The 212524-nt window shown below is 37.8% G+C and overlaps 5 protein-coding genes across 12 annotated transcripts; 2 read left to right on the forward strand and 3 right to left on the reverse strand.

Moving 5' to 3' along the window:
* Positions 1-5516: 5516 nt before the first annotated feature.
* On the reverse strand, positions 5517-36402 carry CLHC1 (clathrin heavy chain linker domain containing 1). The gene is made up of 12 exons (XM_084900808.1): positions 36264-36402; positions 32177-32435; positions 29173-29360; positions 27275-27408; positions 25165-25366; positions 24945-25057; positions 23345-23429; positions 21094-21200; positions 16040-16214; positions 14423-14625; positions 7742-7921; positions 5517-5824 (listed from the first exon to the last, which is right to left on the reverse strand). Exons 2-12 carry the CDS (start codon positions 32351-32353, stop codon positions 5628-5630), a joined length of 1761 nt encoding a protein of 586 aa, XP_084756934.1. The 5' UTR covers positions 32354-32435; positions 36264-36402; the 3' UTR covers positions 5517-5627.
* Positions 36403-36491: 89 nt separating this feature from the next.
* On the forward strand, positions 36492-38981 carry RPS27A (ribosomal protein S27a). Its single transcript, XM_084900828.1, has 6 exons — positions 36492-36753; positions 36856-36920; positions 37377-37431; positions 37859-37944; positions 38280-38411; positions 38798-38981. The coding sequence occupies exons 2-6, from the start codon at positions 36873-36875 to the stop codon at positions 38945-38947; spliced, it is 471 nt and encodes a 156-aa protein (XP_084756954.1). The 5' UTR covers positions 36492-36753; positions 36856-36872; the 3' UTR covers positions 38948-38981.
* A 668-nt stretch (positions 38982-39649) lies between these two features.
* On the reverse strand, positions 39650-59468 carry MTIF2 (mitochondrial translational initiation factor 2). The gene is made up of 15 exons (XM_084900807.1): positions 59337-59468; positions 59071-59230; positions 57043-57268; positions 56552-56663; positions 53559-53730; positions 52979-53139; positions 51490-51666; positions 50755-50894; positions 48537-48661; positions 46042-46246; positions 45452-45704; positions 44444-44584; positions 42193-42357; positions 40329-40469; positions 39650-39991 (listed from the first exon to the last, which is right to left on the reverse strand). The coding sequence occupies exons 3-15, from the start codon at positions 57259-57261 to the stop codon at positions 39819-39821; spliced, it is 2184 nt and encodes a 727-aa protein (XP_084756933.1). The 5' UTR covers positions 57262-57268; positions 59071-59230; positions 59337-59468; the 3' UTR covers positions 39650-39818.
* Positions 59469-61034: 1566 nt separating this feature from the next.
* LOC311631041 (prolyl-tRNA synthetase associated domain-containing protein 1) lies at positions 61035-62831 on the forward strand. Its single transcript, XM_084900827.1, has 2 exons — positions 61035-61223; positions 62305-62831. The coding sequence occupies exons 1-2, from the start codon at positions 61089-61091 to the stop codon at positions 62734-62736; spliced, it is 567 nt and encodes a 188-aa protein (XP_084756953.1). The 5' UTR covers positions 61035-61088; the 3' UTR covers positions 62737-62831.
* Positions 62832-65559: 2728 nt separating this feature from the next.
* On the reverse strand, positions 65560-162743 carry CCDC88A (coiled-coil domain containing 88A). 8 transcript variants are annotated; one of them, XM_084900794.1, is made up of 33 exons: positions 161708-162741; positions 161499-161599; positions 139783-139891; positions 137103-137172; positions 134686-134744; positions 129652-129735; positions 127934-128074; positions 120631-120803; positions 117717-117798; positions 115115-115273; positions 113297-113443; positions 112602-112746; positions 107872-108056; positions 104924-105061; positions 102207-103277; positions 100428-100555; positions 99045-99183; positions 95030-95194; positions 90876-91037; positions 90258-90535; positions 89890-90033; positions 88504-88690; positions 85790-85935; positions 83687-83779; positions 83344-83558; positions 78793-78876; positions 77568-77771; positions 76889-76960; positions 75899-75979; positions 73771-74036; positions 72883-73345; positions 69069-69168; positions 65560-68556 (listed from the first exon to the last, which is right to left on the reverse strand). In XM_084900794.1, exons 1-32 carry the CDS (start codon positions 161780-161782, stop codon positions 69104-69106), a joined length of 5631 nt encoding a protein of 1876 aa, XP_084756920.1. In that variant the 5' UTR covers positions 161783-162741; the 3' UTR covers positions 65560-68556; positions 69069-69103. The 8 variants fall into 8 exon arrangements, with proteins under 8 accessions (XP_084756920.1, XP_084756921.1, XP_084756919.1 ...); XM_084900795.1 differs by having other exon boundaries at positions 73771-74033; positions 99045-99186; positions 161708-162740; XM_084900793.1 differs by having other exon boundaries at positions 99045-99186; positions 161708-162740.
* Between the last annotated feature and the right edge of the window lie 49781 nt (positions 162744-212524).

Genomic DNA, 212524 nt, shown 5'->3' on the forward strand with positions numbered 1-212524 from the left:
AATTTCTCATACACTGTATTAGTATCTTTTTCTTACCTTAGGCAGAGGTAAAAAAAAAAAAAAATTAATTAAATAAAATAAAAATTATAAGCTTCTCTCTCTGTTTAGGAACCCTTTATAATTCATCTTCAATCTGTTCTTCAAGGTGAATGATCTCATTTCACTCGTTTTTCTGCCAAAGGTCATGCTTTCAATCCTCTCGCCAACTCTTTCTGTAACGGCCACAAAAGAACCTCTTTCAAATCTTGGTTTGAGTGTTAGTCTAATGGCTGTGCCAATTTCTCACATTTTAGAGCCAACTTTGTCACCCTGTGTGGCAAACGGCACTCAGGTAGGTAACAAGTCACCGTCTCCAAGCCAGCGAGGGCACTTGCCTTGGCTTCCACTCTTCGAAGCCGAGATTCCCACAGCCTGCAGACCTTGACAGCCTCTAACTGAAGAGTGGGAGGGGTCAGGAGTTGAGAAGAAGAAAGGTCAAACCCGAGGCTCTTGGTTCCCAGAGACAGGGGGAGAGAGGGCCCTGTCCAACGGGGCCAGAGGCAGGCGGCCCGTGTGTGGGGTTGTATTCTCCTGCCTCTGAGAGAAACCTGAGCACATTAGTTCCTTCTTTCTTGCCAAGAATTCTTGAGGTGGTTAGATTTCTCAGTTATGAACTGAAAGTAAGATAAGTCCGATGTTATTCACTTGTTTCCCTGCACTTCCCCCAGAACACTTTCTGGATCTGCATGAAAATAAACAATTTATGTAGGAGAAAAAAAATCAAGGAGGTACATTCACTTACTTCGCTACCTTTGACCTTCTTTGCAGGAGAACCACCCAGAGATTGTCATTATGTTTAACTGTGGATTGGTACAATTTGTATGCTCATTAGGAAACCATTGGTACAATTTGTATGCTCATTAGGAAACCTTTGGCAAGGACCTGGCGACCTTTCCGCTGGTCATGACTGGTTGGGGCAAAACAGGGAGCGCTACCGGCCTCTAGTGGATAGAGGCCAGAATGCCGCTAGACATCCTACAGTGCACACAGAGCAGCCTCACACAACAAAGAAGCATCTGGTTCAAATTATTCCTAGAGCTGAGATGGAGAAACCCTGACTTACAAATAATTCCATGTCCTCCTAAATGTTTTCACCTCTTCAGGAGATTCAGGCAGTGCTGTTTCTCCTCCTCTCAACACTCCACCGACCTGGAGAAATTACAAGCCGCTTGGTGGACAAGCTCAGTGTACCAAAGGCAAGCAAACCCCCAACTGTGAGGCGAAAACAAGCTTGCCCGTGGCTCATGGGCTCCCTTCAAAAGGTACGGTGTATGTTATGCGGGGATTGGTGAGCTGGCAGGCTGAATCATAATATAACAAGGAATTCTCAAAATTGCTTCCTACATCTGGGTCTTGCTCGGAGTCACCCAGAGATGTCTAGCTCCCAGCTCCACAGTAATCTCATCTCCCCACTTTGTATTTTTTTTAATATATTTTATTGATTTTGTATGGAGAGGAAGGGAGAGAGATAGAGTTAGAAACATCGATGAGAGAGAGTCATCGATCAGCTGCCTCTTGTACGGAGAGGAAGGGAGAGAGATAGAGTTAGAAACATCGATGAGAGTCATCGATCAGCTGCCTCTTGCACACCCCCTACTGGGGATATGCCCACAACCAAGGTACATGCCCTTGACCGGAATCGAATGCGGGACCCTTCAGTCCCCAAGCTGATGCTCTATCCATTGAGCCAAACCGGTTTTGGCTCATCTCCCCACTTTGAATCAAAGGTTGAACTCTGTGTAAGCAGGATAACCAGGACCCTCTGCAGTTGGTTTTCAAACCATCTCAATGATTTTGAGAAAACAGACTCCCTACAATCTGGCAGTAAATTGATCAACCTGGGATATTTTGTGTATAGATATCTTACTTTTCTGAAGAATAGACTGGGCAAGTTAACATTTTTCAAAGCTAAAATTATGGTGTTAGCAACAGCTTTGCAGCCAGCTTGTGCTTCAACCCTGAATAGCAGAAGCAGAAAAGTCAGCCAAGCCATAAAGGCCTGGTTAAGCATATAACAGTGTAGGGTTGCTGCAGAACGGCTGGAAACTACTACAATATGGCCTTTGAAATGTCCTGAAAACAAAGCCCTCACCTCCAGGCACGCCCTCATTCCTGCTCCATTCAAGCTCAAAGAGAAGAGTGCTAGCATTTTAAAACATTTTAATGTAGAGTAACATTTTTTTCTTTAAAGGGCCATCCTCCTAAGAATACACTGTCCCCCAAGATTGGTCCTCAAGGGAGATCCTGGGAAGATGCAAGAGTAGAAGGCACCAGGAATTCGTCTTCCCTAGACAACAACTGCACTGGCAGAATCTGTCTGACATAACTATTTTAGACCTCTGGAGTCGCCCGAAGGCTTGGAACTTCCAGGCGTGGTATTCAAAATATTTAATGATCAGCCGAAACCAGTTTGGCTCAATGGATAAAGCGTCGGCTTGGGGACTGAAAGGTCCCGGGTTCGATTCCGGTCAAGAGCATGTACCTTGGTTGCGGGCATATCCCCAGTAGGGGGTGTGCAAGAGGCAGCTGATCGATGACTCGCTCATTGATGTTTCTAACTCTATCTCTCTCCCTTCCTTTCTGTACAAAATCAATAAAATATATTTTAAAAAAATATTTAATGATCAGCATGACACGGGCACTGATAAAACAGACAAATACCCAACTAATCAGAACAGCCTCAGCCCTGATGCCACCCCAGAGCAAACCAGCTGAATGTCCGGACGCTTTGATCATGGAACATGGTAAAAAATGAGCTGAACTCATGGCATAGAACTCTTGAGTTTTAAATTACTTATTCTGATACTTGATATCATCCAAAATCACTTCTTATGATGCATTTTCTGTGCCTACAGGTATCCCAGATCTACTTCTATGCAAAACTTGGCTGGTTCTTTCTCTAGGTAAGAACAAGCTACTAAGATTCCCAATTTTTATAGAAGCCTAATGTTTGCCATTTATATATACCAAAGTATGGGGCATTAAATCAATAGTACAAAAGCAATACTCTGTTTTCCAGTGAATACAACATGGAAATCACATCTTGCCTTTCTTGTTAAAAGTCAGGTTTGTAGCATTTGATATTTGGGAAGTCAGACAAACAGGATACAATCACACCTTCCTCATTTTTTGCTATCAAATTAGATTATCAGAATGGAGCACATCTGCACATTAGCTTATGCCCTTAGACAGAAAATGCCTAAACATTCCTATATAAAGTTATATTTGTGGATTTTATCAAGATTCAATATAAGAGACAGAAGATCTCCCAGCATAGACAAAGCTGATCCTCACAGCCAATTGGCCTGGAGGTCAATTCCTCCCAGTGATACCAACAACAATCAAGGCTGTACACAGCCCACAAAGGGGTGCACCAAGAGTGTCCACCTCAGTAACTGGGGAGGCTGGGTCACTGTTCCCTATAGGACACCTACCACACAAAGCTACTCCACCAACTCAGGGAAGCAGTGAAAATAGGGAGACAAAGAAACAGATCACAAGCAAAAGAAATGGAGGGGGGAAAAAATGACTGGATATAGAGTTCAAAACCACGATTATGCCAAAACCAGTTTGGCTTAGTGGATAGAGCGTCAGCCTGCGGACTGAAGGGTCCCAGGTTCAATTCCGGTCAAGGGCATGTACATTGGTTGCTGGCACATCCCCGATGGGGGGTGTGCAAGAGGCAGCTGGTCAATGTTTCTCTCTCATTGATGTTTCTAGCTTTCTATTCCTTTCCTTTCCTCTCTGTAAAAAAATCAATAAAATAAATAAAACAAAACCACGATTATAAGTTTTTTCAAGAATTTCCTAGAAAAGGCCGATAAATTTAACAAGACCCTCAAGGATATGAAAAAGGACCAACTAGAAATTAAGCATACACTGACTGAAATAAAAAATATTATACAGAGACCCAATAGCAGAATAGTAATGCAAGAATCAAGTCAAAGATTTGAAATACAAAGAAACAAAAAACACTCAACTGGGAAAGCAAAAAGAAAAAAGAATCCAAAAATTTGAAGGTAGTGTAAAAAGCCTCTGGGACAACTTTAAGCATACCAACATCAGAATTATGGGGATATCAGAAGAAGAGAGAGAGCAAAATACTGAAAACTTACTTGAAGAAATTAATGACTGAAAACTTCCCCCACCTGGTGGAAGAAATAGACTTACAAGTCCAGGAAATGCACAGAACCCCAAACAAAAGGAATGCAAAGAGGACCAGACCAAGACACATCATAATTAAAATGCCAAGAGCAAAAGACAGAGAGAGCCCTAACTGGTTTGGCTCAGTGGATAGAGCACTGACCTGCAGACGGAAGGGTATTAGGTTCAATTCCAGTCAAGGGCATGTACCTTGGTTGTGGGCACATTCCCAGTATGGGGTGTGCAAGAGGCAGCTAATCTATGTTTCTCTCTAATTGATGTTTCTAATTCTCTATCCCTCTCCCTTCCTCTCTGTAAAAAATAAATAAAATATATTAAAAAAAAAAAAAAAAGACAGAGAGAATACTAAAAGCAGCAAGAGAAAAACACTTAAGTTATCTACAAGGGAGCACCCATACAATTGTCAGCTGACTTCTCAACAGAAACTATGCAGGCCAGACAGGAATGGCAAGAAATATTCAAAGTGATGAATAAATAGCAAGAACCTATAATCAAGATTACTCTACCCAGCAAAGCTATCATTCAGAATTGAAGGTCAAATAAAGAGCTTCACAGATAAGAAAAAGCTAAAGGAATTCATCACCACCAAACCAGTATTATAAGAAATGCTGAAAGGTATTCTTTAAGAAGAGGAAGAAGAAGAAAAAGGTAAAGATAAAAATAATAAACAACAAATACATATCTATTAACAAGTGAATCTAAAAATAAAGTGAATAAAAAAATCTGACGAATAGAATAAACTGGTGAATATAATAGAATCAGGGGCATAGAAAGGGAGTGGACTGACAATTCACAGGGGGAAAGGGGTGTGGGGGGTGTGGAAAGAGACTGGACAAAAAGGGTACACCTATGGATGAGGACAGTGGGGAGAAGGTAAGGGCAAAGGGTGGGGTGGGAACCAGGTGAAGGGGAGCTATGGGGGGAGAGGGGGAAGAAGAACAATTGTAATAATCTGAACAATAAAGATTTATTAAATTGTTTAAAAAAAAAAAAAAAGATTAGCCCTAACTGGTGGCTCAGTGGATAGAGTATCAGCCTGCAGACTGAAGGGTCCCAGGTTCGATTCCAGGTCAAGGGCATGTACCTTAGTTTCAGGCACATCCCCAGTAGGGGGCATGCAGGAGGCAGCTGATCGATGTTTCTCTCTAATCAATGTTTCTAACTCTATCCCTCTCCCTTTCTCTCTGTAAAGAAATCAATAAATATATATTTTTTAAAAGATTCAATATAAGAAGTAACCATATGGACAAAAAAGAAGCAACAATGTGAATGTTTCAAAAATCAAATCATAACAAAAGAAACATGATTTATTTCTGAGATCTTCATATTCCAGATTTATTTACGTTAGTTATTTCAAAATCAGTTTGCCCAACCAACATACTCAAAATGTTAGAGAAGCTCCCTCAGCTGGTTAAACTACAGAACTACCAAAAAACATGTTCCATTAAATTGACTGTATCATCCTCTTCAGAAATTTCTGTAACTCCAGACTGAGATCGAAGAGTGGAAATGATTTCATCACATAATCTGTCAAAGCCATTCTGTGAGCATATACTTGCCATTTCTTGCCAATTTTCTAGAGAGCAAAATGGATCATTTATGATAAGATTTTCTATTGCATCTAGGGGGAAAAAATATAATAATAAGTACGGCACTTGTTCTCACTTGATAATCCACATTTTGCAACTGTTCAAAAATAGAAAGGGATATTATTTAACTCAGTTACTATGATTCCTGTGCCTGGGTCCTATAAGTTTAATGTGGAGTCTTTAGTCCTGCTCACTGTAATACCTTCTTCTCTTTTTCCATTAATCTTTTCAGGACTCAATTCAACCCTCTAGCATTTCTCACATTCCCCACTCCTCCACTCACCCCCTTCTTGGTAAAGTAGCAGGTACTGAAGGCTACAAGAAAGGGAGCTCAGAGAGTGAAGAATGTGGGCTCAGCATTGTGCAGAGTCTATAAGGTACCACAAGAAACTATCAATGCTGGGACCGGTTTGGCTCAATGGATAGAGCGTCGGACTGCGGACTGAAAGGTCCCGGGTTCGATTCTGGGCAAGGGCATGTACCTTGGTTGCGGGCACATCCCCAGTAGGGGGTGTGCAAGAGGCAGCTGATCGATGATTCTCTCTCATCGATGTTTCTAACTCTCTGTCCCTCTCTCTTCCTCTCTGTGAAAAATCAATAAAATATATATTAAAAAAAAAAGAAAAAAGAAACTATCAAATAACTGGGAGTTACGGGTCTACTTTACATGACCCTTCAAACACTTTTACAAATTCCCCTAGCAGTGCTCACCCAAGGCTGAAGAAACCCTTTGGAAAACTCTCCATCCTATTTCTAGATAGGGACTTCTTAGTGATGGGGCCTCTATAACAAACATTTTTCTACAGAAAATAATATTATTTCCTTTTAAAAATTCCCTATAGCCAAAACCGGTTTGGCTCAGTGGTAGAGCGTCGGTCTGCGGACTGGAAGGTCCCAGGTTCTATTCCGATCAAGGGCATGTACATTGGTTGTGGGCACATCCCCGGTAGGGGGTGTGCAGGAGGCAGCTGGTTGATGTTTCTCTCTCATCGACGTTTCTAGCTCTCTATCCCTCTCTCCTCCTCTCTGTAAAAAAATCAATAAAATATATATTTTAAAAAAATAAATAAAATAAAATAAAAATGCCCTATAAAATGAATCAGCCCTTCCAAAACCGGTTTGGCTTGGTGGATAGAGCACCAGCCTGTGGACTGAAGGGTCCCGGGTTCAATTCCGGTCAAGGGCATGTATCTTGGTTGCAGGCACATCCCCAGTAGGAGGTGTGCAGGAGGTAGCTGATCAATGTTTCTCTCTCATCAGTGTTTCTGACTGTATCCCTCTCCCTTCCTCTCTGTAAAAAATCAATAAAATATATATTTTTAAAAATTACTAAATATACACATATACTAATAAAAAGTTTTTATAGGGTTAGTGATTATAATTATTACTAGAGGCTCGGTGCACGGATTCGTGCACTAGTAGGGTCCCTTGGCCTGGCTTGTGCACTCTCAAAATCTGGGCCCCCTGGGGGGATACTGGAGAGTCAGTTTTGGCTTGATCCCCATAGGCCAGGCAGAGGGACCCCACTGGTGCACGAATCTGTGCACCGGGCCTTGAGTATACATATAAGATCTTTGGTTAATCTCCTCCCACCCTCCCCCGTCCCCCCTTCCCTTTGAGATTCATCAGTCTGTTCCATGTTTCGATCCTTGTGGTTTCCGCTCCCGCATTGTCTGCCCCCTGGTCGGCCGGTCAGCTAGGCTTTTACATATATAGATGGTGTTCTCCTGAAGCTTCATAAAGATTCCCTCTTCATTCTGATTTCTTCAAAATATATACACTGCTGCTAACAGACTCTCATTGACATGGTGATCTCCACATTTATAAACTGAAGTTAACTGTTGTCAAGAAGGAACTATTAGAAGATTAAATAACTCAAAAATAATAATCTTGAACCTTTCCCTAAATAAGCCACTACTATTTCTTCTATAACATTTTACTCTACTTACCTTTCCCACTTCTATTTAGTTCATGAAGTAGTTTAATGCCAACTTTTTTCATATCAACAGAGAACAGATAAAGTATAATGAGACCAAAAGATAAAAGTGGTGGTTTTCCTTTCCATTCTTTAGTGAGACACTGAATTAATCCATAGTGGGGACATAACTTTATTAGCTGCATCAGGTCATCTGAAAGCAAAAATGAAAGACAAAACATTTATTATTTATTTATTTATTTATAATTCTCATCCGAGGATTCCACTGATTTTTACAGAGAGTGGAAGAGAGAGGGAAAGACAGAGAGAAATATTAATGTGATAAGAGGCACACTGATTGGTTGCCTTCTGCATGCACCCTGACCAGGGCCAGCTAGGGAGGGGCCTGCAACCAAGGAACATGTCCTTGACGAGAATTGAATCCGGGGACCCTTGGGTCCACAGGCTGACGATACTCTATCCACTGAGCCAAAAACCAACTAGGGCTATTTGACTATATCTTGATGCTCATATTTGGAGTAACTTCTAGTGAATATAATGCCTTTCTTTCCGTGCCTGCACAGAAAAGGGGCTTCATTTTTCCCCCCTAAAAACATAAAGTATTCAGAAACTAAAAAATGAAGATTTCAAGACGCCATTAGCTAGTTTAAGTAGCTGGAGGTTAAGCCAGATGAAGTTGCATACACTTGACCATTTTTTACTCCAAAAAAAGCAATTTCATATGGTTTAATCTATTAGTTAACTGCTGAGGTAATCAAGGTAATCTAAAGCTACAATCATGGAATAGGAGAAACCAAGATGGCGGCATAGGGTAGATACCCGAATGCAGCCTACCACAACAAATTAGAATTTAGAACTGGAAAACAGGGGAGGCGTTGCCCTGAAGCACCAGATGGCTAGCTGAGAGGAGGCTCTGCTATCTGGGAAGAAGAGAAGGCGCGCTAAACATCAGGAACTGTGAAGGTACGGAGAACTGTGCGCGTGCGAAAAGGCGCTGGCTTACTGCCAGTGTGCAAAGAGGGCGTACAGCTATAGCGCGGCTGGCTTTCTTGTTCAAGAGGAAAACAGAAGCACCCTATTGCTCTGATAGATGGCCCCAGTCAGGGAGAGGCCAGACTGTCAGACAGTGGGCAGAGATCTCTCAGAGGTGTGTGAGGCCAGAGGCCATTACTGCAGGACTTGGGGAGGAGCCTACGGGAAAACAAAGCTTGTCTGCACCAACCCCAGACTCTGCCCCATCCAAGCTGAGCACAGAAGCTCTCCCAGAGGCTGGCTTTCTCTAAAGAGGGACTGGCCGGAATTCAAAGCTTGTCTGTGCCTTTACCAAAGAGGTGCGAGTGCCTGCAACCAATCTTACGAGAATCACCATGAACAGGGCTTTTCTAAGGTGAGACTGACAGGGAACCAAAGATTGTCTGCGCCACCCCGAGACCCACCCCATCCAAGCGGAGTACAGAAGCCCTCCTAGCTGAGATACTGCTGATCCTCACAGCCAATTGGCTTGGAGATCAACGCTTCCCAGTGATACCAACAATAAGCAAGGCTTAACAACAAGACTGCACACATAGCCCACAAAGGGCTACACCAAGACTGTCCACCGCAGGTAACTGGGAAGGTTGTGCTACTGGGCTCTACCAGAACACCTAGCACACAAAACTATTCCATCAAATCAGGGAAACAACTAAAATGCAGACAAGAGGCAGGACACAAAGGAAGGAGATGGAGGAAAAGAAAAGATTGGACATTGAGTTCAAAACTACAGTTAAAAGGTTATTTAAGAATATCCTAAAAAAGGCTGATAAAATAAATGAGACCTATGAGGATATGAAAAGGGAGCAACTAGAAATAATAAGGGATCAACTAGAAATAAAGAAAACATTGTCTAAAATAAAAAATATTACAGAGTCCTAAAAACAGACTGGAAGATCTCAAGAATCAAGATAAAGATTTAGAACACAAAGAGCCTGAAGACACTACTCCACAGAAGCAAGAAGATAAGAGAATCCAGAAAGTTGAAGATAGTGTAAGAAACCTCTGGGACAATTTCAAGCGAACCAACATCAGAATTATGGGGATCCCAGAGGAGAGAGAGCAAGATACCGAAAGAATACTGGAAGAAATAGTGACAGAAAACTTCCCCCACCTAGGGAAAGAAAGAGACTTACAAGTCCAGGAAGCGCACAGAACCCCAAAGAAAAGGAATCCAAGGAGGACCATACCAAGACACATCATAATTAAAATTCCAAGAGCAAAAGACAAAGAGAGAATATTAAAAGCAGCAAGAGAAAAGCAGGTAGTTACCTATAAAGGAGTACCCATACGATTATCAGCTGATTTCTCAACAGAAACCATGCAGGCCAGACGGGAATGGCAAGAAATATTCAAGGTGATGAATAGCAAGAACCCACAGCCAAAAATACTCTATCCAGCAAAGCTATCACTCAGAATCAAAGGCCAGATAAAGAGCTTCACAAATAAAAAAAAGCTAAAAGAGTTCATCACCACCAAACCAGAATTATATGAATTGCTAAAGGGGGTTATTTAGGAAGAGGAAGAAGATAAAGATAAAAATTATGAACAACAGATACGTAACTATCAACAAGTGAATCTAAAAAACCAAGGGAATTAAAAAATCTGATGAACAATATTAACTGGTGAATATAATAGAATCAGAGGTATGGAAGGGGAGTGGACTGACGATTCTCGGGGAAAGGGGGAGTGGGGGTGTGGGAAGAGACAACATAAACTGTGCACCTATGGATGAGGACAATGGGGGCTAGGGAAAGGGCAGAGGGTGGGGTGGGAATCTGGTGGAGGGGAGCAGTTAAGGGGGTGGGGAGAGGAACACATTTGGAATAATCTGAACAATAAAGATTTATTTAAAAAAAATTTTTTTCATACAAAAAATATTTTTAAAAAAACAAAGCTACAATCATGATTTATATTCTTAAAATATATACTTTATGTTAACTTCCTAAATTAAAAAAAAATTATTGATTCAGAGAGGGAGGGAGAAGAGAAGAGAGAAACATCAATGATGAGAGAGAATTATTGATCGGCTGCCTCCTGCATGCCCCCTACTGGGGATCCAGCCTGCAACGTGGGCACGTGCCCTTGACCCAGGACCTTTCAGTCCACATGCTGATGCTCTACCCACTGAGCCAAATCAGCTAGGGCAACTTCCTAAATTTTTTTAAGTAAAAATATTCTCCTTGGATCACAATACAGGTAACTTTCAGAATAATTTCTGATAGATTTTGAAGAACTATCATAAACACAATCTGCATTCCCAAAGACAATAAAAAAGTAGCCTAGTGTTGATTAAATACATACTTACTGTACTGGGAACTTATATGTATTAAATCGCTGCATTTAATTTGTAGTATAAGTGAGATATTGTTATTCTCACATTACAAGCGAGGAAGCAGGCTTAAAGAAGTTAATTTTCCTAGGTTATACATATGGTATAAAATAGAATAATTCATCTGATCCCCAGAGTCTATGACCTTCCAATCCAAAGTGCTGGTCCTGCCAGGACCGGTTTGGCTCAGTGGATAGAGCGTCGGCCTGCGGACTGAAACGCCCCGGGTTCGATTCCAGTCAAGGTCATGTACCGTGGTTGCGGGCACATCCCCAGTAGGGGGTGTGCAGGAGGCTGCTGATCAATGATTCTTTCTCATTGATGTTTCTGGCTCTCTATCCCTCTCTCTTCCTCTCTGTGAAAAACCAATAAAAAATATATTAAAAACAAAACAAAACAAAACAAAAAGTGCTGGTCCTCCAAAACAATAACTACATGTGTGTGTGCACTGCATGTGTGCAGATATACCCATACATGCACACAAACACAGAGAAGTTGTAAAAGAGGAAACAAAGAAAAACAGAATATAATTCTATGTCAGTGCAGTTAGATAATTTTTAGAAATTCCCTAGGGATAAAGGATAAACTTATGACTTAGGTCATTCAAACTATCCTCTAGTAAGGTGAAGCTATTTCTATAGCACCCCCTCTCTCCCCAGCCTCCAACATTTTCTAACTCACCCATCTTCTTTTCATTCAATCAGGTATTCGAATCCCCTTCTCCATGAATTAATTAATCAATATTTACTCAATTATGTGCAAGATATGGTCTCAGACTAATCAGAAAGGACACACATTCAAATCCTATGACCTTTCCCCACTGTTTCATGACACTTCAAAATCCATTTCCTTATCCCTTGGTTTGATGTAATCATAATTTATCTCATGTTCTGTTTTAATAAAATCCTAAGATATGGTATTTGTTTAACTCATAAATATCTAGAACAGTGGTTCTTAAAATATGGTCTCAGGTCTATAAAGTCAAAACTACTTCCATGAAAATGGGAACTTGTTACTTGCCTCTTTGCTTGTCATTCTCTCACAAGGACACAGGGGTGCTTTCCAGAGGCTATGACATGTGACATTACAACCAACTGAATATGGGAGCAAATATGGAAAGCCATATACCATCTATTAAACCAGCCATTACAGAAATTTGCAAAACTATAAAATGTCACTCTTTCCATGAAACTATTTGATGTTGGAAAGTCACTTTTCATAAAAAATATTTATGATAACATGTAAAGATTTATTTAAAATGAATAAATTAATATTTTAAATTTTTGATTAAATTTTAATTTATTTAAAAGAATAAATTAAAATTTAATAATTTCTCTTAGGATAAATATCAATAGATAGTATCAATATAACTAAAAGCTCTTTGCTATCATCAGTGCTTTTTAAAAGTGCAGAGGAGGCCTGAGCCCAGAAAGCTTGGGAGCCTCACCTCACATCTAGAACAAGCTAGTTTCCAGAAAAGTACATTTATTTAATGATAATGAATCATTTTAGGCTTTATTCTAGGAATTATTAGGAAAGAAAAAAATGATTCTTTACTTCTAAAACAGATAGTCTATTAGCTTTATGTTTTGGAGACAAAAGACTTTTCTGGTTTTATTTTTACTGTGTTTTTTTAATTTGTAAATGTAAAGCTGATAATCTAAATCTGAGCGAGAACATTTTTCTATGAAACCAGAAAGTATTAGCAAACTATAACTGTTCCCCAAGGCCTTGAAAAGATGATACCTTTGAAAGCTATAGTTGTTTCTCATTAAAAAGTAAAATGAACAAGTAATTTTCAAACAATGTTTCTATCTTTTAAGTTTAATTTTTCTCAGGTTATTATTTTCATCTTATGATGTTATACTAAATAAATTCTGCAGATAAATATCAAGGTTCTAATTATTTAGGAGTGTTATTACTTAATTATTATATTTAATTATTTTAGAGTGTAATATACTTTTAGAGGAACAGAATAATCATGTTCAAAGAGTAATTAAAACCTATATTCCATGCCTGAATCACGACTAAAATAATTCTTACCTATGGCAAAATAATAATACAAAACCTAAATCTGTATACTTAGATAATAATAAAATATATCATTGGAAAGTGTATATAAAATGAATATTGAGTAGTTCCTACTATGCCAGATTCTGTTCTATTATTGTGAGTATATAGGCAAATTACTTACCTTTCTATCCTTAGCCTCTCTAGACACATAGGTGTGTTTTTTTCCATCTATAAAATTGGGATCATACTAAAACCTACTTCATAGAGCTAACATAAGGATTAGATGAGATAATTCGTATAAAAAGCTGAACTATTATCTATTTTACAGTAATAGTATCAGGCATGCTGTTATGTAGTAAATGAAGAAATTAGTAACTTTATAAAAGAGATTCTAAGTAAAAGTCCATTTATTGTTTAAAAATTATCAGATTCAACAGCCATAAAATATCCTTTTCCTGGGAAAACGTGACCTAAAAGTGCTACATTTTATTTCATTTTGCAACGGGGGTACACAGCCTGCACACTGGGACTACCTCTGCCTGGGCTGAGGGGAGCTCTCAGGACTGCCGGTGCATTACATCACTGCTGAGCCAGATTCATTCTAACAGCTCAGATCAGGGTCACCCTAAAAGGTCCACGATTCTCTCAGATCACTGCCCAGATGCAACCTAGATGTTTCAAATTTTGAAATGAATTTTATTTCACCAATTCTTCATTTCTAATGCTTATATCATAATTGAGAACATTATATATAATAAATAAGTTGTTTTTTAATCCTTTAAGTAGTATGGTATAATATATCTGTAAAATGTATCTTTAAAACTGTATGTTTCAGGACCATCAAGTTTATTAAATGTTTAAGTATAGAGAAAGCATGTAATATCTTTGAAGGTCAAACATGAAAGTCAAACAGCTTAAGCTTAACTGCTTTACTGAAAATTACAAAGGAAATCTAGTACTTATCACTATATGCAAGATGGACTTTATTTTTTTATTTTTTAAATATATTTTATTGATTTCAGAGCGGAAAGGAAAGAAAAGAGAGCTAGAAACATCAATGATGAGAGGAAATCATTGATTGGCTGCCTTCTGCATGCCCCCCACTGGGGTTGGGAGCCTGCAACCCGGGCATGTGCCCTGAACGGAATCGAACCTGGGACCCTTGAGTCCGCAAGCCAATGCTCTATCCACTTAGCCAAACCGGCCAGGGCAAAATGGATTTTATAATGTAAAGCCAAAATATTGCTTACTAACACGGGTGATCTTACAATTAAAGTCCAGAATTCAAACATATATAAATAAGTAGGCTTTATTACTTACCATAAGTATAGTCCTTGAGTTGTTGTATGTATTCCATAGCCTCAGGAAGCTGATCCTGTTTACACAGGCAGAGAATAATTTTGTTGAACAGCTTACATTCACTGTAGATGATCATAGCTAAAGCCAGGCACTTGGCCTTGTTATAAGTATCCTGATCTCCATAATCACAAATCATATCCCCAGCCTCCTCAGAAAATGTGAGCCTAGAGCAAGGAGATCAATAAGGCACACATTACTAAGTTCTTAATGAGAGGATAAAAATGAAGTCTTGGGTCCTAGCTGTTTTGGCTCAGTGGATAGAGTGTCAGCCTGCGGACTGAAGGGTCCTAGGCTCAATTCTGGCCAAGGGCCCATGCTTGGGTTGCGAGCTCAATATCCAGTGAGGAGCATGCAGGAGGCGGCCGATAAATGATTCTCTCTCATCATTGATGTTTCTATCTCTCTATTCCTCTCCCTTCCTTTCTAAAATCAATAAAAATATATATATTTTAAAAAATGAAGTCTTGGAAAACTCATCACAGCAGAACTGGAATTTCTATGGTCTGTAAGAATTCCAAGATTGTAGGCAATTAAATGTTGGAGAAATTTTGTACTGTGAGGCAGGGCGGAGCTATCCTCCATTTTGTGTAACTGAACCCTAGCCCTCACCCAACCAATCAGGGTCAGCCAAAGCAGTGACATCATCACCCTTATAAAACCCCTTGACTTGCTGAAGTTTGGTTTCTCGTCCATCATGCTGCCTGCGTGAGTGGGACAGAGCCCATGCTAGTTTGGAATTCAGGCTTTCTGCAATTGCATCGGATTCAGCTCCCTGATGGTCCTTGGTGATCATGAAATCTGGGCACAACACCAGGAAGCAGAATTTCAATGTATTTGGATAATGCTCCAAAGGAAAAAAATATAAATAAATAAATAAATAAATAAATAAATAAATGTCGGAGAAATTAAATACATCTAAAATTTAACAGCAAGAAGAACAAAAACAATTAACATATATTCCTTTGGAGAAAGACATTTTGGCAAAACTGAACTCAAGTTATTTTTTTAAATATATTTTATGGATTTTTTACAGAGAGGAAGGGAGAGGGATAGAGAATTAGAAGCATCGATGAAAGAGAATCATCGATCAGCTGCCTCCTGCACACCCCCCACTGGGGATGTGCCCACAACCAAGGTACATGCCCTTGACCGGAATCGAATCTGGGACCCTTAAGTCCACAGGCCGACGCTCTAAAACACTGAGCCAAACCCATTTTGGCTGAATTCAAGTTATTAAAAAACAGATATACAATGTTAAAACTCTCCTAAAAAGACTGGATGGATTTCAGAATATAAAGTCAATAAAAATTCTGGCCACCCTCCTCTGCCTTTCCTCTGAAATCTCACACTCTGTCCCATGCTTCCATGTCTCTTGATCTTCTCTGTTCATCAGTTTATTTTGTTAATTAGATTCCATACAAGAGTGTGATCATGTGATACTTGTCTTTCTCTGACTGACTTATTTCATTTAGCATGATATTCTCCAGGTCCCTCGATGTTGTCTCAAAGAAAACTTAAATTTTCGAGAATGAACCTCTTTATTAACCAAATATCAAAATTAAGTTCAATTTTGCTTACTTTTCTTGAGTGACCCAGTGGATAACTAAATCTAAACGTTTTTCCGAAAGTCCACATTTGATTCCTTCCAGGGTTAGTTCTGCATCAACAGGACGTCTATTAGCATGACTTGTGGTAAAGATAGCCTCAAAAAATGAGAGTAATGGAAAAGGCTTTCCTTTAATTTTTCCAGCAGCTACAGAGAAAAATAGAGTTTTTAAGTCAAATACTTTAATAGTTTTCTTTGTCTTATTTATATTATTTTCATCTCTTTGCATTTTTTACCAAAAAACTTGAATCTAAAATTACATATTTGTAATTTTTGTTTGTTTTTGTTGTTAATCCTCATCCAAGGACATTTTTCCATTGATTTTCAGAGAGAGTGAAAGGGAGGGGGAGAGACACAGAGAGAAACATCAATGTGAGAGGGACACCATCGATTGCCTGCCTTCCCCATGCACCCTGACCAGGGCCAGGGATTGAACCTGCAACTGAGGTATGTGCCATTGACTGGGTTTAAACCCAGAACTCTACAGTCTGCAGGCCAACACTATCCACTGAGCCTAACTGGGTAGGGCCATATTTGTAATTTTTAATGCTTATGGATAAAACATCGTATTTTAGATAATGACTAAACATTACATGCTATATAAAAACCAAAGCAGAGATTGGAGTGATTATAAGCCAAGGAATACCAAACATTGTTGTCAGCCACCTAGAAACTAGGAGAGAAGCATGAAATGTAATCTCTCAGAGCCTCCAAAGGAACTTTAAAAAGCTAACGGGGTATACCACAAGCAGATCTGGTGGTATCTTTAGGAAATGATGAAGATAGTCTTTCAGGCAGAAAGAAAATGATACCAGGTAGGAATACAAATCTAAAAAAGGAATGAAGACCAAAAATGTTATATGCTCTGAATATAAGAATTTAGAAATATATTATTTTTATATAATATACCAAGGGGTATAATGTCACCTGACAGTAGCATGTGATAAATATCCTACCTAAAAAAAGAGTAGTATGCAAATTAACCATCACTCTGCTCCACAAGCCACACCCACCAGCCAATCAGAGCAAGTATGCAAATAAACCCAACCAAGATGGCTACCGTCACTGAGAGCAGGAGGAAGGCGTTTCCCCAGCAACGGAGGAAGCCAAGCTTTCTGCCTGCCCTTGCCGGCCTAAGCCTCCACTCAAGGCTACAAAGTTTCAATTATAGAAGGTAAACAAATCCAAACAGAAAGGGCTGCCGCCACTGAGCAAGCAGGAGACTTATCTCCTCTCCGGGCTACAAAGTTTCAATTGTAGAAAGTAAATATATCCCAGATACCAGGGCCTCCACTTGGGTCACTGGGGGGTGTGGCTGGCCTGCAAACCACCACAGGCCCCTCGCCCAGGCTGCCCCATGCCCCAAGGAAACCCCCACCCTGATCCAGGACACCCTTCAGGGCAAACCAGCCGGTCCCCACCTATGCACCAGGTCTCTATCCTATCTAATAAAAGAGTAATATGCAGGTTGACCATCACTCCAACACACAATATGGCTAACCCCATATGGTCAAAGATCCTGCTCCTATGTGGACACAAGATGGCCACCACAAGATGACCAGCAGGGGAGAAAAGTTAGGAGGGACCAGGCTTACAAGGGAGGGCAGTTGAAGGTGATCAATCTTGCAGGGGAGGGCAGTTAGGGATGACCAGATAGGCAGAGGAGGGAAATTGGAGGCAAATAGCCTGGCAGGGGAGCAGTTAGATATCAATCAGGCTGGCATGGGAGTGGTTAGGGGGGGCGATCAGGCTGGCAGGCAGAAGTGGTTAGGGGCAATCAGGAAGGCAGGCAGGCGAGCAGTTGGAAGCCAGCAGTCCTGGATTGTGAGAGGGATGTCCGACTGCAGTGGGATTGGGCCTAATGAGGCAGTCAGACATCCTTTGAGGGGTCCCAGATTGGAGAGGGTGCAGGCTGGGCTGAGGGACAACCCCTGCCCCTGCCCCCATGCACAAATTTTGTGCACCAGGCCTCTAGTTTAATCATAAACCCTAAAGCAACAACCAAAATAAATCAACAAAAAGATTTGTAGCTTGTAATCAACAAAGGAGAAAAATGAAATCATTAAAAAATTGAAGTAATCCAAAAGAAGGCAAAAAAGGGAGAGAAGGTAACAAAGAGTTGAGGAAAACAGCAAACAAAACTGAACCACGTCAATAATCATATTAAATATAAATTATCTAAACACTGCATTTGAAAGACAAAGATTGTCAGATTGTATAAAAAAGTAGGGTCCAAGTATATGTTATCTAGAAGGCATTGACTTTAAACAGAGACACAAATAAATTCAAAGTATGAAAAATATATACACACTAATATTTATCAAAAGAAAGATGGATTGCTACTTCTAATCTCAAAATTTACTAGAAAACCATAGTAATTAAGATAGTATGATACTATCTTAGGATGAGTATCTAGAGCAATGGTCAGTAAACTTTGGCTCTGTTGACTAATGAGTTTGCCCACCACTGATCTAGAGCATTAGGATAAATTAAGAATTCAGAAATAAACCCTGGCCAATTGATTTTTGAAAAAGGGGCCAAAAAAAGTCAATGGATAAAGGAAAGTCTTTTTCTTAACAAATGGTCCTGGGGCCGAAACCAGTTTGGCTCAGTGGTAGAGCATCGGTCTGCGGACTGAAGGGTCCCAGGTTCAAGTCCGGTCAAGGGCATGTACATTGGTTGTGGGCACATCCCCGGTAGGAGGTGTGAAGGAGGCAGCTGGTCAATGTTTCTCTCTCATGGATGTTTCTAGCTCTCTAGCTCTCTCCCTTCCTCTCTTTAAAAAATCAATAAAATATATTTAAAAAAAAAAAAAAAGTAAAAGTAAAAGAATAATCCACAGACTGGAAGAAAATATTTTTATGTCATCCTATATAATAAAAGGGTAATATGCAAATAGACCAAATGGCAGAACAATTGAACAACCAATCAAAGTGTAATATGCTAATGATATGCTAAGGATGCTCAACTGCTCGCTACAACATACACTGATGACCAGGGGGCAAACAGTCAACTGGTCAACCAGTCACTATGATGTGCACTGACCACCAGGGGTGTCCCTCAGTCTGGCCTGTGCCCTCTCACAAACCGGGACCCCTCGGGGGATGTCAGAGAGCCAGTTTCAGGCCAATCCTGCAGACCACTCCCCTTGGAAGGGCATCAGATGCAGGGCTCATGGCTGGCGAGTGCTGCTTTGGCAGCGCGAGCCTCTCCTGATCGGGATTGATTGGGTGGGAGCCTGCGGCAGGCACAGTGGGGCCCGGATGAGTGGGAGTGGCAGGTCGGAACTGCAGGTGGCATTGGACTGTGGGTTTCAGCCTAATCCCTCAGGCCACCCAGAGGGACCCCACCTGTGCACGAATTCGTGCACCGGGCCTCTAGTCTTATCTAATAATAGACAAACATGTAAATTGACAATACCTTCACTATCCCTATAGCCAATCAGAGTGACTATGCAAATTAACCCAAAAAACATAGTGGTTAATTTGTATACATAGACACCCAGGGCCTGTGTCCCAGAACATCCTGGCACCCAGGTCACTGTTAGGTAAGGCCCTGGGCAGGAGTGACCCCCTGCAATTGATCGCAGGGAGCTGCGGGTCACTTTGGCCTGGGCAGGAGCGGACCCCCTGTGATCGATTGCAGGGAGCTGCGGGTCACTTTGGCCTGGGCAGGAGCGGACCCCCTGTGATCGATTGCAGGGAGCTGGGGGTCTGCTTTTGGCCTGGGCAGGAGCGGACCCCCTGTGATCGATTGCAGGGGGTCTGCTCCTACCCAAGAGGCTTTCAGCCTGGGCAGGCCTGGGCAGGGGCTGAGCCGGTGATCATGAGGGAGCTGGAGGGGCCCTGTTCAGGCCTAAAGCTTGGACCAGAGGCTTTAGGCCTGGGCAGGCCTAGCCCTCGATTGGTGTGAACTATAGAGGAAACACCTTTTCTGATTGCACATTGGCTAAGCTTCCTGTATGCCACTGGTAATATTCCCAGTAACTTGGGTAATAAGAATCCAAAAAGGTGACCTAGGATTTTTCCACCTCACTCCTGGAGAAAAAATGAAGATCCGCTGCTGGAGGGCTAGGAAATGTCATATCCTGCCATAGCCGGTTTGACTCAGTGGAAAATGCCTCAGCCTGCAGACAGCAGGGTCTGGGTTCGATTCTGATCAAGGGCATGTACCTAGGTTGCAGGGTCCTCCCTGGCCAGGGCCCAGATAAGTGCTCATGCAGGAGGCAACCAATCAAAGTGTTCCTCTCACTTTGATAGTTCTCTCTGGCTTTCCCTTTCTCTTCCACACTCTCTAAAAGTCAGTGGAAACATATCTTCAGGTGAGGAAAGAAAGAGGAAAGGAAAAAGAAAAAAGAAAAAAGAAAAAGAGAAAAAAAGGAAAAGGGGAAGGGAAAGGAAAGGAAAGGAAAGAAATGCATATCCTATGAAAGACACATCTTGAAAATGCCTAAAGAAAGTTGTAATTTTTTTCTTGGTGAAGGGACTGGAGTCTGTGTTGACAAAAACACCTCGGTGGCTGCGGTGACTGGCAGTGGCTGCAGCAGTGGGGTGATGGGGCTGGTGCCTTCCCCTGATCAGCCAGGTTGCCTCCCACAAAGGGAGGCCAGACTGCAACTTAGGCCCGTTCCCTGGGGGGCGCAGGCCGTCAGTAGGACATCCTCTGAGGGGTCCTAGCATGTGAGAGGGGGCAGGTTAGGCTCAGGGACCTCCCCACCCCCAGTGCATGAATTTCGTGATAAGGAAATATATGATAAGGGAATATAGAAAGAAGTCTTGCAACTCATTAATAAAAACACAAATACTGCACACTCTCCCTCCCAGGAGTACACCTGAGCCTTTCTCCTCCCCCTCCCTCTCTTCTCCATCTTTCTCCCTTGTACTGTTACAGCTCAGGAAACTGAGTAAAAGGTAGAGATAAGATTTGGAGCCTAGATCTTTCGTCTCCCAGTTCAATACTCTTTCCATTCTATCATGGGGGAAAGTATAACTGCATATATATAGAAAGTTCAGAGAGAAATGCTTACCCTTAAATTTATTCACTGTCCCCATGTTTAGAAGAATTCCTCTAGGACTTTTTGCTGCAAAACAAGCGGCCTTCTCATATTCACCAAGTGAGATTAATTGATTGAACCTACAGACATTACATTTCATTATACATTATAAATAGTAAACAAAAAAGAAAACTGATCAGAAATCTCTAATATATACTAAACACAGTGGCATAGTAATATAGAAAAGCAATTCTAATAAATGATAATGAGATTTATTTACTCTGTAAGAGGTTATTTCACTTCTTTCCCTGATATTCTACCATTTTTGTAGCGTCAGAAAAAAACTCTCATCTGCCAGCTGACTGTGAACCTCATCCTGTACTTTATTCCTATAGTACTCTATAGCAAGCCTTAGCAAATGAACAGAACTTGAAGTTACAATGAGCTCAGATTTTTTTCTCTCATATCATCTTCAGATAAAAGGGGGTGTCAGGGAAAAGAAGGATAATCTCCTTAAGAGGTCCGTCTAGGGGAAATATTAGATGAACACAAAGGCTGCCAAGTTGAAGATCAAGAAGTACCCATGGTATTCAGAATTTATGTTGCTCAGCAGACTTCCAATTAAATATGAGGTTAACACAAGGAGTAAAGATAATAGTTCAAATAACTTAAGCCTCTACTCCTCTTCCTAAGGTAAAATATCTTAAAATCAGCCCTCACTTCACAATTAATAAAACTATGGCAAACACCAATTTATACAGTGTTGCAAATGAATGTGGAATCCCAGAGGAGAAAAATATCAAAATAATATTAAGTAAAATATATAAAATGTTTAACCTCAATAAGGGTTTTTCTCTCCAATCTAGAGTTGGCAGACTTAGAGAAGTACACAGTAAGGAAATAATGGGCTTTGGTGCCCCTCACTCCCCAAAAATAATCTTCACTCCTTATTTGTATCAACATGCAAATCAACAGGTGAAAATTGCTTCACATGTAAGATTAGGAACATTAAATATGTTCATTACATATGGACTTTATAGCCTATGAAATAACCTCTTAAAGAATAAATTCTTAAATTTATTTAAGCCTCTATTTTACCCTATAAATAATAACTTATGTATTGGGCAGAAATATGCCAGCCGGTGTGGCTCAGTGGTTGAGCATTTACCCAGGAACCAAGAGGTTAACAGATTGATTCCCTATCCAGGCACTACCCTCGCTCCCCTGTGGGGGCGCATATGAGAGAATGTTCCTCTCTCATAGAGGTTTTTATCTCTTTATCCCTTTCCGTTCCCCTTTCTCTAAAAATTAATAAAAACATATTTAGGAAAATATTTTTTAACATCAAGCTGACGATGAAGAAATGCAAGAAAAGTATAAATAAAATTTAAATCAACACTACAAACCACCTATCTTCTCTGAAATATTGCCTAGATTACTAATCTAGTATTTTTTAAATATATTTTTATTGATTTCAGAGAGAAAGGAATAGGGAGAAAGAGATAGAAACATCAATCATAAGAGTGAATCATAAATTGGCTGCTTCCTGCATGCCCCACACTAAGGATCAAGCCCACAACGTGGGCATATGCCCTGATCAGGAATTGAACTGTGACCTCCTGGTTCATAGGTCATCACTCCACCACTGAGCCACACTGACTGGGCCCAATCTAGTATTTTATCACAGAGAAGTCTCATTTAAAATTCTACTTTAGCCGGCACCGGTTTGGCTCAGTGGATAGAGCGTCGGTCTGTGGACTGAAAGTTCCCGGGTTCGATTCCGGTCAAGGGCATGTACCTTGGTTGAGGGCACATCTCCAGTAGGGGGTGTGCAAGAGGCAGCTGGTCGATGATTCTCTCTCATCGACGTTTCTAACTCTCTATCCCTCTCTCTTCCTCTCTGCGAAAAATCAATAAAATATATATATTTTAAAAAAAATTCTACCTTATTTTCTAATTTGTTTATTAGAAGTTAAAATTTTTTTTTGTAATGTCTACACCATGCATGCAGAAGAGATGAAACGGTTATTCCATTTCAATTTACAATGGCCTAATGTTATTTTATTCCATGCGTATAACTGCTCAGATCATTGAAAAGACTATGATAACAAATAAATGGGAAATACCAGGGTAAAATTTTAAAGATACAAAAGTTAGAGACTATAGCTCATCAAGATGGTAAATAAATGCTAAGCAGTTAATAAATATTAAAGATGTATTTAATAAGTATTTAAATACATATTAAATGATTGCAGTATTATTTTAAAGCTTTTAAAATATTTGCCTGTCGATGTAGGAAAGCAAAATTTCAGCTTCTTTTGCCTTGCCTGGATCATCTTCCATTAGCTCTTCGATAAAGCTTTGGCTATCTATAAATATCAAAAGATCCACCAGATGATATTTAAGGTTATACATTAACCTATATTTATAAAGAGGTAAAATGCAAATTAGCCAGGATGCCATAACAGTCACGACCATTCATGAGGAGGCTGCATGTGCAGGCGGGCGGGAGGGGACTGCTGCGCGGTGCAGCAAGCCATGGATGGCGCAGGCCCACAGAGCAGGGCAGAGCAGGGTCTGCCAACCGCCACGGTGGCGAGCAGGCAGGCCCACAGAGAGCAGAGAACAGGGCCTGCCAGCCGCTGCAGTGGCAAGGAGGCCTGCAGACAACAGGGCCTGCCAGCCGGGGCGCGCCTGCAGTCCCGCCTCTGCGTGTGAGCTGCAGAGGAAACACCTTTTCTAACTGCTCATTGGCTAAGCTCCAGGTACGCCACTCGCAGTGTTCTTGGTAACTTGGGTAATAAGAATCCAAGAAGGTGATCTAGGGTTTTTCCACCTCACTCCTGGAGGAAAAAACGAAGGTCTGCTGCTGGAGGGGCTAAGAAATGTCAATATCCTGCCCTAGCCAGTTTGGCTCAGTGGATCGAGCCTCGGCCTGCCAACTGCAGGGTCTGGGTTCAATTCTGTCAAGGGCATATATCTAAGGTTGCAGGCTCCTCCCAGGCTGGGGCCCAAGTCAGGGCTCGTGCAGGAGGCAACCAATTGAAGTGTCCCTCTCACAGTGATGTTTCTGCTGTCTGTCCCTCTCTCTTCCACACACTCTAAAAATCAATGGAAAAATATCCTCAGGTGAGAGGAAAGAAAGAAAGGAAGAAAGAAAGGAAGAAAGGAAGGAAGGAAGGAAGGAAGGAAGGAAGGAAGGAAGGAAGGAAGGAAGGAAGGAAGGAAGAAAGAAAGAAAGAAAGAAAGAAAGAAAGAAAGAAATGTCATATCCTATGAAAGCGACATCTTGAAAATGCCTAAAGAAAGTTGTCATTTTTTCGTGGTGAAGGGACTGGAGTCTGTGTTGATGGAAACACCTTGGCAGCTGCAGCTGCTCACTGGCAGCAGTAGGGGGTGATGGGGGTGGTGCCTTCCCTGATCAGCCCAGCCACCTCCTGCAGAGGGAGGCCAGACTACAGTTTAGGCCTGCTCCCCTACGCCATCAGTAGGACATCCCTTGAGAGCTCCCAGATTGGAGAGGATGCAGGTCAGGCTGAGAGACACCCCCCACCCTCCACTTCCCCTACCCCCGCACTGGGCCTCTAGTAGAAAATAATAAGCATGCAGATGTTTAATACCAACCACTTAATGCTATGGTTCCTAATAGAATGCCTCTCTTTAATTTTTTCTTATTTTAAGGTATTATATCTTTGGATTACCAGTTATCTGTCAGCTATTGGAGGAAGAAGCCCATAGGATAACAGAAACCTAACCGAAATAAATACATTTTTGCTTTCCTTAAACTCTATCTAGGAAAATTCCCACTCATTAGCTTTCTGTGCATTGGGGAAAGAAGTAATGTTTTCCATTATTTGTGTTACTTAAATATATCGATAAACTACCGTGTAAACCATGGATTTCCTCAATTTGCTTCACCAAGTCTTCAAATGAGCTGCTCTCATCAGATTTTGACCATGAAGTAAGTGCATATGAAATAATCTGCAGTCTTCTATGACTATAAAGATAAAAGCATCAACAACATACTGAATCTAAAATCAAAGTGTAATGTTAGAATAAACACATATAAAAGCTTCAAACTTTAGAAATGATCGACTTGCATACCTAAACTCTAATTCTTTGTTCAGACTGCTAGCTGCCTCGTGCCGTTTCACTATCACAACCATTTCCTCCTCTAAGTCTGCCTTCCTCTGAAGTGGGACATATTTCTTTGACATTAGTTGTTTAATTTCTGCATATTTATCTTCCAGATGTTTCAGGTATTTATTGAGAGCATCTAAATTGAAGGATTCTTCGAGAATCATGCCTATGGGAAAAGGGAACAAATCAAACCAGCCAAGCCAGGGGTGGGAGTATGCAAAAAGTCAGTGAGTTCTCTATGTCAGGAAATAACTGAGAAATGGTAGCATGAACTTGCCATTTACTGAACATAAATGGAATTAACACACATTTTTTTAAATGTCTAGCAGTTTTTAAACATACCCATGAATATTCTAGAGAATGAATTCTGGATTCTGCCCAGTAATTTCTCTCTAACCAAATCTTCCATTAAACTATTCCTGCTAACCCCAGGGTAATATTTATTCTCTCCAATGAAAAACTTATAAATGCCAGCCATAACTCAGTCCTCTCTCCCTCTCTAATTGCCCCTTCTACTCATTATTCATGCACACGCCAAATAATTTCCCTTGTCATTTAGGCTAATTGTTGCCTTTAAAGGCATATCTCAAAATTCTCCTCCAGAAACCCTTTTGGATTAATCCTACTCAATTTTGATAATCACCTTACCCTAAATCCTCTAGGCATTTAATCAATTTATCTGTTATTCTGTACTTATTCATATGTATCTTATTTACCGTATTTTTCGGACCATAAGACGCACTGGACCATAAGACGCACCAGTTTTTAGATAAGGGAAATGAAGAAAAAAAGATTCTGAAACAAATAGTGTCCTAAAATATTTTATGTGCATTAAAACCCAACATCACAGTCATAAACACATGTAATCAACCCTGTAAAGTAAACAGCAGCATTTAGAACCATTTTAGAGCCGGGCAAGCACACAGAGACCACACAGAGCCGGGCTAGTAAAAAAACTTTTTTTTTACAGTATATGTGTAGGCTATATTTGGACCATAAGACGTAGGGACTTTTTCCCCCCACTTTTGGGGGGGAAAAAGTGCGTCTTATGGTCCGAAAAATACGGTATGTTTTGTGAGTCATAATTTTACCTTTGAAAGGAAATCTAGCCCCTGCCTCCACCTAACACAGGCTGATGGATCATTCAACCTCAGCTAAAATCCTCTGGTGTGGAATAGCTTATTATTTCATGACACAGCTTCTTCCACTGAATCCAAATCCTACTTCCTAAAATTTCCACCTATTGATTCTGCTTCTGGGTAAACACTAGTTGAAATCCATAAAAGTTTTGAATACAGTTATCTATTCTCAAAGCCATCCTGGTCCCCAAAGTGAATATTTTTAATTCCTCTATATTCATCATATAAACCTCTCTGCTTCCTGAATAAATTCCAGGAGACAGATACTACTTGCACTTCCCCAGATTCACTTGTCCTCACTTTTGTCTCCTTTCATTGTTCATTCATCCAGCAAAAAAAGTTTTCTGAGCACGTTTGAGAAAACCTCCCGATTAAATATTAGAAAGAAAAAAAAAATTCAGGATACACTACGATTTCTCAAAATGTGGCTTAGCTGAAGATGAGGTGCCAGTGAATGCTGACATAAATATGAATCAACAATATTCACCAGAATTAACACACTACAGTTTTTTCATGTATTATAACATGGGCTCTCAAACCCTAGAGTACATAGGACTAACCTGAGAACTTGTTAGAACACTGGTTGGTACGCTCTCCCTCCACCTCACCCGTCCCATGCCCAGAATTCTGACAGTAAGTCTGCACTGGGGTCAAAGAATTTGCATTTCTAACAGGTTTCCAGTTAAACTGATGTTGACCAGGGATCACAATTTAGGAATATTCTGTATATAGTCCAGTCAGTCTGGAACTCTTTTAGGGTTTTCTCATCCTCTTGTTTCTATCTGGAGTCCTGGCTAACGTTGTTTGTAAAGTATGGATGAAGTCCTGTTGTACTCAGAAGATATATCCACAGCACAGACATATTAACTTGTGTAATAGGTAACAACTGGCAACAGTCAGAATTTCTTTCAAATATTTTACACAAAATATAGTACCTGGAATAGGTTTTGAAGGGTCTTTGGAGAAAGGAAAATGTTTTGGTTCTTTCACATCAAATGCTGCCCTGAGTTGTTTTATTTTGTCTATTTGCAATTGAATGCTTGAGGAATTATTTTCAATAACCTTCATTCTGGAAAACAGAAAGGCTTTCTTATGTTACTTTCAACTAACTTAATTATTTAATCATAAGATTTATAATAAAACGGGTTAAATCATTATTTTATTTTGCCTAATTGTCATTTTGAACCATTATGTATTTAGGTGGAAATTTATAAAGCAGTGTCTCATAAAAAGTTTACTAACCTCACAATGAGGAACAATTTTCTTTCAGAGCATCAATACTATGACTCATAACTTTATTGGAAGTGTATTAAGTGTTAAACATCTGGCCACAAAACACTGTATCTATTCCCTTTAGTTGAAAATTACCTCTGCATTGAAAACTTATTTTTTGAAGTAATTATCCATTTCTTAGGGCTGCCATAGCAAATGACCACAAACTTGGTGGCTTAAAAAAGCAGAAATTTATTTTCTCTCCGTTCTGGAGACCAGCAAAGCCAATATCACTGGGCCCAAACCAGAGTGCTGTCGGGCCCATGCTGCCTCTAGACCGGCTCGGGGAGACTCCGCTCTCGCCTTTCCCAGCTGCTGGGGCTGCTGCCTTGTCTCTGGCTTCATGTTCGCATTGCCTTCTCCCCTCTGTCTCTGTCAACACTGCCTCTGCCCCTCTCTCCTAAAAACACTTGTGACTGACATTAGGAAACTTGTGACACTTGTAACGCCCACCTGGATAATCTGAGATAAACTCCCTATTTCAAGATCTTTAATGTAATCACATCTGCAAAGACCCCTTTCCCAGGTCCTCAGGATTAGGGCCTGCTATCTTTAGGAGCTATTATTTAACCTACTGTAGTAATTCTGATCCTATAGCTGGGTGAATGAAAGCACTCCTGAGACAAAACTGAGTTCCTCCTGCAATAGGAATCTTAAAGACCGAGAAGATATAAACTTCCTTCAAGCATTAGTTTTATATATATATATATATATATATATATATATATATATATATATATATATTCATATATTCATATATATATATATATATTCAGCTGCATCTTGCACATGCCCCACTAGGTACATGCCCGTGACCAGAATCAAACCTGGGACCCTTGAGTCTGCAGGCCGACATTCCATCCACTGAGCCAAACTGGCTAGGGCCGAAGCTTACTTTCTAACTGATCACTGATATGTGGCCCAGGGAGAAAATAACAGACTAAAATAAATTAGATACATAAATGCCACAAGGGTTTTGGCAAATTAATAACAAGTTTGTCAGTAGATAAGGGCTGTCTGCATCTGATTATTACAGAGCTCTTGGTAACTACTGATTGCTCGGAACAATAGCTTACAGTATTTATGAAAGAGGGACTGTGGAAATAAAATTTCTTTTGGCTTTCATCCAAATATACTTATGCTTGTGAAAGAAAGCAATGTTAAAATTGAACAGGCTTTCTGCCCTGGCTGGTGTGGCTTAGCTGGTTGGAGCGTTATCCGTGTACCAGAAGGTGGTGGGTTTGATCCCTGGTCAGGGCACACACCCAGGTTGTGGGTTCAAACCCAAGTCAGAGCTGGGGTGCGTATGGGAGGCAACTGGTCCATGTTTCTTTCTCACGTGGATGCTTGTCTCTCCTTCCCTTCTTCCTCTGAGATTAAAAAAAGAAGTCAACAGTCTTAAAGTCAACTTTACTTCAAGTTGGTAGGAAGGGGAACATAAAAACATGACTTTAAATTAAATAATTAAAAAGACTGAGAACCACTGGTTATAGTTACACTAGCTAGTTAATATAACCAAGTAACAATGATCACCTTTTGGGCTATTTGCTAAGATACTTACTTTGCTTTAAGTTGGGTTATTCTTTTCCTGTGATACACCAATGTTGTGGGCTCTGCTGCCAAAACTTTAAGTCTTCCATGAAGAGAAAATGCAATTCTTTGGTCTCTTTTTATTGTGTCAATGATGGTATCATATTCTTTTTTGATTGAAGTAAGAATGGATTTGTATGCAGTGACATATTCTATTACCTGAAATATGATTTTTTCTGCCTATAGTTTTGAATTTTTTTTCTAGGACACTATGGATCAAAAGCCTTGCAAATAACATCATAGATTATTTTTTAAATAAAGCATGATGAGAAATTAGAAGTCTCAAATTTTACAAATATCACTGGGTATTAAAGACAATATTTCTTGAATATGTGCTCTTTGTAAATTATTACAGTCCTGTGAGCTTAAATATGAAAAAAAAAATCATATTTTTCTCTACTTGGTATGAACACATACATTATATGACATTAGTTAAAACCAATACCAGGTCTAATACTGCATTCCTATTCCAAGGTATCAAGTAAAACTGTAAGAAATCACTATCCACTCATGGTTTCTAACGGTGTGAAAGTACAGACTATCTTTGGAAGGATAATGGAAGAAAATAGAAACAGTGGATGCCTGAAGAAAAGGAAAGGGAAAGATAACAAGCTGACCTTTGGTTGTGTACTTTTCTTTATTCGTTCCTTTGTTTATTTATTTATTTGCTAATCTTGTGTATACAATACCCATGCAAAAACAAATAAATATTTAAAATAATTTAAAATGTATAGCTTTTCAAATTGTGCTCACGAGGATTTCAGAAGGGACCGATACGTAAAGAGAACAGAGGTGATCAATCCAAAATCTTCTCTGAAAGCCACAATAAGCTTTCTATTCCTGCCACATCTCTAGTCTCTGGCATCCCCTACTAGTTTTTTGTTAGCTAGGCAATAGCCAGAAAAAATTACCCAGAAAAAATTACCCAGGAAGACATCTGGTCTCTCAAGAAATGCTATGAGGAGCTTACTGATCAATGACAAGTACCAGGAGAGGATATCTGAATGGGAGATACTGGGTGTCGTTTTGGCATGACTGTATTAATTACCTATCAACCCAACTAGGAGGACTGCCACCCAAGAACCCATAATAAAACAGACCAGCATTCTGTCTTCAAAATTAAGCACCCTGCTGTTCCTGGCCATCGTCCACCCCACACAATGGGGGTGTGCTACAACAATCCAGGACAGCTTCGATACATTAGTGCCGTGGTCGGCAAACTGCAGCTCACAAGCCACGTGCAGCTCTTTGGCCCCTTGAGTGCGGCTCTTCCACAAAATACCACGGCCTGGGCGAGTCTATTTTGAAGAAGTGGCATTAGGAGAAGTTTAAGTTTAAAAAATTTGGCTCTCAAAGGAAATTTCAATCGTTGTACTGTTTATATTTGGCTCTGCTGACTAATGAGTTTGCCGACCACTGCATTAGTGGAGAGAAAACAGACTTAATAGTGATACATTGATCAGCTCCCATATCTGTCTGCTAGAAGAAACAGATCAGAACACATAGGAATTTCTGAGAATGTATACTAGTAGATACTGCATTAAAATAAAGACAGACTGGCAGGCCACAGTTTTGCTTGACCCACAAAATGTTTTAAAATTTACTAAATTTCACCTGAAAACCGTATTTCCAGCTTCTCTCAAAAACTATGAAAACTCTACATACATGGAACCACCATTCCTTAATGGCAACAAACAGGAAGAGCTTTAGACTGAATTCTTCATTTTACTAAACTCCATGATTCCTCATTCTCTTACAGCCTCATGCCCTAGCTGGTTTGGCTCAGTGGATAGAGCACTGGCCTGTGGAAATGAAGGGTCCCAGGTTTGATTCCGGTCAAGGGTACATGCCCGGGTTTCGGGTTCGATACTCAGTAGGGGGAATTCAGGCAGCAGCCCATCATTGATGTTTCTCTCTCTCCCTTTCTGATATCAATCAAAATATATTAAAAAAATAAAAATAAAAACAGGTATTGCTAAAAATCTTGCAAAACAAAATCAAATGTTATATAAGCCACAGCATTTTCTAGCCTCATCTCCATATTTCCAATGTTCAGCTAGTCAAACCCCGTTTACTATGCCTATCTACCTAGCCCTCTAATCTACAAGGGACCTCAATTCAATATGCTAGGTCAGCAATTTTCAACCGGTGTGCCACAAGAATTTTTAAAACATGCAATACCTGATTATTTAGCCAGGGGCACTGACCTCTTTCCCTCAAAAGACAGAACCCAAAACAATTGCCATCCAGTGTGATTAAGTCAAAATTATGCCTTTTTTTGTTGTTGTTAGATCTCCAAAAAATATATTATTTGGTGTGCTGCAGAATTTTAGTAATTAGTTTATGTGTGCCATAAGTTGAAAATCGCTGTGGTAGATTAAATCTAGACCAAGACTTTAATGATACCACACCTAAACCCAAAACAAGGTTCCTTGCTTACAGCCCAATCCCTCAGTTAATACTTTCAGATGGAGGTCAAAATGCTGTTAGAGGGCACTGCTAGGTGTTGCTCAAAAATGGATAAAAATGTTAAAACTGACATTAAGCTTGCACTTAAGCTGAGACATTCATCAACTGTCTGGTGATAAATGCAGCATTGCATTTTCTTCCTTCTCTCCTTTCTAACAAAATAGATGAACTTTTCTAAACTGACAGATGTAAACAAGCAGTGCGGTGTTACTAAGACAGGAGTATTAGTCATCAAGAAAGACCATTTCTGCCTGGCGAGCAGAGCTCAGTGGTTGAGTGTTGACCTATGAACCAGGAGGTCACGGTTTGATTCCCGATCAGGGCACATGCCGGGTTTCAGGCTTGACCCCATGTGAGGTGTGCAGGAGGCAGCTGATCAATGGTTCTCTCACATCACTGATGTTTCTGTCTCTTCCTTCCTCTCTAAAAGCAATACAAATATTAAAAAAAGAAAAGAAAGACCATTTCTTCCCCATGAAAATCCATTGTCTTAAAAGCATTGATACCTTATCAAAAACGTTTCGGTATATGATGTAATATTCATCAGCAGGTCCTTCCTCATTACAGCCCACTCTTTCGGTTTCTGTAATTATGTATCTTTGCATACTTTCCAAAAATTCCTTATCACATCTACTAATGATAGGAGGGATAATTGTATGTTTATTTATTCCTTGAACCGACATGGCATAATCTGCAACACTTATTCAACAGAGAAAAGTTAACTCTTGTCTTGCTTTTGCAACAAAGCCAAAACTTTTGATAGGCCTGAAAGAAAAAAAAAGACCATCAATTAATTTAAAGCTTAAAAAAGTCATATATTCATCTAAAACAAATGTAAAAAAAATGTGCCGTGGATCTGAGATATATGATTCAACCTATGAATCAGAAGGTCTAATCTATTCTGTCACGTGCTATCCCTCTGGAATAGATATACCAAACACCAGTCAATAAGGGGCTCTTTTCTTATTAACCAAGCATATACAGGGTATCCCCCAAAATGCACATACACTTTGAATGATTATAAAGTCAGCTTTAATTTTCAGAATTTAAAAGAATTTACAGAAATAAATAATTTTTTTGTCAACATGTTTTCAAACTGATGACCATTCTGGTTCAGAGAGAGCAGCAATCAAGAATCATTTCCTTTGGTATTTGTGGGCCCACAATTCATTGACTGTTGCTGGTTTTGTAGCATAAACCTTGTCTTTTAGGTATCCCCATTAAAAAAATCTAGTGGCAGAGCAGAGAAGCCAGTGAGACAGAGGTGGGCACAATGGATGCATCTCACTAGCCTGTGGGAGAGGACAAGAAAACGTCAAACATCAGGGACAACATCTAAAGGAATCACATCTAGGGCAATGCTTAAGTTATACCGTATTTGTTTATTCAACAAATTTAGGCCACATTTAAGTTATACCGTATTTGTTTATTCAACAAATTTAGGCCACATTTAGGCCCTGCCAGTGTGGCTCCGCGGTTGAGCGTCAACATATGAACCAGGAGGTCATGGTTTGATTCCAGGTCAGGGCACCTGCCCGGGTTGTGGGCTTGATCCCAAGTGTGGGGCATGCAGGAAGCAGCTGATCAGTGATTCTTTCTCTCATCATTGGTGTTTCTTATCTCTCTCTCTCCTTCTCTCTGAAATCAATAAAAATATATTTAAAAATATTTAGGGGCACTTTCTGTATGTCTGCCACTATCTTAGATGCTAGAGACATAGCATTGAACAAAACAAAGCTTTTAACCCCCCAGAAGTTATGTTCAAGGAGAGAGAGACAACACGAAGTGAAAACATAGTATGACAAATGGGGATAAGCCATATGGGGAAAATTGAAACTGGGAATGAGAGTAAGGAGAGTGAGAGGGTGCAATTTTATATAAAGCATTAAGTTAGGAAAGAGGAAAGTCCTCACTGATAAGTGGCATTTCAGAAATCTGACAAAAGCAGGTCATGTAGATTCTGGGGTGGAAAAGAAGAGTGGTTGAGGCAGAGAGAGCAGCAAGTCCAAAGGCCTGAAGGCAGTAAGCAAGTGTGAGGAACAGCAAGAAGGCCAGTGGGGCCAGAAGAGAGTGAGAAAGGGAGAGAATAAAGAGATGAGGTCAGAGGTGTAGCAGCCAGATGAGTACAGGGCCTTGGCGGCAGGACCCCTACCTGCACATGGGCACCTTTGGGCACCTTAGAAAGAGGTGCCCTTTCTTGTGACAGATCTGGCAAGAGGATTGGAGGCTCCAGTCACCCCAGTGCTGGAGCAACAGCCTCACTTATAGGAATTTAGGCTTAACTCTGAGGGAGATGGGAAGCCATTGGAGGACTGTGGGCAAGAGTGACAGATGGCTTACACATTTTCAAAGGACTGCTCTTGCTGCTTTATGAAGAAAAGGGCCAAAGCCTGAAGAACTGTCAGGAGGCTACTGCAATAATCTGGGCAGAGATAACAGTGGCCTGAATCAGAATGGTAACAGTGGCGGTGGCGAGACGCGTTCTGCATATACACTAGCATGTAAAAACAAAGCCAAGGGGACTTGCTGAGGGGATTAGATGGAGGTAGGAGAGAGCAGTCAAAGATGACCATAAAGTTACAGATTAGAAAGATGGGAACTGCCATTTATGCATATGGGAAGAGCAGTTTCATGAGATCAGGAGTCTAGGGCTTGCCTACTGGAGATGTTGAATTAAACAGCAGGCTATGTGAAGCTGGAGTTCAGGTGAGTAATCGAAATGAAAGGCAAGTTTATAAGCCATTTGCATAATAAATGGTATTTAAAAGTTATGAGACGGGCCGAAACCGGTTTGGCTCAGTGGATAGAGCGCCGGCCTGTGGACTGAAGGGTCCCAGGTTCGATTCCGGTCAAGGGCATGTACCTTGGTTGCAGGCACATCCCCAGTAAGGGGCGTGCAAGAGGCAGCTGATCGATGACTCTCTCTCATCGATGTTTCTAACTCTCTACTCTGTATCTCTCTCCCTTTCTCTCTGTAAAAAAATCAATAAAATATATATTTTTTAAAGTTATGAGACGGAATGAAAATGACCTGGGAAATGTACACAAAGCAGAGGTCTAAGGACTAGTGCTGGGGGAGATACTCCAAAGTTTAGAGGTCTGGTAGTTCTGGGGGAAACAGCAAAAGAGCCGATAAAAGTGTCCATTGGAAGTCAGAAGAAGAAAGTATTCCAAAGGAGAGAGTGATCAGCTGTGTCAAATGCTACTGACAGATCATATAAGATTAACTGACCATTGACTTTAACAACAAGTTAAAGGTGACTAGTGACCACAAAAGCTATTCCAGTAGAAGGGTGGGTACAAAAGCCTGGAACAGATACAAAGGGGAAGGTTTGGAGACAATGAGTGTAGACATCTCTTTCAAGGAGTTCTGCTGTAAAGGTGAAGACTAGTTGGAAGAACATGGGACAAAGAAAGTTCGAGGAAGAAGGAGTGGATTCTTCCTGAGTGCCAAAGCAATAGGGAGCACAGGTCAGGAACTTCCATGAGCTCAATGGTATAAAGCAAGCAATGGGTTTGGCAGATTAGGATGTAAGGAAGCCTGAGGCCAAATACTATAGTAAGGGATTTGGATTTCCTTATGAAGGTGAAATAGAATAATGACCTACTTTTTAGAAGACAAAAGTGAAGGTGGGTTAGAAAAGGAGACAGACTAGAGGCAGCTTGGAAGCTAGCACTGAAAACTTCCAGGAGAAAATCCGGGAGGGCTTGAGTCTGGGGGTGGGATAGAGAGGGGAAGGCAGAGAGACACGGATGGATGGCATCAGGAGGGGAGACTGGACAGGACGCCGGGGTTTGTGTAGCGGAGGAAGGCAAGGTGCGCACCGACTCCCTGCTAACTCCCCGCCCGGCCAGGAGCGTCCCACACACCCTCCCAAGTCTTCCTCCTGGGATCTTCGCCAACCTACACATCTGGAAATTCTACAACTAAATAGCCATCCTGCAGATTTCTTTCCCGTATGGCTTCAACATTTGAAAAATGGGCCTGAGCCGAAACCGGTTTGGTGCAGTGGACAGAGCGTCTGCTGGCGGACTGAAAGGTCCCAGGTTCGATTCCGGTCAAGGGCATGTACCTTGGTTGCAGGCACATCCCCAGTAAGGGGCGTGCAAGAGGCAGCTGATCCATGACTCTCTCTCATCGATGTTTCTAACTCTCTACTCTGTATCTCTCTCCCCTCCTCTCTGTAAAAAAATCAATAAAATATATTTAAAAAGAAAAATGGGCCTGAGATTTGCAACATACCAAAGAGTCTCACACGACAAACCAGGCTGAGAACTTTGTTTCCACCAGCGGAGACTTGGGGGCTGAAGGCGGAGGGGACGACAGGGCAAAAAGGAAAAAGCAGGGATGAACCCGAGCTTTTGGACATATCACCTATTTTTCAGTTTGCCTGGAGTGGGCCAAGAAACTCCTTCCCTTGCAGGCCCAGGGAGCAGCGGTGGGAGACGGCCCGGTCCTCAGCTCTTAACCGCCAGTGAGTAGGTGAGCGATACCTCCGTTCCCCTGTCTCTCGCCCTTTCCTCCTAGTCATTTCCCACCCGTTCCACCTTCCCTGAGAGCATTACTTCGTTACGCCCTTCCTCCCTCCTCACCTTAATCCCTTTCTCCAAAAACCCCAACTCCGCTGCTTGGGGTTAGTTACTACGGGAACCTTAGGCGTGTGGCACTGCATCTTGGGACAAGTAGTCTTCAGCCCCCAAAGAAAGAAGTGGAAACTACAACTCCCAGAAGGCACTTCCGTTTCCTCCTCTTCCTCAATAAGGCCCCTCCTCTACCCTACCCCCTTTTTAAGACCATCTTAGCCACGTTCCCCTCTATGAGAAAAGCCTTTTAAAGACATTTAAAGTTGTTTAAACCTACTATCTCTAGAGCATCCTGGAGGTTAAAGTGAGCAATAAGCCCGGCTTTAGAACGAGGGGAAATGAGGTTCACGAGCTAAGTCTGGCATTTGGTTAGACAGCCGCGGGGAATAGCAGTCAGGCATTTGGTGTGGCCGCCTAAGAGGTGGGGCCTGAGGCGGCGGCGGCCCCAGGAAGCGCGTGGGCCTGCGCCGCGTTCTTCCTTTCCGATCCGCCATCTGCGGTGAGTGTGTGCTCCTCGTCCGCTCCCCGGCCGGCGGCCTACCGGCCTTCCCCTCCCTGCGTCCCCGGGTGTAACCGGTCTCTTCCTTCTCCCCCGCCGCAGGTGGAGTCGCCGCCAAGATGCAGATCTTCGTGAAAACCCTCACGGGGAAGACCATCACTCTCGAGGTGCGGGCCCGGGGGCGGGAGGGAGCCGAGGCCTGGGGCAGGCCCGGCGGTGGCTGTCGGGCCGGCGCTGCTTTCTGCCGAGAGCGTGTTTCCGGGTCTGGGTTGTGCAACCTGACCCTGAATGGAGACCTGTTTGCCGAGCTCGGCCGGCGTCTGAGCTGCAGCTTCTGTACGTGTCAAGGCTCGGCCCTCACCCCGGTGGTGCCGGCCTGACGACCGAGGCGGGGTCCCCCTAATGGGCGGGAGGCGCTCCGGCCGGGCGGCCCAGCACGTGGAGGACCGGGGCTGAGAAAGTGCCCGCGTAGGCTGTCCGGGGAGGAGGCCTGTCCACGGGGTGAGGGGCCAGCTCCTTTGGGGAGGCGACAGACAGCCACCCCACCCCGCCCGGTGCACTCCAATTGAGCATTCCTTTTCTTACTGTCTTACCAATACCTCTTTGCATTTTAAAACTCTTAGGTTGAACCCTCGGATACGATAGAAAATGTAAAGGCCAAGATCCAGGATAAGGAAGGCAAGTGGTGTTTTCCTAGTTCAGAAATAGTAACCTCCGGAGGCCCTAGCCGACCTGCAGGCTCCCAGCAGACGTGCGCTGGGTGGGGTGGGTGAGCTGAGGTCAGGCTGATCAGTGAAATATTTTGAAATAACACACGGTAGACACAGGTTTTTGAGCGCGGAACCAAGCTGCAGTGCATTCTACTTACTATGAATTTGGGCGAGCTGTTTAATTTACACCGCTTTCCCCATCTGCAAAATGAAGATTGTGTTAGCATGTCCATATTAAGTACTGTTAACGATTACGTGAGGTAAAACCAGTAATGCATAGCCTGTAGTGAGAAATCGGAAGGCTGCTAGTGCCATTTGATCCAGGATTATCGCTTTGTAAATCTTGAGCAGAGGCTTGTTCTGCTGTGGCCTAATTTGTTGGTTTTCTTCATCAGGAATTCCTCCTGATCAGCAAAGACTGATCTTTGCTGGCAAGCAACTGGAAGACGGGCGAACTTTGTCTGACTACAACATTCAAAAGGTCTGTTGGAAAGAGCAGCCCTGTATAAATTTCAAAGTTTCTGACAAGTACCTAATGCTAAGGCTAGCTTCAGATGATTCAGATTTCCTAGATGATGCCTACGTTAACATTGGAGAAGTGCTGCATTCTGGGTTTGGCAGGTTGTATCCCATGGTGTGATTTAGTTCTTTAATCTCCCTGCGCACTAGCTAAGAACAGAGACACTCTGCTGTGGTGTTGAGTGCTTCCTATTGCATCTAATTAGAAGATGGGTGATGCTAGCTTTCTGTTGGTAGTGGAGCCTGAGCATTAATGTAATTGTTTTTAAAGCTTGTTGCACGCTGCCTCATTAACAGGAGTCCACGCTTCATCTTGTGCTGAGACTCCGTGGTGGTGCTAAGAAGAGGAAGAAGAAGTCTTACACCACTCCCAAGAAGAACAAGCATAAGAGAAAGAAGGTTAAGCTGGCTGTCCTGAAATACTACAAAGTGAGCCAACTTAAAACTTTTTTGCCTATAGGTTAAAAAATTGTGTTCATATCGCTGGTTTCAAACTTCTAGTATAAAATTTCTTTTCGTAAATACTTGAACTTTAGATAATGGGGATTATCTTTAGCTGCTTGTTCTCAACAATGGTTTTGATTTTGAAGTCAGGTCTGGGTTCAGGTCTAGCTTAGTCTACCACTTGCAGGGTTTGAGCTCTGAACTTGTTCTTGTTCGATGTAGTAAATACTGGTGAGGGTTTGAGATGCTTTGGGTTTGTAAATACTAAAAACTGCCATTGTGTAATTAAAAGGTTATGTATTTTGATTCACTTAAAATAGACTTCAAAATATGTTGTAAAGTTATCTTAACAGCAGGTTTGTACTTTTTAGGTGGATGAGAATGGCAAAATCAGTCGCCTTCGCCGAGAGTGCCCTTCTGATGAATGTGGTGCTGGAGTTTTCATGGCCAGCCACTTTGACAGACATTATTGTGGCAAATGCTGTCTGACCTATTGCTTCAACAAACCAGAAGACAAGTAATTGTATTTGGGTTAATAAAAGACATGAACTGACATTTGATTGTTGAATTTTTTTTAAGTGTCAAAGTTGATGGATCAAATTGATAAGCTATACTTGAGCAGAATTTTATTATATTTAATATCAGCTGTCTAGGTGATAAACCAGTTGTGTTTTTCTTTTTTACCTCAGTACTATGACCAGATAATTTGGGGGTGGGGAGAGTGGGGGGCTGCCTTGTGCATCTCTGGCTCCAATCCATTTGATGCCAGTAACATTCCACCCTCATTACCACAACTGAGTGTATGCAGGCATTGCCATGGAGCCCCTGGGTGAGTGAGAACCACCTCCTTTCCCCAATTGAGAAACACCAATTTGTTGGTGTTAAAACACTGCCTAAAAAGAGGCTTTGATAGGTTTCATACACGGGACATTTAAAGGCTGAGCTGCAAATTGACAATTCAGAAATTCATCCTGAGTTCCTAGGTGGTTTGGCTGGGGTGTTTGCTGTCTGCAGAGAACTAGGGAATACACTACTGTTCGTTGGGCATGAACTCGAAATCAAACTGCTCATCAGTCCAGTTCACACTGAGTGAAAGATAAGACAGGAGATTTCAAGCAGTATTTGATTGGTACTATATCTTGTCCTTGGAGCTCAATTCAGAGAGGATTGTTTTGGTCCCATTCTTAAGTAAAAACATTCATTTGAAATTAGCTACCTTCAGTGAAATTCCAGTAATTCCCTTTTACTGTATTAATACCAGAATTTCTAGTTTGAGGCATCTTAAGTTTTCCTATTTTGACAGAATTGCTCGGGCACTTAACAACAGTAGTGAATTCTGTTTAATAAAGCAAAACAAGTTCTATTAAAAATATTTATATTTTTAATACAATTTTAAAATCCTGGGTCCCAAGAGGTCTTTGCTGGAACTTCATTTTCTTCATAACAGACAATTGTATCTCCCACTTTAAATTCTATCATTTCTTCATCCAAACTGAGACCACAATCCATTCCAGTTTTGATGACTGAAACGTCATCTTTGTGGTGTTTCAGGGAAGTTAATGAACCTTTAAAAAAATGAAAACGGTTCATACATTCAACAAATAATCACTTCACTAGGTGCTATGTAATCTGGTGTTAGGACTTGAGTGAGATGAACCAGGATAAAAGATTGCAGGCACAAGCAAGAAAGAACGGGAGCAAGCCAATCTGATGCAGTGTGGAGGAGACATGCCTAGAAAATCAGTCTTTAAAAGTTTGAAAAATCAGACGGGACTAACAATCTTGGAATCAGACCCAATGAGAGGAAATCTAGCAATAAGGGAAAGGTTTCAGGCAGTTACAGAGAATTGTAAGGTTTTGGTGACTGGATATGATATCAAAACAGATTTTGATGTTGCTTACCCTTCCAAATAATACCTCCGTTACGGATTAACTTAAATTGTTTTTGCTTTTCTAGCTGTCCTTTTTGGACTCTGCAGCCAGCCACAGGAATTTTTTTCTTCCCTTCTGTTATGGAAAAGGTAGCTAGTATAGAAGCCTCACCTTTAGGAAGAAGAGAACATTATAGAAAGTAAAAGATTTAGACAAACATAATTTCTAACATTTTGTAAAGTAGGAAAGGTGATAAAAATACAAACTCATGTAAAGAAATCCTGGTTTTCTTTCACTCCACCAACTTTATTTTCCTGACCAATATTAGAAATAAAACCCAGAAAATTCTTTGGGAAGAAAATACAAAAATACAAGTGTTTACCAAGAGAGTGAATAAAAGAAAACTGTGAGGTGTGTGTGTGTGTGTTTTTTTTTTTTTTTTTTTTTTTTTTGGCTGAGTAAAATGCACTACAAAGTGATAACTGGTAAGATAATTTAGTACAATTCCTGTCTAGAGCTTCATGAAAACGTAGTTTTCAGCTGTCCCTCGGTAAATTTTCTAGTCTCTATCATCTAGATCACCTGATTTATTTTTAATATCATCACTGTTCATTTATGTACTAATTCTATGATCCAGCTTAACTTTTTCACGAACTGAAAACCAAATTCCAATAATGGCATGGTACCATACATTATAACATATGAATGAACTTCTTAGTGTTATTTGGTGCTTGCTTACTGCTGGGAACTCTCATAACTTAGCTTTATAAACTGCTCTTAGCACAAGAACATACAAACCTCTGTATGATCATGTTTAATTGGTGAACTGTAAAGGGTATATTGGAGAGAGCTCCCTAAACTTTTTTTTTTTTTTTTTTTTTCACAGAGAGGAAGGGAGAGGGATAGACAGAAACGTCGATGAGAGAGAAACATCAATCAGCTGCCTCCTGCACACTCCCTACTAGGGATGTGCTCGCAACCAAGGTACATGCCCTTGACCGGAATCGAACCCGGGACCCTTCAGTCTGCAGGCCGATGCTCTATCCACTGAGTCAAACCTGTTTGGGCAAGAGAGCTCCCTATACTTTTCCTGTAATTTTCTGGGTATTTAAAACTTCCATCAAAATAAAAAGTTTAAAATATCTGTATATGGGGAGGAAAAAACATAAAATGATTCAGTCATCATAAATTTAGCCTTTAATCTGGCCAAGGATTAAGCTAGAGAATCTTTTCATATTCAATATTTAAATGTGAAGTAAATTTTTTTCTCATGGTAGATGTCTGCCAGCTCCAGGACAAAATCAATGGCTCCTTCATGACACCTTAATAATCCTTATGCCTCCCACCCTAGTCTAATTTGTTTCATAATTACTTGTTCATGTCTAAACCTGAGGGCAAGTTTTTACTGTCTTATGTGCCTTGTATCTTCACGGCCCAAGTTTTTCAGAGGACAAGCGTTTATAATACATATGAAGTTACTCTGAATTCTCATGTGGTATTCATTTTTCTAGAACACAGGCTATATATTAGAACAGTGAACATTTCAACAGTAAAATACATTTCCCCTAAACTTTACTTTTCAAGTGTCATTTATAGCACTTTAGATATGAATGTTTAAAAGTAACAGTCAGGCCGAAACCGGCTTGGCTCAGCGGTAGAGCGTCGGTCTGCGGACTGAAAGGTCCCAGGTTCGATTCCGGTCAAGGGCATGTAACTTGGTTGTGGGCACATCCCCGGTAGGGGGTGTGCAAGAGGCAGCTGGTCGATGTTTCTCTCTCATCGACGTTTCTGGCTCTCTATCTCTCTCCCTTCCTCTCTGTAAAAAATCAATAAAATATATTTTAAAAAATAATAATAAAAAATAAATAAAAGTAACAAGTCAGTGAACACTCACCTACTGTGTGTTCTTCCACAATGCAGGGCAATCTGCTGCTCAATTCTTCCTGCAAATCTTCAACAAGACGGTAAATGACTTTGTGAAGTTTAATTTTTACTCCTTTCTTTGTAGCTGTCTCCTGGATAACTTTGCTTGTGTTCACATTAAAGCCATATATAACACCTGGCAATTAGAAATAATATACTCAGTAAAATAGCTCAACTATTGCACAGTTTGTCTTTTGAATAGAAAATCAAACCTACATTGTTATATTTCCTTCTATGTAAATTAAAAGCTAGTTGGGGAGAGAAGAAATTCTATAACTTTTTCCTCGTGAAAACTAGTAAATTTTCAAGTGAGTAAAGCACTTTATAAATTCTACTAGAGGCCTGGTGCACAAAATACATGCATCGGGAGGGGGGGAAGTTTCTCAGCCCCCGACTGTGCCCCCTCATAATCCAGGAGCCCTCATTAGGGGAAGTAGCTCCTTCCTAATGATTTCATTGATCACTCAACAGTGTTGGTGCTTTGCTAAGTGACCTACTTAGTTAGAGGCAGTCATGAGTTCCCTTTTTGTGTATCATAAGTTCTACTAATGAATATCGGGTCTAGTAATAATTAATGTCGTTTTAAAACATTCGTTTAAAATCTTGCTTGGCGTTGACTTGTATTGACATAACCTTCAAACACGTGGTATCTACACAACGTGTGAAGTGCAATTAACAAGTTTTGCTTGAAAAAGTTTGTGTTTGGTTTGGTTTTTGTTGCAAAACTAGGGCTAAGAAGATGGCGGATGAAGAGCATATTCGGCACTGCATGCTTTACGAGTTCCAATTAGGAAGAAAAAAAAGCAAGTGAGGCTGCAAAAAACATCTGTAGTGCTCTTGGTCAAGATGCAGTTAGCGCCAGAAAATGCCAGCGTTGGTTTGAGAAATTTCGCGAGGGAAATTTTTCGTTAGATGACAAGAGTGGTCGAGGCCGTGTGTCCAATTTTGATCAAGAAGCTCTTCAAGCTCTTTTGGTGCAAAATCCTCAAATTACCCAACAAGAGCTTGCGACAACTTTAAATTGTTCACAAAAAAACAATTTCCAATCAATTGCGTGCACTTGGCAAAGTCCAAAAGTTTGGAAAATGGGTTCCTCATGAGTTGACCGACAACAACAGTAATCAAAGAGTCACAATTTGCAGTTCGCTCCTCTCTCGTCAAAACCGTTTGCCGTTTTTAGAGCAAATTGTTACCGGAGATGAAGAATGGGTGCTGTATGTTAATTTGAAAAGGCGGCCTCAATGGTTGGACAAAAATGAGGCTCCGCAGCCCATGCCAAAACCTGACTTGCATGCGAAAAAAGTGATGTTGTGTGTTTGGTGGAATTTTAAAGGAATTCTTCATTATGAACTTTTACCATCTAACCAAACCATTACAAGTGCAGTGTATAGTGCCCAATTGGAAAGGTTAGCCCAAGCTTTAAGAGAAAAAGAACCCGCGCTGATTAATCGGAAGGGCGTAATTCTTCACCACGATAACGCACGACCACATTCAGCAAGAATCACTGTTGAAAAACTGCGCCAATTGGAATGGGAAGTTCTCCCTCAACCTGCATATTCTCCTGATATTGCCCCTTCTGATTACCATTTGTTTCGTTCTTTGCAAAACTTTCTTCTTAGAAAAAAATTTAATAATGAAGAATGCCTCAAAAATGCATTGACCGAATTTTTTGCATCAAAATCACAAGAATTTTACAACAGAGGGATTAAAATGCTTCCTGAGCATTGGGCACAAGTAGTAGAAAACAACGGCAACTATATTGTTGATTAAATTTTGTTGTTTAAATAAATTCGATTTAAAAAAAAGTATTAGAAAACGACATTAATTATTACTAGACCTAATAGTCCCCTTTCCTTCTAGGCATTTAAACTAAAAGGAGCTTTTTATCGAAGATTGTAAAATTATCAGTGACGATTACAGTTTTAGGAATACTCATTAGTCTAAATTGGGTGGGGAACCAGGGGTAGCAAGAGGGCACAGAAATGGTACTTCCCTCCACCCCTCACACCCTCCACCCCCAAAAAAAAATGACAAGTGGAGCTGCAGCTAAAACATTGCACAAACCATTCACCCCGACTGATAATGGATAGCGGGGACTCCATCACAACAGGAATAGCGCTGATGGGCAAATGTCGGGTGCGACAAGCCGAGCAACAAAAGGCAGAAGCAAATGGTTCAGTGAGTTCTAGGGAACACAGTTAGACAGGAAACGGAGTCCTTACCATGAAATGCTTCAGCAAGGTTAACATCGTTTTCACTAATATCACCCACACCAAAATGTACTAACTCAAGTTCACACTCATGCGAAGCATCATAGGTATCCACAATGTTCAAAATGGTCTCAACGGAACCATCAACATCACCTAAACGAGGCAACAGTACAAATCATTGGTGTAAAGAGTTAGGCATTTAAATGATGATAATCTATTTAAGACCATAATAGGAATACTATTTACCACTACATACACTTTTAGGTTTAGCATTATAAATATCTACTTAATAAAATATAACTAAATGTACATTTACACCAAAATCAGCTAGAAAAATGTTAACTAAGAAAATCTCCCCAAGAGGGAGGAGGTGAAAGGGTGAAAGAAGTCAGAAGGTACAAACTTCCAGTTATAAAAAAAAAGGTCATGGGATGTAATGTACTGTAATGATACTGTACTGCATCTTTGAAAGTTGCTAGGAGAGTAGGTTTTAAAAGTTCTCATCATGACCTGGCTGGTTTGGCTCAGTTGATTGAATGTTGTCCCATGCACCAAAAGGAGGTTGCCAGTTCAATTCCCAGTCAGGGGACATACCCCAGTTGTGGGTTCAATTCCTAGTCAGTGTGCATATGGGAGGCAACTGATCAATGTTTCTTTCACACATTGATGTTTCTCTCTCTCTCCCTCCGTCCCTTTCCCTTCCTTTCTGTATAAAATCAATAATAAAAAATATTTTTTAAAAGTTTTCATCACAAGAAAAAACATTGTAAATATATATGGTGATGAATGTTAACTAGACTTACTGCAATGAACATTTCGCAGTCTATACAAATATCGAATCATTATGTTGTACACTTGAAACTAATATAACCTGTCAATTACACCTTAATAAAAATAAAAGTCCACCCCCAACACACTGAGATACTTTTGGCTTAAATTTAATTGCTCCAAATTAATTGTGAGAATGAAAGAAATACAAATATTCCAAAAAGGAGTTAAGTAAAATCTTTAAAAAGTTACCTTTAATAATTATAGGAAGCATATTTGAATCTCTTTCTACTTTCTCTTTTGGCCTTAATAATTTTTGTTTTTTCCTTTCTTGGTATTTTATAAACGATCTCTCCTTCCAGTGCAAATTGCCGTACTTCTCACGGTCCTTCCGGTGTGCCTCCTGGTGTTCCTTTCGCTTTTCTTCTACTGTTTCTAGAGCCTCCTTAGTTTTCTTCTGCTCCTGCTCATACTTCCTCCAGTCAATAACTTCATGTGCCCTTGCCTTTACAGGGAAAAAAGACAGGCATTATTTAACTAAAAGCTTTGTTTTTCTTTCACTATGAAATTAATTTAACTCATACGGAAGTACTAATTTTGTTAGTTTCAAGAAACTTATAAAACTTTCATTTGAAGGCTTTGTACACACAAATGCAATTATTCAGTTTTAAAATCCTATCTAAAATTTTAAAAAATTCTACAGCCAAATTCTAAAAAGGCACCGCTGGCCTCCTCATAGTCTAGAATAATTAATAAAAAGTTAGCATTAATTCGGTATAACATTACAGATTATTTAAAATCATTATGTCATAGCTAATATATAGGAATTAAGCTTTATATACCTCAGATTCTACTTCAAGAATTTCGTCTCCTGCAGAAGGGAGGTCTCGCCAGCCTATAATCCCCACGGGCATGCTGGGGTAGGCCTCGTTAACTGGTTTTCCATTTTCATCAAACATTAAGCGTACTTTTGCCCAACTCTTCCCAGCAACCAGAACTGAGCCTTTTCTCAATGTTCCTCTTTGAATTATTGCTGTAGTAACAGGACTGAAATGAAAATAAAGTTATTAATTCTTAATGTCATAATCAGGATATAATACGTAGTACTTTCTTAGTAAAGCAAAGGTTATTTTTTCATTTAAAGAAAAATATGTTTTTGCCCTAGCTGGTTTTCTCAGTAGTTAGAGCACTGGCCTGATGGTCCTGGGTTCGATTTTGGTCAAGGGCATGTACCTTGGTTACAGGCTTAATCCCCGCCCTGATCAGGGTGCATGTGGGAAGCAACCAGTCCATGTGTCTCTCTCTCTCTCACAGATGTTTCTCTCCCTCTGTCTCCCCCTCTCCCTCTCATTCTCTCTACAAAATCAATGAAAAAAAATCCTCTGGTGAGGATTATATATATATATATATATATATATATATATATGTGTGTGTGTGTGTGTGTGTGTGTGTGTGTGTGTGTATTTATTGACTTTAGAAAGAGGAAAGGAGAGAGAGAAACAAATACTGATTGGCTGCCCCCCACATACCCCTACTGGGGATAGAGTCAGCTATCTGGGCATGTGCCCTGACCAGGAATCAAATCGGTGATCTTTTGGTGCATGGGATGATGCTCAACCAACAAAGTCTCATTGACCCCTTCATAGTCTAGAATAATTAGTGAGCAAGAATATCTTTTTCAGACTTAAAAATACATAATATTATGTATTTACCACTTCTCAAGCAGTTTTTCATACTACAAAAACATTTCTTCACAACTGTTAAAAAGGTTGAAGCAATCCAAATGTCCATCCATGGAAGGAAGAATAAAGAAAATGCAGCATACACTTACATAAAATGAAATATTATACAATATTTAAAAAAAAATCCTGTCACATGCTACAACATGGATGAATCTTAAGGTCATTTATACTAAGTGAAATAAGCCAGTCAAAAAGAACAAATACTATATAATTCTACTCATGAAGTATCTAAAGTAGTCCAAGTCATAGGAACAGAAAATGAAAAGGCCAGGGGGAGTGTAAGAGAAAATTAGTGTTTCATGGGCACAGAGTTGAAGTTTTGCAAGATGAAAAAATTCTACATTCTATTGCACAACAATGTGAATATACTCAATACTACTGAACTATACTTTTAAAAATGGTTAAGATGGTAAATTTGATAGTTATATATCTTTACCACAAAAAAACAACACATTTCTTATAAAAGTTACTAGAGGCCCAATGCAGGAAATTCATGTAAGGGGCTCGATTCTCACAGCCCTGATCATTCCGCTGTTCGGCAGTTCAGTCTAATTAGCATATTACGCTTTTATTATTATAGATGGTAGTGGAGGTAGCTGAGTGTTCTGACAGAATCCTACTCTCTTTCTTTAATTTGTTAAGCAGTGAGAAGACTTATTTTGCTGATAAGGAGAAAAATTAAAGACAGCAACATCATTCCAAAGACCTTCCGATCTACAGTAATAAAGGGTAATATGCAAGTTGATCACGATGCCCGCACAGTAACAACTGAACAGCAGGCCGCATGGGGTGACCAGGCCAGCAACGGGGTTAGTGAGGGATGACCAAACGACTGACCAGCAGGGTGTGTGGGGCAACCAGGCCAGCAGAGGGGGGCAGTGAGGGGCAACCAGGTCAGCAGGGGTGGGAGTACCTGGGGGCGATCAGGCCAGAGGGGGCGGTAGTTGGGGGTGTCCAGGCTGATGGCGGGGGGGGGGGGGGGGGGGGGGGGGGCAATTAAGGGCAACCAGGCAGGCAGGGGGACAGTTAGGGGAGATCAGATAGGCAGGCAGGTGAGCAGAGTTAGGAGCCAGTTGTCCCAGATTGTGAGAGGGATGTCCAACTGCCGATCCCAGGGATCGGGCCGAAACTGGCAGTCGGACATCCCCTGGGGGCCCCGGATTGTAGAGGGTCCAAGCTGGGCAGAGGAGACCCCCTTCTCCACAAGCACGAATTTCTTGCACCGGGCCTGTAGTATGTTATATTAATGGACAAGGCCATAAAGAATTTAGAAACCCTAAAATGCAACAACTGCTATTCATTCCAATTTATATTAGTCTAATCACTTTACCAGTTCAGTCATGTCAGTGTGGGGGGGAAAAAAATCAAACAAATCTAATACTTAAGTCATGTAAATGTGACAGATAGATATTATGGTCTACCAATAACTGTATTTTATGTTCTCTGTGCTAGTGCAATAAAATACTTTTCAAAAAAAGCTTTGAAAATATTGTTCGTTGACTAAACATAACATGCAAGAAAAATAACATTATATGATCAATTCTCAAAAACAATAGAACAAAATTATTAAAAAGCAAGCATTTTACTAGACCTACCCTCTTCCTTTGTCTGTGAAAGATTCTATAACTGTTCCTTCCACTGGACCTGTGGGGTCTGCTTTCAATTCTAATATTTCTGCAAGAGTAATCGTTGCCTCTGCCAAAGCCATCAGGTTATCCCCCTTGACAACAAAACAAGTTGTTAATGTACATTAATATCATCTGTAAATGTAAATACTAGGGTCAGAAAGTCAAATAATCATTGACAATTATATTTTTCTCTTTAAGCATTAAAAGCATAATTATTCAACTGTAAGGAAGGAAGGGAGGAAGAGATAAACAAGAAAACCTGATCCAGGGGGAGATATTGCAAAGAACAGTGGCTATTTTTTTTTTAAAGGCCATTAGTGGTACTTGTTAATACCCTTTCATAAACACATACTTCATTCGTTCTTTCTCTCCTCCATCTGTCTCTATAATTGTGATTTCTTCCTCTAACCCTCTTTTTTTTTTTTTTAAATATATTTTATTGATTTTTTACAGAGAGGAAGGAAGAGGGATAGAGAGTTAGAAACATCGATGAGAGAGAATCATCGACCAGCTGCCCCTTGCACACCCTCTACTGGGGATGTGCCCGCAACCATGGTACATGCTCTTGACCGGAATCGAACCTGGGACCTTTCAGTCCGCAGGCTGACGCTCTATCCATTGAGCCAAACCGGTTTCGGCTCTAACGCTCTTTACAATTATACTTCACACTGAAATTCTATCCAATGTGACAAGCTTTCACATTTATTTTTTTTTTCATTTGATCCATTGTAACTACCCAACTGTGCAAAAATAAAAATTCACTTCACTTCCCTGGATCTCCTTTCCTCAAATGAAGGACTAGATTACATGATTCTTTCACCTTTCATGATCTATCTTTACTATGCTTTCTAGAGCTCCAAGATCACGCAACTGGTGATGGAACTGGAACTGACGGCAAAGGATCTTTCATTCTCCATCAGCTAAGAGATTGCTCACAGTTGTTAGAGAGTATAAAACAACAGAGACAACTGTAAACAAAATACTTTGCTTACCCATCTACTTATTTCTAGTATTTACTCTAATTTATAAAATGCTGCTCTGAAAAGCAATGCTGGGGTTGTTTCTTTGCATAATGTAGACCTCTGAATCTGCCTTGAAAAAGGAGGCCCCATCTTACTTCCTGTCCCTATTTCCCACCTCCCTCCATTCCCCAAGAATCACCTCTGCCATGTCCCCAGATTTGCCTAAGCAGTTTTACATCTATCCATTCATCTGAAGGTATTTGGACAGAAAAGGTAGCCATGTCTTCAAATGCTTTAATCTTACCATATGGCTTTCAGAGTGCAATAGCAATCTAGGTGTAGTGGAAAGATAAGAGAGTAAGGTGGCATTTTATGAGTTTCAATGACATGGTTATACTATTAAAGAAGGTATAATTTCTAAGAGTCTTGGAGGAAACAGAATTAGGAAAAATAAAGATAAAATGAGACTTAATTGAAAAAATGTGGCCAAATACAGCACCATCCCTCAGTGAATGATTAGGGGGAAAAAGTCTGTATTATGAGTAAATGATGGAATATGATAAGAATGGACAAAAATGGAAATTGTTACTTAGCAGCAACCTGCACAGGATAAAATAATTAGAAAATGCTGTCACAAAGCAGGTACTGAGCTTTCTTGGTGTTTTTTTAAACAGAAAAGAATAACTGGTAATTTAAAAGAAAACAGAATTCATCATAAATAACATTATAAAACTTATAACAACTTAATTCCTAAAAAAAAAAACTGAGTCAATCACTTACAAACTGAACCCAAATGTTTTCTCTTGGTATTATTGAAATTTTTGTTTAAATCTTTCTTAAATGCCTGCCCTTAAACCCTGATAGTTTTTCACTATAAAAGCAAGCACTTTTTATTAACAACTGTATTTCATTTCTGCTTAAAACAGTCTTTAGTCAACTAATATCCTACCCACATCATTCACTATTTATTCTTCTCATTCTAAGTATCTCCTAATAAGGAAAGCATTAGGTTTAGACCCCATTGCCATCAGCTATGCAACCCTGGGTTGGTGACTGACCTTTCTGAGCCCAATTTCTAATCTGCCAAACCAGGAAGATACCAGATTTGCCTAGTACACAGAGAATTCTTCAACAACAACATCAGAAATTATATATGTCAGAATGCTCTTTAGGCATCGCACACTGTAAGCATTCCCATCTGAACACGTCCTCCGCGCGTTTACCGTAAGTGCAGAGACATGCACTGCCTGTACATCGCCCCCGTAGTCTTCGCACACCACATCGTAAGCTAGCAGTTCTTTCTTCACTTTCTCAGGATCCGCCTCAGCTTTGTCACATTTGTTTATGGCAAGGACAATAGGCACTGAAAAAGACAAAGTTAAGAAGAGTGCAAATGGCCCCTTTAGGCCCAGGTGTTCACAATGAAGACGCCGATCTGTTCTAGCTTTCTCTTGACTCAGTGGATGTACTTATCTGACAAAAGACCTAAAAGACCCACTCTTGAGACCCACTGTATTCTACTTTCTCTCTCATTATTGATTCTATCTCTTAACCTCTCTTCCTTCTTCGAAATCAATAAAAAAATATATTTTTAAAAATCATTGTATTATAACCAACTGCTCTGTTATGGCAAATTTATCACTCTCCTCTTTTTATTATATTCCCTAAAATCATTAAGACCAGAGTCCATTCCATAAAGGCAATTTTGAGAAATTTAAAAAAAAAGAGTAACACTGAAAGCTAGAAGATCAGATGCCAAATAAACAGTAGAGAAAGGAGTGTACTTATGATCATAAGTCCCAAATCGAATCCTGCTACACTTTTCTAAGTAGTAACGTGTGTGGGAAAATAATTCAACTGTCTTTGAGCCTTATCTGTAAAAACAGCTACAGTCATCCTGAGATTGCCATGAGGATTAAAGGAGCTACTAACCAGAACAGGGGCTCTTGCCACAGTACCTTGAGCATCTTTGGCATGCTGAATGGATTCCACCGTTTGCTTCATCACGCCATCATCTGCAGCTACAACCAGTATGATAATGTCGGTGACCTGAGCACCCCTGGCTCTCATCGCTGAGAACGCAGCATGTCCTGGAGTATCGAGAAAGGTTATCTTCTCCCCAGAAGGCAGAGAGACTGTGGAAACAGAAGTCCAAGAACACAAAGGACTCAACATGAAGAAATATATGTGACGTTATCAAACACAACTAATTCTTTAAAATAATTTTATTCCTTCCATTAATCTTAGTCAACAATACAGACCATCATTTCACAACAAAAAGTGATAACGTACCAGTGAATTCTTTAGGGTTTTCTTTGCATGTAATAATTTCAAACTAAAACTCTTCATATTTCTATAATAGAATATAACTAATTTCATAAATGCACCAAACAGTATCTATTCTGGAGAAAGAATACACTGAAGATTACATAGGTAGCCACCCCTGCTTAGCAAACATCAGCTGCACAACTGCCTTGAATAACATAGGCTATTTCCTATACAATCGGTAGCTCAGGATTTGAGTCCAAAAGCCTTGTGTTCTGCAGAAACCGGTTTGGCTCAGTGGATAGAGCATCGGCCTGCAGACTGAAAGGTCCCAGGTTCGATTCCGGTCAAGGGCATGTACCTTGGTTGTGGGCACATCCCCAGTAGGGGGTGTGCAAAAGGCAGCTGATCAGTGATTCTCTCTCATTGATGTTTCTAACTCTATCCCTCTCTCTTTTTCTCTGTAAAAAATCAATAAGATATATTTTTTTTAAAAAGCCTTGTGGCCGAAACCGGTTTGGCTCAATGGATAGAGCGTCAGCTTGGGGACTGAAAGGTCCCGGGTTCGATTCCGGTCAGGGGCATGTACCTTGGTTGCGGGCATATCCCCAGTAGGGGGTGTGCAAGAGGCAGCTGATCGATGACTCTCTCTCATCGATGTTTCTAACTCTCTATCTCTCTCCCTTCCTCTCTGTACAAAATCAATAAAAAATATATTAAAAAAAAAAAAAAAAAAAAAAGCCTTGTGTTTCAACTCTGGCTTTGCCACTTACTAGCTGTGTACCTTAACCAAGTAACCTAACTTCAACAAGTCCCAGCCTCCTTGCCTGTAAGTAGGAATATTAATACCTACCGAATGATATTTTTTGAAGATAAAAAAGATAAAGTATATAAGGTACTCAGCACATGCTAGGTGCTCAGTAAAGGGTGGCTATTATTTATTGGCACAGCCTAGCATTGAAGAATTTAAGCTCATTAACTAAGAATGGGTTGGTATGAAAAGATAATATAATTTTCTTCTTACAAATTTATAAAATAAACTTTATTAACCACCGGCTCTACATTTCATCAAGCCAATGGTTTTAACCTTTAGCCTTTCCTTTTACTTTGAATTTGTATATTTCATATAAGAAAGAATATATGGAGTTCCCAGACACAGTGTAAGATGATTTGTGTTCATACCAAGAAAGGCACCGATGTGCTGAGTGATGCCTCCGGCTTCCATCGCTGCCACTTGAGTTTTTCGCAGTTTGTCAAGTAACGTTGTTTTCCCATGATCAACATGGCCCATTATAGTGACCACTGGGGACCTTGGGGTTAATAAAGCTGGGTCTGCCTGGGGCCTACAATTAACAGCAAAGGAATTTCATTTCTTAAACATCATAACAGTTGATGGCCAGTGAATTGATTTGCAGTTATCTATGTGAACTGCCATTAACGATAAAACCTAACATTCAGCATTCATCAGATCAAAGTGTTTTCCTCTTCTATACATACGACTTATGACAAAATACATGACTACACACCTACAGTTGACATATTCATAACAACGAGCAAAAAATTTAAGATTCAGGATCAATATAAATTTAGAAAAATAATCCTTAAGAGTTTTATAATAACCTAAATATACTAATGCTTTAAGCACTTCAAAGAAAAGTTTAACATCATTTTAACTGCAAAAGAAATTTTAAGGCAACCCTTTCTATTAAAAAGTGTAAAACTATGTGGTCTTCTTCCCCCAACATATATTGTTAAGTTTTACCTTCTCACGGCATCTTTATTTTCCCTGACTTTGTCCTCTTTTAGTTTGCTCCACTTTAACTTCATTCCTGCCTTCTTTATCACTTCTTTGATCCAGACTTCATCTAAACGTGAGTCTGCTTCTAGTGAATCTATGTCCATAGTAGTGTTTAATAAAGCTTCATATATAAAATCTGGGTGGAATAGATAAAAGCTTTTAGGATCATGAAATGAAATGTTCAGAAAGTGACCTCTATTAATAAATGTCCATATAAGCAGTATACTCAGTCAGAGAAATAACTATATAAGCTACCTGTTTCTCTAATGTTAATAAATCACAAAGAAGCTAAAAAGAAAATGATCTTTAAAATATGATGCATATATATAAATTGGAATTTATTTATATAGAGTGCGTAGAAAGTCTTAAAATCCTATATAATAAAGAGCTACTATGCAAATGGCCATCACACTATAATGGCTCAGACACTCAACACTGGGGAGAGAGGAATGGGGACCAGCCAGGCACAAATGAGCTTGTAAGAGAGGAATGGGGACCAGCTAGGCTGCAGCCTGGGAGAGGGACAAGCCGCACGCCCCAAAGTCCTGGGTGCCAGTGCCTGGGGCTGTGGCCCAGAACAGGGACAAACTGCCTGCCCTGCAATCCTGGGCACCTGCGGCCCAGGCAAAGCTGCCCACCCATGGTCCCCTGTGGCTGTGGCTGGCCCGCGTGAAGCTGGCCTGGTTCCTGGGTGCTTGTGGCCGACCAGAGGGAGAGAATTCTGGATGCAGGGCGAGGCAGAGGCAGTTAGGGGTGATGATGCCAGTAAGGGAGCAATTGGGGTGGTCAGGCAGGCAAATAGAGGTGGTTAGGGGTGATCATGAAGGCAGACAGGTAAGCAGTTAGGAGCCAGAGGTCCCAGATTGCGAGAGGCAGTTGGACATCCCCCGAAGGGTCCCAGATTGGAGAGCATGCAGGGGGGGCTGAGAGACCACCCACCACCCTCCCCCCGCACGAATTTAGTGCACTGGGCCTCTAGTTTATAATACATATTTCCTTGTTTTTCTTGGTCTTCATTTTATTTAATGTGCTTTTTGTTTTCAGGGAAGCGCAAACATAGTTCCCCACTACCACAAATTATGCTGCCAAGTTCCCACATTTGGGGAATTCTCAGAGGCTAGCTCAATGAACAAGCCTCGCCCTGGGAGAACCACCTTTGGGGAATCATAGTATCTCTCCTGCCAGGTAAATATTAATGTGCTTTGTTTTAATTTTAGTCATATTTCCTGGTGGATGAAAAATAAATGTCCCTATTATGATAATGAAGTTAGTAGTTTTATGTTTTCAGACTTTCAGTCACCTTATAAATATACTAGAAGCCCACACCCTAACTGGTTTGGCTCAGTGGACAGTGCATCGGCTTGCAGACTGAAGGGTCCCAGGTTCAATTCTGGTCAAGGGCATGTACCTTGGCTGCAGGCACATCCCCAGTAGGGGGTGTGCAGGAAGCAGCTGATTGATTTTTCTCTCTCATCCATGTTTCTAACTATCTTTCTCCCTTTCTCTCTGTAAAAAAATCAATAATATATTTTTAAAAATTAAAAATAAAAATAAATATACTAGAAGCCCAGAACATGAAATCGCGGGGCCCCGTCCACCCGCGCCAGTTTTTGTCATTACGATGTTAGGGCCACAGGCCTTTTATAATATAGACTTTGGAAAATATGAAATAAAATCATCCTTACATAACCAAACCATTACACTAAAAGAACATCCTATTCAATAATGTGCTGGTAAAAGTTTACTCACAAGGTTCTCAACAAAAATTTCTCTGATTTATTGTATTTCCTTATTTCTATGGTGCAAATAACAATTCTTTTTGAAATATTTTTAAAAAAATATATTTTATTGATTTTTTACAGAGAGGAAGGGAGAGAGATAGAGAGCTAGAAACGTCAATGAGAGAGAAACATCGACCAGCCGCCTCCTGCACACCCCCTACCGGGGATGTGCCCGCAACCAATGTACATGCCCTTGACCGGAATCGAACCTGGGACCTTTCAGTCCGCAGACCGACACTCTATCCACTGAGCCAAACCTGTTTCGGCAGCAAATAACAATTCTTGAGAGATAATTTGGTTTGTGAAAGAGAAAAGCATAGGCTCTGGAGCCAAAATCCCTGGGTTCAAACCCTGGCTCTCTCATGAACTGGGTGTGAAACCCTGGGCAGTTATGTATCCTCTCTATGCCTCAGTTTCTCAACCTATAAATGGGAGTAATAATCATACCTCCCTGTAGGTGCACTGTGAAAATTACAGAGTTCCTAAATATAAAATACTGATACATAGCAGCAGTTCAATGAATACCAGTTATTATTTTTAACTCTTTCCTTTTTCCAAGACTCTGCTTTACTTGTCATTTTATTTTGCTACAATCATAGGCTATTTTTGTTTACTAAATTTTAATGTCAGGTTATAATAATAAAGACTCATTCTGTTCCAACAATCCTAAATTGGTAATAAATACATCAATGGTGTAATGAGGGATAAATATAACTATAATGCTATATATTTACAAATAGAAATAGTACTAGAAGTTGTAGCTAATACTATGAATATTTTTATGCGGACACCACATGTAATGTCAAAATTAGGGGAAAAGGGAAATCATAAAATTATAGAAAACCGAAGGGAAAGTAAATGAATACAAATATGGTCCCTCAATCCAAAAAAATTTATTTGGACCTAATCTAATATCTCACTAAATTTCTGAGAAAGAATGGTTAGTTCAGATAAAGTCATTTCCATTTTTATTAGAAGTGAAATGTTAGAGAACTATGTTTGGCAAAGAGCCAATAAACGAATTATAGTTTGTGACTTACGGTGAAGAATACTGTAAGGAAAACTTTTTAAATCACCAGTCTAGTTTTCATACTGGAATGCCTCTGTCTCATTGCAAATACGATTCCAAGTATTCCACGTTCCCATTGTTTTTCCTTATAAAGTTCTGTGGCTCACCTGTGTCCTTTTCCATTGCTCTGGCCAGCTCCTCAACAGTCATGCCAATCCATACCTCCACCTCCTTTTTGGATTTTGTGGAAGATAACTGAGACTTCCGCGGCCTTACTTCCTATTAAAAAAATCAGGACGCACAAAGAAGAAAAAACAGCTTTTAAGTGACAATTTATCTTTATTCTGGAATATCTACCATAACCACAGCTTCTATTTCTAAGAATTAACACTCCCTTAAAGCAGGTAAATCTCAGACTAAATTTTAAAATCCTGCATCCTTCATTCACCGTTACACACCAATTTCCAAGTAACCAGATTCATCAGCATTACAGAACAACCAGAACTTCCCTTCCTCACAAAGATGTATTGCCTGCAGTGTAGCATTATGGAATAAAGACTTTGTAAATGACAAAACACCGAAAATGGACTTCTACTCATGGCTCCAGGCACTTTCATGTCAGACCAAACAATACGGTAATGCTAGAATCTACAACTACCTTCTTGGTGACCAGAAGCCTATGTTGAGATAAAGCGGCTCCGAAGAGCGAGTCTGTGTGCCAGGACCCGGTGCACCGCTGAGCTGGCCGCCCTGGGGAAGCAGATGCAAACACCCGCCGCCATCGCGCTGAGGTTCTCCTTTGACCGAGGCTGTGCAGCTGTCTACATAAAGTGTGACATCGGAGCAAGTTCTCCAACTTCAGCAACTGCTGGTTCATGTTTCTCCTAGGAAAAAAGTTTTAAAGCAGTATTTTGGTTAGTATTTTTTTTTAAATATATTTTATTGATTTTTTACAGAGAGGAAGGGAGAGAGATAGAGAGCTAGAAACGTCCATGAGAGGGAAACATCGACCAGCTGCCTCTTGCACACCCCCTACTGGGGATATGCCCGCAACCAAGGTATTTGCCCCTGACCGGAATCGAACCCGGGACTGTCAGTCAGCAGACCGACGCTCTACCACTGAGCCAAACCGGTTTTGGCTTGGTTAGTATTTAAATCAAGTTAGCAGATATTAATTGGCTATCTCCTCTACACCAAGAAAGGTACGAGAGTTACAATGAATGAAAGTGGGTTCCCGCTCTGAAAGAGCTCCCAGTCTAGTCAGAGTTGGGATTCCATACTAACTACTCTCTAGATATTAAGTATTATTATTGTCAATGTTCCTACTATGATAGAACTGAAATAAGAGTAACAAAATTATAAAGGGCTTTTTTTCACTCTTGAAAACCATCAGCTAATCAAATTAAAAATAGAGTGATTTTTCCAAAATGCAAATATGAACTCATCAACTCTCTGCTAAACAACCACCGATGGCCCCACAGTTTAATGTACAATCTCAAACATGCTATATCTGCCCTCTGCTGGCCTCACTTCATTTCTTACACTCTTAATAGTCCCCTCACTCTTACCTCCCAGGCTTTAGTTATTCTTCCCTACTTGTAATCTCCAACGATTTGTCATCTATTTTTAAAACTTTTTTATTGATTATTTTTTTTTCTTTTAAAAATATATTTTATTGATTTTTTACAGAGAGGAAGAGAGAGGGATAAAGAGTTAGAAACATCGATGAGAGAGAATCATTGATCAGCTGTTTCCTGCACACCCTTTACTGGGGATGTGCCCGAATCCAAAGTACGGCCCGGGACTTTTCAGTCCACAAGCCAATGCTCTCTATCCACTGAGCCAAACCAGTTTCAGCTATTGATTGATTTTAGAGAGAGAAAAAAATAGATCAATTTATTATGGCACTTATTTTTTTTAAATATATTTTTATTATTTAAAAAAAATTTTTTGAGAGAGAGAGAGAGAAATTTGTTATGCCACTTATTTATGCATTTATTGGTTGCTTCTTGTTATGTGCCCTGACCAGAAGTCGAACCCACAACTTTGGTGTATTGGGACTACGCTATAACCAACTGAACTACCTGGCCAGGGCCTGTCAACTAATTTTGAACCTTTGCATAAACTCCCTCTACTTGGAATTGTCTTTCAACATTCACCAGCCTCCAGGCAGTGTGTTTGAGGAAGTTGATTCATAATTTAATAAGCCAGAGTCCCTTCCTTCAGAGTTCACAGTCTCCTAGTGTTCCCACATAATGATTCCCAGGCACATTACACACCTCAAGAGAGCCACATTTAAAATATCTTCTTCAGGCACAAGTCTCTGGACTAAGAACTAAAGTGTGCTCAGGAAGCACGGGGCTCCTTAGTAAATAAGTAATCTTAATGAGCCTAAAACCAGATTTCACAAGGACACACAGGAGGAAAGACCCTGCAGAGATTAACCAAAGCACAGATACGTTAAGGTCAGAATTAGAAAAACACATTGGGGGCAATAATCCACATATCAAAACTGGAAGAAACCTTACTTGTTACTTAATTCCAAGCCCCGCATTTTACAGAAAGGAAAAACGGAGCCCAGAGAGAAAAGGAAAAAAAAAAAAAAAAAAAAAAAAAAAAAGGAAAAGAGGGAGGGGGGGAAGAGGGAAGGAGGGAGGAGGAAAAAGAACCTTCTCGAATGTCATACCGCTAGTTAATGGCAGTCAGGACCAGAACCCAGGCTTTCTGACACCCAATTCGGCGTTCTCTCGCCGCTAGGAAATTCATGGAATCTGGAAAAGGATGTTGGAAATATCCAACATGCAGTTGAACTGGTGGAAACGTCTGAATGTAGCCTTGGAACTTATCTGAAAGGTAAAAGGAAGTCACTGCAGAGAAAGCCCAGATCTGCCAGCCTCGAACCCGAGCTCAGACCGCCTTGAGCACAGGGGAGGCTGGGACTGGGGTCCGCACCTGCCGCGGCGCTCCCGGCTGCAGACCGCTTCGGGAAGCCTGGAGGAGGGTCATGCAGGGCAGAAATGCATCCTGCAAAAGCGCAATGTTTGTGACTGGTGCCGCTGACACTTCAGGTCACACAACACGTTCCTGCATCAGGCGCAATTCACCTTCTGGACCTGAGGGAACTGACGGCCGGTCAGTCCGTCTCCGAATTGGTCCCCACTGGGCTTCCGGTGCCGCCGGAAGCGGTTCTTCCCCGAACTCAGAGATCCCAATCCGTAATAGTCGCCCTTGCCGCCAGGACCCGGGTGTCTGGTTACCCCGGGTGGGTGGGCGGCGCCCAGCGCGGGAGGCGCTAGTTCAATCTGTATCCTCTTCACGGGGTCAGTGCGTCGGTAATCGCTTCTGCAGGCCGCTTCCTTTTCTAGAAGTTTATTTCTGCTCTTCTGGGGCTGTTAGCGCCTACCCTCCGAGGAAAGTTAAGCCCGGAAATGTGGGAGAAAGGATAGGTTCCTATAAGACACATACAAGGAAAAAAAAAAAAAAAAATACCAGGGAACGTGGCCCTGACTAGTCAGGCATTGCATGGTTTGAAAATTTTTGCAGCACACCGGTTGAAAATCGCTGAGCTCTTGTGCTGGAGGTGGTGAAAAGGGAAAGGACTTGAGAGGCAATTGTGATGGATTAGCTATGGAGTGGCTGGGCGGTGGTGGTGGTGGTGAGTGGAGGTGGGTTTAGGGGAGGGATTCATGCCTTGCATAAGTGATGGATGGTAGTTCAATCCCAAAGAGATTTCTAGGTAGGCAATGTGCTGGATGCACTGCCAATTTTATCTATTTTCATTCTTTTGTAGCTGCCACGGAGATCCTACTCTTGGTTAATGTTTTCCTACTTTGGGACATAATTTACATTGCTTAGGTACAATCAGATTCCAAGGATTCCTTCCTTGCTTACTTTCTGGTCACCCTGATTGGATTTGGATATTTATTCTTCAAAGTCTTCAAATATTTAAGGACAATCACTCGGGATATGCCCTATGTGCCGAAGGGTGATCTTGCTATTGATTACTTTCTAATTTCATTCTTAGAGGAAAAGCTAATGAAAAAAAGATTTCACAGACGAATAAATAACAAAAGTTAACTTTCAGAAAGGGTAAAGTGAAAATCATAATTAAAAAACTGAGAAGTCTTAAAAGGATAGGGATTGGCCTCCAACTCTCTCCCTGATGGTTCACAAACTCAGGGAGTTTCCCTGGTGAAATCTGAAACCGGTCCCTCTACCCAGAGGGACAAGCAGAAACCGAAGAGGCAGGCCGCTCCATATCGGAAGGTGACAGGTGTACTAAGCCGGGGAACTTACTCAGGCGGCTTGTCTTGGGTGGCTGCAAGACAAGACCTCCATCCAGATAGTTTACACAGGGGCCATAGCATGGCTCCGTCGCCTACTGTCCGGATGGTCTCAATACATTACTCTTTCAAGGTTGCTTCCCTCAGGCGGCAGCCTTCAACATCAAACTGTCATGTTCTCTGATCTTCCCTCCGTGCAGGTGCAGAAAGTCTGCGTCCTGGGATGCTTTCAGGAACGCGCGGGGCGGGGCGCAGGTAGTCGGCGCCGCCCACCCCGGAAGGCGCCGCCCACCCGGAAGGCACCGCCCACTCCGGAAGGCACCGCCCACCCGGAAGGCATCGCCCACCCCCGGAAGTCGCCGGCACTGGGTTCCCAGAGGCCGCCCCGTTTCCCCGTAGGCGCCCTCCTCCACCTCCAGCGATGCCAGGCACTTCCTCCCCGCCTGTCGCTCCCGCCGGCCACGACAGCAGCATGGCCGGTGCTGAGTTGCGGGCAGCGCTCGAGCAGAGGCTCGACGCCCTCGCCATCCGCACGGAGGTCGTGGAGCACCCGGAGGTGAGAAGCCGCCGCCGGGGCAGCCGGGCGGGCGCCGCTGCAGCGTCTTCCGGGCCGGGCCGCAGAAGCCACGGGGGCCGGGGTAGTGAGTGTGTCCCAGAAACGTCCATTTTAGGCATTCCCCAGATTCTAGTACGGAGAGGACCCGACAGCATCAAAGGCCTCTGGATTGGGGTTATGATGTCATATCGAGGACTAGAGCCACATGTTGAGAACTTGTGCATTGTAAACTGTTGTGAGATGCTGCTCAATTTGTCCATTTTATGAGAAAAGTCACCACGCAGAAAACTGTCTCTGCAGTAGCTACGATGCATCATGCACACCAGCAGGGCACCAGGGTTAGAGAGTTTGGTATTTTTAACATGGTTTAATGTATATAAAGATTTGCAAATATTTCACAGAACCAGTTGTAACTTGAGAGCTGTGGGTACATAACGTTTTTTTTTACCCAAAGCTTCAGTAACAGCTAATGGTAATAGCTAAATACGGTAATCTCCAAAGGGTAGAGAAATCCATTAGAAGTCTTCTCAACTTTATAATAATTTAACATCAAAACTATCATTTTCTCGGATCCTCTTCCCTCCCATATAGTCCGCATACGCTCCTTCTTGACCTGTGCATACTGCCAGCTTCCTGATGTTCTCTATTAGTCCAGGGTCTAATAGAGACCCCGCCCCCAACCACCCCCTCCCTGTGGCTATGTACTTGTAGATTGGAGGTTGTCACCTGATGTGGATGTAATGGGAGGGTAAGGAATCTGTGCTGTTATAAGCTTTCAATTTAAAGAAAACAAAAAGTATTTTAAGAATATGAGGGCTCGGTCAGTCAGCACACTGGAATAGAGAACCGACCTAAGATAAATTATTTGAGGTTCTGATATGAGTAATCGAGCTGGTAAAGACTTGTATTTCATAATCCAGGGTGAAATCCAGAGCATTGAGTACTTCCTAAACTTACTGTGTGTTTCCCCCCCCCCCCCAACGTTGCTGTTTTCACCCAGCAAGCAAAACATAACTGTGTATATATGCAGTGTGTGTATACATGCATATTATTTTTCAATTTCTCATGTGTCACTTTACAGGTGTTTACTGTTGAAGAAATGATGCCCCACGTCCAACATTTGAAAGGAGCACATAGCAAGAACTTATTTCTTAAAGACAAAAAGAAAAAAGGCTATTGGCTGGTGACAGTTCTTCATGACAGACAAGTTAACTTAAATGACCTTGCCAAGCAGTTAGGTGTCGGGAGTGGAAACCTGCGGTTTGCCGATGAAGCGGCCATGCTAGAAAAGCTGAAGGTTGGCTCCGGCTGTGCCACACCCTTGGCACTCTTCTGTGATGACGGAGATGTGAAATTTGTCCTGGATTCTGCTTTTTTGGAAGGTGGGCATGAAAAGGTATACTTTCATCCAATGACCAACGCTGCAACCATGGGGTTGAGCCCTGAAGACTTTCTTACATTTGTGAAGAAGACAGGACATGATCCCGTAATACTGCATTTTGATAATAACTAATTGGACTACTGTTTAGAATACATGTACATATGAAAGCTGTTTTTCTTATTTCTAATTTGTAAGAAACATTAAAAATAAGAATATTTAGCACCTTGGTTTGGTGACTACTTAAGTCATTTTAGGAGGGATATTTCATCTTAAAGCTGGTTTTAAAAAGATATATTGAGGTAGTGTTAGCTCAGATCCCTCTCCTCTCCCCACTTTTCACTCCCTATGACTCATTACAGAAATGCCCTCAAAAATTAAGAATAAGCCGAAACCAGTTTGGCTCAGTGGATAGAGTATTGGCCTGCGGACTGAAGGGCCCCAGGTTTGATTCCGGTCAAGGGCATATACCTTGGTTGTGGGCACATCCCCAATGGGGGGGTGTGCAGGAGGCAGCTGATCTGTTTCTAACTCTGTTTCGCTCATCGATGTTTCTAACTCCCTGTCCCTCTCTCTTCCTCTCTGTAAAAAATAAAATGTTTTAAAAAAAATTCAGAATAAATTAACACCAAAGATTAACATATCTTTGCTATTTATTGTACTTGAAAAAACAGCATATATAAAATTATGCATATGATAGTGCACATATAGGGAAAAATTAAGAGGAATATAAGTATATTGTTGATAATGGTTCTCTTTGGGGAATGAGGAATAAGGCAAACTGCCCAGCAAGATAATTAAAACAAACAGGACAAGAGCTAAACATTTGTGTTACTGGGTATTTGTTTTTAAGTGTTTTTTCTTGCCCTTCCTGGTTTGGCTCAGTGGATAGAGCATAAGCCTGTGGACTAAACTGCACTTGATTGGATTCCAGCCAAGGGCACATGCCTGGATTGTGGGCTCTATCCCCAGTAGGGGGCGTGCAAGAGGTAGCAGATCAATGATTCTCAACAGTGATGTTTTTGTGCCTCTTCCTCTCCCTCTCTGAAATTAGTAACATATTTTAAAAAACAGAAGTGGTTTTTCTTCAGGGAAAAAATAAGATAATTATATTTTTTTAAAAGTATCTCTTTAGAAAAGTTTCATCTAGAAAAACTCAAAATAGGGATGGAAAATGTTCTCATTTATACCATTGAAATTCTAAAACGCAGTAGAATATACACAGGCCATTGGAAGGATTTATTTAGTCTTTGTTCAAAGGTTAGAAATGTGAATATGAACAAGTTTCTTGTCTTCTGGAATATATTGAATTTTACTCATCACCTTTTCAGTTATGGTATATGAAAAGTGTAAGATGCCAGGATTATGTATTGTCACTTGTTACATAGAAGGTATTTAAAAAATAGAGTGAGGAAAATTGACTTTTTTTCACCTCACTTAAAACCTTTCATCAGTTGAGGGTCTGACTAGACTACAGAAATAGTCTATAGGTCTTATCACAAGAATTCTCATTTTCCTCTAAGTTTGACCACTCAAAAAATAATTTCCCCTTGGTAGAGATACTGTATTTAATTTATACTAATTTGTGTTACTGAAAGGCAAAGTACAAGTAAAAACGTGTCATTTATTGTTATACCAGAGGCCCAGTGCACAGATTTGTGCACCGATAGGGTCCCTCAGCCTGGCCTGTAACCTCTCGCAATCTGGGACCCCTCAGGGGATGTCGGAGAGCTGGTTTTGGCCTGATCCCTGCAGGCCAGGCTGAGAAACCCCTCGGTGCACAGTGCACCAGGCTTCTAATATGCTTACAAGATCTTTAATTTCTTCCCACCCTGCCCGGCTCCCTCTGAGATTCATCAGTCTGTTCCATGTTTCCATGCCTGTGTGTTGAGTGTCTGCCCCCTGGTGGTCAGTGTGCATCATACTGATGGTTGAACAGTTGCTTAGACTTTTCTATATGTAGATGATTAGAAGCTATAAGTCTATGGCAGAATTTTTATAAAATATAGAACAGATTTAAGAGATGTGGAATAATAAACACTTCATAAATGATAACTTTATCCTGATTTGCCATGTTAGTTTTTACCTACTGTATCTCTAAGAGTAAGTTTTAGGTTGCTTTGCATATAAAATGAAGATTTAATGAATAGATCCAAAGACCTTAGATAAGTGGTCTAATTGCCCTTCCCCACCTCTGACAAACAGTTCCAGAAAGAATGACCTGCTCAAGGACACAAGGCTGGTTGCCATCTCTAACATACTGCTTCCAATGGCTATGAGTGAAGATGAGATACTGATTTGTACAATCTATGGTTTATTGATTTTTTATTTTAGAAATATTGATTTGTTGTTCTACTTATTTATGCATTTATTGGTTGGTTCTTGTATGTGCCCTGTCCAGGGATAGAAGAGAACCATAACCAACAAACTGAGCAACCCAGCTAGGGCTGAAAAATCTCTTAATGTATTTAAACCTGTTTTGGAATTGACAACTGATACTCTTTTTCTCCTTCTCCCAAAACCTCTAAACCCCATCCCAAAATGATTAGGACACAATCATCTAAATAAGGTTATGGGTTATGTGAAAATTGGTTTTTCAGGGCAAAGGCTAAATCATATTTTACAAATTTTAAATGATTACTAACCATTTGTTATAAAAATCACCTTTGCTTTATTTTTTATATCAGTTTGATAAGCAAATGTTAAGCCAAGCTATTTTTTTTTAAAAAGTTAAAAACTAAAATAAAAAAGTGATGTTTTTAAAAAAGATAAACAATGGTGTCATTATAAACTGGATTTCTGTGGCTGATATTAGGTACTGCCAAACATTTTGCTATTCAACTTCAGATCCCTCAGTAGCCTTACTCTGAAAGGAAATGTTACAGCTTTTATATTATTTGATTTGGTATTTAATAACATTTATAAGTACAATGGCAAACATCAAAAGAGAAACCTTAGTAGAAAAGAAAAAGACAATTTTTAACCAGGTTTTGTTAATGGGTGTTATAAGTGCAACTTTATCTATAAGCATTCCGTTTAAGGCATTTTCATTGTCCAAATATTTCAACATGTTTGATATTATAAAACGGGCTCCTTTTGTATTATTCATTCAAGACTTAAAAAAAAAATCTCAGGACTAAGTATAGCAAAAAATAAAAATAAAAAAATGATCACTTTTCTCCTAAGTAACTTAAAATACAAGTCATTTAGCATACATTATTCCGCATTGTAATCCAGATTTGGTACAATATCTTTTTCACTTCCTGACATAAACTGTTAAGACAGTGCAGGCTGTAATACTTCATTTGTGAGGTGGCTGCAATTCTGTAATGTGCACAGTGATTTTTAAGTAGGCTCTTACCATGCCTTGCATGAAAGGTGCTACATACAAACCTGTTTTGTGAACTCTTTGGTAACCACCAGTTCAAAAACTTGGACCAAAATTTCCACATGGCCAGATCTGAAGCACTTTATTGGAGTTCTAGGCCAAAACTCTTACCCTGTATATTAAATTCTTCGGTGTTTTTTGGGGGTGGGGTCAGGTGCGGGGGTTAGGTGTCGATTTAGAATAAAACCAGATAATTAAAAGCATGCCAGGCTCCAGTAAAAAAGGCCCCAGTTAGTTTCTAGTTAGCCACACTATTTTGTTTAAGGAAAAAGAGTGACTTCCTACTAAGTTTGCTTCCAATGATGCCTTTTGGAGAAAGTAAAATATTCGTGTGGTTATTATTTAGTCCTTTCTTGAATTGTTATGAAAAGGGGGATGAATATAATTGAGACTATTCCTACTTTTGCAGTTTCAAGTGTTCCCTTGGTTGTTGCTTTAACCGGGCTTTCTTACAGCCAGCCTACGCAGATTCAGTACTTTACGGGCTGCCTTAGCGTTTCCTACTTGAAGGGATAATGTGCTGCTTATGTGAGCAGCTCTCTGTTTTAGGACATCTGTAACCTGGACAGGCCAAGCTGTGATATCAGTCACCCCCATTGGGCCACCTCCTGCTCATTAATTTCGATTTTCAGTAAGTGTCCGGGGATGTGTCCTACTTGTGCAAATTAGAAGCTAGTTAATATAAACCTAAATTACTCACTGTATTTTAGCTAAAACATAACTTCTATATTTATTTTCCATTTATCCACCTAAAAACGAGTTTACATTTTTTACATGTAAGTGTCTCCAGACTGCCATGATGCCCAATGATCAATTTGATACTTGAATCTAGGGAGTCATGATGGAGAGAGATCTTTCAAAGTCTAGAGAATACGTTTTAAATATGTCTGTTGTGTAATAACTATATTTTAGTAAGAATCCTTTGTATTTACACTACACAGCACCTTTCAGCCAAGACTTTAAAAGCGATTTAACTTTACAGCCCTATTTGGTGGCAAGGCCTAAGTTAAATAGTGGCTAAGTTAAACCAAGTTTGCTAATTTCCATTTAGTTTCTGGTCAACTATACATTCTGTCTTTTCATTAATGGTCTTTCTGAAAGTAGACTCTGATCACAACATAGCTACTGGCCTACCCCCTCCAAAAAAGATAAATATACACGAGAGAAAAAAAGGTGGAGGAGGGAGAAAAGGAAGAGAGAGGGAGGGAGGGAGAGCAAAACAACACATTTCTCATGACATCTAGGTTAGTTATAAACACACAGTTCACATAAACTACACACAAGAATATGAATTATTCCAAAAAGATTTTTAGAGCTGGTAATGAGAGCATAAGAAGTACACTGTTAAAATCAAAAAGTCAATATCTTCCTCACTTAAGACCTTTAAGATTATTCTGATATTTATGTTAAATAATGAATTTGCATTAACAGGTATCAATGCATTTTTTTGATTTTGTAAGAAAATAAAACTGTGATATAAAATTGGAACTACAAAAAGAACTGATGTTTCCCTGGGTTAAATTAATTAAATCTACTTTTTTTGTGCTTCTTTCAAATGTTTAAAGTAACAAATGCATACAAATATTTCAAAAGTACCAATAATAGTTACCAACTTTTAATGTAATATTATAAAGGACAAAACCAGAAAAATTCTTATTAAGTGATAATCTTAAGAATAAGTGAGTTCCTGGCAAAATGCAGATCATAGTAAGTTATTTACATTATATTTGCCATAGAAAACTTAAGCAACAGTCAGCTCTCAAGTTAAAAAAACAAACATACATAACCCAATACTAAAGAGGGGAAATGAGTTAAAATACAACTTTATCTTGGGAATGCCATTTACTGGAAAACCACCTTACTTAAAAGTTTCAGGAAAACACTCTTTACTTAATTTGAATGCTTAGTGTTGCTTATTGGGGAATATGGGGAGATTAATATCACTGTAAATTTTTTATAACTCCTATCTCATTATGGATTTTTCAGATTTATCGTATAAACCGAATTTCTTATTCAATGCACTAAAATAATTGGCTTAAAAAAAAAAATACGAACACATGCAGTCTGCTAACCAAATAAGACTCTGGCATGCCAAAACCAAGGTTCTCTGTATCTTGATATATAGTACATTCCACAACATACTACAGCATTTGATTTAGATTACACAACTAAATATAAATCACTAGATTTTTGCTAATTCTTAGCAGAAGCATTAAGCAAACATGAATCAATTCATAAACAAATGATGAAAGAAGTAGGTTGTTCTTGGAGTACTTCTTGAAACCTCAAAACACTTGGTCCTTAGCGAGAGAACATCCTTTATTCAGTAGATCTTAATAGTACAATGTATAGTGAGTCCTAAAACCTTCTAAAAATTTTGGCAGTTGACTCCAGTAGTGCTCCTTGATTCAAGGAAGGAAGGAAGGTTTGTGTTTCTTGCCTGCTCTAGTCACGCAGAATTGTATAAAGTCTCCTTAAAGATTTAAAAAAGTGATTTCTATAGTTGGGTGTCTTGTTACTTCAGAAATAAAGGCTTCATACTGAGAAAATGAAGGACACTTTTCTCTCTGTATTTAGTTGAAAGGTAGAAAGAAGAAAGAAAATATAAGAAAAGCTTAAAGATAAGAGATATAAAATACAGAGCAGCCACTACAAGAACAGCATGCACCAGATATTTCTATAGGAATGAGAGTGACAGTAAGTCAGAGACATGTTTTCCTTAAATGGCATTTAGTTTACCCTCAATTACCAAGAACACTGTGGCAAAGTTGTACTCCTACCACAAAAAAGAAAAAAGAAAAAGACTTCACACTGAAACAGGAATTTCTAAGACATTACTCACTACTAAGATTAAATTGAGGGAAAAAATAATTCTTAAAGGTTTGCTTCCTGTGTGACAGGCAAAAAACAATGGCAATCAAATCATCTTGCTTTACGAGTAAACAGGACAGAAGTCATGAATCAATTAAGCAAGCAATATTTACATCTGTTAATGCAATGTGCACTTGTTTTTATACTTAATGCTGTTAGTTTGCATAAATGAGACTGATCTCATTTACATTTTGAGTAAGAAACTCACCACTTGGCCCACATGTCATGTAGTGGGTAATAGAATTAGGAGCTTTGTGGCTCCCTAGACCTGCTTTTTGAATTTCTGCTTTCTTGTACTTTGTCCACATCTGCAGGAAAAAAGCATTTCATGTTATTTAATCAAAAGTTAAACATAATACAATTCATGAAGATAAGAAACTAAAGAGTTCTCATTGAACAGGGCAAGGAGAAGGAATCTAACTCTGGGAAATCCTTTCATCTGATAGACATCTCATTACTTCAAGACTGGTTTTCATATTTAAAAGCTAGAAATAATATGCCTCCTAGTGTCAAAAAGTACTTATTATGTTTATGTACTAAATGGTCATATATAGTTGTAAAGTAAAAAGTAATCTTGCGTGCAGTGGCAGAAACATCTACAATGAAATATTTGTATTACTTACTAAGAAAACCTGGGCTTGAGGCATATTTTGTAGGCAAATGATATACCTTGTTACACTGTAATAGCTAAAATTGTTTTGGTTATAGGGGACCCAATACGTAACAGTGTTAATTTTCAATGTCACACAAATAATATTGGCATAATTTCTAGAAGCCTAGGAATAGAAACTATGCAGTTTCATCTAAAATTAGGGTATCTGAATCTCACATCGTTTTTCAAATAATCTTTTGTGAAGTCATAGGATTTTTATGGAGATGTCTTAGAAGAAAAACATGTAGCTGCTCAATTGAGTCAGTGTTTTAATTTTATCTTTAAAAATGTATTTAATTGGGGGCATCTTTCTAAGATTTCACTTATACTAATATAGTGTTCTGAGAGACTTTTATGACTCCACAGTTTATGATAGTTTCTGGAGGAAATCTAATCTGTATTCTTAGACAATCATCAAGATACATAGACATGGTATGTATCTGTCTCACATGCACAGTGTGTATCTTCTTTTTGAAAATGTGCTGTATATATAACTATAGCTATTTGGGTTGTAAATACTTCTTTACTGTAAAAGTAATTTTTAAAAATAATCACAGTTTTTAATATAATAGCACATGATTTCTCAATGTATGAAATTTAAAATTTAATATTTTAAATTAAAAATATATGGCCAGATTTATAATATTTAAAAAGTTGAAATAAAATTTGACTCAATGTGGTAAAGAAATAATAATTTTTATATTTGCATGATATATGTCTTCCATCTAATCTCACCTGCATTTGCCATTAATTTTTATTACTATGCTATGAAAAAATAAAAGAAGGCATACCAAAAACATTTGAAATGTCAGAATTGAGTATAAAACAAATGACAATAAAATAGATGGATGTATTCACACAGAAAATATATTAGGTGGTACTAAAAATATAAAAATTTCCTGATTGATTATCTGCTCTAGCACTACTTTTAGTATGAGCTGGCTATAAGAAAAGTAGTATGGTCAAAGGTGTAAGTATTGATAGAAGGGGCCTTGGTTCAATTAATAACAATAATTAACAACATGTTAATTTCCTTCCTCTTTAGAAAATTACATTTCAAAGCGTTCCTTTCAGCTGCCAGGCTGTTATTAACAGAAATAGTTAGGCTAAATCAAAATGGCAAAAACATTCCAGAGACAGAGCGAAGATTTACTCCTCCAGGGATGAGTGAGAGTTATGAGTTTTTATTTTTGTTTTACTCTGGGAGATTCAAGTATAGCTGATTCTGCTTTTAAAGGACCACAGCAAGAGACAATTTTAAAGTTTATGACACCAGAGTCAAAGTTAGCAAATATTTTCGCTATTTTATATGGTTATTTTTTAGCTACAAATCATATTTATTCTTAAATTTGTTCTACTAAAAGTACACCTATTAATTTAAGTGTGGTTACAAATCCTAATATTTTATTTTAGCACAATGTACTCATTTTAGAAAACTTTTTTAGGAAAGACATACCATTTAATAATAAATTATAAAATCTTAGAAGTACCAATCTTTACCACTTTGTAAACTTGCTACCCTTTTTAACAGAAGTAAAAATGCAAATTTTCAACACTTTGTGTATGATTGTTTTATTTCTCTTTGACTCTATTAAAAAAAAAAAACACTAGAAAAACTCTTAACTGGTTCTAGGTAAAAATTAATCTCGAAGGAAGATGAAGAAAAGTGCAGAAAAGAAATAAAATACATAGAAAATGCTCCTTGTTACTGTAAAAGTCACATTTAAATTTGATGGGTTTTTTTTAAGAATTACACTAAATTTATTAATATTAACAATGTTTTAAATCTGAACAATTTTATAAATATGGGCAGTAGTTAATACTTGCTACATAAAGCTATTAACTATTTGAACATAAAAAAGGACAGAAGGCATAATTAAATGGCAAAAGAAAAGGACTTTTTTTTTTTTTTTACATATTTTCCTATACATGTGCAATATGTGGTGCACATTCTGGAAATAAAAGAAAAGGTCCAGCCTTCATGGCTCAGTGGTTGAGCGTCGACCTATGAGCCAGGAGGGCATCGTTCGGTTCCAGATCAGGGCACATGCCCAGGTTGTGGGCTTGATACCCAGTAGGGGGGCATATTTCTATCTCTCTCTCCCTCTTCCTTCCTCTCTGAAATCAATTAAAAGAAATATATATTTTTAAAAGAAATATTTCTTAGAAAAAGAAAGGAATGAGAAGGGGAGAGGGAGGAAATGAGCATTCTTTTTTGGAAGCAACAAAGTATGAGTTGGGCCCTAGCTGGTTTTGCTCAGTGGATAGAGCATCAGCCTGCAATCTGATGGGACCTGTGTTCGATTCCAGTTGAGGGCACATGCCCGGGTTGCAGGCTCCATCCCCAGCAGGGGTCATGCAGGAGACAGCCAGCCAATGATTCTCTCTCATCGTTGTTGTCTCTATCTCTCCCTCTCCCCTTCCTCTCTGAAATCAATAAAATTTAAATTAAAAAAAAAAAAAAAAACACCAAAAAACAAAAACAAAGTATGACTTGGAAATGCTTTCTTGGTAAATACAGCATGCAACTGTCTTAACATGCTTCTAAAAGTAACAATCTCTTATCAGGCGGCAAGAAATGAGAGAGGAGCATGTATTGTTAAGGTTTTTAAAGTCATGCAGAAAATGTACAATGCAATTAATATTTCATGCAGGCTTTGGTGTAGTCACACATTCACATTTATATACAAGCCATCATGTACAGCCAAACACTATGCCACGATTTGGGAAAAAAGAAAAAAAAAAAATGAACCTTGCCAAATACTTTTCAACAGCAGCTCTTCAAGTCAGATTAGAGAAGCATAGTACATATCAAATGACATCAGGATTATACTGTGCAGTTTTGATCATACACAACCATATTCATACCAAACAGTCTGATTATCCTCAGAAACCAACAATGCAGCTTCTGTGTCATCAGGACAGAGGCATGCAGGAGTGGTAAGATTGCTGCTACCTACAGAAGACTGTGGGTTACAGTTACCACGGATCTGATTATCAGAAAACTGTTCATTATCTTTCTGTGAAGCTTTATCCAAAGAGGCAGAAGCCTGGTCAGTTACTCTGGTGACTGGCCTGGGAGGTAACCCACTGATGTTACTAACTAACTCTGTATTCAGGGATAAAAATGGCTGAGAAGGATGAGTAAATGACTCTATACTATCTTTAGCTGACACTGCAAGTGTGTCATTAGACATATTCATAGTGGCAAAAGTTTGGTTTATAAAATGTGGCCTTTCTGTTGAGTCTCTAGCCTGGGCATATAGAGACTCATGCTCATCTGTAACTAAATCAATGTGTGCACGAGAACCTACGTAATATATTGGGCTGTGGCATTTATGGGAAGACCACTGGTGTAAACGGTACTCACTAGATGCTGCAGTGATGTGGCTATCAGCAACAGCTGGTGATGAGTCAACTGACATAGGCAGTCTACTGTCCTTGGTCAGAAAATCATGGATGCTTGTCCTTCGAGTAGTCCCTTCCGCAGTAGAGATCACACTGCTGGCACGAGGTAAAGTGGCATAAGGATTACTATCTTTTGATTGTCGTGACAAAGAAGATTCTTTTACCAGTTTCATCTTTCCTTGAGTGCCTGGTGTAGGTTTTCCTGGAGAACTAACAGAGCAGGTATCTTCAGTCTTCTGAGGGCCAGGTCTCACAAACGGTTCCAGTTTAGTGGTCCGTCTATCATAGAAGTCTCCTGGGCTTTTTCCACTTACTGACCTGGCCAGGCCACAGCTAACGGGTTTGCTTTTTCCCAAAAAGTCAGAAGAGACAGACAAACTTTTCATTACTTCATCTAAAAGGTTATCTTGGCTTGAGGACTTTATCTGTTAAAAAAAACAAAGCAGATTAATGAATATCAGGTATGCTTTTACTTTCCTGATATATTAGACTGCATAATATAAAACTGCTAGTATTCTAAACACTCCTTATTTTTAAAAAATGCTCTAAAGTCCGCTCTGGCTGGTATGTCTCAGTGGTGGAGCAGCGGCCTGTGCACTGAAGGGTCTCGGGTTCAATTCCGATCAAGGGCTCACAGTGCCCTCCCCCACACTGTGAGGCACGTGTGGGAGGAAACCAATTGATGTGTCTTTCTCAAACAGATGTTTCTCTCCTTCCCTCCCCTTCCACTCTCTAGAAATCAATGGAAAAATACCATCGGGCATTAACAACAACAAAAAAGCTCTCAAGTTCAGTCACAGACATTTAACTTGTAATGCCCATCTAAATTAAGGTCACCTATAAAACTCACCTGTATTGAGGTAAGCTTGTTGCTTTCTTCCAAAAACTGTTGTAGAGTAACAACTTCACTTCCAGGGGAACCAGTTTTGATCTTGTGATGTGCTCGACTCTCCGTTTCAGGCACTTTGTGCTGGAGCGCTGGACTTGATCGGGTCTGTCTTTTCAAGTACTGGATTGGACTGCTACCACTGCTGGACCAAGCCTCATGATCATGAAGCAAGCTAAATTCCCCACTGCTATGGCTTTGTGGTCTGCTCTGGATATTAACTGCACCTGCTTTCGGAGTAAATGGTGTGTTAAGAGTTCAATAATAGAAATGAGATTTAAACTATATAAGTAATAAGATTTGTTGACTGGGTTCTTACAAAGAGCCAAACTGACTTTCAAGCTTTACTCAGAAATGCTTAGTAACTATGTTTATCTTTTAAGTTTAACAACTGCCAGATTATTTTGTCTACCATAAAGATAGGGCACATCTGAAACAATTGTTGAAATTTAAATACAGGTTCAGCCGGGACCGGTTTGGCTCAATGGATAGAGCGTCGGCTTGGGGACTGAAGGGTCCCGGGTTCGATTCCGGTCAAGGGCATGTACCTTGGTTGCGGGCATATCCCCAGTAGGGGGTGTGCAAGAGGCAGCTGATCGATGACTCTCTCTCATTGATGTTTCTGGCTCTCTATCTCTCTTCCTTCCTCTCTGAACAAAATCAATAAAATATATTTAAAAAAAAAAAAAAAAAAAAAAATTTAAATACAGGTTCAAATACAAGTTGACCCTGAATAACATGGGATTAGGGGTGCTGGCCCCTTCCACTTCCTTTTTCAAGGGTCAACTGTAACTGTAAACCACCTCACAATTTGGAACAAAACATGACTATAGAAATTTTAAATTATTTCTGAATGTTAAAACCAAAAACTATTCTAAATGCTAAAAATTCTAATGCTTTGCCTTTCTTAAAGTTTTATCTATTAATCCTTAATAAATGACTTTAAAGGAAAAAATTTTTAATTAAATAGGCATATAAGGAAAGTCATGCTTTCCACTGTTGGTATGGTGGCCACTCAGTTGAGTAACTGTATAGAATGCAAATTACTAGTTCTGGGAAAAATCTATCTAAAGCTTATGCTATTCCTTAACAATGATAATTGATTTTGATCAAAAGCAAACTGATACAATATTGAGATAGAAAATGCAACTTTCCATGGTTTTCTAATCACAAAAGAGTAAAGTAGGTCATGAAAGTATGTGGCTCAAGTTCTGTAATAATTTTACAGAAATAAGATTTTCTTAAATTTTCAAGTACTTCTTCTATTTTTTCCTACTGGCTATACAAAATGATTATAAAAATTCAAAAATCCCTCCTTTTTTCCAGATCCTAGCAAAAAAGTCATAGCATTAATGATAAAAAAAAAAAAAAAAAAAAACTAAAATGGAGACAAAGGATTTTATAATGCAAAGAGCAATGGAATAAATGCATTGACTCTAATTTGGCAATTCTGGAGTGTACAGAAGAGCATTTTAATAAACGTTTATAATCCACTAAACAATTCCAGAATCTGAGTAGGCAGTATACCTTTAAGGAAAAAGATATTAGTCAAGGCTTCCAGACAGACATTACATAAAAGCCGTACCTGAAATGTATATTTAAAAACTAAGGGAAAAAATTGAAATAATTCTTAGATGAGCTATATGCATCCACTTGGCTCTTGTTTCACATATATACACACACAATTGCCTTATCAAATTAAAAAATACATTTCCCCCTATTTCATGGGATAAATTAAGTGTATGTAAAACTCTTTCTGTAATGTGAGTTCAATGTACAAGCATCATGAGAAAATTAAGGACAACCATGTTAATGAGAAAGATAAAACATAAGTAAAATAAGACCTACAGATATTTTTGAAGTATAAATTATAAAATATTTTATCTGTGAAAGATAAAAAATGGAAACCAAAATAACTGCTCCTGTTTTTACATTTACATACATTGAAATATGTTAAAAGTATAAAATATTCCAAGAAACTATGTCCCAAACAGATGATTTGGATCTCACACTTTACTCTAGAAACTTCATCGATCTCCCTTTTAAATGTGGAAATGGATGGAACATATTAATAAATTTACCTACAGCATACCTTTAACTTCATGGAGTGAGGCGTTATTATTGCTATTGCTAGTGGATGTCCTGCCACTATCAAGGCTGGCTGGTCTCGAAGCTAAATGAAAAAATCAGGAGAAAAGAGTGATAAAACTTGCAGTGATGACACTGAACTTCACGTTCTGATCACAGAAAGCTTTGAGGAAGTGATCATGCATGCTTGCACACATCGAGCATGCCCACCCCTAGCTGCATTGTATACATTAGAGAGCAAAGACATTCCCACATGGTTTAGTAAGATAGGGCACGTCTGAAACAATTGCTAAAATTCAAATAAAAGAAGATAAATTGCATATTTAGATTTGAATATGATTTCTAGAAGGATAGTAGGACTATTTTAAATTAATAGAGTGACATGCCAAAAAAAAGGTGCTAGTGATTATGTCACTTACAACAGATCAAAGAACCCTGCACATTGCAAAGATGCTACAAACAGGAGGAATATGAGCATCTGTAGTTAATGTTTTGTATCCCTATCCATAGAAGAGAAACAACCGAATAGTTAACATGACCCTATCCTATTTCTTAAAATCCTGCTTTCATATGAAATTCCTTTTACATGTTATCCACTTATTGTTAATAATTTAGTTTGGTAAGATATGATTTTCCAGACAGAAATTTAAAAACCTGAAATGCTTGACATTGCAGAATATGGTTTCTTAAAAGTTTATATTTTCTTAAAGTAAATATGGTAAAAAGTATTCAGAACTTTAAACTTATAACAAAATGGCAACAAAATTACCTTTAAGCATTGTGCAGGAATACTTTATAAATGACCTGGACTAAAATAGAGACTATTTAGATGAAACAGTAACATAAAAGGGGTAAAGAGAAGTATTAGATTTGAAGAAATGGCAGAGGTATGAGGTGCAGGTTAGATAAAACATGCTTGCTGGCAATGCACATTCAGATTCAATGCAACATTCTATAGTTAATTTGTATTGTCTAAATAAAGTTCATATCTTACCATGAACTCTTGATCCTGTACTAGAATCATCACTAATACCGTGTGGACTTATATCTTCAAAGGATGTAGCATCTACATAAAATATCAAAATAGATATTAAAGTATTTCTTAACAAAATAACAATAACAGCAACAACAAAAAACACCAACTTTGCAAAATTTTATTTACTCAGAATATGGAAAAGTCTTTTTTAATTACATATAATACATCTCTGTCTAATATATTTTAGACGCAACCAAACACTGGAACTGGAGCAATAAAAATAGCTCTGATGAGAGTTTACTCGCCAATGGAACAGTCTCCGTGGCCCTGCAAAGCAAGAGCCTCGGTTGTTCTACATGTTTTTCTCTGTTTGAAGTCGTAGTGTTTTCTTTTTCTTTTTCTTTTTCTTTTTTTTTTTTAAGCTTCTATTAGTGGCTCCTTTTCTCAAACTTTACTTGCTTTGCTTTTTCTTTTCTTGTCAGTTCATTAGCTGTTTATTATCAAAAGCTTAGGAAAAAATTTAGTTATTTTATGTCTTAAATTTTTTAAAATGCTTTCAAAATTCCCTCAAATCAAAGCCAGATTGTTTTGATAATTATTTCCCTTTGCTACTGTCAAAAAGTACACACGGGAAAGTCAAATGAAAATTTCTGTTGCCAACAGTTCCACAACAGGGCAAATAGCAGACGGCCTATACCTTTATTATTAACCAACTGCTTGGATCTGAAGCCTGCAGAAGAGTTGACAGTTGAAAAGTTGATTGCTGTAGTGGAGAAGGCCATAGCTCCCAATTCTTTTCTCCTTTTACCCGTTGAAATATCATCCGGAACCTCCAGATTCTCAGTACTACCTGTCCACTGTCCTCCTGCTAGGACCATGGACTGCACCAGGTCATTCATGGCTGGGATGCAAATGAAAGCAAATGAATCAGCATGGTTAATGTTCTTGCTCTTGTTTCTCTTTTGTATTATAAATGACCTGGGGGTTTTTCCCTATGGATTAATGCAAGTGAAAATAAAAAACTAACCACAATATCATTCAAATTATGACATGCATTCAGCTGAATGAAATGAACAGGCCAAAGGCTGATAAATTTCCGTAAATATTTTTATCCCATCTCCACCCCATTTAAAGATGGGAAAAGGAATTTTACTCTGTACAACTGCCATGCTTTTGCGCAGCGATGTGCAATATAATTAGAAGCCTTCATAATGTGGTTTTGTGGTGACAAAAATGGAATGAATAAAGGTATGATGGAGAGCAGTTCTTATACAGCATCATTACTGAAAATGATAGAGAGTCCTTGGTCAGAGCAGGTTACTGAAGAAATTACTCATTTTATCAATCAAACAAGTATACCATTAATAAAAACCTGAAAGAGATGGTAGTCAAAGTGACAGACATTTAATGTAATTATATAATTACCCATTCCACTTAAAAAAAAAAAAAAAGGAAAACCAGAGTATTATTATATAAAGAATGACAAACATTTTTAAGGGTTACAGGCCATTTTATTTTATTTATTTATTTAATCTAGTTCATTAAGGAAATGAATGTCTAATGCTAAACATTCTGTTATATTTTCTTTAAGTAAATTTCTTTGGGAAAAAATCTCTATAATGGCATAAAATTAGGGTTTTATTTCTGCCAACTTCTAGAAAGCACTGGAAATTTACAAGTGTATTATTACATGTACAACTAAACATATGCATGTATATGTATGCATCAGTGAACATACATATAATGCAAATTCAGTGCCAGTTTTGAGAAAAAAAAAAAAATTCTTCCAGCTCCTTGTATTAGAGGAAGACTGCACTTTGTAAAATAAGAAAATTGGCACAGTCCAGAGAAAGGTTAGTGAAAATTAGTGATGGAAGCCAATGTAGTCAACTGAAAGAAGCTGAACTGTCATAAAGTCTTACACATGGAACGACGGTAGCAGGCCTTCATTTTGTCTTTATCCTTCGGTCTGTTCCTCAAAAAGGGCAGTCTTTTCAGTGCAACCACTTTAATGTCAGAGCATGAGGAAAAACAGAAACAGAAAAATGAAACAGGAAAAAGGGAGAAGAACAGATGGGAGTTAAATGTTGAAATTAAGGACAGAAATGAATGTCTGAGTTTCAGCTTATGTTTGCTATATTAAAGTTATTATTCTCGTGCTGCTGAGTGATAATGAAATATGAAATAAGCACTCTGATACTTTAAAATATTTAAAACGGCACTGAAGACAATGATGAGGAACATATACTTTGAAAGCTTGGATTAGCTAAAGTCCTATAAATACAGGAACTGGTTAAAATTACTTTTGGAACAAGTTTCCTAGTTAAGTTGTAAATGTATACCTTTAAAAAATTAGGGCTCCTGGTGGGACATAGAATATACGTGACAAAAATGTACAAGGCTTCTCAATCCTCTATTTTCTTTAATTTTTTAAATTATAAGGCTTTATGGAAAAAGTAATTTAAGCAAAAACACTTAAGAGTATTTTAGTAATATACATCACCAAAAACTAAAGTGCCCATGGGATGTTTTAAACAATCTAAAGCTTTTAAAACTTTCCTTAAAATTTTTCAATACTTTCTTAAACTTTAATAAAGAAATAGCAAATTGCTTCTTAGTAATATGTAGTAGCACCATGGAAATATATATTCTTTGAACAGGCTTTCAAAAGATGAAATGAGCAATTACATTAAACTTCATTTTACCAAAAAGTTGTCTGGGTAAAGAGAAAAAAAAGAGTATTCTGACAGTAGTAATAAGTGCTAGCACTAAGTCCTGATAAGGCTAAAATATATGAAGGCATCATAAAGCAAGCAAAAATGACCCAAAAAAAGTGTATATTACATTTTTAGGTATTTATTTTGAAGGGCTTTTTCGGTGAGATTATTCAAAAAATCAAAGATAGCACTGTGCAAAAAAATTTTGTGAATGAAAATGAGGGTTATAACTACAGGAGTCATTAGTACAAAAATAAAAATGTTCACTAGAGTCACTTTCTTAAACTACATTTTATATATATATATACTTTTTTAAACATATTTTATTGATTTCAGAGAGGGAGATAAAAACATTAATGATGAAACAGAATCATTGATCAACTGCCTCCTGCACACCCCCTACTTGGGATTAAGCCCACAACCAGGGTATGTGTCCTGACTGGGAATCGAATCATGACTTCCTGGTTCATGGGTTAATAATCAATGAATTACACCTGGCTAACTATATTTTAATAAGATTTAAATACAAAAAGCCCTGGCTGGGTGGCTCAGTTGGTAGAGCGTCATCCTATACACCAAGAGGTTGAGAGATAGGGGAACAACCCTAGGTTGGGGCACATATGGGAGGCAACCAATTAATGTCTCTCTCTCTCTCTCTCTCTCTCTCTCTCTCTCTCTCTCTCTCTCACTCTCAAAATCAATTAAAACAAAACACATCGCCCGCCAGCATAGCTCAGTGGTTGAGCATTGACCTATGAATCAGGGGTCCATGGTTTGATTCCCGGTCAGGCACATGTCCTGGTTGCAGGCTCGATCCCCCATAGGAGCATGCAAGAGGCAGCAGATCAATGATTCTCTCTCATCATTGATGTTTCTCTCTCTCTACCTCTCCCCTTCCTTGCTGAAATAAATAAAATATATTAAAAACAAAAAAACAGCCGGGACCGGTTTGGCTCAATGGATAGAGCGTCGGCTTGGGGACTAAAGGGCCCTAGGTTCGATTCCGGTCAAGGGCATGTACCTTGGTTGCAGGCATATCCCCAGTAGGGGGTGTGCAAGAGGCAGCTGATCAATGACTCTCATTGATGTTTCAAACTCTCTATCTCTCTCCCTTCCACTCTGTACAAAAATCAATAAAATATATTAAAAAAATAAATAAAAATAAACAAATAAATAAATAAAAACAAAAAAACATATCCTTGGGTGAGGATTAAACTTTTTAAAAATACGTAAGTAAATACAAAAAATGTATTTATTTTGGAACTACAATTCAGGCACTAGTGAAACAACTTGCATAAAGACTTAAAACTGCTCTTTCTCAGGGTTTACCATTGTCTTGTAAATGATCAAAGTTCTTCGACACACTTACAAGAATCATTATTAAGGAGAATGCAATGTACATTCAGCTTTTTAACTTATATATTTGATTGTTATTAGGAATACGTAGTCATGATTCATTTAAGCTTTTAATTTGACCTATTTCTTGTCTAGCTTTGTATAGCACAATTACTTTCAATGATTAAAATAAATGAACTGAAAGCAATGTAAAAATGGACAATGTGAACATGCTGTCTTTACTTTCTTTTTCTGTTTCAACTGTTTTCCAAAGACTGCTTTACTGACAGACCCTCTTAAAAAAGGGAGAGGACCACAGAATTTCAAATTTGCCAGTGGTAGAATGTGATCTTTGTTATGGCAATTAGTTTTTAGAAACACAACATTTCTCTCCCCCTCCCCCCCCCAAAAAAAGCCATACTAAAATGAAGGGAACATTAGCATTGTTGGATTTTATGTTTATTTAAAAAATTCTAAAAATGAACAATTGTAGGAAAAGAGAATATTACTTCCTTTTGATTCTTATTTTCAAGGTTTCAGCAGAGAGTATGAAGGAATGACGGGTAGGACAAAAATAAGTTTACAGTTGTTTGCATGGAAAATATACAATAAAAATAATAATACAGGAATAAACTCATACAACTGTAAACTTACTTTTGCCCTATCCTGTCCTTAAAACAAACAAGATGGTCTCAGAAAAGATTGTCATGCCTTTCTTGTGTGTAGGCTCTCATATCTGAATTGAAATATCTTCATTTAATTAAAAAATTAAGTATATCTACTACCATTTCTCATTTAATAAAATGCCAGATTTTTCTATCTAAAGATAGAGATAAAAGTAAATTACCTGGAAACATTTTAAAGAAAACTTGATGGTCTTTCCACAATACTCAGATGTTTCATGCAGATTTGGCGGACAAGACTAGGTAGTAAAAGACTCAGGCAATCATATCCTTACGTGGGGACACAGAATTAAACAAATTCCTTGAGCCTACCATACAAATACACCCACATGTGTGTATGCATGAATATGTACATAAGAATGTATATGATTTGCTGCTTTATTATGGATTCTGATTCTTAGGTGCTACAGTTGCATTCTAAAATATACCCTATAATAAATGTCTAGTCTCCTACATCTGAAAATACTGCCTTTTCAGAGATAATTCCCAAGGCCAAAACACTGTCTAAAGTTTTTTAAAAGTTACCCAAGTGGAGTATCTACCCCTAAGGGAAACTGCTATTTTTGCCTGCTATCCACTTAAAAGAATAGTAATAAAATGTATATATATATATATAAATCTATTTTTAAAACTTAATGACTCTGGTGATAGAGTGAGTGGACTCGAAGTATAGTGTTTATATATTTTATAAGAACACTGATAGTCAACTTCTTGGATATCTTCTAAGGGCCCAAGATTGGATTCTTTTCTCTTTCTCTTAAAACACACTTCTTTAGCCATTTACTTTGCCCTTGCTGTTTAGCTAAGCACACTAGTAATGAAACAAAAAGATTATGAATTATGTAGGGTTCGTTATGATGTGAACTTCTGTATTTGTAATTAAAAATATTAAACCAGCCCTAACTGGTTTGGCTCAGTGGATAGAGTGTCAGTCTGCAGATCGAAGGGTCTCGGGTTTGATTCTGGTCAAGGGCACGTACACGAGGCAACCAATCAATGTGTATCTCTCATATTAAAGTTTCTTTCTGTCTTTCTCTATCTCTTCCACTCTCTCTAAAAGATCAATGGAAAAATATCCTCGGGTGAGGATTAACAAAAAAACAAAAAATTTTAAATCACAAGTTATACACAAATTTATATCTTCTCCCCTATTTTAACCAATCCTTTTTCAAGCACTCAATACTTTTCATGACCATCAATTATTTCTAAATCTTTAAATAGCGTTCTCTTCAAATTTATACCTATTTCTTTGTTTTGCCCAATGTAACTTTGTTCCAATTTGATACAAAAGTCTGAGTAAAACTTCATTGTAAAATGCCTTATTCTATTTCGTTATAATTATGAAAATGAGCTCTTGTAAATATTTCTCACTTGCTATTCATAATCACCCTGGTAAAGTATGACACAAAGATGAAATGCTTGCCCATATTAACAGAACTAGCAAATGGCAGAGGTTTCTAGCTCTTATTTCAATGTTCTTTCTACACTGTTTTACCTCCCCTGCCAAATGATGGGATCCCTGTGTACGGAATATCTTTACACACACAATATAGAAAACCCTGTGGTTATGTATTATTGTAGTATATAATGAATTTTATAATTGTATGGAGTCAAAAAGAAATGCATTAATTAAACTATTATCTTAAAGGAGTGTTGAAGTTATTTTTTAAAAATCTTTTAGAAAGGATTCTAAATCAATACGAGACATAACAAATGTTTAAAGAGTTTAGGCACTCACTGCTGCTTTTCTTGGTCCCCACAGTTTGGCCATCTTCTAGAGAGTTTGAGCCTACTGAAGAACTGTCCTGACTATCTTGATGGGGGAGCTGAAGAAATCCTTCACCGGAGTCTGAGCGGGTAGGTGTTAATGTTAGAGATTTCTGACGTTCCCGATTAATATCCTTCTTAGACTTTATCAATTTTCTCATTTTTAGAGTAATCCAGTTGCCTCTCCTAATAGAAAAATTTAAAAAGTTCTTATCAGTCTAACATTCAACATATAAATCCTTCATAAAATCAGAAGTTTAAAATATTCTGTTCTTTTTTTGAAGTAAAAATGAGTCAATTTTGGTGAATAGTACCTTCTAGGAGGAGATGGCTCATAAAATTTATATTGATCCATAATTTTCTCTTCTAATTTCTCCTTTTGTCGTCTTAATTCATTTAACTTATCACTATAAAAATAAAAATTAAATTTCAGGACATACATATTTTGTACAGTTATAAATGATAGTTATTTTGTGACTATGATCTAACTTCTCCCCAAAACTTAAAACAAATACAGATACCATAGTTGAAAACTAAGAATTAGGTACCGGTAGTAACAATGAATTTTTTGAAGTTTCTCCTTTTCTTTAAATTTACATACTTAAATAAAACCATGTAGGATTTAAAGTTTCAATTCTTCAATAGGATCTAGTTGAAAATAATTTTCCATGTTACAATCTTATCATGACAAAGGAATTCTCTTAACATCTTTTTTATAGCTATTAAACAACATTATATCAACAACGACTTTTCCTCCATTTTTGGAATAAACAGTAATTACAATTTATATAGGTAAAAAATTGAAATGAACAGTTTGTTTGCTTACAATTACAAATATCCTATATAATAAAAGGTTAATATGTAAATTGGCTGAATGGTGGAATGACAAGTCACTATGACACGCACTGACCAATAGTGGGTAGACACTTAACACAGGAGCTGCCCCCTGGTGGTCAATACACTCCCACAGAGGGAGTGCCACTCAGCCAGAAGCCGGGCTCATGCCTGGGAGCATGGTGGCGGTGGCGGGAGCCTCTCCCCTTTGTGGCAGTGCTAAAGATGTCCGATGACAACTTTGGATATCCTCCGAGGGTTCCCAGACTTCGAGAGGGCACAGGCCAGGCTAAGGGACCTCCCTCTTCCGAGTGCACAATTTTCATGCACCGGGCCTCTAGTCCTATATAATGAAGATGTAATATGCAAATTAATCCTCACACCCTCACAAGATGGCTGCCTACAACCAGGCCGGCAGGGGGATTAGTGAAGGATGACCAAATGACTGAATGAGCAGGCTGCATGGGATGACCAGGGTGTGCAGTTGGGCAACCAGGCCAGCAAGGGGGGTAGTAAGAGGCAATCAGGTGGGGGAGGGGAGGCAGTTAGAGGTGACCAGGCCGGCAGGGGGAGGAGGGGTGCAGTTAGAGCGAGGGCGACCAGGCCGGCAGAGGGGGCAGTCGGGGATGACCTGGCTGGCAGCAGGGGGCAGTTAGGGGTGACCAGGCTGGCAGGCGGGCAGTGAGGGGCAATCAGTGACAAGGGGAAAAGAATTTAGAAAATACGGATTGTGGTGTAATATACACTGAGGCCAAAATCCTGATTTTACCAGCTTCCTCCACACTCAATGGAGACGTAACTTAGCAACAGGGAAGCCCTGTCAATTCTATTTCTCACGTATCTCTTGTATTTCATCTCAAATATCACTGCTTGTGAATTATTTTTTTACTAGATTATTGCAACAGCTTTCATAAAACTTATTTCTTATCTCTATTCTCAGAACCTTCAATCCATACTCTAAAATGCCCTTAGTGTTGTGTTTTTTAATGCAGACCTGATCTTATTACTCTCTTATTCAAATTTTTCAGCAATTTTTTTGTGTGGCATAGAAAAGCCTTTGTGAAGTGACTCTTGAGTGACAGTTTACCACTTCTCTGCTGTTCCTCCCTCCTCAATTTTGCTCCAGTAAGAAAAATCAATTTTCAGAGCCTGTAGCATACCATAACACACTTTCAGCACACTGCTGTGTTTTGCTTTTGCTGTTTTACTGATCTTGTATGTCTTCACAGGTGAACTCCTACTGAACCCCTAAGTCTCAGCTCAAGCAACCAACTTTGGCAAGTCCACTTCACTGCTCCCAGACTAAGGGTGCTGTATTTCTATGCCTCCTACACATACTTCCATTATGGCAGTTATTTGTATTTCTCACTTTATATTACTAGTTCCTTAAGAGCAGTACCCATGTTTTCATGATAGTATTCCTGGTTATCAGCATAGAGCCTGAGACATAAGCATTTGAAAAAATATATGTGGAAAAAATAATGTTGAAAATCGAAAAAATTAGATTGAGTTTTCTCTGCCACCAGAAATTACAATATAAAATCATACCTAATATTTCATGTGCAAAATTATTTGGTACCTACATGTACTGTCTTTGTTCAACATGAAAAAGATCCTTGCTTTCCATATTCTGCTCCAACAGTGTTCTGTTCTGCAGCATTAATGTCTGGATTTGATCTAGTAGATGCCGATTTTCTTCTTCTAAATTTCCTTTAAGTTGGCTTAGCAACTGTTGGAAAACAGGTATTTTTTAAAATATCAACATTTACATTCAACATAAATCACCCAAAACTTCTGAAAAATAGAGTACTTCACAGACTTCAATCTCCTGCTATTTGAACAATTAGATGGTCACACTTTGGTCAGAATGTGAGTGATTAGTTTAGTAATAATGACAGCTAAAAAACTGGGTTATATGCTATACATCTGGGTTTTCATAATTCTCAACAACATTGGGCTTATCACAAATTAGTTAGTTCCAAAAACACTGCTTTCTTAAAAATTGTTTAACTTATACTCTGAAAGCTAGGTTCAAATCTCTGGGCTTCTAAGTAGTTATGAAACACTGAACGAGTTAGTTAATTCACATCATGCTGAGTGAAATAAGCCAGTCAGTGAAAGAGAAACACCACATGATCTCACTCATTTATGAATAATAAAGAACATTATAAACTGATGAACAAAAAGATAGATACAGACACAGTAAAGCAACAGACTGTCAAATTACAGTGGGAAGGACAGGGAGATATGGAGGAGATAAGAGATCAACTGAAGGACTTGTATGCATGCATATAAGCATAACCAATGGATGAATAACTGTTGGGGGAGAGGGCATGTATGGGCGTGGGGGGGGGCAATGGAAAGATATGTACACATATAATACCTTAATAAAAAAATATGAAAACAGTGGCACAAAAAAAAAAATTAGTTAATTCTCTGAGCTTCAATGACCTCATCTGTAAAATGAGGATAATCCCACCCTGTAAGATTTTTGCAAAGATTAAATAATACATGTAAAATACCTGGTGTCATGCTTATGGCACCCAACAGATACTTACTAAGCCTCCTTCTTTTTTCAACCACTGTTTTCAAGGAACCTTGTAAATTGCTATATACTTTTTGCAGCTTGAACAAAGGAGGTAGGTGATCGTGTCAATGATTGATATTGCTAGCTCATGTTACTTGTAGTTGGGCTGCCAGCAGCATTGGGCTGCTTTTTCTTTAAATGGAATTTGGAAGGAAATATGATTTAGGTAGGCCAGCAGTTCCAGTAGAAGTCAGAAAGCTCACAGTAGTGATTCTCAAATTTAGCATCACTTATAAAGTATATTTTTAAAAATGTAGATTTCTGGGAGCTAGCATTTGAATTCAGCAGTTCTGGAGTAAAACCAATAGAGCTGTATTTTAAAAAAATATATGCCAATAATTATTTTTCCTCCAAAAGTAATAGATAAAGAAAACAAACATTTAAAAAATTCTCAAGGCCCTAGCTGAGTAGGTCATTGAATAGAGCATCATCTCAAGATGCCAAGGTTGCAGGTTCAATCCCTGGCACATACAAGAATCAACCAATGAATGCATAAATGAATGGGACAAAGTGATGTCTGTGTGTGTGTGTGTGTGTGTGTGTGTCTTCCCTTCCTCTCTCTCTTTCTCTCTCAAATCAATAAATAAAACCTACAGAAAAGCTATTTATGACTATCCATAAACAGCCATCTAGATCTAACAACTGCTAATATTGTGCTAAGTTTCTTTCATTTATCTATATATTATTAAATTGAAATATAACATGTGGCAGATTCACTGCAAAACTGAATCCAGTTAGCCTTCTCCCTATATGTATATCCTTTTACAATGTGACTTCTCACTCCTCCCATCAAAAAAAAGGAATCTATTTTCTCTCTTCCTGTATTTGGAATGCCTTTGGCCAAGAGAAGAAGATGGAAGTGATTGTGTGACAGTTCCAAGCCCCGTCCTCAAGAGGCCTTATGTGCCTACATGCAGTCTCTGGAAATCCTGCTAGAGGATGAGAAACCGAGTAAACAGGGAAGTTATGCTAGCTGGGTCCCCCTAGACCAGCCAGTCCTCGGGGTACATGCCAGATACCCGCAGATGCAGGAGCAAGTCCGACTATGATCAACTAATCTTGGCCTACACAGCAATTCATGGATCAGCACATCTGCTCAACTGACCCATAGATTCATGAGCAAAAATAAATATTTACTGTGCAATTGCTTGGAGCTCACAGTAAAATTTCTGACAAGTTTGCTGATCTGTTACTTTGTCCCAACCAATATTCCAACCTCAGGTTACGTTAGCCTTTGACAGCTCTCCTGGGCCTGGGGCTTTTCTGTGCTCTGCTCAAATCAAGCCAGTACCCTCCAGTAGCAAAGGTACTGCTTTTCATGGATTGCCCTGCACCCAGGCAGAACTGCCAGGCTCTGAAACTAAGACAGGGAGAGGGGATGAGACTGGGAGAAGTCACATTGCCTCAGACAACTATAGCTCCTACCCAAAGGTGAGCGGTTTTTAACAAATGCTTCTCAATTTGTTGTTCGCTTCTGCATGAGTTTCACAGCACTAACATGATAATTTTTGACAGTTTTGTCAATTTTTTTTGTTTCTTGGGAAGTTAATTTTTCATGCTCCTCTACCATTTTGTAAGTTCATTACCCCAATCATATCTTACTTAAGACTTTTATAGATCACAGGCAGAATGAATGTTCTATACATTGTAAGCTTTGAGTACTTAAATGTACAGATTTTTAAAAAACTGATTAAACTTGTTAAAGCTCACCTCACACTGGTTATTCAGCTTGGTGGATGTAATGTCCAACTGTTGGTATTGCTCCTTCAGCTTCGAAAATTCAGCTTCTAATCTTGTTTGTTCCAGTTTGGAATTATTTAGAAGACTTTTCAAGTTTTTATGGTCAGTTTGTAAAACTTCAGTTTCTTTTAAAAGCTGATTATATGTATGACTCAACCTATAATTAGAAATTGTAATAGAATAGAATCAAATTTTCTTCATAGCTTTCATTGTCATTAACATAATGTGAAAATGCTATAAATCACATTCAGACATACTTAGAGAATATAAAGAATTCTTCTGCTAATTACTACACTAATCAAGAGTCAGTTTCTATTTCGTAAAAACTAGATTTTTAAAAAATTTGAGTACTTTTCTTCCCTTGAAATGAAATCTCTCAGCACTTAAATATGTTGAAGAAGTGAAGACATGCGAAATTTTGTGTGCTGCCTTTCGGCACTTCAGTTATGGCAATGCAAGTGCAGTGCAAATGTTTAGGCCAAGCATATCAAACTCAAAGGCTAATACGGGCCAAATAAATGAGGCACGCCGCCTGCCGGCCGTGAGTTTGACATGCTTGGTTGGTTTAGGCTGTTTAAACTTTTCAAAGGTTTCTAAAAAAAACTTGAAAATATATCCTTATGGATTAATTTGACTACCAGTGGCAAATTTTGATTTTCCCAAGGCTTCAAGTTAAAAAAGAATTGCTCCATGGCAATAGGAGGCTATTTATATCTAAGATTGTTAAAAATAAAAGTATGAATAAATCAGATAGAAAATCATAAGGCTGCTCACTTGTAGCAACTTCAAAAGACAGGAATTGGGATATCAGACAAGCAAAAGAAGGAGAAAGACATCAAGAATCAGGTCCATTACATTGTCTTAATAAAATATGAAAATGCTCTCAAGGCACAAAAATTTCAGTATATAATGTGGCTTAAAAACTTCAATTATTTAGCCCAGCCTGAACGGCTCAGTTGGCGGAGTTCTGTCATTGAAAGGTTGCTGGTTAACTTCCCAATCGAGGCATATACCTGGGCTGTGGGTTTGATCCCATTGGGGAGCATAAAGAAGGCAACTGCTAGATGTTTTTTTCCCCTCTCTCTCATCCTCTCTAACTCCTTCCCTCTAAGCATATCTTCAGGTGAGGATTAAAAAAAAAAAAAAAAGCTTAATTAGTTCAATAGAGAGAGAAAAGAAGATCTAGATTTTTGTCTGAGCCATTCTATAACTAGCTGCAAGGTTTTGTTGGTAATTTACTTATTGCTGGGGTCTGCTTTTAAAATTCTAATTTATGGATGGTACTGCAAAAAGGTAGTATACACTTTGGATGTAATGAATAATAATACAAAACTAAAATATATAAATATTTATTACCTATCATTTTCACCACAAAGTTTCTTGTATTCTGCAGCTACAGTCTCGTGGTTTTTGTTTTCAAGCAGCATTTTTTCCTGTTCTACTTTCAGTGCTTTTTCCAAATCTTCCAATTGTCCTTTCTGTTTTAGTAACTGATTATAACTGGGGAAAAAGTTAGATATTTGGTTTATAATATGTCCTCAAAGGGAAAAATACTTTAAAATGAAAAAATAAGAGTAATTTATTACAGGCCAGTATCACAAAACATGTAAGTTTATATAGTAAATTTGCTACATAATCTCTTAGATATGTTTAACTCAACATTTACTTTATTACCCAAAGTAAATAGGTGTTAAATTAAAAACACAGAAAATATAATAAATTACCGATCTTCGAGGTCTTTATGCTCCACCTCAAGATTTTTGTGGGCAGACTTTAGAGTTCCATGTTTAGCAATGAGAGATTCATACTCTGAAGCCTGCCGTTCATGAAGAAGTTCCAGTTTCTCATGGTCTTTGATCAGAGAATCATAGAGAGATTTCAGATCTTCTCGCTCTTTGATTACAGACTCATTTTCATTTTCTAAGGAAGACTGCTGGATTAGGAGTTGTGCATTCTGGTTCATAAGAGAGGTACTTTGGGAATTAAGTGTGGAATTTTCAACCTATAAGAATGTATATTGTTATCAGAAATAATAAAAATAGCTTATATTGTTCTTTTGTTTTTGTTTTAAATAAGAAAGATTACATTAACGTTAGGAAGTTTTAAATAAATCAAAGCAGATATATACACATTATACTGAGAAAGTTTGAATTTTTGTGTCCCAAAGAACAAGGTTACCATTTAATTTTGATTTTTGGTAGGTGTTGTTATATATATATTAGTGTATATATATATATATGATATATATTAGGGGATCTATATCATATATATGTTTTAGCTTGAATTATTTAATAGCATAATTCAAGCCTTTGTTGCATATCCCCCAAATATTACATTACAACCTGAAGTTTGGCATTCTGTGTTTGAAGAGTAGTATTCTGCTCTTGTAATGACACTGTCTGCCTCTGAAGTGCAAGAATCTGAGCCTGCAAATTATTGTTCTGTGTCTCAAGTTGCTTCAGTTGAGTTTTCAGTGCTTGCTTCTCTGCTTGTAGTGTAGCATTCTTAAGGAAGAAAACACACATATTATAAATAAAAACAACATCAAACAATTTCTACTTAACAGATACCGGCATTTTGTACAAGTATTTTTTACCATTATAATAAAATACAACCCTAACAATCTTAAAAGAGAAAAGAAAATATTCCCTCTATCCCAAATGTAAACAGATATTTAATCTAAGAAAAAGAAAGCAATAATCATAAAATCTGAAGACTACTGCATTTGTGTCTGTCGGCTTTTATAATATCTAAAAAATAAAATACTCCATTCTGAATATATTGACTAACACAGATAACAAGAACGTGACTGTCAGCTGTATGGTTTTCATGCTGCTCAAAAGTGCCCAGTGTGTCCAGAATAAGTGGAACATTTCTAGTCCATGGAGTGCTGCTTTTCTAAATGCCCAAAGGCAATCGAGATAGACAGACAGACTGACAGACAAATATGTGGTGGTCACAAGGATAGCAGCAAAACTAAGTATTTTACAAACACAGATATTTGGAAGACAAGTAGAAGCCATCTAAACCATCTGTTTAAAAATGTTAGTGCCTACAACCCTCACAGATATTACGTATTTTCTTTAGTAATTATTTTTCATGGAATAAAACACTCACTAAAGCTCTATTTCATCTAGAGGACTTCTAGAGCAAATCCAAACAAAACATACCATTTTCAATTTTTCCAGTACATATGGCCATAATTCAGTTTTATAGTTAAACGGTTGAGTTACTGTACAAATCATAGTTTAATGTTCTAAATATTAAAATGTTTGTTATGAATATTACATTTTTAGGGTTACTTCTAAATAACATATCATAAATAACATAGCATCAAAAAGTATAAACAAAGAATCCTCTAGAAACCCAAATTTAAAATCTTTGATATACAAAAGACCAGAATTTACATATAATTGCAACACGCATAAAAAGTTACAACTGAGCTATAGCTGGTTTGGCTCAGTGGATAGAACATCAGGCAGTGGACTGAAGGGTCCTGGGTTTGATTCCTGCCAAGAATATATACCTTGGTTGCAGGCTCAATCCCCAGCCCTGACTGGGGCCATGTGGGAAGCAACCAATCGATAAGTCTCTCACATGGATGTTTCTCTCTGTCTCTCCCTTTCTAAAAAATTAATGGAAAAATATCCTTGGGTGACCTAGTCAGTTTGGCTCAGTGAACAGAGTGTCAGTCTGTGGACTGAAAGGTCCTGGGCTCGATTCTGATAAAGGGTTCATGCCCGGGTTGAGGACTTGATTCCCAGTAGGGGGCATGCAGGAGGCAGCCAATCAATGATTCTCTCTCATCACTGATATTTCTATCTTTCTCTCCCTCTCCCTTCCTCTCTGAAATCAATAAAAAATATTAAAAAATATATATACATATACATATACACACACACACACATATATGTGCGTGCGTGTGTGTGTATGTATATATATGTGTGTGTGTGTGTGTGTGTGTGTATGTATATATATATATATATATATATATATATATATATATATATCTATCTATCTATCCTTGGATGAGGATTAACAACAACAACAACAACAACAACAAAAAGTTACAACTGAATCCCAACAAATTACTTTTATCTTATCTGCATTTGGGGGACAATAATAATATTCACTCCATAGGGTTTTATGTTATATATATCACTGTATAAAAGACAAGTCAGGATTTAACCCACATATACCATAAAAAACAAAGCTGAAGAACCAAAATGTTTCAAAGATGTTTTTGATACTGAACTTCTTTTGTTCATTTGTTCAAATACAAAGGATAAAAAACATATACTGAAAAAATGTAGAATACTGACTTAGAATACCATCTTTAAAAATATATATATAATTTATTTCAGAGAGGAAGAGAGAAGGAGAAAGATAGAAACATCAGTGATGAAAGAGAATCATGGATTGGCTGCCTTATGCACCCCCCCCTACTGGGGATTGAGCCTACAACCCAGGCATGTGGCCCCAACCGGAATCAAACCTGGGACCCTTCAGTTCACAGGCCGATGCTCTCTAGCCACTGTGGAAAATCAACCAGGGCCTAGAATACCATCCTGACATACCAAATAAGTAAACGATTTTTCCCTTGGATATGTTAAGTACTGTTGTAGTTCAGCTCTTTAGAAATCAAAATATACAAGCTCTAATGATCCTAGAAATAACAAAAATTCCTATAGTATGTAATGAATAGAAGAGATAGCTATGACTAGAAAGGGTATCTCAGAGTAGGAAAAATTTACAATAGGAAAGTAGGTAGTTAGCAAAGATACTGGCAGAGACACAAAAATTATTCATCTAATATAGGGCTAGCCATTTTTATAAACCCATTATCTAAAATGGCTAAAGTATGAGAACCAAGTAACTTTTACCTCAGTGAAAATTGATAAAGGAAGTCAATGGGAAAGAGATTTATCTTACAGGACTTTATATGCCAGCCCAATTGTTCGAGGTATAATTATTAACCTAAACAATAGAGGTATATATGTATATATTACTGAATAATTAAAAATAGACATTCTATTATCCACAGATATAAAACTGTAAAAGAAGTATACTTCTATATATAGGTAAATCACAAACAGTTTCCTGGTAAAGATATTTATAGTAATTACTTTTGGATGAGAAAGTAGGAATCAAAGGTATAAGGTATTAATTTTTGGCTTTATGGCTTAGAGCAGTGGTCGGCAAAGGGCTCGTGAGCTACAAAATACCACGGCCTGGGCGAGTCTATTTTGAAGAAGTGGTGTTAGAAGAAGTTTAAGTTTAATAAATTTGGCTCTTAAAAGAAATTTCAATCATTGTGCTGTTGACATTTGGCTCTGTTGACTAATGAGTTTGCCGACCACTGGCTTAAAGCTTTTAATTCATGTTATATTAAAAATAACAATAACAACCACAACTATTTTACTTGTTAGCATGCAAGTTCCTAAAGCTTATTCACCTTTGTAGGATGTTTGTTGAATTCATTCAATTATTGTTTATTGTCAAATATGTAACTCATTCAGCACAGTGTCTGCCATCTAAGAAGCATTATTCTACATACTGAAGGCAGTGGTGAAAATAAAAGACAAGCTACCTGCTTTCAAGGAGCTTTTTTTCAGTAGATAGAGAACAAATAAATGAACAAAATAATGTCATTTCATAAGTGAAAAGTGCTATGAGAAGCTAAATAAGGCAGTGGTGTGATAGTGAAGAACGGTTTAGGCTGGGGACAGCTCCTTTACTGAGGAAAGGGATCAAGCAAGAAGTCTTGCAGGCGATATGTGACATGAGACACGAATTCTGAGGGAAGCCAGCCAGCAGGGGAGGCAGACAGAGAGGCCTGAGGAGGAACAAGGAGAAAAATGCCAGTATGACTAGAACTAATTTACTTACTATGTGCCTGGCATTGTTTTGCGTTTTTCAGATATTATCTGCAGATTAATAAGCAGAGTGGGTAGAAACGTGGTATAAGATCAGGCAGGACAATGTTAAGAAGGATCTTACAGGACACAGCGAAGAATCTGGATTTTATTTTAATTAAAATGGGAAGCTATTAAAGACTTTAAGTATGAAAGTGACATGGTTTGGAATATGTTTTAAGAAATAACTGACTCCTGTGTTGAGAATGGGTTAGACTGGGCCAGAAATGGAAAAGGTAGGGCAGTTAGGAGCATATTTTAATAGTCTAGAATCTAGACTCTAGATGACAGATGATGCTACCTTGAGCCTGCAACTGAGGTAGCAGCAAAGATGTAGAGAAAGAAAATGGGTTTGAGGTTATATTTTCAAGACAGAGTTGATAAAGGTTACTGATGGTCTTGTGTGAGGGTGATGGAGAGAAGTAAATTATGAGTTCTTCAGTCTTTATTCATATTACAAAATAAATCGGTCAAGAAAGTATAAAATGAACAAAGCTACCAAACCAGATTAGATACATTTTTCTGAGTTACACATTACTTCTAAAAATCCTTATTCCTACTAAAAATTTAAAAATACTTACGTTTCTTTCTACTTCAATCAATCTGTCTTTAACTTTCAGAAGCTCTCTGGTTGTTTCTTGACTTTCTCGCTCCCATTTGTTATCTTCACTGGAAGCGGAAGGAGGGCTCTGTACCATCCGTTCCTCATCTTGTCTCTGTTTAAGGGCTTCATAATTCTTTTTCACCTAAAATGTAATTTAAAATGTTTTAATGGGGAAAAGAAATCATCTCAGTCCTGCTTCTTACAATTAATTTGACTCTGCACCGAATCTGGTGAATATCTAAAAATATGGTAAATAGTCTGTATAATTATCATCATTAGCATAATCACAATTTATGCTCCATAAAATACAAATCCTTCTCTCTTAGAAATATTAAATATATTCTTCTTTTTGTTAATCCTCACCCGAGGATCTTTTCCCATTGCATTTTAGAGAGAGTGGGAGGGAGGGGAAGAAAGAGAAACATCGATGTGAGAGACAGACATCAGTTGGTTGCCTTCTGCATGTGCCTGACTGGCGCCGGGGATTGAGCCTGCAACTGGTGAACGTGCCCCGGCACCCACCACGCTTCAGTCCTTGGGCCAACTCTCTAACCTCTGAGCCAAACCAGCTACGGCAAACGTATTTTTCATGTGTAATGCTCCTACAATATATTCTCTAATTTCATATCCTATTGTTTATGATGAAAATGTTGCTGAAGATCAAGACGTGCTGCTAATAATACAACTGTTTCTAGAGTTCTATCTATAGCTGATTTAGAGATTTCTGAGATCCTCATGTAAACAATAAAGATCTGACACAGTATTAATTCCTCTTAAAAAAGAGATCTAAATTAAAATTGAGGAAGTATCTATATGTAGACACTTGCCCTTTTATGAAGGATATGTTGCCCAAAATGAGCTGTGTTAAATAAATTAATGATTTCTTTATTGAGACCTTCATCTATCACATATAATTACTGTAATTTATTTTATGGAGAGTGAGCAATCCAAGGTTTTCTGGTATGACTACAACCAGATCCTACTTTAAGAGAGCCAACTCAAAACTAGCAACTTGGTCATCTTACATTACCAAAATTGCTGATTAACTTAAATAGCTCTCTTCAACTGGAAATGATTATTGCTATATACTTATCCTGAATTACTAGTTTATCCTAGGAGACACTTAGCATAAATTTATAACTTAACCTAAACTTTATATTAAGGCAAGGATAAATATTTAAAATAATTCAACATCTAATACAAACCTTAAGAAAGCTTATAATTCAACAATAAAATCTGCTACTATTGAGTTAGAAAATAATGATGTGAGACTAAAGGAAAAAGATGCCAAGGTAGAATGTAATTTAAACCTTGGCAAGTGATCTAATAGATGTTTTGGAATCCAGCCCCCCTCTCCTCCTTACTTTTAACACCCTAATAACATAGATGGGTGACATCATTTCTAGTCTCCTATTTTACGTTAATTTCCCACAGGGTCTTTTCACCCCTAGGCTTAGAAAGGTTATAAACATATGCCGTTATTAAGAAGAACTGAGAAAAAAAATCCTCAAAGCTTCTAATTTTTAGAACATTATTTTTACAACTAAGCTTCAAAAACGGCTTCTTTACCTTATGTATCATTAATCAGAATCTCTGATTAATGTTCACACAAAAATAAAATATTTTCCATCAAGGTTTCCTTTCTTTTCTTTCTCCCTCCCCCTCTCCCTCCCCCTCCCCCTCCCCCTCCCCCTCCCTTTCTCTCTTTTTCTCTTTCTCTCTTTCTCTCTCTCTCTCTCTCTCTCTCTCTCTCTCTCTCTCTCTCTCTCTCTCTTTCTCTCTTTCTCTCTCTCTTTCTTTCTTTCTTTTTTAAAACCGAGATTTATTGTGCGACTAATCATTGAAATCCTTCAGATGAACTGGATGTGGCAGCAGCTGCTTTTGGGTTTAGGTGTTGCTCCTTCACGGAGTCCATGGCTGAATCTGCCGTTCACAATTCTCAGGTGCCTCCTGCGGCCAGTAACGGTAGTGTTTCGTCCTTTAGCCCTGGCCCTCCAGCTACACTTCCTCTTGTGCTTGGGGGGGTAGCCGCACTTGCCGCAGGTGGGCTTCGGCAGGTGGCAGGCCTCCGAGCCCCAGCGGCGGCACAGGGTGTGCGTCTTGTTGCAGCGCTTGCTGCATGATGACGTCCCCTTCGTCATCTTGATTCTGCCGCTGAGACCAAAGACTCCAGGTTTCTTAGAAGCAGCATATAGGTAGGACTTGCCTTTTTATCTAATCCATTAACCTCTGACTTTTACCTGAGGTATCAGACCTTTTATATTTAATAGGTCTGATTTTATTTAAACCCGCCATTTGCTATTTATTGTCTATCTGTCCAATTTGTACTTTGCTCCACCTATTTTCTTTTGGATTTTTTGTAATTCTATTATTTTCTCTCTCTTGTTGGCATATTAGCCATACCTCTCTGTCATGCTATTTTTGTAGTTATTTTAGACCTTATATTTATTTACTTATATTTAACTTTCATAGTCTATCTTCAAGTGATATACCTTTTCATGTCTAGTATTAAAAGAACAATATAATGACAGCTGAATACATGTTTATGGCAGGAAGCTAGTCCAATATTAGTTATGCCAAAATGGCTGGAAGTTAAAGATAACAATGGATTTTTTTAATCTCCATCTTTTAGACTAGAAATAGATATGTACCAACCCATATCCAAACCCACTTATTTTATAGCTGAGTAGCTTCATGAGTTAACTTTACTTGTAACCTAGTCATACTGCTTAATAGGGTAAAAAAAAAAATCATGAAATAAAGCACATTAATAAAATCTGGCACCAAATTTTATTTTTTATAATCCTTTATGTTAATTAAATAAAGTTCGAGAATTTCTTTTACATAAATACTTGTTTCATGGTAATGTCTGAGATGGGCAAATAGGAAGCAAAACCTTTTTCCTTTCTGCCTGAGAAATTCATCTCCAGTTAACTTTCTCCAGAAACCTCATAAAATTGGAATGTTCTATGTTAGCAGGCAGGTTTGCTGAAGGGAAATAAGATCCCTGATTGGTAAATTGTATTTGAGAGAAATATAAATACCTAACATGAAGCCATATCTTTGAACTTCTCTAAGTGCAGCAACTCTTAAAATTAGTAACGACTTATGGAGATCTTCAATCTATACCTCTGGAGTTGTTGCAAGAGATGATAATTGCTGTGGAGCATGAAGTCTTAAAGCCAGGGCAGCTCCAACGCACACCCAATACGAATCTCACTCGCACGTGGACTGTCATCTGGCAGGAAGGTGATTCTCAGACAACTCATGTGAAGAACACCAGACAGTGCCCTGCTAGCTACTTGTATTTCCTGTAGCGTTCTGAGTCAAATGGTTCTAAATGTGGCCTGTAGTAACCTTACAGGTTTTAATGTTTAATTACTATAAAACCATTCCAGGGAGCAATGCAGAGACGATAAGAAGAATAAGTCAGAATATGATACTCCCAATTTAGTATTATATTAACTCAATATAGGGTAAATCCTTTCATATTTAATTTATTCATGTAGAGAAAACAGTTTTGCTTAATTCACCGAATAATTCTAAATATCACAAGAAAATAGATCTAGAAAAATATCCTCAACTTTATGAGAGCATGCCATATGATTTTCCTCTACTTGGTGTTCTCACACGTACAAATTTCCTATCAAACTTTTTACCTGGATTCTCAATAGGAAAAGGGTGTCAGAATAAAGTGCCTGTATCTCATTAAGAGCTTTTACCCATAAAATAAGCCCACCTTTTCCCCATTTCAATATATCAATTCTGATATGTTCCTAACTGCGTGGGGGACATACACACATGAAATAGGATTGAGTCAATTACAGTGTACAGACAAAATACAGTTTGTCATAAATTACATGGCAAAAACCTGTTTAAGAACACTCTTGAATTTAAGAAAAAAAAACAATATTAATAAAATATTAAATTTTTATTTTATAATTTTCTCTCCAAATATTTAACTATTAAAAATTTCCAAGGAAATCACTTACTGTTTTAAGTTCTTGGCGCAATTGCTGGTTATAATTTGTGGATTCTTCTAATCGAGCTTCTAAAGCAGCAATTTTTTCCTCTTTTATTTCAAGGGACTTCTTTAGAGTGGATTCTAATTTTGATTCCAAAAGTTTGTACCTACTATCCAAGTACAAAAATAGTAAAAGTTTGTTACTGGAGGTCAGAAAATTATTTTTAAAGATAATTTATGACTACAGCCGAGACTGGTTTGGCTCAATGGATAGAGCGTCGGCTTGGGGACTGAAGGGACCCGGGTTTGATTCCGGACAAGGGCATGTGCCTTGGTTGCGGGCATATCCCCAGTAGGGGGTGTGCAAGAGGCAGCTGATCCATGACTCTCTCTCATCGATGTTTCTAGCTCTCTATCTCTCTCCCTTCCTCTCTGTACAAAATCAATAAAATATATATATATATATTTTTTAAAGATAATTCATGACTACAGATATTGGTGCCATAAATAGATCTTATAATTTAAGTGGCAAATTAAATTATCCTCCTCCTACTGCCACAGTCTCCCCCTCTTAAACTATTCCTGGGAATGAAGAAACCAAAATCACTAAGTAAACAGAGCTTTAGATTATAGCCTAGGTTGTCAAAAGAAAAAATTACCTAATACTCAACCAGGCATTATACTTCTATTGGTTTTATAAGTCTCAAAATATTTTTTCAAAATATTTGTTTTAGTTTTATAAGAATAGAATCTATAGAAAGTGAAGGATTATTATATTATCAAACACTTGTCTACACTATTAAGTGTAAAATATTTATATAAGAACATATTCATAGTTAAGACTTGAAACTCACTGAAGACTTGGTCTTCAGGGTATAAAGTAATGCAGACAATAGGGTGATGAAGGTATGGGGTGGGAGGTTGGGGGGAAGAATGTGAGCTAGAAGGGGTCAAAGAAAAAAAAAGGACATATGTAATACTACATATGTAATACTTACTACAATAAAGATATAAAAATAAATAATAAAAGAATTGATGCATTTAAGCATATAATCAAATAAAATATAACTTGCTTAAATTGCATTATTTCACCAGAGAGGGGTTTGTTTGTCATCTCATTCTACTTTCACAGGCAATTATAGCCTTAGATCTTCTGCCACCTCAGTGGCAAACTGTATTTATATAACATTTTAACATTTTTTTTCTTAGACAGTATTAGGCTTTCTTTACCTGATTTTTTTACCTTTTAAACATTTTTTAAAAATTGATTTTAGAAAGGGAGAGGGAGAAAGAAACATTAATGAGAGAGAACCATCGATCAGCTGCCTCCTGCATGCCCTCTAACAGGGAATGAGCCTGAGACCCTGGCATGTGCCCTGACTGGGAACTGAACCAGTGACTGAATACTCACCTGTCATCGGTACTTTGCTCATCATGTAAGAGTCGCTCTTTATTTAACCCTATCTTCTCAAGCTCATGGGTTAATTTTTCAAGATCGTTATTCATTTGTTGTGTCTTCAATTTTTCACTCACCAAATCCTTATTTTAAAAAGAATGCAAAACTCACATAAGTGTCAAAAACATAAACTTCTAAGAAATGTAGCCAATATTCTAACACAACCATCCAGGAATACATATGTGAGCCAGGAAAGACAGAAATGTGGTTGGAATTTCCCTCCCTCATTAAGAAGTAGTTATGAAACAATATAACAGTCCAAACAGAATATAGTTTTGTCTTTTTTTTTGGCTAATACTTCTTTTTATTTTTTTAATGTTTAAAACCAAATGGAGAAACTATTTACTCTTTCCTTGTGAATCCATACCTCACGTTTGAGAACTGTGGGGGAAAAAACGCATATCCATTAATTTTTCAATAATAAGCTAGGACCTTAATGTATGTTTCTTCCTATACAACACCCTTTTCCCACAAGCACCCTTCTCCCTGTGGAAGAGGATATAGGTCTGAAGAACTAGGGGCATTCTGAGAAGTGCAGGCACAAGGAACCTGTTGCTCATGTCTATGAGACCACAGAACAACAAAAAGAAAAAAACGAATGGCTCACAATGGTCCCTCTCCTCTCAGTATCTCTTTAGCAGAAACACAGACTTTCCAGTGTGATTTATTGAGAGAATGCTAAGATACTTTTAAATTGAACTTAAAGGGTTATCATTTAAGTATAGCATAGTAAAAGCAAAAACAAGCCAAGTATGTTATCTTCTGATCTACACCAACCACGTTTACAAGATCTGTTATCAGTATACTGCTATAAATTTCAAATTTCTTCTAAACACACAAATCTGAGCAACTACCAATTGTTCAATGTTGACCTTTAAGTTCAACCTGATTTGTATTCTCTAAGCTTAGAGGTCAAAATTCATGGGGCTTTGGAGTCTGAAAGATCTGGATTTGAATCCAGTAATCCAACTCTGCCATTTATTAACTGTCATCCTCAAAAAATTACATAATATCTCTGAATCTGTTTTCTTATCTAATTAAGATAATACCTACCGTATAAAGAACTGGTCATAAAATTGTGTGTGTATGTATGTGTGTGTGTGTGTGTGTGTGTATATATATATACATACATATACATACACACACACACACACACACCTTAGCCCAGTATTTGGCACACAGTTTGCATTCAATACATAATGGCTATCATGGACCCCATTATACTTAGCATTCAGTCACGAGTCTTGATCACATATTGTAATATTATTTTGAAATAATATTACATATGGAAACTTCATTAGTACAAGATTTTAAAAATATAATATACATATACTTCTTAGTTTATGTATAAAGGCAGGAAAGTTGGAAACTTTCTAGTTCTAATTCTAAACTTCTACTTTACAGCCATCCATACTAGTAGATGATACAAATTACTAATGGGTTCCAATAAAACTTAAAGCCTTGAGTTAAAAATATCCTATATAATAAAAGGCTAATATGCAAATTGTCTCGACTGGGAGTTCAATCAGGGGATGGGGTTGGCCAGCCAACCGCCCATAGCCCCTCCCCCCCACCAGCTCTGACCCCATCAGCCCTCCACCCCGATTGGGGGTGGGGCCAGCCCAGCAACCACCTACAACCCCCCCCACCCCACCCTTGCGTCAGGACCCACCCACGTGTGCTCCATACCTCTAGTAAAAAATATGTGCCTTAAATTTAGATAACTATACTTACCTCACGTAATGTAACCAAAGTTTTTATATCAATAGTTGCTCTTTTGACAAGTTCCTTATTTTCTTTCTCTAATTCTTTCAGACGAATACAAGATTCTTTATAAATACCAATCTCCTTGAATAGAGTTTTGTTTTCTTTCTCCAAATTTCCAATTTTCACATTATTTTCTTCTAATGTGGTATCTTTTATTTCTGCTTGTTGCCGGAGTCTCTTATTTTCCTTCTCCAGCTGTTTCTTATCTTTCTCCAGTTGAGAAGTCTCTTGCTCTAATGATTTATTTTCCTTTTCTAGCTGTTCTAGTCTTTTGCTGGATATTTTTAGCTCTTCTAAGTTTTTTTGCAATGTTTGATTTTCCATCTCTAAGTCTTGTAGTTCACTCTCTAACTGCTGAATTTTTTTATTGCTGTTCTCTAGAGCCTTCTGTAGCCTTTGATTTTCTGTATCTAAACCCTGGTAGCTAACTTCTAAGCGTTCTGATTTCTTGAATGATGCTTTCATAAGCTCTAAACCCTTCTTTAGCTGCTCTTTTTCACTTTCCAGTTCTTTATTTTCTAGTTGCAGCTGAGCCATTTTCATGCTTGCACACTTCAAAGACTCCACGTTTCTTCGCAATTCCAAGTTTTCCTCATCAAGTTGGGAATTCTCTTTCTCTAGGGATTCTAACTGAAAAGTAAGGTTTTTAAAGCTATCCAATCTTTTTTTAAATTTCCTATTTTCTCTTTCTAGCTCTGAATTTTCTTGTTCTAAGGCCTCAATTTTTTCACAAGAAATTTTTAAATTGGTTATTTTTTTCTGTAACAATTCATTTTCTTTTTCAAGATGATGCAACTCATTTTCAAGTTCTTCTGCTCGTTCTCCTTTTTCTTTATAATGTTCCAATTCTTTCCTAATTTGTCTTTTTTCAAATTCAATCTTGCTTAACTTGCTACTTGTTTCTTTGATAGATTCATGGAGAATTTTATTTTCTTTTTCAATGTCTTTCACCCTTGCTTCAGCACTTATCTGGGAGCGTTGCCTTAAGGAAGACACAGTTTGATTTAGATGTTCATTTTCCTGCTCCAATATTTTAATCTAATTTTTAAAAAGAAAGGAGAAAATTAAAAACCTAATTGGACAAGAACCAAGTATTTTAAACTATTTTAAAATATATTTTTATTAATTTCAGAGAGGAAGAAAGAGGGAGAGAGAGATAGAAACATCAATGATGAGATAGAATCATTGATTGGCTGCCTCCTGCACGCTCTCTACTGGGATCCAGCCCGCAACCTGGGACTCTTTAGTCTGCAGGTCGACACTCTAGCCAAACCAGCTAGGGCAAGAACTAATATTTTACTTTGGGACAAGGCTCAGAATCCGCCATTTTGTCTTCTCAAGAACTAATATTTTAAATTATAGTTATTTCTTTTTAAAAAACGAACAGGGAACTCGTAACATAAAAGGGTGCTAGCATTCTATCTTACTTTTAATTCTGACAAATACTTACTGAGAGACCACTGTATACATGTACTACCAGATCACTAAAGTCCTTGGCTTTAGGAAGTTTGTAATATAAAGGAATATTTAAGAGATATGTTTTTATTATCAATAAAAATGATCTTCAGATTACTTAATTGCATGTTTCAAATTCAAATATGAGTATCAGGGAAACATACATACATATCTCCTTGAGGATATAAGCTTTTACTTTACACAGTTTTTTAATTTTTAAATATATTTTTTATTGATTTCAGAGAAGGAGAGAGAAACATTAATGATGAGAATCACTGATCAGCTGCCTGCTGCATGCCTCCTACTGCGGATGGAGTCCGAAAATGAGCAAGTGCCCTGACCAGGAATCAAACTATGACCTCCGGCTTAATAGGCTGATACTCAACCAACCATTGAGCCACACCAGCCAGGCACAAATAAATTTTTCAATGCCTATACACAGAGGGTCCTCAGTAAATATTTGCTGTATCATATATGGGAGTGTATGGGTATGTATTCAACCCCAAAAAGAATACTAATTTGGAAACATCAAAATAATAAAATCCCCAAGTACATTTGAAAACTAATCCATTCATTTCATGACATGGCTTAATATAATAGTTCTTAAAAATTTAGTGTTTTGAACAAGCTCCCGAGAACCTGGTAAAAGGTACAGATTCATACTTAGCTCTACAATTTTTGTTCTGTAGCTCTACAGAAATCTCTAATTTTATAGGTGGCCTAAGGTTATACCTAGATAACATAAAACAAATCATTTTACAATAAATAAATAAATAAATACAAATATTGAAATAGCAAGTCAATCTATTCAGTTCTGTTTCCGCAAGCATGAGAATGGTCAATAAATACTTGAAAATATATTTGACAGTGTCCAAGACGGCTGCTGCCACCACTTCTCCCTTTATTAAGTGGGGCCAGAGCACAGCGACATTTCTCCAAACTCCACTCCCATTTCTCCCAACTCTACTTCACAGCCATTTCCCACAGATTCTTAAAAGCACATGTACTGCAAAATGTTATACAATTATTAATCATACTGGCAATTAAAAAAATTCTAATCTTTAACTTTACTAAAATACATGGCATAGAAAGTGAGATAAACAAGTTACTTTAAAATAAAAAAAAATTCTAAAATATTTCCCTTTAATATTATATGGACATTTTATTTGCACAAACTAACTTTTGTTAAAAATTTTTAAAATACAATGCTTAATAAGAAATTTATGAACCTGTTTCTCTGAATTTTCTCTAAGCGTTTCAATTGTTTTTTCAAGCTGAGCCTTCTCCTTCATTAGATCCTTGCTTAAATTCTGACAATTCTGAAGACTTTGCTTTTCTTGAACAATCTCATTTTCAAGAATTTCAACCTGGAGAAAATAAGTCACAAGACAATATATCATTAAGTATTTTAAAACAGTGGAACGTATCAAAACAAAAGATAATTATTGAATTAAAAGATAAAATACAGTTTTAATACCCAAATGGTAAAATTTAAGAATTTAGTAGAGAAATTCAAGTAATATACCATGCTAATTTTAGCAGCTATATAAAATATGCAGACAAGACTATGTTTTTTATCCTCTGCATCTTTTAAGGTAAATATCTACTTGTAAACACAGACAATCCAAGTTAATATATGATAATTATCTGCTATGTGAAGACTGTACAAGCCTTACTGAAAGGCTTTCTTGGCTCAAGTGAAAGTGTAAAGTAAAATTTTATAGTCAAGGAATTTTGGTGTACAAGAAGTAAGAGGAGAATATAAAAAGTATGAAGGAAAAGATGAGAAATAGTGGCAAGAGTTTGATGAAGAAACAAGAAGGGACTTGGTTTAAAATAAAATAAAAAAAATAAGGAAAAAGGAGAATACTGGAGAAAAACAGGCTGAACAAAACTCCAACAAATATTTATATTTTGGCCGAAACTGGTTTGGCTCAGTGGATAGAGCATTGGCCTTCGGACTGAAGGGTCCCAGGTTGATTCCGATCAAGCATGTGCCTTGGCTGCAGGCACATCCCTGGTGGGGGACGTGCAAGAGGCAGCTGATTGATGACTCTCTCATCGATGTTTCTGACTATCCCTCTCCCTTCCTCTCTGTAAAAAAATCAATAAAATATATATTAAAAAAAATTATATTTTGGATTTAAGTTTATTTTCATTTGTACATTTTGAAGATACAATAAAGTATGTGGTTAATAAGTATAATAAGTATTAAAATTTTTTAAGTTCAAAATATACTATTAACTGATTTTCCCATTATTATAGAACATATTCATTAAACCAGGTAATTTAAAAAAATAAAGAAGATTTAGCTATATACAATATTTTATATAAAATATTTAGCTATTTAAAAATATTTAATATTACATCTTATTGTCAATAGTGAAGAAATCTAAGAATTTTAACAGTCTACATAAAGCAAGTTTTTAATATTTTTTTTTTTAACATCAAAGGAAGATAACCACACATGGAAAATAATCTCCAAATAATGCTTCAAAAGAATCGAGTCACAAATCTTAGCCAATAACTCAGTTCAACATTCATTTACATGTTTTGGAAGTTTTTAGTTATTAATAACTAACGAATCTGGTTCTCCCTTTATGATTAAAATATATGGATAAGTTTTTTAATTAAGTTCTTATGCTGGTTTTACATTAGTGGAATTCAAGTGAAACATTTAGTTTACAAAAAAAATCTTTTATCCAATGAATTTATCAAAAATTGCTAGAATCACTAAGAACTTACTAGACCTTCAAAGCTAATTTCAAAATCAAATTATAATTCACAGATCCAATTATAATGACAACCAAAATAGAAGTGATCCAAATTCTAAATGGCCACTCTTACTATAACACTATATTGACTATCAAATTCTTACTAAGATTATTTGGTTAATAGACTAATGACGATACAAAAATGTTTTAAAAGAATAAAAGTCTAGTCCTAGTCAATTTGACTTAATGGATAGAACTTCAGCCTGTGGACTGAAGGGTCCTGAGTTTGATTCTGGTCAAGGACCCATACTCAGGTTTCAAGTCCAGTAGGGGGCGTGCAGGAGGCAGCCAATAAATGACTCCCTCTCCTCATTAATGTTTCTCTCTACCTCTCCCTTTCTCTCTGAAATCAATAATAAATAAATAAATACAAAGAGTAAAAGTCTTGCAAGAAAATCAAGGATTCTTTCTCATATCTAAGGCAGCAGTCCCTCAAAGCATGGTTCCCAAACAGCAGGATGAGCATCACCAAGGAACTTCTTAGAAATGAGAATTATCAGCCCCCCACTCCAAACCTACCAAGAATTCAAACTCTAGGCAAGAGTTTTAACAAGTCCTACAGGTGATTCTGATGTATACTATAGTTCAAAAATCACTGGTCTAAAGGTTAGGGCAATTTTCAAAACATAGCCTACAAACCCAGAATATATCAAAGGAAAAACTAGATATGGCTAGGTGCCAAAACATTTTGTCCCGGCAGAAAGCAAGGCAGCTCCCCAGGAGTGCTAAGGTTGTGTCATAAGGATTCAGGAAGCAGCTTCATTGGGACAGGAAGAAAAACAAAGGCAGTGAATTGAAACACTTTAAATATTCTTAAATCCGCAAGTTAATAATGACACTAAAACAACAAATTCACTCAATTATCTCAGGAGGATATGAGAAAACCAACTCATTATTAGGAAACTGGAAAATAAAGGATAGGGTCAAACATTCATCCTGCTTTTCCCATAGGCTATTTCCCAGAATAACCAATAGTGTTTTCTTTAAAGAGTAGCTTTAAAAAATTTTTCCTTTATAGGAATACCCTATCTACCACATTAGGAAGGGATGATATAATTAGAAAATCAGGATTTTGCAATCTCTGAATAAGGGATCCAAGCAAATGATTTTCCATGACAATATTACAAAAAGACAACTAAACATGTACCTCCTAACTGACACATGTACATACACTCCTTACGAATACTTACCAAAAACTCAATTTGAACCTGATTAGGCCTATAGTAAAACACATTAAAAAAACCAATATAGTTCACTTACTTTACATTTATAAATGTTAAAAATTTCATAAGTTAAAATAATAATTGAGGGAACATTAAAAACTGGAGAATGTTTTACTACAGTGCTATTTATTTATATTTTTACATACATTTTTTTAAGATCAAAGATTCATTTTTATTTACCTTTTTACTTAATATTTGATTTTCTTTTTCCATTTTCAGGATTTTGGAAGTGCTTCCTTCTGCGGAATCCATAGTACTTCGAAGCTCTTCCACAGTTTTTGTCAAACTCTGGTTTTCCATCTCCAACTTCAGTAACCTACTTGATGTTAATTCACTCACCTCATGGCCCAAAGATTTCTGTGGTGCTATAATATTGAAAAATAAAGTCATTGGTAAACCTATATTTACTCATTATTATTTAAAATGTTGAGTGTATATGCAGTACATCACTTAGTCCTTAACTATGTAAAAAATTTATAAAGTTATACAAGATCGACACAATGATAAAAACAGATAGATAAAAGACAGATAAATCCTAAATTTTAATGCATCCTTAAGCATTCCACTGGGGAGGAGGGTGTGTTACAAAATTTAGACCAAAGAGACTAGAATTCCAGTTCTAGTGCCATGAGAAATTGAAAAATCAAGCCACTTTAACTTCAATGAGTCTTAGGTTATGTGTATAAATAGTTATGGCCCTGTGTATCTATAGTCATGTGTGGTTCAAACAAGAAGTATAAAGCATATCTCATGCCACACTTTCAAAAAAAAATTAAAGACAGACAGTTTAAGAGGAGAAAATCCTTATCTGATTCTGAAAAAGGCAAGACAGTATACACTGGTCACCTTGAAAAAGTCTTTCTCTAAAGAATCCCTATTACACTAAGTGTAAAGAGCAATAACTACTCCATTTTGTCAAGGACAATCATGTTTCTAAATAGATTTCAGCATTACATGTTTTAAAATAAGAAAACTCAGTTTCTAATTCTATAAATAATGCTCTCCAGGAAGCCACAAATAATTTTGTTTTAATAATCTTATAGCAGATGCACTGAATATTTTGATGATATTAGGATTTACAAATGAAATATAATGCCTAGAATTTATTTTAAAATGCTAAATTTTTGGAAGGGCAATGGGTAGAAGTATGGAAAGGCATTTCTAGGTCTGCCAACTTTTATGTATGTTTGAAATTCTCCATCGCAGAAAAGCAAATAAATAAATACACATACACACACACCCTCAAAAGCATACATTCTTTATAAAATTAGGTATGGTAAAATATCCCCCAGATTTTATTTATTTATATTTTTATTGAATCAGAGAGGAAGGGAGATGGAGATAAAGACAGAAACATCAATGATGAGAGAGAATCATTGATTGGCTGCCTCCTGCACTCCCTGTACTGAGGATGAGTCTGCAACCAGGCATATGCCCTTGACCAGAATGGAACCCAGGACCCTTCAATCCACAGACTGACACTTTATCCACTGAGTCAAACCAGCTAGGGTGTCCACTAGATTTTAAGTAAAGAATTTTTATTTCCAGTCACATACGGTTAATTTTTTATTAAAAGCTGGTATACTAGATAATCATTGACTTTTTAAATTCCAAAGTTGTCCACGTCTTCTCTAGTAAAACTCTAGTAAATGACTTGTAGTTATGCATTTCAAATTAACAAGGTTAGGCTAGGTCACAGCCACTGTTCTCACAACTGCCTAGTACTGGCACAAGAACAGGCATAGAGACCAATGGAACAGAAGAGAGAACCCAGAGATCGACCAAAGCCATTATGCTCAGTTAATATTTAACAAAAGAGGCATGAAATTACAATGGAGTTAAGACAGTCTCTTCAATAAATGGTGTTAGGAAAATTGGACAGATACATGCAAAAAAAAAAAAAATGAAACTAGACCACCATACACAAAAACAAACTCAAAATGGATAAAGGACTTAAACATAAGATGGAAAACCATAAAAATCCTAGAAGAAGCCATAGGCAGCAAAATAGCAGGCATTTGTTGTATCTTTACCAATACAGCTCCTAGGGCAATGGAAACCAAGGAGGAAATAAAGAAATGTGACTACATCAAAATAAAAAGCTTCTGCACAGCAAAATAAACCATCAACAAAACAACAAGAAAGCCCACTGCTTGGGAGAACATATTTGCCAACGTTATCTCCGATAAGTGTTTAATCTCCAAAATTTATTGGGAATTCGTACAACTTAACAAAAGGAAGATAAACAACCCAATAAAAAATGGGCAAAGAATCTAAATAGACACTTTTTGAAAGAGGACATACAGAAGGCCGAGAGATACAGGAAAAGATACTCAAAGTCACTAATCATCCAAGAGATGCAAATCAAAAGAACAATGTGGTACCATCTCACACCTGTCAGAATGGCTATCATCAACAAATCAACAAACAACAAGAGCTGGCGAGGATGTGGAGAAAAAGGAACCCTCTTGCACTGTTGGTGGGAATGCAGACCGGTGCAACCACTGTGGGAAACAGTATGTCATTTTCCTCAAAAAATTAAAAATGGAACTCCCATTTGACCCAGTGATCTTACATCTAGGAATATATCCCAAGAAAACAGAAATACTAATCAGAAAGGATTATGCACCCCTATGTTAATAGCAGCACAATTTACAATAGCTAAGATTTGGAAACAGTCCAAGTGCCCATCAGCAGATGAGTAGATTAGAAAACTATGGTACATCTACACAACGGAATACTATACTGCTGTAAAAAATAAGGAATTCTTATCATTTGCAACAGCTTGGATGGACCTAGAGAGCATTATGCTAAGTGAAATAAACCAGTCGGAGAAAGATAAATATCACATGATCTCACTCATTTGTGGAATATAACGAACAACATAAACTGATTAAAAAAAAAAAATCAGAGTCTCAGAGTCATAGAAGTGTGAACAAACTGTCCAACCTATGAGGGAAGGCAAGGGGTGAGGGGGTAAGAGATCAACCAAAGGACTTGTATGCATGCATATGAGCATAACCAATGGACACAGATAGTACGGGGGTGAGGGCATATGCTGGGGGGTGGGGGCAGCTGGGGAGGGGTCAATGGGGGAAAAAGGAGACTTATGTACTGCTTTAAACAATAAAGAATTTAAATTAAAAAATTAGGCTAAAATACATGATATACCTCAATAATACTTTGAATACCATGAATACTATGAATATACTTCAAAGAAGCTTCAAGTCAGACTATGAGGATTAAAACGAATGCTTACAACACATTTTTAACAATATTAAAGAATGCCTGCATTATAGTCTTAGGTTCAAAAAGGAATCCGAATTGTGCATACACATTAACCTGATGTCTAAAATCCTATGTCTGTGTACAAAAATTTAGAAGAAAGTTTTTTCAATATGAAAATGATTTAAGAAATCATTAGGGACTTTGATTTCCTCCTTTATATTTTTCCATATTCTACAAATTTTCTAGAAAGAAAAGCCCTGTACATTTAAAAAACAAACAAAAATGACACCACATTAAAACAAATATTCAGGTATGTGACCCCAGCTAAGAACAACTGCAAAACTACTGATATAATGATCATCATCATAATGATCAACATTCACATGCTTACTATATACACGGCACTATTTTTTTAAGTATTAAGAAATTCAACCCTCACAACAACCCTTCAAGGTACTTACTATTAATGTCCTCCCTTAACAAATGGAACTCGAAACAGTGAAATTTTAACTACTTTTGAATGTTTAGAAATGTTTAGAAAACATTTAAGTCTGAATTGCTTTCTTTGTAACTCAATTCACAAGGAATACAATAAAAGAAGTTCCATAAATATTTTAAGTTATATCTTAGCAAACCCACTGGATAAATATCATCGCTTACTATGTAGGAAATTTACCTAGGGTCCTAGAATTCGAAATTAGATTCTCAATTGTAAAACTAGAAAAAGTCTAATGGTAACAAATATGAGACATGTGTAGAAGTAATTATTAGAGCCAGACTGTAAACTGTCGTCAGACTTTATGTCTACCACGCCACCACTATATCCTCAGGGCCTGGTATAGTATTTTACACAAGGTAGGTGCTTAATAAATACCTGCTGAAGGAAGGAAAGCAGGTGGCAGAATCTAATATTGGGTAAGTAAGGAGTTATGGAACCTGTCTAATTCAAATAAATGGGACCTGAGTGTAACTTCAAGAAAGTATATCAGTATTAGCATAATCACAGCTATAATCCAAACAACTTTATTGTATAGTATATGCCCAGTTTTAGGACAGAAGACAAGTCAATAGTGGAGCTTAAGAAAAAAGAGTCAAGAGTTAAAAATTTATTTGGGGGCAGGGGTGTCTTTCATTAACTCCAGGGTATAACTGGGGCTAGACTGGTTGGTAGGTATAACCCTAAAATGGAGATAATTCTCCTCATATACTGATGAACATAAAACCATGGAGATCCTTAACTTGTTCTATTCTGGCTACATATTCACCTGAAACTCTTCCCACTAATTCTGACTTCCTATTTAGGTTTGAATAGAGTAAAAATATAGCTGACCAGTTAATATGACTTTTCTGTTCTATTTAGTAGATGGCTATACTTCTCAAAATAAACTAATAAATTGCTATTCTAGTTTCTTATGATACTAACAAAAAATAATGCCTAAACAACCAATCAAAAATCTGTGATTGCACTAACAAAAAAAGTTTCGTTGTAAGTTAAGCAAACATAATCAGACCCAGCAATGTGGAAATAACATATTGCTCTGTGAAATCATAGCTAGGGGCAGTTGGCCTGCTGAGACATCTCTAGCTAGGGAAAATAACTGCAATGAAATATCCAGAAATGTAAGCATAAATTCAACTTATTTATTCACCAATCCACTTAAGTAAAACAATATTGGGAATACCTTCAGAAAGTTCACTAGTTTTGGATATTTGTTCTAATTCCCAGCCAAGATGTAATGATTCATCCATACTTTGTTTCTGTGCCATTTCCAAAGTCATATTTTCTTCCATTAATTCCTCAATCTTTTTTCTATCCATATCACGTTCCTTTTTTGTTGGCAGGGAGTAAGGAGAAAAAAGAAAGCTAAGAAACAGTACAATCTCAAGCTCCTATTTTATTACTTAAACTAAATAATGAGGATAAATTTTGAATCGCTTAAAATTTTCACAGTTTAAAGGCAATAATCAGTTATTATAATCACAATTGGTCATTATACTGACCAGGTGTCTGATATCCTTTTAAAGTGAGCTGTGGGGACATGGAAAACATTTCTTCGTAGTTAATATATTAATTTAGTAATATAACAAGAGATTCTGACTCAATGCTAGTTTTATTTCTGTATTTTAAAGGCATTTTACAAAATAGCTTATTAGAGTTTATTTTTAAAATACACCAATAACACCCCTTTATAACAAAAGCAGAAGTTTCCACTACTCCCATGTCCATACAAAATTGCAAGCACTGAATTTATTTAGCTCATCTCTTCTTTGTTAAAGCATCTAAGACACTACCATCCTTTGTCATTACAGGGAAGTCAGATGACTCTTAGAATGCTTCCTTAGAGGTCATGTAATTGATCCACCTTACAATTCTTACCATTTCCATATCATGCAGTTTAGCCTTTAATTGTAAATTCTCTTTTTCTAATTCATGTAATTTATCAGAACGAGCTCGAGTTCCTTCTAATTGGTCTTCCAACATGGTTTTTGTTTCTAGCAAAACTTGATTGTCTTCTTTTAATTCCTAAAACATTTCAAATAGGCTTTATCACAAACATGTTAATATCTGTTAATTTTTCAAAGTTTGAAACATAAAAATTCTTGGTTGCAAAATAAGGCATTAATCTGTCTGACCAGAGGGGCTCAAGTGGTTGAGCATCGACCTACGCACAAGACGTTGCCAATTCTATTCCCAGTCAAGGCACATACCATGATTTCAGGATTGAACCCCCCTTTGGGGAGCGTGCAGGGGGCAGCCAACTGATGTTTCTGTCTCATCAATGTTTTTATCTCTCTCTTCCTCTCCCTTCCTCTAAAAAAAAAATCAATAAAAACTTATTTAAAAAAGACATTAATCTGTCTTTATTAACAGTTCTGTGCAAGAGTAAAGCTACTAAGTAATAAAAACACAGTTGATATTTTCTTGGCTTTAGAACACCCCCCCCCCCCAAAAAAAATTAAGCTATTATGCAAACAAAACATTCAGTATTTCTATTAGAATGAGTAATACTACTATAATTTCACATAAAATTGTCAGGGTACATTTAAATCCCTTAATCACAAGGAAAACAAACTAAGTACAGAGAGTCTTGCAGATATTTAAGATATAAATCTCCATAGAATTAGAACTTAATTTATTTGCTGAAATAGATTTAAAGAATTCTCTCCACTTAAACTGTAACTTAAAAGTGAAGGGTTTGGGTTTTTGAGTAAAATTCCAAGACTTTGAACTAATATTCACATAAATCATAAATAAAGGCTCTATTAATAAATATTTTACATATGCATCTTGAGAACATGTTTTAAATCCCTACATCTTTTTGAAGACATATGCTCACAATCTATCTTGAAGCTTTATGCCTATAATTTATAAGCTAACTACAAGAGAAAGTATATTAAAACAGAGGCATCTATAAGGATCCATTAACAGTGCCATATACTTATTTAAAAAATTGGCAAAGAATTAATATGTACCCTAACTTTATAGTCTATTTGGTCTATTTTTGATAACTTTCAGGCTCAACTGTTCTATGTTTTTTTATAAAGTTTTCATTTCTTAATTTTTGCATAGTTCTTCCTTCTTATCCACATAATAAACATGACCAAGATCTCCACTGTTTGCAGACAATGAAGAAATTAACTAAGAAAGGAAAAAAGGATGCAGATGCAAAGATTATCAATTTTTTATTGTCAATGTCAAACTAACTTCATGCAACATTGTCCAATAATCATTCAGTATAGAAAAACATTTCTTCTAATTTGTTTATATGATTTGTTGAGAGAGTGTATGAGCAGATGTGTACACACAAGTGACTTTGTTGATCCTAATTTAGCATTCTGAATTGAGTCAGCAATATGTCTGTTTTCACTCCTAGGACAAGTTTAAAATTAGTAAGAGAAACACTTTATTTTGACTAGGAGGGAAGGACCAAAAATCTGCTCTACCTATAATGTTAAATAACGGGATGAAAGAAGAGCCCCAAGACTTAAATAAAATTAATAATGTCCAAATATCCCCTTTTAAAATTCTAAGCAACAGGCTAATCTATCATAAAATAAACATCTAAATGTATTTATAGTTTGCTAAACATTTCAACAACTCCATTCATTTATTAAATGCATTTTCATTGAATTTTGAAAATCATAACACTTTTTAAAGAAATAAATTGTGAATGGTTTAAATTGTGCAACATACCTCAACTCTTGCTTTATAAAACTCAATATCATGTAGTCTTTCTTTATATCTGCTGACTTCACTTTCAAGCTTATCAACTCTGATTGCCTTCTCTCGAAGTGCATCTAATTCATCTCGATACATTCTTGCAGAGCGAGCATCCGAAAGCAAATTCATGTTCTAAACATAAATAAGTATCAATATTTTAAATATTATTTTCTATTTCCTTGGTCGCACAACTTGATGAATCTACTAAAAAATCAATATATTATATACTTTAGAAGTGTGAATTTGTGTTATGTAAATTATACCTCCATTAAGTTATTTTTTAATATGGGGAGATATAGCCCTGGCCAGTGTGACAAAGTGGTTAGAGCCTGGGCCTATGTACCAAAGGGTGTTGGGTTCCAATTCCCAGTCAAGGGCACACACCTGGGTTGTAGGCTCAATCTCTGGCCCCAGTAGGGGTGTGTGCAGGAGGCAACCATTCGATGTGTCTTTTTCACATCCACGTCTGTCTGTCTGTGTGTGTGTCTCTATCCCTTTCTTTCTGTCCCCTCCCCACACCCTGCCTTACCTCCCCCTTCCACTCTAAGAAATTTGGTATGTAAAAATTATTCAGGATGTTTTAAAATAAGTTAACCTTTACCTAACATAACCATTTGCAATTAATTTAAGATTAAAAGAAAGTTAACTTTAAAATACAGGACAGGAAACACAAAAAAGAGCCAAACTGTATTATTAAAGTTGGTCATTAGTTACTTTAGAGAAATAATGGTTCTATTCAGATATACTGTAACATACTATAATAAAATCCTGCTGATTTTTTAATGCTTCCAAGTAAAGTGATTAGTGCATATGTTTAATACATATCTTAATGCCATTTGAGTCAAATATTAAAATTCAAAAAAGCCTTCTTGCAATCTTTAATCCTTTAGAACACTAGTTATTAAAGTGTGATACAGGGACTTCTGTGGTTTCCTGAAATCCTTTCAGGGAGTTCATAAGGTCAAAACTATTTTCAAAACAATCCTAATACATTACTTATCTTTTTCACTCTCATTCTCTCATGAGGGCACAGTAGAGTTTTCTGAAGCTACATGGCATGTAGTATCTTAACTGAATAAATTCAGAAGTAGATTCCAGAATCTAGTAGTCTTCAATTAAGGCAGGCATTAAAGAGATTTGCAAAAATGTAAGAGTACTTTCTAGTTTTTGTTTTGTAAAATAATATTTACTTAAAATATAAACTTTATACTTTAAACTTTAACACTAAAGGCCGGGTGCACAAATTCCTGCACCAGTGGTCCCTCGGCCTGGCCTGTGGGATTGGGCCAAAACCGGCTCTCCAACATCCCGAGGGATCCTGGGTTGCGAGAGGGCACAGGCCAGGCTGAGGAACACCATTAGTGCAAAATCAGGGCTGGGGAGAGATACAGGAGGTTGGCCAGCCAGGGAGGGTCCCAGGGCATTGTCTGGCCCATCTCACTCAGTTTTGATCTGCGGGACCCCAGCAGCAAGCTAACCTACCAGTTGGAGCATCTGCCCCCTGGTGATCAGTGCACGTCATAGTGAGCGGTTAAGTGGCCTTAGCATATCATTAGCATATTATGCTTTGATTGGTTAAACAGACAACTGGACACTTAACATATCAGGTTTTTATTATATAGGATGGAATGGGTTGAATATTATTTTTAAAATGAATTAATAAATATTTTTTTAAATTCTTAGCTCTTATTTTTAATATAGTAAATACCAGTAGGTATAATCCTCACCAATTTTTAAGAGTGGAAGAAAGTCTTGATACCAAAAAGATTGAGACCACTGTTTTGGAGGTAACACTGATACAAAAAAAACCCTGTTACCAAGATGTGGAAGAGCAGACACCGCATATCTAGAAATAAAGATTATCATGTCCAATCTCACAGATCTGAAAGGTCAAAAAATAAAAAACAAAGAGAAAAGTCACAGTTTATGATCCTGCAAGTGCGGTATTCCCTGAAGTTAAAACGCAGATTAGGGGAGGTACAGGAAAGAAAATTGTCTGGCTTTACTTTAATTCGTACCAATGAGAACAAAACATTATGGAGTGATTAAAAGAAGTGAATTCTTAAACAAATCTTGGTTTAAGATGCAAAGAAAACAAGCTTTAGCAAAAAAATTTTAAGTAAAAAGTTTTATCTTATTTAATAGGAAAAGAATGAAAAATTAAAGGCATTCTGTCTTATATAACATAAAGTACCATCAGAGAGTGGAGACCTAGGGAGATATACATTAGCAGCTACAATTTATAGTGTAGTTGTTCTACCTTCAAAGCCCACAGAAGCCAATCACATAAAAAAGAGAAACTTGGAACTGCCCTAGTCCTCTGAGGCACCTTTGAATCTTAGCGAAGTTTAAACAGCACTGATATAAAGAGGGGGGAAAAAAATAAGGTCCACAGACCACAATTTCTGTTTTGGCTTTGGCATTTTTGAAGAGAAAAACACTGAAAAAAGTAATCACATCTCTTGAAGTCTCAGTAACCTCAGAAAGTATTAAGGTAAACGTTAGAAATTAAAAGAAGAAAAATCAATTTACAATTACTTAGTGGTCCTATGTGATAAATGTTTCAGGTACAAACCTCTTGCTGCAGCCTTTTTAGTTCTATTTCCATTTGCTCAAGTTCTTGTTTGCAGTCCAGCAATTGTTCAGTCTTTTCCTCCCTTAAATATAAAAAACATTAATTAAAAAGTAAGCTTACTGCTTTTAAAAATTATAATCACCTTCATGAATACAAATTATTATTACTAAATGTCTAGTTGAACACAGTGACTCCAACCCAGGGGAAAAAGACAAGGAAATGGATTTTAGGAATTTATGTGATTTGATGTCATCAATAAAACTCCCTCTAAAGTTCTCCAAAAGGCAAACCTCAATGATTAGCATCCTCAGAGTTCATAAGGTAGTTTCTCTCCATCTTTCCTGACATCCCCCTTTCCCATTCTTCTTTCTCTTTCTCCCTTTTTCATAGTCAAAACCAAATAAGCTGAACAAATTTTTATGCAATGCAATACTATCTGGGTCTGAGACTTATAAACGTCTCCAAACTATTTTCAACGTTCACAATGGCCTAAAGGAAATTATACCCTGCCACACAAATACCTAAATCTTTACAATTCTATTGGTTTCTTTCCTGAAGCCTATAAACATCCTCAAATTTTTCCTAATTTTTTTCTCTTTACACTTCTTTATTTTCTGTTTTCTATCTTCCCTTCAGAGCCAACCTCCTCAAAATCAAGTTTCCATTATCTCTACTTTTCAACTTTCTAAGATATTTTTTAGCACACCCAATTTATGTTTTTAATGTTTTTTTAAATTGTACTAGGGTGACATTGGTTAATAAAATTATACAGGTTTCAGGTATATTCAAAACTAAACTGGTGAATATAATAGAATCAATGGCATAAAATGGGAGGAGATTGATAATTCTCAGGGGGAAAGAAGTGTCTATGTGGGGGGTATGGGAAGAGACTGGACAAAAATCATATACCTATGGATGAGGAAGAGGAGGGGGAGGTAAGGGCAGAGGGTGGGGTGAGGACTAGGTGGAGGGGAGCTATGGGGGGGGGGGCAGGAAGGAGAAACAATTGTAATAATCTGAACAATAAGGATTTATTAAATAAAAAGTAAATAAAATAAAAAGTAAAAAAAGGAAATTATTTCTTCCAGCCAAAATGCAAATAATACTTTTACTCTGTATGTTAATAAATCAAAAGCAATTGTATTATAATGTAACACCCATAAGTAAGTTATTAGTTAATTTGCATGATCTCATTACAATTATTTATTTCATTAGGTCTAAGGCAATCTGAACTATTTTTATCCATCCTGATTTTCATACTTCATCATTTTAGTAAAGATATGTCTTAGCAAAAAGATGTAAAACAAATGTTAATGGAAGAAATCCACCAAGGAACAAATTTTCAAGGACAACAAAGATATTAGATACTATCTGATGAAATGCTAATTATTGGGAATGCTTGCTATATACAGCATATTTACTTATTAATAAAAATTTTTTACATTTTCCAATCAGCACATGAAAGACCAAATCTTATCAATCTCTTTTAAGATGTTTGGAATTTTAATACACTCCATGACCAAGTAATTTTCATTTAAAAATCAAATTCTAATATAGAGCAAAATGTTAAATGAATTCACAGCCAGCGTTGCAGCTCTAATTACATGCTTTATCTAAAGAAGATGGTGCTAAATTATATGGAACAAACTAGTGTTCACTGTTTAGGCTATCCATTAACTGCCAGTCAAACTAATAACAGCAATCGCTTCCCTAATTTTCCTGGTGCAGCTGTTTATAGAATATCTTGGGAGTGTTCACTTCAATAGATACATAATAAAGCAGACATCCACAATGTAGGCTGTATCTTTTTTTCCACATTTTTCCATAAACTGTGTATTTTTCTACCTTGCATATTTAATCAGTTTCTTAAACCAACTGCTTTAAACAATTAATAAATAAACTCAATCGCTATATTGTGACTTTAAATTTAAATCTATGCTCTAAAGCCCAAATTCCAGGGAAGAAAACAACAAAAAGGAAAAGCCCCAAACACAAAAATCCTTTGTTCTTTTTGAAGTGCAAAATAAAAAAATCCCTAGCAGAGATTGGTCGTCTTTACATGTGATTCACCAAGGAATGCCTATGTGACACATACTGACTTCTCTGTAATGTTCTTTGAAAGATAAATTTCACCAGCACTAACCAATCTGAATACTTACCACTGCTAAGTACATGAGTCAGGCATCTCAATTACTCAATGTAGAAGATACACAAAATTATTTGTAAAACTGTATGTCAACAATTCGGCCTTTTATAACATTAATTTTATCTTTTATATGTATTTTTGTTGATTTTAGAGAGAGGAAGAGATAGGAGGGAGAGAGGGGGAGAAAGAGAGAGGGGGGGGAAAGGGAGAGAAAAAGAGAGAGAGAGAGAGAGATTGATTGATTGATTATTGGCCACCTCCCTAATATGCCCCGACCAGGGATGGAATCCACAACTTGGGTATGTGCCCTGACTGGAATAGAACTCACCACCTTTCAATGCACAGGATGATGCTCCAACTAACTGAATCACACAGGCCAGGGCTAAAACATTAATTTTAAAAGAGCTAAACTTATTGATCTGTATCAGAGGTTGTCAATGTTTTTTATTTAAAGCATGTAAAAATAAAAACATTAAGGAGATCCCAATATGCCAAGGAAGAACATTATTTTATAAAAGAAAGGGCATTTATCACTAGATAAGTAGGGCATAAATCCGGAATTAAGGGCATCCTTTAAGTTTTTAAGATTTAGCATTAAGAAAACTTAATGCTGGTTTCCTTATTTTTCTCATTTCGACAAAAACTAATAAAATTGTAATTCAGGCCAGCAATTAAGAACTACTATCTCTATGCGATAAGCCTAAAAATATTGTTTAGGTCACCTTTCAACCATATAAATTCAATGAACCAAGAAAACTGGCAACTTACAATTCCTGCCTCAGCCTTCTTATCTTGGCCTTAGCATCTGCCAGTTCCACTGACAGATGTTGTCGACTTTCTGTCCGCTTCATGCCTGGAGAACCACAGGGTGACTGTGCGGACGAAGAGGCATGGGGTAGGAAATGAAGACCGTCCCGTTCTTCAGAGAGTTCTATGATAGTCTGAGGAAATGTGGAAATGAACACAAAATCTGAGTATTGTTCATATCAAAGACCTAAATACATTAACACTATTCACTGTCTCTAAGTACTATACTATAAGATCAAAACAATTCATTGATAAAAAAAAAAAACACAAAACTTAACTCTGTCATATTTAGTTGTCATTTTTATTTTATTTATTTTATATATATATATATATATATATATATATATATATATATATTTTTTTTTTTTTTTTTTTTTTTTTTTTTTTCACAGAGAGGAAGAGAGAGGGACAGAGTTAGAAACATCAATGAGAGAGAAACATCGATCAGCTGCCTCTTGCACACCCCCACAGATGACATGCCCACAACCAAGGTACATGCCCCTGACTGGAATCGAACCCGGGACCTTTCAGTCCGCAGGCTGACGCTCTATCCACTGAGCCAAACCGGTCTCGGCTAGTTGTCATTTTTAAAAGTTTGAATCACTAGATAGTGGGTAAGCTATTTAGTAGATAATATTAGGAGAAGACAATACTCTTTTCCATTCTTAGTTTAACAAATCAATCATAGTAAAATAACTCGACCAGATGGCAACTGCCAGAAAGGCATAAAAGACATTGATGTAGGAAAGAAATTAACCCAAGAATGATATATCTACAACTGTGCTGCCAAATATGGTAGCCAGTAGCACAAGTGGCTATTAAAATTTAAAAAATTAAAAATACAGTTCCTTAATCACACTAGTCACATTTCAAGTGCACAACAGCCATATGTAGCTAATGGTTACTATATTGGATAATGCAGAAATATAATCTTGCCATCATTACACAATTGGTCAATGCTCTAGAATTATAAACAGGGATCTCAGAGGGACCTAACTGAACCTCAGAGGTCTCGTTCAGTCCCTTAATTCTGCAAAGTAACTGAGGCACAAAGATTAACTTGTCCATAATCACACTCAGTAGCAATGCCAAGACTCCTGACCAGTCTCAACTCTATTATCTTACTCTCTCTCTCTCTCACAATAGTTCCAATCTGCTTCCCTTCTCAATGCTTCTCTTATCACTTTCTCTAGAAACCCTTTATGAAACACAAATCTCCTTCTAGTTATCCTAAATCTGAATTTTTAGGACTTTCTAATCTACATATCCCTCACTCAATCATATTTATCCATTCACCTAATTTTCCTTTTATTGGAAAATTCTCTTATTCTACCAATTTCTCAGACTTTGTTTTCTTTGGCAAACAGAAATTGTCTTCTATAGAAATTCAACTGTCCCTCTAGATCAGACAGACTGGGTGGGATTACCACCTCAGGACCATGAGATCACCATCCTCACTTAGTTTCTCATTACCAAGTCTTACACCACCCTCACTAAATCATGACTTTTCCTCTTCTTTTATTTTTTTAAAACCACACAGCAGATTTCATATCCTTATCCCTGAAATATATTTCAGCACCTGAATTAAGGTCTATCCAACTATCGCTTTCACAGATTCTATTAATAAAACACAGAATGTTACTTCCCAAGTTCTTTACTCTCTACAACTCCTCACCCATTCCCTATTTGGCACATACAGGCTTCTACAGTGAAGGCACCATTCCTCTTTTGCACCATGATTCCTTAACTATCTTTACTCCCATATCACCATACCTATGCCTGAACCTTTAATCATTCAACTCCCACTTTTTATTCAGTCAAACAATTTTTTCATGCTTAGAGTTCTTAATCAGCCTGGAACTACAAATAGGTCCTTAAATGTCACCCTTACTTTCTAATTTAACACTTATCATGCCATCTTTGGCTTGGCTCACTCTTTTGGGGGGGAAAAAGGGAAATATTTACAGAACTTTTAACTAGGGATTTTCGAACAAGATCTCATGATTAAATAACTTAACCAAAGTCACATATCTAATAATATATATAAAAGGAATTCAATTTCAAATCTGACTCTAACACTATGTTATTTTCTTAACCTACCATGATTTTTTTTTTCCATTCCTGCTCCAAGGTAATAAAGAACTCAAGAGAAAAACATAGCCTGACTACAGATCTATTTTCAATTAACTTCTTTCCAATGCTCATCCATCCTTTTATAGAAAATCTTTCTGATTTCCTGACAAATTTCCCCATAATGGCTATTGTAAATATCAATATAATTCATTTTCTTTATTTTTTTAATAAAAATATTTTATTGATTTTTTACAGAGAGGAAGAGAGAGGGGTAGAGAGTTAGAAACATCGATGAGAGAGAATCATCAATCAGCTGCCTCCTGAACAGCCCCCCCACTGGGGATTTGCCCACAACCAAGGTACATGCCCTGCCTGAAATCGAACCTGGGGCCCCTCAGTCCGCAGGCCGACGCTCTATCCACTGAGCCAAACCCGGTTTCGGCCATTTTCTTTACTTAAGACTTCAACTGCAAACAGCTATCATTACTTCCAACAAATGACCTCTCCTCCAACTTGACTAAGAAACAAAACCACTTGAGATTAACGCCTCCATTTTTTAAGTATCTCTTGTTCCCTACACATAATCTTTATTTCTATAACATTTTCAATTGGCTTTTTTTCTCCTTGTTCTTCAAAGGTATACATACAAGTTCCTTCTATATAGGAAAAAAAAAAATCACATTTCTTTCTTGCTACTCTTCTATTTCTCTTTCAGTGGTATTTTTTGAAAGACAGTTTATATGTTCATTGACAATAATTCATCCTATCCACTCATCCAGTATGTCTAGCCCAACTTCCCTGTCACTGTGCATAGTGCTGTTAATCTCCATAGTAGCCCAGGCTCAATTTTCATGGAGTCAATTTTTATTGGTTAATTTTCTTTCTGTCTCAATTATCTGTAATTTTGTCTCCTAACCTTTCCTAACTCTAACAATAGTACCTGTACACAGTGTTTAACATTTGTTTCACACACAAATAAATTAGAACTTAATTGTTAACTTTTATTTTTCATTTGCCATGCATTTTTTTCCAGTAAACCAAATAATATTTCTTATACCGCCTTTGTACCTCTCATCATATCCAGCATATTAATGAGCTGCTCAAACATATTATACCTGAGTAATTGATAAAATGGAGAACTCAAGAAAAAGACTGAAGACACATACTACAATTGAACTAAAAAGATGGTAAAATGGAGATATCAAGAGGTTCCAGATGCCAATGAACAGAGCACAAAAAAGCTATGGGCTGAAAAAATATTTTTAAAAAGAAAAAAAGGAAAGAAAGAAAACTGTTACTAAGAATTAACAGCATATAGAGGTATTTTCCATTGAAGACTATGTAAGCACTTTGACTTTCCTCTAATGATGGTAGTTTCTTCAGCTGAAGGCCTCTGGACATTTTCCCAAAAATCTGACAGGAAATGTCATTAAAGCATACCTTCAATTAAATAAGTCTTCTCTGATCTTTCAGATCCTAGACATTCCACTAGCAGCTGCAAGTAATATCTTCTTTCTTTAAATTCCTATAGTATTTAAGTACGTCTTTTCTTGGTATTTATAACTTTCAACATTTTATTACAATTAATTATTCTATGAAAATAACTTCCCTAATTAGATTGTAACAATCCTTGGTTCTTTTTTTAATGTTTATCAGTTTGTTGCTCCCAAGTACTCTATCACAAAAAGCAGGTATTTATAATATATACTAGAAGCCTGGTGCACAAAATTCGTGCACAGGGGGTAGGGGAGTGTCCCTCAGCCCAGTCTGCACCCTCTCCAATTTGGGACACCCAGAGGGAGGTCCGACTGCCTGTTTAGGCCTGATCCTAAATGGGCAGTTGGACATCCCTCTCACAATCCAGGTCTGCTGACTCCTAACTGCCCACCTGCCTGCCTGGCCCTAACCGCTTCTGCCTACCAGCCTGATCACCCCCTAACCACTCCCCTGCCAGTCTGATTGAAGCCTAACTGCTCCCCAGCCAGCATGTTTGCCACTAACTGCCCTCCCAGCAAGCCTGGTACCCCCAGTTGCCCTTTCCTGCAAGCTTGGTTACCCCCAACTTCCCTCCTCTGCCGGCTCTGTCATCCCTAATTGCCCTGCCCTGAAGCTTGATTGCCCCCAACAACTTTCCCTTGCAGCCCTGGTCTCTCCCAACTGCCCTCCCTTGTTGGTCTGATCTCCCACAACTGCCCTCTCTTGCAGGCCTGGTCCCTCGCAACTGCCTTCCCCTGCTGGCCATCTTGTGTCCACATGGGGACAGGATCTTTGACTACATGGGGGCAGCCATCTTGTGTGTTGGAGTGAATCAATTTGCATATTACTCTTTTATTAAGATAGGACAGAGGCCTGGTACATGGGAGGGGGCCAGCTGGTTTGCCCTGAAGGGTGTTCTGGATCATGATCGGGGTTCTCTTGGGGCAGGGGGCGGCCTGGGCAAGGAGCTTGCGGTGGTTTGCAGGCCGGCCACGTCCCCCAGTGACCCAATTGGAGGCCCTGGTATCTGGGATTTATTTATCTTCTATAATTGAAACTTTGTAGCCTGGAGTGGAGCCAAGCCTCCAGCTTGCTCCATGGCCACAGCCATTTTTGTTGGGATTTATTTATCTTCTATAATTGAAACTTCGTGGCCTTGAGTGGAGGCCTGGTCCCACCAAGGTGTGTGGAAACCTTGGCTTTCTCCATTGCCGGGGGCAACTCAAACCACCTGCTCTCTCCAGCTCCATGGCTGCCACCATTTTTCTTGGGATTTATCTTCTATAATTGAAACTTTGTAGCCTTGAGTGGAGGCCAGAGCCCACCAGGGTGTGTGGAAAGCGTGGCTTCCTCCATTGCCAGGGAAACTCAAGCCTCCTGATCACTCGGTGGCCGCAGCCATCTTGGTTGGGGTCAATTTTCATACTTGCTCCCGATTGGTTGGTGGGTGTGGCTTGTGGGTGTACTAGAGTGATGGTTAATTTGCATATTGCTATTTTATTAGAAAGATTAAAGAATGAACATTAAAAAATACATCAATGCTAAGAAAAAATATTCAGGTGAACTAATAATTCTACTTATAGAACTCATTATTAAGGGAAAGAATCTAAGATGTATTCATCACAAACATGGACTTAGGCAAAGGTATTATAATGATTAAGAACATACGCACAGGAGTTACTTCTCTCCTCTCAAGGATCTTCATCCATAAAATGGGGTGATTGTGCAGACTTAAGAGTATATGCTAAACTTAACACAGAGCTTGACATAAAATAAACGGAAATCTTAAATTCGTCAAAATCTCCTATTTGGTTTTTAGTAAAAAGAGAGGCCTGAAAAGATCATTGTTCCATAGCATTAATAATGAAAAGATGAAGAGTCATTAAAGACAGGGTGATCAAATTATGCTATTTAGATTAAAGTGAAACAACTATGACAAAAGATCAATCAAAACAAAATTGTCTTTTCTGATTAGTCCTGATGACCCAAATCAAAGTTCTCCCTTTCCCCCTCCCCCAAGAGAACTGGGATTAAATCAGCTAGCAACTTGTTTCCTGAATACCATAGACAGGAGAATGAGACTGGTTCTTTTTTCCTTGTTAGAAAAACAAATTCAACAAAAATGCTTAATTGGGCAAGTTTTAAAAAGGTTTTTCAAATAATCTATATGGTGTTTATTATTCTTTTTAATTTTAACAGAGAATGTAATGACACATATTTTGTTCACATTTTTCCAAAATAATGTACCGCATCTTACCATATTAATCAGTTCATGTAAGTGAGATTAATTTATCAATGATATAAAACCAAAGTATAGATTTTTTTTAAAATTAATTTCGGAGAGAGGAAGAAAGAGGGAAAGAGAGATAGAAACATGAATGATGAGAGAGAATCATTGATTGGCTGCCTCCTGCATGCCCTTGCCAGGCATGTGTCCTGACTGGGAATCAATCCGAACCCTCCTGGTTCATAGGCTAATGCTCAACCACTGAGACACAGGAGCCGGGCCAAAGTATAGATTTTTAGAAGTAATTCCTCAGAAATTGGAGAACACCTTAACAGAATACCTTTAATATCTTGACATACAAAAGGATGTTCTAGAAATGAATAAAGTGATGAAAAGATACTAATATAAAAAAAGATACAGCATATGGTTCAAAAATCAGATTGAAAATGAAACAAAATTCAAGGTAAATTTGATATATACCGGTACTAGAGATTTTTTTTCAATTTACTCTTTTCTTTCTTCAGTCTCACTGTATTAGCTTTTTAAAAAATTTAATTGTTGCTCTAAAATATTTCTTTATTTCCTATATTGTCTTCTTCAATGACTGAAGAAAAACTGAAAATTCTCATCAGAACTGAATATATTCTAAAGAGACATGAAAGTTTTGTTCATAAAAATAAATCTTTAGGAATTTCTTCTATATAGTCTTTTATTTGTCCCAAGAGTAATCAAATTCTGTATAAATCAGCTCAAAACTGTCTCCATGTAAATGGAACAAATGATCAAAGCTATACATTCTCCTGAATGGCAAAGTACTTTGGTCTGATATTCAGAAAATATTACTCACCACCACATGCACTGAAGTCTAGACTCCTCTGAAAATTACAAGCTGTTTTCAGAGAGTGCAGGCAAAAAATTCTGGAGCAATTTTTCCTCTTTTTAAAAAGCAAAGTACTGTCTTAAAAGAGTTTATAATAATTCTCTTTTTTAAAAATCACACCTCATTATACTGACTACAAAAATTTGAGAACTTTTGTGAGATATTTTATACATAACACCTGTTATTCTCCTTTTATTAACACTTCTTTTTCCAACCTCATGTGGTAATAAAACTAAAAATTATCCTTAAGTAAATTCTTATGCTTCAAGGCAATGATTTTTCCACTTACATCAACAATATTTTCAGTTTCACACTTTTGTACTGTTGCCAAGCTAAGGAGATGACTTAAGAAAACACAGGGGGGGAAATCAGAGTAATAATTTAAAAAGAAAGGAAGAAAGAAACCCTAATTGTAATCTGTTTACTAGTTTACTGTTTAATTTTATCTAATATGGGGCTCTTATGTCCTTTCTGGTTCCTACCTTGCACAAAAAAAAGGTATACAGTATTTTAATAAATGATGTATTAATTCTGTAGTGTTTCTAAATGCTACTTTTCTCTTTTTTAGGAAGCAAACTTTGGTAATATACTGAAAGAAATGTACAAACCTCTGAATGTTCATCTCTCTCATCTATAAGTCTTTTTAGATGCAACACCATATTTTTCAAGAGTGGTTCTATTTCCTCCTGAGACATATCAGTAACTTCCATCCATTGCAAATCAAACACATTTTCCTGATTATGGGTAACCTTTAGAAAAACAACCAAGATAAATAACTTTTAAAATGGCTAATACTTAAAATCTATTTCATTTTAGCAAAATATTAGCTCAAATATTATGTCCCATATAATAAAAATATAAAAAGCAAATATGATGTTTAAAAAGTAATGAGTGATGAAAAAGCTACTACTAAAAATTATTTTTAAAAACATTATTTTTTAATATAAAATTTTAAATAAATTTCTATTTCTTTTCCAGTCAATTAAAAAAATAAGATATTTAATTCAAAGCATTTTTAAAGGAAGGTAACATTGATTCTGACAACTGCTTTAACAAAATCAATTTAACTTTTCATTAGATAATACTAAATGTACTGTACTTTAATTCAAAAGCAAAAGTTTTTAATCATATAGGATATATGTTCTTATATTTTTATACTTATAAAACTAATTTGTTATAAATTCTGAAGATGACACCATCACAGAACTTAAGGAGAAAAGAACTCCTAGTATAAAGGTTTTTTAAAAAAATGAAAATTATATAAGTGAAATACTTAGTTCTTACTTTCCTTTTCTCATCATGATTCTGATATTTTGCTTTAACTTTCGCATTAAGCAGCAAAAATAACATTTTCAAGAATGTTGGCAAATTTAGTGACTTGCAACAATTAGCATTTATCTAAAATAAAATACAAGCCACAGAGCTAGCATAAACAAGCAAACACATATAAGGGGAAACTACCAATAAAACCATATTTTATAGAGTTTTACCATGCATACTGTTGACAATAATATTACTGACAAGAAAGCTGGGATCTCTGAATGTTAACTAAGAGAAAAGATGACATATGGGAACACAAAGTTATTTAAATACATAATATTTTAAACACTACCAATTTTAACTATTTAAAAATCCTCTCCCTTCCCTTTCCCTTAGTTCTCTTTATAACCAGCATGCAAAATTTAGCATGCTCTAATTCTAAAAAGTCTTGTAAAATATACAAGATTATTAAAGGACCAAGTCTAGATAAATGCAGAAACAGCAGCTTTTAAAAGCATTCTTAACAAATAAATATATAACTTCAATTACTTGACGTTGCACAATATGTACTAGACAATATATACTAGATTTAAGTTTTTATAAAGATATTACAAATCACCATTTATAGTCCAAGTAAAAGTTTCAATAAAAATTATGCTGTGTCCATTCATTTAAAGTAAAAATCACTGGATGACAAAATACTATAGTAATCATCTTAGCTCACTTTAGTTTTGAATTACATGCAATGATCTACTTTCTGCTGCTTCCATTTACTATACTATTTATTCTGTGCTATCTATAAAAGACATATACTTCATTCCTCAAATAACATTTTTTGTCTATGTCTCTCTGTATAAACACAAAAGTACGTTTATGGTTAGCACTATGCCACATATAAGATGATTGATTCATTTAAGAAACTGTCTCTAAAGAGAAGATGGCAATTTGTCTAAAAGCAGGGCTCATCTATATTTGACCTTGATTTGCTCTTGCTTATCCTATGACTTTGGGAGATTACATATATAAACACACCACAGCTTCATAAAAATTGTACACACGTTATTACCTCTTGAATATGTGCTGCAACTGCTGCTTTTGTATCAAAATCTAATCCTTGAATTCTTTCAATAAATTCTTCTTTTTTCTGACACTAAAAGAAATGAATAAAGTTATCGTTTATAGGGTATAGTACTTAACATGTTGTACATAACTGAAAACTCGTCAGGGTAAAACTCTTGGCTATGTTTTGAACAGTACAATGAGGGTTTTGTTTTGTTTTGCATTTAAATGGTCTCTTTAATATGCTTACCTAATAAAAAGATAACAATTTAGAAGTATTTATTTAAAAGGCAAGGCATTGAAAATCCATACTATTTTTATGCCTCAAAGTTCTAAAGAGGGAAACTATTACACAACCCATCTGAGGTCAGTACAATATTATTATGCTAACTTTACAAACAGAGAAGTAAAGAATCAAGAACTTGTTTCAGGGAGGATAAGTTACTTGCCAAAAAACACAGTGAGTCAGTGGCAGAATTCGGAATACAGCCAAAATGCTCAGTCAGTCTTTGGCTATCATCAAACAACACAGCCTTTCTTCTTGGAAAAAAATTGTAAGCAATTTTTACCTCAAGCTTACAATTCATTCTCACATCTTTAGCCTATCAATCTAAGAAACCTACTTTTGTATACCAGCTCAACATTTATAAGGCACTACCATAAATATTTGACTTGCTTATAACAAAGTTACCAGGGGCAAATTTTAAAAATGTATATACAAGTACACAAGTGTCAAGTGGAATAAAGGCAGCATTTGTGTAACATTTTAAAGACATTATATAAATTAAAAATATTAAAATGCAAAGCCAAACTTTTTCTTTCTAAACAGTATTAAATAGCAGTTTAACATGCACCTTAATCTCTGCCTCCCCTCTACATCTCTTACACTGCACTCATTCCAACTGCTAGCGTAACTGTATTCCTCCAGCTACCAAATGAGAAGTGCATACAAAATAACCAGCACTGCCTTGTCTCGCCCAGTGGTATCCCCTGGGCCAATTACTGAACACTAGTGAAGACTCTATACTCACAAAAAGAAAATCAACTCTTTGATCATTAAGAAACCTAGCAAGATTCTGATTTATATTTACATATTCATTACATCAAATCGTAACATCCTATTCTATTGCCACACAATTTAACTTAACTACATTTCCATTAATGCAGAAAGTTCTATATCGTGTAAAAACAAAATTATTAGGATGACATAATAATATTTAAAATTAAATGACCAGGAACGTGCAATTCCTAGCTGTAACTAAAAAAGGAAGCCAAAATTTGGGATATAAAACAAAAATTTGTTTAAAAACAAGAATTTTTATGTATAAGTAATATTTGACAGGCCTAATAAGAACAATAAGAATGACTTTGGACAGTACATTTGAAACATATATAAAATAACTTTTTATGTAGGATATAAAAAATAAAATCTTCAATTTAATGCTTTTGAAAATGTTAACTTTTTTTTTGATGGCTGTCTGAGCTAATGAGCATATAAAATAGTGAGAGACTATTACTCACTAAAGAGACAGTCCCCCAATTCAACTGTCATATCTGTCTGCCTTCAATTTTTTTTTTTTTTTCATAGAACGCTGTCTCCTGCATGTCCCCTATTGGGGATAGAGCCTGCAACCCAGACATATGCCCTGACGGGAATCTAACCTGGACCTCCTGATTCATAGGTCCAAGCTCTACCACTGAGCCACACCAGCCTGGCTGTCTCTCTTCAATTTAAACTAAACAGAAACTCTTTACTTTCCTAACTCCTAAAGCTTCTGTTTCTTTATTTACACTATCTTTAGGAGCTCAACCTTTAACACAGTCATAACATAAATCAATAAGATTCTTCCTTTACACTTAAAATATCCACAAAGTCTTAAGAATGCTGAAATGCTTTATAAATAGGTTAGGCTTTTTTAAAGAATATAGAATGAATGTCATAGAATTTTGAAGAGCAGAAAAGAGAAAGATTATCAAGATGGAAAAGAGAATGAGAGAAGATTCAAACTCTGAAGCTGAATAATCAGACCAAATGTTTTATATCAGTGCTGTCCACACAGAAACCACATGGCTACTTAGTGTGGATGGACCTCAAGAAGAAACAGGAAACCTTTTTTTTTTTTTTTTTTTTTTTTTGCCAAGGGCCATGTGGAAATTTATAACATCATTCATGGGCCATACAAAATTATCAACTTGAAAACTAGCCTGCTACATTTGGTCAAACATTTAATTATTTCACCCCAAATGCCTTGGCAGGGCTAGACCAAATGATTTCTCGGCCTTATCGGGCCCTCAGGCCAGACGTTCCTCACCCTTGACCTAGAGGGTATTATGTTAAGTGAAATAAGTCACACAGAGAAAGGCAAATACCATATAATTTCACTTATATTTGGGATCTAATTTAAAAACATATAAACACACAAATAAAACAGAAACAGATCCATAGAAACAGAAAATCGACTGATGGTTGCCAGAGGAAATGAGGTTTGGGGGACTGGGTGAAAAAGGTGAAAGGATTGAGAACTACAGATCTGTAGTTACAAAGTAGTGTAAACTACAGCATAGGGAATATAGTCAATAACATTGTAATAACTATGTATGGTGCCAGGTGGGTACTGGAAATATTGGGGGAATACTTTGTAAAGTCTATTATTGTCTAAGTACAATGCTGTACAAAATAGAAAATTAAAAAATAACAATATTGAATGTAAACTATAATTTAAAAACTCTTAAAAATCAATAAAAAGAAAATAATATCCTCTATTTTCTAGCTTACTTTACAATGTCATACTGATGCATATTTTTAATTATTCTTTTACACAACTTTCCCATTCTGTGCCTTCTCTAATGCCTTAATCTCCTCAAATATTCTTCCTTCCTATTCCAATGACTATTTGAAGTAATATCTACCTTATAAACCCTTCCCAGATTATGTGAATCTAAAGTACAGAGAATCATAACCAGCTGATATATTAATAGGAAAAATTAACAATACTTAACATTGCCTGAAAATCTTGTTTTAATTGCATGTACATATCTAATATGATAATTGGTGATTTCTAGCATGGCTTAAGTAGTATTTTTGTTTGTGTGTTAAATATATTTTTATTGATTTCAGAGAGGAAAGAGAGGGAGAGAAACATCAGTGATGAGAGAGAATCATTGATTGGCTTCCTCCTGCATATCCTCTACTGGGGATGGGGCCCGAAACCCAGGCATGTGCCCTTGACCAGAATCAAACCTAGGACACTTCAGTTCATAGACTAATGTGTATCCACTGAGCCAAACCAGCTAGGGCGATTAACTAGTTTTTTAAAAAGCAGGTCCATTATATAGTTCTGCTTTACTTTAGTAATAAAGGAAAATGAAATGAACATCAAATGTAAAAAAGTCTTGGTAAATTTCTTTAGGAAACACGCAATGGGTTTAGTAACCTATGAAATGCTTGATTTATCTTAGTAAGAAAAAGGACCACTATTTCCATGGCATTCTTTTCATTTTCCAGCATCTGGGATATTATCATGTGAGCTACAGAAAACAGTAAGGGAGGGGGAAACAGCTTAGATTTTTATAATATTCTTTTGTTGTCTTTACAGATGGTAATAATGATGGCTTCTTTAATATTTTAGGCTTTACCTAAATTGTTCATTTTAAAAGTCCTTGGTTCTGCTCCATTGCTACTATCACTTTTAGTAACGATCAATAATAACTAAATAGTAGCCAGAAGTAATAACCAAATGTATAATGTCACTATGTTGTCTAAATTTATATAATATTCACCAATAGAGGTATTTTTAAAAACAAATACAGTACACAAAAGATGTGTGTAAATAATTTAGAGCTGTTTCTAACTCAGAATCTGATGACCAAATTAGAACAGCAATGACTACAAACACTATATTTAATTTAATATGTAATCAATTATGAATTAAACACCTGTACATAATACAGCATGAAACTTAAATAACATACACTGTATATACAGCCCCCAAGCAGTCAGCTCTAAAAGTCAACACTCTTTTGGTGTTTAATTTCTGACATATGCGTGTAAAACATTATTAGTGGCCACATTATTGGTTTACCAATACTTCATTCAATAAAGAACTGAGATAGTTTAAATTTATATTGTGTCCTGGCCAGGTAGCTCAGTTGGTTAGAGCATCGTCCTGATACACCAAAGGTTGTGGGTTCAATCTCTGGTCAGAGTACACACAAGAATCAATCAATGACTGTGTAAGTAGAACAACAAATCAATATTTCTCTCCGTTTCTCTCAGGGTTTATCTCTCTTCCTGTCTTCAAAATCAATAAATTTAAAGAAAAATTTAAAGTATCACTGTGATAATTCATCCAAACATTGGCTGATTAAAGGAAACATCAAATTGAAGTTGAATCTCTATTCTTTGGCCTACTAACAATATGACTTGAATCTAGAGCAACCACTTTTGTCTGGGGCAGTCCCCGTTTACACAAGCAGTGTTTTGTAATTGTTAATAGTACCCCTTTTTGACTCTCCTAAGTGTTTTAATTTTGAGTTACTTAAAAATCATCCTACATAAACACCAATTCCCTTATCTGAAAAGAGATATAAGAAAACCTATATAAATTAATAGCTGCTATTATTATTAGTCATCGATTAAAAGGGCAATATAACAATAACCCAGACTCCTAAAACATTTTTCATAATTTCTGCCTCCTTCATATTGCCATTCTCACTTTTCTTCAGTACCACACACACATGTATTAATTATAAGGATGTTTTGAGAGAGGTTTTTAAAGGTATCTTTAAGGAAACTTGAAAAACTTGGGGGCCTTAGAAGCCTCAGGATAAAGAATAATTAAAGATTTTAAATCATATAACTACCTGGTAATATAACTAAAGTTTGAAATAAAATAAGAGAATAATTCTTTTTCTTCAAAATCTAAAATCTCTAACATAGACTATGAAAACCAATGGCCCATCCTGAAGGCTTTCAGAAACTAAAGCCTAAAAAAGCATAAAGAAGTTATCAAAATTAAATATGAAAAAATTTTAAACTTACCTGAACTGCACAACCCAGTAAAAGTAACAGCAACTTTTTAACTTCTTCTGTGCCTTGTTCTGAAATAAAAACAATAACTGAGTATAATATTTTACGTTAGTTCAATTCTCTTTCATATATATATATATAATATATATATATATTTTAAAATAAAAATTTTAAAAAATAATTAAAAAACAAAAACTCCCTATTGAGTATGCGCCTGCAAGCAAGGTACATGCCCTTGACCGGAATCGAACCTGCGACCCTTCAGTCCTCAGGCCGATGCTCTATCCACTGAGCCAAACCAGTTAGGCTCTCTTTCTTATATTGATAGAAGCATGTCTATGGGTAATCACAACTTGACTAAAAGATTAAAAACGTAAGTACAATGAAAAATTTTAAGAAAACAGCTCTGTGTACAATGTGGTAATAGCAGGAGAAATGTACAAGGATTTCAATTTTGAGGAGCTACAGTATAGATAAAATAGGCTTCAAGGTTCTGTGCAATGAAGTATGCAACTATAAATCCACTACTTTTCCATAAATGATAATACCACACTAGCGTACTAAATTAAGAATTGTAGGGACATGCCTCAAGATCAGTCAAAATGGTTCCCAACATATCAGGCTTCTTTTAGGACTATTGTTTTCTTTCTAAAATAACTTGTATGAGTCATCTATGAGTAAAATTTAAATGGCTTTCCACTGTGTAGGTTCATGAGGATCAAAACCTTGTCAGTTATAGTGAAACTGGTAAAATAGATGTATATAATGAGCTGGACAAAATGAATGGTCTGCAAAAGAACTGAAGAACACACATCTGCTAACCAATTCAACTCAGGTTTGCTTAAAACATTTAGCAGATGGAAAAAAAAAAAAGTCAATTCTTTGGACCAGAATTTCACCATTAGGCCAATCTGGTTTATTATAAATTCCAAATCTTCTTTTCAAAAATTTCCTCCTACTCTCCCTGAAACAGCCTACTTTCTTAGCTACACTAATCACCTTTCCCCAAATATAAATACACCCAAACTGCTTAACTTCTGTTACTCTGCCTTTCTTCCCTTCCCCCTGGCCCCTCTACTTACTAATCACAATCCTAGGCACAGCTGTATGTAACACCTCTGTGTAGTCTTCTTTGACCTAACCATCAATGGTCCCAAACCTCACTAATCTGCCAACATAAATAAGTAATAGCTCCATATTTTATGTCTTAACATTTTTACATATCTCTATTTTGTACCAATTCTTACATGATTTCCCAGTAATCTATATCTCTCAACAAAACACAAGGTCCTGAAGAGCATAAATCATTTTCTTTATATTGTTGGTCCCTACTTGATAGGTAATTACTAAATACATGTGGAAATAAAAATAGTTCTATTCTACATACAAAATATTTTTTCCTTTTTTATTTGTATAACCAAATATCCCAGAATAGTGCCCCAATCTAGGTAACTGGTAGTTTCTTCAATAAAAACAGCTATGTGATTTTAGTATTTTTTTTAAGCTATCATCCTTTCTTTCTTTTTAATATATTTTATTCAGTTTTTATAGAGAGGAAGGGAAAGAGATAGAGAATTAGAAACATCAATGAGAGAGAAACATCGATCAGCTGCCTACTGCACACCCCCTGCTAGGGATGTGCCCACAACCAAGGTATATGACCCTAACCTGAATCGAACCTGAGACCCTTCAGTCTGCAGGCAAACACTCTAACTACTGAGCTAAACCAGCCAGGGCTGATTTTAGTTTTTATTTTGGTAGAGGTACAATTTGGAGAAGATAACTTTATTTTGGTTACATGCAGCCTGTTAGAGTAAGTCCATTGTTGAAATGGTTATGTAGTTACTAATTTCCCCAATTATTCAAAAATTAAAACTCTAAATATGTCACATTTAAAATCTAGCAAAGTACAGAAACTTTTGAAAAAATAATTTAAATGATCTAAGAAACTGGTTCTCCTCTTTCCATTCAGAAGTAATTTATATTTATAAATTACAGCATATCAATCAGTAAAACCTTAGTCTCAAACAACTGAGCAATGGTACATAGTAGATAAGAAGAAATATATAAAAATAAACCTAAAAATTATTTCAGAAATACTTCTTTTCTTAGGTTATGTTCCTTGAAGCCAACAGCTACATTATCTTCTATCCTTGTTTATTACCCACTAAAACTTATCACAGAAAACTATCAATTTGTATAGTAGAAAAAACATCAGACTTAGTGAAAATGTATGCCTGATCCTATCCACAACTTACAAATATTCTGAGTTTATTTTCTCTATATAAAATGGAATATTACTTCCAGCTTTCCCTATAGAGTCATGAACAACTTGGTCTGTTGATGTAAATAAACATGATCTGGGTAAGCATTCTAGTATTACAAAAGCAAAGACTTTATTATCACATTATGCTAAAGTTAATACTTACCACAAAAGGGGGTTTTCCCAATAATTAAGATATTTGGCAATGACATCATGATCAACTGCTGCAATGTCTCCTATAAAAAGATGTCCAAAGGTTGTTACATAGGAAATGCTGACTAGGTAATTACTCAACAAGCTATAATTTATGATTTGTGCACTTCTCTGCATGTGTGCTATACTGCCATTAAATGGTCATCCAGCAAACGTTAATGAAATACATACAGATATGTCTAAAAAAAAGAGTGACAGTCAAGAAAAAGCTCAAGTAGTAGTGTCATCCTGATTCCCAAGGTTGCAAATTTGATTCCCAGTCCAGGACACATACAAGAATCAACCTATAAGTGTATAAATAAATGGAACCACAACTCATTGTTTCTCTCTCATATCAATACATAAATAAAAAAGAAAAAGAAAATCATTATTAATATCTTGGCACTATTAACATCTGGGCTTAAAAATTTTATAAGAAATTTAGCATAGACTTTTATTTCTGGCAACTAGGAGTACTAGCTATTAGAAAGGAATCTAAAAATACTGAAGGATTAAAATTTTTAAAAAAAATATATGACTAAGTTCAAAACAAAGTAAAAAGATAATTTCTCAGAAAAAATTAAGCCGTGTCGAGGGAAGCAAGGAAAAAGCTGTTTTTCTTAGCCTCTGGCAGATGTTGAGGAGGGTGGTTTCTCTAAGGAAAGATCACACTGAACTTCCAGAAAGGAACGATATAATTATTGAGGGTCAAATTAATCAGTGGGTAAAACAGAGATTTGACAAATATGCAGACCAAATTAGCAAACTGAAAAGATAGTTTGGAAAAACTTCTCAGAATTTAGCACAAGATTGAATATAAAAGAAAAACATATTTTTTGTTAAACTTCACCCGAGGATATTTTTTCCATTGATTTTTAGAGCGTGGAAGGGAGGGGGAGAGACAGAGAGAGAAACATCGATGTAAGAATGATACAGTGGCCTAAACCAGTTTGGCTCAATGGATAGAGCTCCGGCCTACGGACTGAAAGGTCCCAGGTTCGATTCTGGTCAAGGGCATGTACCCTGGTTGCGGGCAACATCCCCAATAGGGGGTGTGCAAGAGGCAGCTGATTGATGTTTCTAAATCTCTATCCCTCTCTCTTCTTCTCTGTAAAAAAATCAATAAAATATATATTTTTAAAATGATACAGTGATTAGTAGCCTCCCACACATGCCCCGACCAGGGCCAGGGATTGACCTGCAACTGCGGTACATGCCCTTGACTGGAATTCAATCTGGACCCTTTAATCCACAGGCCAATGCTCTAATCACTCAGCAAAACCAGCTAGGGCTAAAAGAAAATTTAATAAACATGGAGGACAGAGTTAAGAAAGCCTAGTATACATTTAACAGAAAATATATGAAGTATATCTGGTAATAGAATAGTAAAGACTCAATATCCGAAGAGACAAAATTAGCAGCCAAGAGTGAAAAGTGACAGTTCAACCTAAGAACAAAAATGAGACTGATAGCTAACTTCTTCAGAACAATAAAGAATCCAGAGACAGAAGAATAAAATCTGTAAAACATTGTGAGGAAACTCATTTGCACCCAATAACATAGCTTTAAAGTGTACAAAGGAAAACTTGAATAATCCACTCTATCATTATAATGGGAGATTTCAAGTCATCTTTCTCAATAACTGGGAGACCAAGAGACAAAATTAATCTGGCTGCAAAAGGTTTCAACAATACATTAACAACAAGCTCACTCTTACTCTGCACCCAGACAATTAAAGAATACAGATCTCTTTCAAGCACACATGGAATTTTAATAAAATCTGACAACATACTAGGCCAAGTCAAGTAATTTTTAACAAATGTCAAAAAGTCAGTATCATACAAACCAAATTCTTTGACCAAAATTCAACAAATTGTTTTAAAAATACCATTATTTTTGGAAATCTAAAAGCAGAGTTTAAATAACTCATAACTGAAAATAGAAATCATAACAAAAATTAGAAAATTCACAGAATAAACATTTTAAAAATATAACATACTAAAATTTGTATGATGCAGCTATAGCAATTCTTAGTGGTATATTGATAACCATGAGAATGCTCATATTTAAATTGTACAATATGCATCCAATTTAAGTTTAAAAAAGAACAATAAGCCGAAGCCGGTTTGGCTCAGTGGTAGAGCGTCGGTCTGCGAACTGAAGGGTCCCAGGTTCGATTCCGGTCAAGGGCATGTACATTGGTTGTGGCACATCCCCAGTAGGGGGTGTGCAAGAGGCAGCTGGTCGATGTTTCTAGCTCTCTCTCTCTCTCCCTTCCGCCTCTCTGTGAAATATCAATAAAATATATATTAAAAAAAATAAAATAAAATAAAAAAGAACAATAAAAAGTACACTCTTGAAAAACATAATTAGAGCAAGCTAATAAGATATTGCATTATACAAATCTCAGGAAACTGAGAACTTGTTTTAAAAATTTATAAAATACAATAATTATTTGTAAAATTAGCTAATGATGAAGTGCTTACTTGTATCTTAACATTGCATAAAAGGAACTATGTCATTATTGTTCTATCTCCAGGAAACGGACCAGTACCTGGCATATAATAAGCACTGTTAGGTGACTGATCCTAAGTAACACAACAATGTATGTGAGCAGTTATTAAAATATAATAGATTAAAATAAACACACTTACCTGATAATAACATTTTATCTGTCTCACCAAAATGGATAGATTATGAATTCTAAGTGAGGCATCATTGTTGACTTTTTTATTTACTCTCTGAGTCTCCGATTTGGGATTACTGAAAGAAATTTAAAAAAATACTTTAAACTAAAATTATACTGAAATATATAGCAACCTATAGATGACTAAAAATAATCATGTATTTTTCTTTAAACAAATTGTACATTCATCTACCTTATGAGAGATAATTCAAAAGGACAGATTATTACTTTGAAGCATATTCTGTGCTTCTAATAAATAAAAATGCATCTGATGATTGGATCAAAAAACTATGGTATATCTACACAATGGAATATTATGCTGCCATAAAAAAGAAGGAATTCTCATCATTTGCAGCAACCTGGATGGAACTGGAGAATATCATGCTGAGTGAAATAAGCCAATCAATGAAAGAGAAACACCACATGGCCTCACTCATTTATGGATAAAGAACATTATAAACAGAAGAACCAAAAGATAGATATAGAGACAGTAAAGCAACAAGCAGACTGTCAAATTACAGCAGGGAGGGCAAGGAGATCTGGGGAAGATAAGAGATCAACCAAAGGACTTGTATACATGCATATAAGTACAACCAATGGACACAAAACTCTGGGGAGGGAGAGCATGTATGGGGGGGGGGGGGGCGCAATGGTATATGTACACAGATAATCATCATTTAATAAAAAAAATTCTTTTTAATGCATCTGAAATTTCTAAGACAATAAACTAAATTTGAAATACAAGTTAGATGTTGCACTTCATTCTCATTTTGTCTCTACAACTTCCTTAGATAAATAACCTCTTATTTCCTTGAAAGAAAAAAAAAATACACACACACACAAGAGGCCCTGTGCACAAAATCCATGCACAGGGTGGGGGGGTGAAGGGGAGAGAGGTTCCCTCAGCCCAGCCTGCACCCTCTCCAATTTGGGACAATAGAGCCTAAACTGGCAGTCAGACATCCCTCTCACAATCCTGGACCTTTGGTTCCTAATTGCTCACCTGCCTGCCTGCCTGCCTGGTTGCCCCTAACTGCCCACCTCTGCCAGCCTGATCGCCCCTAACTGCCCCCCCCCCTGCTGGCCTGGTCATCCCTAACTGCCTCCCTTTGCTGGTCTGGTCACTCCCAACTGCCCCCGCTTGCTGGCCTGGTTGTCCCCAACTGCCCCTCCTTCTGGCCTGGTCACCCCACGCAGCCTGCTTGTTCAGTTGTTTGGTGGTTCCTCACTAACTCCCCTGCTGGCCTGGTCATAGGCAACCATCTTGTGAGGGCATGAGGGTCAATTTGCATATTACCTCTTTATTATATAGGATATATTTCCATAACCCAAAATAAAGCTATTTCAATCAAGAATGTAAACTATGGGCTAATAACCAATAAATGATCTATATTCTCACTAGATAATGAAGAGTATATGTGAATAGGCAACATCCCAAGGAAATTAAAGAATGCACTGATGACTCAGATTAACACTTTTATCTTGGGTAATCTTTATAGATTTAATGAAAGCAAAGGGTTCAATGATTTTGAATCAGCAGAAACTGAAGAAGAAAAACAGGCCATGGTTAAGAATGAGAAATTCAATGACACCAAAAGCAAAGATAAGCAAGTGTGATAACATCACACTTAAAAGCTTCTTACAGCAAAGGAAACCATCAACAAAATGAAAAGGTGACCTATGGAATGAAAAAAAAATTGCAAATCATATATCTGATAAAGGATTAATATCCAAAATATATAAAGAACTCGATACAACTCAATAGTAAAAAACAAATAATCCAATTTTAAAATGGGCAAAGAAACTGAATAGACATTTTTTCAAAAGAAGATATACAAATGACTAACATACAAGAAAAGGTGCTCAACACCACTAATCATCAGGCAAATTTAAACTACAATGAGATATCACCTCATACCTATTACAATGGCAATTACATCAAGAGAAAAGAGATAACAAGTGTTGGTGAGTATGTGGAGAAGAGGGAACCCTTGTGTGCTGTTGGTGGGAATGTAAATGGGTGCCATCACTATGGAGGTTCCTCATAAAATCAAAAATAGAACTATCATATAATCCAGCAATCCCACTTCTGGGTATATTTCCAAAGGAGTTGAAATCAAGATTTCAAATTATTCTCTGCAGGTACACAGCAGCATTATTTACAATAGCCAAGATATGGAAACAACTTAAGTATACATCAGCAGATAAATGGATAAAGATCTGATACATACATACATACATACACACACACACACACACACACACACACACACACACACACATATTATTCAGCTATGAGAAAGAAGGAAATCCTGCCCAGTCAGGCATGGCTCAGTGGTTGGGTGTCAACTCAGGAACCAGGAGGTCACTGATTCAATTCCTGGTTGGGCATATGTCCAGGTGTGGACTCAATCCCCAGTCAGGGGCATGTAGGAGGCAGCCTATCAATGATTCCCTCTCATCATTGATGTTTCCATCTCTCTCTCCCTTTCGCTTCCTCTCTGAAATAGAGAGAGAGAGAGAGAGAGAGAGAGAGAGAGAGAGAGAGAGAGGGAGAGAGAGAGAGATTGAGAGAGATATTGAGAGAGAGAGAAGAAACTCCTAGCATTTGTGACAACATGGATGGACCTTGACAACATTATGTCAAATGAAATAAGCCAGAGAAAGAAAATACTCTGTTTTCATTTATACATGGAATTTTTAAAAAGTCAAATTCATAAAAACAGAAAATAGAAAAGTAGTTGCCAGAGGCTAAGGGGGTGAAGAGACTAGAAAGAAGTTGGTAAAAGGGTACAAATTTTCTTTTCTTTCTTTCTTTTTTTTTTGTTGTTGTTGTTAATCCTCACCTAAGGATATTTTTCCCATTGATTTTTTTGGGTTGCCTTTTTTTTTTTTTTTTTTTTTTAGAGAGAGTAGAAAGGAGGAAAGGAGATAGGGAGAAAGGGAGGAAGGGAGGTAGGAAGGGAGGGAGGGAGGGAGGGAGAGGGAGAGGGAGAGGGAGAGAGAGAGAGAAACATTGATTTGAGAGAGACTCATCAATTGGTTGCCTCCCTCCCACATAGCTGGGAATAAAAGCTGCAACCTAGGTACATGCCCTTGACCAGGAATCGAATCCGTGATCCTTTTAGTCCAAGGGTTGACACTCTTACCACTGAGCCAAATCAGCCAGGGCAAGGGTACAAACTTTCAGTTGTACCCTTGTTTGGCTGTCAGCACCTGGATCTCAAAGTAGGAGAATAAAGTTTTCTGTATTCTCATATAAAACTGTGGTGCTTTGTATTTACAAATCTTTGCTATGATTACGTGGAATTTGAGGGGATTTCTATAATCTAGTAGACTCATCAGGAAGTCTGATAGAAGAGTGGAATTTTTTGGAAGAACAGGCTGATACCAGAGCCTCAGTTTCAGTATCTAATCTACACTATACCATTCATAAGTTATTTCAACATGCAAACAGAACTGGAAAGTTCCTACTTCTTTAGAATCACTGGATATCACATCACAGTCTATCTATCAGCTCTCTGGAGTTGGATACCAGCATAACTGCTAAGCACTCTAGGTATGGACTCAGAGAGCAATAAACTCTCAATTACAAGGCTTAGGTTTCTCATTTGATGCATGCCTAATGTGAGTTAGGGTCAAACTGACATATGTTAGGATCCTGGAAAACAAGCCCTTTAACCCCAAGAATACGATCTTCTTTATGTGAGAGAAACTAACCTCAGGTGAAGCTGCCTGAAAGGTCTTAATCTCCCCTCCTATGAAAAATAAAGGTTATCCCCCCAAAAAAAATGTACGCACACTTTAACAGCTGATAACTCACTTAATTTTCACTCCTTTTCAGGTTTAAGTGATTTGAAATAATAGGTGAAGTCAGACTAAGCTTTGAACAAAGAAAATTTATCCTAAAGTCCCACTAGACTTTTATGGAGATACATAAAAGATAAAGTTTCCGGTACAAAATTGGCAACAAGTCAATGAATTGAAGGCATACAAATACCAAATGAAATGATTCTTGATGTTTGAAATTCCATTGCTTCATGTTATTAGCAGTGCCTAGACCAGAATGTTCAGCAGTTTGAAAACAGGCATTAACAAAAAAAAATTAATTTCTGTAAATTCTTGCAAATTTTGAAATCGAACTATATATTAATAAACACTGACTTTATAATCTTCAAAGTGTGTGTACATTTTTTTGGAGACCCTGTAATTGCATATTTAAGAAAAGATTTACTGAAAATTATGTAAATCAAGGAAATGAGTAACTTCAGGAAAAATAGTACTTTTAAAAAAAGAACAATGTAATGATATACTACCTGGCAGGAAACATAACAGGGTGGGGCAAAAATAGGTTTACAGTTGTGAGTACACGAGTTTATTATTGTATTATTATTTATCACTGTATTATTTTTCATATAAACAATTGCAAACCTACTTTTGCCCCATCCTGTATTGTTATACTAATGTAAATACTGATTACTGATTTAACTGTATTTACAATACGTTAGAGAAACAAGGCAAGAAATAGAGATGAGCATTAAAAAGCTAAAATCTCATCTATCATTATCAGGAAGTCAATAGATAATGTCTAAAAGGGAGAAATAAAATAAATACTAGGGTAAGCATATTATCACCATAGTATATGGGGCTAAGTGAAAGAAGAAACTGCTTTTAAAAAAGGAAGTAGGATTGCTATTCTTCACTGTGAAACTTTTGGTATCAAATAATGCTTTTAATCATGTAAAACATTTTTATTTAATGTTTGATTTTAGAAAGAGAGGGGCAGAAGGAGGGAGAGGGAGAGGGAGAGGGAGAGGGAGAGGGAGAGGGAGAGGGAGAGGGAGAGAGAAACATCGATTTGTTGTTTCCCTTATTTATGCATTCATTGGTTGATTCTTCTATGTGCCCTGACTAGAGATCAAATCAGATGACATTCTAATCAAATGAGCTATCTGGCCAGGCTAAAATATATTTTAAAAGAGGGACAAAACTCCCACAAAAATTCTGTTTTTGAATCCTGGTCATCTTATTTACTTCTAGGGAAAAAATAAGTAATTGTGTCTGTTACTTAGCGGAAGCACATTTTATATATATATATTTATATATGCTAGAAATTCAGTCATAAAATGTGTGGGACTGCACATAAACATAAGAAAATAAAACTGGAAAGCATTATGCTAAGTGAAATAAGCCAGTCAGAGAAAGATAAATATCACATGATCTCACTCATTTGTGGAATATAATGAACAACATAAACTGATGAACAAAAACAGATCCAGAGACAGAGAAGCATGGATCAGACCGTCAAACCTCAGAGGGAAAGTAGGGGAGGGTGGGGTAAGGGGGGAGAGATCAACCAAAGGACTTGTATGTATGCATATAAGCCTAACCAATGGACACAGACATCAGGGGGTCAGGGCATGAGTAAGGGGGTGGGGAGGCAATGAGGGGATAAGGACACATATGTAATACCTTAATCAATAAAGAAAAAAGAAAAAAAAGAAAACAATATAAATAATTTATTCTGTCAAATATAAAGACCGAAGCACTCCATTCCTTCGTGTAATTTAAGGTTTACTTCTTCATACAATAATAGTCACAGTACATACAGTAAACAGTATGTACTACAATATAACTCCAAACTTCTCTACAAGGATATTGTAGTCTACTAAGTATTCTAAACATTCTCTTTTCTTTATGTTCAATATTAAAATACTAAGTAAGATTAACTCAGAATAGTCATAATTAATAAAGTTTTGATTATTCCCTTTGAAAACATACCTTAAAAAAGGATAATTTCTATTTGGAAAGGTCTTTTTCTAAAATAAAAGATGAGCAACAGAATGATACTTGTGATATATGAGCAAGTACCTTTTTAATTACACATAGCTCTTTCCAAACTAACAATCTCAAATCAGCCATTTTCTTTTGTAAAATAAAAATTTTAAAATACTATAGAGGCAAATAACATAGCAATATAGCTCAAATCTGTCCAGCCAGAAGTTAAATGTAACATGGCAGAAAAAGAGAGCCTCAAGCAATTTCACATTTATAAATGACCTACTTATGACAAGACACATTAATTTCAATAAACAGGCAATTGTATTACCCACTACGGTATATAGTGATTTTTAAATTAGGGTAATAGATGAAGGAAATGATAGCAATTCTACAACACTAATATTCTAAGATTTGGTCCTTCTAGAACCAAGGATTAAGTCTTTACTTATTCATTGACTAATATCTATGAGAAACAGAAATCTGATAGTTTTAATGGCTTTCTTCTCTTCAAAGCAGACTGTAAACCTGTTATATTATCCTCTTGGACCATCTGTTTAGAGTTGGTGCTTAACAACTACATGTGCTCATGTTTTTGATCATGCCACTCTAATTTAAAATTAGTTGTATACAGGGTTTTTTTTTTAATTTTTGAGATACCTTATATGATAGCCCATAATTATCTAACATTTGCATGAAACATTTGAAATAACTATACCAGATGATTGCTTTATGAAAAATAATTAAGTGGATAAATATCATCTCCATTTAGGGCTATCTAAATAGTAAGGTATCTATCTTAGCCTTGAGAATAATCAGGGAGAAGAGTTGTTATTTTTTATAAAGTATCTCTTTACCTTAATTTCTCCCATTTTTCACAAACGGAATCACTATGCATGATGACCAACAAAACCTAATATTAGTATTTTATATATTTACAGAGTATTTTCACATATATTACTAATTAAATCTTTATAATGACTGAACAAACATTCTTCCAAGTGACATGTAATTACCATATAGAGATAATTACACAGTCTCCCTCTTATACTTCCTCATAATTTATGATACATTAAGTTACCTCTTTCAAGGGTTGAAGAATATCTACGATATCTAGTTAGCCTAAGACTGGGTTAGCAGTACGGAGTGATATTCACTGATTTAATAAACAGAACTAATGTTCTGATATAAATGTTGCAAATGGACACAAAAAGAATAAAAATCTAATACTATACTTACACTTAACCTTGATTTTATCTGAATTGCATAAAATGACTAAAGAGCTACCCTTTACATTTAAAACAGGCCAACATGAGCCGTTAAAATATCAGGTTAGCAATTTCTAATTTTCCGATCTAAGGATCCCTTTTCACACTTAAAATTTACTGAGGACTCCAAAGAACTTTTCTTTATGTGAGTTATATCTCTATATATTTACTACATTAAAAATTAAAATTAATTGAAAATAATGTATTCAACCATCTAAAAATAACAAACTCATTGTATGTTAACATTTAGAGCATTTTTATGATAAATAACCATAGTTTCCCCAAAACAAACTATTTTAGCGGGAAGTGACATTCTTTTACAACTGGGTAAATCTCTTTAATGTTTGGCTTAATAGAAGACATCTGGAGTCTTAAATCTGCTTCTGCATTCAACGTGCAATGATACACTATTCTGCTCAAAGTACATAAAGAAAACTTACAAAAAAAGGAAGAGTATTTTAAAACCCTTTTCAGATAATTGATATTCTTCTTTGATGCTACCAAATTCAGTACTTTCTTACAGATTGGTTTTAATGTGGAATCTGAAATTGTATCAGTGACCTTTTCTTCTACTGGTCTCTCAGGAACACTGAATAAACCTTTTGCATATTCATGATTGCTTATTATGCATCAGTCATTTTTAAAATATTGGTTCATTGAGTTATATAGAGATCTTCCAAATTTAGCACATTTTATTATTCAATACCAAAAAAAAAGGGGGGGGGGAGCCACACGTTAATATCTTATCTGAAAGGTCTTTAATATTGAAAAATACTAAGCTCAAGTTTTCTATAATTCAAATTTTATCACTGATAACATACTATCAGTTGTTTTCCTTGAAGTGACAGGCTCACTTTGTTCATTTTTAAAAATATATATATTTTGTTGATTTTCTACAGAGAGGAAGGGAGAGGGATAGAGAGCTAGAAACATTGATGAGAAAGAAACATCGATCAGCTGCCTCCTACACACCTCCCACTGGGGATGTGCCCGCAACCAACGCACGTGCCCTTGACTGGAATCAAACCTGGGACCCTTCAGTCCGCAGGTCAATGCTCCATCTACTGAGCCAAACCGGTTTCGGCTGTTCATTTTTTTTTTAAACCCTCACCCAAGGACATGCTTACTGATTTTAGGGGGTGGGGAGGAGAGAAAGAAACATTGATGTGAGAGAAACATTGATTGGTTGATTTCCCATATGTGTCCTGACTGGGGATCTAACCTGCAACCTAAGTATGTACCCTGACCAGGAATTGAACCCTCAACCTTTTGGTGTACAGAACAGCGCTCCAATCGACTAAGCCACACCGGCCAGGACTCACTTCGTTCATTTTTGAGGAAATGGCTGCACAATGCTCAAATCTGAATAACTATAGTTTTTTAGTTCTTTCAAGTAAAAATAGTGTTCCACAAAATAGACTTGTTCACCTTGCAACTTAAAAAATCACAAGTATTTTTTTCTCGAGATAATCATCACTCTTCATTATGCAACAGAAATGTTTAAAGTATACTTTCCATTTTGTCCTACAGAAGGTTACAGATATATACTCAATGATCAAACTCAATAAAATAACTTAGTGCTTCATAAGGACATTTTTAAGTGCAACTGGATTTCTTTTTAATTATAATTACAATGTGTGAAGAATACAGTGACTACCCATACAATTCGGTTCCACTCCTTGATTGATACAAAGGTGGCAGCAGTTTTATCCACATTTGCTTTGCACCATCAATGCTTTTATAGCACAGGCCAAAAAGGTCAATGACATCTTAATTAATATTAATATGAAAATAATTTTGACCTGACAAACAAGCACACCTCCAGCTACCTGTTACCTCACTTTGTGAACCACTATATTTGGCAAATCAATTCCTGTTCTTGTTACGGAGACCTGAGTACTTAATATTATGCTAATTAGTGCCTTCATAAAGTAACAGAACCTTCATTCATACGGTGGTCAACCACATGGCCAATAATTAAAACAAAGATTGTTATCAGCACCAATAGGCATCACTAATCTGTGATGTAACTTTTACCCCTTATCCTGAATAGGACCAGAGATTCGTTTTAATCAGTATTCTAAGTATTTGCTCCTGACCCGGTCAGTCCTAGAGATTCAAGAAATCTCAAACTGAGCAGATATATAAATGAGGTATTTTCCATGGTTAGTGACAGACTTATGCTTTCACTCCCATAATATCAATTCAATAGAGTTAAGAATTCTTAACCTAAAGTCCTAAGGTAATTTACATAATTCACCTGATTATTTATCAATGATAAGTATCACTGTATTTTTGAGAAGCAATAAAGCCATCTAAAATTAAGAAAAGCTTTTAAAAAATATTTTCCGAAGTATAATCTAATTAATAATGTATACAGTCATAAAAACGTACCCAGAAAGTTTTAAAATTTGATAAGAAAATCCTTTTATCATAATCAATTTCTCTACATTAAAAAAAAAAAAAGTTCCATACACCAAAAAGGTTTGGGTCTGATTCCTGGTCAGGGCATTTGAGGGAGGCAACTAATCGATGTTTCTCTCTCATATCTCTCTCCCTCTCCTTCTCTCTCGTTCTTGCTCTTGCTCTCTCCCCTTCTCTGCCTCCCTCAAAGGAAAACATAAAATTCATACAACATAAAGGAAGAAAGGTAAGAAAACAAGCTAATAACTAGAGATTTGTTCTCAAATACATGCTTGGGACCAATCACTATTTACTATGATTCATCTTAGTTATACACACTCAAAACTTAAATTAAGTTTAAAACAATAAAAGTAGATACTACAAGATTCTGAATCATATGCATATTCTATTTACAAAAGTGGAAATATAGTTCATTTGCGCATATTTTAAACAAGGAGTTGGAAAAAATTAAATTGAAGCTGTCAATTATGAGAAAACTCACTCTTTTCTCAGAACATTCAAATTAACTGAGATTTTACTATGATTTACCTTTCTAAACCAGTTTTAACAAAACAAACAAACAAAAAAAAATGGGTTGAAGTATTGCCTCTATTGGTTATCCTCCACAACTTTGGACTAGGACTCAATACCTAAAACTAAACCATCTTCATTGGGTCCTTTACCACCCAGGCCCAGGCAAAGGAAACAAGCTCTGTGTCCTTCATTGTCAATAATGATATGAAGTTCAATTTTTTTTCTAGCCGTCACTAGGAAAGTAGTAACGTTAAAAACCTTTCTAGCCAAAACCGGTTCGGCTCGGTGGATAGAGAGTCGGCCTGCAGACTGAAAGGTCCCGGGTTTGATTCCGGTCAAGGGCATGTACCTTGGTTACGGGCACATCTCCAGTGCGGGGTGTGCAGGAGGCAGCTGGTCGATGTCTCTCTCTCTCTCATCGATGTTTCTAACTCTCTATCCCTCTCTCTTCCTCTCTGTAAAAAAATCAATAAAATATATATTTTTAAAAACCTTTCTAAAAAACTACTGAGATATTCCTAGAGTTTGATTTTAATATAAGGATTATACTAAAATAAAAAGTTACAATTAGCATTACTATTAAACTTTTTTATTAGCTATTTATTTTCCCATTTTCTATTTTAATTCAAAATACTAATTTCTATCTCTAGTGGCAATCAAGAGATTATAGCTACATAAAGAATAAGAAAGTAAATTCCTTCTCTACTTTAGTTATTTTTCACTCTATTCCATTTTATCAACCCATTAGCATCGTCTAACCTTGGCCCTCAATCACCACTCAGAATTGCAACCTCCAAAAATATCAAATTCTAAAAATCCCCTGACCTCAAACTACGTATCCCATTCCTTCATTCTTAGTTTTCCTTCATCTTTACCAGAACCTCTGCTGACTCCAACTTTCCTCCTCACCTTAATGCTCAGACTCTGTTCATTTCAACTACGCACCTGAGAATATCCCGCCTCATATCTACATATCAATCCCCAATTCTGAATAAACTCTACAAGATATCTTTGTCAGTTTCTGAGCGGCTAAGCGTTACTGAATATGTTATTCAAACCATGCTAATTGGCTCCACTACAAATGTGTGGTTTCCAAGTCTCAGGTCATCAGCCTGGCATGACAATACTTGTATTCATCTATAACTGACTCCTTTTGTGATTCCTCCCAGGAGCTTTGTGTAATTTTCCACTTTCCTTAAACCTCCAACTTTTTAATGTTGCTGTTTCCTAGGAACTGTCACTGGCCCTCATCTACATTTTCCCCCTAACATCCATGTCCTTAGCTTCTGTTACAAATTAAAAAGCTAATTCCCATATTTCTATCTCTATTCTAGGTTCTCCCTGAGTACCAGACCTATATTTCCACCTGCCCACAAAAGGTATTTCTCACGTTCACCAAACCATCCAAAATACACTCAGAACTTCTTTTCTGCACTTCCCCTCCCCTCAACTTTTCAATCACGTCTTACAAAAGGCAATGCCCACCTACTCTCCACCCAAGTAAAAAACTTGGTAATGACCCTAGACTCATCGCTCTCATTCTCCAAATCCAACTGGTAGCCAAATCCCATCACTTCAGTGTTATCTCTCTTCCATATCACTAATACATCAATTCTGCCTTTATTTCTGTTCTGACCCTCATCAGCACCAACATCAATCCTTCTAAAATGCAAATACCTTTTGTTTCAATTCTATCTATGATTTATATAACCTATATTACTGTTTTCCAAGCTAGAGGAAGGCAGTGACACCTTTTAAGGAAAGAACATTATCAAAAATCTATGAGGAACTGTCCATGGGCCCAGTCTGAGAAAGCAGCCTAAGAAACTAGTCTTAGGATATGAAAAATACTTTCAATACCCTACAGTATTCAACCATTTTAAAAAAAAATTTTTTTTTTTTTTAAAGAAGAGAGGGTTGCCCTGGGCTCAGTGGATAGAGCATCGGCCAGCAGACTGAAGGGTCCCGTCCCAGGTTCGATTCCAGCCAAGGGCACATGCCCGGATTGTGGGTTCAATTCCCAGTAGGGGGTGTGTGGTAGGCAGCCGATCAATGATTCTCTCTCATCGCTGATGTCTCTCTCTCTCTCTCTCTCTCTCTCTCTCTCTCGCTCTCGCTCTCGCTCTCGCTCTCGCTCTCTCTCTCTCTCCTTCACCCTTTCTCTCTGAAATCAATAAATATATTTTTAAAAAAAGAGAGAGAGGGTTTTTAAAAATATAATTTTTATTGATTTCAGAGAGGAAGGGAGAGAGAGAGAGAGATAGGAACATCAATGATGAGAGAAAATCATTGATTGGCTGCCTCCTGCACACCCCAACTGGGGATCGAGCCTGCAACCAGAGCATGTGCCCTTGCTCGGAATTGAACCCGGGACCCTTCAGTCCACAGGCTGACGCTCTATCCACTGAGCCAAACCAGCCAGGGCGATTCAACCATTTTTATTCATATCTTTATGCTACTTTCTTAACTTACAATGTCCTTCCCCCTACTCTCATTGTTTATGACTCTTATTCACCTGATTGCTCCTACTCAAACTTTCATGTCCCAGTTCCAATGTTCCCTCTTCAAAAAAGCCTTTCCTCCATGTAAATAATCACTTATCTTTATGCCAGCATGGATCAAGTCCATAATTGTGTCACACTGCACACACATCACATTGCCATTTGTTCAACCCCCTTACTAGTGGGTAAAGACTATACCTTATTCAGTATCATATCCCTAGTACCTAGCAGATAGTCTGTCATAAAGTAAGTCCGCAGAAACGATTTACTGAACAGATATTTGAATGAACCACCCCTTCATTCTTCTCACTGAATACTGTATTTAGATCCTGGCAAAAAGGTCTGTGCCCTGAGTCCCACTCTGGCCCTCCTCAGACCATGTCCCTCACCATGGGGCAAACAGTCCAGGAAACAAGAGGATGCACCCATACATGCCCCTTCTGGATGATACTGCAATTATCAGGAAACCTGGAAGTTCTTGCCCAAATATCTCTAACCTAATTTCAGGACCTCTTTCCCACGTCTGTTCAAAGAATGGACTGTGTTACAGACGTGTACACCCTTAGGCTGAGAAGCAGTTGTTTGGAGGAGGGAGTACAGAGCTTGGACTGCAGTCATGCATGCAGGATGCCCACAGGCATGCACATAAAACCTCTCTGTGGGGCCAGACAGAACCAGGGACAATAGGATATAAAACTGTGAGCTTATGAATTCTAAATTCCACAAATTATAAATCTGAGCCTTTCATTTTAAGTCATTATAAAGGTATATGTATCAAGATAAAAGACCAGAACATATTTACCAATTTGTTAGCCTGGTTTAGAACCTTTAAGAAGCAGACATTCACTATATGCTCTTGAAGTCTACGGACAATATGTTGGACTTCATCAGGAAAGTTACTAGAAACCAAACTGAAGGAACTAAGTTATTCCAATACCAGACAAAATCATGGACTATGACTTATTCTTACCTCACCTCAAGAAAGACATAACACAGGTGGAGAAAATAGCCAATAAAGGTAATTAAGGAAACAAAAAAAAAAAGAAGAGAGAAATGGAAGACAAACTAAAAATTAAATCCTATAATATTAGAGAGTGTTTTCAAATTTTCAAATTGAATGAGTAAAATTACAAAATGTCTTCATTCATTCCTTTGACATTTACTAGACTCTTATGACATACACTAGAGGCCCGATGCACAGAATTCGTGCAAGGGTAGGCCTTCCTTCCTCTGGCTGCCCGCCCGGCTTTCCTCCAGCAACTGGGACCCAGGCTTCCCTCGTAACCCCAGCTTTGTCTGGAAGGTCATCAGAAGGACATCTGGTATAATTAGCATATTACACGTTTATTATTATAAACAATCTCTGCTAGGTGGTGGTGATATGCAACATAAAATTTCTAGCTTCTAAATGCTTCACAGTAGTCATATTACTTTAACAATTTAGTGAAGGTAGATATGGGATCATAGAGGAAAGAACAATTAACTCTCCCAATGGACTTCACAGGGTGTTAAAGAACGAGTAGAGCCCTACCCAGTTTGTCCAATGGTTAGAGCATCAGCCTTTGGGCTGAAGGGTTGAGGGTTCAATTCCAATTTAGGGCATAAACCTTGATTGCAGGCTCAATCCCCAGTCCTGGTTGGGGCACATGCAGGAGGCAACCAATCAATGTGTCTCTCTCACATCAATGCTTCTTTCTCTGTCTCTGCCCCTCCCTTCCACTCTAAAAAAATCTATGGAAAAAATATCTTTGGGTGAGGATTAACAACACAAAAGAGTAGAGATAATTTGCAAGGCAAAAAAAAACTGGGAGGGTTCTGGCCAGGTGGCTCAATTGGTTGGAACATTGTCCAGAAAAACGGAAAGTTTGTGGGTTCGATTCTTGGTCAGGGCACATACAGGAGGCAATAACTGATGTTTTTTTTCTCTCATCATGGTTCTCTCTTTCTCGCTCTCCCTCTCTCTTTTCTCCCTCCCTCTTCCTTTCTTTCTAAAATCAATAAACATATCCTTGGGTGAGCATTAAAAAAAAAAAGGAGAGGTTAAGGGCAATCTAGAAAAAAATCATTTTTATTATTAAACAATAAATACATCAACAGCTGACATTTGATGAACACTTGCTATATGCTAAGCACTATGCACAAATTATCATATTGATTTCTCATAATAACCCAAAGATTCTTTTTATCATGTTTATAAAGGAGGAAATTGAATAGTTAAGTAACTTGATAAAGATCATACAGCTATATATTGATATAAGTGATGACAATAGAGATGATAAAAAAAAAAATTAAAATGTGAATGATCATGACTTGTTTGAAGAAATGTAAATAAATAGGTATGGTAGAGCACAGTATAATACTAATGACAGTAACCAGCCCTGCGGGTACCATGGTCAACAAAACAGAAAAAAGATACTATCCCTTCCTTAGTACAGATTATGTCTACTCCAGGAAGGAAACACTATCCCCCATCTTAAAGATGTAGAAACTAAGATTTGAAGATAATAACTAAATTGTTTAAGATCACACACTAATAAGTAGCAGTGAGAAATGAACACACGCCTGTCTGACTCAAAGCCCAAATTCATTCCACTTTACCATATACCCTCTCTATTATTCACTCATACAACAGAAGTGTATCAAGAACCTGTGTATTAGGCACTATGCTAGGAAGAAAGAGATGAAAGATATGCCCCTACCTTCCAGAAATTCACAAGTAGTCAACAGAGTCAAACATACCAAGAACTGCAATACAATGAGATAAATACTGTTACCAAAGTATATTTAGGGTTTGACAGAAGCACAAGTTGGAGTACTAAGCTTAGGACGGGCCAGGGAACAGCAGAGAAGCAGTGACGGTAAGTTAGCAGCGTCAGTTAGGAAAGTAACAGTGAGGAGGTAAGAAAGTGTTCTGAGAACGGGAAGAATGTACAGAAAGGCACAGAAACCTTTGAGAATACAGCTTATCTTTGGGAACTATAAATGTGCATAATTGCAGGCTATGCACTGAGGAGTGGTACTATGCAAAAATAAAGCTAGAGAAGTAAGCATCAGCCAGATCTCGGAGGAGACTGGAAGCTTATACAATGTTTACTCTCAAAGCAGAAGCTATGGAATCATCTTAAAGGTAAGTGTTTTAGAAAGTTCACAGGATCACAGATGAGAAGACAAGTTGAAGGGAGTAAGGGGACAAAGGTAAGAAGATTCCCTTCAATTTTTCGCTCGTCTGTGATCATGTGAACTTACTCCTTTCAACTGTCTTCTCACCTGTGATCATTATGATCTCGTCTGTTAGAGGCTTCAGCATTAATCCAAGAGTCAGGGACACATCTGAGAAATATGTGGGAGGTAAGTCACAAAACTTGGTAATATCAACTCAGACTACATCATGAGTGTGATTTTAAAGAAGCAACAAAAACCAAAAGGTCCAATGCGAAAACCTCAGAGTGACCATATCAAAATTCTGAATCAATGCCCTACTTGGTAAGACAACCTATATATATTTTAGAAGTCCTTTTAGTGTTATTATAGTCATAGAGATAGAACCCACTTTTTTAAAAAAAAATCCTCACTCGAGAATATTTTTCCATTGATTTTTAACTTTTTTAAAAATATATTTTATTGATTTTTTACAGAGAGGAAGAGAGAGGGATAGAGAGTTAGAAACATCGATGAGAGAGAATCAATCGATCAGCTGCCTCCTGCACACCCCCCACTGGGGATGTGCCCACAACCCTAGGTACATGCCCCTGACCAGAATCGAACCTGGGACCCTTCAGTCCGCAGGCCGACGCTCTATCCACTGAACCAAACCAGTTTCGGCTCCATTGATTTTTAGAAAGAGTGAAAGAGAGAGGGGAAAAAAGAGAAATATCGATGTGAGAGAAACATATTGATTGGTTGTCTCCTGCACATGCCCCGACGAGGGCCCTGGCTGGGAAGGAGCCTGTGACCAAGGTACGTGCCCTTGACCAAAATCGATCCCAGGATCCTCTATGCACAGAGCCAAACCGGCCAGGGCAAAATCTACTTTTTAAACATAAGCATTGATAGACCCTAAGGAACATTTCTCAGTCAACTTCCTCTAAATGGTTACTTATAGCTACACTTTATGAAACTGCTTCTCAGGAAATACTTAAAACAGAAGTTGGATGACCATGTGTCAGGGATTTAATTAAAAATGGTTTTCGCAGCCCTAGCTGGCTGGCTCAGTTGGTTGCTGTCCCACGCACCAAAAGGTTGCAGGTTCCCTTCCCAGTCAGGGCACATACCTAGGTTGTAGGTTCAATATCCAATCATGGTGTAGACAGGATTGATGTTTCTCTTTCACATCCCTCTTTCTCTCTCCCTTCTCTCTCTCTAACGTCAATAAATAAATAAATAAATAAATAAATAAATAAAAATTATAAAAGATGTTTTCGTTGATCTCTTACCCCCTCACCAAAGGACTTGTATGCATGCATATGAGCATTAGCAATGGTCACAGATAGTAGAGGGGTGAGGGCATATGCTGGGGAGTATGGGAGGCCAGGGAGAGGTCAATGGGAGAAAAGGAGACGCATGTAATACTTCAAACAATAAAGAATTTAAATTTAAAAAAAAGTTGTTTTCACAGTAGATGACTTTTAAAGACCCTTCAAAATCAAGATCTAAAAGAAGAAAAGCCATAACCCGTATATCATATCTACTAAGTATTTTAAGTATAGATCTCTATTGCTATCTAATGGAATTGAATCATAGAGCAATTCCAAATATTGTTTTAATACTAATAACAATTTTGTCATCCTTAAAAACCTTAATATATCCAACCGCTTAGGTAAGGTAAATAGCATACTCTGTGAACATTAAAATTATGAAATTAACTGTCACAAATTCCTTAAAATTCATAGCAAGTAACATTCAAAACTGGTTCCAGAACCGAATGACATCTCAAACAGAAAAGCGATTATCTCTACTTCACTGTCACCGAGCCCTATGTATGGAACTAGCGCTGAGAATTCTTTTTCACTCAGTTTAAGTAGGAAAATGCCCTGCAGCATGCAGAAGAGCTGGCCCATCATTCCAGATCTCTAAATAGCTTCCTCTTCCCATTAGTTAAAGAGGACTGACACCATGTCACAAGCTCTTACAGAGATTCTTTGATTCAAGGAACTACTTAATGAAATCCCGGATTCATCTCTGAATACAGTGAATCCCAAGTCAGTGAAAAGACTCCAAAATTATAAGGCAGGCAGTAAACTGGCATGAAAAAAAAATCAACTGTTTTATTTCAGATTCTAGGTCCAAAATGGCAAATCTAGTCACTAAATTAGTCAATATTCTTACTATTCACTGACTTCACATGAAAATAAAATTCTACCATAAGGCTCCTATAACGAAATTCTATGCCACATCTGAAAGCAGAAATACAACAGTGGCAGGGCAAAAATGTAATTATCTATAATAATAATAGAAGTGTAATATGCTAATTAGACTGGATATCCTTCCAGACAAAGCCGGAGCTGCGAGGGACGCCTGGGTCCCAGGGGCCTGCCTGTGGCCAGAGGGAAGCCCGGTGCCTGTCGGCGGCCGGAAGGAAGCCCGGGTCCTGGGTGCCAGAGGGAAGCCAGGCCTGCAGCCAGGGAAGGAAGGCCTACTCTTGCACAAATTTTGTGCATCGGGCCTCTAGTAAGTATATAAACAGATTTCCACTTCTGACCAAGATGGAATAACTGGAACCAAATTTACCCTCCTGCCTGAAACAACTGTGGCGGGGGGGAAGAAAAAGACAAAATACAGAAAGCATTTTTTCAAGACAATGGACATCAGGCAACAAAAAAGATTTCTGATAGGTGAAAACAAACAACTGCCCTAGCTTCCTTTACTGCCTCGGAAGAACGTCTAGGCCACAGAACAGGGAGGGGGAACCCCAGCAGCACAGTGGACTCCCTGAGTTGAGGAGACATAATTTAGTCTGGAGACAGCAAGGTGATGATTATCTACAAGGCAGAGTAGTGAGAGAGAGCTGCACAACAGATCCAGGGGCCCCTCAAGTTTCCAGCTGAGTACTTATCAGGACATATTTGAGTAAACTACCCAAGGACAGTGATAGAACTAACAAGGATTAGAAGGAACACCACCTAAGAGCTCACACAAGTCCAGGAATATTTCTTGTTTCCAAAAGTTAAGAGTACTAAGCAGGGTTTTGCCTCAATAGTGCAACAGTGGCATTGCCTAACACAACTTAAAAGCAAGACCTGAAAAGATCAAACTGTTTCCAGGTTAACTGTATCCCAGATGTTTAATGGAATACAAAAGCTCAAGAACGTTTAATGGAATACAAAAATATCCAGCACCCAACAAGGCAAAATTCCAAATGCCTGACATCCAATCAAAAATTACCAGGCATGCAAGAGCAAGAACACACTCTCCACAAAAAGAAAAATTTATCAAAACCAACCCAAAAATGACACAGGTTGAATTGTGGACCTGTACATCCAGCCAGTTATACCTGGATTCTACTAGTATATGTTCGAGAAGCTGGAAAAAGACAGAGTATAAAAGCTATAGATGTGGAAGACATTTTTTAAAAGACTGCATTTCTAGAGATAAAACCACATCTGAAATAAAAAAATATGCTGGATGGGAATAACAGCACATTACACGTTATAGAAAAAAGATTAATGAACTTGGAGGCACAGCAATATTATCCAACTGAAACAGAGGAGACTGGGAAAAACGTGAACAGAACATCAGTGAGCATCAAGCAGCCTGATATACATGTAATTGGATTTCCCAAGGAAAAAGGGGACAAAAATAAAGAGTGTGTGTGTGTGTGTGTGTGTGTGTGTGTGTAATGGCCAAAACTTTTTCAAATTTGATAAAAACTACAAAATCAAACAGATCCAAGAAGCTCAATGAACTCTAAGCACAAGAAACAAAGAAAAATAAAGATTCATTTACAAAGGATTCTTACTGGCAAATTCTATTAACCAAATGTCATGTAGAAATTACTTAGACAAAGGCTAACTTTTAGTATAACTTACCAAGTACAATTTCAACTGACAATTTAATACAGTATACATTAAATCAAACAATAATTTAAGTAAAGTGCTTAACAGAAATCCTAATGATTTCAAAATTAGCAAAATATGGCTTTTAAAACAATGTATATTTTATTACCCTATTGGGTACTGAGTTTGTGTTGATCTTATTTTAGCAAATTATTTTTAAAAAGCTAAGGCATACTTTTTCCTTAATTTTCTTTTCCTTTAATTAATATAGGTCATTCAGGACAGAATTAGGGCACTGTAAAAACTTTCAAAGAAACTGAGAGGTGGAACTGAAAACAGAAGCAGATCTGAGGTTCTCCCTCAAAAACAACTTGGCAGCCGCTATGTTGGAACACCACTACTTTCAAAATATGCATACATATTTTTAACTGTACTCAAAGTGGAAACAAGCTAACGTGTTGTTAGCATCTCTGCTAACTATTTAGGACTCCAAAATAAACTAGATTTCTTTTTGGAAAAAGAATCATTTAAATAAAAACTATTAAAGTGGAAAACTTAAGTAATGTATTTTCCTATTTTTGTAAACACACCTATTTTTTTTAAGAGGTCAGCATACAAATTCAAATTATTCTGTCTTAAAAAAAAAAAAAAAAGCCAAAAAGAAACTGGAGAACAAGTTCTAAGGATCTACTGTAATGGCTACCCTTCCTGTCATGTGTGTTCCTTAAAATAGAAGTCAATTTAATTAGTCTACCATTTTGCTTAGGAAATAGTGGGGTATTTCAAAGACAAAAAAAAATAGTTCCATAGGAGAGCAGCCAAAAGTATATTTACTAAACCTGGAAATAAGTAATGTCCACATGCTTTTCACCTTTCTTAAGAAAAAAAAAAAATGTATGTGCACACACATTTAGATAACACACATATTTCTTTGGGTGACTATACAAATAGAACACTTTGGAAAGCATGTACTACTATGATACTTATGTTGGATCAACACGTACATTAAAAGCAGCACGTAAACTCTGAACACACAGACTGAGAAGTTACCACTGGAACAATTATTTATGGAGGTGATTTTTAACTCCCTTTTAAATAGAAAGATCTAAAAAAAATAATTTCCAATAAAATACAGAATTGATACCTTCTGTTAGGTTATTAAGTCTAGCAATCGTAGACTTATTCTCTAGTAACATTTATTAATAATGCATGAGATTCTTACATAATAAAAGATTAGAATATTTTTAAATTATAAGTTACAAACTACTCCTGTAATCAGAGTCTATTCAAGAGAAATAAGGCAAATATCCATTATTTTGAGCACAACTGTAAAATTCAGTTTCAGAGCCTCCACTGATATACACACAACACACGTAAGCCACAATGATAAAACTGAAGTTTTTATTTCACAGATCCAACTACCAATATGATTTCAATATCCAATTCCCAAATCAAAAACGTTCCTGCTTAACATAAACCAAATATCATAAACATAAAAGACAAAGGAAGATATGCCCACATCATTACCTAGTTGTCATCAAGATTTCGGTTACCTGAATTTCAAAACTAGCTCTATTAGCTAAGTGATTCCCCCAAATATTAATCTAATAATTCACACAATAAATCATCTACTCAGATTTAGTAGCACTTAAATTGTTTGCTACAGCAACAGTTCCCCCACCAATCAAAACTATTGTTTGAAATTCTTTCTCTCTTCTGCAATCTGTTATTACTTCACTACTTTCAAATTCTGTGACATTTATTTTTAAACACAAAGGTTAATAAACACTTCTGCATCAATTGCACATAACTTCCCAGTAAGGGCTTCCTCCCTTCACCCCTCCTCCCCATAGGAAACTATTCTTATTCTTTTCTCTCATTTTACCAAATTATCAGAGGGACACAATGTGGCTTGAATTCCAGCATTGAAGACAATCAGGTACCAATACATGGTTTACAGAATGAAAAACTAAAGTCTCCCAATCTGAATCTCTGGGTTGTGATCAATAGGCTGGGCATGTCAGATCATCCCTCCTTTCAAGGTCCAATTGTGTTAAGACGCCTGACTTCTTTCTTTCTTTCTTTTTTTCTGGCCAAAGAATCAAATGAGGAGCTCACATCATAAGAATCTCTAAAGTTCACAGCATGTAATTTCCCAAAGAACACAAGTTGCCTAGAAAAGGAGAAGAAGAAAAAAAGAACACTTACATGTGGAGCATGACCTGGTTCAAGAACACCCCATCCACCAGAGCCACATATTCCTCCAGGCTGGTCCCGTTTCCTGCAGCCAGCGGTCCGAACGTTTTGACCTGGAACAGAAGGACCATCACGGCACGGAGTGCCCACCTCCATCTCTGCGGCCACAGATAATGCAGCAGCAGCAGCAGCCAACGGTGCCAGAGAGAACACCCACTTACCCAAGTGACCAGAGGGCTGCTCATGAACTGCTCCAGGAGGGGAGTAAAAATCTCGTTCTCCATTTTACAGCTCATGTATTTGGGGAAAGAGAAGAAGAAAAAAAAAAAAAAAAAAAAAAAAGGAACCACCACCACAAAAATACGCCTAGGGAACCCGGTCACTACACGCTGCACAAGTAGAAATCAATGAAAGTCTATGCTGGCACGGGCAGAAAACCCCATCGTGGAGGGGAAACACTCTCCCACCTCAAAAAAAAAGAAAAAGGAAAAAGGAAAAAGGACACCCCAGGAGGGAAAGGAGCCGAACCCCCGAGAAGCGGGTGGCTTCGACAGCAGCCACGAGCCGCGCAGGCAATGCCGTACCGGGCGAGGAGGGGCAGGGGAGAGGCATCGGGAGGAGGAGGAGGAGGAGGAGGAGGAGGAGGAGGAGGAGGAGGAGGAGGAGGAGGAGGAGGAGGAGGAGGAAGGGGAAGGGGGCCGGGGCAGCCAGACAAAAAGCCCGTCCAGGTGGCCCGGCTCCGGGAGGAGCCCGATCCGCCAAGCCGCCCCCAATGAATTAACCGCAAGGCGGGCGACAAGGAGGCACCACGTCGGCTGTCACGGCGAGGGCTGCCGGGCTCGCCCTCCGCGCCCCGCTCAGCACCTTCCACCCACCGGCGCCTCCTCCTCCGCCTCCGGCCGCAGCCCCTCACCAACCGCAGGCAGGGCTCGCCCCTTCCCCCCGAGCACACGCCATCCCCCGGCCGGCCGCCCCCTGCCCCTCCCCGCGGGGTGGGGGGCTTGAATGGGGGTGTCTCTCAGCCCCCAGGGTGCTGGGCCCCGCCAGCGCCCTCCCTTTTTTATTTCTTTTTTTCTTAGCGCGCCTCTGGGAAGCCCTGGCCCCACGCCGCCGCCGCCGCCGCGCTCCCGCCTAGCCTTCCGCCCGGCCCTCCGGAGGAGCGGGAGCGCCGGCCGCAGGACCGCAGTGCCGCATCACAGCCGGCCCGCCGCCCGCCGGCCCGCCCAGCCGCCAGCGAGGAGCGCGGCTCCCTCCGCGCCGGATCCCTCCGCCGGCTCCCGCCCCGCCCGCCCGCCCGCCCGCGCGCCGCCTCTGGATGTGGGAGAAGAAAAACCGCTGCCTGCGCGCGCCCGCCGCCCGCGCGCCCCCGCGCGCCGCCGCCCGGGCCGCGCCCGCGCCCCCGCTCCTGCTGCGGCAGCTGCGGGCCGGCGCCTCGCCCGCGCCCCGGATTTGTGCCAGGGTCTGGGGGGCGGGGATGGGGAAGGCGGAGGAAGGGGTCTGTCTGCTCGCTCGTGCCTAATTATGGTGCATTTCCTCCCCGAGCGCCTTCTTTGATGTGTGAAGGGAAGGGAACGAAATTCTTCTCTTTTTTTTTTATTTTTTTTTATTTTCACCATGAGGGATGCAGACAGCGTTTTTCGGACAGTTTTGATTTGATCTATGAAGCGTGCTTTTTTTTTTTTTTTTTGCCTGCAACACGGAATGGGGAAATTCACTGCAGCAAATAGCAAGGGGGGCGGGGCGGGGGGGGGCGGGCTTGAGCTGCAAACTTTTTTATTTTATTTTATTATTTTATTTTATTTTATTTTTATCCCTTGTGTTTTCTATCCCTTTTTAAAAATCCAGCCCACGAAAGCATGAGGTCTCTGCAAAGTTGCAAGTGAATGGAGCAGGATTCTACATAGCCAAAAGCTGTCTTTCAACACGTTGGTATTCCCTGACGGGAGCAAACGTGATTTCAGACGGTTTGTTTGACTAGTGGGCCGTTTAAAAAAAAAAAAAAAAAAAAGTCCAAACAAAATTAAGAGCTACTAAGAAGAAACATTTGGAAGTCATCCAAGTCGGGTGACAAATAAATAGATTACATATTTGTCGTCAATCTCTATGCTGTGCACGACTGGAACCATCAAAGTAATTTGAGCAGTTCGCCTGCAAAATCAAATGTTCCTCTTCAAAGGAAAATCAAAAGGACTTTTTTTTCCCTGAGAGAAAATGGGCATATAAAAAAATTTTTTTTGACAGAGAAAGAGTATAAATATAGAATTGTTTTTGCAGTGTGTACTCTTAACTTGTACACAAACATCTACTTTTGATTACGTATAGGGTATTTTAAATTAGTAGCAAAAAATGGTTTTGTCATAACACTAATTAAGAAGCAGCACCATTTCTTAATTAGGTGGTGGAGAGCCTGAGCCTGTCTTCCTACCTAATTCAAACCCAGGCTCTCACACTTACCAGCTGGGTATGTGGAGGCAACTTACTGAACCTGCCTGTGGTTCGCTTTCTTCATAACATACAGCAGGAATAATAATTGGGTCAAAAGGAATGGCAATGTACAGTTAGAGCTCCATAAAGGTTGTTGAAGTTGTTCTCATCATGACCCCCCTTATCGCCACCCCCAGCCAAATAAAGAACCTTTAGGGAAAAAAATCTTGAAATATAATCTCTCCTACGTTACTTCAGTTATAGGAGAACGGCTCTTGCTTTGAAGAGAAGAGAAATGCCCTTCAATTAATATTCTGATGCATTCGAAGCACACTTTGCTAACTGGTAAAGAGAGTAAAATCTCATATGGCCCTGGCCAGTGCACAAGCCTTGGATCATTCTGGCTGCTAGCAATTATTTCCTTCTCCTCTGGATGACTCTTTCTTACTCACAAGCCTTTACTTGGAAATGCAGACCAAGAGAGAGCAGGCACCAAAAAGGAACAGCCTAATGCCCAAGAAGTTCACTTTTCTTTGTAATCCCTCAGAAGCTTGACTAAACAACATGGAAGTGTTCCTGCTTCTAGCGGGGTTTATCTTAAGACAGACCAACCTGCTTCATTCATACATGAAAGACCCATACAGTATTGGTACCAAAGTACAAGAAGGTAAAGGGCACTTTGGACAGTGATGACTGAAAGGTTAGCACAGGAGTTGTACATGACAATAGCGTTGTTTATCCAGTTTACATTGAGAAGCTAGCCCGCACAGAAATCTGGATTCCCTTCTAAAGCCAGATGGCCCCACATGCTTCCTGGTCTATCTTTAGGTTTTACACACACACACACACACACACACACACACTCAACAAAGAAACATGAGGAGTTAATTGTAAAAACAGGAAGCTTTAGACCAGACTGAGGTCTGGAGTAATTTATTTGAAAACCTACCAATTCACAATTCTCCAGTTTAACAGCAGCCTTAGAAATACTTTATAATACCTCAAGAGTACAATCAGGAAACTCCTCCGTCTGGCAAAGGAGGGATTGTACGTTTACACAATTTTATGGTTTTTGAATTGCAACGTCCTGCAAGATTACACTCAAAAGTTTGTTCCAATCCTCCTCTCACGTAGGAAGAGCTTTCTCCAAGGTAGTTTTGTTTTGTACTTAGTAGTCATTTATTTTATCTTTTCTTAGAATGTTAGGTCCGGCAGGAAAGGACTTTTTAAAAATCATACCCATCTGGCTAGGTTCTATTTTATTCTAATCAGAACTTAAATGGTTAGAATGGACCATGATCCCATTTAGGGGTCACAAAAGAAAGATCACCCTTCCCCATGTATTATAATTGAGGTTCCCACTGCAGGTTACACATACAAAGCATTACCCATGTGCAAAAGCACACATGTATACCTCCATCTTGATCTACACTATGGAAGGTGATAGACTTAACACCGAACCAAGCTCCTTAATGATAAGTATTTGCAAAACTAATCACATCTATAAGCTAGTATGCAAACAACAACTACATCTGCAGAATGGTATCATCTATATATATAACCTATATATATAAAAGGCTGTGTCTGTCCATCCGACTGGTAGCTATGATGCACAGTGACCATCAGGGGGCAGACGCTCAACGCAGGAGCTGCCATGACACGCACTGGCAATTTAAAAATAAACACACAATCACCAACAAACCAACACTCGGCTTCCCCCAAGGGAAGCCTATCCCAAGGGGAACACAAGCCACACCACCACCCTGGAGTGACACCCCACCAAATTGCAGCCAATGTTGCCAAGACCCCAGGGTGCAAAATGTAGCCCACAGCCCAGCCCAGTCTGGAAACAGTCACTATGACGTCACATAGCAACGCCCAGCTTCCTTTCCCTAGTGACTAGCCTCCTTGGAGTTTCTTCAGCCCAAGAACCTGATTTGCTTTATAGCCAGGTGCAAACATTTTGAAGTTTAGCCAAATATTTGTGAAGCATTTTCACGTGCCTCATCTCATTTGATCTTCACAGAAGTCCTGGAGTGGGTAGACAGGAGACTCGGTAGAATCCTATTTTCTTTTCATTAGCAAGTTTCAAATAGCAATATTAAAATATGTCTTCTAATTGATTTCCTTTCAATGTGCATGAACCCACGCACTGGGACACTGGTTGTTTATAGTACCCCAAAATTGAAATAACCCAAATGCCCATTGACTGATAATAAATAAAATGTGGTGAAGTCATACAATGGGATATTTTTGGCACTAAAAAAGAATGAAGTACCAATACATGCTACACCGTGGATGAACCTTGAAAACATTATGCAAAGTTAAAGAACCGAGTCACAAAGGACCATCTTTGCACGATTCCATTTGTATTCAGAGGCTCTTAAAAAGTGCAAGGATATTTGACCTACCCTCACAGGTCCCAGACAACTATGTTTTGAATTTTTATTTTACTTGAGTAGTTTTTCTATTTTCTCTCTTGGTTGTTGGTTTCTGCTGCTGACCCTGCCTGTATCAATAGTCCCCATACTAACTTACTTTAAATTTACTGTATGCAGGGAATTCGCAGATTGTTAAACCAGTCTGAAGGATTTAATAATTTTTGAGTGAGGACCTGATGGCTCTTCCATGAGCAAAGTCCATGAATTGGCAATAGGCCTGAAAGTGTCTTTTGGTGTAATGTTTTTGCTGTCAGTTGCTTGGACTTAGGTAAGGTGGTGCTTCCCTATTTCTTTAACTAGCTTGTTGTGGTATGACATGAAACACTCCTATAAATTAATGGTTACTTACCAGATATTTCCAGAATATGAGTGTCCTATCATGTCATCAGTTCCTCCTTTAACTCGAATCTATGCAATAGATGGTGACTCATTCATTCCTATTTACAATGCTGCTGATGGGAAGATACTAAATAAATGGAAATCTGATAGCTAGAGGAGAAAATAGAAACATGTATAGAAAAGGACAAATATTATGAAATGGAATTTTAAATAATGAAAAAAAATCACTCTCCTATTTTGATGCTAAGCCTATCCCAAACCTCTACTCTCTACCCATTTCCACCCTGCAGACAGACATTAGCAATACCTAGCTAAAAGAGAATCTCAGCTATGTCAGAACAAATGATGGATCGTTAATAAAACAGACAAAAATTTCATGTGGAAGGCACTATTCTCACAGTGAAGACCACAGAAATATAATTGATAAATTACATACGATGATACACAAGTTTAAAACCTAATAAAAGAAACACAGACTGGAACTGAAATATCACAGCTGACATGTCCACATAAGGAACTGTTTGACATAGAAATTGGGACTCAAAAGAACTGTTGGCGCAGAAAGAAACTCACAACAGACTGATTCATTTGCCTCTCAGCATAACCATTATTGCTTGTCTCATTTTCGGTTCATTTAAGTGTATTTCTAGTATCACATGAGCTCACTCATCTAGAGGAAATGATGAACAGCATAGACTGATGAGCAAGAACAGACCCGGAGACAGGGAAGCATCAATCAGACCGACAAACCTCAGAGGGAAGGTAGGGGAGGGTGGGGGAAAGAGAGAGAGATCAACCAAAGGACTGTGTGCATGCATATGAGCCTAACCAGTGGTCATGGTGAGAGGGTATGCTGGGGAGGGGTTTGGGATGGGAATGGGGGGGGGGGGGTGAGGACAAATATGTGATACCTTAATCAATAAAGAAATTTTAAAAAAATAAAAGAAACACAGACTGGCTATTCTTTTTTTTTTTTTCTTTCTTTATTGATTTCAGAGAGGAAGGAAGAAGGAAAGAGAGAGAGAAACATCAGTGATGAGAGAGAATCATTGGTTGGCTGCCTCCTGCATGCCCCCTACTAGGGATGGAGCCTACAACCCAGGCTGTGTCCTTGGCTGGAATCGAATCTTGGACCCTTCAGTCCACAGGCTGATGCTCTATCCACTGAGCCAAGCCAGCTAAGGCTGGCTATTCTTGATATAACGATACCATAGTTAGGGTATCTTTGAATTTGCCACACTGCTTTTCATTTAAGGTAAATAAGCAAGTAGTTTTTCATATAAAGCACAACTTGGGCTTTTAGGCTACTGAAAATAAACGTGGACTAAAACAAGGAAATAAGTCTAATCAAAGGAAAAATGTAGATCTGCTTCCATATAAAAATCAATTACAAATGATAATAAGCATTACAAATGGGAAAATATGAAGACATTTTGTTTCTTTCTGTTGAACAGTGGTAGGAAGGTATATTTAAAATGCATATACTGATATAAGAGTATGTATTGATGCTCTGCTGTTGAAAGTTAAAATTTTCATGAAACGATTAAAAAATTTAAATGTAAATGTTTTATTTACTAATTTTTAATCACCATGTGACAGTTGAATCTTTTCTTAACATATTAGCTTGAGAAGATTTTCAGCCTCAATTTTATTCCATGAATTTCTAACCTAAAGATCTGCCTTTGGTTTCTTACTAAAATAGCAATAGAAAATACTCAGTTGTGTGAAACTGAACACATTTCATATTTTAAAAATTATTTTATGTTCTCACTAGAGGCGATGCACAAATTCGTGCTCGAATGAGGTCCCTCGGCCTGGCCAGCAATCAGGGCCAATCGGGGCCATCTTTTTGTTTTTATTTTTTTAAATATATTTTTATTGATTTCACTGAGGAAGGGAAAGAGATAGAGATAGGAAAATCAATGATGAGAGAGAATCATTGATCTGTTGCTACCTGCACATCCCCTACTGGCGATCAAGCCCGTAACTTGGGCATGTACCCTTGACTAGAATCGAACCTGAGACCCTTCAGTTCACAGGCCCACACCCTGTCCACTGAGCCAAACCAGCTAGGGTTCAGATTACCAATTTTTAAAACATCAAATTCCAAATTTCCAGAACCAAATTCCCAGAACCATATCTAAATTTGACTAATACACCTTGTAAAAGGATAAAGTCGTAGTTTCTGGATTTTAAGTATAACTGCAGTTATGAATTCAGCATTTGTCAGCGCATTCTCACTTTCTCCATTAATCAATATTTATTGAGCTACCATATGTGTGAGATAACATACTGACATACAAGTCCATAGAAGATTGAATCTAAATGAAGCCAAAAGAAATAAAGTGGCAAATACATCATTCAATCAATTCTTCTGAGGTCGGCAAACTTTTTCTGTAAAAACCCAGATAGATTTTAGGCTTTTCATGCCGCAAGGTCTCTGTTGCAACTGCCACGGTAGCGTAAAGCAGCCAGTGACGATACGTAAAGTAATAAGCATTGCTGTGTTGTAGTAAACCTTTATTTGCAACAAGAGACGGTGGGTCATTGTTTGTGGACCTCTAAACTGTATTTACTGTATTTACACTGGATCAGCAAAACAAAAACAAAAAAACGGGATGGAAGGGTTTTCTAGTCAATTAATTTTATAAGTAATTAAATTAAGCATCCAACTATATTGTATATGCAGAAGCGTTGGTCTGCAAGTTGTTTGGAAATTTATTTCGTTATTCTAGTGTATCAGTTATAGTTCAAATTGCTTTCAATTTCTCATGTTTTTTGCATTGGAAACATCTCCCCTGGATATAAAATCATTTTGGGGGGAATTCTCTTGAGTCTCTGCAACTTTGAAGTGTTTAACAAGAGAATTTAATGATGGGATGACTTAGAGAGGTGTGAGGAGCAAGTGAACCAACACAGGGCAGTAAATCGCAGAGAAAGGCAGAGAGGTCAGAGCTAAACGCCCCCAAGGAAAACTATCTAGCGCGGAGCTGCCTGTGAAAACTGTGGATAACACCTAGATCCATTCCTATAAATTCTTTGGGAGTCATACAAGAAGGAAATTCTTTAGTTTGGCATATAGTTTGGCATATATGATTTGTTAATGAACGGTATAAACCAAACCTTTTTTTTTTTTTTTTTTCTCATCTGAGGATATGTTTTTATTGACTTGAAAGAGAGAGAAACATCTATGTGAGAGAGGAGCATTGATTGGTTGCCTTCTGAACATGCCTGACTGGGGATCAAACCCAAAACCTAGGTATGTGCCCTGACCAAGGACCAAACCCACAAGCTTTTGGTGCAATAGGATGATGCTTCAACCAGCTGAGCCACCCAGACAGGACCCCAATATGTGTGTGTGTGTGTGTGTGTGTGTGTGTGTGTGTGTGTGTATATATATATATATATATATATATATATATATTTTTTTTTTACTGACAAATACCAGTATAAAATAACAGTGCCCTTCAATGTCTTGTACTTAGTATTTGCTCTATATTAGTTGAATGAATTTGTTAAAATAATATTTTTATAACTTTTATTTTAAAAACGGTATTTAAGTAGCAGAAAATATAATTAATTGAAAGACATTATTTTTGAAAAATAACAAAATTGTGTTAACATGACTATGGGGCACTTGTGATTCTCTTATCTGTATCCCTCACTCACAGCAAAACCTGGAAGCTGTATACACAAGCCAACTTTCACTAACACTCATTCATTCAACATTTATTTAGAATATCTCCCCATTTGAAATCAGTCATCATTTTGTTTAATAAAAGCAAAATTGATAACAAATTGGAGTCATGCCCTTCACTTATATTTGAGAAAGTTATAATAGCCTCTTCCCAAAATCATTGTGAAATCAACATAGTAGACAGCCAGGGTACTGACTGAAATACTGTTAGTAGGTAATACCAAGTAGATCGCCTATATTTCACAATATATTGATCATGTGAAGACTCTGACTTTGAATTAGGAAGAAATCTTTAATGTGTACATGTAAACTTTTACAAACTCATACACAACCTCTGTAAATTTCACTAGCATAAGTCTAAAAAGACAGGTTTTCAAGTCCTGGATAGGGCATATACATATATATATATATATATATATATATATATATATATATATATATATATTTTAATCTGAAAAGGCTTTAAGATTTCGTCCCCTTCTTTTTAGTTTAAGACATGGCGATTGGATGTCAATTATATTGCAGCTACAATGTTCAAGTTTTAATAATTTTGAATTAGCAACCCAGCTGTCTTTGTCTTCTTTATTTTCTTTTATTTACTATGGCCTCATCTAACTAATACTTTAATTTGCTTGAGCCAGGGTCATAAGCACAATGGCCATGTTTTTCCTGTAGCTCAATGTGAAAGCACTTTTCTCTTACTCATTTTGCAGGGGCATATCAAATTACGTGGAATTGGCAAAAATCAACATGATTTTGTGAAGAGCAAACTCTGCCAAACTAATTTCTTTTTCTTTTTTTTAAACTGCAGAACCTGGCAGATGGTATAGCAATGATCACCTCTACAAAACATCATCTGTGTCTACTTACTGGTATATATATCAAGTGTTTTTAAACAAACTGCGGTGCTTGAGTCAGGGGTAGAATCATGAAGGAATGGTTCTTCTCCCCTCATTACACACTTGAATGCTGATCTCAGCAAAAAAGTGTAAATGAGACTGGAATTGGTTATCGGGTGTGCCAAGTACATCATCCTTGTCTCCAGAGAATCATGGAAGTAGAATTCCACCTGGCCTAGAAATCAAGTGACCTAGAAATCAAGGATTCTCCAAATAACCGGACATTCTCGTACTTCTGCACCAAAGGACCCCATCGTGACAACTAAAAAAATTTCCCGTACATTTCAAAAATAATCTCTTAGTAATATCTGATGTTTCCTGAAGTTGCAAGGAACACTATCCATATGCCTTAGCTGCAAAGGTCAATCCAAGGTGTTTTGTCCAATATGAACTTCCTGTTTAGTTCCCTTCTCTGGTCCATTCAGTGAATAAGCATTTTGAGTATTTATTACACGTCAGGCATGGGAGATACAAAGATTAAAAAAAAGATGTTTCCTTTTGACATACACACTCTCAAGGATATTACGGTCAGGAAGTTCGACAAACTGACTATTCTCTAACAGAGCAATGCATGGTATGGGATATTTGAGGGAGAAAAAGGAAAGTTTTAGTAGAAAGTCTTCACAGAAATGTGACTTGATCCAGGCCTTGAAGGAAAAGCAGATATTCAGTGCGGTGGGGAAGCATAGGGAATTTCAGGTGGAAGATCAACAGACGCAACACATCGAAGTACAGAAGAGGGTCATGTGTTTGGGGAGCCAGGAGTAGGTTTGTGTGGCTAAAGAACATAGTTTCGGAGGGTGTGGAAAATGATGAGAAATGAAAGTTTAAGTCATATTGTGAAAAAACTCAAATATCCTATTTTATTTTATAGTCAGTAGGGGTCAATTGAAGCTTTCAAAAAAAAATCAAGAAAATATCAGACTTCTCTTTTATTATTATTTTTAATCTTCACCCAAAGATTTTTAAAAATATTGATTTTAGAGAGAGAGAAAGGGAGGGAGAGAAACACCAATATGAGAGAGAAACATGGATTGATTGCGTTCCATAAGAACCCTGAGTGGGGACTGAACCCATAACCTGTTTCAGGCTGTCACTTTTAGTGTGTAAAACATAACTGATTTTTGCATGTTGATTTTATGTACTGAAACTTTAGTGAATTCATTTATTAGTTCTAAGAGTTTTTTGGTGGTCTATAGGGTTTTCTATATATATCAGATCACACCATCTGTTAATGTATATGTGTGTGTGTGTGTGTGTGTGTGTGTGTGTGTGTGTGTGTTTTGTTAATACCCAAGGATATTTTCCTATTGATTTTTAGGGAGAGTAGAAGAGAGAGGGAAAGACAGAGAGAAACATTGATGTGAGGGAAACACATTGGTTGATTGACTCCTGCACGCCCCTGACCAATGCCAGGAATGGAGAGGAGCCTGAAACCAACATACGTATGTGCCCTTGACTGGAATCTAGGCCAACACTCTATCCACTGAGCAAACTGGCTAGGGCACACCATCTGCAAACAGAGAAAGTTTTACCTCTTCATTTCTGATTTTGATGCTCTTATTTCATTTTCTTGGCTAATTGCTTAGGTCAGGACTTCCATGTTTCCCCGAAAATAAGACATCCTCTGAAAATAAGACCCACTTACAAGTTTTCTTCTGAGTGAAATATAAGGCATCCCCCCGAAAATAAGGCCCCCCTAGGCTCTGTCTCAGAAACTTTGTGAAACCTAAACTGTAAAATATTGTGACCTGGGTGAAGAATTCATGGGAGAAAATCACTGACAGTTGCATTGCAAATGCACTGCAAGCAAGCTACCTTGACAAGAAATACTCATTTAAAGACAGTGCTATTGCTAAACATGAGAGATTTGGTCCACTGATTCTGAAAGAAATGGAGTCACAAGAACTTCACCAGGAAATTCAGGAATTGGATTGTTATGATGATGTTCCAGAAGATGATGACATGATTGTCATTGAATAAATGAGTAAATTCTTGATACTGTAGGATTCACAGTTTGTCTGGTTTGTGTTGACAACTACCGTACTACCGTACCATATACAGGTAATCAATTTCCTTTTTTTCATTTAACAATAAATGTGTACCATATTCTTCTTCATGGAAAAATAAGACATCCCCTGAAAATAAGACCTAGCGCATCTTTGGGAGCAAAAATTAATATATGACACTGTCTTATTTTCGGGAAAACAGGGTATGTTGAATAAGAGTGATGAAAGCAGGCTCTCTGTCTTGTTTCTGATCTTAGAAAAAAAGCTTTCAACTCTCCACCACTGACCGTAGTGTTAGTTGTGGACTTGACATTTATGGGCCTCTATTACATTGAGATACATTTCTCCTTTACCCAATTTGTGAAGAAGTTTTTATCATGAAAGGATGCTGAATTGTGTGAAATGCCTTTTCTGCATCTACTGAGATAATCATATGATTTTTTAATCTTTCTTTCATTCTATTAATGTGAGAAATCACACTTATTGATTTGCATATATTAAAATCATCCTTGCATCCCAGGGTTAAATCCCACTTGATCATGGATTTTTTAATGCATTTTCTTATGTTTTTATTGAGGTAAATATAAATAATATAAAATTTGCTATTTAAGCTATTTTTAAGGGATTCAGTAGCATTAAGTACATTCACATTTTTGTATAATCATCACCACTACCCATCTCCAGAAATTTTTCATCATTCTGTTGGGGGGAGTGAGAATTGGAGTTAGATCAGTAGGGTCAGACCAAACATGGATTCAGCAACCTTGGTACTTGAGTCTAGCTAGGAAAGAATTCAGAGTCAAGACTCAAACTATCAGAGAACTTTTATTTTGAACATAATAGAGATAGAAGTACTCTGTAGAAGAAATGGGCTTAGGAAACAAGTTATAGAGGTAAAGGAAGGGCCTTTGGAGCTTAGAAGTGAAGAGGTAAAGGTGATATGAAAGAGATAGGGAGGGGGAAGGTAAAGGCCCTGGCATGCTCTCAGGAAGGTGAGAGCATTTCTTAAGAATTTTAAGGATAGGCCGAAACCGGTTTGGCTCAGTGGTAGAGTGTCGGTCTGTGGACTGAAAGGTCCCGGGTTCGATTCCCATCAAGGGCATGTACCTTGGTTGAGGGCACATTCCCGGTAGGGGGTGTGCAAGAGGCAGCTGGTCGATGTTTCTCTCTCATCGACGTTTCTAGCTCTCTATCTCTCTCCCTTCCTCTCTGTAAAAAATCAATAAAATATATTTAAAAAAAAAAAAAGAATTTTAAGGATAGAGATTTTAGGGGAGGTCCCCAAGGAAGATCTCAATAGAATATTCAGCAGCTTTCCAGGTATGTCTTTTCTGGGTCAGGGTCTCCACTGATTGGTTGGCCGGCCCTAGGTTGGGGTGGTGGTGTGTGTCATTTTTCAATGCAGCTGGTCCTGAGGTCCATGGTGCTGCTTGTCTGGTTTTGCAGCTTTTCTGGGCCTGGAGCTGAAATGGAACTGAGGTCTAGATGTTATCTCCATGGAGGAAAGGTCAGGGGGTCCAAACCACAGAGCAGCCATACGCTCGGGGAGGAAAGGTCACCTTGGGAATGAGGAACCACCCTACAATTGCTAGGCACCCGGGACTTTCCACCCTGGAAACCTCCTGTGCCTGGCGCATCATTCCTGCTCTGCTCATGTCTATCTAACTTCCCACCATGATCCCTAATCCGTTACACAATTCTCTCCATTTCTTCCCTTTCCCAGTCACAGGGAATAACTAGTCTTCTTTCTGTCTCTATAAAGTTGACTATTCTAGGAATCTCATAAATAAAATCATACAATATTTGCCCTTTCGTGCCTGGCTTATTTCATTTTCCATAAGGTCTTCAAAGTACATCTATGTTGTAGCATGCATCAGAATTGGGTATTAGGAGTATGAAAGCCCTGCTCCCCTGTCTCAGTCTGGGACAACCTCTAAGGCGTTTGTGGGAGTTCCTCTATAGGATCAGGCTGAAGCTACCCTCAGTGACACTTTGCCTGAAGTCACACTTCTGGTTGACTTCTTCCCTGTCCTTATCCTGCTTCTCATACTCCACATTATTTTCCCCAGGGAGTACTTTCTGGAAAAATCACTTGCACTAGAATCTTCATTTCATGGTCTGTTTCCAGAGAATCCAAACGAAGACATCAAAAAACAACTTGTAACCATAATATTAATTTTTCTTAAAGAACTTCAAAAAATAGGAAAATGCAAGCTATCTAATAGGGGGAAAAATGCTAAAGGTTTAAACAGATACTTTCTAAAAGAGCCCATCCAAGTGATCAATAAACATATGAAAAGGTACTGTACTTCATTAGTCGTTAGGGAATACAAATTGAAATCACAGTGGTCTACCACTACACACCCACCTGAAAAGCTAAAATGAAATTATCAAGTGCTGGGGAGGATGTGAAGCAAACAAAGTTCTCATATTGCTGGTGGGAGTGTAAATTGATCCGTTGAAAAACTACTTGGCAGCAGGCACTAAAACCAAATGTGCATACTCCATAACGCAGTAATTCCACTTCTAAGTAAACATACAACCGGAATGTATGTCTGTGTATACCAAAGATACTTGCTGGGATGATCACAGTGGCTCTGTTTGTAGAAGCCCTAAACTGGGAACTACCTAGATGCCCATAATGGATACACAAATAGGATAGTGCACAGCAAAAAGAATGATCTACAGAGAACAAGATAGATGATTCTCTCAATACGATGTTCAGTGAAAGAAGCCAGACACAAATAAGTACATCTTTTATAATTCTGTTGATATTGAGAACAAAAGTAGGTGAAGCTATCTTTATTCTTAGAAGTAGATAGTGGTTAATTACCAAGGGAGGTGGGAGGTGGGGTAGAGGTTGACAGTAGATAAAAGAAAGCACAAGGAGGGCCCTAGGGGTAATGTTCTCTTTCTTGACCTGGTTACTGGTTACCCTGGTGTGTTCGGTCTAGGAACATTCACTGAACTGTACACTGTGACATGTGCATATAATTTGATATGTGCATATGTGTATTGTTTTATTATTTTTTTTAAACAACACTATATAATTCAAAAGTAACTTCTGTTAGAATTATTGAATAAACTATTGCACAGCAATGCAAAGTCATATCATAGAGTGTAAGAGGAAGATCACTATGAACTAACTTCAAAATAAACCTTCAAGTGTGAAAAACAAAGTACAGAAGAAAAGAAGGGAAATAAAATACATGTGGGTCTGCTTATTTGTGGAAGAAGAATGAGAAATAGGAGGAGGGGCTGAAAAAGGGGAGGGCTAAGGGAGAGGAAGAGACTAGAGGAGAGAAGACTGGAGAGGAGAGGCGTGCAGGGCAGTGGAGGAGAGGGGATAATAACATGATTAGCAACCAGGAACCTGGGAAGTGCCTTCTCATATCCTGTCCCTGCTTCTCTATTTAATTCTCATTTCCCTGCTAATCCACTGTCTCTGCTAGTCAGTTCACACATTAGGTTACAGCTGTGGTCCAGCTCTGACGCTTTTAAATTTCCTTCACTCGAGATGGTAGCTCCATCTGGATAAGAATAACACAGACCAGATTTCAAAATCCTGGTAGGAAGAATCTGATAGACCCCGTTTGTGTCAGATCTCTTCCCATGGTCTGATCATCTGTGACCAAAGAATGAAGTCATGTAAGTAGATATAGTGTTGTCTGGGGCCCGTCTTTAAGGAAAAGGAAGTTAAGCTAGATCACTGTGAAATGAGCCAACACCCAAGCAGAGTTAAATACAATTGTTAAGTGGAAACAAGAGAGTCATGTATAATAAATCCCATTTTCTATAGAAACAGAACAAAACTGTGTATATACAGATAGATGCCTGTTGCTAACGCATATATTAAAGAGTCTGAAAAGACTTTAGTGAACTGGAAAAAACATACTTATACTTTAACTTTCTTATTATGAAACTAGGAGCCCAGTGCATAAATTTGTGCACCTTGGAAGGAACTGTGGGCTGGGAGGCTGAGGTGGGCACAGGGAAAGGTCTCAGCCCACCCTCCACACCCTCGCCCAGCCCCTCCTGCTGCAGCACTGGTCCCTTGTCTGTCCGAAGCCCCACTCTCGCCCTGCTGACAGCATAGAGCGATTGGGGCTGGCACCAGCATCAGTGTGAGTGGGGCATCATCGTCAGCAGGTGTGCTGCTGCCCCTATTGCCCCTCAGGAGCAGGGGGAGGTGTAGAGTGGTCAAGAACATGAATTCTGGATGCAGATTCCTTGGGTCCTTGGGTCCAAATCTTGGCTCTCACATCTAATAAATAATTAACAATATTACTATGTACTTAACCTCTTAATATCTCACTCTTCTTTTAAATCCAGATAAGAAATACTTCTTACCATAGGGTTTTCATGAATATTACACTGAGTGGCCAGGTTATTATGATATCTGAATGCATAATAATCTGGCCACTCAGAGTGTGTGTGTGTGTGTGTGTGTGTGTGTGTGTGTGTGTGTGTGTGTATTAGAGGCCCGGTGCATGAATTCGTGCATGGATGGGGTCCAGCCAGACTGGCCAGGGGGAAGGGGACATGGGCTGTTGGGCGGCCTGCCTGCTGGTCGAACTCCTGGTCAAGGGGGAAATTTACATAGTAGCCTTTTATTATATAGGATATACACTGAGTGGCCAGATTATTATGCATTCAGAGATCATAATAATCTGGCCATTCAGTGTAATCTTCATGAAAACCCAATGGTAGAAAGTATTTTTTATCTGAATTTAAAAGAAGAGTGAGAAACTAAGAGGTTAAGTACCTAGTAACATTGCTAATTATTAGAGAGCCATGATTTGGACCCAAGGAGTCTGCCTCCAGAATTCATGTTCTTGACCACTCTGTACATCCTATTAATAAAACCTGAGGAAGCTAGCACAATACGAGCTGATCTGGTAGAAACAGTGTGACCAGAGAGATTTAAAATACATGTAAAATCTCATATAATAAAACAGATGTAAATACTTTATCCAATCTCAGGATGAGAGAGGACTCTGTGACCTTGCAAGTGTCCAAACCTCAGCTGCATCAGTCACTTCAGTATATACTCCACCTCTCAGCTGTGGTTAAAAAGGAAATTTTAGCTATATACTTTTATTTTCTCCCTCAGGGGTCATTCTTGGCTTGTGTGCCTTCCTGCCTGTTTGGATTGTCTTTGCCTTGCCTTCTCTGTCAGACAGATCAGCTTTGAATCAGAGCTTCCTCTTCTCATTGTCCTGTGTGAATTTGGCACCTGACCCTCCACTATTGGTCTTGGCACCACTGACCCAGGAACTCCATAGGAAACTGCCCTGGTAATTATCCTCTTGGCTCCACTTAGCATAGTCTCATGCCCACTTTCAGCCTGGAAAATCACAGCTCTACCATGCCTCTCAGGCCCCCGTATGTCCAAGGAGTTTGTGGTAAAAAGGTAATGGAAAACACACTAGCACACAAAGAAGAAAAGGTGCATAGGTTTGACTAAAGTGTAGAACTTTCGTTCTTCAATACAACACATGATTCTATGGTTCTATACACACACCTCCATATGCATATTGCAGTAATTGATTTTCAATTGTTAACATTCCTCAGTTCTTAGTTTCCCCCCAATATTACTAATTTTTCTACAAATTTGTATTTTGAAAAATTTAAAACTTACAGGAAACTTTAAAAGAAATAGCACAATGAACACACACTTCACCTATATTCAGCAATCATTACTGAATTTTCCCACCAGATCTAAATATTTATTGTCTCTACTCCCGCTCCCCCAAATTTCATGTGTATTTTTAATCTTGTTGCATGTATGGTAATATGTTTCAGGGTGCCCAATGCCACCCATGTCTGGTGATTACTAGAGGATTATAAGAGTCAATATCAGGTTATACTCACAGCTTAGATTTATTACAGCAAAGGCAACAGGAAACGTATGTGCATTGGGCAGAATCCGGAGAGACCTGATATAAACTTTCCAGTCCTTCCACATAGGATATGCTTTTTCTCTTGCAGAGGACATGTGCAGAAAGCCTCCACTAGAGGAGTCAGTTCAAGTCTGAGGGTTCAAGGCCTTTATGGAGGGCTAATTATATAGGCACATTCCAGCACATGAACATTCATGCTAAATGAAACTCAGGACCCTAACAATGAAACCAGTGCACATGAGCAATCTTGATATTTGGACAAAACAATTCCGACAAGCTGGTAGAGCATGGCCCCTTGCCCTAGATTAAGCATGTCAAACTCAAAGGGTAACACAAACCAAATAAACGAGGCATATGACCCATTGGCCACGAGTTTGACATGCTTGCTCGTATACAATAAAATCATCAAAATTAATATAATGAATCTTCCAAGGACTACATACCCAGAGATTGGCAATGGTCAGTCATGAATCCAGGCTTCCTTGGAGATATGCAAGAAGAGTGCTACTAGAACGATTCTATTAACTCCTCACACCTTACCTTTCCTTGTGCTGTTCCCACCATTTGAATTGTCTTTCCCAAAAGCCTGGCTCAAGTTCCACATTTTCTCCAGCACCTGCATGTGGCCCTTCCTGGAGCAGTTACTTCCTGAACATGTGCTCAGTAGAGGATATTGAGTAAAGCCTTCCTAGATCATGCAATCTGATGATCTCTTTCTTTTCACAGAATTTCCCACTTATTTTACAGTCAATCATACAATGTCTAGGTATATCTTTTATCTTATTATCTCATATTGCCATTAGATATTCAAATTTATGTTTTATCTTTAACCAAATCTTAAGTGATTTGGTTAAAGAGAAAAGGCCACTTTATATTCCACTGTGTCTAAGGCCACTTATATTCCACTGCTCCTAGAACAGAGTATTGGTTGTAACATACACTTAATAAATATTTGTTGATGCTGAGTAATCACTGGTTCAAAAAGCACCTTTCAAGAATTTTATTTTCAATTAGTATGGAATTCAAGGAGTGAATTATGCAGCTTTGGGTAGCACACATGCTGAAAGGCATTTGTCCTAGAAGGTGACAAATAAAATTCAAGTCTTCCAGTCTTATGAAAAGGTAAAGGGAAAAGCACTTTTTAATGAATATGGTATAGAAAAGAAATGCCTTAGTTGTATTAACTATCAGAGACAGCACCGTGTTACATTACATGGATTGAGCAATGATAACAGAATACAGAATTCTAGAAGTGAGAGTAATCTGAGAAATCCTATTGATAACTTTAAAGAAACTGATGAGCAAAATGAGACTATTTCAACCCACCTGATGTGTGGGTTTGAGGTTTAGGGGAAAGAAATCATTGCAGTACTGGAGGTCTACTACATTGGTTTGTCACTGCAGGTCCACATACAACACTTTGAGTATCAAAGTACTATATTCCTCATGTACACACAATAGTATATATTTTCATTATCCTAACTGCAATTCTCAACAACCGATGAGGTCCTAAACTTAGACTTTATCACTCACAATGAGGTCCTAAACTTAGACTTTATCACTCACCATTCCACCTTTATTTGGGTCTTATCCACTTACCTGAGGCCACTATCTTTCATATATTAATAGTAAGATATTATCTTACTACAATGATACTCCTCTTCAGAGACTACTCAATAATAGAATCTCATGCCAGAAAGTTGCTAATAATTACATCAGAGTGCTTCTGTTAACACTGAAAATTACAAGATACCATTTGTCCATTTTTAATCAGCACAGCTATTAGTTATTACAATATAACTAGAGGCCTAATGCACGAAATTCGTGCAAGAGTAGGCCTTCCTTCCCCCAGCTATCGGCACCGGCCTCCCTCTGGCACCTGGGACCCGGGCAGCCCCAGCTTCGTCCAGAAGGTCGTCAGGGAGGATGTCCAGTCTAATTAGCATAATACGCTGTTATTGTTACAGATGGTCAGATCTCATATCACAATTCATTGTTATCTGAATCGTGTTCTTGCCGTTTGTTCTCTTTGTTCCTCTTTGAAGACTTTTGGTAGAGAGAACTTGGGAAATAACGGTGTCCAGGTTGCGTGTGGTCACTTTTTGGCCTGGCACGTCACTTCTGACAGGCACTCGGTGCGGTGAGCTATTACCAGCAATCTGTTCATTCTACCCTCCAGTGGGCACAGCAAACAGGATGTGTTCCAACTAAGCCGTAGGTCTCCTTGAGAGCTAAACACTACATATGGCATTTGTTGAATCATTTTATTGTGCACAAGTCAGAGGTATTTATCAGGAGCATCATTCACCTGGAAAGTCCAGGAGCTCCTTACCTAAAGACTGTGATTAAATTAGTAAACAGGCTGTCTTTCTTTAGTCCCACGTTCAATTAATGGCAATGACTAAGGAAATTTATTTTGGTTATGATATTCACTGCAATGGCATATTAGCACTCTTTTCAAGACCATCTTAGGGGGTTTTGGGGGGCTAGTGGAATTGAAGGGAAGGCTGGAAAACCTACTTGGAACGAGGTAGTTCCTGTGGGTTTTATTAGTAGGGATCTCTATTTGGTCTTGGTTGGGTCTTTATGCTGCAATGAGGAGACTCTATGGGCTCTTTCTCTCCGTATGTTACACTATAAAATACAAAATCCCTGGTTACACAACATTATGAATGTACTTAATGCCACTGAATTGTGCACTTAAAAATGGTTAGAATGGCAAATTTCATGTTATATACATTTTACCACATAAACAAAAATTAACAATGATCTTGATGTAGTCAAATGCTGAAAATATTCAGGAAAGTTGCTTTAAACCAATGAAACATAAATATAGCTTTTAATATTTATAGGAATTAAGTGGCACATGATAATATATAGAATTAAATAAATGTAATCAAATTAAATAAAGTTGATACTGTTGTGTTTAATTTCAGAGATAACAGAGAGAGACAAAGAGGCAGAGAAACACAGGAGGTGACCAAACCTGGAAATTTCTTCTTTCTTCCAACGAAGAAATGCTTTATTCAGGCATTGTCAATTTCAGTACTAGGCAATAAAAGGACTTTAGAAAGTATCACTTCTAGCACAAAGCAATATTTTCATCCAACTAACTTAAATTACTTTAATGGCTTACATTAACAATACTGGGCAAATATTCCTTGATATTACATTTCTAAGATTTGCTTCAAAAAGACCTAAGGACTTGAGGAAATGAAGAACTGTATACACAAGGTAGATTGACCATGAACTGATCACTGTTGAGAATGAGTTGAAGTTTATGGAGATTCATTACACCATTCCTTGTGCTTTTGTGTATGTTTTCTCCACAATGAAAAGATGACTAAATCCTTTTGTAACAAAAGTTTCAAGACAGCCCTGGCCGGTTTGGCTCAGTAAATAGAGCGTTGACCTGTGGACTGAAAGGTCCCGGGTTTGATTCCGGTTGAGGGCATGTCATGTACCTTGGTTGCGGGCACATCCCCAGTGGGGGGGGGGGGGGGGGAGTGCAGGAGGCAGCTGATCGATATTTCTCTCTCCTCAATGTTTCTAGCTCTCTATCCCTCTCCCTTTCTCTCTGTAAAAAAAAAAAAAAAAATCAATAAAATATATTAAATTTTAAAAAAAGCCCCAAGACAGAGAGTGTGGTTGGTTTAGTTTAGGTCACATGCTCACTCCTTGACTACATCAGGGAGGGGAGAGGAAAGTCAGTGAATGGAGGGACCCTCCAAAAGGTCCTTTGGTTTCTGTACAGGAGAACACCTGGCTATACCGTCCTGCCAACGATGCACAGTGGGGAAGAGGTAATTCCCCCAATGGACATTGGGATGCAATTAGAAAGAAGGATGGTGACTGAGTGGCCAAATAATGACAAAGGTCTACTCTTTTGCGTTTACATTGGGCACTTTATCAAATTCTCTCTCTCATCTCCTGTCATACTTGTTGCACCCCACCTTCCAGCCAGGCCTTCCACCTTGTACTGTCATGCTCCCTGCTCTCTTGCCTCAGTACCTTTTCTCATGTTGTTATATCTGCCTGATAGGCCCTTCTGTTCCTTGTCCCCGGTGAAAGTCTACTCATTCTGCAGACGTCATCTCCTTCCACTTTCCAAGCAGGAGGTGGTCCACCTTGAATGGTTCTCAACTCTTCATCTCACATAATCGTCAGGGCAATGATTCTGGCTCAGAATGAGCTGAGAGCTAGTTGCAGTACAGATTGCTGGGCCCTACCCTTAGGGTTTCTGACTCAGTAGGTGTGGATGGGATCCCGAGAATTTACATATCTAACAAGTTCCTAGGTGATGCTGATACTGTGAATCTGGGGATCACACTTTAGAAACTTTTGCTTTAGAGCCCTGGTGTCCAAATCTGACAATATATCATCCTCACATGTTAAAAATATGATCCTACTGCAGGCCTGCAGAGTCAGATACTCTGAGACTGGCATCCAGGAATCTGCATTTTTAATAGATTCCCCAGCTATTATTTCTGAATTGGTTTGGCACATTTTTTTTTTTTTTTGAATAGGCATTTGAGGACAATTGTAATAATAGTCTGTGGGCCTGATTAGTCAGCCACTCCCTACCCCTCACTTCAGGCAAAGTGATGGAAGAGTCTGGTATATTTCTTCCTAATATGACAGAGGCCACCCTGAAAAGAGGATGTCTTCTTACTGGTTAAAAGGTTATGTTTGGAAGATTAACAAAATTTCACAGAAATATTTATCCTGATTAGTAATTTTAAATATATATTTTATTGATTTTTTACAGAGAGGAAGGGAGAGAGATAGAGAGCTAGAAAGGTCGATGAGAGAGAAACATTGATTAGCTGCCTCCTGCACACCCCCCACCGGGGATGTGCCCGCAACCAATGTACATGCCCTTGACAGGAATCGAACCCGGGACCTTTCAGTCCACAGACCTACGCTCTACCACTGAGCCAAACCGGCTTCAGCCTGATTAGTAATTTTAAAATTTAATTAAAACCAGACCAATTTCTACTTCTCAAATGAGCAAAGATTATAAACTAATTTAACATATTAGAAAAAGTGGGGTGAAATGTGTACTCTCATTTATTGCTGTTGGAATGGTACATTGATGTACGCTCTTTGAAAAATAATTTGGCAGCTCCATGAAGAGCCAGGAATGTTTGATTTTGTAATCTTGATTCATTGACCTTTGATTTAGTAATCTCACTTCTGGGAATTGGTCCAAAGTAAATAACTTATAGTATATTAAAACTCATATAAATGAATGCATATATAATAGTAAACACTAGAAACAATTTAAATCTCTAAAAATAGAGTATTGGTTAAGTAAGCACAGGCACTTAATGGAATATTATAAAGCAATTTATATGCCTGATAATTTATTCATTCATACAAAAATAAAATAGTTGCCAACTTGTCCCCAAAGGGTTATATCTACATGCACTATTCCCAACATTGAACCTGTACCTTCAATGACAATGGACATTATCATTGTTTAAAATCTGTCAATGATATCTTGTGTTGTTCTATATGTTATTTTTATAGTGGAAAAATGCTAAAATCATATTTTTTAAAGATTTTTATCAATTAGGGAGGAATGTATACCAGGTGCCATGGTTGAATATCAGTGTTTTTATTTCTTTTTTTTAAAAAAACTATTTATTGAAGGCCTGATCGTATCTTACTTGTTTTGCTCTTATTTAACTCCACATATTTGAATCACTTAATTCCAATTGCTCATGAAAAACAAATTTCTTATATGTGTACACTTGTATTCAACTAAATAAGGAATCATATCTAAAGCATACCATGAGGACTTTAAAATTTCCAGTATTTAGGCTCAGTAATTATATTTCTGCAAATAAATGCTAGTGCTATAACCTAAAATGATTATATTTAAAAATTATCCAATAATAGATAAAATTTATGAAAATTTTATTTATAAGGTGGTTTAAGAGCATGGGAAAATGTTATAATGTTAAATAGAAAGTATATTAAGCTTGAATATTTATTATGATCATAACTATGTAAAATCAGCATTTAAAATACTCCAAAACCTCTAAACTACTAATCTATTTATACTTGAAGCATAATAGAATGTTTTCTTTTTTTTCTTTCTATTTATCTATATTTCCAAATTTCATTTACAGTGAGTATTACTTTTATATTTAGAAAAGTAAAATAAATATAAAGACTCTTCAGTTGACATTAACAGAAACACAACTCAAATTAATGTAAGCCAAAAAGGAAGAGTAGGTAGAGGGAGAGCGTTCATAGAGGGGTTTGGCTTCAGTCCAAGGTGGAAATTATATCGTCAGTTCTCCCCCTTCCGCTCTCCTCCCAATAGCTCAGCTCAGCCTCCTCTGTGTAGTAACCTCATTTTCTTCCGTCTTCCAGGCTGCCGGAGAAGTAGGTTGCCCACACCTCCAGGCTTACATCGTCTGCTTTAGGAATCCTGGTGGAAAGAGAACTCTTTCCCCCAATGTCTACGTATCACTTCCAGAGAAGGACTATGAAGGGCCCTGCTTGGGCCACCAGCCCGCCCCTAGATTAATCACGTTGTTGGGGAAATGGAGTATTAAGATTAGGTGGTTTGTGACATCTTCCAGAAGCTAGGATCTGGTATTGGAAGAGAAAAATAGCAGTAATGGTCAGCCAAATAAATTCAATTAAGAAAAACTGAGAGAAAAATAAATAAAAGAAAGCAAGATAATGGGCAGTACAGTATACTATCACAGCTCACCAGTTTCATCTAGGCTCTAGCCTTTGGAAACCTGTAATTCCAAAAATTCCCCATACTGGATTTAATGCAAAACCTTCATGTACAGCTCATCTCCCAGAAAGACACCCTAAGTCTTGTCCAGTGACACACTGTGTGCAGTCTACAAACTCTGGGCCGTACGCTTTCTTTTTGGTCGGATGAACACAGGGTTCCTTCTAGTCCTGTAATGCAAATACCATCTACATGGCTTCTATTGTCCTGGAGTGCCTTAGCGACTCAATCTTGCTACCTTTGGGTCTGAACATGTGAGAAGCAAGTCTCCTTTAGCCACCATCTTCTTGTTGGCTTGATTATGGAGCCTCTGTGTTGTCTTAGGTTTTGGACATTCACAAACTTCTTTTCAAGTTGGTGTGTGTGTGTGTGTGTGTGTGTGTGTGTGTGTATTTGGCAATATAATTCCTTTCAGATCTCTGCTAGCTTTTTTTTTTTTTTTTTTTTTTTTTTTTTTTTTTTTTTTTGCCAAATTTATACCTGGGGATTCCATAAGCCAGGTAGCAATACCAGAAAATTTGTCCCGCCCTCACAGGTTCTGTCTCTTAGTAACAGATCTCAGCTTTGCTTAGTCTATAAGTTCTCAATTTACAGTCTCCAGTAATGGCTAACCTGCCCCCAGGCTGTACTTCAGTGGACAATGTTTTACCACAGACACGATTTCTAATTATATTTGGCAGGGAATAGTCCAATTGTTTAAGAGAAAGCGGCAGGGACACAGGGTTCCCTAATTTTTATCAGGACTCTGGTGTGTTTCCTGCCTCCCGTCTTTGTATTCATTTTAGATTGGAGCATAGAGTTCGGCTTTTTCAGTTCAGCAAGAATTATTATTTGACCCTCAGTGGTCCTGGGTCACTGGCTAGAAGAAGAAGGGGCCTTCCTGCATGCTATTGCCTTTGTCCTTTCAGCTTATCCTTTCCTCTTAGCTTCGCAGGATTTCTTTCTAGCGACTCCAAGTTCCTATCATCCCAATTTGTCAGTGGGTCCAGATACTAACTAGTAAAGGGGGTACCCTGTTTGATTGGCCTGGGTCATGTTCCCACCTCTGTGGCGTTGGGATTTACTGGAGAAAGAGGGAAGGGGTAGAAATCCATTCTGGGGTAGACCACAAGCTGCTATTGAGCTTTTATTTTAAAAGGAGCTTAGTACTTCATATATAAATCATAGAATTTATATGCCTATATGCATAATCCATGGACACAGACAATAGTGTGGTGAAGGCCTGGGGTAGGGCCAGAATCAGGTGGAGGGGGAGGGGCTGGAGCCATCTGTAATACCCTCAACAATAAAGATAAATACATTTTTTAAAAGTTTGCATAACATTTATAAACATGTTAAAATAAGCAAAGAAGAAATTTTTAAAAAATCATTGACTCTAAAACTATGAGTAGAAAAGGTTCTTAGGATCACACCCTCATGTTTAAAAATTGCAAGGTGACCTCAAACAGAATGAAACAGAGCCAGAACCAGAGAACAAGGAAAACAACAGGAGACTTTGTCACCTCTTCTTCACACACCATCCGCAATGCAAGAACTGTTCCTGTAAAAATATTCAGCAGCTTCCTTTCATAACCCTGCAGCTTTACCCACGTTTGACAGGTAGAATCTAAATTTCTATTATTTTGTATTTATTTGCATTGATTGATTGACTTTAGAGAAAGAGAAACATCTATTTCTTATTCCATTTACTTATGCATTCATTGGTTGATTCTTATATGTGACCTGACCGAGGATCAAATCTTGGCATATCGGGATAACATTCTAAATATCTGAGCTATCTGGCTGGGACCTAGAATCTAAATTTCAAAAGTACTTTTAGAAGGTGCTATATCCTTTATTATTATCTACATATATATTTTGTTTTTATAACATTATCTGATTCTAAAAACTCATTACTAAATGCATGTTAGCACTTAGTGAATATCAACATTCACAGCCTAGAGAATTTCTCTTCCAGTTCTAGAACTTTCTGCTAGTTCTCTTGGTTTCCATCCTTTGCAGTTTTGCATCTTGGTTCTGTCTTGTTTTTCCCCATAGTTCCCAATATAATCCAGATTCCTGGAATTGTGGGTCTGATCCCTTATTCATGAAAATAGATTAGAAAATATAACTTCAACGTTCGGTTGAATTGTTTTAAGCTTAAAAAAATTAAACTATTATTTTTCCCAATGATTTTCAGACAGAGTGGAAGGGAAGGAGGGAGCAGGGGAGAGAGAAACATCGATGTGAGAGAGACACATGGATTGGTTGCCTCCTGCATGCCCCTGACTAGGGATGGGGGGCAAACCGAAACTGAGGCATGTGCCCTTCGCTGGGAATGAAATCTGCAATCCTTTGATGGGAGAGCTGACACTCTAACCACTGAGCAACTGGCCAGGCAAAAAAATATTAAATGTATAATTTCAGAATAATTTTAGATTTGCAGAAAGATTGCAAAGACAGTACAGAGAGTCCCTTCGTATCCTTCACCAATAAGGATGTTAACATCTTACCTAGCTATGATAGGGTGACCAGATCGTCCAGGTGTTGGCGGGACAGTCCTGATTTCTAACAATTTTTCCCGCGTCCCTCGGCGTTTTAAAAAAGTCCCGATTTTTGAAAAGAATCTTTCCAGTGTTTTCAATCTTTCCAAAAATCGGGACTTTTTTAAAACGCCGAGGGACGCGGGAAAAATTGTTAGAAATCAGGACTGTCCCGCCAACACCTGGACGATCTGGTCACCTTAAGCTATGAAGCATTTGTCAAATCTAGAAAATCAAATTTGCCACATTACTATTAACTGAACTTCAGACTTTAAATGGATTTTCCTAGTTTTCCACTTATGTTGTTTTCTATTCCAGGATTCAGTCCAGGATAGCACATTGCATTGAGTCTGCTAAATTTTAAAACAAACAATTTTTCAAGTCGTTTCTAGTTAAGCTATGACAATTATTATGAATGTGGCATTTTAATATTTAATATAAATTCTTCATTAGCAAAAACACAAGCTGCCCAGATGCCACATTCTGTGGTTAGGAGCTTCTCTGGGGAAGACTATTACTTTTTGGCACATTCAGCTGTCCATGGTTTCACACATTCTCTGCAGGATGTACTTTCCATAGCAGTAACAGTTAAGAGAAGCGCAAGAAAATTCAAAGCCATTTAACTCTTAGTAAAAAACAATTTCATTATCCCTAATGCAATCAGTGGAGTTAGGATTTTATTTCAGTGACATGCTATGAAGGTGGCAGAAACATAATTTATGAATACATTACAGGTATGATGTGATCATCACACTCTAAGCCAGCGGTCACCAACCGGTGGTCCCTGGGCCCCTGGTGGTCTGTGAGGTCCAGAAGGTTGGCGACTGCTGCTCTAAGCCCCAGAAACCACAAAAGATCACAAAAACAGATTCTTGTTCAACTTCTCTCAGAAGAAAGACATTTGCCACTGAAGTCAAGAGTTCTCTATGAGAAAAGAAAGCTCTCTCTAGAAGCAATATCTGGAGTCATTTGTGGGAGGAGGGAGTGCACATTACTTTGTAAAAATAATAGAAATATTTTCAGATCTATAGAGGTTAAATCCTATATAATAAAAGGCTAATAAGCAAATTGTCCCCTTGACGTACCGGTAGTTCAATCAGGGGGCAGGGCCGGCCAACCTCATATATCCCCTCCCCGCGACTGCCCCTACCCCCAATCTGCCCCAATCAGCACTGTGCCTTTAATTTTCATATAAGATTGATTTTTTTTTTAAAAAGTTTATATTTTAAGAGAATAATTTTGTAGATATTACAATGAAAGAGCTCTAAAGAATTCTAGTCCTTGAATTATTTGAAGTCAATTCAAGGACTTATCCAATTTGAGGGAAATATAGAACTTTGCTAAGTATATATACCATCTTATTTCATCTAGTTCCTGCCACAATTAATAGTTATTTTCAGGTACTGTCATCAATCACAGGATGATATGTACAATTCCTAAAGAAGTCTCTCTTTATCTCTATCCGAGGGGGAAAATTCAAGACTTATAATAATTATTTTGTAACAGCCAAAGAAAGCAAATATAGATGAGAAAAGCAACAAGAAACAATGAAATGTTTTGCCAAGCATTAGTGTATAAATAAAGAAGGCCAATTAGAATCTTATGTGTTTAGATTTTTATTTAACAATTTATTTCGTGAAGAATAAGGAATATTGTAATTTAACTAATTATTTTGAAAAAGCAAGAAAAATAATATTTACATAGCACCTGATTGTTCCCTAATCATCTGTTCATATATAATATATTGAATAGTTAACTGGTGACTACATTTTAGGCATAGCTGCCACAGTTAATGGCACAAGATATGCAATGGCTAATTGTCCTCTGAAGCCACTTCAAAAGTAACTGTCTCTGGCCCTAGCCAGTTTGGCTCAGTGGATAGAACTTTGGCCTACAGGCTGAAGGGTCCCCGGAGTGATTCCAGTTAAGGGCATGTGCCTGGATCGCAGCTCGATCTCCAGTAAGGGGCATGTAGGAGGCAGCCAATCAATGATTCTCTCTCATCATTGATGTTTCTATTTCTCTTTCCCTTTCTTTCCTCTCTGACACACACACACACACACACACACACACTAGAGGCCCAGTGCACAAATTTGTGCACAGGTGGGGTCCAGCTGGCCTGCCTGGAGCAGGGCCAATCAGGCTGTGGTGGACAGGGGAGGGGTTGCTGGCAGTTTGCTGGCCGGCCCTGTCCCCTGGTTGAACTCCCCGTCAAGGGGACAATTTGCATATTAGCCTTTTATTATATAGGATAACTTCCTCTGTGAAGTCTTCTGATTGCTCCCAGCCCCTCCATTCAAGGAAGAATCTTCATGCTTTCCTCTGTGCTGTCAAGATACATAACCAATTTTATTACTTCTGTGATAGCACTTCTCTCAGTGTCACCTCTTTTAGGGATAGCATCTTATTCAACTTTTTATTGTCATAGGTAAGTGGCAGGCAGTGTTATGGGCTGAATTGTGCCTCCTCCCCCCATTCATAGTTTGAAACCTAATCCCTACTACCTCAGAATGTGACTGCATTTGGAGAAGGAGGTCTATAAAGAGGTGATTGAGTTAAAATGAGGCCATTGGGGTGGGCCCCAATCCAATCTGATTGGTTTAAGTTTGGTCAGATAAGAAGAAAAAATTAGGCCCTTGCTGGTTTGTCTCAGTGGATAGAGCATTGGCCTGTGGACTGAAGGGTCCCAGGTTCAACAAGGGCACATGCTGGGGTTGTGGGCTCTATCCCCAGTAGGGGGCATGCAAGAGGCAGCTAATCAATGATTCTCATCATTGATGGTTCTCTCTCTCCCTTTCCCTTCCTCTCTGAAATAAAAAATATATATATTTTTTCTTTTTTTAAAAAAGAAGAAATGTGGACACATCAGGGATGAACATGCACAGAAGAAAACCTGCATGAGGACATAGCAAGAAGGTTCAACATCGGAAAGCCAAGGAGAAAGGTCTAAGAAGAAACCAAAGCTGCTGACACCTAGATTGAACTTTTAGCCTCCAAAACTGTGATAAAATTAGTTTCTGTTTAAATCATCCTGTGTATGGTATTTTGTTATGGCAGCTCTAGCAAACTAATATGAACTAAATGACATATAGTAAGTGCTTTAAAAATGGTATTATTATTGGATTCATGCACCAATGGGGGTCCCTTGACCTGACCTGCAGGAATCGACTGAAATCGGCAGTCCTACATCTCCCGAGGGATGTAGTAGTGCACAAAGTGGCAGGTGGCCGCCCCCACTCATCCTGGCCCAGCTGTGCCTGCAACCACTACTGCTCTACTGTGGGCACTGCTGCAGCTGTGCTTGCCAGCTTTGAGCCTGGCATCAGGCACCCACTGGTCAGCTGAGCGGCACTCCTGCTGAGGGAGTGCACTGACTACCAGGGGGTAGCTTCTGTGTTGAGTGTCTGCCCCTTGGTGGTGAGTGTAAGCATTAGCAACTGGTCAATCTGTTGACCAGTGGACAAGTTGACCAGTCACTTAGGCTTTTATATATTATATATAGATAATTAGCAGTTATTATATGTACAGTATACCTCTTGCATATAAATTATTCATGCATGCCTTGGCCAATGTGACTCAGTTGGCCAATGTGTGTCGTCCCGAACACCAAGGGGTGGTGGGTTCAATTTCTAATCAGGACATGTACCCAGGTTGCAGGTTTGATCTCTGAGTGTGTATGGAAGGCAGTCAATCAATGTTTCTCTCTCACATTGATGTTTCTCTCTCTCTCTCTCCCTTCCTCTCTTTCAAAAAAAATTAGTAGAAACATATCTTTGGATGAGGATTAAAAATAATAAAAATAAAATAATAAGTTATTTATGCCTATGCTTAGCAAGTTTGAGGTATTGATGTGACTCTGAATTCATGTTTCTTTTATGGTTGTCTTTAGGTTCTGTGGGTGTCTGTTTCTTTGTGTGTTTGGCAGTTTTTTAAAGTTTTGCATTCAACACTGCAAAGGTTTCCATTCACATTTACTTTGTCTTGAAGGCCCTGAATAATCTGACTCCTGAGAGTCACATGACTCACCCTTTTCCCTTTATTTCCAATCTCTACTTTAATATTACCAGATCAGAGTCTTCTCTAATCATCCACCTCAAGAGCATTCCTTGTCACTCTCTATCTCCTTACCTTTTGCTTTGCCGAGTACCTATTAATTATCTGGGCATTGTGTCTTTGCTTATTGTCTTTTCCCTCTACCACATTTTCAGCTCCATGAGGATAGGGGTTTTGTTAATAAATGTGGTTGGATGGAAATTTGTAGCGTTAAACATTAAAGTCAAAGATAATAGCTTTCAATTTCCTTAATGATATAACAAATATTGCAATGAAGGGGTCAAATAATGCTGAAGAGATGCATTCCACTATTGTTTGAGTACATTAGGTTGCCCACAATTCTCTGTATTTATTTATTTTTACTGTGTAATTGACTGCTTTCAGAGGTCTATTTCATTCAGAACTTTTAATCAGTATCTTGAAACTGTCCCTGGCCCTCAGAAATGGATCCTTGGTAGCTATACAGAGGAACTCTGTCCAGTAGAAATGTACTGTGCACCACATATGTACTTTAAAATCTTCTAGTAGGCCCTAACTAGTTTGGCTCAGTGGATAGAACGTCAGCATGCGGACTTAAAGGGTCCCAGGTTTGATTCTGGTCAAGGGCATGTACCATGGTTGAGGGCACATCCCCAGTAGGAGGTGTGCAGGAGGCAGCTGATCGATGTTTCTAACTCTCTATTTCTCTCCCTTCCTCTCTGTAAAAAATCAATAAAATATATTTTAAAATATAAAAATAAAATCTTCTAGTAGCTACACTTGCAAAAGTAAAAAGAATAGGTAAACTATTAATATTTTGTTTAATCCAAGACATTCAAAAGATTATCATTTCAACATGAAACCAATGTAAGGTAAATACAATTATTATTCTTTTCAATCCTCACCTGAGGTTATAATACAATTATTAATAAAACATTTTACATTATTTCTTTTTGGCACTGTCTTAGAAATTTGATGAGTATTTTACACTGGCAGCACATCTAAATTCAGATGAAAAATTTTAACAATTAAAGTGAAATGCAGTTCTACCAAAATATTAAAGTTATATGCAATGAAAAAAAATATTTTATATTGCTTCAGTTTTAATTTTTAATTAATGACAATTAAATGAAATGAAAATTCAGTTCCTGAATTGTACTATCCACGTTTCAAATGCTCCATAGACACATGTGGCCAGTGTATGGGACAGTTTGAATTTAGAGCATGGGACTCTGTCTCATGGTCATAATTGATTGGAGCTGAAGTAAGCTTCAAACCACAGCTGAGCCAATCAGATTCTTCCTCTCAGGAATTTGAATTTTGAACTGGAATACACAGAGGATGGAGAAATTTGGCTCTGAGTCATGTTAGTGGCAGAATTCCAAAGTGAAGGTCATGAACAGCTGTTGTGAGGGTCCCCAGAGCTTCCTTCCTTCTCTTCTGTCGTTCCAGAGGCCTGGTTGGTAGTTCAGGTTGGATGTGTGCGTGTGTGTGTGTGTGTGTGTGTGTGTGTTAATTCCCTGAGAGAGCCTAATATACTTCCAGTAAGTTTTTATTTTCCCTTGAGCCAGCTCAAACTGGTTTCTTTTACATGTAATGTTAATAAAGAAGTAAAATGAACCAAAAAATCTTAACAAGCTTCTTTAAAAGGAGATACATAGGAGACTATAATTATGCAGAAGGATATACATTTATGCCTAATTGTCCAGGGTGTTATCTACCCTCCACAGAATGGAGCAGGGTGTAGATAATTCAAAACCGTAAACTGATACGAAAAGAGCATCTCTTTGATTTTGGAATACATTTATGTGCGTTGGAGGGTGGGGGCGGAACAGAAACAAGATACAGCTTCCTAATTGTTTTATAGAGAATTTAATCAGCATGAATTCTCCAAGAATGACGTTGATCACACAGCAGGTGCTTGATAAATGCATGTTGATTAATTGACTTAGAATGCACCAGCTGTCAGTGAAAAAATGTGATCCACAATCAAACCATTTGACAGAAGAAAAGCAGGATGGCTTTGAAAATTAGTAACAATGTGGAATTCCACATGCAAATAATCCAGAGACGCTGTTGCTGTCTTTGGTTTCTTTCCTAGATGAGACTGAGATAATCATACTCTGCCGTGGGAGGAGGGCACTTCGCCTCTGAGGCTGTAAACCTGGGTAAGCACATGCTCCAGCCATTCCTTCGGAATCTCAGCGTGTATCTGGAAAGCCTTTTTGTTGCATGTGCCAGGTCTGTGTGTGGGTGTGTGGCATGGGTGTTGGGGGAGGTGCAGTCAGAAATGGTCTCTCCTGATCCTGGGAAACGTTGATATTTTCCTCCCCTTAGAATCAGATAATCAATATTTAAATTCTACAGGGTAGAAAAAGACAAGTAAAGAAGCTTCCGGATACCAGATATAACTTGAAGAGAGAGGCAGCTCTTTGCATCCACGGGGTGTTCCCAGCAAGGGATTCAGCTGAGAGCCAAGAGCAGTGAATACGCTCGGCAGCTAGTGGATGAGAATGTTGATCCTTGAGGAAACACAATAGTAGTCACTAAAATCATGTAAAACAGAATTAAATCTAGAGATTACAGTGACATTTTGCTATTATTCAATGTACAATTTGCATAATAATGGCTATTTCATTTAAAAAGTCAAAAAGAATATGACTTTGCCGAAAGTTCTGGCATTTTGAAGTTGTACAGATGTTTGCCTCCCTGTATCTGTGAACATGATCTCTATCAGGCCTAAAGATTTGCTTTATCATTTTGTATATTTTGGCTGTTTGGTATCCTTATGTGCATAGCCATGTATTAAAATGTGGGATTTCAAAAAAAAAAAAAAAGAATTCTAGCATTTTATATCAATTGATGGGGGATACAGTTGCTATATATTTTGATGCAGGGGGATACACAGTGTGCTGCATTCACTTGTTAAACATATTCATTCTACCACCATCTTTGGAATCCTTTGGGGGGAAGAGCTCTTGCTTCACTTGGCCCTCAGGCTGCAATGCTTGTTCACCCCACTGGCCACTCCTTCCTAGTCCTCTAATGACTTCTCTTTATCTATGATCTCTCCATTTTGGCACACTTAGGGCTTAGTCCTCAGGCATCTTCTTTTTCTCTTTTCAAAAATCCAATTTCCTAGATGTTTCCATCCTGACTAATGGCTTTAATTATCATGTATATTTTGATAACTCTCAGATGTTTATCTCCAGACCAATTCTCTTCCCTGAATTCCATTCTTACTCAACATCTCTACTCTGGTATCTACACACATCTCGAGTTTAACATGTCAAACCAAGCTTACAATTTTCTCCCCCTTCCATCCTGGCAAAACTGCTTCCTCCTGCAGTCTTCACAAATCTCATCAAATAACAGCCCTGCTCTCCCGGTTGCTCAATCCAAAAATCTTAGACTCATCCCTGAGTCCTTAAAAGAAAATTTAGGATAGTAAGTCAGGTTAGTCATACATACTTTGTTGGACATCACTGACAAAGACTTTTATTTTCCACACAAACACCGTGTCTAATGAAATTAGCATAACTCTTCAATATCTTTTTAAAAATAGTTTTATTGATTTCAGAGAGGAAGGAAGAGGTAGAGAAACATGACCTCCTGGTTCATAGATCAACACTCAACCACCGAATAACACTGGCCAGGCATAACTCTTTAATATTTTTAGAGTTATTAGGATTGAAATAAGGGAGAAAGTCAATTATAAAATATGTCAGGTAGTGATTAATATTGCAGAGTAGGAGGGTAGACAGTACAAAGTAGAAGGGTCTAGTTGCTTGGCTATTTAACCTAGAGTGGTCAGAAAAGGCCACTTTGATGAAGTGACATTTGAGCAGAAATTAGAACTAAATGTTTTAAGGAGGAACTAACCATGTGTGTCATATGCTACAAATGGGTCATGAAAGGTGAGGACTAAGAATTGATCTTTATGGTAACATGAGGGTCATTGGGTACTTTGAGTAAAGCTGCTTTTGTGGCGTGGTGGGAGTAAAAGCCTGATTGAAACAGATTCAGAAGAGAATAGGAAAAGAACTAGAACCACTAAGTACAGACAACTCTGTAGAGAAGTTTTGCTTATAGGGAAACTGACAATTGGGACATTGGCTGGACGAAGACATAGAGTCACTGGATGATTTTTTTTTTTTTTCTAAATGGGAGCTAATATAATATGTTGGATGCTAATGAGAATGACTCAGTAGGGAGAAAACATTGATAATGCAGGAGAAAAAACTATTGCTGGAGAGAGAGACTTGAGTATGTGGACATGGTAGGGATCTAGTACACATTTGCAGAGGTGGTTTTAGACAGGAAGACCGACAATATATCCATAGTTATTGGAGAGAAGGCAGAATATGTGGGCACGAATGCTGGTTGGCCAGTAGCTGTGGTGTTAGCTGTAGAAGTTCTCTTCAGAGTGAAGTAGGAAGCGAAGTCACTCAAAGAGGGACTCAGGAGTTGTTGGAGAATTGGAGAAGAAAAGGAATGAAACTGTGATCTAGGAGAGACAGAGTAAATGGCCTAGGTCATGTATTGGGACTCTCTTAAAGGCCATTTGAGGTCAAGGGCCATGGATTTGCAATAAGTATTTTCTGGATGGTTGTGGGTATTTCCCCAGTGTCATTTAGCTGCTCACTGTAACAGGAAGAGGGCTGGATTTAATTGAGGCTGGAATTTCCCCATAGATTACAGCGGAGGAAGAGGAGGTAAAGAATTTGACATTGTATGCAAGAGTATTATAATGGTGGATCATAGAATATAAGCTGAGAAAGTAGAAAAGAGAGAACATGAGGGAGAGTAATGTACAGTGAAAAGATGAGAATGATCTGTAAACTTGATGTCATAGCAAAGTGAGAGTGAACTGGAAAAACAGGAGGTTGTGGGAGACACAAAGCAAAAATATATAGTCAAAATATAAGGGAATGGGAAAAATAGGCAGTTTAAAAAATACGTTTTTATTTGTTTTAGAGAGGAAGGGAGAGGGAGAGAGAGATAGCAACATCAATGATGAGAGAGAATCATTGATTGGCTGCATTGGGGATTGAGCTGGAAACCTAGGCATGTGCCCCCACCAGGAATGGAACCATGACCTCCCAGTTCATAGGTTGATGAGCCACACACTGGCCGGACAATAGGCAGTTTTAATGCACTGATTGTGGGAATGTAAATTAATATCACTCTTTTGCGGGGGGGGGGGGGGGGGGGAGAGTGGGGGGGGCGGCAGGAGGGAGATTTATTGAATAACATTGAAATATTTATCAAATGTTAAATGCCTTTGAGCTAGTAATTTTTCTTCCTGGAATTTACCTGACAATTATAGTTGGGACTTGGCTAAAAGATACCAGAGTTGTAACAGCAAAATATTAAAAACAATCTAAATGGTTATCAATAGGGGATTTAGTAAGTAAATTATGATACAACTCTAAAGTCTGAAATATTAGCAGCCATTTAAAAAAATGATTTAGAAAATCACCATTTTAGAAGGGTATAGGGGAAATAAATATTGCTGGAAGGAGGTTTGACTTGGGATAGTGAACACAGTGAACAGATGATGTGTTGTGGAATTGAGCAAATGAAGCCTGTATAAGTTTGCTAGCCAGTGTCATCCCAAATAAATTTAACTAAAAAAGGGGGAATCACCATTAAAAAACCTCATTGTAATTGATTTACATATGAGTCATTAATGGATTAAAAAACTGAAACTGCGGTTCCTTATCATTCTGATTTGATTTAAACAGTAGTCTTATTTTAAAAAATATTTTAAAATTGATTTTTAGAGTAAAAGGAAGGGCAAGGGAAAGAGAGAGAGAAACATCAATGACACCATCAGCTTCTTCCTGCACACCCCCTATGCATCCTGGGCATGAGCCCTGACTAGGAATCAAATCGGCAACCTTTCAGTGCATGGAAAGATACCCAACCAACTGAGCCACACTGGCCAGGGCTAAACTATAATCTTAAAAAGATCTTTTTTTTTTTCCTTCTCTCTTCTCAATACACTTCACTGTCCTACCCTTAGTTTCTCACTTTGCTGATTGTTCATCGCTGAAGCAGCAGAAGACAATAATCAGGTTTTGACCATTTAAACTCTAGGCAGGCCACAGACAATGACATCTTAATCTGAGTTACTTTCGGGCGCTTGCTCGAGTCCTGAGGCTGGATGACCCCTTGGCTACTTCTCTTTGAAACCGGGTTATGGACATCTGGACTTAAAAAATGTCAGTGTCATGAGAGACAAAAAATAAAATAAAAGTAAGGAACAATAAAGGAGAAACATGCAAGTGGTGAATTGTCATGCTGTCTGCAATGTGCCTCCAAATGACTCAGCAAAAACAGAGAGAAAGAAAGCAAATGCGGCACATTTGAACCATTGTGTAGCTAGATAAAGGGCATTCAGGCACTATCTGACTATTCTACTTTTTATTTAGGCTTGACAATTTCTGATTGTTATTGTCCGGGGAGTCAAGATTTTTTGCATAAGTGAAAAGAGATGGAAATCTAAAATCAAACCAGCCAAGTAAGACTCTGTGATATTAAATTTGAACAGTTTTAATATGATCCGTAGAGCCCTTGGGAAGAAGAAAATGAAATCCTACTATCTAATTTTCTTAACAGTATTTATGTAGTTATCATATATCAATGATTATATGTGGTTTTGGACTTTTAGAAGAAGCCTATGAACAAAACAGGTAAAACTTAAATATAGTTACTAGAGAAATTATAAATGCAAACCTTTTTTAAAAAATATATTTTATCGATTGTTTTACAGAGAGGAAGAGAGAGGGATAGAGAGTTAGAAATATCGATAAGAGATATCATCGATCAGCTACTTCTTGCACACCCCCTCCTGGGGATGTGCCCACAACCAAGGTACATGCCCTTGATCGGAATCGAACCCGGAACCTTTCAGTCTACAGGTCAACGCTCTATCCACTGAGCCAAACCGGTTTTGGCATAAATGCAAACCTTTATAATGTGAAAGCAAATGTATAAATATAGAAAGCAAGAGGTAGAAGGAGAAGAGTTGGAAGAGAAGAACTTATCTTCTGACCTGATACAGTGATTTACCAGGTAAATCAAGAAATAGCATTGTTGCTCAGTGGTTGAGCAGTCAACCCAGGAACCACGAGGTCTCGGTTTGATTCCCCGTCAGGGCACATGCTGGGATGGTGGGCTTGATTCTCAGTAAGGGTTGTGCAGGAGGCAGCTAATGTTTCTCTCTCATCCATGTTTCTATCTTTCTAACCCTTTCTCTCTCTCTAAAAAAAAAAAAATAATAATAATAATAATAAATAAATTAACTAATTAAAACATATTTTTAAAAGATCATTGAATTAAAATAAAAAGAAACAGCATTGTTCAGAATTAGGAAAGCCGCCATCAGAAACAGGAACAATTAAAAGTGGTTCTTTCTGGGAAATCAAATTAGGGCTGGGAGAGGGTGGGCCAGTAGACTGCCGTTTTTCAGGATAAGCCCTTTGTTATTGTGTGTGTTTTTTTTCCATGCATGTGATTATTGAGATAAAATGTTTTAAAATAAGGCAATTTTAATAAGGCGAGGGAATGGCTTACAATTCATAATGCCTGTATAAGCACAATAGAAACCTGATATTTAAATAAAATCAGCTACACAGATTTCCGGGTGGGACTGGTTATTAGAGGATCTTATCAGTGTGAACAGCAGAGCCGCCTCACATAGAGCAAAAGGGGAGAGGAGGGGGGGAGGAGAGAGAGAGGAGTTGGAGAGGGAAATGAACTCATTGAAATATAAGGTTTGCCTGTCAGAGCAATTTTGAGAATGGTTCCGTGTAGTAATCGTATTATTCTCTATCCAGTGGTGTCCCAGCAACTAGGAACTTGAGCCAAAGCTTCAGAGAAGGATGGCTATTAATTTTGAAAAGAGTGAAATCCCTGGAGTCTCTGATTGTGCGAAATGCACACAACAGCAGCACCGCTCTGCCTTTGGAGGTGGCAGGGAATGCTGCTGTCCAAGAAGGAGCCTCCTGGGCACCATGGAACTCCTGCAGAAGTACATGCAGTGTTCTGAGAGAGAGAGAGAGAGGGAAGAGAGAGAGAGAGAGAGGAGAGAGAGAGAGAGAGCGAGCCTTGCATTGCTTTAGGTGTAGGCTAAGCTAGAAAAAATACTGTTTTCTTAATGTTATTATAACCCGCAGCGGCTGCAGCCTGGTGTGGCCTATAAAAACACGATCAGCACAACTAATTTTGTAGCGAAATGCATTAAGGGAGACAAACAGTGTTATAGTATGAGAAAAGATGCATTTAAAGTGGAAACATAAATGCTATAATGGTTAAATCCCAGATAATAATCCCAGATATAACAATAAAATGGAGTTTTTAAACGGATGGAGACGCGAGGAGAAACCTTTCTGGTCGCAGCGTTATGGGGGAATACCATGGGAGTAGGTTATAGTATTGTTCCCTGCTGCTATTTGTAGCCCTGCCTATAAAAGGATTGTGTTTACCACCCATTTGCCATCCAGGTTAGCCTTGTGACTTGCTCTGGCCGGTGGAAGGCATGCCGAAGTGGTGGGTGCCCCTCTTGTGAGCAGAAGCTTTAGGAGACTCCTGGGGTTCATCTGTGAACCAACACGTCTCATCCAGAGGCTGCACCTTCCATCTGCATCCTGGAATGAAGAAGATCCCAGAGCAGAGCAGCAACCAACGTGTGCAGTGAGTGAGTAATGAACCTCTGCTGTTATAAGCCCCCGGGGACTTGGGGGATGTTTGTTCCACAACATAACCTCGTGAGAGCTAACTAATGTACAATAAATAGATCGTAATCTTCAAACCCTTTGCTCCCAACACCTAGGGAAGCTAGCTGAATTATAGCAAACAATGTTAAGTGCATATTTAAGCTCTTCAGGAACTCTACATTAACTGGAACAAGTGTAAGTGCTTGAAACGATGCTGCAGCTATAAATAGTAACAGGGGGAAAAAAGAAATGTAATAAATTAACTTAAAAAGTCTAGAAAAGGAAATGGGTAATATCTTAAAGGCTAGCAAGAAAACAGGAAATGTTAAAAACAAAAGCAGAAATGAACAAAGTTGAGTAATAGGAATGTAGAGCCCTAAATACACGTGCCTAATGACTGCATTTATTTAAAAAACTAGAGGCCCCGTGCACAAATTCGTGCACGAGTGGGGTGGCTTGGGGTGACCTGTGAGAATCAGGCCCCAGCTCCTGCCCCCAGCCTTGCAGCCCCACAGCCCGGCCTGGCATCCTGCCATGGCCTGGTGCCACCCCCCTCTCCTGCTCCACCATCCTGCCCGTGGGGCAATCGATTGGAGCTGGGGCCCCCCTGCCCAGCTCCCTCAGTGTCTGGGAGTTGGGTGGCAGCCCTGCCCCCCACTGCCACTGCTGGTCACTGTCTGCAGGGCGATCTGTGGGGCGATCAGTCCCTGCTTGCACCTGCGTTGGCCTGGCGCCGCCCACTTGTCTGCTCCGCCATCCCACCACAGTCCCACTCTCCTCAGGGCCCACTGGGGCCCACAGTGCCTCCACTGCTGCCCGCTGCCAGCGCCTTGTTGCTGACACCCGCCATGTTCCACACTGCCCCCTGGTGGCCAGTGCGCGTCACAGTGAGCAATCGAACTCCTGGTCAAACTCCTGGTTGAACAACTTGCATATTAGGCTTTTATTATATAGAATTGTTTTGAGAATGTAGCCGGTCTGCTTTGTGAGGCCCTTCTTTTACTATTAGACTTAATTTACCAGTTGTCATGGGTGTGTTGTTCACTTTGAGAAAACGAATACATTTTTGGTATATTAATAAAACATTTAATAACAAGATAAACTTATATACAGAAACAATTTATATTCTGAACAAATGTTTATGCTTCTTTTAAAAATAAAACCATATATTCTCTACCACAAACTCTACATCTTGACTATAAGTTCTCATGATCCAGGTCAGTGCTTTTCAGTTGAGGGTGGCAACCTACTAATGAAATCAGTTTAGAGGGTTGAAATTCACATGAAAAAATAGAAGAGAATATGCCCAGCTGGTGTGACTCAATGGTTGATCATTGACCCATGTACCAAGAGATCACTAGTTTGATTCCTAGTCAGAGCGCATGCCCAGGTTTTGGGCTCTATCCCTGATAGGAGGTGTGCGGAAGGCAGCTGATTAATGTTTCTCTCTCATCGATGTTCCTAGCTCTCCTTCTTCCTCCTTCTCTCTCTAAAATGAATAAAAACATATTTAAAAAGGAACAGAAAAGAGTAGAACTGAAACTATCAAAGTTCAATACATATAGTAAAGGTAGGTACTGTTACATGAAATGTTAATTTAGTAATATAATATACCAGAGGCATATTACACTTTTATTATTATAGAGGTGTGTGTTTCAGGAGGATGAATGTGTGTCCTAGGTTGAAATCAAAATGTGTAACGTCGCCGAGACTGGTTTGGCTCAGTGGCTAGAGCGTCGGCCTGCGGACTGAAAGGTCCCAGGTTCGATTCCTGTCAAGGGCATGTACCTTGGTTGCAGGCACATCCCCAGTAGGGGGTGTGCAGGAAGCAGCTGATCGATGATTCTCTCTCATCGATGTTTCTAACTCTCTATCCCTATCTCTTCCTCTCTGTGAAAAATCAATAAAATAAAATAAAATAATAAAATAAAATAAAATAAAATAAAAACATGTGTAACGTCACTGTAGGTGGGTTGGAGTCAAAAAAATTTGAAAGTCACTGATTTAGTTCCCTGAAATAAAACATAATGTTCACAACTGGGAAAGCTAGGACATAGCTCAGAACTAAAGCTGGCTGCTGTTTGAAATATGCCAGGACAATCCTTTTTGTTACTGGATTGAGAATCCTAAGGAAGTATAAAGATGGTAGGGGCAGCAGTGGGCATGGGGCAGTGGCTTTATAAGTATATTAGTTTTGTATTGTCACAAAAACAGATTTCCACCAACATAGTGTCTTAAGTATCACAAATGCATTATCTTCCAGTTCAGTAGGTCAGAAAGCAGGCACGGTCTCACGGACCTGAAATCACGGTGGTGACACAGGTGTATGCCTTTCCGAAGGCTCTAAGGGAGAATGTTTCCCTGCCCTTTCCAACTTCTTAAGGCTGCCCACGTTCCTTGACTTCTGCCCCCCTTCCTCTGTCTTCAAAGCCAGCAACGTTACATCTCCCTCTTGCCCTCCTTTCAGTCACATCTTTTTCTGATCCCAGCGGGGGGAAAGTCTGCTTTTAAAGACCTATGCGATTGGATTGAGCCTACTGGATATTCTAGAATAACTTCTGCACTTCAAAATCTTAATTGCATCTGCAAAGTCTTTTGCCATGTAAGGGAATACTTTTACAGGTTCTAGAGGTGTAGAGAATGGACAGTCTTGGGGACCATTATTCTGCCTACCACAATGGACATGGAAGTGTTTCAGTATTTGAACAAGTAGTGTAGCCAAACCTGTGCATGCTGCCTGATTGTAACTGAATGCAGGTCAGTTATAATGACCCCTTTGGATTCTCTGTGTAGAACTCAGTGAATGTGTTTTGAATGTTCACCTTTTAATCTCCAAGAGAAGAAAGGGAAAAGGTTAAGTTACACAAACCAGCATAATTTACTCCGCTGCCTTCATCTCTTCAGTATTTTCCTAGGAGGATTAACTATGAAATAGACTGACTACAGATCTAGAACTGGGAATGTGCACAAACTTAAGGAAATATCTGACAGTAATTTCCCCCTTTTACCACATGTGAAAAATGGAAGTTATTTTTATTATTTTTACACTAATTGTATTAGTCACTTAGTATGCATTTCATGATGACAATTGGCAGCTTTAAAAAAGTTAAGTTCCAGAAATCCATTCTGACTTTTATAACTCTAAAACATTTCATGATTCTGAAAAAAGTATTTAGAACAGCATGTCAAAGTGGTACTCCACAAAATGTAGTTATGAACTTAATAAGTTTATACACATACACACACAACCTTCCAAGGAGCAAAGTTCATTATAAAAACTAATATTTTAAAGTTCATACACTTAAAAAAATTAAGTATTTTATTATAGAGTAAAACTTTCAAAAACAGTCTCTAAAATGACTTCTATATCTTTCTTCATAGATTAATCATCGTATTCAACTTTGCTCATGGAATGCCAACTAACAAAATAGGAATTAACTCATTTTTTAGTCATATAAGCCACAAAACCCCAATGAACTCTGACAAAGCATTCTGTGAATTAGAGTGAGGATGGAGGAAATACAAAGACATTAAAAAAAAAAAAAAAAAAAGTCCACATCAGGTATCAACTGATGGTAATATGAGCCTTTTACAAATGCTACTGTAAATGCTTGGGTGGAATATGAGCGGAGGCTAATTTTGGGACATAACTCTATTATGCTGCTTCATTCCCTTGTCTAAAGGCATTAAAGGACATTAATTTATGTAGCTTTTGTGTTTTTGGTGACTCATTCTTCTTCCCTTAAAAAGGAGAATTTACATATAATTAGTGAGCTAGATTTTCTTTTCTGCTTTTGAAATTCATTGGTTCTTGTTCCTTAGATAAACGGAAAGGGTTTTTATTGTTATTCCCCTATCTCTACCCTCAATTTTAGAGACAAAATGTTTTGTTTTATTTTATTATTTATTTGTTTATTGTGTTTTTATTGATTTGAGAGAGAGATAAAAGAGGGAGGGAGGGAAGGAGGGAGGGAGGGAGGAAGGGAGAGAGAGAGGGAGGGAGGGAGGGAGGGAGGGAGGGAGAGAGAGAGAGAGAGAGAGAGAGAGAGAGAGAGAGAGAGAGAGAGAGAGAGAACACACCCATTTGTATGTGCCCTGACTGGGGATAGAACCTACAACCTTGGCTTATTATGGCGATGGTCTAATAACCAACTGAGCTATTCAGCCAAGGGAAGACAAACTGTTTTCTAATTAGATCGAGTGCTTTCCAAAAATCTTTTCTGGACTCTCATCAAGTTAATTATTCGTGTGCCTGCCCCTGGACCTGTTCTGTTGTCTGTTATTCCCCTTCTCAACCATCCCTGGCTCCCCATCTCCGAAAGATTTCTCAAGAAATGATTGGGAAGAAAGCGATTAGTTCTATACACTTACACAATCCATTCAAAAGTCATTTTCTATTGATTAAAAATGATTAGCATCTACCTAACTGGTAACATTATTATGCCGGTTATTTTTCTGTTATAGAATGAATGCCACACTCCCCCTTCTGTACTCTACCTTTTCTGTACTCTACCATTGTAGGGGCTGGAAGCCTGGAACGCCATTCCCCAGAATCCTTTACCAACTGGCTTCCATTCAGGTCCGGACAATGGGAGTCACTGGTGGAGGAGAGAAGAAGCCATGCTGGTCTGGCACCCGTGGTAGGGATGGCTCAATGGGCACTGGGCACATGATGCCCCTTCTGAGAAGGTTCAGTTCCTACACTGGCCACATAGTGACCTCCAGGCCCAGATGCAGCTGGGGGCTCAGCCCGAGAGTGGTGGTAGCAGCTTTCTCATCTCTGGGTAACGTTCTTTTTTCCTTCCTCTTTCTCCGCTAGCCCTTCCAACACCTTGTAACCATTTTCTAGAATTAAACCCCTTTCTGTTTGAACTGTGTCCAGTGATTTCTGTTTTCCTGGCTGGGCTGATTGGACTGATTATAGACCAAACAATTTCCTAAACTACCAGAGCTTTGTAAGTGAACATAGTGTAACGTTTCTCTGGAAACTGCTCCTCCCCACAAACTGTTATCAGGCATTTTATGTGGTTGTTAGTCCTAAGCATCCAAATGCAATGGACCATGGAGTTCGACTGAGTCCTGTTTCAGGGGTACCTATGGGATACCTCCTGTGTAGCTTAGACACGTGGAAAGGTGGCAATGGGCAGCAAAGTCCCTGGCCTATGGGAAATACAAATACTGTAGCTTGGTTTATGCTGTTCAGATACCCTAAACTGTTTTATACTATTGCTTGAGTTCACATTATTATTTTGTTAGTAAAATGTTTTCCTAAGAAACAATGCAAACTTAAACTGTGAGTTGGTGGGGACCAAGACAATAAGATTATATTGTATCAAGATTCTAGACTAACCTTCTTGGTTACTGATCTGAAAGAGGTATAGCATCTTGTCTCTGCTCCTTCTTGCAGAATCTGTGAGTCACCTCTCTCACCTCTATTGGAATGGCCCCCACACCAGGCTCAGCATCTTTATGGAAACTTGAGTTCTTTTAGGTATTCAGCAAGTGCAAGATTTCAGTATTTTCACTATCTGGATCCCAGCCATGGACGATTTCATTGAAAATTAGCTTATTAAATTTTTATTTATTTAGGCAGCTTACCATTATTCCTAACTACTGAAGATGGACTTGGATGATGAATTATTTTATGAGATGATGAAGCTTTAGCTTCAAATGAATGTTCCAACCTCTGTAAAAAATAGTACTTTTCAATTTCTTTTCTTTTTTTAAAAAAAAATAAATTTATTTTTTAAAATATATTTTGTTGATTTTTTTACAGAGAGGAAGGGAGAGGGACAGAGAGTTAGAAACATCGATGAGAGAGAAACATCAATCAGCTGCCTCCTGCACACCCCCTACTGGGGATGTGCCCACAACCAAGGTAGATGCCCTGGACCGGAATCAAACCCGAGACTATTCAGTCCACAGGCAGACACTCTATCCACTGAGCCAAACTAGTTAGGGCCTTTTCAATTTCTTAATTAAAAAATAATTCCCTGAAATTATTCCTTAATCCTATTAGGTTTTTTGAAACCATAAAGCTTTTCAAGTATACATTCAAATTGCTCCTACAGAAATACAAGAAGCAACACAAGCAGTATTGTTACAATAGTATAACCTCCAAATCTTAAAATTTTAATAATAATAGAGCTGGATGTGGAGACTGCATGTAAAACTGGTATATACTGAAGTGTATATTTTTAGCAAGTTTCAAGTGTAATTACAGTAATGGATTCAGTAAAGTGGCTTCATTTTCGAAAGGCCATTCAATGATATAGCTGCAATTTCCATACTAAAGTGCCAACTCTATTCTTATAAGTCTCATTACATATTTTTTGCAAGCTCTTCTTGATCATTTTTCACCCGTGACTATTTTATTGATATAATTACCCACCATTATACACGGCAAAATGTTCATGTCCAATAATTGAACCAAATTACGTCTTTTTAAAAGAACTAACAAAAATTCAGTAGGTTTGGATGCAAAATCCTAGACACCTAATGGCAGCTAAAAGCATGTAAACAAAAGGGAACAGCAAAAACAGCAAAATGCCAATGGCAGGAAGAACAGCTAACTTCTTGGCATGGCAAAAGAAGGTAGCTCATACAGGAGGTAAGTATTAAACTAACTTTTAAAAATGCAAGTATTTAAATAAACTTGCAGAAGTGAGCAAAGACTAATAATATTGACTATCAGTTGTCAAAATACTGGCAAATAGAATTTATTTATGTGTAATAATAAAATGTTTAGTGGTGAAAATGTTCTGGGTTTTTAATGTACCCATACTGATTAAATTTCATACTTTGAAGCTGTGCTGTCCAATTTGATAGCCTCTAGCCACATGTGGCTACTTAAATTTAAAATACAGTAACTAAAATAAACATTCAGCCCCTCCTTTGCACTAGCCACATTTCAGGTCCTCAGAGCCATGGTGTCCATTAGGACACATTGGACACATGGCAGTAGAACATTGCCATCCGAGTAGAAAGTTCTGTTGAACAATGCTCTGATCCATCATGAGGAGCAGCATCGTAACGGAGCTTTATCCATATTATTCATCTGGAAGTTTACCACAAAGAATTTTGTTATTATCCAAGCCATGAATTACTTCTAGAGACAAGATATAGAACTAGATAAAACAGGGCCAAATTCATTATTGTTTCCCCCTCTCCCAGAAAGACGTCTTTGGAATATTATCTACAAACACCTTAGAAATGCTTATTGTGAAAAATACATAGGAAGCCACTTTTGACTTGGTATAACATTTCAGATTCTGAATCCCTAGGCATAATTTCATTCTCTCCATGACTGAGCAGAGCAGTTGAGGAAAAGAAAAGACTTTGTCCGCTTTATGTAATAGTATGACCCGTAGCAGATCTAGACAGAGATAATATTTTATAATGGGTTTGGCAGGCATTTATTTAACATATTTGTGTGGGAAAAATAACCTTTATTACACTTCTTTAAGGTTTTGAATTATAAAACATCTCTACTTTAATATAAGCACTTGCTTATTTTTTTATTTTTTAATATATTTTATTGATTTTTTACAGAGCAGAGAGGAAGGGAGAGAGATAGAGAGTTAGAAACATCAATGAGAGAGAAACATCAATCAGCTGCCTCCTGCACATCTCCTACTGGGGATGTGCCCGCATCCAAAGTACATGCCCTTGACCGGAATCAAGCCTGGGACCTTTCAGTCCGCAGGCCGACGCTCTATCCACTAAGCCAAACCGGTTTCAGCAGCACTTGTTTATTTTTATTAAAAATTTTAAAAATAGCATTTTTTCGGAACTGCTTTAGGAACATCATAATAAAATAGATAAAAGCCATTACATATTTATTCTGGAACATAAAACACAGAAAATGACTGGATGCTATCCAATTCTTTCATGAGCTAAGTATAGCTCTGACACTATAATCCAATAAAGATGTGACACACCAAAAACATTTATAGACAATCCTTACTTGTGAATATTAGACACAAAACAAATAAAATGCTAGCAAATCTAGTTCAAAATACACTAAAACTTTAACCCATTGAGGTCAAGGAAAATTTACCTCAGGCTGGAAAACTAGCAATATATGAAAACTTATTAATAAAATAATGATTTCAGTTCAATTGATTAAATAAGGAAAATCAAATGATTCTCTCAGTAGATACTGAAAGACCACTAGATGAAATCCAACATCCTTTTATACTCTTTTTTTGAATCCTCAAGGTATGTTTTTCCCATTGATCTTTAGAGAGACAGTGGAAGGGAGGGAAAAGAGAGAGAAAGAGAGAGAGAGACATCAATGTGAGAGAGATACATCAGCTGGCTGCCCCCCACACGTGTCCCCATCGTGGCCATGATCAACCCTGCAGCCGAGGTTTGCGCTCCTGACCTGGAATCAAACTGTTGATCCTTTGGTCCTGGGGCCTATATTCCAACCACTGAGCAAATCTAGCCAGGGCCCCATTTATAATCTAAAGATGTATGACTGTGTAAAATTAAGATAAACACGATGAGCATTCCAAATAAAAGTAAATTAGATATAGCAAAGATATGTTATTTATCATTATGTTATATTTTTATGTCATTAGCCAATGTAATGAAGCATGAAAAAGAAATAAGAGCAATAAAGAGTGGAAAGGCAAATACAAGAATCTTACGATTTTTTCAGATTATATAATTGCATAGCAAGAACATTAAAAAGAAATAATCCATAGTTATCTCTTAATAAAAAAAAATACAGAGATTAACTCTGCAAAGATCAATATATTTCTGTAAAATCGTCAAAATTCTGTTTGAATATCTGTAAAATAAACCCATTCCCAAGTAAAATTCTTAATGACTGACATCTGTGATTTCTCTAAGTGAGAGATCTAAATGAAGACTTAAGAAAATGGGGAACAGCTGAAACCGGTTTGGCTCAGTGGATAGAGCATCAGCCTGCAGACTGAAAGGTCCTGGGTTTGATTCAGGTCAAGGGCATGTACCTTGGTTGCGGGCACATCCCCAGTGGAGGGTATGCAAAAGGCAGCTGATTGATGATTCTCTCTCACCGATGTTTCTAACTCTCTATCCCTCTCTCTTCTTCTCTGTAAAAACTCAATAAAATATATTTTTTTTTTAAAAAGAAAGAAAATGGGGAACATATGTTCTTTCATGGGAAAAATAAATATCATAAGGATCTTGATATTTTTCAAATTAACTTATAGGTTTGATGCAATTCTAATTAAAACATTATTTTTGAGGCCTAAATTCATAGGAAAAAAACAAAAATACATAAAATATATTTTATTTGAAAATAAAATACATCAGATTATAAAGTATACCCCGTTTCCCCGAAAATAAGACAGTGTCTTATATTAATTTTTGCTTCCAAAGATGCGCTAGGTCTTATTTTCAGGGGATGTCTTATTTTTCCAAGAAGAAGAATAAGGTACACATTTATTGTTAAATGAAAATAAAGGAAATTTATTACCTGTATACGGTACGGTAGTACGGTAGTTGTCAACACAAACGAGACAAACTGTGAATCCTACAGTATCAAGAATTTACTCATTTATTCAATGACAATCATGTCATCATCATCTGGAACATCATCATAACAATCCAATTCCTGAATTTCCTGGTGAATTTCTTGTGACTCCATTTCTTTCAGAATTAGTGAATCAAATCTCTCATGTTTAGCCTAGGGGGGCCTTATTTTCGGGGGATGCCTTATATTTCACTCAGAAGGAAACCTGTAAGTAAGTCTTATTTTCGGAGGATGTATTATTTTCGGGGAAACACGGTATTAATATCAACAAATTAAAATATTACTATGGCTAAAAACAATGCCTTTGACTAACCTCCCCTTCTCAACCCCATCCCCTGATACTAATAGGAAACCAAGTTCCCTAAGACATCTCTCTGGAAAAAGAAAAAGAAAAAAAAAGACATCTATTGTATCTGGGCCATCATGAAGCTGGGTCTCGGTAGGTGTAGATTTCTTCTCCTTTTCCTTTTTTTCTGTGGTCTGCCATCTGGTGGCCTGAATCAGCAACTATGTTTTCACTGCTACAAGTCGCCTACGATTGGCTGTTGCTGCTCTTTTTTAGTTTCCACTTTTCTCTGGTTTGCCAAGGAATTAGAGGTGAGTGCATGGGTCAAAGGGCACTAAATGACATCTTCCAATCTTACTTAAAATCACTCCTATATAAAATGACATGATGCCTGGGTTTTGCAAAACTGTTGATAATTGTTGAAGCATAGTGCTTCTTTTGTGTTTATAAATTTGTATAGTAAAAAGTTAAAAATAGAAACAGAACAAAAAAATATTTTTCTCACAATTATAAGAGGTCAATTATTATATGAAAATATCCTCAAGCTCATCTCATCGACAATTAAATCTAGGCAAATTAAAATGATTAAATTTTTTTCTACAATTCAGATGTAAAAAAAGCATTAAAACACATAGTTTTTAGTACTAAAAAGGTGTAAAAGAAATAAACACAATCTTTTGGTAAGAGTATGAGTGGATACTGGATTTGGAAGGCAATTTAGTAACACTGCTAGAAAATTTTATAGTTCCCAAAATATTTCATATGTTTACACTCAGAATTTCACTTCTCTTTTAAGAAACAACTCTAGCAAGGAAAAAAAAATTAGAGGCCATTAATCTAGACTATAGTTGCTTTTAAGAGAACTAAAAACAGAGTTAAAGTACATACAGACATGTTCTACAAATTAATTATCCTCTCCAAAGTCACCAATACAGTAGTGAAAAGGAAAAACAAACAAACCGGAAAATAGGTGAGAAAATATAACTAAAGACAAATGCCAAGAGTTAACTTAGTAGGTAATAAAAGGTAGAAGGAAAGAGAAGAAAGTAAAACAGGAAAATTTTCTACACATACACAAATAAAACAATGAAAAATATAACAAAGAAAGGGAGGTGAAATAAAAAAAAGAAATAATTCACAAAAGATACTGAATATTTAGATATGAAATGAATAAGCAAACTTGAATGTACTATATCTAGAGCTCTTTATTTCAGTATCTGGCATAGTGCTTGGCCCATAGTTAGCACTCAATGAATAAAGAAATGATTTTAAGTCATGCCATTTTACATCAAATGAATGTATTTAGTCATGATTTGAACGGTTACTGTACTTTTATTATTTCTTTCCTACTAATATAAATCAAGCTGCTGAATATTTTATAAGTGATGAGGAATAGAAAACAAAAGACATTGATCGGAGAATGGAAATTCTCTGGTGCTATATCTGCAAATGCAATAAAAATCTAAAAATTCATTGT

This window comes from Pipistrellus hanaki (assembly GCF_964339955.1).
Source record: "Pipistrellus hanaki genome assembly, chromosome: 12".
Taxonomy (NCBI): domain Eukaryota; kingdom Metazoa; phylum Chordata; class Mammalia; order Chiroptera; family Vespertilionidae; genus Pipistrellus; species Pipistrellus hanaki.

What these genes read in the sequence shown, in the direction of transcription:
- CLHC1 (XM_084900808.1), bottom strand. Translation starts at nt 32,353, where the DNA reads ATGTCGGTTCAAGGAATAAATAAACATACAATTATCCCTCCTATCATT. An exon ending in ATAACCCAACTTAAAGCAAA is followed by an intron (nt 27,409 to 29,172) that starts GTAAGTATCTTA and finishes TCTGTTTTCCAG; the next exon opens with AATGAAGGTTATTGAAAATA. An exon ending in AACAAAGAATTAGAGTTTAG is followed by an intron (nt 25,058 to 25,164) that starts GTATGCAAGTCG and finishes TTATCTTTATAG; the next exon opens with TCATAGAAGACTGCAGATTA.
- CCDC88A (XM_084900791.1), bottom strand. Translation starts at nt 161,782, where the DNA reads ATGAGCTGTAAAATGGAGAACGAGATTTTTACTCCCCTCCTGGAGCAG. An exon ending in ATCAAATATTAAGTAAAAAG is followed by an intron (nt 105,062 to 107,871) that starts GTAAATAAAAAT and finishes TATTTTCTCCAG; the next exon opens with GTTGAAATTCTTGAAAATGA. An exon ending in TACAGGATCAAGAGTTCATG is followed by an intron (nt 75,980 to 76,888) that starts GTAAGATATGAA and finishes TTTTTCATTTAG; the next exon opens with CTTCGAGACCAGCCAGCCTT.
- LOC311631041 (XM_084900827.1), top strand. Translation starts at nt 61,089, where the DNA reads ATGCCAGGCACTTCCTCCCCGCCTGTCGCTCCCGCCGGCCACGACAGC. An exon ending in AGGTCGTGGAGCACCCGGAG is followed by an intron (nt 61,224 to 62,304) that starts GTGAGAAGCCGC and finishes GTCACTTTACAG; the next exon opens with GTGTTTACTGTTGAAGAAAT.
- RPS27A (XM_084900828.1), top strand. Translation starts at nt 36,873, where the DNA reads ATGCAGATCTTCGTGAAAACCCTCACGGGGAAGACCATCACTCTCGAG. An exon ending in CAAGATCCAGGATAAGGAAG is followed by an intron (nt 37,432 to 37,858) that starts GCAAGTGGTGTT and finishes TTTCTTCATCAG; the next exon opens with GAATTCCTCCTGATCAGCAA. An exon ending in CTGTCCTGAAATACTACAAA is followed by an intron (nt 38,412 to 38,797) that starts GTGAGCCAACTT and finishes TGTACTTTTTAG; the next exon opens with GTGGATGAGAATGGCAAAAT.
- MTIF2 (XM_084900807.1), bottom strand. Translation starts at nt 57,261, where the DNA reads ATGAACCAGCAGTTGCTGAAGTTGGAGAACTTGCTCCGATGTCACACT. An exon ending in TGCATGTCTCTGCACTTACG is followed by an intron (nt 48,662 to 50,754) that starts GTAAACGCGCGG and finishes TTTGTTGTCAAG; the next exon opens with GGGGATAACCTGATGGCTTT. An exon ending in TGTGGAAGAACACACAGTAG is followed by an intron (nt 40,470 to 42,192) that starts GTGAGTGTTCAC and finishes TTCTTCCTAAAG; the next exon opens with GTGAGGCTTCTATACTAGCT.